This window comes from Monodelphis domestica, chromosome 3 (genome assembly GCF_027887165.1).
Source record: "Monodelphis domestica isolate mMonDom1 chromosome 3, mMonDom1.pri, whole genome shotgun sequence".
In the NCBI taxonomy this organism is placed as follows: domain Eukaryota; kingdom Metazoa; phylum Chordata; class Mammalia; order Didelphimorphia; family Didelphidae; genus Monodelphis; species Monodelphis domestica.
The window spans coordinates 61751876-62020647 of NC_077229.1; the positions used below are offsets into that span (position 1 = coordinate 61751876).

Genomic DNA, 268772 nt, shown 5'->3' on the forward strand with positions numbered 1-268772 from the left:
GGGGAGGATGCTTTCTTTGTGTGCCCCCACATAAAGGAAAGGAGTCTGTCATAGAGTGTGGCTCAAAAGGAAGCAGAATAAACATCCCTAGTCTCATCTACCCCCCCCCCACCTCTGTCCCAGGGAGACCTTCATTCCTACCCAGACCAGAAGCAGGAGATTGGGGCCAGAGGCCATTCTGTTCTCCTCAGAGGGAGGGATTGATTACCAGACTAGAATTTTTCATTTCTGTTCCCTTAAATATTTTTTGTAGGGGACATGTTGGAGTATGAGCTCACTTTTGATTGTTTTATCATTTGAGGGGGAAGGAGGACCCCAGGCTCTATAACCAAGGCTTGGTCCATTCCTCATGTAATACCAGTTTCACAATGAACACACATAGAGAATAGCAAAGAAACCCATTTATCCAAATCGTTACCAAAACAGAAATTGGAGAAATTATATATGGGATGAGTAAACCAGACAATACAAAATGGAGGAGCTCTTCTCTCCTATTGGGAGTGAGATAACAGCTCAACTAAGAGAATCTCTTTCAGGGAAACTCCCCAGTCTCTACAGTACAAGCTGGGGACAGGGAAATGATGGAGACTGTCAGCTCTTCTCATATCTTCCCAGAGTCTTTTCCTTCAGCAACCTGAAGTGGAGTTGGCTTCTTCCATTTTTCTCTCTTGAAGCTAGAAGCCCATAGTACCTAACTGATGAGTCTCCAAAGGGGGACTGGTGAAAGCTGGAGCTCTCTGTCCCTCAGCAACTCCATTTTCTTTAAGTCTCTTCAAGCATTCAGGAGCTTGTGACTTCAGTCTTGGAGAGAGTAGATAGACAAACCAATCCCACTTCCGGTTGCTCTGAGAAGACAGGAGAGGGGCGGGAAGTTTCCATCATATCCTTGGCTTCAACTTGCTGCTCTACAGACTTTGCTGACATCCCTCTTGGGGGAGATATGGCACTTGTTCTCTTGGTTGAGCTGAGTCACCCTGTTCCCAACAGGAGAACTCCTTCACTCTGTATTGTCTGGCATATATTCTCCTATGTAAACCTTCTCTGATTTCTGTTTTGCTCTCAATTTGGATAAATAGGTTTTCTTTGATAATTGCTATGGGTGTTTACTGTGGATCTGGCATTAAGTGGGAAAGGGATCAAGCCTTGCTTATAAAGCTTGGGGTCCTGCTCTCCCTAATATTGAAATAGCTTGAACCTGAGCATATCTTCTTTACTAACAATCTTTTTTTTTAAACCCTTCCCTTCCGTCTTGGAATCAATACTGTGCATTGGTTCCAAGGCATAAGAGTGGTAAGGGCTAGGCAATGGGGGTTAAGTGACTTTCCCAGGGTCACACAGCTGGGAAGTGTCTGAGGTCAGATTTGAACCTAGGACCTAGGCCTGGCTCTCAATCCACTGAGCTACCCAACTGTCCTCCCCTTTACTAACAATCTTTAAGGGAGATAGTAGACAGCCTGGTACTCCATCTCCCTGAAGACAGCAGAGGGACAAACTCTGGCCTCAACATTCTGCTTTCCCTCCTAGCTTGAGTTAAAAGTCTCTCTTGGAGAAGGGTGAAGGGAAAAGAGGTTAGAGATGTCTATTCTGCCTCCCTTCAAGTCATACATGGCAATACCTCCCTTGTTAGATGCAGGGAACAGAGCTTACAACACATGGATGTCAACATGCATGGGGTCACGCTACACATGAAATTTGTCATTCTCCCTTTCAGACCATATTCCAAGGAAGAAATTACAAAGAAGAGAAAAACTACTTTCAAAACTTCAGAATGACATAATTTGAGAGCTGGAATGGACTTCGGTGGCTATCTACTGCAACCTATACTTGAAGAAATCTCCACTATAACTAATTTGATAAGTAGCTCTCCATTCTCTGCTTTATGGAAGAAGAACCCATCATCTCTCAAAGCAGCCTATTCCCTTTTTAGGTGACTAATTTGGGGAAGTTTTTTCCAGACATCTAGTCTAAATTGGCCTCTTTGAAACTTCTACCCACTACTTCTGATCCTATCTTCTAGGGCCAAACAAATCTATTTCTTCCCCCATGTGACTGCCCTCAGAATAATAGAAGATAGTTATGCCCCTTCTGAATTTTCTCTTCTCCAGGCTAAACATTTTAATTGGTTCTCATATGGCACGAAGGGTCCTTCATCATCTTGGTTTCCCTTCTCTGGACATTCTCTAGCTTATCAACATCCTCAAACTGTGGTATTTAGAGCTGAGCACCACAGTCCAGATGAAGTCTGACAAGGGCAGAAGACTGTTGGACCATCACTTCCCTATTCCTGGAAATTTTGCCCCTCTTTATGCAGCCTAAGATAGCATTGGCTTTGTTGGGTTGCTCCATCCCTCTGAAGACTTCATATTGAGTTTGCTATCCACTTAAACTCCTAGATTATTTTTAGTACATCCACTAACCATTCATGCCTAATGCATTTGTGAAGTGGATTTTTAATATCGTGGCTTAAAACTTTATGTTGATCCCCATGGAATTTCTTCATAATAGAGATCACCCAGTGTTCTAGCCCTTTAAAGTCTGACTCTGTCATTCAGTGTGTTAGCACTTCCTCCCAGCTCAGTATAATCAGCAAATCTGATAAATGTGAAACCTATGCTTTTATCAAATCATTAATAACAATGTTAAATAACACAGGGCCAAATACAGATCCTCGTGGCACTCTGATAGAGACTTCCTATCACATTGACACTAAACTATTAAATAAAGACCCATTTGAATCCAGTAAACCAAACAGTCCTAAATCTATTTAACTGGGGTATTTTCTAATCCTGATCTCTGTTTTCTCCACTAAAATAGTACTCTACTTTCTCAATAACTTTGCTAAAAATCTGAATATTTATAACTGTATTCTTTGTATAAAAATACCAGGACTAGTGATTTTCTCATCCCAAGGGAATTCAAAGGATGGGAACTCCTTCCACTGACACATCTATGCCTTGGTAGATGAATCCTAGGGAATTCCAGTTTCCTTAGGCACATATTGTTATTTTTTTCATGGTCACAAGTCAAAAGTGGAAATTTAAACCTAGAGCTTCTTGACTCCAAATCTAGCACCCTACCCCTTGGGTCACATCACATACTATTGCCGTTATCGTTGTTCAATTGCGTCTGATTCTTTGTGACCCCCATTTTTCTTGGCAAAGATACCGGAGTGGTTTGCTATTTCCTTCTCCAGCTCATTTTACAGAGAAGGAAACCAAGGCAAAGAAGAGAGTTAAGCATCTTACTCAGGGTCACACAGCTGGCACCTGAGACTGGATTTAAACTTCAACCAGGCCTTTGCAAAATCTCTCTCCCTCTCTCTCTCTCTCTCTCTCTCTCTCTCTCTCTCTCTCTCTCTCTCTCTCTCTCTCTCTCTCTCTCTCCATATATACGTGTGTGTGTGTGCTTTATAGACTTTTTTAATTTATAAAAATTGGAAATCTAAAGGCAAACAGGATGGAAAATGATTGAATGGCATAACTATGACAGATCAATATGGCAGAATCATTTGCCATAAAGAGGGACTGAGAATGGAGACTATATAGGACCATAGAAAGCTCTGTATATGTCACTTGAACGTGATACAGTAGGAAGAGTGTTGGAATTGAATTAAGCAAGTGGGGATTCAAATCCCAGCTCTGCTTCTTATTGGCTGGGTAATCTCAGACAAGTCTTTAAATGTTATTAGGCATCAGTTCTTCAGCTTTAAAATAAAAGGTTTAAACTATTTGGCTTTTTAAGATCTCTTGGAGCAAAGACCAGATGACTGCTTGTCAGGAATATTATCTAGTGGATTAATAATAATATAGTTAGTCAAATCTGACTCCAGATCCCTCCTAGTTGTGTGACCCTGGGCAAGTCACTAAACTCAAACCACCCAACTCTTATCACTCTTCTACTTTGGAACTGATATTCAATATCATTTCTCGGGCAAAAGGTAAGGGTTTAAAGTAGTAATAATAATAATAGTAATATAGCTAGCATTTATATAGCATTTTAAATTTTTCAAAGCACTTTATAGAAATCTCATTTTACTCTCATAACCATGAGCAGTAGGTGCTATTAACCCCATTTTGCAGATGAGGAAATTGAGGCAGACACAGGTTTAAGTGACTTGCCCAGGGTCACCCAGTAAGTATCTACAGTCATCTTTGAACTGAGTTATATCCTGACTCAAATCTAAGGCTCAATCTACTTTCCCATCCAGCTCCCTCTATAATAATATCTCCTATTTGAGTTAACCAGCTCTAAAGTTAAGATCCCATTGGGGGGCAGCTGGGTAGCTCAGTGGATTGAGATGAGGCCTAGAGATGAAAGGTCATAGGTTCAAATCTGGCCTCAAACACTTCTTAGCTGGGTGACCCTGGGCAAGTCACTTAACCCCCATTAACCCTAGTCCTTACCACTCTTCTGCCTTGGAACCTATTCACAGTATTGATTCCAAGATGGAAGGTAAGGGTTTAAAAAAAAAAAGATCCCATTGGGAGTAAGGAATGGGGAGAATGCAGGGAAGTGGCATACACATTGATTACAACCATGTAAACATATATCTCTTATGTCCATAAGTATACAAACCCGCATGTCCTTTTAAAAATTCAAAGAATAAAACATTATTATACAAACTGTAAATATTAAGAACTATAAGGTGTTCTAGGCAACTAAATTGCATTGAGTAGTATATGATGGTGATGTAATATGATTGTGCTGTAAGAACTGATGAACAGGATGATTTCAGGAAGAGCTGGAAAGACCTCCATGAACTGATGCAGAGAGAATAAGCAGAACCAGGAGGTCATTATACACAGTAACTGAAACATCGTGGGAATATCAAATGTAACAGTCTTTGCTACTAACAGCAACACAATGATCTAGGACATTTTTGAGGGACTTATGGAAAAGAATGCAGTCCACTTCTAGGGAAAGAACAGTTGGAATGTAAATGCTGATGAAAACATATGATTTATCACTTGTTTGTTTGGGTACATGATTTGGGGTTTTGGTTTTATAGATTATTCTCTTACAAAAATGAATAATATGGAAATATGTTTTGCATGGTAATACATGTATAACCAAGTGGAATTGCTTGTCATCTCTGGGAGGAGTTAGGAAAGAGGGGAGGGAGACTACATGGATCAGGTAACTTTAAAAAATTTATGTGGAAATTTGTTATTGGAATAAAATAAAGATAAATTTAAAAAATAAAATAAAAATAAATTGTATCAAATCTTACATGTCTGAATATGTTAATTATAAAACTAGTTAAGTAGAAAATAAAAAATATATAATAAAAATAGGCAGTTGCAATAATATTGCTTTATTTTATTTAATAGATTATTTTTTAAAGTCGATAAAGCTGTTATCTCAGGCTAGGACAATACCTGCTTCAACTTAGGGAACTCAGCAACCATCAGGTGGCAGTAAACCAGTACTTTAGAAATATTAAACAAAAGAGAAAGGCAATGGTTTTGGATTTGGAGGGGGTTGTTTTTCCTTTTTTTTTTTGACTTCCAAACCCCAACCACTCTTACAACTGTTGATAAACGTGGGATAATCTTGACTCTCTAGTCTTTAATAAATGACAGGTCAGAATGAAGCTTTTCTTACACTGATACACTCTTTCATGAATTTTCCAGCATGAAGTTGTTTATATCTTATAAGATATTCAAAATATTCCCTATACTCATTACTTTGATAGGTTTCTACTCCAAAATTAATTCATTCATGTTAAGATATACTCTCCAGCTGCAGGCTGTATCCACGATAATAATAGCCAGCATTTATATAGCCTTTTAGGATTTGCAAATGCTTTACAAATATTTACCTTTATTTTGTCTTCACAACAGCCCTGGGAGGATAGGTGTTATTATTATCCCCATTTAACAGAAGAGAAAACTAAGACAGAGTTTAAGTGACTCGCCCAGGGTCACAAGGTGAAGAAATGTCTGAGGTTGAATTTAAACTGAGGTCTTTCTGACCACTGCACCTACATGATTTCTCTGAACATCACTTATTATCATTGTTTGTCCTTGGTTTCTGAAGAAAGCCAGTGGCATCATGGGGTAATGTCTTCACTTGAGTGAGAAATGGACTACAGTGAGGCGGAGTTGCATAAAATCATCAGCCTCACTCTCTCTTCCAAAGTCATTGAAGTCCAGGAGCAGGACAAAAGCCAGGAAGAATGGCGCTGACTCAAGAGGCAGTGGATGACTGTGGCATCTTCTATGTCTGACCAAGCTCTGAGTGTTCCATAGCATCTGTTTCTGCCAGGTTTATTGTTCTCCAGTTTGGAGAGACTTATGAGAAAGAACATTGTCCACATCCAAAGGAAGAACTGTGGGAGCAGAAATGCAGAAGAAAAACAACTGCTTGATCACATGGGTTGATGGGGATATGACTGGGGACGTAGACTCTAAATGATCATCCTAGTGCAAACATCAATAATATGGAAATAGGTCCTGATCAATGACACATGTAAAACCCAGTGGAATTGTGTGCCGGCTATGGGAGGGGAAGGAAAGAACATGAATCCTATTCTTCCTAAATAGTCTAAATTAATTAAATAAAATTTTCCCAACTAAAAAAAAAAAAGAAACAAATTGTTCTTATCTGCCTGTTCTGACAGGGGTGTCTTCACATGCATGACTTAGACATTCCCCTAAGTCATCAAGGGATTTGAGGTCCATCTGCTACCCTCAATCTGAGAGAAAATGAGGCTGAAAGTTGTCTTAACTCTTATAAGTCTTCTCTCTCATGTATGTTCTCTGATAAGGGTCATGCATGCTTTATCTCAAAATTTCTCCACATTCTCTTCATTCGCAGGGTTTGTCTCCAGGAAGAATTCTTTCATGAAGAGGGTAACATTAATTCCACCTGCAGACTGTTCCATATTCTTGTCATTTGAGGCATCTTTCCAGGATCAGCTATCTGATGTGATCAAGGATTGAAATTCAAGTGGACACTTTGCCAGATTCCTTACATTCATGAGGTTTCTCTCTAGTATGTATTATTTAATATGTTATATAAACTTCCTTGTCATGTAGGTAGTCCCACATTCATTAATTTTATAGGCTTTCTCTCCAGTATGGAGTCTTTGGCATTGAGAAAAGGATAAGCTGTGGACAGAGGTCTGGAGTCAGGAAGTCTCTTCCTGAGTTCAAATATGACCTCAGACACTTACTAGCTGTGTGACCCTGGGCAGGTCACTTAACCCTGTTTGCCTCAGTTTCCTCATCTGTAAAATGAGTTGGAGTCAGGCAAACTACTCCAGTATCTTTGCAAAAAAAAAAAAACAAACAAACAAATGGGAGGCAGCTGGGTAGCTCAGTGGATTGAGAGTCAGACCTAGAGCTGGGAAGTCCTGGGTTCAAATATGAGCTTGGGCTCATCCTAGCTGTGTGACCTTGGGCAAGTCACTTAACCCCCATTGCCTAGCTCTTACCACTCTTCTACCTTGGAACCAATACACAGTATTGACTCCAAGGAGGAAGGTAAGGGTTTAAAAAACAAAAAACAAATGGGGTTATGAAGAGTCAGACACAACAGAAAGCAACTAAACAACAATAAAGGGATAAGTTGCTACTTAAGGTTTTGTCACATTCATTACCCCAGTGGGTTTTTTTTTTCCTTCCAGAATAAATTCTCTGATGTTCAGTGAATTAGATACTCTGGCTAAAAAAATCCTTCCTATATTCATTACATTTGTAGAGTTTTCTTCAGTACAAGCTCTCCATTGTTGAATAAGTAATAAATTACTGCTAAAGGTTCTACCTCATTCACTTTATTTGCAGGGATTTTCTTCTATATGTTTGTTTTGATATCGAATGAGGTCTGAATGCTAGGGGAAGGTTTTCCCACATTCCGATTTCTTCCCTGAAGAGATTGTATTATGCTCATTTAGGTCTGATTACGGTCCAAGATTCTTTACATCTGAGTCACACTTGTGGAAATTCTTTCCTTTGTGAGACAAGGACCAAACTTAGACTGAAGCTTTGGAAAATTTTATTGTATTTGTGGATTTTCATCTTAGAAGTCTCCCTGTGTGTGCAATTGTTATGCTGCCTTTTTAACCTGACATCACATCTCCAGCCTTCCGTCAGTCAACAAGCTTTTATTAAGCATCTTCTATATGTGTCAGGAACTAGAAAGAAAAGACAGTTATTACCCTTAAGGAACTAATGTTGGAGACAACAAGCAAATCTCTATGTATCAACAAGATAGATATAAGATAGGTCAGAGGGAAGGCACTAGCATTGAGCTTCCTGTAGATCAGGGGTCCCCAAACTTTTTACACTGGGGTCCAGTTCACTGTCCCTCCAACCAGTGGAGGACTGGACTATAAAAACCTAACCCTAACCCTAACGGGGTAGCAGTATACACAGTGCACAATCCTCTCCCCCAGATCCCCACTCACCATGCTGACGTCTTCCATTGTGCAGCCACATAATCCTTTGCATGGCACCTCTTTCTAAGGTGCCACTCAAATGATTATGTCACCAGAAGTCGTACTGTACATGTGCGATGCCACACTTTGTGGCACTGCCCACACAGTGCTCCTCTCACTGACCACCAATGAAAGAGGTGCCCCTTCAGGAAGTGCAGTGGGGGCCAGATACATGGCCTTAGGGGGCTACATGTGGCTCGTGGGGCCATAGTTTGGGGACCCCTGCTGTAGATGGTGGGATTTTAGCTGAGCCTTGAAAGAAGTCTTGCCATAATCTATTTTTCTCCCCTCCCCTTACCCCACTGAAAAGGAAGAGAAAAGTAAATTTCTTGTAACAAATGTTCATATCAAGCAAAATAAATTCTCCCACTGGCTATACTTATATATGTATGTATGTATGAGTACCCATATCTATCAACCATTCCTCAATTAATGGACATTACTTTAGTTTCTCATTCTTTGCCACCACAAAGAGCTATCCATACTTTTTTGTGTGTACCTTCAGTTTGAGTTTGCTTTGCTTAGGAATAATCCCTCCCTTCATGTACCTTCCTTTTAATTTTCCCCTTCTTTCTTCCCTTTCCTTCCTGTTTCCCTATTGAGTAAAATATTTCTTTAACCATTTTGGGGGGTCGGAAGATTATATTTTTCCATCTTTTGACCAGTTCAAGAGCGTAAGTAAGATTCAAGCATCAGTTGCTCTCCCCACCCAGGCCTCCTTGTTTGTATAGATTTGTACATCCCAATTACAGGAAATAATTTTTCTTAACTTTCCTCTGCTTTCCCCCTGTCAATGTATTCCTCTTCCTTTCCTATTCTATTTTTCCAGATTATTAAGACATAACAATCATCCCTTGACCTTCAGTCCAACTAGACTCCCTCTTTGACCCTGATGATGATATGGTTCAGAGGGATCATTTGATCATGGATCATTTCCTCATATTAAAATGTACTGTAAACAATTTATCCTTGTTTAGTCCCTTAGGATTCTTCATTCATGCTTAACTTTTTGTTTTCTTTGAATCCTGTGTTTGAACTTCAAAGTTTCAGAAAAGCTCTGATGTCTCAGGAATTCTTTGAGCCCGGATTTTTATCAGGAAATCCTCTATTTCATCAAAGATTCGTGGGTTTTTTCCATTGTAGGATTATATTCAGTTTTGCTGAGTAAGTTATTCTTGTTCATAAGCTTATAACCTTTGCCTTTTGAAATATCATATTCCAAACTCTGTTCTCCCTTATAATGGTGCTGCTAAATTGCTAAAACCCAATTCATTTGGGGATTTCTCTTAGGAGGCGATCACTGGACTCTTGCTATTTCTACATTGTCTTCTGGTTCTAAGAGATAAAAACAGTTCCCTTTTATAAGCTCTTGTAAATATTATGTCTAGGATATTTTTTTTTATATTATGACTTTCCTGTAGTCCTGTGATACCTCAATCCTTTTTATCTATTTTTCAGGTCAGATGTTTTTGCTATCAGAATCCTTACATTTTTTTTCCATTTTTCTATTTTTTTTCAATTTGTTTTAATATTTCTTATCTCCTGGATTCTTATTTTCCAGGAATTTGCTAGGCAAGGTCTTATTCCTCTTGTGCCAAGCTATTATCTTCCTAAATCTTTCTCCTCAAACTGTCATTTCCTTTCTAATTTTTTCCCTCCAGTGCTCTCATTTCATCTGTAAAAATCATTTTGAATTAAAAAAAAAACAACAAACAAGACCTTTTCTTCATCTCTTCCAGGTATTCCAGTCAAATTTGTGCTCAAGCTGTTTTTCTTTGAAGCTCTCCTTGCAGATGTTTTGGAATCATTTTCTTTTTAAGTGTCTTGAGTATTCCTGTTATTATAATGACTTTTTTTGTTTGTTTGCTCATTCTTCGAATCAATTTTATAACTTTGGACTTTGTTAGGATCAAGCTCTGAACACTTCTGGAAAGAATATCTGGGCTGACTCTCCTGCTACTTTCTTGGGGGGTTTTAATTTAATGTGTTATTCCAAGATCTCTGAGACATTTGGGGCTGGGGACCTGAAAGTTTTTAGTGCTCCCAAAATTGTCTGATACAGGGCAAGGTCTGATCACTGCCTGCCTGGGCTGAGCTCTTCAAGTTCTTGGCCTGAATTTGGGTCTGAACAACATGCCTGTGGCTTTGCCCTTTGGAGTGTCAGTAGACTAATGTTGGGTAAAGCTATTAACTTCCAGCTAGAAAGTTCTGCTAGTTCTGAGTGAAACTCTTGCCTTTATTATTCCTCTGTGTACTTCAGCTTGAGAATTGAGAGGCCCCACTCTGCTCTTGGGGTCAGAACCACACAGCTGTGGCTGACTTCTGAATTTTCTTTTTTCTTGGGACACAGCCTAGACCTGGACAGTTCCTCAGCCCTAAAGCATAGGTTTCCTCCCCAAGCCATCCTGTATCTTTCACCTAGAACTGTGTAGTGAATGACGGAGTGGCTAGTTGGTACCTATAATCCTATATCTCTCACAAGTTTAGGTCCCTTTGTGTGAGTCTGGGGCCTCTTCTTCCCTTGATGTCAGTCTTTCCTTGCACTGTAGTGCTCCTCAAAATGTATTCCTGGGGGCAGCTGGGTGGTTCAGTGGATTGAGAGCCAAGTTCAGAGACAGGAGATCCTGGGTACAAATCTGACCTCAGACACTTCCCAGCTATGTGACCCTGGGCAAGTCACTTAACCCCCATTGCTTAGCCCTTACCACTCTTCTGCCTTAGAACCAATATCCAATATTGATTCTAAGATGGAAGGTAAGAGCTTAATTATTAAAAAAATAAAAATTTTAAATTTTAAATTAAAAAAAAAAGATAGTATTCCTGGCAGATCTCTCTATTCTGACCTGGTCTTGAAAAAAACATAGCAAGTGATTGTTTAGATTTCCTGATAAGGTTTCGATTTGGTGTGTGTTTTCTAGATGTTTGGAGGAGTTGTCTCATGCTTTATTACCTTAATGCTTGCAGGGAAATAGAATACTTATAAGGAAGAACAAGAAATAAGCTAAATTCTGGACACAAAATATTAAGAACTCCTTATTTTTTTCATTTTTCTTTATTGTATTTTAGTAACAAATTTATATATATTTTCCAAGGTTACCTGATTCATGTTATCTTCCTCCCCTCTTTCCTCCCTCCTCCCAGAATTGACAAGCAATTCCACTGGATTATACATGTATTATCATTCAAAATATATTTCCATACTATTGTGGCTCAAAGGAATAATAAACTGGAGGGATTCCATGTGAATTGGAACAACCTCCAGGAATTGATGCAGAGGGAAAGGAGGAAAACCAGGAGAACATTGTAGAGACTGATACACTGTGGCACAATCGAATGTAATGGACTTCTCCATTAGTAGCAATGCAGTGATCCTGAACAACTGTAGAATTTAAAAGAGTTGGAAGATATAAATTGTGATAGATATAAGAGAGAGTGAGTAAATTTGACTGCAGAAAATATGTTTCACTGCAGTGTCTTGGTTTTTAAATCAAATATAAGGTGGTCGCCAGGGAAATATTCCCAACTGGGTTTTATAGAGATTTTAATTAATAATACAAATATGGAATTAAAGAAAAGGAGAAGGAGAGGGAAAAGGAATTAATGAGAAAAAGAATAGATCGGCCCAGGGCAGGCCTGGCCAACCCAGGCCTAAGTCTTAAGAGAGAAACCAGTCAGTTATCACTCACCACAAGATTTGTCTTAAGCAAGGATGTCTGGGGAACAGAGTCTCCCCAGAGAGAGTTCCAGCCAGAGTCAGCCTCCCAAGGGACTTCTTCTCAAGAGATCTTCAAAGGGCCTCCTCCAAAAGGATCTATCTCCAAGGATCTAAGGATTCCTTTTCTTATGTAGGAGGTTTTTTCCTATGTCACCTCCCCTAAGTTCTTCCATCTACCAATCACCGTAGATGTTTTCTAAAAGAATGCCCATCTGAATTCCAGCTAAGTCGACTAATCCCCTCAGTAAGTCTGAACCAGAGAAAACACAGCTGAGTCGACTAATCCCATCAAGAGAAAACCTGCCCAACCTTTATAGGTACCTAGCATCCCATTGTATCAATTCTAAAAACAGGCATGGCTCAAAGAACTCCTTGCCTTATTGTAAGCATGGGTCCAAGTACTTTCATTGTTTAGCAAGGAGTTTTCTCCCCTAAAGCAGTCTTAAATATGGGTGGAGTAGAGGTCCTCCCATTTCTGATCCTGGCAAGTTCTCACATCAAAATGGGGAATGTTTCCAGTAGGGAATTTGTTCCAATGGAGGATTCCTCAGTGGGGAATTTTTTAACATTCACAAGTCTGAGAAAATTCAAGATTTACAATCCCCCCCTGATGATCATTGGGAGACTAGTCTCCCTATTGATCATTTAACATAATCAATTTGTAATCCTAAATGCACTTCTAACTATAGATATACACGATATTCAAATTTCTAAGAGGAATTAGAATAGTGAGGGAGGAAATAGAAAAGAAAAGAAAGCAAAACCAATGTTTTGCTAGGCACTTTGACAGAAAGCCAAATTAGGGGCAGTCCCTTTTGGCATAAATGTGTACAATTACAGTAAATGTTCAATCAAAGTTCAGTTCAATCAATCATATCCAAAGTTCATTCTTGATCTTCTTGATGAAGTGTAGGTTTTCCAGCATCTTTCTGCCGGAATGTTCATTCTCTGGATATAAAAGTTTCAAGCTTCTTTCTTAAAGATCTTTTCTCGAACAAAATCAAAATCTTGAATTTTTATAAAAGTAAAATCTTAAACAAAAAATCAAAATTCTTGGATTTTTATAAAAATGCAATCTTAAACAAAAAATTCAAGAATTCTTAGATTTTTAAATTAAAATACAATCCCCCCTGAAGTAGGTGTTAAAAAACACCAAGTTTAGCTCAAAATGCAATGTTCATTTATGGAGGTGTATGAGTCAATTATCAAAAGAAAGAAAAAATAATCAAAAACATAAGAAAAAATTCAAAATAGGTCCTTGTATAGGTCCAATTTAAAGTAATTTCTATCCCACAAGTATGTAGGACAGAATGCAGTAATATTTCACTTAGCCATTCGTAGCCAAGACTACAGGAAGTTGCCATAATATAAGAAGAGAAGAATTAGAATTCTATTATGATAGGGAAGCATCATTCCCTCATATGATTTTTTTTCATTCTCAAGGATATAGGGAGCCAGCATGATAGTCAAACTTTGTACTTGTATGAGTACTTCGTAAAGAGTGTAGATACAAGGAAGTCCTATGACTTAACGTATGTCAAGCGTCGCAACCTCGAGACTCACATTAGTATTTCATGTGTGCTCTTTTTGGCACTATTCAGGTTAAGTCTGTGCTCCTTGTTTTTATCCCATTTTCTGGAATCAGATTCAAACATTAATCAGTCCTATAGTATTTTATCAATAAATGGCAGGTTCCCATAGTTTAAAGCTTTTGCATTGACATTATAGCAAGAATATATATATTAACTTGTATTACTGCAGAAAAAAAATATTATTTATGTGTACCTTTAGTACAAGAAATGAGAAAGATCAAATATTCCAATCAAAAATAAAAAAGCAATAATAAAATAAGGAAAAAATCAGTAATTCAATGTGTTTTCAAAAAACAGCATCCATTTGTCTATGGATTATTATCTTCAATTCATGTGATAAGTTACAGTCAATCAGTCTCAGCAGAAAATGCTTTCTTCACATGTGAGTAGTGAATCCAAGAGTCCTTTTCTCCAATCTTTATAGATGTTGGAGTAGTTAACAATATTTGGAATGGTCCTTCCCATGAAGGCTGAGTTGCTCCAGTAAGCTTGAAATTCTTAATATAAACTTTGTCTCCTGGGTTCAGGTCATGAAGAGAAAAGTCTAGTGGTCCGGCTTGTACTGCAGCTCTGGATTCATGAAGTTCACATAGTTTGTGCTGTAACTCCTGTATATAGGAAGCAATAGTAGTATCTCCCCCTAATAGTGAGGTATATGCAGGGGGAAAAGGTTTAGCCCGTATAGACGGATGTCCAAAAAGCATCTCAAATGGTGAGATGTGTAGGTCTCCTCTAGGCCTGCTTCTAAGATAAAATAGGGCCAGAGGTAGGATTTCAGGCTATTTTAAATGTGTCTCAGTGCATAATTTTCCAATCATACTTTTAAGTTCTTTGTTCATCCTCTCAACTTGTCCTGAGCTCTGGGGATGATATGGAACATGGAATTTGGGAGTTATTCCCAAGCTAGTATATATCTGATTTAGAACAGAATCAGTAAAATGACTCCCCCTAGCGGAAACAATATGTGCTGGCAGGCCAAAGCGAGGAATAATTTCTTTTAAAAGCACCTTAGCAACAAAAGTTGCTGTGGCCCGGGCTGTAGGAAATGCTTCCGGCCATCTGGTTAGTTGATCTACTATGACCAGACAAAATTTATATTGTCCAGCCTTTGGCATCGTTATGAAATCTATCTGTAGATGTTCAAAAGGTGTGTAAGCCAGAGGACATCCACCAAAGGCTTTTCCACAAAATGCATGTTGGTTATATGCCTGGCAGGTAGAGCAGGTTGAGCATACTTTAGAGGCTATAGTAGTTATACCACGGGCTATCCATACTCTCTTAACAGAGTCCACGATGCCCTGGGTGCCAAAATGACCATTTTTTTAATAGATTGGCAAATTTGGTTATAGAAACTTCTAGGGAGCAAGGGTTTTCCTTTAGATGACACCCATACTCCATTAATCTGTTTTGCTTTAAATTTTTGTTTCCATTTTTCCACTTCCTTTTCATTATAGGAAAGTGGTAAATTTAAATCATTAGTGGTTGTTAATGTTAAAATTAATTCAGGCCCTTCTATGGCTGCTAGCTTTGCAGCAGCATCTGCTCAATCATTTCCTCCAGAGACAGGGTCAGTGCCACCTGTATGGGCAGAACAATGAACTACAGCTAGGGCTTCAGGAAGCTGGAGAGCAGAAAGAACTTCATTAATAATTTCTGCATTAGCTATAGATTTTCCAGCTGAGGTTAAAAATCCTCTCTGAGCCATAACATTCCGACTGAGTGACAAATGCCAAAAGCATATCTAGAATCCGTATAAATTGTTACCTTTTTATCCTTGGCAATTATACAAGCTTGCTTCAGAGATATGAGTTCTGCTCCTTGAGCGCTAATGTTAGAAGGTAGTGAAGCTGACCATTCAGTGGCAAATTCTGAGACTACGGCAGCTCCAGTGTATGCCATCCCTCATAAAAGAGGAACCATTGGTAAATAAAATCAGATCTGCATTGTCAAAGGAAGTGTCCAAGAGAATATCTCGAGGCTTTTCTGCCATGGACACTAATGTTTCACAATTGTGTAATGGTTCTCCTGAAGTTGGTAAATCTGGAAGTAAGGTGGCAGGGTTAAGAGTAGTACAATGTTTCAAAGTAATGTTTTCACTATTTAATAAGGTTATTTCATATCTTGTAATTCTCTGATCCGAGAATGCCTGTGTTCTATGTTTTATCAATAATGCTTCTACCTCATGTGGACACATGATTGTTAATGGACTTCCCAATACTAGATCAACAGCTTTTGTCACTAGTAAGGCTGTAGCAGCTACTCCTCTAAGACATGGTGGTGCTCCTGCTGCTACTGGATCTAGTTGAGCAGAATAATAAGCAATTGGGCGCTGAGAAGGTCCCAAAGTCTGAGTTAACATGCCAGAAGCTACGCCTCTTCGCTCATGCACATACAAAGTAAATGGCTTGTTGTAATCTGGGATACCTAGAGCAGGGGCAGACATGATAGCCTTTTTTAGATCTGATAGAGCTGACAAGTGTTCAGGCTCTAATTTGAGGGGTTCAGGAACCAAATCCTTTGTTAATGTTATAAGGGGTTTAGTAATTTCCCCATAGCAAGGAATCCATTGTCTGCAAAACCCTGTTGCTCCTAAAATTGCTCTCAACTGTTTCTTAGTAGTAGGAGCGCTTAAATTTTGAATATTCTCAATTCATTTTGGAGAAATATAACAAGCACCTGCAGTCAGGATGAATCCCAAATATTCTACTTTAGGGAGACACCACTGAACTTTATCCTTCGAGATTTTATGTCCTCTTTTGTACAATTCCAAAAGAAGGTACTTGCTATCTTCTTGACATGTTTTTGTGTCTGTTGAAGCCAAGAGTAGATCATCTACATATTTGATTAATTTGCTATTTTTAAATGTTATATTGTCTGTGTCTTGGCTAAAAATTTGCTCAAATAAACTCGGACTTTCCACATAACCCTGTGGCAGCCGACTCCATGAATATTGTGAGCCCTTCCAGGTGAAATCAAAAATATGCCTGGAGTTCTCATGTATAGGTATGGAAAAGAAAGCTGAACACAAGTCTACTACTGTAAAGTATGTAGCTGTGCTAGGAATAGAGGAAATAATAGTATTTATGTTAGAAACTATGGAGTATTTCTTTATAATGTAATTATTCACTGCCCTCAGATCCTGTACGAATCTTTAGAGGTGCTTGCCATCAGGCCCTCTTTTTGGTTTTTTAACTGGCAGGATGGGCATGTTGTATTCAGATTTGCAAGGGATTATTATTCTCTGTTCTATTAATGAGTTAATAACTGGTGTAATACCTCAATTGCCTCCTTTGAGAGGGGATACTGAGGGATGGAAGGAGGTGGGCTAGATTTAGTTTTTATCTGCACAGGAACAGCAGATTTAAGTAAGCCTACATTGGAAGAAGATGTGGCCCAAAGATACTCCGGTATATCCTTAGGTATTTCAAAAGTGGAAGGCTCTTTTGCCTCCTGGTTTTCCAAGAGAAGTACAGGGAGTAAATTTAAAGATTCCTCTGGTACTTCCAATGATAAAGAACCATCTGGTGAACAAGTTATTGTGGCTCTGAGTTTGCATAGAATGTCTCTCCCCAGCAAATTTAAAGGGGAGCCAGGCATCAAAAGAAAGGAATGTTGTACCTCTAGGGGTCCTACAGACACCATTCTAGGGGCAAGTTTTTCAACTCTTTGGGGTATTCCTGATACCCCCACTACACTTTGTGAATCAATGGAATAACAATTTAAATCTGGTACATTCTTCAATACAGACCTGGTAGCTCCAGTGTCTAATAGACAATCATAATAAGTGTTACCCACCTTTAAGGTAACATGGGGTTAATTAGTATGGGGAGGGCAGTGGATAGGGACAACGGGTAATAGGACATCAGGGTCCGGAAAATCAAAGGTTGTATCCTCTGATTCCTGTGCCCCAGCCCCCCCCCCCAGATGCCATCATTGTGTTTGGGATATTCCTTGGGCACCCCCCTGAAGGGCACCTTGACTATTTTTTGGATGAGCTCCATTTCTTATATTTTGTTGTTGGGTATTATCATTTTCTTCATTTGGAGCATTGTCATTATTTTCCCAATTCCTATTTCTATAATTCTGGTTTCTAAAGTTCTTATTTCTATATGCATTATAGTTATTTCCATAGTCATTATTATAATTTCTAGAATTTCTAGAATTCTGGTTTCTAAGACCATTATCATTATAGTTGTTCTGGTTTCTATGACCATTATCATCATTTCTATAGTTATTATTTCTAAAGCTATTATTAAACTGCGTATTCCTTCCAATCATCTTAAGAAAGGTTCTACATTCCATCATCTTGTGGCCCTTCTCCTCATAGAAGTGGCAAGTTACTGATTTATTTGTGAATTCCTGCAAAGGGGCTATAGTCTCTCCCTTATTTTTCAATTGTCTCCTTAACATTTCAATTTCTTTCTTTAAATCTTCCACTTATGTATCGTCTTCCTTCAGGTCTTTTTACACGACCTTTATAGGTACCTAGCATCCCATTGTATCAATTCTAAAAACAGGCATGGCTCAAAGAACTCCTTGCCTTATTGTAAGCATGGGTCCAAGCACTTTCATTGTTTAGCAAGGAGTTTTCTCTCCTAAAGCAGTCTTAAATATGGGTGAAGTAGAGGTCCTCCCATTTCTGATCCTGTCGAGTTCTCACATCAAAATGGGGAATGTTTCCAGTAGGGATTTTGTTCCAATGGAGGATTCCTCAATGTGGAATTTTTTAACATTCACAAGTCTGAGAAATTTCAAGATTTACACAACTCAGAGGGATCTATGAGAAAGAACACTATCCACATCCAGAGGAAGAACTGTGGGAGTAGAAACACGGAAGAAAAACAACTGCTTGATTGCATGGGTTGAGGGGATATGATTGGCGATGTAGACTCTAAATGAACATCCTAGTGCAAACATCAACAACATGGAAATAGGTTCTGATTAAGGACACATGTAAAATCCAGTGGAATTGTGTGTTGGCTACAGGAAGGGGGGGAGGGGAGGGAGGGAAAGAATATGATTCTTGTAACCAAGGAATAATGTTCTAAATTGACTAAATAAAATTTTCAAAATATATGTATATATTTCCATATTATTCATTTTTGCAAGAGAATAATCTTATAAAATCAAAACCCCAAATCATATACCTAAATAAACAAGTGATAAATCATTTGTTTTCTTCTGTATTTCTACTCCAACAGTTCTTTCTCTAGAGGTGAATAGCCTTCTTTTTCATAAGTCCCTCAGAATTGTCCTATATCATTGCATTGCTGCTAGTAGCAAAGTCTATCACATTGGATTTCCCCACAATGTTCCAGCTACTGTGTATAATGTTCTCCTGGTTCTGCTTATTTCACTCTGCATCAGTTCCTGTAGGTCTTTCCAGTTCTTTCTGAAATCATCTGAGAATTTCTGATTTAAAAGAAGGGGAGAGTTCACATTAAAAGGGACCCACATTAAGGACCTATTTATGTCTAAAAGGCAAAGTAAAAAATGTTCAAAGCGAATGCTGGGTCAATGAATAATTAGGACCTATGATAGGAAGAACTGGGATACAAGGAGCATGTGCCTTGTAGACTTCTGGCAAGCAATTTAACAATCTGAAATGAATATGGGAAGAGAAAAAAAGGAATATAGAAAGTGAGGAAAGCCGTCCCTGCCCCATAGAGCAGGGAAGAAGAGGCCAACAAAGCCGTGGTCTAAGCTGAGGTAATGGGGATTAGAGGAACTATCAGAGGATAAGCAGAGATTAGTGAAACAGGCTGGGATCAGAATTCTGGCCTTCATTAACTCATGCCTGGTTATTGCAAAAGGCTTTTAATTGCTTTTCCTTCCTGTAGGCCTCCTCACTACACTTTTCCCAATTCATATTGCACAAGGCTAACAGATTAATCTTCTAGGAACCACAATTTCATCAAGTCACCATTCTACTCAGAAATTTCTAATTCCCAGCTGCTGCCATGCCTATAAATTTAACACTTACACTTCATATGTCAAGGGCCTAATTTTTAATTATTTTTTAATTTTAATTATTAAATTTAATTTTTTATAATTTTAATTATTACATTATACTAAGACTCCTCCAATCCTACATAACTTATAAACCTTAGTGCCTCTCTGACGCTGCCTCTCTAAAGCCTTTCCTGATGACACCAATCCCTTAGCAGTGAAGAAATGGCAAAAGTACTCTGAAAAGATTGGTTTTCTGAGTGAGGATAGAAAGAAAAGAGCAACCAGAGATGAATGTCCTAAGGGACAAGTGAAGTGCTGACCTCAGTTGAATAGACAGGAGAGGAAAGAAGAGCCTGGGAAAGAAACAGAAGAAAGCAATAAAGGAACTAAAAAGAGGGGGTGGGGGAAGGATAGTGTGATGGGGGCACAGATTCAAGAAAGGATGGCCAATGACATCAAATAAGGCACAGGAATTAGGAATGACAAAAATGAGAAAAGTCCTTTGGATGCAGCTATAAACTATTAGGAGTGACTTTTAAGAGTAATTTTCATTAAGGTAATATGTGTAAAGGCCAGATTAGAGGAAATGAAGAGGTCTGAGCATGTTCAAAGGCAGGATAGAAGGGAGCTATGATGAGAGAGAGAGAGAGAGAGAGATGAAACATATACCTGAATGTTTATCTGAATCTTATCCTAATTTTTTAGGGATTGTTGAATTTTACGAATTGTAGGCTAGTAGCAGCATGATAAAGTGGAAAAAAAAAAGATTTGGCATTGAGGTCTGGAGTTTCAATTCCAGTTCTGCCACTGACTTCTGTGAAACCTTGGGAAGTCAACTCCTTCTCTAAGCCTTTCTGTGGTCTATGTGGTCCTTCTCATCTACAAATCTATGATCAGAGGATCCTAAAAACTTGATTCATTGACAAAATTAAAGAATGGATTATTAAGTGGTGATTTGCAAACACTTTGGAAAGGCAAATAGTAATTACTTAGAGGATCATGGGTTCATTAAAAGCAAATTATGTCAGGCTATACTCATTTCCTATTTTGACAGGGAATTTACTAGTTTAACAGGAAAATAATAGAGAAATATTATATCCATATTCTAGCAAAGTATTTAAGACAATCTCACATGTTGACCTTTTTGATGTGAACTAAATGGCAGTACAATAAGACAGGTTTACCCCTAGTTGAATGAACTGACCCAAAGATTTCATGGATAATTGTCAACCTGGAGATTGGTCTCTAATGGAATGACACAAAGTTCTGTCTTTGGCCCCATTTCATTCAACTTCCTTATCAATGAATTAGATAAAGGAAGAGATGCTGAGCTTATCAAGCATAAAGATGAAAAAAATGGGAGAGAAAGCTAATCTGTTGGATAGTAATCCAAAAATATTTCAACAGTATTCAAAAAGCCTTTTCTCTTATCCTTTTAGATAACAGGAGGATGCCAGAACCATGGTCCACATCTAATACAATGAAATTTAATATCATAAAATCCTCCATTTTGTTTAAAAGAGATATTATACAACTACCGAACTCAGGGGCTATGGCTAAAAAGTAGTTTATACAAAACCAAACTGGGTGTTTTGGTAGACTGCAAGCTCAATACATGGTAGACCTCCCCCCCCCCCAAAAAAAAAGTTTGGCCCTAGGATACATAAATGTTTAGTATCCCAAACAAAGGAGACTGTGGTTCCATTATCCTTTAACCCCTTTAGATATCTGAAGATCTATTTCTGAACACATTTTAGGAGGACAGTGACAAGGAGTAGTCTCTAATTCCCCATCCCCATTCCTTATCCACTATTTTGCTTTCTGCTGTTTCAGATACTCGAGGTCAACCTCAAATTCCAAAGGAAGAAGGAAGGCAGGAAGGGGGCTGCCACAAGATGAGGGAGGAGGTGCACCATTCAAGGACACTTGAAGGCCAGGGAGAGACCCTGATATCCAAGCAGATTTGAATGGAAGACAGACAAGCAGGTCAGCAGGGTGGTGGAGTAGAGCAAAAGTCTCCTTTCTCTGTGTCAGAGCCCAGCACCATAACTTTCCATGTAGTAGATCTGCTTTGACTTCGAGGGTTCTTTTCTGTAGGAATATTTTTTATGGGTGATTGGAAGACTAAGAAGCCCCAAGCAGAAGGGTGAGACTGGGGAAAGAAAGCATAATACTAGACATTAAAGTTATCCTAGGAGTTAAAAAGTTAAAGTCACCAATGCCATGATCTAGGACAATCCTAAAAGACTTATGACAGGGAATACTGTCCACCTCCAGAGAAAGAACTGTTGGAGTCCTCTTCCATGTCAGTGTATCTTTGGTTTTATTTTGGGGTTTGGGTTAGGTATGACTTTGCTCTTTGTATAAATGGAGGTTTTTGAACCTTTGACTTCATTCCCCAGAAGTCCTTAGTATTTCCCAAAATTCCCTATAATCTCTCCTTCATCTCCATGTTGGCAGGATCATGTTACTGGTATTTAACTGGCAGTAACTCCTCCCACGTCCTCTTTTTTGCATGATACAGGAATCAGCAGTGATGGTGGTAAGTGGGTATGGCTGAAAATGGCTAACCAGCCATGGGCATGTGGTTTTTATTTTGTATCCTCTTTATTCTTTGATTTCTAATGATCATCTAAACCTCATAAAATATAATATTTTTATTATTAGAGATTAAATTTTAAATTTTTACATCTTACAACAAAGACCAATATGGAAGTGTGTTTTGCATTACAATAAAAATGGAAAAAAAGTTAAAGTGAGAACTGTCCATATAGGATTAAGTACTATCCAAGGTTCTAGTCACAATAGGTCTTGGAACATATCCCCTGGGGTACAGGAGGGGCCCTCCTAGGAAGGGAAACAGGTTGGTGAGGGGACTCAGAAACAAGGTTAAAGAAATAGGAAGCTTAGCCAAAAGGAGATTGAGAAGAAATAGAGCCACAGACATCAAACATCTAAGTGGCTATCAAGTAGAGCAAGTAGACTTATCATGTCTGGACACAGAGGGAAGGATAAGCACCACTGGATTGAAGTAAGAGGGAAGATTCAAAATAAAGAAAATTTTTTCCTTATTTGTTGTCATGTTTCAGTCATTTCAGTTTCATCCTGTGACTCCATTTGAGATTTTCTTTGCAAAGATACTGGAATGGTTTACCATTTCTTTCTCTGGGTCATTTGATAAATGAGGAAACTGAGGCAAACATCATTAAGTGCCTTGTCCAGGGTCACACAGTTGCAAAGTATCTGAGGACAGATTTGAAGATTTGTCTTCCTGACTTCAGATACTGCACTCTATCCAGTATGCAACCTACCTGCCCTCCTTGCTTTTAGAATTGTCCAAAATGCAAAAAATGGAATGCCTATGGAGATTCTCCAACAGTGATCCAATGACCACTTCTCAGGAAAGTTGTAAAAGAGATGGATGGATCCTTCAGGTAGTGGCTGAAGTAGAAGACACCTCAAGACCCTCCTAACTCTTTTTTTTTTTAACCTTTTCTTTACTTCTTAGAATCAATACTGTGCCTTGGTTGTAAGGCAAAAGAGTGGTAAGAGCTAGACAATGGGGGTTATGGGACTTGTCTAGGATCAACCAATTAGGAAGCAGCTAAATTAGAACCCAAGACCTCCCTCCTCTGGTCACGGAGTCACCTAGCTTTTCCCTCCCTCCCAACTCTTGAGAGTCTATGATGACACACACAGAAGCAATGCCTTTGAAGTGAAAGAAAAACATGAATTCTAGAATACAGGTTTCAGGGTTAACCTTAGAAAGGAGAATAAACCCCAATTCCTCTGAGAATTATCTCACCTCAATTTCCCCAGAATCCCTTCTTTTCTCCAAAGCTTTACTTCAATGATACAAATCTTCCTCATAAAGCTTTTCTTTATCCCCTTAGTTGCTAGTGTCCTCTCCCCAAAACAATGCATTTACTAGTACATTAAGTCCAAGACTTTGGATTTAACTTGTACATATGTGTTATCTGCTTATTTTTATATGTGTTGTTTCCCCCAACAGAATGTATGCTCTATGACAGTAGGAATTGTTCCAGATTCATTTTTGGTTTTTTATTCCCAGCAATGGACACCATGCTTGACACACAGTAGGCACTTAATAAATGTTTGTGGTTTGATTGATAGTAGGTATAATAAGCTAGATATTGGAAAAATGATTAGTAAGGTGATGCTAAAGGTAAGTTAGATGTGTTATTCCAGGTGACAGATCACTTCTTTACTGAATTAGAGATTATCCTGACCAAGATTTTTTCTAATCAATCCCTCCTCTCTAAGAGCTTACATAATGACAGGTAATCAACTGGTCTTTTGTTTGCAATAATTGCTTCTTATCTACTCATCTGGATTGATCTACCTTTGGACAATCCTCTTTATGGCACTGATGGTAGTACATTCCCTTGATTCCACTGAGACAATTTTCTAAATGGGAAGTCCTCTTCGAAGAAAAAGAAATAGAAACAGGGTATTTATGAAGGACACAAAGCTATTTCAGTATGTAAATCTTGTTCCTTCTTCCTTAGAGAAAAGAGGACTTGGCAGGAAGGCCCAAAAGGTAATAAAAGGAGCCTTGAATAGTACCAGGAAAGATGGAGGAGAGAGGTCACTAGGCTGATCTAAGTTCAGAAGATAATGTCATTATTGCTTTTCCAGCCAGGAGACAGAAAAGTTTCACTTGTCTGTGATAGACTTTTTATGGACAGTTTTTGATCTGGAGAAGAACAAAATGAGAAAAATGTAGCCTTGGAAGTAGGAAGAGAAATCTACTGTTTCCCCTTAGAACAGAGAGAGAAAAAATATCCTTTCTCTTAGCCCCAAAGGTATTAGGAAGCCTTGATCCTTCCACATCTCAGTTAATCACTTCAGAAACCTTTAACAATGGAGAAAGTCAAAATGTCAGCAAAGTCCTGTGGTTCATCTGCTACATTCCAGACATATTCCTCCAACTCTAGGTAATTTTTATCCTCTGGACGTCTGAACCCACTTGCTGCTCCCCTTTCCAGTTTGTACAAGTTTGAGGCATCAGTGGCACATGGATTGTTTTAACACAGACTCTGAGAATGAATTTATAATCTGAGGATGGAAATCACAGGGCTCCTGCCACCAGTTGGCATCCAGTCCTCCAAGATCCAATTGGAATAACCTTGTTGCTGCCTGTATCTGTAGTCACTCAATACAAATTTAGAGCTAAAAAAACCTTTAAGATAAACAAAGGCGAGAAAAGTCGTTGTAAAGGAGACCACAAACTTCAAAGTTCCAAAAGGCATATATCAGTATTTCCCCAAGCCAACTGTCTCCCTCCTACTGTCTTCTGGAGGGTTTTGCTTTTTAAAACTTAAAAAAAAACTTTACTTTCCACCTTCAAATCAATATTGTGTATTAGTTCCAAGGCAGAAGAGTGGTAAAGCTAAGGCACTAGGGATTAAGTGATTGCCCAGAGTTACACAGCTAGGAAGTATCTGAGGCCAAATCTGAACCCAGGAACTCTTATCTCTAGGTGTGGCTCTCTATCCACTGAGCCATGTGGCTTCTTCCTTTCTGGAGGGTTTTAAACCTGTCTCTTTAACTTATTCCCTCCCAGGCTTCTTCCAGGGAGAGCCTAGTCCTTCTACCTGTCCCTTCTTATCCTTTACTTGATGTTTTATTTGATCAGTCAATTAATATTTATTAAGCATCTACTATATGCCAAGCACTATGCTAATTGCTGAGGACACCAAAAAAAGGCAAAAGACAATCCTTGCCCTTAAGGAACTTACAATCTAATGGGTGAGACAATAATGTAGAAACAAGCTATATAAAGGATAAATATGAAATTATTAATAAAAGGAAGGCACTTGAATTAAGAGAGGCTATGGAAGACTTCTAGTAAAAGATGGGATGATAGAACTTAAAGAAGCAAAGGAAATCAATAGTTGGAGTAGAAGGAGAATATTCTAGGTATAGGTAATCTCCCCTTTCCCTTTGGTATCATTTGAATTTTGGACAGTCATTCTATTTCCCCCATCAATTTCCATGTGTTTTTTAAAAATAAATTTTCCTGATATCTTTTATTCTTTACATTTCCAAAATTTTGTTCACTATCCTTCCTCTTAATTGCTCCCAGAGAGTCACCCCATACAACAATAACATTTTTAATGCTGCAAAGCACAGTGGATAGAGTGCTGGACCTGGAACAAGGAAGACCTAAATTCAAATCTCCCTCAGATACTTCCTAGTTGTGTGATCCTAGGCAAGTTACTTCACCTCTGTCTGCCTCAGCTTCCTCATCTATAAAATGGAGATAATAATAGCTTCCACAGAGGCAGAGCCAAGATGGCAGAGTAGCAACCCAGAAAGCTGGAGCCACGTTAAGAATCCTCTCAACCCAACCTTAAAATAGTGCCTCAGAACAAATCCTGGAATTAGAGAACCAACAAGGAGATTGAGTGAAGTAACTCTCTTGCAGAAAAGAACTTAAAAGGTAGATAGAGAGGATCTAGATGGGAATTGGAAGTAAAACTGTGCATAGAGAAGTACAAGCTATCCACCTCTCACTTACTGCACTGGGTCCTAAACCTGGGCACAAGCCAACTTTGAGACCCTGGGACCTTGCTTAAGCCAACATCAGAGCACCCCATGTCTTTGACCTAATCCTAACCCTAACCCTGGCACAAGCCTGCAGTGAGGCCCTAAATCCATGGCACTTATGAAAGGTGTGTTGCAAACTTTGAAGCACCACATAAATGTACGTTATTATTATCATTAGTAAAGGAAAAAAGTAAAAGAGAAAATATTAGCAAAACTGAATAGCACATCAAAATAATCTGAAAATCTATAGATGAATAGTATGAAAATATCTTTTTTTTTTTTTTTGGTAAGGGTTAGACAAAAGAAGTTAAGTGACTTGCCCAGGGTCACACAGTTAGGAAGTATCTGAAGCCAGATCTGAATCCAAGATAAGCCCTCCTCCTCATCTAAGCCAGCTCTTTATCCACTGAGCCACCTAGCTGCCCCTGATAATTTAATCATGGACAAGGAGTCAGAATTGATCTCTAAGCAGACTCCATATTCCTAGGCATATCCATGTTCCTCATCTAGCAAGAAGGTTTTTAGTTTCAAAACCTGGTATAATTTCCCAAAGGTCATGCTGCTCAAGCTCAATCTGTGAGGAGCTAAAGAAGAAAAATCCCATGAGATACTTGTCTGGAAGGTCAACAAGCAGAGTTTAAGGGATTATTGAAGGAACAATTCTTTGAAGCTGTTGGACAAGGAACAATATCCAATGGTCCTGGGCTCGCAGATAAAACAAGCCACTTAGTATGGCCTTTCCCAATTCCCAGCTTCCTTGACACTTCAGTTTGCCATCCTTTGGACATACCTTCCTCTGCTCTTTGAGGGAGCTCAAGCCAAGCTCACTTCATCTATCTCTCCTCTCCCCTGGATCTGGCCCTCACAATTACCTTCCTGTCACCCCACCCCCTCCCCCAGCATCCTGTCTCCTGTTCTCTTCCTAAGGCACCAATTTGACCCCAAAATTCTCGTTCTCTTACCTTAGGGGGAAAAGTATAAACTCCTAGCCTGGTACTGAAGTCCTCCCATAATCTAGCTATCTGGTGAGGGGTATTTCACATGATTTATACTCTCTCCTCTACCAGAAGGAAAGCTCCTAGAGAGTAGCAATTGCTTTGTTTTTATTGTTGTACTCCCAGAGGCAGGATCCCCTGGGTTCAAGTCCTACCTCTGACATACACTGGCTGTGTGACCCTGGATAAGTTACTGAACCTCTCACTACCTCAGATGACAGACCGCAAAGCAGTTAGAGACCTGCATTGATAGGAGAGGCTTACTTACTAGATAGCTCCTTGTACCAAGGATATCACTCATATTTGGTCTCTTTCCCCTCAAATCCTTACTGCCTAGCACAGTGCTAAAGAGGTATTTATAGTGTGTGTCATGTATGAACTCTATATTGGAGCCACACTGTACCAGCTCTTCCCCCAAATAAGCAGTCAAGCCATGCTTCTGCCTCTCCTCCACTCTGCCTCTAAGAATCAGTGTCTTCTGAGGCAGCTAAGTGGTGCATTGGAGAGAGAACCAGGCTTGGAGCCTGGAGAACCTGGGCTCAAATGTGATGACACTTCCCAGCTGTGTGCTGAGCCCTTTGCCCTTCTGTCTTAGACTTGTTACTAAAGTAGGAAGTAAGAGGGTTTTTTTTGTTTTAAATCATCTTCCTACAAGGATTAGCTCAGAAGCTACCTTCTCCATGAAGCTTTTGCTAATCTTCCACATCTGTTAGTGTTCTTTACCTCTTCAAATTACCTTGTATTAACTTGTTTGTGTTCTCAAACTTTATTCCCCTCCGTGCCCTCTGCAGTCTAGCTACACTGGCCTAAATGTTGTCCTTCCTTTGTACTGCCATTCCTGGAAAGCTCTGCTTCCTCACCTCTGACTTTGAGTCTCTGGCTTCTTTCAAGGCTCAGCTCAAAGGCAACCTTCCACAGATGGCCTTTCTCAGTTCTCCAGGCTACTAGTTCCCCTCTAAGGTTACCCTCTATCTACCTGATCTGTATGTGAAATTATTAAATAAAGTTAAATTATTTGTACGTTCTCTCCCCCATTCAAATGGGAGCTTCCCAAGGGCATGGAAATTTACATTTGTGTCCTCACAAGAAAGCACAATGTCTTGGGCATAGACAGCCCTTAAAAACTGTGTGCCATTGACTTGAAAGGAGACGGCATCCTGTCTTAGATGGACCAGAGTAGAAAAGTCACCTGAGTATAGCTCTCCAAGTTCTCTATAAAGATAGAGGTCAAGGGAAGCAAAGATCCCCCAATCTCCTAGTAATGTAACTGCCTCAAATCCTGACTCCTCCTTTGTCTTTTTTTTTTAACCCTCACCTTCTGTCTTAGAATCAATACTGTGTAAAGCAGAAGAATGGTAAGGGCTAGGCAATGAGGGTCAAGTGACTTGCCCAGGGTCACACAGCTGGGAAGTGTCTGAGGTCAGATTTGAACCCAGGTCCCCCATATCTGGGTCTGACTCTCAACCCACTGAGCTACCCAGCTGCCTCACTCCTTTGTCTTAATAGTGAGTTCCAAGGGACAGAAAACAAAATCAAATTCTCTGGTCTTGGGTCTCCTTTTCTTTAGAATCCTTCTTTCTCCTCCAGAACACCTGCCCTAATCTATTTCTTCAAATTACTATGTATCTTCTCCCATAGACAGTATCCTCCAGTACACCTATACACAATAACCTCCACTCTACATTCCTCCCCAAGATCAAAAAGCTCCTCAAGGGCAAGAACTTACTAGGTAGCAGAAACTATCCCTACTAGGCATTAGGTAGAGCACTGGAACGGAGTGTTATGAAAATAGAAAAGATAAGACTTGGCAGAAGATACAAGGGATTGAGTGTGAGTGAGGAGTTGAGGATGACCTGGACAGTGATTTTGAAAGTGAGAAGAATGGGGGTGGGGGGGAGGGAGTAGGTGAGTGGTTCAGTGGATTGAGAGTCAAGCCTAGAGATGGGAGGTCCTGGGTTCAAATATGATCTCAGATACCTCCTGGCTGTGTGACCCTGGGCAAGTCACTTAACCCAGTTGCCTAGCCTTTACCACTCTTCTGCCTTAGAACCAATACAAAGACTGATTCTAAGATGGAAGGTAAGGGTTTAAAAAAAAAAGAAAGTGAGGATTTTTTTGTGTGTGTGGAGGGGAGGGAGATAGTTTTTAATTCTGTTTGTACATATTTAGTTTCTACAGGTTATCCTGTAGATATCCATATTGAGATGTCTACAGGTTATCCAGTTCAAGATATCCAAAAAGTACTTGATTATATAAGTCTGGTACACAGGAAAGAGGTTATTATTTGATACATAAATCTGGGAATCATCTGCATAGAAATGATAATTAATGAGAGCTGATGAGATTTCTAAGTGAGATAGTACAGAGAGAAGAGAGTCCAGGACAGACTACCTAAGAGACATCCAGGGTTGGTAAGTGTGACCGGAATGAAGATCCAGTAGAAGAGTCTGAAAAGGAGCAATCAGACAGAGAAGAGAAGCAGAAGAAAGCTATGCCATGAAAACCTAGAAAGAAAAAAGTCAGGAGATGGCAGAGAGGTCAGGAAGGGTGAGGACTGAGAAAAGACCATTGCACATGGCAATTAAGAAATCATTATAGGGGCAGCTAGGTAGCATAGTGGATAGAGAACTAGGCCTAGAGACTGGTGGTCCTAGGCTCAAATCTGATCTCAGATACTTCCTAGCTGTGTGACCCCGGGCAAGTCATTTAATCTCCATTGCCTAGTCCTTACCACTATTCTGCCCTGAAACCAATACACAATATTAATTTTAAGATGGAAGAAAGAAAGAAAGAAAGAAAGAAAGAAAGAAAGAAAGAAAGAAAGAAAGAAAGAAAGAAAGAAAGAAAGAAAGAAAGAAAGAAAGAAAGAAAGAAAGAAAGAAAGAAAGAAAGAAAGAAAGAAAGAAAGAAAGAAAGAAAGAAAGAAAGAAAGAAAGAAAGAAAGAAAGAAAGAGAGAAAGAAAGAAAGAAAGAAAGAAAGAAAGAAAGAAAGAAAGAAAGAAAGAAAGAAAGAAAGAAAGAAAGAAAGAAAGAAAGGAAGGAAGGAAGGAAGGAAGGAAGGAAGGAAGGAAGGAAGGAAGAATGGAAGGAAGGAAGGAAGGAAGGAAGGAAGGAAGGAAAGAAGAAAGAAAGAAAGAAAGAAAGAAAGAAAGAAAGGAAGGAAGGAAGGAAGGAAGGAAGGAAGGAAGGAAGGAAGGAAGAATGGAAGGAAGGAAGGAAGGAAGGAAGGAAGGAAAGAAGAAAGAAAGAAAGAAAGAAAGAAAGAAAGAAAGAAAGAAAGAAAGAAAGAAAGAAAGAAAGAAAGAAAGAAAGAAAGGGAGGGAGGAAGAAAGGGAGGAAGGAAGGAATCATTTGTGATTCTGGTGAGGGTAGATTCAGTTGAATGATAAGGTGGGAAGCCAGATGAAAACCACAGGGAAGGAGTCAGCAGATAAATCGAGATTCAGGGTTAGAGAGATGATAGAAGAGGTCACTCTGGTCAGAGAGAAGAGAATATGGAACAAAACACAAGCTAAGAACCAGGGAGAGGTCCCAGTTGAGGCACTGGGATGAATGTGCTCCCACCTCCCAAAGTATTATAAGATCCCTTTCTCTCTTGTGTCCTGAGGTAAGGGGGGAGGGGGGGGGGGCTTGTTTTCAACTTCCTTTGTGTCCTCAAGCAATGAGCATGATGCTAGTTAAGCCTTTAATAAATGTGGAGAACAGGGTAAGTTTATACTCTTCAGTAAATAGTAACTACATAATGAACTTAAGACCTATCAGTTAAGTCTGGAGAACTGGATAAGTTCAGAAAAACCTAGGCTTATATGAATTGATGCAAAGTGAGCAGCCAAATCACTACTGATTAGAGAAAGGCAAATTAAAACAACTCTGATAGGACCGCACACCTACCAGATTGGCTTACATAACCAAAAAGGAAAATGATATGCGTTGAAGCCAATGTGGAACTATTGGGATGCTAATATACTGTTGGTAGAACTATGAACTGATACAATCATTCTGGAGAACGAGATGAAGCCAGGCTCAAAGAGCCCCAAACCTTTGACCGAGCAATACCACTTCTGGGTCTGTATCCAGAGACATCAGCGATAAGGGAAAAGGAGCTACCTGTCCCAAAATATTTTTAGCAGCTCTTCTTGTAGTGGCAAAAAGTTGGAAACTAAGAGTTGACCATCACTTGGGGAACCGATGAACAAGTTGTGATAGGTGGTTATTGGAATACTATTGCATTGTAAGAAATGATAAATTGAATGAGTTCAGAAAAACCTGTAAAGACTTGTATGAACCAAAGCAAAGACAAGTGAGCAGAACCAAGAGAACAATGTAGACAGTAACAGAAATAAACAATGATCAGCTGTGAAGGACTAATATATTGTCAGCAAAGCAAGTTTCCCAGCTAACCACAAGGGACTCATAATAAATGCTATCCATAGTCAAAGAAGGAACTGTTGAAGCACTAGATGCAAATTACAGCACACCAACTTTCACTTTATTTCCTTGAGTTGCTTATTGTGTAATGTCTTCTCTCACCACTTGAGCAAGATAGAAATATGTATTGCATGAACGCACTGGTATAACCTATATCAAACTATATGGGGGGATCTGAATCCTAAAAATGTGGGAACAGTTGTCAAAAATTGTTTCTACGGGTAGCTAAAAAGAAATATATTTTTTTTAATTGAAGTGAGCAGAAGCAGAACACTGTATATAGTAACAGAAATATCTTTCAATAATCAACTATGAAGGACAAAACCATTATCCACAAAACAAGGTTCCAAGACAACCCCAAGGGACTTGTGATTTTTTTTAAAAATAACCCTCACCTTCCGTCTTAGAATCAATACTGTGTATTGGCTCCAAGGCAGAAGAGTGGTAAGGGCTAGGCAATGGGGGTCAAGTGACTTGCCCAGGGTCACACAACTGGGAAGTGTCTGAGGCCAAATTTGAACCTCCTGTCTCTAGGCCTGGCTCCCAATCCACTGAGCCACCCAGCTGCCCCCAGGGAATTGTGATTTTTAAAAAATGCTCCTCCACAGTCAAAAAATGATATCAGAGCTTGATTGCAGATCAAAGCATATCATCTTTAATTTATTTCCTTCATGATTTTTTTCTGGCATGTGTGATGTGTGTCTTCTTTCACCAAACGAGGAATAGGAAAATACATGTTACATGACAGCATGGGTATACCCTATATCAGACTACTTACCATCTTAGGGAATGGGGAAAAGAGGGAGGGAGAGAGAGAATCTGGAACAAAATGTCAGATAACAATTGTTAAAAATTGTTTCCACGTGCAGTTGGAGGGGAAAAGTAAAACTGGAGGCAAAAAATAATTTGTTGACTGATCATCTTCAAAAGCCTCCAGAAGCAGCAGAGGTCGCTCACGCCACCTCCAGCCTGCCCAGCACTTTGCCCTCCATGGCTCCGCCCCTCGACTTCCTCCTCCCTTCTCCCAGCTCGCCGTGGCCCCGCCCCGGAGCCCTTGTCACTACTGGGACGGAGTGGCTTTTGTGGATTCTGAAGGTTCAAAACCTGGGTCGGCTCTTTATGGGGTCACCGAGATGAAAAGGCCATGACCACAGATACGGGGATTAGGGGGCCAGTCGTGCAAACGTTGGACTATTCTATTTCGGGGGAGTGTTTTCCAACTGAATACCGTCTCACATATACTTTAGTCGTTTTATTTTTTCCCCAGTTGTTTCTGATTCATTTGGATTTTGTTTTCTTTTTAAGCCCTTACCTTCTGTAAGCAATGGGAGTTAAGTGACCTGCCCAGGGCTCCAGAGCTAGTGTCTCCGGTCACATCTGAACTCAGGATTCTTCATTTATAGTTTTCTTAGCAGAGAGACTGGAATGGTTTGCCATGTCCTTCCCCAGCTCATTTTACTGGAAGCGGGGGGTGGGGGTGGGGTGGGGGGGGCAGTCGGGCCTGATCCGGAGAATTCAAATTTAACCCTAGATGATTACTGTGCGACCCTGGGCAAGTCATTTCACCCTGTTTTCCCCGGTCTCATCTGAAACATGAGCTGATATGAAAGACATTGCCGACCACTCCATTATCTTTGCCAACAAAACCCCAAATGGGGTTGCGGAGCGTAGGACACGCCTTTTATGCCTGAACAAAAAAGGGCCACCAATCTGGAGTGCGCTTGCGCAGGAAGGGCCCAGTGACACATTCCCGGCGTCTTCCGTGCCGTCCTGCTGAGAGAGGGGAGGGAGTGTACCCACTGTCTTCCACATCAGGGCCCAGTTTATGGGATGTGTCTCCATGGCAACCTTTCTTTATCCTGACCAGGCCTGGACCTCCAGAAAAAGACCGGGGAAACTCAAGCGTTAGATAAAATAAGGTCCCGGGGCAGAGCACCCGACCCAGGGCTCTCCCCTCTCCCTCTCCTGTTCCTTAGATTCTGGGTGTGGGGGTAAGAATAAGCAGATTCTCGGACCAACAGAACCGTTTCCGGTCATTGGGCAGCAGCGCTGGGGCCGAGGGGTTTCTGAAGAGCCATCCAGTTCATCCCCGCTTTGTTTTACAAAGCAGGAAACGAGGTCAGGAAAGCGGGGCAGCTCAGGAAAAAATTCCTCGAGTCAAGGCCTTCCCCACCTCCGTGGTGAAGCCCTGGAGCTTTTTGGGAAATGGAGTCCAGGGGCCACAAAACGCATTCTGGGAATTGTAGTTCATCCAGAAGCCTACTTTGACATTTCTGGTGAGGGCTCTAGAGCTTGGACGTGACGTTAATAGCTTTCCTAAAACCTGGCCACTAGAATTTAATGCAGAATTTAGGGTAATCTGACCTGGGCAGACTAGGTATTGCCAGGTCATCCACTCCTCCTTGGTGATAGGGCACCTTTATGATGTCTGCTGTAGAAGAGCTTCCTTAGCTATATGTCACATCCTATAAAAACCTGATTTTTAGGCCTCTAAAAACCTCTGGTGTTTTTCAGATGCATCTGATGTTCCAGATCACTATAAGTAGTGTATGCACCCTTGCTGGTATGTAATAGAAGGTGCTCAAGGCCATCAACCAGCAGGCACTGCTTGACCTCTAACCCTTATCCTATCCCACCCTCTGCTGCCCCTTCAGTGACCTTGCTCCATCCATCATCCAGGTCACTACAAAACAACAAATACTTATTAAGTATACAGAGAGCCTTGCTCTGGGGTAGCATACAAATCTAGATAAGATAGCAACTCTACTTTTATGAAGCCTTGTGCCAGATGGATGAGACAACAAGACAAATAACTCTACCCTACATTGTTACATAAGTGCACTGAAGAAAGATGGGAAGAAGGCTCATACTGAGAAGGCAACAGTGAGAGGAGGCTGCCACCTTGGGCTTTACAGGGCATACAGGGATTTAGTAAACCCTGAGAGGGAGGGAAAGCATTCCTGGCCTAGGAAATAGCCAGAGGCTGGAGAGTCTTCCAACATTTGGGCTGGATTATTGAATGAATGGAAGGGAATAATAGAAGGCTGGAAAGATGGGATGGTGTCAGTCTTATTACCAAAGCCTTTTTGCCTATCTGATTTAATGCACTCAGCACCATAGTACAGATTCTCATTACTACCCATCTGAACTATTACAATCACCTCCTAACAGGACTTCCCACCATCATTCACTGCCCCCTTGAATCCATCCTTCACATTGTTGCCAAAATAATATTTCTTATGCATAGATCTAGTTGTGCCATTCTTGCCTCCCAAGTAAAATCCAAACTCCTCTGCCTGGCATTTAAGGCATCACCAAAACAAATCCTATATGCATTCTTGTTCCCATACCGGCCTAACTTCTTTAGAAAACTTCCCCCACTATTATCCCTAATCTCTTTCTTTTATCTTCAATCTCTCCCTTTCTATTGGCTCCTTCCCTACTACTTATAAACATACCCATTATCTTCTTAAAAAACCCTAATTCAATGATGGCAAGGCTATAGCAAGGATGCCAAAGATGGTGCACAGAGCACTCTCTGCAGGCACTTGGACACCCTCCCTCTCTCCCCCACCATCCCCAGTGTTTGTTACTAGAAAGGTAGAGGGACCGCTGGGAAACTGCTCTCCTCCCCTTCTCCAACAATGCCTCATGACATTTTCATATCATCCACCCCTCTGCTTAGCAGCCTAATGGGGAGCACTTCTTCCCTCCCCTGCATGGGGTAAGGTGGGTACAGGACATACCCAGCATTGTGGGGGGAGGGGGCATAGCATGCGGTCTGGGGGTGGGGTCCAGCATTCTATCTCTAAAAGGTTTGCCATCCCTGCCCTACTTGTTCTTACCACCCTAGCCAGCTCCACAACTTTCTCTTTGTTGCTAAAGAAAGCTGTTCACAACTGGTGCTTGCACTTCCTCTCTAATCCCCAATATCCCTGCAATCTGCCTTCCACTTCATTCCATTGAAATGGTCCTCTCCAAAGTTAACAATACCAGCCCTCATTCTCCTGGACTTCTCTGAAGCATTTGGCACTGTTGATCATATTCTCCTCATTCATATTCTCTCCTCCTTTGGTTTTCATGACATTACTCTTTCGTGGTTCTTCTATCTTTCTGACTGTTCCTTCTCAGTCTCCTTTGCAGGACCTTTATCCACTAACCACAGGTATACCCCAAAAATCCATCCTAGGCCCCCTTCACTTTTCACTATACACCAGCTCACTTGGTGAACTCTTGAACTCCCAGGGGTTCTACGATCATCTCTATGTAGATGATCCCCAGATTTCTACATCTAGCCCAGTCTCTCTAATCAGATAGTCATGCATCTCCCCCTCTCTTTTAGAGAACAAGACATAATATAAGCCTTAAAAATGCAACATGTCAGAGTAGCTAAATAGAACAGTGGATAAAGGGCTAATAAGCCTGAAGTCAGTTCAAATCTGGCCTCAGAAACTTTCTGTTTGATCCTGGGCAAGTCACTTAATCCCAACTGCCTAGCCTTTGTCAACCTTCTTAAAACTGATACTAAGCCAGAAAGTAAGGGTTTTAAAAAAATGCAACACATCCAAAAGAGAACTCATTTTTATCCCCAACCTTTATCCTTCCAAAATCCTATACTATTGTTAAGGGTACAACATTCCTTCCAATCACCCAGCTGTGAAACCGTGGGGTCACCTTTATCACTCTCACCCTACACATCCAGACCTTTGCTAAATTGTCATTTCTACCTTCATGACACCTTTTATAAATATATCTTTTCTCTATCCTCATACAACCACAGGCTGAAGTCAGGGCCTCCCTCATCACCTCTCCCCAGACAACTGACAAAAATGATCTTTCTTTAAGTCGGTGTCATCCCAATCCATCTTCCACTAAATTATCAAAGTAATTTTCCTAAAATGAAGGTCAGATTACAACACCTCCCACTCCCTGAGCTCCAGTGGTTTCCCGTTTCCTCCAGGATCAAATATAACTTCCTCTGTTTGCATGTAAAGCTCTTTGTAGCTTCTTTGCCTTTCTTCTTGCCCTTTCTTCATACTATCTGTGTTCTGCTGTTTGTTGCACATTACACTCTACCTCCTGTGTCTAATATGTGCTCTGTGCATCTTATATGTACATACCTGGCTGTATATCGTCTCCCTTCCCTCTTATGACTTGGAGCTCCCTGAAGATAGGACCACACTTTTGCTTTTCTTTGTATACCTAGCTCTTAGCACAGTGCCTGGCACTTGGCAAGCTCTTAATAAACCTTATTGACTATATGCTTTTGCACTGGCTATGCCCCAGATTTGGAATGTCCTGGCTCCTTCTCCTCTTAAGTCTCCCTGGATTTCTTCAAGGCTTAGCTCAAAGACTACCTTCTCAAGGAAGCCTTTCCTGATGCTTTCCCCTCCCTAGGTGCTAGAGCCTTCCCCTTTTAGATTCCCTTCTATCTATTCTGACTGTGTTTTGTATGGACCTAGTTATATACACACAATGTCCTCCACTAGAAAGTGAGCTTTTTGTGGGCAGGAACTGTTTTCTGCCTTTCTTTGTATTTTCAGCCTAGCACACACTAGATACTTAATAAATGATAACTAAATTGAGTTGAACCATGAGACATGAAATGTAAGCATTCTTCTCTCCACATAAGCAATAAGGACTGACATTCAATGACTTACCTGAAGCCCCAAAGTTAAGAAGTGACAGAGTCTGAAGTCAGGGATCTTGTGGCCCGCAATGCTCTTCTGCCTCTTGCCTTTTTACCCATCTTTCAAGGCCTAATCCAAACATGTTGTCCTTTAGGATGCCTTCCTCGATCCTTCCAGCCAGGGAGGTTCCAACCGTCATCTGCCCTCCAATCTCCTGGTCCTCCTCTTGTACACCATGGGTTATTGTGTTTTATCTCCCCTTCAGGATTATAAATGTCTTAGGGAGTTTTTTTTTCTGTCTTACTTATCTTAGGAACCCTATTGTACCTGGAGTTACAAAGCTTTGCATATAGGAGATAATGTTTTCACTTTTGCCATGGGAGACACTTAAGAAATAATTGTTGAACTGAACCATATTAATGAATGTTTGCTGAAAGGATGGAGATCCTGTGGATGATGGGGCAGCAGCGGCTGTGTGTGTAAGCAGCAGCATGTCTGTAAAAGCCGACTACAGTTGGAGGCCACGCAAACCTTCATTTTCTACTTTCCATTTATTATTAGATACATATTAGATGATTCTTGACTGTCAGAGCAAACTTTCAATTGTTTGACATTAGCACATAATATTTTTTAAACTTCAATCTAATTCATTTGCTTTTTGACTCCAAGGATAATAATGCCTTACAGTTGTGTGGTGATTTAGATACTTCATTTGATTTTCATTATTATTTGTAGAAGGAAGGTAGAGCAAATATTATCATAGGCTTAGAAACAGACCCAAAGGCTCCACAAATTGACCAAGCCCACATGGTGGAATGAGGCCCCAAGCCCAAGGCTCCTGGTTCCCAGAGCCCAGGGTTCTTTCTGCCATATCTCACAGCTTTTCAAGTATCAGCCAAAGAAACATTTCCTGTTGTCTACCAAAAGAGCAAGAAGAAACTGAGTTTCAGTCAGCCAAGCTAAAAGAAATCCCCTTTCCTAACATGTTATTATTTAAAGGAAGACAGAAGGTAAGGCAAAAGCAGCCTATCAGATCCTAATATATGCTAGTCCCTAACAGATCTGTAGCCTATAGAATAGCTATGCCCAAAGCTAAATTAGGATTTGCCAATGTTTATCATTTAAGCTGACCTGAGGAAGATGGTACTTAGGCCCTCCCTCCAAAAAGCAAGCCCTGGATGGCTGAGGAGCCCTTGTTGTTACCCCCGAATACCAGCAACTTCATAATTCTCGACCGACAGAAAACCTGGTGTTCTGTCATTTGAAGGGAAGGGACGGACAGAGAGCTGAGGATGCCTGAGCTTGCTCAGCCAGGTTCCCAACTTTCCCAACTCTCTACAGACTATGAACAGGGAGGCTCTTTCCATAGATGGCAATGCCATCTTTGAATCCACTATGACCTGCTGGAGTTTGGCAAAACAGAAGACCAAAGGACTTGTCAATTTTGTCCTATTTAAAGAATCCCTCAAGCCCATACACCTCAATTGGTCTTATTCTTTTGAATTAAACCTAACCCTTGTTTTGTTTTGTCCAGTCTGGCAGTAGTAATTTTTGGATCTACTTCTTAATTTTCCCAGTCCTCCAATTATTTTGAACAATCAAAAGCCCAGCTTTTTTCCTAGTAACCACTGCTTTGATCAAAAGCTTTCAGTCACATTCATATGTTCCTCAAACTGCCCATTAATGTCAAGAGTCATCAGACTTTTCAGAGTGAGGCCCAGATGCTTGGTACACACTAATAAGAGAAGACACGGTACCCATCAGACCCACCAGCCATGGAGGAAACTGTCCTGCCCAGAGGAATCCTGGAGGTAACCAGTGGATGGCGTTGGCTAGATCAGCCAGATTGCTAAGAAGGGATAATATTTCTGACTTCACCTGAGTTTCAATCATCTTCTTTTCTCTTCTAAAAGATTTACTGTGGAAGACAGAAAAGGAAAAGTTATTAAATGTTCAGCTTTTACTCCAGAAAAGTCATTCTAAGATATCAAACTATGTCATCACTGACAAAGGAGACAAGGTCACAGAAACACAGAATTGCCAAGCTGGAAGGGGCCTCCTCCCAGTGCTCTAATCCAACCAAGACCCCCCAAAACCACCACCCACACAAATTACCTAGCCTTTGTTTGAAAACTTCCCACCACCTCCAACAGCTGCCTAATCTACTTCTGGATAATTCTTAACTGTCAGGAAGCTTTTCCTGACAGCCAGTCTCAATTGGTCTCTTTGTTCTTTCTTCTCCTTGTTCCAGAGATCTGTCTTCTGCATCCAATAGGAACAAGCCTCCCCAAGAGGTACCCAAAAGGTACATTACCAGTTGAGCTTATCCTTACACATCATGAACCTATAGCCATTCCTGATCCTGACTGCCCTCCTCTGCACTTTACTGCACTTTCCCTTGGTTTACTAAAATCCTTCCTAAAAATGACTCCCACAATTGTCCACATGGGGTCTGACAAAAGCAGACTACTGACTGGAGATAAGCTAATCTTCATGTAGCATCTAATTATATTAGTCTGACCTATCTCCAAGGTCCAAGGGAGCTCCACAGATCACTTGTGTTAAGGGCTAGAGAAAGATGTAAACAAGTTGGGAGCAATCAAAATAGAAATTGGATGTGAAAATGCTCATCGTGGTAAGGGATCCCATAGAGAGCAAGTGACCTCTGAGGTGGGGGGAGGAGGGGGATGAAGTCACAAGAACTATAGTAACCCAGGACCAAAGCTTATATCCCAAAAAGCAGAGCTGGGATAAAGAGGCTTTTTGCTGGCACAGCATTGTCTGGGTTCAAATCCCAAAACAGACACATACTGTATTGTCATAAACAACTCTACCTCTCAGGGCCTCGGCTTACTTCTCTACCTCATGGGTATATTGTGAAGGAAGCATTTACAAAGCTTAGGGTCCTAGAGTATGTGAGCTCTTCTTTTTTTTTCTTTTAAATCCTTACCTTCTGTCTTGGAATCAATATTCTGTATTGGTTCCAAGGTAGAAGAACAGTGGGAGTTAAGTGATTTGCCCAGGGTCACGTAGCTAGGAAGTGTCTGAGGCCTGCTTTGAGCCTAGGACCTGGCTCTGGGCCTGGCTGTCCTTTCCCAAGTTATCTCCTTCAGGTGCCATAATGCTATAGTGAAGAGGCTGTGGTAGGTATTGCTTTGTCTGTTTTACAGATAAGGAAACTAAGACTTAAACAAATGAACAGATTTCCCCAAATTCATACAGCAAGTTGCTGAAAGCCAGAATTAGAGCCTAAGTCTTTCTGGCATTCAACTCTTTCTCCTTCTAAGGTAATCCTGAACATTTTCCTAGCAAAAAAACAAAATGTTTCCAAAGGTCAGCTGGAGAGATGGCATGGTCATTGTGGAAAAAAACCCTAGCTTTGGCTTCAGGAGAACTTGTTGAGGTCGTCTGACATGCACAGTGTCAGTAACTATAAAGAGGAACAATATTGATCCCACCAAACTCACAGTTATTAGGAGATTGTTTTGTACACCCTTAAAACATCATATAGGTGCAGCTAGGTAGCACAATGGATAGAGAGCCAGGCCTGGAGTTGGGAGGTCCTCGATTCAAATCCAGCCTTGGATACTTCCTAGCTCTGTGACTCTTGGGCAAGTCACTTCCTCCTACTTGTCACTCTTCTACCTTAGAACTGAGTCAAAATGTAAGGGGCTTGAAAGAAAAACAAACAAATAAATAATGAATTTCAAATATTATTGTGGTACTTGGCATAAGTATTTGGAGTCAGGAAGACTGGGTTCAAATTCAACACCTGACACAGGCTAGCTGTGTGATGGCAATTCTTTGAAGTCAATTCAACAAGCAAGCTGATTCAGTGAACCAGCATTTATTAAGAATCTACCACATAGTAGGTATTTTTTTTAAACCCTTACCTTCCATCTTGGAGTCAACACTGTGTATTGGCTCCAAGGCAGAAGAGTGGTAAGGGCTAGGCAATGGGGGTCAAGTGACTTGCCCAGGGTCACACAGCTGGGAAGTGTCTGAGGCTAGATTTGAACCCAGGACCTCCCATCTCTAGGCCTGACTCTCAATCCACTTAGCCACTCAGCTGCCCCCCATAGTAGGTATTGATATAGCACTGATCTCAAGAAGCTTGATTTCCATTCTAGGGGGCAGGGAACAAGGAACAAGATGTCTATAGAGAAATAGATACAAAATCCTTTCCAGAGGACTCAGGTAAGGGGAAACAATCCTTGAGCTGAGTTTTATAAAAAGTGAAGCATTCTCTGGGGCAGAAGTTAAGAGGGCATGCATTCCTGGTAGAAAGAACAGCCTGGGCAAAATTTTGGAGACAGAAGATGGGAGACAGGAGGTGGAATCTCATCTGCAAAGAAGAGCAAAAAGGACAGTGTGGCCAGGACCTAAGTGTGGAAATGAGAGTACTATGCAAAACACTTGTCATAGTAGATTGAGTCAGATGATGAAGAGCCTTATAAGACTAGAGAAGGCTCCTATTTGATTTTGGAAGCCAAGGGAGCCACTGGGGCTTCCTGAACAGAGGAACGACCTGGTCAGACTTGGACATCTGTGTGGAGGAAGGATCAAAAGGCTGACAAGCTGGAGGCAGGTGATCAATTAGGAGGTTCTTGTAATAGTCCAGGTAAGAGATAATGAGGCCCTGAACCAGGGCAATGAGCACAAAGAAGGGGCTCTATCTACCAAGATTACACAAGAATTGCAATTTTCAGTCAGTTCCTACATGGATGAAATCACAGATCATTGATATATAAATGAATTATTGTTTTCATTCTAGTCATTATTTCTTCTGCTATTCAATTCAACAAATATTTATAATAGTACCATCTACAAAGCACTTTAGGGTTTACAAAGTCCTTTCCTCACAACAGCCCTACAAGAACCTCAACTCCATTTTAGAGTTGAAGAAATTAAGACATGGAGGACTCAGGTGCTCTACCCTGGGCACACAGACAATAAGTGCTAAAAAAGCCAAAGCTCCAAGTCCAGATCACATGATCCCACCTTGGGCTGCTGTGTACTAAGCCTTGCTTTGGGTATAGCAGGGATGAACAGTTTTGTCCCTATAGGCTTAAGTGCAACCAAGTAGTGTTTTCGGTTGGAGTGCTGGGATGATGATTTGGGCTTCCACAAAGCTCTCGATCAAGAGTTACTGGCTCTGTAGCTTTGGAGGGGAGGATAGGAGCAGGCTTAAGATAGATAGAGCAGCTTAGTGACCTTGAGCAAGTCCCTTTCCCCTTTTAAGCCTCCATTTCCCCCTCTTTGAGAGCCTCAACTTTCCCTTCTGCATAAGAGATTGGTTTAAATCAGGTGTTCTTAGCCTGGGATACATGAACTTTTTTTTAACCTTACTTTAACCTTAAAAAAAAAAAACCTTTACTTTAAAAATGATACTAAGTATTGGTTCCAAGGCAAAAAAGTATGAAGAGCTAGGCAACTGGGGTTAAGTAACTTGCCCAGGGTCACACAACTAGGAAGTATCAGAGTCCAGAATTAAACCCATACCTCCTATCTTCAGGCCTGTCTATCAACTGAGTCACATAACTGCCCCCATGAACTTTAAAAAAAATATTTTGTTAACCATATTTCAGCATAATTGGCTTCCTTCATAATCCTATGTATTTTATTTTGTGCATTTAAAAGCCTGATTCTGAGATGGCTTTATCAGACTGACTGCCCAGGGGCTGGGGACACACAAAATGTTAAAAGCTTCTGGCAGAGATGGTCTTTGAAACCCCTTAGAGATCAGACATTCTTTGTCCTATCATGATAACAATCTTACCTCCACTGCCCATGGTCTTAGGAATAATTCAGTCAGGGCTAGACTAGAGCCAGTTTGAACCAATTCTTCAATTGACTGCTAAATTTTCAGTGTGAGCATATCCTCTTTGGAAATGGGCAAATGCTACACATCAGGGCTTAATTTAGTCTAAACTGAAGTGATGGAAAAAAGTGTCAATACTGCAGATTAAATTTAGAAATGTCATGAGTACTCCCCTCCACTCCCAGATCTGGTTGTTTGTTAAACATTTAACAAAATATGACTGAATTTAGGAATTATTGTTCTTACTCATTATGAAGTGATGACAATAGGGAAAATTACTTTACAACTTGTCCTTCAGATATTAAGTCTAATCTGCTAATTATCCCTCTCCTCTTGTATTGCCGCCTACTTAAAATGAAAAATTAGTGGATGTGACTGAAGTTTCTCTCTTTTCCAATGAGAAAAAGAATATGAAAGAGGATGAAATCATACCTAGATTTTCCTTCAGGATTTCTTAATTTCCTTCTCAGATTCAGCATAATCTTCAGTGATCTGAAGAGAGCAGGAAAAAAATCAAGAAAAAACATTTATGGCAGTTGGCTACCATGTCTATCCCTCAAAGAAGAAAGGAAGACTGGAGGGTTTAGGGCAGAGGGCATCTAATCCACCTCTCATTTTTAAAGTGTCCAGGAAAAAAAAAAGGGACTTACATAAAGTCACATGGGTATTAAGTAGTAGAGCTGGGAGTAAAATCTAGGTCCTCTGCCTCTAAACCAAAAGATAATCTCAGAAAACTATAGGCAGAGCCTGAATCAAAAAACATGAACTTTGCACATCTTACAAGGCAGTATAATTATTATTTTTATATTTGCTTTGCTGCTGAAAACAGGAGCTTTTTGTGAGAAACTCTTCTGATCTTTAGTAGGTGATTTTGTTGATGCTATTTTATTGCAATTCAGGTTAGTCAATGAGACTATGCCCCCCAATAATTGCTTTGGTTATAAACAAGGTAACTAATTAAAAATTACTCCAAGCTTACAGAAAAGACTTTTACTTTTCAATACTTTATAATGCCTTTTCTAGATGGTTAATTATCCAAACAAGATGATCACTAGAAGTCTATAAAGGGGAAAGGTCTTTTCTCTAAATTCATTTTCTGTAGCAAGCAATTTTAAAATATATTTAAAACTTCTGCTAGCAGAAAAAGATTTACAAGGAAAATGCTACATTAAAGTCCTTTGTAGCAGTGAAGCTCTTGGGTGAATTCAATTCTTAAGTAAACACCTTTTAGTCTTATTTAGGCATTTTTGCTAAAAATATTTCAGGACACAGAGATTTTTCTGTTGGAGCTTATCTCCCTTAGAAACAGCCAGGGCAGCCAAATTCTCTGGAATTATTTCTCCTTCCTGAGGTCAGAGAGGGAAAGGTCTGATTTCGTCATGAATAGAGAAAAGAAGGCCAAGGACACACAAACTCCCTAAGGAGCAGACTGAGAAGAGAGGCTGCATCTAAAGCCCAGCTCAGATGACTGGTGCCTGGCTACGGGCACCTGGACATCCTTGACCAATAGAAAGAGGATTTCTTAATTCACATGGCTCATATGTCACCAGCAGCCTCATCCACTTCGGCTGCCAGCTCAAGTGTTTCTTTGTTTGGTGGAGCCATTAGAGAAATCTCTGAACTAAAGTCACATGTTTCCTCCTGGAGATTAACTCAAATTGGAGCAGGCAAATAATCCAATCTTTTCACTCACCGTCCAATTCCTAGGAGAAGTGAAAGGCCCCAAAGGGCTGTACTTAATATCCACCACCTGGTAGAACTGATGTGAATAATCTTAGCATCAGCAGCCCAGGCAACGTGCTCACAAGGGTAATAGAGCTGATCAGCAAGGTTACTGACGACAGACAGCCAGCGGATGATAGCATCTTCCTCCTACAGAGACGGATGAAGAGAACAGAAAGAGGGGAAGGGAAGGGAAGAGAGGATAGGAGAGGAAGAGTGAAAGAAGCAGTGTGGAGGGAAAGGTGGGGGAGGGGAGGGAAGGCTAATGGTCAAGATTGTTTTCAAGCTCCCTGACACACTCTCTAGTTGATTCAGTGACTTTACTAGGTAATACTCCTTCCCTACTAATTCTCTGGGCCTAGCCCAGACAAAAGAGCAAAAGCATCCAGTCTTTCTGACAACCAAAACAATGCATGCCATTATGAAGACAACAGCTGACTTTTGAAGCTGCAGCTACTTCTTGGTCAGGGATCATTTCTGCACAAACCCATGTTCCAGAGCAGCAGGCTGCTGAGTGGAGCCACTCAGTCTTCTTTCCTCCATGCCTCCTTGTACTGAAAAAGCCCTACTGGTCAGGCACAGCCCACAGCCTGAGGCAGAATTGATGCCCATCCAAGCTCTGCAGCCTGGTGTCCAAGGCCCCACCCTAGCTTGTAGCCTCCCTCCTTCTGACTTCCAGGGAGGCTGCTTACATTCTGTCTTAAGGGTTCATCTTAGAAGGGCCTGCATGAGGGGAACAGCCCAGGATGGCAAAGACACAAGAAACACTGTGAAAGTAAAATGGACAGCACTCAGCAACAGGTTGGACATGAGCAAGGAAAAGAAGCAATTTAATGCCCTTCTAAACAAACCCTGGGCAGATGTCAAGGCCCTCCTCAGTGCTACCTCTTCCAGAGCCATGGGCTAGGAATCTACTCTCCCTCCTCCGGAGTAGGAGGTGCTACAATGTAGGAAGCCCCAACCTTAATCCTTGTGGAATTGACTCTTTTCAGTCATGTCCCTCAGGACAGATAGATAGGAGGACTAGACAGGTTGAAGTGAGCTTCCTTCCTGCTTTCACTTGCTTTAGCCCCTTCAATAAATTTTCTTCAGAAATTTGGAAAAAACAAACAAACCACCACCTCCAGCTGTAGGGCTCACTTCCTCATCTGAACTCCTGGAGCACCTATGCTTTTTTTCCCTCTCTTTTTAGGAAGCATGCTGCCTTCTGGGATCAGAGTATGACAAATACTTCTAGATTTGGAAAGGTTGGGGAAATATCCTTTAAAAAATAAACTACCTAAAATGTAGGTAGGTGTAGGCCAGGAGAAACCACCCTTACTTCCAAACAATAAGGCTAAGGAATGATTGGGATTGAGTTGTTGATGAGACTAAGACATCAATCTAGAACAGTGTTGTCGAAGTATTGGCATGCATGCCCAGCTGGCACTTGGGGAGCTGTTCTGTTCTCTTCTCAGTGCCTGAGGACATTTTTGCATGCCCCCATCCTCTGTCCAGCCACCAAAACAAGCACTTCCTCCCTTCTCTCTCTTGGGTAATGAGTGGGGCTCACAGACAGCTTGTATTTGCCTTCTGGGCACTTGAACTGGGCGGAGAGGAATGTTTGCCAATGCTGATCTATAATGTAACTAAAGATAAACTAGGTTATGGTGGCTTTTATTGTGCTATAGTATGGAGCAATATTGTTTTGGACATTGATCTATGTAGAAGACCAGTCTCCAAAATGGTACCAGGAAGACCAGGGTGTCTGGAATATGCTTGGTGGTAAAGAAAGCTCTCTTCTATTCAACTGTGTGTTGACTTGTCTCAGGAAATGGTACCTTAGCAGGAGGAAGAGACCTGCATGGAGTCTAGAAAAGGGAGGGCAAAGAGGAAGAGGGCCTGGCACTGCATCTCTGAAACTGTCCTGGGAAGAGTACATTGAAAACATACAGGGCCTAGGATCAGTTATTTAGGGAGAAATTCTCCTCAAAGAGGAAAGAGCTCAATGAAATTGGAAACATGGAAAGTCCTTTGCTCTGGTTCCATATATATCATGAGCACCTTCTGATTTTTTGGGTTTCCACAATGGCCTTACCTACTAGTAGGAAAGGCCCTAAGCATTTAGCTGAGACTAGTTATCTGGTGAGGTGTAATTCTCTTGAATTCATTATTACTGCCTGCAGGATCACAGCCTTAGAGCTGGAAGGAAATCCTCAGGGATCATCTCTTATCTATAACAACAGAGAAATTCTTGACTTGCCTTTCTTCAAAAGGGAGAGCAGGGGATGGGTATATCTGCAGTATGGACCTGCTTCTAACCAACACTGAAGACCTGACCGGGTCACTTCTGTGCTGAAAATTCCTCTGTGACTTTCTTTCTCCCAGCTAAATTTCAAATTCCTTTGACTGTCATTCAAGGTTCTCCACAATTTGGCATCTTCCTACATTTACTGACTTCTATGGGAAGTCAAATTTTTAAATTTTAAATCGCCTAAACAAAACTGAACTATTCTCCGTCCTCTATTTGTACCCCATATATTCCTGCCTATGAATCTTTGGTTTACACTATTCTTTTTGGCTTAGAGCAAGAAGTCTTAACCTTTTTTTGTGTTATGGACTTTTCGGCAGTCCAGTGAACCCTGTGGCCTCCTTTTCAAAATAATATTTTAAATGCATTAAAAATTCATAGAACTACAAAAGAAACCAATCACTGTGAAGAAATACAGTTATCAAAATCTTTTCTTAAAAACTTGTCACTGTGAAGAAATACAGTTATCAAAATCTTTTCTTAAAAACTTGTCCTGGAAAAACTAACTCAAAAGCCATCTCCTCCCTATTCCATGAAGCTGTATCACTTTGTATTTTTCATATTATATATAGTACATATATATGTGTGTGTGTGTGTATACATACATTTATAGTATAATATTGTTTAAAATAGTTATCTATATTTGTTTCTTCATTTCTGCACTAAAATAAAATCTATGAATCTAACACAGTATCCTGTAAATAATTAGTAGATACTAAATAAATGTTGTTCAAATGAATAATTTTGATAAGTAAATGCTTAGTGATTGATCAGTCTCTCTCCAGTTTCTTCAGTGTGAATCAGTTCTCCAAAGAGAGTAATTAGATCAGATCTTCCCATCCTTTAAATAAAAACTTTTCTCTCATCTTTCTACCCCCTCCAGCTATCTTTATCGCCCTCTTCATGGCTAAATTTCTAGAAAAAAGAATTTACATTCCTTCCTCATCATTCATTCATTCATAGCTAAACCACTTCTAATCTGGCTTGACTGAAAATGCTCTCCCAAAATCACCATGATTTTCTCTTTTTTAAACCTCATTTTTGTTGATATCTTTTGTTTTTACATGACATTCATTTCCACCTCCTATCCAGTGAGCCATCCTTTGTAACAAAGCCTTTCAAGGCAAGAGAAAAGAAAACCAGTTGAGCAAAGCTGAGCCACCAGTCTTGTTGGACAAAGTAAGCAACATCCCACACCTGCAGCCCATTTTCTCAGCTCTTCTCCAGGGGCCCAAGCTCTGTCATTATAACTACAGTGCTCACTTTCTTTTTCTCTTTGGCTCTATCCCTTTAGACTACTATAATAAGTGTGCAACAGTTTCCTTGTTATCATTTTCCTCTGTGTGTCTGAAAACTTTCTTTAAATTCTCCATATTTATCATTTCTGATGGTTCAATTGTAGTCCATTACATGATAAATGTTCCACAATTTATTTAGCAATTTCCCCAGCAATAAGTATCTATTGTTTCCAGCCTTTTTTTTAATCAGACCTCTGATTTCAGTGATAGGAAGTGCTGAGGAATCCCCCTCTACCAAGGTAGATCCCTACATATCTAGGTATCTATTTTAGAGCAGAATTTCTGAATCCTATTTGTGTCTTAGCCCCCTCTAGTAGTCTGGTGAAGCCTATGGATGGACTCTTTCTCAGAACAATTTTTTAAAATGTTTTAAATAAAATACATAGGATGACAAGGGAAGCAATTCTATTGATATTTAGTTATCAAAATGTCAACAAAACAAGTTTATAGTCTCTAGGTTAAAAATTCATCTTAGAGAACTGCTTAGATGTTAGAGATGGACTGGAAACCCAGGGTTTGCTAATTTTGAGACCAGATACAGTCCATGGCCTTACATACATGCTACTCCCTTGCCTCTTAGCTTTCCATTTCTGGGGTACCTCAAAGAGTGCTATTTTCCTGAATTTTCCCATATCTTTCTGTCTTTGACTCCCTGGAGATAACTAATGTCTAGCAATGGACCTTTGGGTCAAAGGGAATAGAGATTTTAGTTACCTTTTAAGCCTAATTCTCAATGCTTTCCATATGACAGTGACCTCTCCAGTAAATCTGTCTTTTCTCAATCATCCTCTTCCCAGATTCCTGACCATTCCTGATCATCTTGGATATACTATTCTTTTTAGTAAATTCTTGGACCCTAGAGGCCATCCTGTCCATCACCTCATTTTACCTGATGAAGGAACTGGGGCCCAGAACAAGGAAGGAACTTGGATAGTAAGTGACAGGGTTGGGACTAGAGCCCAGGCTCTCTGATGTGTGAATCTTAAAACTACTCAGACTGTACTTTAGAAGATTTGATTTAGCTATTCCCTTATTGTAACAATGGAGATACTTGGTCTAACAAGATCAGGAATGTATTGGGAACTTTCAAAATTACTCCACCCGAATTAAACAGACTTTAGGGGAAGATAAAAGTTGTAAACTCCTGCTTAAACAATGAAGATACTTAACTCATACCTTATAGTGAAGCTAGAACCTTAAGCAAGGTCTATTTTTAGATCTAATACAAAACCTGAAAAGGTTAAATTAATCACAAAAAGGTCAAGTAACTCACAAAAAGCAAGCTTAACAAAGAAGTGTTAAGTACCTCAGAAGATATAATCTAACCAGAGAAGGTGAGAACTAAAGAGTGGTGAGAACTAAGAATGGGCAGGCCTGGAAAAAAGTGTCTACTGTGATTGGTAGGTATGAAAATTTAGGGGAGGTGACATAAGAGAAAATTTCTTTAAAAGGAGGGGTAAAAAAGGCAGTTTAAGTCATTTTGGTGTGGAGTCTCTGAACTCAGTTCAGGAGATTGAGTTCAGTGGAGGACTGGAACAACCCAGCTTGGAGATGGTCTTGTGGTGAGTGATAAGATTGACTCCCTTACCCTTAGGCTCAGGGAGGCCAGCCCTTTAACTACTGCCTGGCTCATCCTGAGCTAGAGCAGTTTAAATTAATTCTCTCTCTCTCTCTCTCTCTCTCTCTCTCTCTCTCTCTCTCTCTCTCTCTCTCTCTCTCTCTCTCTCCCCTCTCTTTTTCCTTAATTCCTTCTCTCTATATTAATTAAAATCACCAAAATTTCCAGACTGACTTGGGAATTTTATTTGGCGACCATTTAAATCTAGATTTCAAGTCACAACACTAAAATTATCTTTACAGATGCCAGGCCCCTTTTCCTCTGGTTATCCTTCTGCTGTCTGCCTGTTCCTTCACAGGTCATTCCCTTTCTTCTACCCCTACACTGGGTATTCTCCAGTGCTTTATCCCAGGCCCCTTTTCCTTCTTTTACTTCCCTTTACACTGGTGATCTCATTCACTCCCATAGATTCAATTATCAACCCTTAGCAAATGTTTCCCATATCTACATATATAGCCCTAATTGGGCTTCTGAATTCAACCCTGCATTTCCTTCTATACTCATAGATATCTGTGAGGGAAGGGGGCATCAATGCAGTTGCTAAGTCCTATTGATTCTGACACCAGTTTCTTGTATTTGTCAAAATCACCTGGAATTTAGTCAGCACCTATTATGTGTAGACACTGTCACCTTTTCTACATCTATACTAGACTTCCATCATCCTAGTCCAGACCCCATTTCACTTCTTGCTTGAGCTGTTTTACCAGCTTTCAACTGACTTTCCAGTCTCCAATTTATCCTTCACACAAATGTCAAAAGAATCCTTCTGGGGGCAGCTGGGTAGCTCAGTGGGAGCCAGGCCTAGAGACAGGAGGTCCTAGGTTCAAATCTGGCCTCAGACACTCCCCAGCTGTGTGACCCTGGGCAAATCACTTAACTGCCATTTCCTAGCCTTTACCACTCTTTTGCCTTGGAACAAATACACAGTATTGATTCCAAGATGGAAGGTAAGGGTTTAAATTAAAAAGAAAAGAAAAGAAAAGAAAAGAAAAGAAAAGAAAAGAAAAGAAAAGAAAAGAAAAGAAAAGAAAGAAAAGAATCCTCCTAAGGCCAAGGTCTAGCCACTTCATTCCTATGCCAGAAAATTTTTGGTGGTTCCACCCCTCCTGCCACTTCTCTTTTCACACTATAATAAACTCTCTCTCTCTCTCCAGGCTGGTCCAGACTGAGCTGCAAGTTCTTCCTGAGTCATAACCATCCCCAGGGCACTCTCTCTTTACCACTTCCTTTCTTCAAGACTTAGCTCAGTTGCCAACTTCTCAGCGAAGCCCTGTGTTAAGTTTTTTCTTTCTCCAATTTTTTCAAGAGTTCTGTACTTTGAAACTTTCCTTTGTCTTCTGCATATACTCTGTACATTCACTCATATAGAACCATGCACACAAAACACTGCCCAGTTCCTCAAAATGACACATAATTTGTGTCATTTGCTATCTTTACATTTCTCACCCCTTCCTTGCATATAGGGATAGAGATCAAAGCTGGATTTTTGATTTGGTTATAGAGAATTCCCTGATTAAAAACAAATCCCTTTACAATCTCCAGTAAGGTATCTCCAGGGCCCACTTAGGAGACTTTATTTGTCATAGCTCATTCATCCCATGATCCTTATATTTATGCATTTCCCAAAGGAACAAGCAACATTACAAGCTCTTATAAGAACTAAGAGTGTTTTTAAGGAGTCTTTTTTAATGATAAATCTTCTGATTAGGTCAAATCCAAAACATTAGGTGTTTAGAGAATAGTTCTGATGTGATTACCTTAGCACCCAAGCCATATTGCTTACTATATGCAAGCATAGCCAGGTCATCAAACAACCTCAAGATGGTCCTGCAGTGGCTGAGCTGTGAGGAAATCAACAGGAGCCTCTTCCCCACTTCAGATTTGACGGAAGACTGCTCAGCCAGGAGCCCACCAATCAGCTGACAGCCATAGCTCAAAGTCCTAATCTGTAGCAAAGTAGAGGTAGCAAGTGTGAGAAAGTGGGGCACTTATTTATTTGACTGACCTGTAGTATCTAACCAGCACATTTAGTAACTTTCAGACACATGATATATATTTCATTTCTATCTACCAGAACCGCTAGGAGAGTGCTGGGCACAGCATATTTGTTAAATAGAGAATACTTCAATATTAAAAATTCATTTTCAAATATAATTATTCATGCTATCATGTGATTAAACTCCAACTGGTATTGGCAATGAGTGACAAGACTGAACTAACTGATTTTGAGTTTAAAAGTAGAAATTCAAAAGGATGGAACTGTATTTGAGGTTAAAGTGACATAGGTGATGCTCATGTGTAACTGGAAAGTAGAAAATGTGACTCTGATGGCCTCGGAAGCATTGGAGATATGAATTTGAAACCAACCTCCAGGAGAGTTACTTCAGTGTTACTTGATAAGTGTGAACTAGTAGATACCTGTATGCTTATTAATCTGGAAGAGGTAGGATAAAAAGGTCCCTTTCCCCTGCTTCTCCTTCTACCTGTTTGCCTGTCATTGGCCATCCTCTTTCTTCTACTCCTGTCACTGATGATTGTAAAAGAGTGCTTTTTAAATTAAAAGAACTGGTAGCTTTCTCGTTAGAAGAAGGCTGACTAGGATTCATGTCTCCTGGTGCCATTTTATAACTATCAAATTCAGGACAGGTAGCATTTATGTTTTACAGAAAAAATATTTATAGTTTAAATTATGGCCTGTTTGACAGTGAATCCCATGAAATTAGGAGCCTGTCTCATTTTTAAGTCTTGCGTATCCTGGAGCACAAGCAGTGCATATGGGAGCAACAGGGACAGGAACTGGACCTATAATTTCCTAAATATAAGAAACTCCCAAATAAGGAAACTCTCTCTACTAATGCCCATTGACAAAGCCTCTAAAAGTCCTAGATTCAACTGCTACATTCCCTACTTAAATACCTTTATAAGTTTGAGGTTACTTCCTTTTCTGGGCCTCAGCCACTTCATCTAAAATGAGGTTATACCAAATAGCCTCCAAGATTCCTTTCAATTCTAGGCCTGTGATCATCAAACTTAGAATTGGAAGAAACCAGGCATTACCCAGACCTGTGGAGGCACATGTGCTAGAGGAGGCACACAGAGCTCTTTTTGTGGGCACCCATGCTGTTGTCCCAGTACAGAGTTCACCAGAGTTCGTAACTGGAAAGGCAGAGGGTTGCAGGGCCCAGCTGCTCCCCTCCCCTTCTCCCTAGGAGCCTGAGGACATTTCTCATATCACCTGCCCCTCTAAAAGGTTTGCCATGATTGACCTAAACCTTGGATTCCTATCCTTTTCTGCAATATGGATCTCTCTCTGGCGGTCTTGTCTATGGATCCCTTCCCAGAATGTTTTTAAATAAAAATTTAAAACTATACAATTACAAAAGAAATCAATTACATAAAAATAGTTAAGAGATTTCAAATAAAAACAAAGTTCATGGAGCTTGGATTAAAAATCTATTATCTAGTTCAACACTATTTTATAGGTAAGAAAAATGAGGGTCTGAGAAATGTAGTGACTTTGCTCTGCTCATGGTCACAAAGGTAGCTTGCAGCAGATTTAGGATTCAAAAGTAAGCTTCTGCAGGGCATGGATTATCTTTTGCTTTTCTTTAAAAATGAAACACTGTCCCAGCTTTTTGGACAAAAATCCACTATTTGATAAAAACAGCAGGGAAAATTGGAAGACAGTATGGGAGAGATCAGATTTGGATCAACATCTCACAGCCTACACCAAGACAAACTCAGAATGAGTGAATGACTTGAATATAAAAAAGGAAACTATAAGTAAATTAGGTGAACACAGAATAGTATACATGTCAGATCTTTGGGAAAGGAAGGATTTTAAGACCAGGCAAGACTTAGAAAAAAAATCACAAAATGTAAAATAAATTATTTTGATTACATTAAATTAAAAAGGTTTTGTACAAACAAAACCAGTGCAACCAAAATTAGAAGAGAAGCAACAAATTTGGAAAAAAATCTTCATAACCAAAACCTCTGACAAAGGTCTAATTACTCAAATTTATAAAGAGCCCAATCAATTGTACAAAAAATCAAGCCATTCTCCAATTGATAAATGGGCAAGGGACATGAATAAGCAATTTTCAGATAAATAAATCAAAACTATTAATAAGCTCATGGAAAAGTGTTCTAATCTCTTATAATCAGAGAGATGCAAATCAAAACAATTCTGAGGTATCACCTCACACCTAGCAGATTGGCTAACATGACAGCAAAGGAAAATAATGAATGCTGGAGGGGATGTGGCAAAGTTGAGACATTAATGCATTGCTGGTGGAATTGTGAATTGATTCAACCATTCTGGAGGGCAATTTGGAACTATGCCCAAAGGGCGCTAAAAGATTGTCTGCCCTTTGATCCAGCCATAGGACTGCTGGGTTTATACCCCAAAAAGATAATATGGAAAAAGACTTGTACAAGAATATTCATAGCTGCGCTCTTTGTGGTGGCCAAAAATTGGAAAATGAGGGGCTGTCCTTCAATTGGGGAATGGCTAAACAAATTTTGGTATATGTTGGTGATGGAATACTATTGTGCTCAAAGGAATAATAAACTGGAGAAATTCCATGTGAACTGGAACGACTTCCAGGAAGTGATGCAGAGTGAAAGGAGAAGAACCAGGAGAACATTGTACACAGAGACTGATACACTGTGGTACAATCGAATAAAATGGACTTCTCCATTAGTGGCAATGCAGTGATCATGAACAACTCAGAGAGAAAAGAGAAAGAACACTATCCACATTCAGAGGAAAAACTGTGGGAGTAAAAACACAGAAGAAAAACAACTGCTTGAGTACATGGGTCAATGGGGATATGACTGGGGATGTAGACTCTAAATTATCATCCTAGTGCAAACATCAATAAAATGGAAATAGGTTCTGACCAAGGACACATGTAAAACCCAGTGGAATTGCCGGTGGGCTGGGGGAAGGGTGGGGTAAGGGGAGGGAGGGAAAGAATATGATTCTTGTAACCAAGGAATAATGTTCTAAATTTAATTTACTAAATAAAATTTTCTAAAAAACAACAACAACAAACACTGTATTGATTCTAAGATGAAAAGTAAGAGTTCAAAAATAACTCTCTTTTTTTTGACCCTTACCTTCCATCTTACAATCAATTTGGTGTGTTGGTTACAAGGCAGAAGTTAGGTAAAGGAGGTAAAGGCTAAGCAATGGGGGTTGTGACTTTCCCAGGGGCACATAGCTAGAAAGTGTCTGAGGTTACATTTGAAGCTGGGACCTCCCATTTCTAGCTTAATACCTGTTTATTGATTTAAGACAGATTGGTTTACCATTGTCCCTTAGTCCCAAATCCAAGGCTTTTTCTGCTACCTAGGGGATCCCAGTCCTGGGTAGGGGTGGAGGAAGAGGGAGTGGCTCTTCACCTTTTAACTGTTAAACCATTCAATGAGGAAGTGATTTTTTTAATCAGACTAAATGATCTTATTTATAAAAAATACAGGAACAAGTTAGAACAAAGTATATGTCAAATATATGTAAAGTAATGCTGGGTTAACAAATGGGATTGGGAAAGGCCTCCTATACATGGCATCCAGGTGAACTCTGAAGGAAGTTAGGAATTCCAAGAGGCAGAAGTAAAGAGGGAGAACATTTTTGAAATGGGGGAGTAGCCTTTGTAGAGTCAAGAAGAGAGGAGACAAAACAGCAAAGTAGGAGGGTAGTAGGCCTTTTTTTTTTCTTTTTAAGTAGGCCCTTTTAACTGGAACATTTTGTGAAAGGGTATAATGTGAAATCTGGAAAGGTAGACTAAAGCTAGATTGCAGTAGACTTTAAAATATCAAACAAAAGAGTTATACTAAGGGTAAAAGGGAGCCATTAGAGCTACTATGTCCCTAATGTCTAGAGGTGTTTTAGGAAAGTCCTGTCCCAGAGCCTGAGTGGCAGGGCATTGGGGTTGTCAGAGCACAGATTGTCTCTATTCCCAGAGGTCTTAGGGAGTAGAAACACAGGAAGCCCCTATTCATTCTCCAGAGAGACTTCACTTCTAATGACTGACTTAGACTAGGCCTGCAGGGACATCCCACCCAAGAAACCTGGGGCCCACAGTCGGGTCGGGCTGACACTTGGGTACGAGGAGGAGGGCACAGCGAGAAGCTGGCGGCCCCTCCACCCTCGCCTGCCCCCGAGGTCCGGTCCTAACCCTCCCGGGGCCTCACCAAGCGGTCACGGCCTCGGTAGGACTCCAGCGCAGAAACCAGGCCGCACAGCGCCGCCATGGCAACACTTCCGGGATGGTCGGCGTTTGCGTCATCACGCCAAGCGAGGGGCGGGCAGTCGGAGAGGGAAAGCAGAGCGTGCTCGCGGGAGGGAAGAGGGGCGGAGCTTGTCGGCCATTTATAAGTCCTCTCCCCTCGTCGTTTTCCTGCTCCGCGCTAACCTGGGCCTCTCGTTGTAAACGTCTTAAAGTTTCGATTTCCATGACCGTAAATCTAGCCGCGGAATGGCTGGGGGCGGGGGAAGACAGCACTTTAGAAGTTGTCTAGGCCAGCTGCCAGCTTCCTCTTTTTACAGATGTGGAAAAAGGCCCAGAAAGTGACTTGCTCCAAGACCTCAGCTGTAAAATGAGAATAATAACACTTCCCTCCCAAGGCTTATAACAAGAGCTACATACGTCTGTTATTATCATTCCACCATGACAATGCCTCTCTTTCGGTTCAGTTGGATTCAACTCAACAAATATTCATTAAAGACCTCTCTTATGCAAGACCTGGTGTTAGACTGCCTAGGCACAAGCAATTTTTGCCTTCAAGGAGCTTCTCTGTGGGAGAATATACTTTGTATCGATGTGGTGGTGTCCTGTGTCTGGCTCTTCATAACCTCCTTATGGGATTTTTTTCTTTTTGGCAAAGAGCCTGGAGTGGTTTGCCATTTCCTTCTCCAAGTCATTTGACAGATGAGGCAACTGAAGTAAACAGGGTTAAGTGACTTGCCCAGGGTGACGCAGCTAGTTGAGTGGCTGGCACTAAATTTAAATTCAGGACTTCTAAACTACAGGCTTGATCCTCTATCTACTGTGCTATAAAATAAATACAAATTAATTTCAAGAGGGATTCAGCACCAGCAACAAAGGACATTAGGAAATACCTTGGGTGGGAGGAATCAGGATATTAATTAAGAGGCATAGAGATGAAAGGGAAAACACTAGACACGGGTCCAAATGTCAGCTTTTGCTAAAGTGCAGAGACCGGAGATGGTGCAGAGACAGGAGATGGAACAGATGGTAGCCTTGTTTGGCTGAAACTGAGATGGTAATTAGAGAAGTAACATGAAATAAGGCTAGAAACCCAGGGGAGGGGCCTGTGGCTTATTAGCAGTTGGGCCTCTTAAAGAGTTTCCTGCTGAGCTAAGGGAGAAATCTAGAGGTTTGTGGGGACAGGCAGAGGAGCATGGAGGTCGAGTTAAGAGTCAAGAGAGCTGAAAATGAGGAAGCCATTCCAAGGATATAAAGTATTTTACATACATTGTTTCACGATAGATTCACAACTCCCTTACCAATTAAGAACAAGGCATCATCAGCATTTTACAGATCAAAGAATGGGAGACTGAAAAGCTATAAGGTCCTATCTTGTCTAAATCCTTTTTATTGACAGCTGAGAAAACTGAAGCCTCCAAAAGGAAAGTAGTCTGCTCAAGGTCATTTGGGCCATAGAATTGGGGAGTGCTGAGGGTCGAAAAATGAGTCTGGAGTCAGGAAACCCTGGGTACAAATCCTGCCCCAAATACGTACTAGCTGTATCACCCTGGGCAAGTCACTTAACCATATAGTCTCAGTTTCCCTCATATGCAAAATGGGAATAATAATAGCACCTATCTCACAGGATTGTTGTGAAGATCAAGTGAACAATTGTAACTGTGCTTTGTAAAGAATCAAGTGTAAAGTGTTTTGTAAAGTGCTATATTGGTGCTAGCAATTATTATTATCTACATAAAGGAGATAATTAAATCAAGGAGAGCTAATGAGGTGACTAAGAGAGAAAACAGGAGAAAGAGAAGAGGTCTCAGAACAGAGCTCTGGGATATATACTCTGAGTTAGCCAGCATGACATGGATGACAATTCAGCAAAGATAACTGGGCAGCAATGGATAGTCCTGTAGAAAAACAGCTAGGACAAAGTTACCACAATCCAGAGGACAGGATCCAGGAAGAGAGTGAGGTCAAGCAGGATGAGAGAAGAGGTCGTCAGTTTGAGCTCCTGAGAGATCTTTGGTAACTTTGGAGAGAGCAATAGCATTTCATTGATGTTGGCAGAGAGTAAGAGCAAGGAGGTGGATGCACCGGGTATGTGATTGTTACTTCTTTTTCTTTTTTAATCCTTACTTTTTGTCTTAGAATCCATACATAGCATTGATTCCAAGGTAGAAGAGTAGTAAGGGCTAAGCAAGGGGAGTTATGTGACTTGTTCAGGGTCACACAGCTAGGAAGTGTCCGAGGTCAAATTTGAACCCAGGACCTCCCATTTTCAGATCTGGTTCTCTATCCACTGAGCTCCCTAACTGTTCCTTCTTTGTTTTCAAAAAGGACCAATGACATCATGGGGTGATGACTTGCACAGGAATTGGATGTAAGTGAGACAGAGTTGAACTGTCATCTCTCTCTTCCAGAACCATCAAAGCCCAATTTTCATCCATTTCTATTTGTCAGCACTTAATTGAGTAGCTGAGGAGGTAGGTGACTGGAGTAACCCAGAGCTAGGGTTTGGCAAGGTGTGATCTGCCAGGGAGAGATCTCAGAGATGACCCATTCAGCATTCATATAGCTTCAAGTGCTCTGGATTTTTTCCTGATGCCAATTCTAAATTTGCCTCTGTAACTTCTGTCAATTGCTTCTGTGCCCTCTGGGACCAAAAAGCACAAGTCTAATCCCCATTGCACATGACAGCCCTTCAAACATTTCAAGAGCATGATTGTGTCTCCCCTGAGTCTTTCCCTTTTCCAGGCTGAACAGCCTTAGCTCTTTCCATGGATTCTCATAAAGCCTGGGCTCAGGCAAGGCCCTTTGACATTCTCCTGTTTATCAGTACTGGAAATGTTTCCCAGAACTGAATTCAGATGAGGATTAAGCTGGACAGAATTCAGAAGGCCTATCATTCATTCAGTTAATAAACATTTATTAAGTACCTACTATGTGCTGGGGATATATTTAAAAAAAGGCAAAAGACAGTCTTTGCCCTCAAGAAGCTCAAAATCTGGAGGCAGCTGGGTGTCCCAGTGATTTGAGAGCCAGGCCTAAAGATGGGAGGTCCTGGGTTCAAATCTGATCTCAGAAACTTCCTAGCTGTGTGACCCTGGGCAAGTCACTTCTTAGAGAACTGAGCCTAGGGTCTCTCAAGCTTCAGGGTCCTCTGTCTAGGGGTGGTGTTCAGTCGAATAAGTGGTGAGAGACACTGTATGCTTAACCCTGTGTTTAGACATCACAGTGTTCTGCCATGCACAGGGTTTGGGTTTATAGGTTCAGTAAGTACATACTTTTCTGGTACACAATCATTTCTCAACATACATCTTTCCATAGAACCTAACAACAGACATGAAGCCTAAGGAGATGATCAATGAAACATTGTTGCTATAACAGAAATAGATCAATGACATAAACAGGATGTTCTGGAGGTTAGTTCCCCCTGACCTATGGGATGACCAGCTAGGAGAATCATTGTTGCTTTTGATCAGCTTTCACAATCAATCACAATTACTTAGGAGATGGGTTACAAAACATTTTGTAGCTGGGTATGGGGTTAGAGGGTAACTTAAAGCAGACCAGAATTGGAATTTTCCTCAATTTCTAAGTTGCATTTTTCTTATGTTTGATTCAAGCTCCTGGCAAAGTTGCCTGGTTATGGTAAACATAACGAACCTGCAAAGTGTGTCTATAACTTGTGTTTCAGAGGAATAATTGATGTATCTGTCATGCTTGGTCTGCAATGGGTGTGAGGCCTCTGGATGTACCTCTGCTAAGAGAAAGAAAGGAGGGTAATGGGCAGTGATCTTTGGGTTTTAATTCTGTGAATGTAATCTTTTTGGGGTACTATTCTAAGGGGGTTAAAGTGGGACATATATGTGTTAGTCCTAATAAGTATTTGCTCTTATATTATTTCTCCTGTATTGGGGAGAGAACAATAATCATAACAATTCCATTAGTAAGGGAAGTTAGAGAGAGAAGTCATATAGAGGGGGTTTCTGTGGGTGCCTTATTTTCTGGGGGCTGCTTTGCAGTCTCCATTTCCCCAGACTATGACTCTGTCAGACAGTGGGGGTAAGATGGCTCCCCACTTACATCACTTAACCCCCATTGCCTAATCCTTACTGCTCTTCTGCCTTAGAACCAATACAGAGTATTGATTTGAAGGCAGAAGGTAAGGGTTAAAAAAATAAAAAAGAAGCTCATAGTTAAATGGGGGAAACAATAAGAAAACAAATGTGTACAAATAAGATAGAGACAGATACATTAGAAATGGTTAACAGAGAGAAGGCACCAAGATTAAGAGGAATAGAGAAAGGGCATCTAGGTGACTCAGTGGATTGAGAAGTCAGCCTAGAGATGGGAGTTCCTGAGTTCAAAATGATCTCGGGTGCTTCCAACTGTGTGACTCTGGGCAAGTCACTTAACCCTCATTGCTCAGCCCATACTATTCTTCTGCCTTGCAACTAATACACAATATAGATTATAAGATGAAAGCTAAAAAATTTTTTTAAAGAAGAATAAGAAAATGCTTCCTACAGAAGGATTTTAGTTGGGAGTTAAAGGAAGCCCAGCAAGCAGAGATGAGGAATTTAGGGTATGGGGGACTGTCAAAGAAAATTACTGTAGTTGAGAGATAGAGTTATGTGAAGAACCACAAAGAAACCAATGTTACTGAATCAAAGGGTAAGTGGAAGAGGGATGAGAAGGCATGAGAATTCTGGAAAGGTGGGAGAGTAGGGTTCACACTATGAAGGGTTTATCAGGTCCTTATTTTTTTGAAACCATATTTCATTTAATGCATCCCAAGAGGGAATTCTCTTTTAACATATCACACTACCAACTCACTGAACTTGCAGTCCACTCAAAGACCCATTGTATACCCATGGATAGGCCAATCCAATATACCTAAATAAATTCACCTATTCAGTTCCCTAATAAACTACACAAAAATTATTTCATAGAACTTGAAAAAATAACAACAAAGTTCATTTAGAAGAATAAGAGGCCAAGAATATCAAGGGAAATAATGAAAAAAATATGAAGGAAGGTGGTCTGGCCATACCAGATCTCAAATTATACTCTAAAGCAGTAATCATTATAACAGTCTGGTACTGACTCAGAAATAGAGTGGTGGATCAATGGAATAGAATAGGTAATAAACACATGGGAATAAATGTCCAAAGTAATTTAGTGTTCTAATAAACCCAAAGAACCAAACTTTTTAGGAAAGAGCTCACTATTTGACTGCTGGGAAAACTAGAAAGCAATATGGAAGAGACTAGGCATGAACCAGTATCTCACACCATACCCAGGATAAAGTCATAATGGATACTTGACCTAGAAATAAAGGCTGACATCATAAACAAATTATGGGAACATGAAAAAGTTTACCTGTTGGAATTATGGATAAAGAAAGAATTTATGACCAAATGACATAGGGAACATTACAAAAGATTAAATAGGTAATTTTGGTAACATTAAACTAAAATGATTTTGTACAAACAAAACCAATGCAACCAAATTTAGAAGGGAAACAACAAATCTCTGATAAAAGCCTCATTTCTCAAATATATATAGAATCAAATCAAATTTATAAGAATACAAAGCATTTCTCAATCAAAAAATGGTCAGAGGATATGAACTGGCAGTTCTCAGAGGAAGAAATTCAAATTATCCAATCATGTGAAAAAAATGCTCCAAATCACTATTAATTAGAGTAATGCAAATTAAAACAGCTCTAAGATACCATCTCACACCTACCAGATTGGTTAATATGACCAAAAAGGAAAATGATAAATGCTGGAGGGTATGTGGGAAAATTGGAACACTAATACACTGTTGGTAGAGCTGTGAACAGATACAACCTTTCTGGAGAGCAATATGGAATCAGACTCAAAGGGTCATAAAATTATGAATACTCTTTGACCTAGCAATACCACTACTGGGCCTGTATCCTAAAGAGATCAGAGATAAAGGGAAAGGATCTACCTGTACCAAAATATTTTACCAGCTTTTTTTTTTTTTGTAGTGTCAAAGAATTAAAAACTATGGGGTTGGTTGTCCATCACTTGGGGAATGGATGAACAAATCATGGTATAAGATTGTAATGGAATACTACTTTTAATTCAAAGATATTTTATTTTCCCAAATTACATGTAATAATAATTTTTAACATACATTTTCCAAAATTATAAGATCCAAATTGTCTCCCTCCCTTCTTTCCCTCCTCTCTCATGCAAAACACACTTCCATATTGATCATTGTTATAAGAGAATACTCATATAAAACCCAAACTCCAAAATAAAACTATAAATAAACTAATGTGAAAGATAGCAAACTTTGATCTGTATATCCAATAGTTATTTCTCTGGAGGTAGATAGCATTCTTTGTCATAAGCCCTTCAGAATTGTTCCAGATCATTGTATTGCTGAGAGTAGCTAAGTCTTTCACAATTGTTCATCATGCAATATTGCTATTACTATACAGTGCTTTCCTGGTTCTGCTTATTTCACTCTGCATCAGTTCATGTTACCAGCTTTTTCATCCTGCTTATCATATCTTATAGCCCAATAGTATTCTATCACCAACATATACCACAATTTGTTCCTCCATAATGGTATACTACTGCACCATAAGGAGCAATGAACAGGATGAGTTCCGAAAAACCTGGAAAGACATATAGTGATGCAAAATGGAGTGAGTAAAACCAGGAGAATAATGTATACAATAACACAAATATAGTCTGATGATCAAATGTGAAAGACTAAACTATTAGTAACAAAGCAAGTTTCCAAGAAAACCACAAAGGACTCGTGATGAAAGTGCTATCCACAACCAAAGAAGGAACTGTTGAAGTCTGAGTGCAGATCAAAGCATGGCCTCTTCCACTATATTTCTTTCATGATATTTCTATTGTGTGTATGATATATGTCTTCTATCATAACATAAGCAATATGGAAATATGTCTTTCATGAAAATATGGGTAGAACCTATATCAGTCTATTCACTGCCTCAGGGAAATGGGGAGAGGAGAGAAAAGAGAGGAGAAAATCTGAATTTTAAAACATCAAAAGCAATTATGGGGGCAGCTGGGTAGCTCAGTGGATTGAAAACTAGGCCTAGAGACAGGAGGTCCTGGGTTCAAATCTAGCCTCAGACACTTCCCAGCTGTGTGACCCTGGGCAAGTCACTTGACCCCCATTGCCTAGCCCTTACCACTCTTCTGCCTTGGAGCCAATACACAGTTTTGACCCCAAGACGGAAGGTAAGGGTTTAAAAAAAAAGCAATTATCAAAAATTGTTTCTACATATAACTGAAAAAATTAAAAAATTGGGAAAAAATAAATACACACCACCCCCCAAAAAGAGACTATTGCCACCCCCCAAAAAGAGACTATTGTAGACAAATTGCTGTTGAATCTGAGCCTCTTCTATCCTGTGCTTGCCCCAATTTTCAAAAAGAAAAAAAAAAGATTCCAGAACAGATTATCATAGAGATAGCTAGTTTGTAAATTCTGTTCTTTTTTTTTTTAATTGGGACATTTGCTCTGCTTCAGTCTTGGATCATAAACTTACAGCTGGAAAGGATGTTAGCAAGTCTCTAGGCTGAGCTGAATATTTTGTGGATGAAAAAACCAAGACATCCCAAGAGGTTTACTGATTTTTCTAGGTAGACTGTGGCAGAGAGAGAACTAAAACCCAGGTGTTCTGACTCCTGATCTTCCAGTCCTTCTTGCCACATTGCCACGGACCCCTTTTCCATTCTCCCTCACTCCAGCATCATTTTTTGGATGCTGCTGCTCCTGCTGCCTTTGCTTCTCTAGAAAGAGAACCAGCATGGAACTCCCAGCTTCTTCCCTGCTGCCTCCCTCTGCTGCCATCTTTAGAGCCTTGTGCTTTCCCCTTTCTGGGGGCCCCAGGTTTCCCTGATGGATTCCTTCCCAGAAGGGGCTGTTGGGATTTTCTGGCTGTCTGACTATCCCAGCTGGGGTTCAATCAATCATCCTCAGAGGGGAGTTAAGGGGTCAGTGAGTGTCCAGAACAAGGTATGGTATGAGAAACCTTATAAGGAGGCTTCCATGCTAACCCTGCTCATGTATATCCTTCCTGGAGCCCCGTCTGGGCTCCTATAGACAAGGCCCATCTTTGGCTCGTTGCTCTCCACACTAGGGCAAATCTCCAAAATCAAGCTTAGGTATCCTGGTGTCTTGGTTCTCGGTTTTCACTTCAGGGGAAATCTCTAAAAGAAAGCTTAAATATAATTCCAGGTTTTCCCCAATATGGGTAACAAAATCCCCAAATCCCTTATGAACCACTCAGTAGAGAAGACGGCTATCAAGAGCTCGTGAGTTCACCCTTTTTTGTTGTTCAGTCATTTTAGTCATGTCTGACTCTTCCTGACCCCATTCCGAGTTTTCTTGGCAAAGATACGAGAGTGGTTTGCCATTTCCTTCTCCAGCTCATTTTACAGATGAGTTAGTTCACCCTACAGGAAATGAATAAGACCCCAAGGAGGCACCGGAGTCCAGGAACAAACATAGAAACTTTATAAAGCACTCAAAGAGTCCATTATGCACCGCCCCCTCCAGAGGAAAACACCCTTGGGCTGCTGTTAACAAGCACTCTCACCTTGAATCCACTTGAACTGGCTGAATAATTCATTGGGCCATAGACTTAGAGTAGTAGGAAGAGACTTTCAGGACCTGCTGGTTCAAGCCCTTTCTTTTACAAATGAGGGAAACTGAGGCCAAGATAAGTTAAGGTGACTTTCAGGACCTGCTGGTTCAAGCCCTTTCTTTTACAAATGAGGGAAACTGAGGCCAAGATAAGTTAAGGTGACTTTCAGGACCTGCTGGTTCAAGCCCTTTCTTTTACAAATGAGGGAAACTGAGGCCAAGATAAGTTAAGGTGACTTTCAGGACCTGCTGGTTCAAGCCCTTTCTTTTACAAATGAGGGAAACTGAGGCCAAGATAAGTTAAGGTGAATTGCCTAAGGTCACACAGTAGAGATGAGATTTGAATCTGGGTCATCGGATATTCTCTAAGAGATATGTGGATTATTGTCTTCTTTTTCTCCAAGGACCATGTTTACTGCATCTAGACATCCTCCTCTTTCTCTCTAAAAGAACAGTGCCTAAACATTTAAATTTGGGAAACTCTTTGACATTGAAATAGGGAACTTGACCACCCAGGAAGTAAGGGCAGCTAGGTAGCACAGCAGGTAGAGCATCAAGCCTGGAGTCAAAAGGACCTGGGTTCAAATCTAGACTCAAATATTTCCTAACTGTATGACCCTGGGCAAGTCACTCCTCGTCCTTGCCCTTCTGTCTTAGAGTTGTTACTAAGACTGAAAGTAAGGATTAAAAAAAAAGAAGAAGAAGACAGATTACCCAGCCTAGAGGAGTCCATGCTCAGGATCTCATCTCAGGTTCTGTACATGTCTGTAATTCCCACATGCTTCTGCAGGAATTCTATCAGTGTCCAAACTACCGCTAGTTCTTGGGTGAGACAAATCCATTTTGGACTTCTCCAGTCTGTTCATTATACAGAAAAGGAAACCATAGAATAGGACCAGAAAGTCAAGGTCCTTGAATTCCCTTCTCAGGTCTTCTGGGCAATCTCATCCAGCCTGCCATTTGCTTCTTCTGGGCACTGCCATTAAGGCCCTCTTACCTTGCTCCATTTAGGTTTGGAGACTCCAGAGGAGGAGAACACAAAAAAAACAGCCCCCCCCCCCCATGATCTCTCAGCTTGTTTTAATAAGCCATGTGGGAGGGATCAGCTCTTCTGAAGAGTCCATCCTGACTCCCAGTCACTGGTCATCTCAGAGGCCATCCCACTTACTGGAAAGTCTCAGGGTCCTCTCAGGAGATCATGTAGGAGGGCCTTATAATAGCTAGCCCTTTGAAGTTTGCAAAGATTTTTTAAAAAAATCTCTCATAATAAAAAAAGTGGGGTGGGGAGGACCAACTTATACAAAAATATTTACAGCAGCTCTTTCTGTGGTGGCAAAGAATTAGAAATTGAGGGGATGCCCATCAGTTGGGAAACAGCTGAACAAATTGTGGTATTGATGGTGCTGGAATACTATTGTGCTGTAAGAAATGAAAAGCAAGATGATTTCTGAAAAAGTTGGGAAGACCTACAGGAACTGATGCAGAGCAAAATAAGCAGAATTGGGAGAACAGTGTACACAATAACAGCAATACTGGACGATGATTATCTGTGAAAACTTGGCTACTCTCAACCGTATGCAATGATCTGGGACAATCCTGAAAGACATGATGGGGAATGTTGTCCACCTCCAGAGAAAGAACTGTGGGAGTTGTCTCTCACATCAGTGTATCTGGTTTTATTTGGGGGTTTTGTTATGTATGTCTTTGCTCTTACAACAATGGCCAATTGGGAAGTGTATTTTGCAAGTCAATAAAACATTTTTTAAAAAACAACCTCATTTCATTCTCACAACATCTCTGGGTTGTAGGAGTCATTATCCCTCTTTTACTGAGGAGAAAGTGAGGCAAATAGAAGTCAAATAACTTGCCCAGGGTTACATAGCAAGAAGTATCTGAGGCCAGATTTGAACCTAGGACCTCCCATCTCTAGGCCTGGCTCTCCATCCACTGAGCCACCCAGCTACCCCTCTCCTTTTCTCTAGGATCAAAACTATATTCTGGACCAACTAGCTGCCTCTCTCTCACCCCTTGCTTATTCACAAACCACAGTTTGTTCAATATTCACCTAAACAAAATCTTTGAGTTCCATCAAAACTGCACAACCGATTTGTTCCCTGAACTTGACTTTCTACCTTCTTCTGCCATGAAGTTTGGAATGCCACTTCCACCCCTCCTCAGTTCTGCTTTTTGGAATTGTTTAACTTATGGTTGTTGGGCTGAAATATTTTAATTGGTGGTTGCCAGGGAATACTTCCCTTCCATCAAGGCTCATATTCCTTGCCCCCTTTTCCGTGAAGACTGTGATGGACAACCTCTACCTCCCTTTCTTTGTTCTTTTTTCCTCTTCAGGTGACCTTGTATTATATGAATACATCAGAGATAGCTTGGCATAATGGAGAGCAAGCAGCTTTAGGGGCCCAGAAAACATGAGTTCAAAATCCTGTCTTTGACATATACTGATGCTTTGATCCTAGGTAAACCTCTTTCTTTCTTTCTTTCTTTCTTTCTTTCTTTCTTTCTTTCTTTCTTTCTTTCTTTCTTTCTTTCTTTCTTTCTTTCTTTCTTTCTTTCTTTCTTTCTTTCTTTCTTTCTTTCTTTCTTTCTTTCTTTCTTTCTTTCTTTCTTTCTTTCTTTCTCTCTTTCTTTCTTTCTCTCTTTCTCTCTTTCTCTCTTTCTTTCTTTCTCTCTTTCCCTCTTTCTCTCTCTCTTTTTTCTTTTTTCTTCCTTTCTTCCTTCCTCCCTCCCTTCCTTCCTTCCTTCCTTTCTTCCTTCCTTCCTTCCTTCCTTCCTTCCTTCCTTCCTTCCTTCCTTCCTTCCTTCCTTCCTTTCCTTCCTTCCTTTCTTTCTTTCTTTCTTTCTTTCTTTCTTTCTTTCTTTCTTTCTTTCTTTCTTTCTTTCTTTCTTTCTTTCTTTCTTTCTTTCTTTCTTTCTTTCTTTCTTTCTTTCTTTCTTTCCTTCCTTCCTTCCTTCCTTCCTTCCTTCCTTCTTTCTTTCTTCCTTTCTTCCTTCCTTCCTTCTTCTTCCTTCCTTTCTTCCTTCCTTCCTTTCTTCCTTCCTTCCTTCCTTCCTTCCTTCCTTCCTTCCTTCCTTCCTTTCTTTCTTTCTTTCTTTCTTTCTTTCTTTCTTTCTTTCTTTCTTTCTTTCTTTCTTTCTTTCTTTCTTTCTTTCTTTCTTTCTTTCTTTCTTTCTTTCTTTCTTTCTTTCTTTCTTTCTTTCTTTCTTTCTTTCTTTCTTCTTTCTTTCTTTCTTTCTTTTCTTCTCTCTTTGTCTCTGTATCTCTCTCTCTCTCTCTCTCTCTCTCTCTCTCTCTCTCTCTCTCTCTCTCTCTCTCTCTCTCTCTCTCCTTCTTTCTTCCTTCCTAAAATTTTTTATTTCCTTTTGGAGGAAATAGTGAGCCACTAAGATTTATTGAGTTAGAGGGGTGACATCATGGGCAGACCTATGGTTTGAGAAAAATCACTCTGGCAGCAAGTGGAGAGAGATGAGACCGGGAAACCATTAGAAGATTATTGTTAGAATCCATGAGAGAAATCAAAGCAGGATAGTAGCTAGATGAGCTGAGAGAATTTTATAGCCTTGCTTGAGGTAAAAAAAATTAACCAATGATGGCACTGCATTTGAAACTCGGTCTAGGGCCTCTCCATTAGAGACTGGGAACTCAGGAATAATGTTAAAAGCTTTGATTCTAAAAGTGTTTAAGTTTTACAAGGCATATTTCTGAGAAATAGGGGTTGGCAGGTGGTATTTTATTTCCCGCAGAGGAAGATGGAAACCTAGAACTGAAAAGGACATTCTGAACCAGGACGGGATGACTGGGACAGAGATTTGAGAACCTCCCTCCCAGGTTCTTTCCTGCTGCCATTAAAGGTTGCCAAGGTTACATTGTGATATGGTGGAGCTGTGTCTGGCAGGGAAAGGCTAGGGTGGAAGGTTGTGGGGCTCTTGGTTATAAATATGTTATTGGGATCCTCGAACCTCTCTTCTCCAGGCTCTGAAATTCATCGGAAGCAGAAGTGAGTGCTTGACATCTTTGGAAAGGGAAGAAGGAGGTTCCCAGGGAGGGGGCTCAGGACAGGGTCTCAGCCCAGTCTGGGCCTACAAGCCTAAACACTATACTTCTCTGGGTTTTCTTCTTTATAAAAGTGAGACTAGAGGAATCTAGGACAGGGTCAAACTTGAGACCCTTGCACTGTTACAGTGCAAAGCCTGAACCAGGTTAAATGTAATGGGGGGAGGGGCATGGGGAGCTAGCTTGGTGCTTAAAGAGCCAGGCCCAGAGTTGGGAGGTCCTGGGTTCAAATTTAAGCCTCAGACACTTCCTAGCTGTGTGACCCTGGTCAGGTCACTTAACCCCCATTATATAGCCCTTACCACTCTTCTTCCCTAGAACCAATGCATAGTATTAATTCTAAGGCAGAAGGTAATTGGGAAATGTTTAACAAAATCAATAAAAATATAATACGAAATAGATAATGTTAGTTTGTGGTTTTCTAAGTCAAGCAGGAGGCCCATAGGGATCTGTTTCTATTTGAGTTTGACACCACTAGTCTAGGAGACCAAAGTAAGGAATGCAACTCTGGCTGCCAGAAATGCTAGCCACAAAATTCCTGATCCCAGCAAGGTCACAGAATCTCAGAGCCAGAAGGCCAGCTAGTCCTCCCCACACTCACACAAAAATTTCCTCTGCCTATGCCAGATAAGAGGCTGGGCAGTCTTGAGTGAAGACCTTGGGGGAAGAGGAAGCCACAGCTTCCTACAGCAGCCCAATCCACTTTTGGATAGATAGCTCCAATTGTTAGGACTTTTTTCTTTACCTCAGGTCTAAATTCCACCTCTATCTATCCCAGTCCATCCTCTAGAGTAGAGCAGAACTAGCCAAATTTCTCTTCCTTAAAATACTTGAAGACAGCTACCATGTTATATTCTTCTTTCATCTCCTCTCCAACCTAAGCATTCCTCATTCCTTCAGTCTTGTGTGGTTCAGATAACCTGGGCCTTTGACCATTCGAGTCACAGCTGCCTCATCTCCCTGCTAATCCACTCGAGGCAGTGACTCCTGGACCTGAAAGTATCATCTTCCAATTCCTGGGTACTCTCCCTTTCTGAATTTGGCCTCAGTAAGATTGCATTTATTTATTTACTCATTCATTCTTTTATTTGTCTGTTTATTCATTCATGCATTCATTTATTTACTTATTCATCTATTTATTTATTTTCTTGCTTGCTTGTTTATTTGGAAGCCTGTACCTTCCATCTTCCGATCAATACTGTGTATTGTAAAGGAGAGGCCAGGCAATGGAGGTTAAGTAACTTGTCTGGGATCACAGGGCTAGAAAGTGTCTGAGGTCAAATTTGAACTCAGGTCTTCCCAACTCCCCTGAGCTACCTAGTTGCCCTCAGGATTGCATTTACAAGAGCCAGAGGCCACACTGGGCTAGGAAGCAGATAGCCCCTCAGTGAACTTGCCTACCCTCTGGGAGAGAGAGAGATCTTTAAAAGGCCCACTAGGTTCCTAGGGAAATAGAACAACTCTAGAGTCAAACCTTGGGGAGGACAGTGACAATACAGAATGCCTCCAAGGAAAAGGGGAACAGCAAAGCTGTAATTAGAAAATGTGGTACCCAGGATAAGTCATTTGTCCTCAAAGCGATTTTTAATTCATGATGTAAAAATATTACAGAGAGGAATTCTACCTGTGAATTCATTCCCACAAGGAACTCCCAGAGAAGGAATTTTCCTCTATTAATGCAGGTCCTCAGATACCTTCTCTGAAATTTAGTCTCAGAAGTTCAATGACTTGCCCTGGGTCACATTTAGCTAGTAGATGGGCAGAGACAAGATTTGAACTCAGGTCTGGCTCCTATATGCCATGATATCGCCAATAAAATTACACAAAATGTTTAAGACCAGTTCAGTTGATTGGGCATCTAGGTGCCAGACTTGGAAACAATAAGACTCAGTTTAAATCTGGCTTCAGATACTTCCTAGATGGACGACCCCAGGCAAGTACCTTTACCTTCTTTGCCTTGTTTTCCTCATCTGAAAAATGAGCAGGAGAAGGGAACAGCAAGCCATTCTAATATTTCTGCCAAGAAATTTCCAAATGGGATCACGAAGAGTCGAACAGGACGGGAAACGACTGAATAACAACAATTTAGTTGAGATAGTGGGAGTTACTAACTAGTGATACACAGATGATTGTTGTTAGACCCAGGACAATTTTTGGCACTCCATGTATGGACAGAATGTCCCTGCATAACTGTCCCCAAATGGAATGGGCTTACTCTGGAGGAAGTGATGTGCTCTACTACAGGAAGTCTTCAATCAATCGGCAAATATTTATTGAGGTCTATTATGTGACAAGTCCTGTGACTTGTTGAGGAGGAGGCTAGTCCCTCCCTGGGGGAGACAACAATATATACCTAAATACATATAGCATAATCCTAAAGCTAACAAATGCAAAAAGAGACAAAGAAGTTAATTGCAAAGCAGCCTGGGAAGAAGGACTTTAGCAGTTGGGGGGATAAGTTGGGAAAGACTCTGCAAAAATGAGTGTCTGAGCCTTGTCTTAAAGGAAGAGACAGAGGCCAAATGAACACTTGTCAGGCATATTATAGAGCGGATTCTAGGTCTCTTATCAAAATTATATTCCTGTGAACTTGAGGTCAGGACCATCTGGGTATGATAAATTTCACCTAGTGGGTGAGTACTGATTCCATAAGAGAAGGCAGTAGCACTGAACTTGGAGTCAGGAAGGCAGAATTCAAATCTGACCCCACATACTTGCTAGCGGTGTGACTCTGGGCAAATCACTTACCCTGTTTGCCTCAGTTTCTTCATTTGTCAAATGACCTGGAGAAAGAGGTGGCAAACCACTACAGTATTTTGGCCCAAAAAACACACCAACCCCCCCCCCAAAAAAAACTCAATTGGGGGGGGTCATGGGGAGTTTGACACAATTGAAAAAATGACAGAACAACAATAATTATTAGGAAACTTTGGGCATGACTGAAACAACATGTGGATATGACTAACAACAGTGAAAGTGGGCTTCATTTTATTTTATTTTTAAAAATTTATTTATTTTTTGAATTTGGTCAATTTCAAACATTATTCCTTGGTTACAAAAATCATATTCTATTCCTCCCTCCCCTCCTCCCACCCTTCCTGTAACCAATGCACAATTCCACTGAGTATTACGTGGGTCCTTGATGAGAACCCATTTCCATGTTGTTGATGTTTGCACTAGGATGTTGCTTTAGGGTCTACATCCCCAACCATATCCCCCTCTACCCATGTAGTCAAGCAGTTGTTTTTCTTCTGTGTTTTTACTCCCACAGTTTTTCCTCTGAATGTGGATAGTGTTCTTTCTCATAGATCCCTCGGAGCTGTTCAGTATCGCTGCATTGCCACTAATGGAGAAGTCCGTACATTCATACACTAATGGAGAAGTACCACAGTGTATCAGTCTCTGTGTACAATGTTCTCCTGGTTCTGCTCCTCTCGCTCTGCATCACTTCCTGGAGGTTGTTCCAGTCTCCATGGAACTTCTCCACTTTGTTATTCCTTTTAGCACAATAGTATTCCATCACCAACATATACCACAATTTGTTCAGCCATTCCCCAATTGAAGGGCATCCCCTCATTTTCCAGTTTTTTGCCACTACAAAGAGTGCAGCTATGAATATTCTTGTACATGTCTTTTTCCTTATTATCTCTTTGGGGTACAAACCCAGCAGTGCTATGGCTGGATCAAAGGGCAGACAGTCTTTTATCGCCCTTTGGGCATAGTTCCAAATTGCCTTCCAGAATGGTTGGATCAATTCACAACCCCACCAGCAATGCATTAATGTCCATACTTTGCCGCATCCCCTCCAGCATTCATTACTTTCCATTGCTGTCATTTTAGCCAATCTGCTAGATGTGAGGTGATATCTCATGGGCTTCATTTTAACTCAGTTCAAGTAAATTCAACAAAGTTATTCAAACAAACTCTAATCCTTTAACCTCAAATTTTGAAACTCCAAGGTAAGATTTTCCTGGGTTCCTCTAGGGTCTAGGTTGGGATACTTTAAGAATTTAGACTCCTAAAGCTCTTCAAGCTGCTCCTCCTGGCTATGGCCTTGACCATATTGGTCCTGTTTAGTAATAATACTATTTGAGTCCAAACTTTTGAAATTATATTAAATTTTTCTTCAGAAGCTAGGATAGCAAGGAAGCTGGGCTGGATTGACCTGGAGTCTGGGTCATTCCTTCTCCCTAAGCTATAACACAGGATTTTATATTTCCATAAAATATTGTTTATTATAGTGATCAGCAGTTGGTATCATTTCTTCCAATAGACTGTAAGCTCTTTGCAGGCTGGGACTAGGTCTTACCTAACTGTTAGATCTCTCCCAGAGCCCTTTGCACAATAAATCTTTAGTCAAGCAGTTAATAGACAATTATTTTGTTTTAAAAACTGGGCTAACTTACCACTCTTCTGCTCTGGAACCCATACACATTATTGATTCCAAGATGGAAGATAAGGGTTTATAAAAATTAATAATTAAAAATTAAAACTGGGGTAAGAGGGGGGTAGCTGGGTAGCTCAGTGGATTGAGAGTCAGACCTAGAGATAATGGGGTCCCAGGTTCAAATCTAGTTTCAAACACTTCCTAGCTGTGTGATCCTGGACAAGTTTTGAGAGTCGAGACTGTGGTCTCTCAATGAGGAGGGTCCTTCTGACTAGGTGGAGTGGTTAGGAAAATAATGAGATGAGAGACTACTGAATGCTCAAACCTGTGCTTAGGCATCATTCAGCTGTTCTACCATTGCACCAGGTTAATTTATTTTATAGCTTTAGTAAGTACATGGTTTTCTGGCACACAATCATTTTTCAACATACATGATCGTCTACAGATAATTGGGTATGTCACACATTAACAAATCACTTAATCAACATTCTGTGATCATTCACTGTGTTGCTACAACAGAAAGATTTGTGATGGAGATGAATGACATGGACAGGGTGATTTGGAGGTTAGTTCCTCCTGAACAGCTAGAAGAATCATTGTTGCTTTTGATCAGTTTTCACAATCAAACCCAATTACTAAGGAGATGGGCAACAAAACATTTCATAGCTAGGTATGGGGTTAGAGGGTAATTTAAGATAGACCAGAATCAGGAATTTCCTCAATTTCCAAGTTACATTTTTCTTATATTTCATTAAGGCACCTTGACAATGTTACCTGGTTATTGTAAACTTAGCAGTCCATAGAAGCATGTCAGTAACTCCTGTTTCAGAGGAGTGATTGATTGTGACTTGTGTGTTTGGCTAACAGTGGGTGTGGGGCCTCTGAGTGTACCTCTGCTAAGAGGGAAAAGGGAGGAGTAATGGGTAATGGTCTTTAGGTTTTAATTTTGTGAATGCAATCTTTTTAGGGTAATAATCTAGGGGGATTAAAGCGGTGTATATGTGTGTTAACCCTGTAAGTATGTTGCTCTCATCTATTTTTCCTGGGGCTAAGTAAAAATAATAATCATAACAATTCCAATAATAAGGGGATGTTAATAAGGAAGGTCACTTGGGGGGGGAGGGTTCAGTGGATGTTTCCATCCTTCCTGAGGGCTGCTTTGCAGTCCCCGGTTTCCATGTGTGACCATGTCAAACATCATGGTCTTTAATGGCTCCCAGCAGACAAGTCACTTAATCCCCCATTGCCTAGCCCTTACCACTCTTCTGCCTTGGAACCAATACATAGTATTGACTTTAAGGTGGAAGATAAGGGTTAAAAAAAACTGGGCTAAGAGCTGAGCCCACAAATAGAAATATAAAGAGACTGTCCCCTGAAGGAGCTTCCATTTTAAGGAGGAAAAGTAGCATCTAAAAGAAATCTGTAGTAAGAGTTATATAAATATGGTTCTTCCCTACTAAAGGAGTAACCGTACATTAAATGTCTATTAAATGAATGAGTAAGTAAAAGAATAAATGAAGTCCAACATTGCCAACCATTTGTTCTCTCCTTCCATTGGCAGGGCAGTGGTATATAGCCCCTGAAAGCTGAATCAAGCCCAGACTGCCACCTGGCTCCTTCTATGAGTCCAGGATGGCTGCCACTCCTGCAAATCTCATTCCTACTCCCCTCACTGGAACTGAGTTCCTCAAATCCTCCCACTTCAAAATTGGGTATGAGCCCCGTCTTCATGAAAAGTGTATAAAGACTTCTAACAGCTGCTTTTCTGCCCACTGGGGCCTCCATTCACCTTGCCCCTTTTGGCCAGTTCCCAGCAAGAGGCTCTTCCACCAGGACCTGGACAAGATCCGAGAAATCCAAAGCGAAATGCAAATGGCCTTTCCTGCTTATAACGTGACCAACTTTGCAACAACCAACAAATCCCAGATGCAAATAAGCAACCTGAAAATGCATGCTGATCCCCGGATCAGGGTCTTCCAGACCACTTGTCAAGAGAAGTTCACCTACCCAGGCTCTGAGCACTTCAATACTTTCACCAAGGAAAGTCTCAGGAAGTTTGAGACAGACAGTTTCCCAGAGGGAGACAGGGACAAGTTGAGGATCCCTCCAACTCAAAATCAGTATGCCTTCAGGGCCCAGCCCCAGACAGCCCCAGTCCGAGCTCCTTGTCTGCACCTGGGTGAGGGGGAACCCCCCTGGTTCAGCCCCAGTTCCCACCTTGGCCTTTTGCCTTGTCCGTGGTCCATCCTTCCTTGGGCTCTAGCCTTGCCTTTGTCGTGTGTGGACCCAGAGTCCCAGCTTCTGTCCTTTCTGTTCCATCTCCTGCCCCTCCCCATCAGGAGAGGACAATGGGTGGCCAAGCTGAAGTTCTTCCCTATTTCTTGGGATTGGACCATCCTTGACTTCCAAAAACCCTTTTCTCAGCTATCTGTCAGCAGTGGGGAAAGATCAGGCAGAAGGACATAGGGAAAAGGAGCTCAGCCTTCAGCAGAACCTAAGTTGGGGTTTCCTCCTCTTTGTTCTATCTCTACCCGCTCTGACCTCACACCCTACCTGAACCTCCTGCAATGATCTGGGAGTCAGGAGACCTGAATTTGGGGCTCAACACTGGTATTGACTTGCTCAGTGAATTTGGAAGAGTTCCTGTCCTATTCTATAAAAATGAAGTAGGTGTAGCTGGGTGTCTTGGTGGATAGAGAGTCAGGCTTGGAGATGGGAGGTCCTGGGTTCAAATCTCCCTCAGATACTCCCTAGCTGTATGTCCTGGGCAAATCACTTAACCCCCATTGCCTAACCCCTGCCCTTCTGTCTTAGAGTTGTTACTAAGACAGAAAATAAGGGTTGTCATTTGTTTAATAAATGAAGCTAATAATCCCATCCTCCTTTGCTCTTAGTTTTGCTGTGATATGGAAGAAGACAGACGTGTATGTGTCTTTCTCATTCCTGGTGCCTCCTCTTGGTCTTCCTCTTTTCTCTTGTCCTGGTATCTCTGTTTCTATTTCTGTCCCTCTGTCTTTCTTTTTCTCTCCTCCCTTCTCTGTACTCCTTTTTCTCATGTCTTGTTTTTCTCGAACTTCTCTCTGTCTTCTTCCTGTCTCTATCTCTCTATCTTTCTGGGTTTTTTCTTCCTATTGCTTCCATTCTGTGTGTCAGTCTTTATCTTCACATCTCCTCTGATTTCTGTTTCTTTTTTATTTATCTGTTTCTCTATCCCCCCCCCAATTGATTCTTGCTCTCAAGTCCCTGTTTCTCTCTCTGATTCTGCCTCTCTGTGTCTTGATCTGCCCCCTACTTTTTTTCCTGAATCTACATCCCTCGAGCCTCTGTCCCTGGACTTCTCAAAAATCTCTTCATACTCTGATGCCTATCTCTGTTCCTCCCTGTTCTCACCTTCCCTCCTTCACCTGTACTATTGCCAGGAGGACCCTCTCCCCTGAAGTGGGAAATGGAGCCTTTTCCGGTTACCACCTATCAAAACACATTCCAGGGAAAATCATCGTCCCCCAGTGATATGTATGAGAAGGTAAACCTTGGCCTCACTGAATACCATGATGATGGGTAGGCAGCAGGCCCCCTCTGTCCATCCATCTCTCCAACTGACCATCTGTCTGTCTGCAGGTGACTTCCCACATGGCATTAGGAGACCCCAGACTTGACTTAGGAAAACACTTTTCAGAGCAGAAGAATGCCTATACTCTTCTGGACTTGCCCGAGCGCAGGTATGACTAAGACCCTGTTGAGTAGAAACCCCAAATTTTGGGACAAAATCTGCTTGAGTTTTGCCAATCTAGTCTCAGGCTTCTGTTGTGACCTCGTATTACAGGGGAAGCATAGCAGGGTTATGTTTGGGAATCCCAGATTGCTCCAAATGGGGCAGGGGTCCCCCTTCACACACCCCAAATCTCTTCCTGATACTGCTACCATATCCTTTGAGTCCGTCCCTTGGGAGGCTGCTGGCTCTTTCTACCCCAAGCCAGTGCTTGAAATTCCACCATTATAAACTTACATTATCATACAGAAATGTGTATTAAATGAAAGTGTGGTACAATATATAATTTAATATCACATAAGAAATATGATATGTCAGATTATTCACTGTCTCAGGGAGAGGGGAGGGTAGAGAGGGAGAAAATCTGAATTCTAAAATGTCAAAAAACTACAGTCAATAACTGAAAAAATGGAAAAAATAAACGTATGCTGTCAGAGGCAGAAGAGATCCTAGAGCTACAGAGATATGACCCTCTCCTCAAATATACAAATATTTGGCAAGGGGTGTCAAAATCACTTTTTTTAAACCCTTGTCTTCCATTTTATAGTCAATACCATCTATTGGTTCCAAGGCAGAAGTGCTAGGCTAAGGGGAAGGAGGGTAAGTGATTTAAGTAAGGTCACACAGCTAGGAAGTGTCTGAGGCCAAATTTGAACCTAGGACCTCCCATCTCTAGACCTGACTTTCAGTCCCCTGAGCCACCTAGCTGCCTCCCCACTCCCTACTCCCTCCAAATTCACTCTTGTTTAAAAATCTTTTCTTCCTCTTCTAAGCATTCTTCTTTCTCTTAACCCTCTGTATTTTTCCTCTCCTGCTTCTTCCTCTTCTTTTCTACTTTATTGTCTCTTTCCCCTCTTTTTTCCTCTTCTCCTTTTGTTCCTCCTCTCCTTCCCTTTCCTCTCATCTCTCTCCTTCCTTTTTTCTCCCCTCTCTTGTCCTTTCTTCCCTTCTCATCTTCTCTTTCCTTCCCTCCCTTCCCTTTCAGCTTATTTGTTTTCCATCTCACTTATCTTTTTCTCTCCTTTTCTTTCCTCTTTCCATCTACCTCCTTTCTTTCTCCCCCACCCCCTTTCCTTCACTTCTCTCTTTTTCTCCTACTTATTTCCTCTTCTTGCTCTTCATCCCTCACATCACATAGAGTTATTCCCCCCAAGCTCTTGGGGAAAATGTTTATTATTCAATTAATCAACAAATGTGACCTATGTGACAGGTCTCCTATGTGACCAGCTTTGTGCTAGGAGCTAAGGTGGAAATTGAATGAATGAAATAATCCCTACTCACTAGGAGCTTACATTTTAATGGGGGAGTCAAGAAGTACACATATAAGTATATATAGAAAAAATAAAAACTACCAAGAAAACACAAGGTAGCTTGAGAGGTAAGGCACTTGCATCTCCAAGGAAGAGGGACCCTGTGAGCCAGAGGTAAGGAGGGAGTATATTCTAAGCATGAAGTAGATACCCGTAAAAGGCACAGAGAGCTTTAGTAGCTTTTAAGAGGAACAGAGAACAAAGATCCAGATCCTTGGCTGGATCCCAGATGGTGAGAGAGAGAATAATATTTAATGAGTCTGGAAAGACAGATTGGGAAGGGGTTGTAAAAGACTTTAAAAGTCAGAGAGAAGCTTATAATATGAACAGAGGATGCAATAGGAAGTCACCAGAATGAACCGAGTAGGGGAGTGATGGGATCAGCTCTCTCTTAGGGAAAATCATTTTGGCTTTAGTGTGTAGTCACTGGCAAGGTGGAAGACTTTCAGGAAGAGATCAGGAAGGAGGATGTTGCAAAAAATCGAGGTGAAAGGTGATGAGGATCTGAACTAGTGCTCAGATGAATAGAGAGAAGGGGTTGGAGAAGTGAGACGTAGGCAGGTCATGTGGGAAAAAAACAATAAAGTTTGGCAACTGCTTGAATATGGTTGAGTGAAAGAGAGGAAATAGTCCAGGATAACAACAAAATTATTAATTTGGAATTAAAAAAAGTAAAAAAGCAAAAACAAGCAGACTCTAAAAGATCACCCTAGTGCAAATAATAATATGGAAATGGGTCTTGATCAATGACACATGTTAAACCCAATGGAATTGCGTATCAGATACAGGAAGGGGGGAGGGGAAGGAAAGAACATGAGTCTTGTAACCATAGAAAAATATTCTAAATCATCTAACTAAATAAAATTAAAAAAATAAAAAATTATTAACTCGGGAGACTGGAAGGATGTTGGTACCTTCAATAGAAATAGAGAGAAGCTTGGAAAAGGCAAGTGTTTTCAGAAAAAGATAATGAATTCAGTTCTGGACATATTGAGTTTGGGATATCCAATAGGCAATTTGTGATGGAGGACTAAAACTCAGAAGAGAAACCAGGCTGAATGTATAGATCTGGGAGTTCTTTGCATAAAGATGATAATTGTACTCATGGGAGCTGGTGAGGTTACCTAAAGAAAGAGTATGGAGAAAGCAGAGAAGAGACTTTAAAGAAGAGTCCTGGGGGGATGTCCATACAGATAATGAGTCAAGAAAGGAGAATGAGAAGTCAGATGGGTAGTCGTGTCACAAAAATCAGTAGAGAAGAGGAGTCTCCAGGGAAAAGAGGTGGTCAAACAGGACCAAAGACAGTAGAAAGGTAGAGAAGCACAAGTAATGAAAAAAAAAGCCATCAGAGTTGGCAATGGAGAGGTTATTGGTAACTTTGATAAAAGCAGTTTCAGTTGGGTGATGAAGACAGAATGCCAGATAGCAAAGCAAAAGGATTGGGAATGAGCAAGATGGCACTGCTTTCTGCCATAGTGATGATTTAAAGTGAATAATGAGACATACATTTTTGAACATAGTCAATGTGTTTTGCTGGATTGTGCATATTTGTTATGGAGGTTTTCTTTTTCTTTTTATTGTTCAATTGGGGGCAAGTGAATGTGGGAGGAAGAGATAATAAATGCTTGCAAAATATCTAAATAGATTTTAAAAGAAAAAAAGGAAAAGTTATACTGATAAAAATAATTAAAATAGAATAAAAGGAGAGGAAGTAGAAGCTATGAGTGTAGACAGTTTTTCCAAGGAGTTTGACTAAGAAAAGGAAGACAAATGTAAGATAATATTATGAAGGGAAGGTAGATTCCAGGGATGATTTTTTTAAAATTGGAGAAATTTGGAAGAGAGAGAGAGAGACAGACAGAGACAGAGACAGAGAGGCAGAGAGAGAGAGAGAGAGAGAGAGAGAGAGAGAGAGAGACAGAGAGAGACAGAGAGAGACAGAGAGAGACAGAGAGAGACAGAGAGAGACAGAGACAGAGACAGAGACAGAGGCAGAGGCAGAGACAGAGACAGAGACAGAGAGACAGAGAGACAGAGAGGCAGAGAGAGACAGACAGAGAGAGAGAGACAGAGAAAGAGGCAGAGACAGAGAGACAGAGAGAGACAGAAAGGCAGAGAGAAAGAGAGAGAGACAGAGACAGAGAGACAGAGAGACAGAGAGGCAGAGAGAGACACAGAGAGACACACAGAGAGAGAGAATATTGAAGTTACAATTTGCTGGAGAAAATAGAAGGGGATGAAAGCAAGTGCAATGAAGAGAAGTTGGCCTTGCCAAGGAGAAGGAAGGGTCACTTCTTTATCAGAGATTGGTGGAAAGGAAGAGAGAGTAGGAAATAATGTAAAGGGATTTTGAGGTAAAGAGGAGAGAAGAGAGAGCTTGTGTTGAATGGCCTCATTTTTTTCCTATAAAGAGGCAAGGTCCTCAGCTCAGAGAAGGGGGAAGAGGTAATGTGGAGGGTTTGGAGAGTGAAAATAAGGTTTAGAACAGCTTCTGTGGGGAGTGAAACAGGGAATCAGTTCAGGAAGGATAAAAAGACTGCCTTGCTGCAGTGAAGGCCTAGTTGAGGTTAATGAACATGATCTGATGATATATCATCCAGTTACCATGGCTGCCTGACTTCTTCCAGCTCCATTTAATAGCACATGAATAGGGATGGAGGAAGTGATGGGGGTGGGGGTAGGGAGTGGGGAGTGATCCAAGCTAAGGCTGCAAAGAGATGAGCAGGGATAGGACAATGGAGGTGAAGGATTGGAGATAACACCTAAGATAGGATAGGTAATAAAATCATAGATTGAGAATTAGAAGGGAACTTAGAGGACAAGTCATTAGTTTACAGATAAGGACTTGCCTAGAGTCATATAGCCAGTAAATGTCTAACATGTGATTTGACCTCCAAGTCTTCCTGACTTCAGTTCTCTCTACTAACCCATAGGATGGATGGAGAGAGTTGAGGGTGTGGTTCTATCTTAGGGTCCGAATTGGTCCAATAGGTACCTGGTGGGACCTTATACTCCAGAAGAGACTCAGATACTTCTCTTGCCTGATTCAGAGAACTTTGTCCTCCTGTTATAGGAAAAACACATCAAGTTTGTAGCAGGGTGTCATCCCAAGAATGGGAGACTCAAACTCCTTTCAATCCAGAAGTAAGAAAATAATTTGAAGAAGAGGTTTAAGGTGATATAATAGCCTAATAACTGGTGGAACAGTCTAGGAGCTAATCAGGTAGCCTTAGGGCTGATGTTGATAAGCCCAGGGGCTAGTGGAGTAGCCTCTCTGGAGCTGATGATACAGCAGCTCTCCAGGTGTGGAGTAGCAGCTCTGGAGCTGATGGAGTAGCAGCTCTCTGGTTGATGGAATAGCCCAATAGATAATGGAGTAGCAGCCCCAGGTGTGAAGTCACAATACCAAGTGTAAAGCAGCAACGTTGGGTGTGGATCAGGAGATATCTAACTACCCTTCTGGAATGTAGGGAAGAGAGACAGCCCAGTATGTAAATCTCAAATAATGAAAATATTATATTTTATGAAGTTTATTAAATGATCATTAGAAATCAAGGGACAAAAAGGGTAAAAAATAAAAATAAAACCACATGCCCATGGCTAGTTAGCCATTTCAAAATCTCCACCTTACCACCATCACCTCTGATTGCTACATCATGCCAAAGAGGAGGTGAGAGGAGTTACCACCAGTTAAACACTAATAATGTGATCTTGCTAATGTGGAGATGCAGGAGAGATTATAGGGAATTTTGGGAAATACTAAGGACTTCTGGGGAATGAAGTCAAAGGTTCAAAAATCTCCATTTCTATGAGTAGACAACCACTATAGGTAATAATGTCTAACAAGAACTAAGTTAAATAAAGAACAATATGAGTAATTAATAATGTAGAGCAGACACAAAGCTGGTGCCCAGCATAGAACACTACAGATGATTGATGGTACACAATGGGTACCTGATCAATGACACAGATTCTGCAATTCATGCTTGACTAAGGCTGAAACTACAGGTTTTGCCCTTTATGTTTAACTAGTGCTAACTGGTGAGACATACAAGATTTTAGAGGATGAGGATCCTGTTTCTATTACTGCCACTCACTGCCTACTGCCCAACGCCACCTCTCCTTTCTCACTCTATCTCTCTATGGCAGGTATAATAAGAACAATGCTGCAGCCAATGTTTTCTGTGTGAACATCCGGCTTGGGGATGACCGTTTCTATGGTTGTCCCAGAGATTATAAGGATATGCCTTTCCCAGATACACCTGGTAAGTGGAGGCAGTACCAGGGGTATGAATATGGCAAGGCAAGGCCAGAGAAAGAGTCAGGAGTTGGAACAAGGATAGAGAGAGGAGTGGGATGGGGAAGTGATAGGCAGGGATGGAAAAGGATGGGGTGGGGTGGGGTGAAATATGGTTGAATATGGGAAGCCGTTGTGAAGTTCTCAGGTCAGGGTCTCATGAGTTGACTCATATATGTTTCCCCTAAACAGAATGTATCTTTAGAGGAAAAGCACGTCCAGATTCATTAATAATGCCAGGGGACACAGACCCTGGAAGAGGCACGGAGAGAAACACCTACACTACAACCCATCGCTCCTATACCCCGGTCAGTTCCTGCACCCTCACTAGCGGGTCTCATTCTCCTAACAAAGGAAACTAGTAGGGGTAACAATCTACTTTTCAAAGCAGCTCCCTAACCATCTTCTAAGTGTATATCTGGTTACATGGGGGTGGGAGGAGAAAGTGGCAGGGCAGGGATCACTTTTCCCCTTTTGTTACAGATAAGGAAACAGAGGCTGAGAGAGGGGCGACTTGTCTGAGGTCATGAAGTGGCAAAGAAGGAAGAACAACACTGGCCTCTACATTCCCAAATCAGGGCTCTGTCCATTGCACAATTAACCAGTCAATAAACATTTATTAATCATTTAATATGTGCCAAGGCACTGTGCTAAGTGCTGGGGATGCAGAAAGAGACAAAAGACAGTCCCTGCCTACAAGGAGCTTATAATCTAATGGGGGAGAGCACATGCAAGCAAACATATAGGATAAATAGGAAATGATTAATAAGGGAAGCACTAGAATTAAGAGTCATTGGGGAAGGCTTCCTATAGAAAGTGGGATTCTAATTGGGACTTAAAGGGAGCCAGGGAGGCTGGTAGTTGGAGAAGAAGAGGAAGAAGGGGTGGGGAACAGTCAGAGAAAATGTCAAAAACTGGGAGATGGAGTGTCTTCTTGTTCATGGAATAGCCAGAAGGACATTATCACTGGATCGATGAGTATGTGACAGGAAGTAAGGTATCTGAAGACTGGAAAGGTAGGAAGAGGCAAAGTTATGAAAGGCAGAGATTTTGTATTTGATCCTAGAGATAAGAAGGAATTTATTGAATAGGGGAGTGACTGATACAATCAGACTGATACAGATCAGGACATATTGAGTGTAAGATGTCCATTAGAATTTCTGTCCATGATTTCTAGACAGCAGTTGGAGATGCTAGCCTGGAGGTCCACAGAGAGTTTGAGGAAGGATAGGTAGATTTGAGAAACATCAGCTTTAGAGATTGTGATGAAATTCACGGGAGCGGACAAGATCACCAAGTTTTGTTTTGTTTTGTTTTGTTTTGAAGATGGAACCAGGTTTATTGAGGACAATCTTTATTAAAAACACTTCTCAAGGGGGCAGCTGGGTGGCTCAATGGATGGAGAGCCAGGCCTAGAGATGAGAGGTCCTGGGTTCAAATCTGACCTCAGATACTTCCCAGCTGTGTGACCTTGGGCAAGTCACTTGACCCCCATTGCCTAGCCCTTACAACTCTTCTGCCTTGGAGCCAATATACAGTATTGATTCTAAGATGGAAGGTGAGGGTTTAAAAAAAACACACTTCTCAAGTGTAAAAAATAATGGGAGACAAAAAATGAAGGTCACAAGAACTTGCTGTGGGTCTTTTGCTGCATTCACTGAAGGGTGGGGATGTTGGCTGATAATGAGTCTAAGGGTAAATGGAGTTCATGTAGTAATTCATGGAAAAAGGCAAAAGTGCAACTTGGAGGGCTCAATCAAGGACAGGGCCTTGTAGGACGCCTCCAGTTAGAGAATGTGATCTAGAAGACAATCTAGCAAAGGAGATTGAGGAGTGGTCAGGTAGGTAGGATGAGAATCAGGAGGCTCACTTTCATTCTCATCTCTCCAACCACCCTAAATGTAACTTCTGATCTTGGCATCTGGGGAAAGGTCCTGTCCAGGGCCTTGGGGAGAGAGGAAAATCCTTCCTTATCCAGTTTCTGTGTCTGAGGAAGAGTAAGAATGGGCCATCCTTAGGGACATTCAGCTGGGTTCTGATTCCCAGAGTTCTTAGTGGTAGATCACTAGGGGAATGGGAGGAGGAAGGTAACCCACAGCATCACAATTATACTTAATATTTACCAAGAGGTTTCAAGTCTATAAAGTGCTTTACAAATGTTACCTCCTTTGATCCTTGCAACAACGTTGAGAAAAGGTAGGTGCTATTATAATCCCCATTTTATAAGATGAGGACATTGAGGCAGATAGGGGTGAAGTGACTTACCCAAGGTCAAAAAGCTAGTAAGTAAATCCTTAAGCAGGATTTGAACTTGGGAGCCTCTACTTCAATGTCTCTCCTTCGATGACTGAGGCTCAGGGGAAGTTAAATTATTTTCTTGAGGTCAGCATTCTTTCTATTCTACCATATTGTTTTTAGACCTTACATAATTTTATTACTGGGCACCCTCTCAGATAACTATAATGGTTCTCTTGTGCAATTCTCATCCTTGATATTGCTATCTTTCCTTTTTTTTCTTTCTAGATTGTACCTGCTCCATTTTTAGGTATCTGGATTGATAGATACACATGGGTAGTTTTTTATTTCTGTATCTTAAAAAAAAAATGGATCCTTATTGATATCTTCCATTACTAGATTTCCCCTTATATCCCTCCCCTCTCCCTAAACAATCATCTTTTATAACAAAAGATTAAAAGATAAATAGAAGTATTAAAATTGAAAAACAAATAAATGTAAATATAATCTAGAAATATGACATTAAATAAATGTAAAAAATGAAAGAGTAACATGGGGAAAAAATTCAGCAGATCAGACAATAACTACAAAAAAATCTTCTGCAGGCAGGAAGTGACTTCTCTTCCCCCACATCTGCAAAGGAATGGGTTGGTGTGTCTTATTTCTTCATTTCCCAACAGGGTATTTTTTTTTAATTCTTTATCATGTCCATAGGCTAGGTACCTTTTCCCATCTGAACCCTCTTTTCAGCTTCCTTTTGTATGTTGTCTTCTCCCATTATAATTTAAGCTACTTGAGGGTACAGATTGTTTTTCTCTCTTTTTTTAAATTTGTTTTCCTCCCTTGACACAATTCCTGGCACATAGTAGGCTCTTTTAAAAAATCCCTACTTTCGAAGAGAGAATCATTACTAAGTACTGATTCCAAGGCAGAACAACAATAAGGGCTAAGTAATTGGAGCTAAATGACTTTCCCAAGGTCATATTGCTAGGAAGTGTCCACTTACTTGCCCCCATAATAGGTTCTTTTTTTTTTTTTTAACCCTTCCCTTCTGTCTTAGAATCAAAACTGTGTTTTGGTTCTAAGGCCGAAGAATGGAAAGGGCTGGCAATGGGGATTAAGTCACATAGCTAGGAAATGTCTAAGGTTATATTTGAACCCAGGATTCCTATCTCTGAGCCTGACTCTGTCCCAAGCAGAATTTGAACCCAACCTCTGATTCCAGAGTCAGCATTCCTTTCTTTTCTAAACCCTTACCTTCCATCTTGGAATCAATTGTATTGTGTATTGGTTCCAAGGCAGAAGAATGGTAAGAGTTAGGCAATGAGGAGTAAGTGACTTGCTCAGGGTTACACAGCTAGGAAATGTCTGAGGCCAGATTTGAACCCAGACCCTCTCATCTGAGGCCTGGCACTCTATTCACTGAGTCACCTAGCTGCTCTCCTCAAGTACCATTTCCTTAGCCAGCTATTTACTTCCTGAAATGGTTATCCTGGCATTCAAGATCTTCCTTTGACTGACTGACTTTTTTTCTTGCAGCTCCCCAAAATGTGCCGGATATTCTAGCTAGGCCAATCTCTTTGTGTTCTTCTCAACACCTCCTTTTTTTTTCCATTCTGCTCCCTCCTAGATAGAGATTGCAAAAGTCACAAAAGCCACTGCAAAGCCAAGTTGTGTGATCTTTGGGGAGGAAAAAAGGGCGCCCAGTTTTATGAACAGCGTGTACCAGAAATGTTTCAAATCCCCAAGAACACCAAGGGTGCCCAAGGTGGATTCTTGCCTCATGAAGAGTCACATCAAAATGGGTTCAGATGGTGAGGTCATAGAACCTATGGTTCCTTCTCGGGCCCCAACTCTCCCGCCAGCTGCAACAAAGGGCCCAGTAGCATGGAGGGGGCTGAATATTTGTGCCCATTCTAGAGTCTCTTTTGGATTCCTGGGAGGTTGGGTTTTTATGGACAAATCTTGTCTTGGGGCTTCGTGGAGAGGCAGGCTGACCAGCCTCTTGTGAGCCCCTTCAGACTTTGGGAGTCTTCTGCCCCTCGATCCCAGGTCAGTCCCCTGCCACCAGGCTTTCAAGCCCCCTTCTCACCCTTAGCTCTTGTCCACAGCGATGCATTTCATGACTTCCTCAATACCAAAGATGGGACCCTATTCGGTCAAGAAGCATCCAGTGTCTGAGGAGATAAAGCAGAGGGTAACAGGCTCAGGGCCTTGGGCAGAGGGAGGGAGAGGCCCGGAGGGTCACCGTCCCCATTGTCCCCAAACACTCCTGCTAGGGAAATCTCAGCAAGTTCCTCTAACCTATGACCTCATCTATTAGGTGGGCTGAGCAAGGGGCCTCAGGTAGCTCATCAGGGCCTCTTCTCCCCTTCTCCATTCCTCTTCAGCCCTGGGCAGAGTTTCACAGCGGCCCTAGCTGAGGCTGGAGACCGCCAGGGCTGCGTCTGGTCATGGGAGCAGAGGAAGAGTGAGGCAGGATGGGGAATCCTTGACCTCACTGGGGGATCTTTCTGTTTCTCCGTAGGTTAAATATTCCCACATCCTGCCTCCTGAAGCATCCCACGAATTTTCTACTGAATACAAGGATAACTACCCGTACAAATATATCGGTCCGCTGGTCCTGCCGGACGGCAACCAAGGGCAAGAGAGCCATGTGCCCATAGGTATTCACGGGAAGCGCTGGTCAGGCAAACAGGTGGTGATTCCCTGTTGAGAAGGGCCACTCCGGCCGCCGTGGGCATCCTCTTTCCAGGCCCGTCACGGAGCCTGCTTACCTTTAGCCCATCGCAGACACCTGCCCTTTCCCAGCCACAAACCCTGCCCTGCCCTGCCCAGACGCAATCTATTTCTCTGATCTTAGAGCAAAAGAACAACAAGGTTTTCTCTAACTTTAAAAGTTGTGACCTGAGTATATTGTTAGTGGCAGAGGAAAGGGCAACCTTGGGAACTCCTGCTAGCCTCAGCTCCTGGGAAGGGGGCTTGAAAGGGGACCCCCCCCCTGCACCCTCCTCCCACCCAATAACGGCTGCAATGTTGCCAGCGATTTCAGGGAGCCGGAGACCCCGTGGCCAGTGTGGGCATGGCTGTCTTTTGGGAAGGACATTGATAAACCAGAGTGAAACTGGGATGCGTTGAGAAGGCCAAGCGGGGCATGAGAATAGCCTTCAAGTCACTGCAAGGTTGGGTGGGTGGAAGGAGGATCTCCGGGGGGACGACACGACAGGGAGGCAAATTCTGACACCAAATAAGGAAGAAATGACTAAGCTGTCTAAGAAATGGCTGGGCCAGCTCCTGTCAAGGAATCTGTGGAAGACGTCATGCCTGACCTGGAAGGAGACTGAGCTGGAGGCCTCGGGCTGACAGAGGGAGGATGGGCTGTCTTGGGAGAGCCTGGGTCCTAGGCCGGCCTACAGGAGAGATGGAGAGGCCCACGGCACATCCCCGAGGAGCTCATGGCTTGCTGGGGAGACAACAGGGCAAAGTCAAGGCGGTATTTGGAGCCTTGAGTGCTGATGCTAAATTACTGTAGACCTCAACATGCTGGAGCCAGGAAGGCCCTCAGTTTCTTTTCTTTTCTTTTCTTTTTCCATTTGAATACAGGAAGGCCCTTAGAATAGAGACGGTCAGAGCTGGGAGGGCCCTTAGGACAAAGAATGTCAGAGTTGGCCCCTTCGAACCCAGAAGGTGTGCGCTGAGAGGGGCCTTAGGATGCAGCTCAGGGCTGTGAGGATGTCAGAACCAGAGGGCCCGTAGAACCCAAGGGTCGGGGTTGGGGGGTTCTTAGAACCCAGAATGGCAGGCCTGGGAGGGCTCTCAGGACACAGGACTTCAGAGCTAGAGGGCCTTCAGAACACACTTCAATAAATATGTGATCTCATTGGTGTTCCCATTTTCTCAGCCGGTGCAGCTCGCCACCCGTCTAGGCAGTCTTATCCTGTCCGTGTTCTTCTATATATCCTTCATAAAGCATCTACCCAAAATGCTGGGGACTTTCTTCTGAGTCGCAGCATTCTGCAATAACAGGGCCGTCTGTCATTTCTTCATCTCATTAACAAGGCCATCCTATTGGAGGGCAGCTGGGTGGCTCCGTGGATAGAGAGCCAAGTCTAGAGATAGGCATATCCTGGGTTCAAATCTGGCCTCAGACACTTCCCAGCTAGGCGATCCTGGGCCTGTCAGCGAACTCCCATTGCCCAGGCCTTACTGCTCTTCTGCCTCGGAACTGTCAACATGGAATCTAGAAACCCCAAACTTGGAGCAGCCTAGTAAGAGCTGATGAACCCCAAGTTTCAGGATTAGCTTGTAAATTGGAGACTCCAAAGTTTGCCCTTGTTCCCTGTTCTTGTGAGAAGCCATCCTGAAGGGAATCCCAGGCTAGCAGTTTCAGAGTGAATAATGGACCCCAAGGTAAATGACAGTCCCAGTTAGGTGGGGCCAAACAAAAGCTGGGTAACTTCTTAGTGGAGCAGGCAGCACACCAGTCTCATACATTAAAGGTCTTGAGTTCGATCCTCAAAAGGGGGATGTGGTACAATGGGAGAAGCTTCTAAGGCAAAAAGAGGCACTCAGCTTTTGCTTAGCACCCCCTAATTGGGATTGTCTTTACCTTGGGGTCCATTATTCAGTCTGAAACGGTTAACCTGGGATTCCCTTCAGGGTGGCTTCTCACAGGAACAGGGAACAAGGACAAACTTTGGGGGCTCCAACTTACAAGCTAGTCCTAAAACTTGAGGTTCATCAGCTCTTACCAGGCTATAAGTTTGGGGTTTCTAGATTACATGTTGACAGAACCAATATGGGGGCTCCAATTTACAAGCTAGTCCTAAAACTTGGGGTTCATCAGCTCTTACCAGGCTATAAGTTTGGGGTTTCTAGATTACATGTTGACAGAACCAATATGGGGGCTCCAACTTACAAGCTAGTCCTAAAACTTGGGGTTCATCAGCTCTTACCAGGCTATAAGTTTGGGGTTTCTAGATTACATGTTGACAGAACCAATATGGGGGCTCCAACTTACAAGCTAGTCCTAAAACTTGGGGTTCATCAGCTCTTACCAGGCTATAAGTTTGGGGTTTCTAGATTACATGTTGACAGAACCAATATGGGGGCTCCAATTTACAAGCTAGTCCTAAAACTTGGGGTTCATCAGCTCTTACCAGGCTATAAGTTTGGGGTTTCTAGATTACATGTTGACAGAACCAATATGGGGGCTCCAATTTACAAGCTAGTCCTAAAACTTGGGGTTCATCAGCTCTTACCAGGCTATAAGTTTGGGGTTTCTAGATTACATGTTGACAGAACCAATATGGGGGCTCCAATTTATAAGCTAGTCCTAAAACTTGGGGTTCATCAGCTCTTACCAGGCTATAAGTTTGGGGTTTCTAGATTACATGTTGACAGAACCAATACACGGTATTGATTCTAAGAATGTAAAGCTTTTTATTAAAAACAAAAACGACCATTTTTATCTCTTTGGGTTGCCTTTTACACTACCTCTCACATACTCCATCCTCTGGAGTTCAACCAGCTTACTGAGACTAATTGAGCCTGGGTCACTAGAGGCAGCATAATATAGTAGAAACATCACTGATTCTTGGGGTCAGAGGACCCGGGTTCAAATTTTGTCTTTCACATTTACTCCCTGAATGAAGTTCAGCAAGTCAGTTAATATATTGAGAGTTCATTTTCTTTCTCTGAAACAAAGGAGTTGGATTATAGTTAGAAGAACTCTGATGTTCCTTCTGGATCAATGATTCACAATTTTGATTGTTCTGAGACTGAGGCGTTCCACAGTTTGGGGCCATTTAAGATCAGGGGAAGAATATGTGTGTTAAAAAGGAAACCTTAAGTGAACAGCAGTACCCCGAAAGGAGGGTGCACTGAGTGATTTTCCCAACGTGATTTGGCCTGTGACTTTGGGCAAGTTACTTCCCATCTTTGAGCCCCACTTCCTCATCTTTAAAATGAGTGTTACAAATAAAAATAACATCCAAAAAAATCAAATAAGGTTGTTGTACACTGTGACCTCTGAAGATCCCTTCTAGCTTATTTCTCTGATCCTATTGCTCTTCTCCTTCAGTTTGGGGTCTACTTAATTGGCTATTTGTATTGTTTGCCCTGGATGGACAAAGTAGAGAAGTACTCGGTGGTCAGGATATAATCTGGGTGATGTATCTGTCCTTCGTGGATTGCTTGGCTAATCCCTGTAGAGTGGCCTTGGAATCATGGAGAAGGCCCAATGCCATTGGGGGCATGTAATCTTCATGTTGAAACAGCTCAAGAATCTCCCTCTCTCTGGAGGATCCCTCTTCCATTTGGATTTGGTGTAGGATATTCTCTATAACTGGCAAACATCCTGGATGAGTAGATGTTTCCCTATTTTGTGTCTGGTTTAATAATAGGGGCAGCTAGGAGGCAAAATGGGTAGAGTACCAGGGCTGGAGTCAGGAAGTGTGTGTAAATCCAGCCTCATACTAGCTGGGTGACCCTGGGCAAGTCCCTTCATCACTTTTGCCTCAGTTTCCTCATCTGTAAAATAGGGATAAAAATATCACCTATCTCCCAGGGTGGTTTTGAAGCTCAAATGAGGTAACATTTACAAAGCACTTAAGCACAGTGTCTGACACATAATAAGTGCTATATAAATATTACCTATTATTACACCAGGAATCAGAGGATCATGAAGCAAAGTCATCTCTATGGTTGCACCTTGGTGAAGGATAGCTTTCAGGCCCTCATTAACCTCAGCCCAGTCAGATGCTTTTCGGACTGCAACTAACAATTACAGTGGGAGCTTGTATTTTTTTTTTTACACCTGCTAATCAAGGGTTTAACTATGAAGATGTGATCGCTTGGAAAAAAACTGTCTCAAGAGCCTGCCTTTTTCCTTCCCATCTTTGTAATCAAGGAAACTGTTGATATGTGTGCAGAGCAGTCTTACAAAGATTTTAGACATGAGAAAGTGGACATATGGTTTAGCAGCTCCTGATGGATTTTTGCATTTTAATGCCATCTGGAATTTTCCTCCCATTCTTTAGGACACTCTTGGTCTTTGAGATATCTTGAAATTTGATCCCTTGAGTTCTTTTAAAATTGCCTGCAGCACAGATATTCTCTATGTATGAAAGCAAATCCAGTTAGCTTTTCTAGCAGTGTCTGGCTCCTAGTAAGAAGGCACTAATAAATACTGGTAGATTTGACTTCCTGACAGTTTTCTTATGTGCCATTTCCATTTCTTTTAAGAGAACTATAGGGAATCAGGTGCAGGCTTTTTCTTTTTTTGCTATTCTAGACATTGGCATTGATTTGGGATACCCTCAGTGCAGAAATTCCCTCCACCAGTGCAGACTGGTAACTGTTGGACAACTTGTATTCTTTTTTTAAAGTTTTATTAAAATTTTTTTAAATTTAAAAACCCTTGGGGACAGCTGGGTAGCTCAGTGGATTGGGAGCCAAGCCTAGAGATGGGAGGTCCTAGGTTCAAATCCAGCCTCAGACACTTCCCAGATGTGTGACCCTGGGCAAGTCACTTGACCCCCATTGCCTAGACCTTACCACTCTTCTACCCCCAACAACTTGTATTCTTATAGAATTGTCAAGGACCCTGAGGGGTTAAGTCAGTTAAAGGGTTAATACTTGCCCAGAGTCAATTGGCCAGTATGTGTTTGTTAGAGGCAAGATTCAATCAGATCCAGTTCTCTCAATCCATTACTCCATACTGAGTCTTAAAAAACAAACAAAAAACCCTCAACCTAACTAGAACAAAAAACAGGCCCACACAAAATTTCTCAAAATTCTGAATTTAACAAACACCAAGTAAATTATTTCCCCATACAAAGTGGAGCAGAGAAAAGGGATTGTATAGGAAATTGCAAATGTCTTTTTAAGGATAGTTTGCTTTTTAAGTATATAATAACTTCAATATGCAACTTTCAAATATGTTCTGCTTGTCCTTGTTTCATTCTGTTCTGTTCATTTTAAAAAAGGGCTTCATGCTTGTCAATTGGTTGTGCCACAAGATGTAGTATATTATTGTGATAGCATACTACTTCATTGTGAGAAATAACGAACAGGTTGATTTAAAAAAATGGAAAGACCTACATGATATTATGAAAAGAAAAAGAGAACCAAGACAACATTATCTGCAACTATAGAATTAGTCTGCAGAATAACTTATGAATGCCTACTTCCAGAGAAAGAACTGATAAATAGAAACACAAAAGGCATAATTTATATATATATATATATATATATATATATATATATATATATTATCAGATGTCTTTTCTACTATGAGGAGGGGAGGGAAGAGAGGAGACACCAGGGAATTTTAATGTAACTAACCGACAAATAAATTAATGTTTTGCTAATGAGTTTGTACTCTAATTTCCAGCCTTTTTGGCTTCCTTATTGTGGTCATTGATTTACATTGGTTAAACTATTTTTTAATTAAAAGAAATGTCCATAATTAAAAGCAAAATCTTTGATTTTACCCATTTTTCTTTTCAGTCAGCAGCTCATTTGAATAGTTCAGTTTGAAGCTGTTATGATGGAACTTTTTAAATGTTATTCTAATTTGATTTTAATTTTGATCTCTGCTCTAATGAACTATATATTTTTATCTGGAAGAGGTCTTGGAGGCCATTTAGTTCAACTCCCTCATTTTATATGTGAGAAAACTGAGGCTGGGGGGTTAAAGGACTATCCACAATCATCCTGGTAGTAATGGTCTAATGATGCACACAGATACCCAATTCTGAAACAACTATGTCATTAGCAAGGTCTTCTGTTAGGATTGCTGTGTGTGTGTGTGTGTGTGTGTGTGTGTGTGTGTGTGTGTGTGGTGTACTGGATTCTCCACATCTAGGTCCTTTCTTTCCTGAGCCTCAAGTCTGGAAGATTCATCTTCTTGAGTTCAAATCTGGCCTCAGACACTAACTGGTCCTCTAACCACTGCATCATTCACGGTGGGTCTATTGAATGGGAAGCTTACAGTGTGAGCCTGGGCAAATCACTTCATCCTTTTTGCCTCAGTTTCTTCATTTGTCCAATGACCTGAAGAAGGAAATGGCCAACCACTCCGTTATCTTTGCCAAGAAAACTCCAAATGGGGTCACGAAGAGATAGACATGACTAAACAACAAAAAGATCCTTTCTACTCATTCCTTCAGACAAGCATGTGTGAGGCTTCTGAGTAAAGTACAAGGCTTTCATTTTTCATTTCTTAGTCCCCAGCTGTATTATCCAACATATTTTGCACCGCCCTCCCCCTGAGACCACCTTCATGCTGGCTTGGTTTTGAAAGATCTTAAGTTCTCTACAAAATTCCTTTCCTCCAGCTTCTTCAACAGCTATTGGTTCACAAACTTCAGCTCTTCATTGTGGTCTTCTTGCTTTGGTTTACTCAGCATGATTTCCTTGAGGCAAGGTGATTCAGTTTCTTATAAAATGATGTTTTTTTAAAAATTATCCTCGAGTCCTATGTCACGACTGAGTTCTTCCCTCTGTTGGACTGCTAAATTTTTGGGGGGATGTTGTGATATATTTTTATTGAACTTGGAATCAGGAAGACTGGAGTACTAATCCAGCCTAAAGAGCTGCTATTCAGGGTGCCTAACAGGATGGCCTCCTGGGTTAGTGTCAGACCTGGAGGCAGAAAGACGTCTTTCCTCCCCCCTCTCCCAGTTAAATCTGGCTTCAGACCTTGGAAAACTATGGAATGGAAGGTCTAAAAGCCATGTGACTCAGTATCCCATTTTTGGTACCTTGACACAGTCACTCTGAAAGCAGAAGGGGCCTATATAGGTGTTTAGGGGTAATTTATAGTTCAGGTGTTTCATGGGTTCTCTAAAGGAGCTAGTTCCATGCTTATTTTTGCACAGTTGGAGCTTTGAGTTCTGCAGGAGGAAATGTAACTTCAGTGGACCAAGAAGGGGAAGGAAGGGGCCAAGGGGGTCTGTCCCAAGAGTGGCGCTGGAGCCATGAGCCTCTAACAATTACTCTGAGTTATTGTCTTCACACTGAATATCGTGGTGGCAAAGGTTCAGTGGAGACCGACTCATAGGATCCTTTGTCATCATCTAGCTATTCTAGAAGTAGTAACGGCTCAGAATTTGAACCCAGGTCTTCTGCCTCCCAATCTGTCAGCTGTTGGCCCTGCTGACATGCACCCTATGGATGGCATGGGTTCCTGGCACTTGGCACCAGAGCTAGGGAGTGGGGAGGACAGAATCAGGGGGCATAAGGAGTCTGGGAGGGCCACAGAGAAGGAGAAGCGGGAGGAGTAAGTTCCGCTGCCGGGGGAATTGAGGAACAAGAAGACATGATCTGTTTCCGAGGGGGCCTCTGCTGGGTCACACCGGGCTGGGGACGTTGGGAAGAAAACGGTGCCCAGCTGGGGGGGCCGGGCCCGGGGCTCCACCGGACTAGCGGACACAGTTAGACCGTGGGTCGCAGTGCGCAGCCCTCTGAGCCTGGGGCGAGGGCCTGGCACCTGCGGGAAGGAAGGACTTTCAAGGCTTATCCGGAGGAAATGTTTGGCCCAGAAACAGACCAGAGTCGGCTTGGCCGTAGCGGCGTCTGAGTGCTGAGGCCTCGGAACACGTTGGCCCTAGGCCGCTGTAGGCACTGACCGCCAGGAGGGGGGCAAGGGGGGGGGGAGGGGGCCCAGGCTCTGGGTTTCTCGGTGGTGGAGGGGGGGCGCTCCAGCGCGGTTGGGAGAGGGGGCGTCTCTCCTTTGCCCTTAGGGGAGGTCCGGGTGCCGGAGCCCCGTGGGGTGGGAGGGTGGGGGGGCGGCTCCTGGCCTCAGCGAGGTCGGCCAGGACAAAGAAGTCGAACTGCTCCAGGAAACGGCTCCTTTTCCCACATTCGCCCAAGCTGGGGAGCAGCCCCTCCCCCACAGGGGGGCCCCAGGACCGGTGGGCGGCGTCGGGAGGAGGCGGGAGACAGGGGGCTGGCGCAGGGGGTTGGGGGTTCGGGAAAGGGGCCAGGGGCCAGCAGAGGGGAGGGGAGAAACGTGGTGGGGGAGGGAGGGGGGGGTGCAGCGAGGGGGGAGGGACCGGCGCGGGGTGGGGGGGAAGCTGGCGCCGGGGCCGGCGCAGGGGGAGGGGAGGGCACGGCGCGGGGGCGGGGAGGGGACTGCGCGGGGCGGGGCAGGGGCCAGGGGCCAGCGCGGGGGGGAGGACGGAGGAGGACAGAGGAGGAGGGGCAGGGGCCGCGGGTGTCTCAGCGCCGGCGCCGCCCGCGCTGCGCTCGCTTGGACGGGCTGTCGGTCGGGGTGACCCTGCCGGAGCCGGCCCCGCCCCCAGGCCCGCGGACCGACGGACTGCCGTGCGGCACTGCCGGGCGGACTACAAGTCCCAGCAGCTCCCGCTGGGCTCGGGGCAGCGGGAGGCGCCGAGCGGCTGGCCGGGCGGGCAGGCAGGCAGGAGGCGGGCGGCCGAGGCCGGAACCCCGGGAGCGGGGCCGCGGTGAGTTTCGGTCCTAGGATGGGGGTGGTGGTGAGGGGCCAGGGAGGGCCGGGGATGGGTCCCAGGCCTCGAGCTCGCCGCTTCCTCCGCCGAAACCCGGGCGCGGACGGGCGGAGGGCGGGGGGGGGGCGGGCAGAAGGGCACCCCCCCCTCCCACCTCCCACTCCGGCTGGGGGAGAGCGAGGCCCCAAGGACGCGCCCAGTTTGGCGCCCGGATCGCCGGACCTTGAGGAGGGAAAGAAACTGAGGCCCCAGGAGAGGACGGAGGTGCCCAGAGCTGGTCCTGGCCTGGTCTCTTCTCTGCTCCGCCCTGGTTGGAGGGGGGGGGGCATCTCCGTTCCCCCCTCCACGCCTCTGGGACTTGGGTGGGGGCTGAACTCCCCCCTTCCCCTTATTCAGCCTCCCCCTCTGCCCTCCTCCCCTCCTTCCTTCCTTCCCCCTCCTTACTCCTTCCCCCTCCCCCCTGACCCCCTCATTCTTTTCTTCCCAGAGCCGAGTCCTCCAGGCGAGTGTGCAGCAGCAGCGGCGGCGGCGGGCGGCGGGCGGCGGCAGTGGTGGCAATAGCAGCCGCGGCATTAGCGGCATTAGCGGCCCGATGGAGCGAGGGGAGGTGAAGGCTCGGGGCCGAGCCCCCAGGGAGACCCTGGACAGCGACAAAGAAGACAGCTGTGTCCTCAGCCCTTATGCAGGTGAGAGGTGGGAGGAGGAGGTGACCATCTGTGTAGTTCCCTAGGGCCAGATAGAAAGGGGTGAGGGGGAGAGCCTGGCAGCTGGATCCTGAAGAAGTGACTTTAAATTCTGTTCCTTGATAGTGACCTTGGGCAAGTCCCTTACCTTTCTAGGCCCTAATTTCTCCTTTTTTAAAATGAGAGGATTGTGCTGGATCATCTCTTAAGAATTTTTCTGACTTGAATCCCAAAGATCCAGGAGTTCAGGACACTGTGGGAGGGAAATAGTCATTCCAGAATTCTAGCACCCTGGGGAAGAGGGCTTAGACCCAACCCTGAGTGAGGGATATTCTTCTGAAATTCCTATGCTCCTGATTACGGTTCTCTTTCTCCCACAGATGTGGTGGACAGTCCAGTCCCAGATAGAGCCCCCAGTCCAGAGGGCTCTCTGGACAATACTCCCAGCCCTGAAGGCCCCTTCCCTGGCCCTGATAGGACCCCCACCCCTGAGGGCCGCTTCCCTACTCCAGAGGGTGCCCCTTCCCCAGCCAGCCCCAGCACCAGCCCTGGCCCTGAAGGCCTCAAAGGCTTTACCTATTCTCCCAAAGGTGTCCCTGACCCAGATGGTGCCCCTACCTCTACCCAGTCTGGCCTCCTACCAGGCCCAGACAGCAGTTATAGCACTGGGGATCTCCTCCCTGGGCTTGAAGGCCTTGTACCTGGGCTGGAAGGTACTCCAGGTCTAGCAACCCTAGTTCCTGGGGCAGCAGTGGTCTCTGGCATCAGTGTTGGTGATGGAAGTGCCCCCCGACCACCCAGCCCACCTCGGCCCTTCCATTGCCCAGACTGTGGGCGCTCATTCCGTCGAAGCTCGGGGCTGAGTCAGCATCGTCGTACGCACAGCGGGGAGAAGCCATATCGATGCCCTGATTGTGGCAAGTCTTTCAGCCATGGAGCCACGCTGGCTCAGCACCGTGGCACACACACTGGTGCTCGTCCCTACCAATGTAGCGCCTGTGGCAAGGCTTTTGGCTGGCGCTCTACTCTGCTGAAGCACCGAAGCAGCCACAGTGGAGAAAAGCCACACTTGTGCCCAAGATGTGGGAAGGCTTTCAGCCATGGCTCATTGCTAGCCCAGCACCTACGCACCCATGGTGGTGCCCGCCCACACAAGTGTCCAGTCTGTGGCAAGGGTTTTGGGCAGGGCTCTGGCCTGCTCAAACACCTTCGTACACATACAGGTGAGAGGCCCTATTCCTGTCCCCAGTGTGGCAAGGCTTTTGGGCAGAGTTCAGCCCTCTTACAGCACCAACGCACACACACAGCTGAGCGCCCCTATCGCTGCCCACATTGCTCCAAGGCCTTTGGCCAGAGCTCCAACTTGCAGCACCACTTGCGCACGCATACTGGTGAGCGGCCTTATGCCTGCCCTCATTGCTCCAAGGCCTTTGGCCAAAGTTCTGCCCTCCTGCAGCACCTTCATGTGCACTCTGGTGAGCGTCCCTACCGCTGCCGAATCTGTGGGAAGGGCTTTGGCCAGGCCTCCAGCCTCACTAAGCATCGACGGGTGCATGAAGGGGCCCAGAGTGGCATCTATGATGGTGTCCAGGGAGGTATTTATGAGGGGATGCAGAATCATGTTTATGAGGGCAGACAGGGGGCTGTCTATGAAGGCATTCAGGAAAATGTCTTTAAGAGCATCCAGGAGGATACTCAGGGAAACATCTATGGGAGTGTCCAAAATGAAGTCTATGAGGTGGTCCATGATGATACCTATGAGGCAATGCAGGAGAGTATGCGTGAAAATGTCCAGGATAATGTCTTTCAAGGTGTTAGAGCTGATGTCTACAAGAGTAACCAGAATGATGCCTTTGATGGCATCCAGGAGGATATGAACAAAGATGCCCAGGACAATGTCTATGGGGGTGATCAAAATGAAGTTTATGAACGAGTCCAGGATATCTACAAGGGCATCCAACAGGGAAACAAAGAGGGAATCCATGAGACCTCTGAAGAGGTACCCTCCACCCTGCCTCCTACTGGTGATGAGGATAATGAAGATGACTTTGGTGGTGGCGAATATGATGACGATGGGGGTGGTGACTATGTTGACGAATTCGATGATGATGCCACCTTTGAGGGTGGTCGGGACTTTGATGATGATGCCACCTTTGAAGGTGGTGGGGACTTTGATGATGATGCTACCTTTGAAGGTGGTGCTCACTATGGCGAGGAATTTGATGATGATGCCACCTATGAAGGTGGTGACTTTGGTGAGGAATTTGATGATGATGCCACCTATACAGGTGACAACTATGTTGGTGGTGATGGTGATGACGTTGGCAATATCCACGGCGATGGTGATGGAGATGACTGAAGTTCCCTTGCCTTAGAGGCCCAGCTGGGGACACGGGGAAGAGGCAGTTGTAGGGCCTAATGGGTGAGGGGAGGATTGGGGAAGGGTGGGTGGGGGGGGTGGGACAGGGAGCCTGAGGGCTATAGTTGGGGCAAGTTGGGGTCTGGAGTGGGAGGGGTATCTGGCAATGGGGTCTAGACATGTATTGTCCAAGGCTCATGGTGTTAGTAAAATCCTCCCACTGATGTCTTGTGGGTCCTTGTGGCTGTGTCCTGATGCGCTGTCTCTGCTTTTGTCTATCTGCCTGTTTTGACCTCTATTCTCTCTGCCTTTTCTTTCCCCCTGGGTCCATCTCCATCTCTGTCTTTGTGCCCTCCTTCCCCCCTTTTATCTCTGTTCTTTTTAGTATATTGGAGTGGGAAGCCCCTTCCCATCTATGCTTCAAAATGACCCAGAGCAAGCTATTTTAGCTTTGTTCTTTTGAACTGGGTATAGCCAAGAAGAGCCCTGGTGATGCAACATTGAAGTTCCCTTTCTCCACCTTAGGAGGTTATTAGGGCTGATTGGGACCCTTGGGCCTGGTCTTGAGCATTTATGTGCACTTATGGATGGGTGTTGCTGGTAGTATCTTGGGGCCTCAACCCCAGGAAGGTCCCAGAAAAGGGACAAAGCCTCATGACACTCTTCCCTCTCCTGCCCCACTGGTCCTTCTGTTACCTCCCATCAAACTTTACTAGTTCACAGGTATCCCCCAGGGGTTTCAAGGTTGTGTTAGAGGTCAAGGGATTCTCCATTCTTTGAAGATCAGGATTCCTAAGAAGATAAGGGGAGGGATTTTGATTTGAGACTTGAGGCCCCAAATGCAGAGTCCATGCACATAATCCATTGATGTCCATTGACAAACATAAACTGTACATGCCATCTTACAAACTCAAGGTACAGGCGTGTAAATCTATTAACTTGAAAATTCGGATAGGCTATGGTCCCACCCATGCCACTTGGGGAAGCCCACTAGGAAAATGGATAGAGGCAAGTGTAGGTCAGCTTGCATGGGCGCACGAACCTGGGTGGGCCAGGGACAAGAAGTAAATGCGTTTCTCCGTACAGACACGTGGAGGGGGTTCCCCCCCCCATCGAGAGAAGTGCACGTAGGGGATGCACACGCGCACACGGGCTGAACGACCTCCATCTCGCCAGCCTGGGGACAAGGGCGCAGGGCGGGGCCGTCTTCCTAGAGGCCCTGCCTCCTTCGGTCACGCGGGGCAGGGCCGCCTACGTCACGTGTCGGCTTCTTTCCTGTGACTATTTCCGCTCTGTAGGCGGAAGGGCTAGGAGGGGTGTTTTCCGCTGTGGGGCTGGTCCTCGAGGGTTTCCGTATCACGTGCTAAGGGGCGGGGCCTGGGTCAGCTGACGCGGCGGGTTTGAAGCGGCCCCTGAGGCTGTGTCCGAGACCGGGAGTCTTCCTCTCCCCGCAGTGTGGCTCCTTGCTGTTCCGGGTTTGGCCTGGTATGGCGGACCCCGCGGGCCGGAGCGGCTCAGGTAAGGGGCGTGGGTGCCGGGGCGAGGACCGGCATCCCCGGAGCCTCGGCTTCCTCAGCCCCTGGCGCCGAGCCCCAGGCTCTACGGACTTCATGAGCTTCCTTAGCTTTATTCCGCAGGTCTGGATTATGAGTCCAGAACCGACTCAGAGGAGGTCGTAGGGTCATGGTAGAATGGAGACTGGGGGAGTCCTCACCGAATCAAGTCAGCGAGCATTTATTCAGCACCTACTGTGTGCCAGGCACACAGTAAGCACTGGGCAGATCCAGAGAGGCCGACGTCAAACTCTGCCCTCTAGGAGCTCCCAGTTTTCTGGGGGAGAAGACATGTAGACGACTATATTCCCACAGGCATAGATAGTATCATCTCAGAGGGAAGGAAGGTGGACAGAGGATTTTTGCGGAAGACGGGACTTTGGCTGAGACTTGAAGGAAGCCGGGATATTGAGATGAGGAGGGGGAGAATTCCAGGGGGCAGCCAGTGAAAATGCCCCGAGTCCAGAGTGGCTTGCTTCAGCAGTGAGGAGGTCAGTGCCCTTGTATTTAAGAGTAAGTAAAGAGTGGAAGGAGTAAGGGGTAAGAAGCCAGGAAAGATTATTTTACAGATCAGGAAAAGAAAACCCAAAGAGTTTGGCCAAGAACAAAGTTAAGTGTCAGAGGCAGATTTGAACTCGGGCTTTCCGACTCTAGAACAAATATTCTTTCCAAAGCTCCTCAGTGAAAGATGCTAGATATTAATGTTTTTTAAAGAATGTATGTAACTATCTGTTTACATGTTCTGTATCAGAGTCTAGCATAGGTTCCTTGCATGTAGTAGAAGCCTAATTAATAAAATGTTCATTTGATTTGTTTGAGACTCAATCATAATGATTACTAGCATTTATAAAGCATTTTTTTTTTTGCGGTTTGCAAAGCTGTTTTTATACTAGGTGCCCCCCAAAGTCTTAATTCTCTTTTAATCTGTTAAAGCTAATTAAGACTTGGAAACTATACCAAATCTTTTAGAACTCCCTGTAATCTTCATAAACACCCTAGGAGGTATGTACAATAAATTCTATTAGCCCTTTTTTATTTGAGAAAGTTGAAACCCAGAAAAGTTAAGACTTGGACAGAGTCACAAAGTCAGTATCCTTCAGAAGTAGAACTTGAAATCAGGTCTTTACTGTCTCAAGTCAAAGCTCTCTACCTATCACTCTCTTATGTTAACAAGTTACTGTCCCTCCTTTAAATGGGCTTACATTTTCCCTGGGGGAGAATGTCCTGACAAGAATAAAAAAAAGTATAGAGTAGAAGATCAAGAATGATGGGGTCAAAAATCTAGGAAAAGTACTGCAAGAAAATTTGAAGAGGAAGAGAACACTTCAAGTCAAATGATTTAGGAAAAGCTTTAAGGAGCAAGTAACACTTAAACTGATCCTTGAAGAAGAAAAGGATCTTGAAAAATTGAGTTGAAGATTTGACTGCCTGTCTGTGGTGGGGTAGGACCTTTGCAATTATCTGTGGGTAGGAGAAGGCTGGTATTCTGGTTAGGTTGGAATATGAAGTATGAAGGGAAGTAATATGAAATATAAGGCTTTTGTAGGTAGGTTGGTATTAGATTGTAGAGGGCCTTAAATGCTAAAGGCTTGAAGATTATTCCAGACTACAGGTTCATAATCTATTTTGTGCTGTAGGACCCTTTGGCCAGTCTGGTGAAGCCTATTTCCTAGGCAAAAGTTTTTAATCGATTGAAGGAAATACTGAATTTCAATGAGATATGAGTAAAAATAAGTTTGTAATTTCTCAGCCATCCAAGATAAAGAATTCTGCCCTAGAAGGAGCTGCCCAAGATTTTTGAGCAGAGAAATGATATGGTCTGATTTTTACCTTAGGAGTATTATTCTAGCAGCTGAGATTGATGGGTTGGAGAGAGAAGAGACTGGAAGGAGGGAGAAGAATGTAAAAAAAGATAGTCTAGATTAAATGATATGCTGAACTAAGGGGATGCCTGGGTGAATGGAGAAGAGGGGACATGTGAGGACAGTAGTGGAGGAAGAATTTATAGCATTTTGCAACTGATTCCATGTGGGAGAAGGAAAGGAAAACTTCCTTTCATTTGTGACTTCAAGGTTTTTAAATCAGCAGAACTCTAAGGACAGTGGTGTTATCCACAGAAATAGAGAAGTTGGGAAGAGGGATGTGTTAAGGGGGAAACAGAATTTCAATTTGAGATACGCTAAATTTGAGTTGCCAACGGGAAGTCTAGGTTGAGATGTTCAGCAAGCAGTTGAAAATTCTGTACTGGATCTTTAGATTTGGGAGTTATTTGTGGTGAGGTGATAATTGAATTCATGAAAATAGATGAGATCACCAAGGCAGAAAGGGAGAGGAAATATAAGCCTCCTTGGGAGACACCCATACTTACAGTGTGGGAGAAGAATGGTGATTGCTCAAACAGGGAGGAGAATGAGGAGAAAGCAGTTTTGCAAGGGAGGACAGAGGATACTGGAAGAGAGTAAAGTCAAGGCAGGTCAACAGTCATGCATTAAGGAACTATTATGAAGGGAGATTACTAACAACTGAGGAAATCAGGAAAGACTTCTTTTCAAAGATGCCAATTCTAAATCCTTAGAAGCTAAGCATTCTAAAAGGCCTAGGTGGAATTGGAGTGCATTCCAATCATAAACTGTGCAGAAAGCCCAGGGCCCATGATGGAATTCTGAGGCTGGGAACATCTAGAAGGCCAGTTTAGAATGTCATTTGAGAAGAGGAGTCATATGAAATCAATCTACAAAGTCTCTACATAGCTGTCCCAGGTCCTCTTTTCTGTCCTCTGGCCTTCAAGACTACTTCAGCACTCCCTCTTCTAGGCAGAGAGAACTTGGTTCTCCTACTCTTACTGCCTGGCTTTCCATCCTGATCTCCCTTTCTCTGATGCCTCTCTTCTGTTTTGCTTTAGACTCTGATGAAGACAGATCTTTTCCTGCTAAGGTCAAGCCTTCAAGTATTTGTTTATAGCCTTTATCCCTTCAGTCACTCCTCTGTCTCACTTCCTACTGACTTCTTTCCTGCTGTCTACAAAAATGCCTAGGCCTTCTCACCATTATAAATTCTTCACTTGACTATAGTACTTTCTCATGCTCTTGTCTTATAGCTTTTGCCTTTCACAGCCAGATTCTTAAAAAACAAGACAAACCCGTATACTTCTTGCTTCTACTTTATTCTTCCTACTTACTTCTCAACCCATTCCAATCTGCACTCTCATCTCTGATCTTCTCTTTTTTTATCTTTTTTAAAAAATTCTTATTTTCCGTCTTAGAATCAATACTGTATATTGGTTCTTAAGACAGAAGAGTGGTAGGTAATGGGGGTTAAGTGATTTGCTCAGGGTCACATAGCTAAGAAGTATTTGAGGCTAGATTTGAACCCAGAATCTCTTGTTTCTAAGCCTGGCTCTAAATCCACAGAGCCACCTAACTGCCTCCTCCCTAGGTTTTTTTGAGACACTGCTCTCTTGGTTCTCCTACTTGTTCAACTATTCCTTTTACATTAATGTCTTTTATTTCTACATCACCTTCATTCTGAATATATCTATCCCTTCTCTGAAGCATCCTTTGAAAGAAAGAAGACAAAAAATAGTATTAACAAAATAAGCACTTGCATTTTGTTTGACATTATGTGCAATATTCCATATTGATAGTCCCCCACCCCTGGAAAGAAGGGAGGAGAGTTCATTTTCACAAATCTTCTCACCCTCAGACCCAGTTGGCATCTTATGGGTGGGTGCCCTTTGAAGTTCTATCCAGGGCCTCTTTCTTGTCTATCTCAACATTTTCTCTTTTTGGCAATCTTGGGTTCATTTATTATCTCTATATAGTTGACCTCCAGATCTAGATATCTAGTTCTAATGTCACTTATGCAACTGCTATTAGACATTTCAATTGGATATCCTACATGCATCTCAAAAGTCAGCATGTCCAAAACAATTCATTAGTACTTCCCTCCCTCTCTAAGCAGTTTTCAAGCATTTTTTTTCCATTTAATTTTTTCCCCTCAATCAAGCATTTTTATCCTTTCCTCTTCCTACCATCTACCACTGTGAGGTGTAAGGGGTAAAGTTTGGGGTTATTGACTGAATATATTATACTAGTGGTCACCAGAGATTAATTCAATCCCAATAAAATACTCAAGTCAGTTTGGGATTTCTATGGTGGTTTAATTACAATAGAGGGAAGAAATTAAGAAAGAGAGAGAGAGGAATTGGACTGTTCTGGCAGGCCAGATAGGAGTTCAGAGGCCTAGGCCAAGGGGTCTTCTCAATTTAGCTTGGCTTTCAGCCAAGAGGCCTCCTCCAAGATGAGGGGCCTCCTAGGAGGATAGCATTTTAGGAGGTAAAGGAAAAAGGGAATCAGCCTAAACCACTCACCAAGCACACTAAGGATGCTGCCATAAGCTCCCGATGATGAAAGAGCCCAACATCTCCAGGAGAGAGGAGATGACACGAAATATATAGACCATTCTTTACATCACTTCTTGCGACTCACATGTACCAATGGTAGCTTAAGCTTGACTTAGGACAGCCCAGGGGGTCTGTCAGTTGTTTCTTATTTGTCACTTGCTAGCACAAGTCTGTTTTAGGCCATCCTCCTAAACACTTAATCCTTTAGTAGGGCTGTATACATTCCTGGTTGCTAAGATTTTAAAGACTAATCAGGTTGGAGAAAATCTAAAATTCACAGAGGTAAGGGGTCGGGGCAAAACAAAACAAGGCTGGAACCCTTGTAATAAATATGTTTAATGAAGCTAAACAACTTTCTATATTGGGCATGTCCAAAAATGTGTATCTCATTTGGCAATAGTTCCTCACTTCTCCATCAAAAAGTGAGGAGAATTCTTCACGGTCATCTGGAATCATAGCTTAGTCATTTCATTTATCAGAGTCCTTAAGTCAAAATTTTCAGTTACACAGTGTTTTTATAGTATACATTATTCTTCAGCTTCTGCTAACTTCATTCTGTATCAGTTCTTACAAGTTTTCCCAAGATTCTTTGAAATGGCATCTTTCATCATTTCTCACAACACAATCTATTACATTATCGCATAACTTGTTCAACTATTCCTCAGTTCTTTGCCACTACAAAAAGAGTGACTATAAATATTTTTGGATATGTGGGATGCTTTCCTCCTTTGAACTTGTTTGGGTGTGAGGGGTAGAGCATGCTTAGTAATGGTATCCCTAGGTCCAAGGGTACACCTATTTTAATAGCTTTTGGACATAGTTCTAAAAGACTTTTCTGAGCAGCTGTACCAAGTCATAGCCACACCTACAGTGTGTCACAGCCTCTTTTTCTATAACTCCTCCATTTGTTTTACTCTTTTTTAACAGATTTACCAATCTAATGGGTATGAGCTGAAACCTCAGCAAAATTATCACTCTTTGCAGATGATATGATGGTCTACTTAGAGAATCCTAGAGGATCAACAGAAAAATTAGTTGAATTAACAACTTTAGCAGAGTTGCAGGAAATAAAATAAACCCACATAAGTCATCAGCATTTTTATATGTTATAGACAAAGCCAACAGCAAGAGATTGAAAAAAAATTCCATTTAAAGAATTACCTGTTCATATCCTTTGACTACTACTACTACTAATAGGTAGCATTTATGTATTATATTTGCATATATTATCTACTGGATCTTTTCAGCAGCTCTGCAAGATAGGTGTTATTATCCCTATTTTACAGATGAGAAAACACAAATGGGTGAAGTGATTTGCCCAGTGTCACATAGCTAGGAAATGTGTGATCTAAATTTGAACTCTGAGCCTCCTGTTTCCAGGCTTTATCCACTGTGCCATCTTGCTGCTTTTTGTCTTTTGGTGAATGGCTTATACATTTGAAGTAGTTTCTTACATAATGAAACTTTGGGCAAAGACCCTTAGTGTAAAGATTTTCCCCCCTAATTATCATCTTATAGATTTTATCTTTATGAGATCTATGCTTCATCTGGCCTCTTCTCTCTCAAGGTGACTCCTAGTTCAGCCCCTCACCACCATCTGTCCAGGCCCATTGCCTTAGCCTTTTCATTGCCCTGGAGTCCAGCTGAGTAGCCTTCTTGGTGTTTCCCACACTGGAGTATGTCTCTCATCTTGATGCCTTTGCACAGTCACTGGCGTGACACAACTACCTGTTCCTCTGTTTGGCACTGAAAGCCCTCACATTTTGATTGGGACACCCTTTCCGGCTATACTGCGTGTTATGATGTAGCCAGACTAGTCTCTTACTGTTTCCTTGTTTTTTACCATCCATCTCCAGGCTCCTTGCCTTTGACCACGAGGTCCAGGTCCACTAGGTCTGGGGTGCATGCCACCCTAACCTCTCTGTCTCTTAGACACTTTAATTGTCCTCAGACCTTGGCTCAAATGTTGCCTTTTCCAGGAGGCCCTTCTGGATTCCCCCAGCTATAAACAGTCGTGAGCAAAAAGGCAGAATGGTCCCACATTATGACTAACTTTTAGTGCCCGTTGAAGGAATTTGCATTTTAGCTTGGCCATCATAGGGATCCCCTAAAGTTCTCTAGCAGGAGAATGATGAGTCCAGGCTTATGCCTTAAGAATATGATTTTGAGCAGTGTCAAGAGCATGGAGAGGAAAGAGTCTGGAAGCTGGGAGAACAGGAGAATACTCAAGTAGCTGTCTAGGGGTGGGAAGTTGGGGGGGTGGCAGTGGTGGCATGATGAGATAAAAACTGAATAAAGATCAAAGGAGTTAAGAGATGAGGAAAGATCATCAGATTTACCCAAGTGGGTAATTGGCAACTTTTGGGAGAAAAGTTTCATTTGAGTGTTAGGGTCAAAGGTCATATTTCAAGTGCTTCAGAGAGCAAGGACTGTCTTCTGCCTTTCCTTGTGTCTCCAGGCTTAGCTTAATGTCTGGCACAGAGTGGGAAATGTAAGATTAAAAATTAATATACAATAACTCCAAATATTACATTTTATGAGATTTATTAATAATCACTTGAAGTAAAGAACTAAAAAGACAAAAACTTTACCAGCTGCACACACTGGCGAAGAGAGAGAGAAAGGGCGAAGTTCACAGAAACTTATTTACAAAACGTAAGGATGCAAAGTAGGGAACATAATTCAAGGAATTCTGGGAAAAGTAAAGGAATTCTGGGGAACATAGTCCTGGGGCACAAAATTCTATTTACACAATACTTAAAAGTTTTTTGATTGTTGACTGTGTGGGTAGTGACCCTTTTTAGGAATGTATTATTGAGAAAGCCTGCTAGCTGGAAGGAAAAGATTTTATGAGGGATGTATGTTCCCAGAAATGACCCCCCCCTCACTCCCTAGGGGTTCTTGCTAGCTGATTCCTTGTCCACCTTTATAATCAGGTTTGCTCACTTATTGAACCCCAGATAGGAGAGGCAGCATGAAATGGTACATGAAACACTGGGGATATCTGGACTCCAGACCCATCCCAGATAGCTGCTATTGTGGAACTTAAAAATGAGGGTAGTTAATATTTGCATTTTCTAATGATTCTGAGGAAAAATGACTTATAAATATTAAAACTCTACGGAAATGAAAGTTGTTGGGGGAATCTAGTCAGGCCAGGCCTAAGTAGCAGATACTGTTCACATCTTTCTGGAAAACCTTGACTCCTGAGTCCTTTGCTGGCTGATTATAGGGTTAGGATTGGGAGGGACCACAGAGATCATCTAGTCTGACTTCTTAATTTTTACAGATGAAAAAACAGGCCCAAAGAGGTTAAATGAAGTGAGAGGCATTGAGAGAGACCCTGGACTTGAGAAGGTTCCTTCTTTTATGATCCCGAAAAGGATGTTGAAAGAATTAAGTTGGGCTGAACTGTCCCATATTAAAAGACTGAGCTTCTTTCCCTGTGAAACTTGACAGCAGAGAGTTGCTTGAAGGTGGATATGGACCTTGTGATGTAGAGTCATAATTTCTTTTTATTTTATTTTTAAAAAATTTTATTTCAATTAATGAAAATCCAACTTCTCCCCCTCTTCCTTCCTTCCTTCCTTTTCTCTATTAAGAAAGAAAAATTAACTGTTTACACATGTATAATGAAGCAGATTCCCCCATTGCATATGTCCAAAAATATGTATCTCAATCTTCACTGGGTCAGGAGATGGGCAGCATGTTTTATCATGAGTCCTCTGGAATTGCAGCTGATCGTTGCACTGAAGTGTTTCACGATTGTCTATCTTTATAGCAATGTCATTATTGTTTAAATTGATCTCTTGGTTCTGCTCACATTTCATCAATTCATACATGTCATCCCTTATTTTTCTGACAGGGTCCCCTTCATCATTTCTTGTAGCACAATATTATTCCATCACATTCATATATCATAACCTGTTTAGCCATTCTTCTATTTATGGACACTCTCAGTTTCTAATTCTTTTGCTAATATGAATTTTGTACACATAGCTCTTTTTCTTTGTCTAATCTTTTGGGGGTAGGGACCTGATAGTATTTTTACTGTGTTTCAGGATATTCTTATATTTAATAACTTTTGGGGTGCTATTCCAAATTGCTTTCCAGAATGATTAGACCAATTTACTGTTTCCCCACAGTTCCTCTAGCACTTGTCATTTTTCTTTTTGTTAACTTTGACAGACCAAATGAATATGAGGTGGAACCTGGAACTTGGATAAAATTTTCATTTAGCTATTTAATAAATTTTAATTTTATTTATTTTTTAATAACCCTTACCTTTCATCTTAGGCTTAATACTATGTATTGATTCCAAGGCAAAAGAACTAGTAAGAACTAGGCATTGAGGGTTAAGTGACTTGCCTAGGGTTACATAGCTAGGAAGAATGAGAGGCCAGATTTAAATCCAGGGCCTCCTGTCTCTAGGCCTGGCTCTCAGTCCACTAGAACACCTAGATGTCCCTCACATCACTACTGATAAACTTATATTTCTTCACTGAAAAAGAACCTGTTTATCTCTTTTGAACATTCATCAGTTGGGGAATGTAGAGTCCAGATTTCTAAGGGCCTTTTCTTTCCAACCCTAGAGCGAGCGCCACTGCTTAGTCCTAGCTCTGGTCCTGGCTATGGGTCCCAGGGAGAGTCCCTGCCTGTCAGTGAAGAGGAGGACCTGCGACGACGTCTCAAGTATTTCTTTATGAGCCCCTGTGACAAGTTCCGGGCCAAAGGTCGGAAGCCTTTCAAGTTGATGCTCCAGGTTGCCAAGATCCTCATCGTTACCATCCAGGTTTCCATTGTGACTCCCTAAGGGTAACTGGGGAGAAGGGGTATCACGCAAGGCATGAGGAAGAGAAAGAGGGAAGGCTACTCTTCTCATACTCTCAGGATTACTGGAGAGTTTAGTCCTAGTGAAACGCTTAGTTTTAGACCTTGGGTACCCCATCTTATAACCCTCTCCCAGGGCTCCTCACCCTCCCTAAGTGAAGAGACTTCTTTCTATTCTTCCCTTGCTCTGAGTTGTGCTTTGAGACTTGGGATTCTGAAGTTAGAGTCTCAGCATCTGGGGTGAAGAGGAATCTTTGTCTCAGTGTCATCCCTGGCCCTCTTCTTTGCCACTCTCCTTGGCAGCTCATCCTGTTTGGGCTCAGTAACCAGATTGTGGTGATGTTCCGAGAGGAGAATACAGTGGCTTTCAAACATCTCTTCCTCAAAGATTATGCAGATGGGGCCGATGATAGCTATGCTGTCTATACTCAGTCTGATCTCTACCAGTCCATTTTCTTTGCAGTGGAGCAGGTAAGAGTATATGGAGATGTTAAGGGACATAAGTCATCTGGGATTGGGGATTTTAGGGGTAGGGACAGAGCTCAGGGTAAACGAATAATGATTCCCTTTCCTCTTACCCTTGCCCCCTACCAGTACTTGCAGATCCCTGATCAGTCCCTGGGCAGATACGCCTATGTGCATGGTGGGGGTGGCCCTGAGGCAAATGGCTCAGCCCTAGCATTATGCCAACGGTATTATCGTCATGGGCACATTGACCCTGCCAATGACACCTTCAACATCGATCCAGTGGTGGTCACAGGTTAGTATGGAAGATGTTGATATGAGGGGGTAGAGGGAAGAATTGAGAGTGAATAGGGGACCTTTCAGGGATGCCCCAGAGCCTCCTACCAATGCATAGCAGCCCAGGGACATCTGGAACTGTCCTCGCCAAGATCTTGTGCTTTATTCTCCTGGATTTTCCCCTCTTTTCCTTAAGGCCTTTGACGCTATAAATATATCTACTGCTTCCCATGACAGACCAGGAGAGATGTTCCAGAGTCACATAACAGTGGCCTTTTGAGTCTCTTAATCAAAGTTTTCAACATCCTTTTCATTACAACTGTGTTCTTTTGGTCCCAGAACCAATGCTCCTGGAACCTTCAGTACATTGGGAGCCTGGATTCCTGGCTGGCCAATGCTGGGCTGAAGAGACCTAGAAGTCCAAGTCATGGAGTCTGAGGCTGCCCCTTTTCTCCTGGATGTTGTTTTCTCATGGGTTCAGAGGGCCTCACTGATTCTTAGCCTTTCTTCCCAGATTGCATCAGGGTGGACCCTGCAGAGCGATACCCTCTGCCCCCAGATGAGGAAGAGTTCCTTCTATCCCCCCCACAAGGCAATAGCTACAAGAACTTCACACTCAAGTTTCACAAGTACCTGACTCGTGGTTCCCTGTTCCTCCCTTTTCACCCTCCCCCCCAGTGGCAGTTTCGGTACCTTCTTTATGTAAATCTATGGAATGAGCCTCCTATTTGTACCTCTTTCCCCTTCCAACAATGAACTCCAAGGGAAGGGAAACAAGTGGCCCCAGCTACACATATGCTTCCTCAAAATTTGGTCAGGAAGCAACATATGGCAGAGTCAGCAGAGCTACCCTGCCTGCCCCATAACCCACTGGAGAAGCAGGGCCACTTGCGTGGGAGGGAGAAGAGTTCAGAGGCTGCCTTGGTCCCCTTTGGTCCTTCCTTGCCTCATTTCCTCCCTTCAATTCCTCAGGCTGATCAACGTCACCATCCGTTTCCAGCTCAAGACCATCAACCTGCAGACCATTATCAACAATGAAATCCCAGACTGTTATACCTTTACCATCCTGGTGAGCTCTTGAGCTGGAAGGCAGGAGGGTACCAGAGCCTTCTTTGGACAATTTCACCCTATGTTTCTGGCCCTTAAGCTGTGGAAGGGTAGGAGGCTAGAGCTACAGCTGAGATGTCCTTTGAAGCTTTGAAGGCCAAAGTGGGTAGGTTAGGGTTTTTGGAAGAGATGGGCCTTTAAGATTGGAGGATGGGTGGCCCTCAATTGGGCAGAAAATAAGGAATTACAGGTAGGGAAGACAACTGGAATCTAGTGTGTGACAGACTGAAGAGATCAGTCTGGATTAAAAATAGGGCTGGAATTTGGAGGCAGCCTAGTAGATGGTAGAAAAGACTAGCTTTTGAGGTTATAGAGGGCCTGGGTTTAAATGTAGCTTCTGCTCCTCATAGCTATATGACTGTGGGCCAATCTCTTCCTCTCTCTAGGCCTTCCTCATTGTTCTCTATTTAAAATGAGAAGGCTGGAATGAATGATCTGAGGGCCTTTCCAGGTCTGCTGTAGAATTCCGTGACTGCCCACAAGGACCTCAGATGGGAGGGAGGACAAGATCTTAGGAGACAGATTGGAGGCTGACTTTGGAAGGTCTTGGATATCAGGATGAGAAGACTAAACTTTGTCTTGTGAGAGGGAGCCCTTCTAGACCTTTGACCTGAGAGGGCCATGATCTCATCTTGAGCTTCAGGATCAGTCACGCAGGAGGCCTCTGGCAAGACATTTAACCCCTGAAAACCAATATCTCTTTAAAGTGGGGTCAGGGATGCTTTCCCTCTGTGTCCCAAGTTTGTGCTGAGAATAGCACTTTGATGAGGGCACTAGCTATTGTGCTGAGGCAGGTAGGCCCAGGAGGAAAAGCCATTGTCATCCTGCTTGTGGGACAGAGCTTCTGAGATGCCTTCTGAGCTGGACCCTGCACCCTCTCCCTTCTGCTGAGGGGAGGGGGCATTTCCTTGTCTCTTTTCTGGGGCTAGGATTGGTCAGTTTTATTGTCCTTTTTATTTCATGTCATTAGTGTGTAGGCAGCTTGGGCACCCAGCCTGAAGTCAGAAAGACCTGAGTTCAGATCCTTGATAGCTGTGTGATCCTGGTCAGGTCATTTAACTAATTTCTTTTTTTTTTTTTAAACCCTTACCTTCTGTCTTGGAGTCAATACTGTGTATTGGCTCCAAGGCAGAAGAGTGGTAAGGGCTAGGCAATGGGGGTCAAGTGACTTGCCCAGGGTCACACAACTGGGAAGTGCCTGAGGCCAGATTTGAACCTAGGACCTCCCATCTCTAGGGCTGGCTCTCAATCCACTGAGCTACCCAGCTGCCCCCCCATTTAACTAATTTCTGCTTGCTTCAGTTTCCTCAATTGTAGAATGTAAGTGCTAATGATAACACTTACCTATTAGGGTTGTTGTGAGGACCAAATAGTATACTGATTGTAAAGTGCTTTGCACAGGGCCTCACACCATAGTAAACACTATTTAAATGTTGTTCAGTTGTTTCAGTTGTGTCTGACTTTTTGTGAGCACCCCACTTGGAGTTTTCTTGGCAAAGATACACTGGAGTGGTTTACTATTTCCTTCTCCAGCTCATTTGACACATGAGGAAACTGAGGCCAGCAGGGTAAAGTGACTTGCTCAGGGTTTCCCAGGTAGGGAGTATCTGAGGTCAGATTTGAACTTAGTAAAATGAGTCTTCCTGACTCCAGGCCTGGCTTTCTTTACACTGTGCCCAGTGTGCCTACTTGCCCCTATAAATGTTGGCTATTATTATGACTGTTGTTCTAGATCTTATTTCATTTTGGATTAGTTAATTCGGGGCTTTCTATGTTTTTCAGAACTCCTCACATTTATTGTCACAATAACATTGTTTTATCTCCAGATCACATTTGACAACAAAGCCCACAGTGGGCGAGTCCCTATCAACTTGGAGACCAGTGCCCACATTCAAGAGTGTAAACACCCCAGTGTTTCTGGACATGGTAAGGCCCCGGCTTTTTTTCCTTTCATCTCTGTGCCAAGCTTCCTCCACTATTTGGACCCTTCTCCATGCTGCCTTTCTTCCTTCCTGTTCTGTGCCTTAGAGTCCTTAAACCACCATTTTTTTGATTCCTACCATCTGCCATCTCTTCTCCAGGAGACAACTGGTTTCGCCTCTTCTTTGATGTGGTAGTGATTCTGACCTGTGCCCTGTCCTTCCTGCTCTGTGCCCGTTCCTTGCTGCGTGGTTTCCTGCTGCAGACTGTGAGATTCAGGATTATACACCTTTTCTTCCATCTCCCTAATTGTGGCCATCTCAAGGTCTTGGGTCTACCCTTCTTTCATTGGAGTTCTACCACCCGGAGTGCTGGAGGGCTTCCCAAAGCAAGGATAACTGGGGAGAGGGAAGTGAATCCAGGTGTCTTGGGTGGCAGGTTGAAGGGCTTCTTCCTATTTTTCAGGAATTTGCCCATTTCCTGTATTGTCATCAGGGTCAGGCCTTGAGCCTGTGGGAGCGGCTGGAGTTTGTAAACGGCTGGTACATCCTTCTTGTGGCCAGTGACATATTCACCATCTCTGGCACTATCATGAAGATTGGCATTGAGGCCAAGGTGGGCTGGGGAATACAGCTTCCCAAGCTCAAGAGGTCAGGCAGGTCCCCTTGTTGGGAGAAGGAAGAGAAGAGGGGGGAGAAGAGCCCCTAGGGTATGGGGGGAGGTCTTCCCCCTCCCCAGGAGTCTGAGGACTAGATAGGGAGGGTGTGTGTGTGTGTGTGTGTGTGTGTGTGTGTGTGTGTGTGTGTGTGTGTGTGGTGTAAAATCTGTCCCTGCTCCACAATGTCCTCAGAGTAGACAGGCCCTGGGTTGGACCAGTAGGCACCCTTTTTCCTTCTGTGGGGCCCAGGTCTTCTCTAGAACTGTTGTACGGTAGGCCCCATGGTCTTTCTCATTTTCCTGGCCTGGGCTGGTGGCCCTAAGAAATTTTTGTCAGTTCCTATTCTGCAATGAATCATCTGCCTGTCTCTCTAGTCTGTACTTCTCTGTCCTTTCTTTCTGGGCCTGAGTCAGCAGCTCTATTAGAACTGCTCTCTCTCCCACCTGACTCTGCTCTCTGTCTTCAAGCCCACAAGTAAGTGCACACACGCATGCAACCGTTCACACAGTACAGGCCTGGGGACAGTGCGCAAGGGAACAGTGGAAGAGACGCCTGCATCAGGTAGGGGCCGTGTCCCCCCTAGAGCTGATGGAGCTCCCTGTGCCCCCAGAACTTGGCCAGCTACGACGTCTGCAGCATCCTGCTGGGCACCTCCACTCTGCTCGTCTGGGTTGGCGTGATTCGCTATCTTACCTTCTTTCAGAAATACAATGTGAGCCCAGACCCTGCTGCCCTTTGCTTCCCTCTGCAGTGGCCTTGGCTCCTGCCTGGCCTCTCTCCCTCCCTTGGTGGGGAGCCCATGTGACCAAAAGCCAGATTTATGCCGAGCATCTTCCCTATCCTGGACATAGAGGTGCCAAGGCCAGAAATAGAGTGAGCCCAGACTCTGCCCCCCACCGCAGGGCTGTGTGACCACAAGCCAGGCTCCTCATCTAGAACAGAGCTCTGAGCCCTTTCTTCTGTCTCCCCAGATCCTCATCGCCACACTTCGTGTTGCATTGCCAAGCGTCATGCGTTTCTGCTGTTGTGTGGCCGTCATCTACTTGGGCTACTGCTTCTGTGGCTGGATAGTGTTGGGGCCATACCACACGAAGGTGCAGAGGGCATGGCCAGGGCTCCCGTCAGACCTGGGGCTGTTAGAAGGAGGACTTTTTTGGTAGAGGATGGGCGGGAGAAGCAGAAGGAACGTGATAGGGGCTGGGAGAGGAGGGACTGAGGCCTAGCAAACCTCTCTGAGCCTGGGCCTTTGGAGCCTCCCACATCTCTTCACCCTGACTCCTCTCTCCTCCCCCAGTTCCGGTCTCTCTCCATGGTGTCTGAGTGCCTGTTCTCGCTCATCAACGGGGACGACATGTTTGTGACTTTTGCGGCCATGCAGTCGCACAGCGGCCTGGTCTGGCTCTTCTCGCAGCTCTACCTCTACACATTCATCAGCCTCTTCATTTATATGGTTCTCAGCCTCTTCATTGCCCTCATCACCGGCTCCTATGAGACCATCAAGGTGGGGGGCTCTTCCCTCTGGGATGGGGAGGACCCTGCCCTGCCTTTGCCTAGCAGGCACACATCCATGTACTCAGATGACCTGTTCTTGGACCTGTTCCACGTTCTCCTTGAGCCTGCATGTGTTTGTGCATGTGGCATACATGTATGGTTAACCATGTATGTACAAGAATCAGCTGCCCTTACCTGAGCACACGTGCACTGCTGCCCATGCATGTATCAGCTGCCCCAACCTGAGCACATGCACTGCTGCCCATGGTGTATCAGCTACCCCGTCTGGGCACACAAGTGCCAGCATCCCCACTCCCCCTCACAGCAGCCTTTGCCTGCCTGTTGTAGCAGCACCAGTGCGAGGGTGAGGCCCAGGGCAGCCAGTTGCAGTCCTACATCGCCCAGTGCCAGGACAGCCCCACCTCTGGCAAATTCCGGCGCGGCAGCGGCTCCGCCTGCAGCCTCCTGTGCTGCTGCTGCTCTAGGTACCCAAATCCTGGAGGGGGGTCTGGGCTGAATCCCTGGGGGTGGGGCGGGGCCCATGGGGACCTCCCCATTCCCACTTCCCATCCTTGCCTTTCTGCTTTTTCCTAGGGAACCCTTGCAGGAAAACTCCTTGCTGGTGAACTGACCGGCGGAAAAGTCTCGAGAGGTTTTTAGCCCCTCGAGGGAGTGGACTGGATGCTTCCAGCGCCTTATTTATGGTTTTTAGGGACTGCTTTTAGGAAGTGACTCCATGGAGCGGCGAGAGACCCCGCCCCCGCAGCAGGCCTTGGACTTCCGCTGCTTAGCTAAGGCCTGGCGGGGCCGGGCCGAGCTGAGCTGGGCCCGGCCCTTTTGTAGCGGGACTAGGGGCCTGGGGGGACAATAAAAAAATGTACGCCGGACGCCGGCGATGTCTGGTTTCTGAGTCTGCGTCACGGTGGGGGCGGAGATGAGCCTCAGGTGCTCCCTCTGCTGATGGTGGGGAGGGCTCCATGGCTGTTTTTAATATGGCAGTCTCCCTCCAAGCAAGATCCAGAGTATGGTGGCAATGAAGGGGCGGGGGCGGAGGCGGAGGCGTGAGGTCATCACGGTGCGCCGGGATCCGTAATTTAAAGAGGCCGTGCTGCTGCTGCTGGCACCGCCGCGATGTTGGAGGGACTGGTGGTGGCTTCGTTGTTGAGATGAGCGGGCAGCGGGCCCTGGTGAGTTCGGGCCCCAGAGGCCCATGACAACGGGAGGACTGGGGTTTCCCGCCCTCCACCAGCTCCTCATTTCCTTTGGTTCTTGAGTCAAGTGAATGCGGCCAAAGCATCCATTGGGGCGCTTCCTGCATGCCCAGGGCTAGGGATAGATGCAGAGACCACCCAGCAGAGGCAGCCGCCCTCCCTCCGGTGGGGCACAGGATCGCCCGAGGGAAGGAGCGTTTGGTCTCTGGAGGAGACCCGGCTTTGGGAAGATGGGGGTCGGGAGGGACCCCGGAAAAGGAGGTGCGTGAACTTGGCCATGGGCGCAGCGGGCTCCGAAATAAACTCGGGTAGGGAACCTCGATGCCCGTTTAGAACCCCCTGCACTGTGGGGAGAAGTCCGTCCGGGGGCGAAGACCCCCGAGTCAGCCTCCGCGGGCCCTCCAAGGGAGCCCTCGTTATTAAAGAATTTTTCCATCAAGTTTAACTTGACTCATTGCAGTCTCCACTGTGGCTTTCGGACTGACCTCTGGAACCGAGCCAAACTGGGCGATTCTCCCTTCCACAGGAACGCCCTTTCAGTGCTTGGAGGTCCTGTCTAGGCTTCTCTTCCCCAGGCTAAACGCCAACCAACAAATTTATTAGTTTCCACTATGTGTGTACAACGACAAAACCCCTCAAAGTATCTGATTTCAGGGAACTTAGTTTCTTGGAATTGTACATTATACAAGGTTTTAAAGAATAAGTGCAAGGCAGTTAAAAAAGGGTGGACACCAGCTATCGATAGAGCAGGCAATCATAAAAGTTCTCTGAGCTGCATCTTGTTGATTTTTCCAAGACTTTCCCTTCTCTCTTAGAATCAATACTGTATATTGGTTCCAAGGCAAAAGAGCAGAAGGGATGGTCAATGGGGGTCAAATGACTTACCCAGGATCACACAGCTAGGAAGTAAGATTTGAAGTCAAATTTGAACACAGGACCTCCTGTCTCCAGGCCTGGGTCTCCAGCCATTGAGTCACCTAGCTGCCCTTGAGCTGCATATCAAAGGAAATGGTGAAGTTTGTGGAAAGGAGATGATAAAAGGAGGACATTCCAGGCGGGAGGGATGTTTAATGTAAAGCATGGAGGCAGAAAGATGGAGTGCTCCTTGGAAGGAACAGAGTTTGACAAGTTTGTGGTGGTGACAGGCTTTGAAAGCCAGAGGCATTTATATTTATTCTAGGAGGCCACTGGAGTTGGGGAGTGCCATAGTCAGACCTGTTCTTGAGGAAAATTCCTTTAGTAGCTGTGCTGTTTTCGGGAGGGACTTGAATGATTCTCATACCAAGTGAACTCAGAGTCTTGATTTCTGTCCTGATCCCCCTCCTATGGAGGCTCTCCGGTTTATCAATCAAATAACTTGTCAACTTATGTTATTGATTTATTAGTCAGAAACTCGTCAGACTTATTGAAAATGGTCCTTAGAACTAAACACAATACTTGACAGTAATTTTCTTATCTAATGGGACAGATATAAAGGTACATGATTCCTTACTCTAGAATGCCTTTTAATTCAGCCAAAGATCACATTAATTTTCTTGGCTTCTGTGCCACACGGTTGATTCCTGTGGAACTCACAAGCTCACAACTGAAGCACCCAGATATTTTTCACATTAAAGTGCTGTTGGGCCATATGTCTCTCACTTTATACTTGAAAGGTTCTTTGGATTTTTAATTCTTAGACCCCAAAATAAGATTTTACATTGATCCATATAAAGTTTTGTATATTATATTTGGCCCAGATGGCTTTTTTTCTTACCTTATTAAGTTAACTCTGATTGTTATCCACTGTGTTAGCTATTCTCTTTATCTTTTATCCCTCCCAGTCTTGGGTTATTGTCAAATTTTATAAGCATGCCAACTATGCTTTTTATACAATTCAGTGAGGAAGACTTTGGCACAATGACAAAAACAGAGTCATTGATCCATTCTGCTTGAAGTCCTGCTGCCAAGATGACATCTAACCATTAATAACTACTCTTCTGTTAAGGCCTTTCACCTGAGTCCAGATCCATTTAACTGTGCTATCATTTAGCCTAGAATTTCATCAGTTTTCATGAAATGCCTGCATTAACATTTAGGTAAACTACATATATCTATAGCATTCCCCTAACCTACAAATCTAGTAATCCTGTCAAAAAAGGAAATAAAGTTCCTTTCACATGATTATTTTTGAAGAAGCCATGTTGGCTTTCTTTTCTAGATGCTCACCTTCTAATCCTTCTAATAGTATATAGCAGAGTTTTCCCAGGAATTAGTCAAGCTCATAGACTTAACATTTAGAAAACCCTAGTCTCTCTTTTTTTCTCTTAAGTTGAGACATTCACTCTGATAATTCTGTGGCATCTCATCTTTCACATAATTTTTTCCCTCCAAACTGGACCTATGATTTAATTAGCATAGGAAACTTCTGCAGAAGGAATTCTTCCAACTGATGTCAGTTGGCCTGATTTATAATTTGTAACCTCTGTAAGGGGCAGAAATGTAAGGAGTTGAACTAGATTAAGAGTATGGTTGCCAGGAATTTAATCAATTCCAAATGATTTTTTAGCAATTTATGGTAATTTATTTACAAAAGGAGAAAGAGTGAAAGTAAAATCAGAGAAAGAAGAGAGTAAGATATCTAACCTAACACACTTAAGTATTTGCTCTGGCCCCTGACTCAACTCAGGCAGGGCTAATTAGCCCTTAGCTGGAGGGGCCTCAGCTTTGAGCCGAGGACTTGGGGATGAATAAAGCAAGGGCTTCAGTCATGAAACCTCTCTCAAGAGGGGAGGCTTTTCCTGAGTTTAATCCCTTCGGAAAATCCAGGAAAGGAGTCAGCTTTTTTTACTCATCCACGTGGTAGTTCAAAGGGAGAGTTTAAGAATAGTCTCACCAAGTCCAAGGTCTCAGGTCCAGTAAGCAGATTCTTCACCAGCCTCCAATTTGAACTCAGAACTCTGAAGAATGAAGGATACCCTCACAGGAAGTTGTAACTCCTTGTAAAGATGCTTCTTTGTGTCACTTCCTATGCCTTCCTCTACTTTTTACACGGACAAATTATAGTCTATAATTTTGCTTAGGACTTCCCAAGGGGGCAGTCAGTGGTTTCTGATTTGTCACCCACTTTCACACATGTGGGTCACAAACCTCTCCCACTCAGGTGTAAATGGGGTATATATGCTTCTGGTGATTAAATCTAAAAACGGGCAGGGTGAGAGTTAATTCCATCTTCACAATCCCCACTTTGATCATTTGGGAGACTAGACTCCCCAACTGATCATTTGACATAATCTTGTACCCCTAAAATTTTTCTAACTACAGGTGCATACAATATTGTACCTTCTAAGAGGAAACTATAATAGTTAGAGATAAGAGGAAATAGAAGAGAGAGAAAGCAAAACCAGTGTCAATGCTAGACGCATTGACAAAAAGCCAATTGGGGTTAGTCCCCTTTGGTATAAGAATGTACATTCAAAATAAATGTTCAACCCCCTTCAGTTAAATCAATTGCACCCAAAAAATCATTCTGGATCTTATTGATGTAGGTTCCTGCAGGCATCTTTCTCCAAAGAGTTCATTCTCTGGATTCAAGGAGTTAGCAAGCTTCTTTCCCTGAAATTTTTCTCGAGCAAAATTTTAAATTTTGGATTTTTATGAAAATACAATACAGCCCCCCCTCCCCCCCAAGAGGGTGTTCTCCAACACCCAGATCAACTCAGGATACAAGGTTGAGTTATGGTGGTGTATGAGTCAGTTATCAAAAGAAAAACCAAAAACATAAAAAGAAAAATAAATAGAAGAAAAAATTAAACTTTGAGAGAAATAAAAAATTCAAAATCAGAATCAAAATATCAAAAGTCTTATGTATATAAAATTTCTGAATAAACAAAAATAAATTCATAACAGGCCCTTGTATCAGGGTCCAGTTGAATAAATTTCTGTCCCATAAGTCTGTAGGACAAAATGTAGTAATATTGCACTTACTCATTATAAGCCAGGATTACAGGAATTTACCATACTATAAGAGAGAAAAAAGGACTGGTTTTTGTATAAAAAAGAAGTGTCATTCCCTGGTCTGATCTTTTATCATTTCTCAGGGATAGGGGAGCCAGAATAGCCAATTGTTAAGTACTTTGATAGAAAGTATTTCACAAGGAGTGTGGTACAAGGAGTCTTGTGTCTTAACATATATCAAGTGCCGAAACCTCGAGTCTCACTCTAGTCCTTTTGTATTGGCATAGAAGTTCATCAATCCCACCTGTATTGGTTTCTTTTTTGACCTGTGTGCTCTTTTTTTGGCACTATTCAGGTTAAGTCCATGCTTCGATGGCACTGTGTAGATGAAGTCTGTCTTCCTTTTTGATCCCATTTCCTAGAATCAGACACAAACATTAATCACAGTACCATAATATTTATCAATAAATGGCAGGTTTCCATAGTCTAAAGCTTTTGAGTATGCATTTATATGTTAGGCAAATGGACATCTTAGCTTATTCTGTTGTAAAAATCAAAACAGTTAAAATTATTTTCAATACTGGTGATGTGCTTCAAATACAAAAATAAGAGAAAAAATCGAATACTATATCACCCATGCAGGAAGAAAAACAATAATGAAAAATATAAAAAAAGTATGTATTTCACAATCACAGAGGTAAAATATAGAGTCTACGTGCCAAAAAATAAGATTCATTTCCTCTTTAACTTTCCTTGATCCACAGTGTGAGTGCAAATGAGGTATAAAAGCAATAATACATTCAGGAAAATACAAAAAAAAAGTTACAAAAGACACAAAATATTACAAAAGATACATTAGTTCAATATATGTCACTGGTACAGATTTTCTTTTTTTCACGGTAATATATGTATTGTCCTACCAGGGTAATTTGTTCAAGTACAAGGATTAACCAAATAAAGTGCAACAAAATATTACAGATCAAGCAATAGGGAAGTCTTATCACAATCAATAGTCAAATACAATCAATCCAGGCAATTATTCATTATCAACAGAAGGTACAATGATGAGTTGCTATGTGACAAACACATGCTGCAAGTTGTTTTACATCTAGCAAATCTTGCAACCTTGGAGGAGATAGGTTTCAACAAATTCCAAAACACAAACCTCTGTACTGCTGATAAAAATACTCTTTTGGGTCCAAAATATCATCCAGAAGCCAGTAGACTTCATGGGAAATGCTCCCTCTTGGGAGTTATCCAGGGGTATTATGCCCCCTGGGAGACTGACACTCTATATGTCTCATCCATTACATTTCAACAAAAGTAGAGGTGAGGAATACAAATACAAAATACAAAACAGCACTTTACTTCAGTTACCAAATGGACCTTTATATCTTATTACATGCAAATCAAAATGAAGCAGTCAGAGAGAGAGTGGCTATGAAAACCCCTTAAAGTCAATGAGTATTTAAGTTATTAAAGTCTCCAAAGGGTGCGTGCAGGTTGATGGATCAGTTTGCAATGAGACAAGTAGGATGATACAAATAAAGGTAGTAAGAGGGTAGACAGGCACCGTATTCAAAACCCATTTCTTCTTCTTTGCTACTATTTGGAGGGGAGACAAAAATGAAAAGGGTCAACATACACAAAAACAATAGAGTCTAAGGGGCACCACCTTTTTCCCCACATGGAGGGGCAGTAGTATTTCGTGGACGAGCTCCACTTAGGATATATTGTTGTGGGGTCAGTTGGTTGGAGTTATCATTTCCCTGATTCATATTCCTAGAATTGTTATCAGTCCTAAAATTGCGATTCCTGAAATCACTATTCTAATTATTATTTCTATAATTGTTTTTATAATAATTTTTCCAGTGGATATTGTTTCTCATTGCCTGGAACAAGTTCCTACAGTTCATCATTATGTGGCCCTTCATCTCACTGAATTGGCAGGTAAGGGACCGATAGTTAGGTTTTTGGAGAGGTGCAAATGCCATTGGTTGAGTATCATGCCTTTTGTCCTGTTTATCAATCCTATCACTTAAAGATTTGAGTTCCTTTTGAATGGCTTCCATGAAATTATTAGCCTCTTCCTGTTTTTCTTTATGGCTTTTAGAGACATAAACAGCAGTTCTCCTCAAGTCATCAAGATCCATCTCAGGACATCTTGGGCAATGCATTTTAAAGTAATCCTGGGCCACTTTGCAAGAGTTGTTGACAAAGTGTCGGAAACTGAGGGAAACTGAGGCAAATAGGATAAAGTGACTTGCCCAGGGTCACCCAGCTAGTATGTGTTTGAGGAAAGATTTGAACCCAGGAAGATGAGTCTTCCTGACTCCAGGCCTGGTGCTCTATCCACTGTGCAACCCCACCTTATTTGCTTAATATCCCTTCAGAAAGATCAAGGTCTATGTACTGACCCCCAAGCTCAGTGAGCCTATCCATGAATTGCGAGGGTGTCTCATCATAGGATTGTTTAAGGCTTTCAAATTTGGTCCATGCATGTGGTCTTTTGGAGCATTCTCGCACTGCTGTTAGAATGGCCTTCCTACAATGATATAATTGCAAGTAGTCCTCAGGATTGTTATAATCTCATTCAGGATCTTGAGATGGTCAGTGTGCTTCATTGAGCCCTGAACTTTATTAACATGAGAAATGATCTTATTTTTCTCACGTTCTGTTAGAAAAGTCTGGAGCAAATTTTCAACATAGATGGATTATATTGAAAAAATATGTTGACCATCTTTTTCGTTACCACACATGGTAACTTCATAACTTAGGGTTACCACATTCTCATTGCAACCTATTTTGGGGACTTCCCTTAAGGGGAAAGGCATTAATAGGAATTGGGTAATGGTTGTGGTTTCTTAGAAGTTGACTGTGGGGATACTAAGGCAGCATGGGTAGAAACAGGCCTGGTAAGAGGACAAGATTTCCCTGGGGCTGGTATTGGTTGTGGGGTGGGAGAAGGGACAGGAGAGGATGGGGATCAGGAGAAAGATCAGGGGAAGTAAGGTTAGCCAGGAGTTGCACAATACAAGAGAGGAGGTTCTCCACCTGAGACATAGGAGAGGGGTCTTCCATCTGCATTTCAGAAGAAATAGGATTTTCCTCTCTTGGTAGTTTAGGAACAGGCTTGCAAAAATCAGATTTTTTTTGGATGGAATCAGCATTTGCCATTGGACCATGTAAGAATTATTTGAAATTATCCATTTGAATTTGCATGTCGGCCTGCATTTCAGCTTTAATTTTCTGTATGGTAGCATTTTTTGTCATAACATTTACAATTAGGAAAAGAAAATTTCCTAGGAACATAAGGAGAAGGAGGCATTCCAAAACCTTAAAGGTTCCCAATTGGGTGAAAGCCAGAAGGCTTTCTTGTAGAGTAGTGATCATGCTGCTCGGCATTGTAATCAGAAGGTTAAGAAAATGATTTTCAATGTATTTTTATTTTTAATTTAATTTAATTTTAACTTATTAAATTGCTTATAATTCTGTTTTTTGTCAGTAGATGGCGCTACTGGCTGGGGGTTAAGTCAGGGTGTGATCCCTTTAAAGATGTAAAAGGCATCTTGATCTAATTAATTTTTGGGTGGAAATCTTTTGCCCAGAGGCTAAGTATAGGAGGGGTAATGCCTTCCATGATACAACCCCATGCTTCCTTCTTGGGCCAGATGCCGATTTTTGAGTTGGCCTGGGGCAATAAGAGTTTTTATAATTTTTTTTTTTACTTATTTGGGTTCTAAAACTTCTTAGGGTAAAAAAGACTAGTTTTTGTTTTGTTTTGTTTTGTTTTTTACTTTAATGCTGCTCTTCCTGACTGATCTCCCCAGGTTTTACTTCTCCCTTAAGTTAATTCTAAAAGCACATGGGTTTTGGAAAAAAAGAGAAAGTAGATTTCCAGGAGCAAAAAATCCCCTCAAAACTTTGTTAATTTCAGCTTAACCATCATTCTTTCTAATAAAAAACACCTGAACTTTTTTCCAGTTTTTGGTTATGAGATAGAATTCTGTGGGAGCAGAGCAGGGATGCTTTCCCCCAAGAGGGAGTGTAAGCTTTTCTTTAGGTGTGGTCCTCAATGGGAGTTTTTTCTAAGGAACAAAGCAGCTTGATTGTTGCCGGTAAGGAAAAACAGCCAGTTTACTGCTGGCAAGGTAATTTTCAGCTGTTTTTTATTTGTTTTAAGGCGAAAGAAAGAGAGAGAAAAAATTGAACTTACCTTTTCTTGCAGCTCTGAATTGTAGACTTAAAACAAGCTATTAATAAGCCGACTTGAGGATAGTTACAAAAGTAGTCAAGAAAATTTAAGAAGATTGAGAGTATTTGTCCAATCCCTTTGTGGTCTCCACATGTAAGGGGCAGAAATATAAGGGGTTGGATTAGAGTATGGTCGCCAGGAATTTAATCAATTCCAAATGATTATTTTAGCAATTTGTGGTAATTTATTTACAAAAGGAGAAAGAATGAAAGTAAGAAAATCAGAGAGAGGATAGGGTAAGATATCTAACCTAACACACTAAGTATTTTGCTCCGGCCCCTGGCTCAACCCAGGCAGGGCTAATTAGCCCTTAGCTGGACTTGGGGATGAATAAAGCAGGAACTTCAGTCATGAAGCCTCTCTCAAGAGGGGAGGTCTCTCCTGAGTCTAGTCCCTTCAGAAAATCCAGGAAAGGAGTCAGCTTTTTTTTTTTTTTAACTCACCCACATGGTAGTTCAAAGGGAGAGATTTAAGAGCACAACAGTCTCACTAAGTCCAAGGTCTCAGGTCCAGTAAGCAGCCTCCAACTCAAACTCAGAACTCTGAAAAATGAAGAATACCCTCACAGGAAGTTGTAACTCCTTTTAAAGATACTTTTTAGTGTTACTTCCTGTGCCTTCCTCTACTTTTTATGTGGACAAATTATAGTCTACAATTTTGCTTAGGACTTCCCAGGTAGTGGTTTCTAATTCACAGAGCTCTCCCACTCAAGTGTAAATGGGGTGTGTATGCTTCTGGTGATTAAATCTAAAAATGGGCAGGGGAGAGTTAATCCCATCTTTACACCTCAGAGAATTTTGTGAGACCCTTAAGTGATGACCAGTTTGTGTCAGAGGGAGTATTCAAGCCCATCTTCTTGATACCAGGATATTTACCTGTCCCTTGGCATCTTTTTTTTTTACCCCTTTTTGTCATAGAATTGATACTATGTGCCAGTCCTAAGGCAAAAGAGCGATAAGGGCTAGGCAGTTTGGGTTAAGTCACTTGCCCAAGGTCACATAGCTTGGAAGCACCTGAGGTCACATTTAAACCCAGGATCTCCTATCTCCAGGCTTGGCTTTCTATTCACCTTATAAGCCACCCAGCGGCACCTACCTTTAGTGTCTTTTGAAGGTCTTGATGATGATCTAAAATTACTCGTGTCTTCATTCAGTGCCTATGGAGATAGAGTTCATCTGGGCCAGGTTCCTTGAAATCCCCAAGGTTAGCTAGATGTGCTTTTACTTTTCCATAGTTATCTTGGGTATCTGCTCTCTTAACAGCCATTTTTAGTTTGTTGTCTTCCCCCCACCCCCCAAAGTGAGAAGGATTTGTTGACTTCGTGAAGAGGGAAGAAGGTATGAATATAAATTTGAGAGAGGTTGTGGAAATAGACTCAAAACTTGGCAACTGATTAGAGTTTCAGATGAATCCAGTTGTGAACCCTGGTGATAAATTAAGGAAGTTGGGGAAGAGGGAGACTTTTTTGGACATGGAAAGTTAGAGATTTTCTGTAGCATTTCCACGTAGAAATGTCCAGCAGGTCATTGGTAATGTGGGGCTGGAACTCAGACAGATGATTAGGGCAACAGGCATATACATGGGATTTGTCTGGCTAGAGATGGTTGAATTGAGCCCATTGAGTGGATGAGGTCACTAATAAATTATGTAAAGAACGAAGAAATACTAGCCTGGTTCTGGGGGAGGCAATCACACTCAGGTTAGGACCAGACAGCAATGATTCAGAGAAAGAGTGGCCAGGGAGCTCATAGTGTTTTGTAGAAGAGACTTTTGTTTGAGTACAGATTGGCGTAGATGACCTCTGGTCTGACCTCTAGTTACAATTTGCTTCCCACTTTAAGATGCTGTGATTCTGTGAGGAAAACCAGGAGAAAGAAGGGTCATGGAACAAAGCAAAGGGAGGGAGGAAGTGTCCAGGTAAAGTGCCCTTGGTCCCCTCAATCTTCCTCATCCTTCTCAGTCTTCCTGGCCCTCTCATCCCTTCAGCTCTCGTATTCCTTTCTTTATAGCTTCCTGAATTCTCTTGCTTCTCAGATCATCAGTTCTCCACCCCCCCCCCCCACCCCCTCCCCAGGCTCTATAGCCCTTAGTTTCTCTGCCCCATATTCTGCTTCATCCCTTTAGCCTCTGATTCCAGCCGTCTCCTTGCCCCATAAAACCTTGACTCCCCTTGGTCTCTTAAACCTCCTCAATCCCTCCTAGCCTTTGTGGGCTCCTATGGCTTTCTCAGCCCCTTTCACAGAATCCAAGAAGAGCAAACTTGGATGTTGACCTCTCAAAGCCTTCTAGACCAACCTGGTGTCTGAGTAAGAATTCCTTCTATGAAACTCATGCCACATTGTTCCCACTCTTTCCTGAGCCACTCTGCTGGTTCATTAGTCAATAAGCATTTCTTAACTGTCTCCATGTGCCAGGCGCATTGGCACCGTGCTAAGTAAGCACTGGGGATGCAGGGAAAGGCACATGGAGCTCTTGCCCACAAAGAACTCACATACTCGGAAGACAGTATGTAAACAGCTGCTCAGACAAGATCTAGACAGGGTAAACTGGAGATAACCAAGAGAGGGAGGCTTTAAGGCTTCTTGTAGAAAGTGGCCAGGAGTTGAGACGAGGAGGAAGAGAATTGCAGGCTTCATTTTAGGCTCCAAACCTGCCTCTAATCGGCTTCTTCCCATTGTTCCCAACCCTTCCTTCCACACCAGCCCTTTAAATATTGAAGATGGCCATCCTGTCTCTTGAGATTTCTCTCTCTGGACTGAATATCCATAGTTATGTTAGCACACTCTTCAGGCTTTTCACCATCCTGGTCCCCTTTCTCTTGACTCAGTTTAGCTTATCAATATCTTTTTTTTTTTTAACCCTTACCTCTTATCTTAGAATTGATACTAAGTGTTGGTTCCAAGGCAGAAAAGCAGTAAGGGCTAGGCATTAGCGGTGGGTGAATGTGGGTGGGTGTTAAGTGACTTACCCAGGGTTATATAGCTAGGAAGTGTCTGAGGACAGATTGGAACCCAGGACCTCTGGTCTCAGGCTTGGCTCTCAATCCACTGAGCCACCCAGCTGCCCCATCAACATCCTTTCTAGGGGGCAGCTGGATGGCTTAGTGGATTGAGAGCCAGGTCTAGAGAAAAGAGGTCCTGGGTTCCAATGTGGCCTCAGCCACTTCCTAGCTGTGTGACCCTGGGCAAGTCACTTAACCCCCATTACCTAGCCCTTACCGCTCTTCTGTCTTGGAGTCAATACTGTGCACAGGGACTCCAAGACAGAAGGTAAGGGCTTAAAAAACAACAACAACAACATCCTTTCTAAAATGTGGTACCCCAAATGAGCAAAATACTCTCAGCTTATAACTAGTGCAAAGTATAACAGGATCATTGCTTTGTTTTGTTCCAGTGGGGTGCTGTCCCCCTCACTGCTGCCTGAGATTGATTAGCTTTTTGCTGCCAAATCTGTTGAAGTGCTTGGAACTTGTAGGGCAATTACATTCCCAGGCCTATCTGTTCTTCAGCCATCTCCCCCATACCTACCCTGGTGGTTTTACTTTTTCAGCTCCTAAGCTCAAGACTTTATCGCTATTAAACTCTTCTTTTCTAGATACTATTTATTGTTCTAGCCTAATGAGATCTTTTTTGGATCCTGTATCTGTAATCCAGGATATTTGCCATCTCTCTTAGCTTTATGTCATCTATAGATTTTCTAAGCGTGCCTTTTTGCTTTCATCTGAGTCACTGATAAAAATAATGAATACTGCAGACCTCGGGATATATCTATGGGATACTCTGAGATGGGGTAACTGGGTGGCATAGTGGGTAGAAATCTGGGCCTGGAATCAGAAAGACCTGATTTCAAATCTGGCCTCAGACATTTACTAGCCATGTGACCTTGGACAAGTCACTTAAGCCTATTTCCTCATCTGTAAAATAGCTGGAGAAGGAAATGACAAACAACTTCATTATCTGTGCCAAGAAAACCCCAGATGGGGACACACAGAATTAGGCACAACTGAAACAACCGAATAACAACAGCACTGTGGGAGCTCCTTCTTCTCAGTCCAAATCAACGTCAGCGAATTGATTGTTATTTTTTGGGTCTTGCCATTAAACTAGTTCCAGCACTTGTCTAACTAACTTGTCTCCCCAGTTCACATCACTCCATCTTGTCCAAAATTATATCATAATAGACTGTATTAGATGGTTTATTGATACTCAGATATTTCAACATTTCCCCTGCCCTAGCTTATTATTATATCCCAGTTTATTAACCGGGACAAAGAAGTTAAGGAGGTTAGTCTGACTTGTTCTAGGTGAAGTCATACTAACTTTTGGCGATGGTGACTTTTTTCCCCCTAAATGCTTACAAATCATTTTGAATAATATGTTCTAGAACAAGATTTGAAACCAGACACTTTGGTCTATAGTTTGTATCCACTTTCTCCTCTTTATTGAAAGTTGGGACATTTGCCTCAAATCTCTCCTCTTCACCATCTTTCAGACATTTCTGACTTGGTGAATTTGTTAAGGTTGGACGCTGACTTTTGGAACATCTTGTTAATACTCACTTTCTACTTGACCCTTTTTGGGTCAAGGCCCAAAGAGCATACTCTCACTCATCTGTAATCATCACCCTTTTTGTTGGCCTTCGTGTTCATGGGCAGTCTTAGCTTGCTCTGTACTCTAGCCTTCTTGATACTATTTCTTATTTCTTTTGCTTTTTTTTAAAACTCTCACCTTCCATCTTAGAATCAATACTGTTTATTGTTTCCAAGGCAGAGGAGTGGTAAAGGTTAGGCAATAGGGGTCAAGTGACTTGCCCAAGGTCACACAGGTGGGAAGTGTCTGAGCCAGATTTGAACCTAGGACCTCCCTTCTCTAGTCCAGGCTCTCAATCCACTGAGCTATCCAGCTGCCTCTTATTTCTTTTTTTAAATAACCCTCACTTCTGTCTTAGAATCAATACTAAGTATCAGTTCTAAGGCAGAAGAACGGTAAAGTCTAGGTAATTGGGATTAAGTAACTTGCTCAAGGTCACACTGCTAGGAAGTATCTGAGGTCAGATTTGAATCCTGGACTGCTTGTGCTTCCATCTTCTATGTCTTTAAAAACTGAAACACAAACACCAAGTGGGCCAATGGGTTCCATGTCCATTTGCCTCAATTTCCTTTAGACAGGAATCATTTGTATTTATATCTTGGAAATGTCATTCTTAGTTGTTTTCCATTCTTTTAGGCCAGCTTCCTTTGTAGCATTTTAGGCCAGGGAATCCTGTTTGTTCTCTCCAAATCTAGGCTGCGTGTTCTACTTTATCCTCTTCTCCTTTTTAGTAATAAATTGCAAGGTGGAACAGGTTGATCATTCTTCCCAATACTCCTGTCATTTCTTTAACAACTGGTTTATCCCGTTAGGTCAGGCAGGGCCCTTAAAGCACTTCCTTCTGTTGATTCCTTTACTTTTTTGAAGAATGAAATTATCATCAGGGCAAGTCAAGAATTTGTCAGCTGCTCTGCTTTAGCCAAAAAGGGCCATTGTGTGGATGGTTGAAATCGCATCTCCCCTCCTCCCCATCATTATATCATCAGGTCTCTGTGGCAAATTTGTGATATGTTTTCTGAGGTAGTTTCTGGGCAGTAGGTCCCGTGACAATATTGTTTTCTTGTCTCTCCTTTGATCCTCACCCAACCATTTTCTAACATGTTTCCCTATTCTGTTTCCTGAATTTCCTCACTTTGAGTTCATCATCTTAAAATAGACTGCTATTCCAAGAACCTCTTTTATCTGTTTTTTTCTTTTCTTTCTTTCTTTTCTTTCTTTCTTTCTTTCTTTCTTTCTTTCTTTCTTTCTTTCTTTCTTTCTTTCTTTCTTTCTTTCTTTCTTTCTTTCTTTCTTTCTTTCTTTCTTTCTTTCTTTCTTTCTTTCTTTCTTTCTTTCTTTCTTTCTTTCTTTCTTTCTTTCAAATAAGTGATCAGCCTAGTGGTACAGTAGAGAGGATATGGGTCATGGAGTCAGGAAGTCCTGAATTTGAGTTCTGCCTCAGACACTCCCTAGCTATGTGACCCTAGACAAGTGACTTGCTTCCCTTTGCCTTTGTTCCACATCTCTATAATAGGAATAATAATAATAGCACCTACTGTATAGAGTTGTGAACATCACCTAGATGGCATGTGCAAAATCCTTTGCAAATCTTAGACTGCTGCAGGAATACCAGCTATTTTGATTATTAAGTATGTCCTTCAATAACCATATTCTAGTGTCCTTTCAAAACATCCCAGTGATCCTCAACCCCAGTAATGTGCTAGTGCCTCTTTGTAATGCCCTGTTATCTGCCAGGATGCACCACTGATCTCTAGTAACTTCCTAGTGTTTGTCAGTAGTGTCTTGGTGTTTCCAGGAATATTCCAGTGTCTCCCAAGGATGCTTGGGTTGTCTTCCTGACAAGGTGGTCAGGGAGAGAAAGGGAACAAGAGTTGGGGCTTAGGGATTGGGTACAAGCTAGGGCAAAAGCCAGATTGTCCTTAACCTGAGGTAGCCTCTTCCCTGAGGAATGTGAGGGGCCTGGTTTTCTTGTGACTTTGACCAGGCATGGGGAGCTAGGAATCTATGTGGAGCTTCCAGAAGGATAGCCTTGCACTTCAGGCAGTGTAGGAAGGGCTAGAGGGGGTTCAGACACTGGTGGAATTTTCCCCCATGTTTCTGTGAAGCCCTGGGCTCTGGGGATTTTCCACTATCCTGGGGTGGGGACAGAAGGCATGTGGGGCCAGGAGGAAGTGACTTCTTACCTCAGCTCTGTAGCAGGCTCATCCTCTAGCCCTCTGTTCCTCTTAGGGCTTGAGTGAGAGCAATGGCTTTCTGGAAGACGCAGTGCTGGGAGCTGGGGTACAGAGTCCATTTCCTTCTTCCACTTTCCTTGCCTTTGTTGTCCTGTGCTCTAGGAGAGGGAAATGCCTTAGGGTGATTAGGAATCTTAGATTGGCCCTTAGCTGCCAGGGTCAGTGAAGGTGGGGGAGAAGTAGGTCTAGATGGAATGCGATGGCACTTGGATGTGGGCTGAGACAGGTGGAGGGCTTGTACTGGCACGGTGCTTTTGGTTTCCAGGGTTCAGGTCGGGCAGCTCCACCCTTCCTCTACCTGACTTGGCCTTTGTCCTCACCCTCCCCATACATGCATCCAGGGGCCACACATCTAGCTATGTGTCAAGGGTTAGGAAAGCCATGGGGAGCCAGCCCCAGCTTCTCACCTGTCCTGTCCCCTGGACTCCTAGGGCCCTGCAGGGCCATAGTCGGGCCTCAGAGTCATCCCCGGAGCCAGCCATAGACATGGGCCACTGTGAGTCTGAGCTGCCCCCGCCTCTATCCCAGGTAGGTGGCATGGTGGACTTGGGGGATTTGGAAGAGCAAGGGCCAGGTGTTTACCATTCCCATCCTGGGTATGGGGTGGCTCCTGGAGATGGGAAAATGTTCAGGCTGTTTTCTCTTGGGCCTTGTTCCTACTTTGCCCTCCAGGATGCCTCCTTGACAAACATGCTGCCCAATATGAAGATGCTGGTGGAGGACCCACTGCACACCGGTTTGGTGAGTCCAGCAGGCCCGAGGGTAAGGGGAGGGGGGTGCTGTTCTGGTGGTCCTTCCTCCCGAGATGTACTGCTTTAGCTGGCCTTAGTAGGAGCAACAACTTCCAGCAAGCCTGGACCCTGGTGCAGGGGCTTAGAATCAGATTCACAGAAAGACAGAGCTAGAAGGGCCCTTAAAGACCATCGTCCCCATTGCCTCCTTTTATAGAATGGAAGTGGAATCATTAATGTTGCTTATCAAAACTTCTGGGGGCCAACTATGCCATGGGAGTGATGGAGACCTCTGCATACCACGGCTGGTTATGCTGGTGGTGGTGGGGATCCAGAGAGAGCAGCCCTCAGTGAGTAGTTCAGAGTCTAGTGGGAGGAAGGAGCCTCATGAGAATGAGGGGAAAACCCACCAAATACCATATGAGGGAGAGAAGTGCTGAATTGTTCAATATTAAAGGTTCTTGTGGGCCAGGCTCCGAGGGGCAGCACCGAAAGGGAAGTGAGATTAGTTGAGCCTGGATGCCCAGATAAACTTTGGATAGGTCTGACAGATACAGAGAGAGAGAGAGAATTTTTTTTTTTAAACCCTTAACTTCTGTCTTGGAATCAATAATGTGTATCAGTTCCAAGGTAGAAGAGTGGTAAGGGCTAAGTAATGGGGGTTAAATGACTTGCCCAGGGTCACACAGCTGGGAAGTGTCTGAGGCCAGATTTGAACCAAGGCCTCCCATTTCTGGGCCTGATTCTCCATCCACTGAGCCCCGCAGCTGCCCCGCAGAGAGAGAATTTTCAAGGTGAAGGGACCTGTGTAGATAAACATTTGGATGTAGGAGTGATTAGGGAAGGGTTCTTTTTGGACAGAAGTCTCTAAGGGTGAACTTTTTCCTAACCCAATCCCTTCCCTGTAATCTTGTTTTGGACTGGACAGTTGGGGTTTCTGCCTTGCAGGTGCTAGGAATACTGATTGGCGTGGGGGCCGCTGTGCTGTTCCTGGCCACTGCTATCCTCGTGCTGGTCCGGAGGCTGCGTGCGAAGAATGCAGGTACCTAGCAGGGTGCTTGGGGCAGCAGGAGTTGGACCCTCTGCCATAGTCTCCAGGAGGAGGGGTCAGGTGTCTGTGTTCGGCACGGCCTGGGGATCTGCCCCGCAGGGTTCTGAGTGGGGTGGGTTGGGGCATGGACATCAGGGGCGGAGTTTGAGGGTGTTTGCGGGCCTGTGTTGTACTTCCCAGAGGTTCAGGCCCAGGAGCCTCCTAAGTATCGATTCCGCAAGAGGGACAAGGTTCTTTTCTATGGACGCAAGATCATGCGCAAGGTTTGACCCCTTCACCCTATGTTCTCTCTGCCCTTGCTGTGGTCTGTCGATCTCTTGAGGTCCACTCACTGCCCTCTTGTCTCACTCTTCCCCACTTCCTCCTTGTTTTCTGTCCCTGGCTGATGGCTTGACTTGGGGGGAGGGTCGATGAAACTTAGGGCCTGCTGACGGACCTCATCCCTGCTTCAGGTGTCCCAGTCTACCTCCTCCCTGGTGGACACCACCATCTCTAACGCTTCCCGGCCCCGAATGAAGAAGAAACTCAAGATGTTGAACATTGCCAGGAAGTAAGGATTCCCCTCCTTCCCCCCATGGGCCAGGACTCCCAGGGGCGCCGAGGAAGGGGGCTCCCTTGGCCTGTTGCCTCTCAACACACAATGCCTGTGTCCCCAGGATCCTTCGAATCCAGAAAGAGACACCCATCTTGCAGCGCAAAGAGCCTCCCCCAGCTTTGCTGGAGGCCGACCTCACCGAGTATGATGTTGCCAAGTCGCACCTGCCCTCGGAGGTGCTGTACATGCTGAAGAATGTTCGGTGCGTGGGGTGGGGGAGTGGGGCAGAGGGTCTGGGCTCGGTGGGAGTCTCTCTCTTGACAGTCCTCCCCTCACAGGGTGCTAGGGCACTTTGAGAAGCCGCTGTTTCTGGAGCTGTGCCGCCACATGGTGTTCCAGCGGCTGAACCAGGGCGACTACGTGTTCCGGCCGGGCCAACCAGATGCCAGCATCTATGTGGTCCAGGATGGGCAGCTGGAGCTCTGCCTCCCAGGCCCCGTGAGCAGGCTGGTCAGGGGGCTGGCTGGGGGCTGAGCGGGATCAGATGACCAGAGATGCGGGCAGTAACTAACAGTCATGGGACAGTGGTGGTCAGGGGTGAGAGGATCAGGGAAGTGGTCAGGTATTGGAGACTAGTGGCCGCCTTTTTCCAGGATGGGAAGGAGTGTGTGGTGAAGGAGGTCTTTCCTGGGGACAGTGTTAACAGCCTCCTCAGCATCCTCGATGTCATCACGGTGAGTTCTGGGAGCTGGCAGGGAATAGAGCCAGACAGGATGGGCCGCACGGCTCCCTGACCGTTGCCTTCCTCCCTAGGGACACCAGCGTTCATACAGGACGGTCTCTGCTCGGGCCGCCCAGGACTCCACAGTGTTACGGCTGCCTGTGGAAGCATTCTCCACTGTCTTTGAAAAATACCCCGAGAGCCTCGTGCGAGTCGTGCAGGTTGGTGCCCTGCCATCTACCAGGGCTTCTGGGGCTTCAGAGGCGCTCTCCTGACCACTCGGGCTCTGTCCCCTCCACTTCCCAAACTTCTCCACTTTTCCCCGAGGGCCCTGGGTTCAGCCTCCAGGCTCTGAGCCTGCCTCTACTTCTTACTTGCAGATCATCATGGTTCGTCTGCAGCGAGTGACCTTCCTGGCCCTTCACAACTACCTGGGCCTGACCAATGAGCTCTTTGTTCAGGTGAGCGTTGAGGGGGATGAGGGGGCAATGGGGTGGGCTGAGTTTGGGCAGGGGCCGTTTCTGAAAGGCACATTTCCTCATACCCTCACCTGCTCTGTCTAGGAGATGCAGCCTTTGCGCCTGTTCCCGAGCCCCGGCCTCCCAACCCGAACCAGCCCTGTTAGGGGTCCCAAACGTGTCAACAATGCTATGTGTACCGCGGAAGAACCACGGGATTCTCCTGAGCGGCCCCCGGCCCCTCCTGGGGCCCCCCTTCCTGGTCCCCCAGGTTCCTTTCCAAAACCCCCTAGCCTGAATTCCTGATGGGTCCTCCGTATATCTTGTGCACACCACAGCCTCCTGTCTCCACCATGACCTCCCTCATTAGCCCTGTTTCCTTCCTGCTCTTCCCCAACAATGACTGGGGGGTCGTGGCAGCCTGCATCCCGAGCTGGAAGGAATTTGTGGTGATACCCCTCACCCTGCCTAGTCCTTATAGGAGCCTTCACGTGTCCTGGCCTCTAATCCCCGATTCCCTCAGCCCTAGCTACAGATATGGTGGTACTGGAGAGGACAAGCTCTCAGGATTGACTGTGCCTCCTCCCTTCTCCAGGGGATCCTGTGAAGCCCCCCGCCTCTGTGGAGCCCCCTCTTGCCCCTCAGATGAATCGATGCATCTCCATGCCTGTGGATATCTCTGGTAAGGGTCACAGAAGAGAGGAGGACCTGGCTAGGGATGAGGGCCTGACCCTAAGTCCTCCTTTCTTCCCATGCTTCTCCAGGACTGCAGCGGGGTCCACGTTCTGACTTTGACATGGCTTATGAACGGAGCCGAATTTCTGTGTCCCTCCAGGAGGAGAGTTCCGGGAGCTTGCCCCCTAACGTGTCCCGGGTGAGGCCCTCCCCCCATCCTTGCTCCAATCCCCAGCCCCCCTGGAGGCTTCACACCCTCGGGCAGGCAGCTGGCTCCCAGGGGTGCGCTCCGGGCCTCTGAGTATGGGGGGGGGGGTTGGTGTGTGTGTCTGAGCTGGGGGCTTCCTGACTTCCTGGTTCTACCCAGTCGATGTCTCAGGAGCCTCGGGAACAGCCGGCAGGGGCCTCCGAGTACAGCTTCAGTGAGGATGAGTCATACGGATCCTACCAAGGCCGTCAGACCAGTAGCATCATCGAAGCCGCCAAGAAGGAGCTGGTGAAGCTCATGAACATTGAGGTAGGCAGGGAGGTTCCAGTTGTATAAATGGAGATTTTGAACCTTTGACTTCATTCCCCAGAAGTCCTTCGTATTTCCCCAAATTCCCTATAATCAATCCTGCCTCTCCACGTTGGTGGGATGTTATTGGTATTTAACCGGTGGTAACTCCTCCCACGTCCTCTCTTTTTGGGAAGCAATCAGCGGTGAGTGGGGATGGCTGAAATGGCTAACCAGCCATGGGCATGTGGTTTTTATTTGGTATCCTCTTTATTCCTTGATTTCTAATGATCATTTAATAAACCTCTTAAGTGATAATATTTTTATTGTTAGAGATACAATTTTAGTTTTTACACAGTGAAGGTGGTGGGGCTGGAGGCCAGCTGGGCCCCCCTGAGAATCCTCTTCTCCTTCACTGTTCCCAGGACCCCACGCTGCTAAACAGCCGAGTGCTGCTGTATCACGCCAAGGCTGGCACAGTCATCGCCCGCCAGGGTGATCAGGTAAGCCTCGGCCTGGCTTGCCTCTCCTTTCCTCCTGTCACAGGCCTGATCGTCCCGATTTCTGGAACATTCTTCTCCAGCTCCTCAAGCCCAGACACCCGCTTCCCCATTGATTTCAGGGAGACAATAGAAAAAGAGTCCCCAAGACAGCGTGTCCCCACTTCAGCCATGAGGGGGGCCCGCACCTCTCCCAGGAGCCCTGTTCTTTTTCCCTGTGGCCTGGCTCTGAGTCTGGTGAGCTACCACCAGGCAGGCTCCCTCTGGGACCCAGCCATTTGCCTTTCCTGAGTCAGCAGAACCACCCTTAGGGGCTCACCGAGAGTTACTAATTCTTACTAGGAACCCAAGGAAAAGCAAAACAAACCAACCCCCAAAACAAAGAGGGAAGAGCGATATGATTGGAGAGTCTGAGTTGTCTAAGCTCTGACTTCTTGGAGCAGGCAGAGGGAAAGATTAAATTCTTTTTGACACCTTCGAAGGCGAGGCTTGGGGGTTTGGTCAGTGTGGGTGCGCCCTCTAGTGGTGATGATGGCCCATCGTGTGTGCCCACGCTAGGGCTGCTCTTGTCGGTATTCCACCAGGGCTCCTTGGGGACCTTCATCCAGATCAGGGCTTTTTAAATCATTTCTGTGTAATGGCAGTCAGGGTAGGGAAGCTCATGAACCCCTTCTCAGAATGATAGTTCTTTTTTTGGTTTTGTTTTGTTTTCATATTTATTTATTTTAAAGTATTTTTCCAGGGTTCCATGATTCATGTTGTCTCCCTCCCCTCTTCCCTCCCCCTCCCAGAGCTCACAAGCAATTCCAACGGGCTTATCACTCAATACCTATTTCCATATTATTCATTTTTGTAATAGGGTCATCTTTTAAAACCAAAACCCCAGATCCTATACCCATATAACAAGTGATCAATCATATGTTTTTCTTCTTCGTTTCTACTTCCACAGTTTTTTCTCTAGATGTGGATACTGTTCTTTCCCATAAGCCCCTGGGGATTGTCCTGGATCATCAGAATGATGTTCTTAAAAAGAGGGGAAGGGGCAGCTAGAAGGATCAGTGGATAGAACTCTAGTCCTGGAGTCAGGAGGACTTGGGTTCAAGTTTGGACTCAGATACTTCATTGCTGTGTGACTCTAGGCAAGTCACTTAACCCCCTTTTGCCTAGCACTTCCCCTTCTGTCTTAGGGTTGTTACTAAGATAGAAAGTAAGGGTTTTTTTTTTAAAGAATAATGTTCTTAAGTATATAAAATACATAGGATTAGAAAGGAAGTGGATTATGTTGAATAGTTATCAGAATGTTTTAAAAACTTAAATTCTCTGACTCCAGGTTAGGATACTTGTATATATGTCTCTCTTTTTTCCTCTCTATCTTTTTTAATTGAATTAAAAAATTTTTTCAACTACCTGTAGAAATAAATTTCAGCAATTGTTTTCCAGCATTTTGATTTCTATTTTCTGCCCCCCTCCCCTTCCCAAGGCAGTAAATAGTCTGATGTAGGTTATATCAGTTATGCTAGATCTCTTGATTTTTCATAGACTCCAGGGAAGCAAGGGGACTTGCAGTGATCCATCTCTTAAATGGTAACCAGCCTGCCTCCTCTCCTGGCCAGACTTTTTTTTTTTATAACTTCTGCATGGTTCTTCTTTGGTAATGTTCTATACCCTATTTATGCTCAGCAAGCCTCTTGGTTCTCTTTATCCTTTGGGTGATCCACAACTTTAATTCTTCAGAGGTCAGTATTCATTTCATGGCTCACAGCTGCCTAGTGTCTTTAGAAGATTATCAGTGCTAAAAGACGGATCTTTGTTTCAGAGAGAAGCTAGAAGCCTTTCAAAACACTAAATGATTTCTCAAAGGCAGTCTAACTTGGTGTACTCCAGTTCTCTTTTGGGCTGCCTAAGATCTAGTCACTGTTGGACCTGCTCTCTGGGTTGTCCATCCATTCTATCTTCTAGTCTCAACAGTGGGCATTCTCTCTTTACCCATCTGAGTTTTCTTGGGTAGAGACTTAGGTTGAGCTCTTCCGAGTGATGACAGACCTCCAGAAAAAGACAGTTTTTCTAGGACTTCCTGCACTGGCACTATGACATCTGCAACCCAAATCTCTTAGTCCAGGCCACGGAACCCATGCAGCGGCTACATGGAAAAGTGACTGATGGGCATCAGCTGTATGGACATCTGAATAGTCCCTTTTATTTTTTTAAATTAAAAATTTATTTTTTATTTTTTATTGTTTTATTTTTTATTTTTCCATTTGAATAAGTTTATTTAGTCAATTTAGAACATTATTCCTTGGTTGCAATAATCACATTATTTCCCTCCTTCCCCTCCACCCACTCTTCCTGCAGCCAACACGCAATTTCATTGGGTATTACTTGTGTCCTTAATCAGAACCTATTTCCATGTTGTTGTTTGCACTAGGATGTTCATTTAGAGTCTACATCTCCAACAATATGCCTTCAACTCATGTATTCAAGCAGTTGTTTTTCTTTGGTGTTTTTACACCCACAGTGTTTCCTCTGGATGTGGATAGTGGTTTTTCTCGTAGGTTCCTCCGAATTGTTCATGGTCATTGCATTGCCACTAATGGAGAAGTCCATTACATTCGATTGTACCATGAATAGTCCCTTTCTCCTGAAAGCAGTAGAACTATCGGTCAATTCTTGAATTGTTTTGCTGCTTATTTCAAAGGAAGGTAGTGATGGAAGTGATTATTCTGAACTTCATCTTGACCCAGAGAGAGGGGGAAAGTTAATGAGGTGGCAGGAATTTATTAGGAAACAGTGAAAACACTCTTTTATGTTTTAAGTTTAAAAAATTTAAAACCCTCACCTTCTGTCTTAGAATCAATACTATGTATTGGTTCCAAGGCAAAAGAAAAGTAAGGGCTAGGCAGTTGAGGTTAGGTGACTTATCCAGGGTCATACATCTAGGAAGTATCTTGAGGCCAGATTTGAACTCAGGATTACCTGTCCCTAGGGCTGGCACTGTAACCACTAAGCCACTTAAATGCCCTTTTAATTTTAAAATATTTATTTTTAGTCCCTTACTTTCTGTCTTAGTAATATCTCTAAGACAGAAAGACAAGGGCAAGAGCAGGGGCTAGGCAAATGCGATTAAGTGATTTGCCCAGGGTCACACAGATAGGAAGTGTCTGAGGCTAGATTTGAACCTCATTCCTCCTGACTCCATGCCTGGTGCTCTATCCATTGTGCCACCTTGCTGCCCAAACCTCACTGTTTTAGAATTAATATTAGATTTGTGGAAGGGGTTGAGAATGTAAGCATAATCTCTTGTGTTCCCTAAAACAAGGATTTTAAAAAGGTCAGAGTAAAAATAGGTCTCATCCCATGGCCTGACGCTCTAAAATTGAAGTCTACCCTTAAGGGATAGGAGACTATCAAGAATGAAATTCTGATGACCCAGCCATGAATTATCCTGGTGAGAAAGAAAAGGGAGAAAAGAGTATTTTTAGGGAATATTGTGTTTTTTCAGAGGGCTCTCCAGGTGCATAACCAAGGATCCCATCAGTAGGGCATCATGCCAAATGAATTCAAGTTTTCAGTAAACAAAGGGTTTGTTTAGCTTTATCAAGAATAGGCAAAGAAAAGGAAGAGGGTGCAACAGTAATGAATGCAGAATGAACAGAACTCATTAGCTATTTTGTTTCCATCTAACCTATTAAGGAGAATGATCTAACTGGAAAGTACAGAAAAACATGGTGAAGGGGAGATCAAAACATGAGAGCACTACATTTTGGAGGCACAGGCTTTGTGCCCATTTGTTGATCCTTGGGAGTAGTAGCAGGAAGAACTTAAAAACTAGTCAGTCAGGGGAGCAGCTGAGTGGCTCAGTGGATTGAGAGTCAGACCTAGAGACTAGGTTCAAATCTGGCCTCAGCCACTTCCTAGCTGTGTGACCCTGGGCAAGTCACTTGACCCCCATTGCCTAGCCCTTACCACTCTTCTGCCTTGGAGCCAATACACAGAAGGTAAGGGTTTAAAACAAAAAACAAAAAACTAGTCAGTCAGGAGCAGCTAGGTGGTTCAGTGGCCAGGATTCTGAAGGACCTGGGTTCAAATTTGACCTCAGATACTTAATTGTGTGACCCTGGGGAAGTCACTCAACTCCATTTGCCTAGTCCTTGCCCTTCTGTCTGAGTTGTCACTAAGACAGAGAATAAGGGTTAAAAAAAAAAAAGGCTAGCCAATCAGACAATCTCCTGAGCTTGCTCTGAGACTAGTGGTATTTTTTATAGTTAAGAAAAAAATCTCCCTTTTTTCTCCCACTCTTCTTTCCCTCCTGGTTAAAAAGAAAAAAGAAAAGTAAGCCCTTGCAAATAATAAACACAAATTCCACATTGGCTGTGTCCAAAAATGTATGTCTTGTTCTGCACCTTGAATCCATCTACTTTGAAATGTTTCATTGTGAGTCCTCTGGAAACACAATCATTCTTTTACGCCCTTACCTTCTGTCTTAGAATCAATTCTAAGTATCCTTTCTAAGGCAGAAGAGGGGTAAGGGCTAGGCAATTAGGAGTAAATAACTTCCACAAGGTTATACAGCTAGGAAGTATATGAGGTCAGATTTGAACCCAAGTCCTTTGGACTCCAGGCCTAGTCCTCTATCTACTGGCTACCTAGCTGCCCAACACAATTGGTAATTGCATTGATCAGAGTTCAAGTCTATCAGAGTGGTTTGGCTTTACTTTGTTATTTTTATAAATTGTTCTCCTGGTTCTGCTCACTTCACTCTTCGACAGTTCATATGGGTCCTCCCAGGTTTCTCTGAAGCCATCCCCTTCATCGTTTCTTATAGCACGATAGTTTTCCATCATATTTATATACCACAACTTGTAGCCTTTTCCTTTTTCTTTTGGGATCTAGACTTGGTAGTGGTACTGCTGGGCCAAAAGGTACCTCAGACAGTTTTGTCTGCTCCATCTCAGTGGTCAAGATGAGATATGTGCTCCTAATCCTGTGCTTCACAACAAACACACATGCCCACACAGGGGATTTCTCGTTTCACGTGGTTCTGTCTGGGCTCCTGTTCTTCCATAATTTTACTCAGCCTGAGCTATGGACCGGGTTAAGATGACAAGGATTAGAGAAATCTCAGCTGTTCGGTCTGATTATTTCCCATGGGGGCAGTAGTGGGTGAGAACATTGCCACCCTTGGGCTGCCTCTGGGGGGTTATTTTCCTCCACAGAGCACTTTCACTGTCTTGGTCTCTGCATCATTGAAAGTTCATTTTGTAGATGGTGATTGCAGAATAAGTGTGGCTTTAGCCAAGTGGTCATGGATGCACTTTATCAGGATGAGTTGACTCGGGCATCTCCTTCTGTTAGGTGCACGTGTTGTGGAGGAAAAAGGGTGAGTTCCAGAAACTACTGGCCAGTGAACTTTGATCTCCAGGAAAACGCCAAGATGAGTAATTAAACTGATGGGTTGTAATATCTTAGAAAGGCAAATAATGGTCTCTGGAGAGCCACCATGGTTTCTTTTAGAGCTTGTTATACCACTTCGGCCTTATTACCCTTTCTGGGCTCCTGGTGGAGTTGGGGATCATTGGCATCATGGTGTATTTGGGTTATAACAGGAAGTTTTATGAAGTTTCTCATGACATGCTTGTGGACTAAATGGGTAGAGAATGGCTGTGAATATTGTTCAAAGGTTATGAGTCAGTGCTAGTCTGGAAGAAAATCCTTGGTGGTGACCATAGGACTCTCTCCTAGGCCTTGGAACATTATTATTGACTTAGATGGCATATTTAAGACTTTGTAAGGGATGGAAATTTGGGAGGGGCATAGGAATTGTGAATAGAATGCTAGACTTGGAGCCAGAAAGACTTGAGTTCAGATCTTGATTCTGACACTTATTCTCTGTGGCTCTGGGAGAATTACAGCCTCATCCTCAGCCCCTTTGTCTATAGAGTAAAGATAATATTACCTAGAATGCTTATATCACAAGTTGTTTTGGGCCTCATGACATAAAGACAAAGAGTGTTAAAAACTCAAGTTATACATTAATGTAAATCTTTTTATTAGATGACAGGATCAAAAGCATGACAGTTGAAATGATAGGCCATGTTATAAACCAGTCTAATAAAATGAAATTGAATAGGGATAGAAAGTCTTTCTCTTTGGTCAAAAAAGATCAATTGCTTAATTGATTGTCTGAATGCAGGATAGGAGAGATTCTTGTAAATCTTTTTATATGACAAATATTAGGACTTCTTTTTGGTTTGTTTTATTCTTTTAAAAAATCCTTACCTTTCATCTTAGGATCAGTACTATATATTGTTTCTAAGGCAGAAGGAAGTAAGGGCTGGGCATTGGGGTTAAGTGACTTGCTCAGGGTCACACAGCTTGGAAGTGTCTATGATCAGATTCAAACCCAAGACCTCCTATTTTCAGATCTGGCTTTCTATCCACTGAGCCACCTAGCTATCCCCTGCTTGTTTTATTCTTGAATTTTAGTAGACAGCAGTCAACTGTTAGATGGTGACTAAAAAGCTAATGTGATTTTAGACTGCATAAGTAGGAATCTGTTATCTAAAACAAGAGTGGTGATAATTTCACAGAATTTTGGCCTGCTCAGATCACAATTGGAATATTCTAGGAACCACATTTTAGGGGAGGTTTTGCTAGGGCAGGGAGCATGTGGGAAGGGGGGGATTAAAACCTTGGCCTAAGCACAACTAGGCAACACTGGAGATAGGAAGTCCTGGGTTCAGATCTGACCTTAGACATTTTCTAGCTGTGTGACTGTGTGCAAGTCACTGAATCCCAATTGTCTTGTCCTTATCATTCTTCTGCCTTAGAATTGGTAGCAAAGGCATAGTCCTTGCCACCCTTCCGTCTTAGAAGTGATACTAAGACAGAAGGTATGGTTTTAAAGAAAAAAAAAGCAAGCAAGCCATGATCTAGGGATGAGAAGACTTGGATTTGAAGCCTAGAATCGTCTTTTTATATCTGAAGAGTTTCTATGTAGGAGAAGAATTAAATTTTTGTCCTGCATCACTTGGGACCAATGGGTAGAATAAACAGGTTTCTGTTAAATAAATTTTTTTCAAGTGGTAGTAATAATAGTTATAGCTATTATTTTTAATAGTACCTTAAGATTTGCAAATCTCTTTCCAATATATTATTTTATTTAATCCTCACAACTCTGTGAAGTGAGAACTACAGGGAGTATTATGCCCATTTTATAGATGAATAAACAGGGTTAGAGAAGATGATTGAGTTGCCAGTGGTCACATTGTTAGTGTCAGAGGTGGGATTCAACACCAGGCCTTTTCTGACTATTCGAGTCTCCTTTTCTTTCCATTATATCATTCATTCTGCCTCTCACATGAGGATCAGTTTCTCAACAATGAGAGCCGTCCGGCAGTGGAAAGGATTCTAGCGAGTTCCATGTGTGGTTCTCTCAGCGTTCTCTCTCCTACTAGGAAGAATTGGTAGCAGGATCCAGGGCTGAAGACCACAAAGACAGTTTTGTTGGGGCTTCAGAGAGCTGACATGTATCCAGTAGAGGAAATGTTAGTGTTATAAAGTGTCTACACGTGGACTTCTTTCTTTCCCCAGGTGTGCTTTGGATTTAGTCTCTGGCAGTGTGTGCCTATCCTGCTCCCTTCTCCATCTTGACCTCCCCTTGGCCTCTCTCTTTTTGAAAAAAAACTCTTTGTTCTGCCTTTGCGACCAATTCTAAGGCAGAAGGTTGATAAGGACTAGGCAATTGGGATTAGGTGATTTGCCCAGGACACATAGCTAGGAAGTGTCTGAGGTCAGACTTGAATCTAGATCTTCCTGACTCCAGGCCTGGCTCTCTATCCACCGAGCCACATTAGGTGCCCCTTCCCCCTTAGCCTCTTGTCTGCCCACCTTGGCTCTAGTGTTGCTCATAGACAACTCCAGTTAATCCTTCTGTCTGGCCCTTAGCAAGAAGGCCCAGGCTGTTTCGTCCCCAGGTTTTCCTACTGATTTCAGTCCTGTTCACTAGGCCTCTGTCTTCACCTTAGGATCATTAGATTTAAAACTCAAGAAGGACTTAGAGGTTCTCTAGTTCATCTCTTTCATTTTACAGATGTTGAAACTGAAAGAATTCACTTATGGTCACACAGGCAATAAGTGGTCTAGCAGGATTTGATCCCAGGCCCTTTAGCTTCAGATATAATACCATTTCCACTCCTCCTTTGAGGGAGAATGGCACCTTCCTCCTTGGAGCCTAGTGTTCTCTAGCCCTATTGGCTTTAGGCTGCCTTCATTGACTTGGAAGGGGGACTCAGTCTTTACTCACTGGACTTTCTCAGGCAGCTAGGTGACACAGACGATAGAATACTGACCTTGGAGTCAGGAAAACCTGAATTTGAATACTGTCTAAAACACTTACTAATTGTGTGACCCTGGGCAAGTCATCTAACTCCTTAGCCTCAGTTTCCTCATCTGTAAAAGGGGCATAATAATACCTACTTTACAATGTTGTGAGGTTTACCCATGAAAAGTGTTTTTGTAAACCTAAGTGTTAGCTATTATTATTATTTGATAGTATTATTATCCCCAACCTCAGCAAAATCTATGCTGTACACTACCTGTTTTTTTTTTCTGATCCAAGCACAGGCCCTCTATATTTTTTTCTTTGTCCTGGTTCTTTTCTCTAAGCCTTTAAAGTTATTCATGCTCATTTTTCTAGTTCTTAGGACTACTTCCCTTCATTCTCCTCACTTCTTGCTCTGTCAGAAGGAAGCTGATCTAGACCCAACTCCAAGTAGCCCGACCCAATGGGCTGCCATCTTCTTGTCTCTCTCCCTGAGATCTGGTTTACCTCTAGCTTTTCACCTGGTCTTGTCCCCACTCCAAAAAGATAAGCTCTTCTTTGTGTCCTAGACTTGATATCTTCCTCATTCCCACCTTTTCTTCTTAGCTGATGTTTTGCTCTGAGGGAGATTTGATGGCTTCTACCAGTTTCTAAGAGCAAACATTTAGAATTGGAAGGCACTTAAGAGACCTTCTCATTTTACAAATGAAGAAACTGAAGCCCACAAAGGTGAAGAAATTTGTTCTAGTGGGATGGAGTTGGGACCTAGGCCCCCTGACCTCAAATCCATACCCTCAGCCTTGACTGTGGTCATGGCTACACGCATTCCTAGTGTTTGTCAGTGGCCACACAGGTGGTCATTCCCAGTTGTTGAAGTTGGTGGCCACTCAGGGCCTCTCGGAATCGTGTTGAAGTTGCTCCTCCTCAGGAGGGCATCTCTCCGACCTTGCATTTGCCTTCTCCCTTTCCCCCTGTCTTGCCCCTAGGATGTGAGCCTGCATTTTGTGCTCTGGGGCTGCTTGCACGTGTACCAGCGCATGATTGACAAGGAGGAGGAAGTGTGTCTGTTTGTAGTCCAGCCTGGAGAGCTGGTGGGTCAGCTGGCCGTGTTGACAGGGGAGCCACTCATCTTCACGCTGAGGGCCCAGAGGGACTGCATGTTACTGTGTATCTCCAAGTCAGCCTTCTATGAGTGCGTATGGGCCCCCAGGCCAGCCGAGCAGGGCTGGCAGGGTTTCCAGGGGGAGGTAAGGATGGATGAGCAAGTCCCCCATGCCACCCTGTTTCTTCCTTCCTTCTCAGGATCATGCGGGAGCAGCCAAATGTGGTCCTGAGTGCCGCCCACACAGTGGTCACCCGCATGTCTCCATTTGTACGCCAGATGGATTTTGCAATTGACTGGACATCTGTGGAGGCTGGACGCGCCCTCTATAGGTAACGACACCCAAACCCTGGAACCTTACACCTAGACGCCCTCCCAGCCTGTGACCCACTTCCCCATCCACATTCCTTCTAATTAGAGCCCCAAACCTTGGAACCCTTCAGCTCGGATCTCCTTTCCCATTTTCCAGATCCAGGCTGTCAGCCCAAGTTTTCTCAAAGGTCCCTGTGATTGATGGTTCTTTGTATGTCTCTCTTCCCACCTCCCTGAATCCCTGGGCCCCACCCTGGTCACATTATTGAGGTTCTTTGGGGAAGAACCAGCTGCCTTCTAATCTTCCCCATCCCCTGTCCCTATCCTCCAGACAGGGTGACCGCTCAGACTCTACCTACATTGTACTCAATGGGCGCCTGCGCTCTGTCATCCAGAGGGTCAATGGCAAGAAGGAATTGGTCGGGGAATATGGCCGTGGGGATCTTATCGGGGTGGTGAGCTACTCATTCAGGACTGGCCTTGCTGAACCCTGGCTCTGGTTATGACCCTGTTTCACACCCTGACTCCCATCCTGTCCCTGGGCTTCCTCCAGCTCTAACTTCTCAGCTTAGCTCTCCACTTCTGTGCCCTGCCCCCCTTGCCAATGCTTGGGCCCTGCCTGGATCGATCTCCCTGTGGGCCCTCCATCCTTGTGTCCATTGGGGAGCAGGCTGCTTACTCCCCTGTCCTGGTTGGACTTAGGTAGAGGCACTGACCCAGCAGCCCCGGGCCACAACAGTACATGCGGTGCGAGACACGGAACTTGCCAAGTTGCCAGAAGGCACGCTAAGTCACATTAAGAGGAGGTACCCACAGGTATGGGGGCTCTGGGGAGGCAGGGTGGGGAGAATGGGGATCCCAGGGATTCCTTAGGGTGGAGAATAGGGTCTCTGGGGTCTTAGTTATGAGGTGGAGAATTGGAATTCCAGATATTTTCAGATGTCCTGGGCTCCAGGCTCCTCCTAGATATCTGGCATCCTCAAGGGAGATGCTCAGGGTCAGAGTAGATGTGGGCTTGGGGGATTCTTTTGCCTGCTGTGACCTCTGACCCCAACACTCACAGGTTGTAACTCGACTCATCCACCTGCTGAGCCAGAAGATTCTTGGGAATCTCCAGCAGCTTCAGGCACCCTTTCCATGTAAGTGGTGAAGCTGGGGCAGGCCAGGAGGAGTGGGACTGTTCTCTAGTAGTATAGCATGTGTGAGTCCCAGGGACCCTTCTTGACCTCTACCTGGCCCCTCTTTCCTGCCTCTTCTCTCTCTCATTTCTTGTAGTCAAGACCCAGCTCCTAGCTCTCCACCTCTTGCCTCCCTTGGTTCCAGGCCTGACCTGCTTGCTTCCCTTTCCTCTGTTGCTGCCCTTTGCTCTGGAGTTGTTGTCTCTCTTCTCCTCCCTCTTAGCTCTCTTCTTCCTTCCTTCCTGGAGCAGACACTGATTGCGGAGTTGTTTGGGATGGGATAAGGGCAAGAGGGGCCAGAGAAAAATGAAAAGTTACAGTGACATGAAATTCCTTACAAGAGACCACTCTGATTACTTGGAATTGTTGAGGATCCCAATCCTAGCAGCATCCTCTCCGTGGCCATGTCTCTTGCCTTCCTCTCTCTAAAAGACTCTCTCTTCCTTTTTGTCCTTCCTTTTGCCCCTAGCCTCCCAGGAATATTGAGGATCTCCTCAGGTCCTGTCAATGGCCTTTGGGGGCTCAAAGATCTAAAAATCACAGAATTGCAGAACCTTAAATGCTGGCCAGGCAAGCTTATCCCTCACCACAAACTTCTCCTCCAACATTGGCTTAAAAATGATCATTTTCTTTTGCCTTGAAGACTCCAGGGAAGAGTAAACTCCTGTCCCAAAGGCAATCTTGTAGAGTTGTGGATGATTCTGATTATTAGGAAAGCCCAGGCTCAAGTTTGGGGGAAAAGATTCCTGCTTTATAACATTCTCCTTACTTGTCTGAAAGTCTGGGCAGAATGTCTTTAACAGCTAGGTGGTATAATGGGTTGAGCCCCAGACTTATAGGCAAGAAAAGCTAATTCTGAATATGGCTTCAGACCCTTTCTTACTATGTGACTCTAGGCAAGTCATCTCTATTTTCTTGGCCTTGGTTGTCTCTTTAAAATGAAGAGAACTAGACTCAAGGATTCCCTAAATCTACAATTCTATAGAGTTTGCCATATTGAGGACCACCTCTTTCCTTCTCTTCCTTTCTGCTTCTCTCCCTGCTAAAATCCGAGCTGGCCAAGGTATTTAAGCCAGAATAGGGCTTAAATTCACAATTTCTACAGGTAGGAGTGTCTGGTGTTCTGGATCTAAACACTCCCAGCATCTGTTCTTCCTAGGCCATCAGTCCTTAACTTGGAGAAGCTGCAGGGCATCCCAGGCCCAGGATGACCTGAGTGGCCTTTGGAGGAGATATCTTCGAAGGTCCTCAGGATACAGTTTCCTGATTCACTGAATCTTGAGTGGGCCAAACAGCCACAGGCACTCAGACCTAGTTATTATATCCTTGTTATTCTTAGGCCATGTTGGACAGGAGGAAAAGCACTGCCTCTGAAGCCAGAAGATCTAGATTCAAATCCAGAATCTCTTGCTTTCTTGCTGGGTGCCCCAGGGCAAATCAGTTAGCCTCCTTGAGCCTCAGTTTCCTCATCTGTAAGATGGGGGAGATGGTTTGGACTCAGTTGCTTCTGAGGTCTCTTATATACTATCCAGGCCTTGGATCTTATGATCCTATGAAGGATAAGACCAAAGTGCTGGAGTGAATGTGAACCTGTAGTGTGACGAGGATGCATAGAGTCCTGTGCCTGCCACTGTAAGGCACTAGGCTCAAGAGGCCTGGGTTTGAGTTCTGTTTCTGCCTGCCCCTATGTGACCGTGAGTAAGTCCTTTCTCCTCTCTGGAACTCAATTTCCCCCTTTCTGAAATGGGAGTCCCTGCCCAGGTGGGCTGTGAGGTCCTTCAAACTCTCTTGACCTTTGGACTTTTTGTCTTTGGGATTGTCCCTTTTGGATTGGTGTCAGTTCAGAGGAAACATTGTTTCTCCTTCCCACTTGTGGCCCTACCATATCTTCTTCTCTTGGTCTCCCAGACTTTCTCTCAGGAGCCTTAGTAACCCTGCCCAGCCTGAGCTCTGACTCTTATTTGCAATCAAATAGAGTAGTTCATTTCCTGCCTTGAATGGCTTCTCCACTAATGGAGTGATGTGGGAGCACGCCTGAGCCCCAGAGGAAGTGTGTGATTTCAGGCCTCACTTCTGAACAGACAAAAGTTTTAATTTGCATTTCTCTTATTATTAATGATATGGAGTAATCTTCCAAAAGGTAGTTACTAGTTGGTAGTTTTCCTTTAAGAACTTTTTGTTCATTCCGTTAATCGCTTACCTATTAAGGAAGGTCTCTTGGCTTCTCATTCTTTCTTCTACCTGGGGAAACTGGGACTCCCTGAATCTCTCTCATAGGGAGCCAATTTTCCTCTGAAATACATTTAAAATGAGGCTAAAAGAAACAGGCCAGTCATTATTTCACCACTTTCCTGTGTACTTACAATGTGCAGGGCTGTGCGGTAGGTGTTATGAAGAATAAAGATAAGATGTAGACCTTCCCTTCAAAGGACTAATAATAGCTTCTTAGCCTTTTGGCTAAGATCAAGTGTTGTATCATAGCACTAATATTCTAGTAAAGAAGATAAGACATGTGCACAAGTAATAAAATTACTGGTGGAATGTGGTCAGTGCTGTATGATTTTTTTAAAGTAGCATAAGTGAGATGGCTAGGTATCCCAGTGGATAGTGACCAAGCCTAGTGACCGGAGGTCCTGGGTTCAGATTTGGCCTCAGATACTTCTAGCTGTGTGACCCTGAGCAAGTCACTTAAACCCCATTGCCTAGTGCTTACTGTTCTTCTGCCTTAGAATCAAGACAGAAGGTAAGGATTTAAGAACTAGAAAAATAGAAGTTCTGAGGATAGACTGGGGTGAGCATTTTGTTAAAGAACTTGAATGAAGGATGGCATTTCAGTGAGTGGAGAAATGGAAGAATGCAAAAGGGGAGGCAGTAGCACTGAATAGCAGGAATGTTAACCTTGGTAAGAACATCCTGGAAGAACCAGAGAGGATAAACATGGTGGATAACATCAGGCTGGCACTCCATGGAAGTAGAGCTGACTGTTGTCATTGGCATGTGGACTATCGAATAGCTGAGAAGAAAGAGGAAATAGATGAAGATCTTTGGGCACATCACAGACCTGGCCCAGGCACACATGGGGTAGGGCACCCCAGCAGTCATGGGGCAACTTCAAACATTTTAGACCCCCTGTATAGAGGGTGTCCCATTGCTGTTTAATTTTTGTTTTGGGTCTGTTGTCTCTACCAAAGAGAATGACCTTTGTACTGGAAATTGCAGAAGCAGTGGGAGTGGATGCCCAAGATAAGGAAGGAGGTAGTTAGAGAGCACTTGGCTGCCCTTGATAAGTTCAAGTCAACACAACTCAAATGAACCATGTCCTCCAGGCCTTAAAGATTTAGCAGATATGATGAAATTTGGAAAACTTACAGGAAATTGGAGAGTTAACATAGGATTGAAGAAGGGCAAATGTTAGCCTCATTTTCCAAAAAGGGAAAGGAACAGTTTATAAACTAGGGGCCAGTAAATTTGACTTTGATTCCTGGGAAAATTCTGGAATGGATTGTTAAAGAGACAATCAGCAGACATCTAGCAAAGGAAGTAGTGATTAGGAATGTTAGCATAGCTTCTCTGAGACCAGGCCAGACTATCCTTGTTTCCTTTTTCAAAGGTTGCCAAACTGGTGGATTAGGCGTATGCTATCATTTTTATTAGATGGTATTTTTATGGAAAAGATGGAGAGACATGGACCAAATGATAATAGAATTAAATGGATTTGGAACTAATTTAGTGGCTGTGCTCAGAGTGGTTTGGTGTCATAATTTAGCAGGAGGTCTCCAGTGGAGTGCCCCAGGGATCTGAACTATTTAATATTTGTGTCCATATCCCTGAGGCACAGATGTCACATTCAACACATTTGCATATATTCCAAAGGCAAGAGGGTCTTATAATTGGGTTCAAACAATCCACTTTCGGATGGGAAAAGCATCATTATAGGTTTGGGGATTCTGGAAGATAGCAGGCTCTGTATGAATCAGAAGTATGATGGAGACTTGGGTGGCCTGAAGAGAGTCAGAGCTTCTGAGAATGAGGAGATTGTGGTCTCTCTTCTGAACTCTGCCCTGGGAAGCAGATCACACTGGAATGTCATGTTCTGGTCCGGGAGCCACACCACACTACACTTAACCTAAAGAGTGTCCAGAGTTGGGCAGCCAGAATGAAGAGCTTTGGGCCATGTTCTCTAAGGATTTGGGACTGAGGATGCTACAGCTTGGACAGGCCTAAGGGGGTAAGAGGAGGCTGGTTAAGTGGTGGACGTAGAATTTTTAGCAAGTCTTTGAAGGGTTGTTGTGAAGTAGACGGATTAGGAGATTTGTTCTGTTTTGTTCAAGAGGGCAGAACCAAGAACATTGGGTGGAAGTCTCAAAGAGGAACATTTAGTTCTTGAGTCTTTCATTTTTCTCTTTCTGGTGGTTTACCCACATATTCTTCTCACTTCATCCCACATCAGTTCATACAATTAAATGACCACAACTTTAAATGGCAATAAGACTTAGATCTAAAGCATTGGACAGCAATGGCACTGTTTGGGAAGCTTCCACCATGTTTTTAATAAATGGAAGAACTACCAAAGTGGGAGGTTGCAGGCACAGTCAATTGAGTAAGATGATTTTACTTAATCAATTTGGTGACTCATTCCTTTGGGAATTTGTTGGAGGTTTGCAAGATGTATTGGAACAATATAAAAATCTTGTAGAAAAAAAATATGGTGGAGGGATATGATAGCTGTGTTCAAGAATCTGAAGAGCCATCATGTGCAAGGAGGACTAGATTCATCATTCTGTTTAGCTCCATCCTTCAGAACCAGGAACAATTGATTTCGAAGTTGCAAATTTAGGCCTGAGGTCAGGGAAAATCTTTTAATGTTCAGGAGCTGTAGAAAAGTAGAATGGGTTTCTCTGGAGGGAGTGGGCTTCCTTCCTCAGAGAACTTTATGTAGAGGCTAGATGATTATTTTTCCAACTATTTTTTCCCACCATCTTTGCCTATACCCACTTTTGCACAGAAGTCACTTGCTGTTAATTTAATTAATTGAAAGGGCCACGTAGCAGGTTGCTTAGCAAATAGAGTACCAGGTCTGGAATCAGGAAGATTCATTTCCTGAGTTCAAATGTGGCCTCATTCACTTACTAATTTTGTGACCCTGGGCATGGCACTTAACCTTATTTCTCTGTTTCCTCATTTGTAAAATGATCTGGAGAAAGAAATGACACTAATATCTCTGCCAAGAAAAACCCAAATGGGGTCACAGAGTCACACACAACTAAAATGACTGAACAGCAACAACATTACTTGCTATTAATATGTATGTTGTTGAGGGACAGCTAGGACTAGCTATGTGATCCTGGGCAAGTCACTTAGTCTAGTCCTATTTACCTAGTCTTTGCCCTTTTGTCCTAGAGTTGTTACCAAAAGTAAGGCTTTAACTATGCATATATTTATATATTTAAAATCTGCATATATGTTGCTGGGCCTTAGTTTGCTCATCTGAAAAATGAGGGAACAGATGGCCAGTGAGATCTCTTTCTGCTCTAAACTTAAGCTTCTAATGTTGATTTAATTTAGAGGACTTCTCCCCAATGAAAAAAAATGGACAGTATTGGGAATTTTTTTTTTTACATTAAAATTATTTCCTTATGTACTCTGTCTTCTCTCCTGAGCCTTCCCTTGTGACAAACAATTGAGCAACAGTTAAACAGTTAAGTTTGCTAACCAAACAACCATATCTTACAGCAGATTTCAACCCCAGAGTCTCTTCCTTCCTTCTCCTATGCTCGCCCCAAGAGGCCAGAAAGGTGTTTCATCAGTGTAGAAGGCCTCCCTGAATCGGGGCTCCTCTGCCTCAGATGTTGCTGTACACACTGCTCTTGCCTTCTCCATGGACTTTTTGGCTGGACCCATCCCAAGCATTGCAAAGGGAGATGATAGCATGTCCCTTTCAATGATATTTTTTTTCTTGTTCCTTTTGGACATGTAACGGAAACAACTTCAACAACTTCTAGAACTAGTGAACCCTCCTTTTGTCAAATCGCACCTTCCCCCCTCTTCTGGTTCCATTTATGCCATAAAGTCAATATTGACACCATTTAGTTCCTCTAGTAGCATGTTGACTCACTGGGCAAACATCTTAAGTTTCAGGAAAAACAATTACATTAATGCTGATTGATGGTCTAAAAACTGGTTTTGTTACCATCACTATAGAATGTAGGGGACAGCCCAGCCCCTAGGACTATTTGGTAGTTTTCTTTGTTTTTTTCAGGTTGCCTGGGCTAAAGAAGTCATTGTCTGTTGGACAGCTCCCTGGTGCTGAGCATTTCCATGCTTAGCCTTCAGAGAGTAGGCACAATCTGATGCCAGGACCCTATCTGAAGCCTTTATAGCATGCTACATTCTAAATTTGTTTTCATCTCCATTTTACAGAAAGATTCCTTCTTTCTCCTTGGTCTCTCCTGATAATGTCATTCCCGTAGGGCCCTATGGATGAGTCAAGGGCAGCTTTCATCTCCAGTCAGCACAGTTGTGACTTTCTTTTCTTTATCTCATGCCTTGTTTAGCTGATTCAGATGGGAAGTACTTTGTTAACTTTAAAATTGCTTTATATAAATCATCTCTGTGGATCCTTCTCATTACCTGAAGGATGCATATTCTGTAGATGATAAAACTGAGGCTAGGAAAGATCAGCTCACCTTTGTGGAATCAAAGGATCATAGATTCAGAACAAAAAGGGACATCAGAATTCCAAATTATTTTATCCCTTATTTTACAAATGGAGGCCTGGGGGGGGGGGGGCGGGTGTTACTGGCTTGTCCATATTGTTGCTGTTGTTCAGTTTGTTCACTTGTTTCCGTTGTGTTTGACTCTCCAAGACCCCACTTGGGGTTTTCTTTTTTTTTTTTTAATATATTTTAAAATTATTTATTTATTTAGAATGCTTTTCTATAGTTACATGGTTCATGTTCTTTCCCTCCCTTCTTTCCTACCCCCCTCCCAGAGCTGACAAGCAGTTCCACTAGGTTATACATGTATCATTGTTCAAAACCCATTTCCATAATTATTGATATTTGCACCCGAGTGATTGTTTAGAGTCTACATTCCCGATCATATCCCCATTTAACCACATGGTCAATCATATGTTTTCTTCTGTGTTTCCACTCCCACAGTTCTTTCTCTGGATGTGGATAGTGTTCTTTCTCGTAAGTCCCTCAGAATTGTCCTGGATCATTGAATTGCTGCTAGTAGAGAAATCCATTATATTCAATTGTACCACAGTGTATCGGTTTCTGTGTACAGTGGTCTTTGTGTACAGTGTTCTCTTGGTTCTGCTCCTTTCACTCTGCATCAGTTCCTGGAGGTGGTTCCAGTTTACATGGAATTCTTCCAGTTCATTATTCCTTTGAGCACAATAGTATTCCATCACCCTCAGATACAGACAATTTGTTCAGCCATTCCCCAATTGAAGGGCATCCCCTCATTTTCCAGTTTTTTGCCACCACAAGGAGCGCAGCTATGAATATTCTTGTACAAGTCTTTTTCCTTATCTCTTTGGGGTACAAACCTAGCAGTGCTATGGCTGGATCAAAGGGCAGACAGTCTTTTAGCACCCTTTGGGCATAGTTCCAAATTGCCCTCCAGAATGGTTGGATTAATTCACAACTCCAACAGCAATGCATTAGTGTCCCACTTGAGATTTTTCTTGACAAAGTTACTGCAGTGATTTGCCATAACTGTCTCCAGCTCATTTTATAGATGAGGTCAACAGGATTAAGTGACTTGCCCAGTGTCACCCAGCTAGTAAGTATTTGAGGCCAGATTTAAACTCAGGAAGAGGAGTCTTCCTGACTTCTAGGTTTATTACTCTATCCACTGTGGCACCCAGCACCTCCTTGGCTTGTCCATAGTCAAAGGATTATAGATTTTGATTTAGAATGGACCTCAAAAGTTCTAATCACATCCCTTTGGTTTTACAAATGAGGTTAAATTATTTAACCAAGGTCACATAACCAGTAAGTGGCAGGGCTAGGATTTGAATCCAGGTCCTCTAACTATAATCTGGTGCTTTTTTCCTCTCTTCAGAAAGGAAGTGAGTGTCCTTCACACATCGTCTTTGGCAGGATTTGAACCCAGGTCTCTCTGGCTCAGAGTTTAACACTCAAAACTATTACACCACATTTCCTTCAGTTGAGTCTGGAAGGCCCTTCCCAGGTCTTGACAAAAGCAGCCTGCCCACCTTTCCATGCTCTAGTCCAAGGGTTCAGCAACAAAGGAGGAAGCAGCATTCTTTCCATATGCTCCTAACAAAGCTTCTACTCATAAGACTTACTTAGTTTGTTAGTTCTAGCATTCATCCAAGACCACACCAAGCTATTGTCTTGATTTCCTGTTTTGGGAGAGCCTCTTAATTCCCATGAACATGAGTCTTACAGATTTTTTAGCTCATGCATTCCAGCAGCTTCTGCTAGTGAATTCCCATGTTCCCTTTCTGCTGTCCTTGACAACCTTGGCATGAAGAGGGGTGGTCATTGGATCAGAGGATGAGAAGACACCTTAGTGATGACTTAGTCCAGCCCCCTTATTTTACAAATGAGGAGAACACACCAGCTTAGAGAAGGGAAGGAAAGAAAAGAAAGGGTTATCACTCTTCCCTGATCTCTCCAATAGTCCCCAGGCCTTTGACTTTGCTCTGTCCTCTCTGCCTTTATATAGGGCTTGGCACATTTGTGATGTTCCTGGTTTAAGAGTTCTTATCTCCCCCTCCCTTTATTCTTTTTTAAAATAACATTTTAATTTACCCTAATTACATATTAAAACCTTTTTTTATTATCCTTTTTTTTTAAGAGTTCTTATCTTGAATGAGTGTGGGCGTGGAGAACACTGCAGCTTCTATCCTTCTTCTTTAGGACTCCCCAGGTCCTCAGCCAGTGCATCCTCAATGTTCTCTGTTTCTTCCCTCCACCTTGGGTTTGGGCCTCTCTAGGGACCCCTATTGGTGCTGCTTTGGCAAATTTCCTGCATTCCAGGGCAGCAGGATGAGCAAGGTTCTAGACCACAAGTTTCTACTTCCAAGGAGAAGAGGTTGCAGATAGGGATCTCCTTTCCCCAACATATTGCTGGATAAATATATTAGAGAAAAAAACTCTTGATCTGGAGTTAGGGGACAAGGATTCCAGACTCAGCTGTGCTCCTGTGTGATCTTGGGCAAGGCACCTTCCCAGGCCTTTTTCTTCAATCCTCCTAACCTAAAATCTGTGATCCTTCTCTAACCTTTTGTTTCCTCCTTGGGGCTTCTTCCTGGGACTCTGGGGCTGCCTTGGCCCCCCACTGTGGTCTTCTTTTTCTGTCAGGGTGATGGGGAAAGGACCCATTTTTTTCTTCTTTAAACCATCTGCTCTGCTGTGGGTTCTGCATTCCCATCTGGAGCCCTTTGCTATCTCTTCTGTCTTCTAGGCTACCTTGTACATTTTCAGCTTAAATGTTTTTGGTCTTCACTCCCTTGGCTTTGAGGTGTTTTCAAGCCTGCTGGGAACCCAGAGGCACCTGTCGTGCCTTTAAGGCCCTGAGACCCATCCATTGTGTAACCAGTAGCATGAACTTGGGCCTTTGCATGCTTCTCCCATCTTCAAGTCCACTTGGTCCGCCGGGGCTTTTTCTCTTCATGTCAGCAATCAGATACCACAGCGGCATGGGGTCTCACTATTATGTACCAAGTTCTCTGACAGGATGAGCCACTGAGAGACTATGAGACTATTGGGTGCTGATCATGGTCTTCTTTTGTCCTCTTTCTTTGCTCTTGGACCTTAGGAGTCAGCCTATTTGTTTCCTACTTTGCATCTACCACCTCTTCTGGGTTAGGGGAGAGTCCAGAGGGATGGGAAGTATCTAGGGTCAAGCAGAGGGTTGTAGGGTAGAGAGATGAGTCTGAGAGATGAAGGGATGAGGAGGACACCAGAGGACAAGCAGACCAGGGGAGACATCCAAGCAGACACTTAAGGAGAAAGGACCTCAATGACAGAGGGTTGAGGGAACTTTGGGCACAGTGCTGAGGGTTGAAGGGATGGGAAGGACACTGGGGACAAGCAGAGGGATATAGGGTTGGGGGAACTCTAGGGCAAGGCTGAGAGTTGGAGGGATTGGATGGTAGAGGGTATGGATGGGTCAGGGTGTATCCTGGTCTCTCCCTAGGTCCAGGGCTTGGTGTGCCACCTCCTTCAGAACTTACCAACCCAGCCAATAATCTGGCCACGGTGGCCGTCCTACCCGTCTGTGCAGAGGTGCCCATGGTAGCCTTCACCCTGGAACTACAACATGCTCTGAGAGCCATTGGTCAGTATGGAAGAAGGAAAGCCTTAGGGAGGGGTCTCTAGGTCTGACGACCCAGAGGAGGGGAATTATATCCTCCCTTGTTTCCTCCAGGCCCAACTCTGCTCCTCAACAGCGACATCATCCGGGAACGGCTTGGGGCTTTAGCCCTGGACAGGTGAGGGGATTGTGAGGCAGAGGGGGCTGGGAGGGGGCCAGGGCCCAGAGTCCTTTGCTGGGTCTGGCACTCATTCCTTCAAACCCCTTGCAGCATCCAGGAGTTCCGGCTGTCTGGCTGGCTGGCCCAGCAAGAAGACACACATCGCATCGTGCTCTACCAAACAGACAGCACTCTCACCCCCTGGACTGTACGCTGCCTGCGTCAGGCCGACTGCATTCTCATCGTGGGCCTGGGGGACCAGGAGCCCACCCTCGGCCAGGTCCCGCCCCACCCCCTCTGGTCCAGACGTTCCTGACTGTAGCCCTTTGTGCCTCCCTGACGGCCCCGTTCTGATCTGGCTCTCCCTCTTCTTTGTGTGCAGCTGGAGCAGAGGCTGGAGAGCACAGCCGTGCGGGCGCTGAAGCAGCTGGTCCTGCTGCACCGGGAGGAAAGCCCAGGGCCCACCCGCACAGTCGAGTGGCTCAACATGCGGAGCTGGTGCTCGGGCCACTTGCACCTGCGCTGCCCACGCCGGCTCTTCTCTCGCCGCAGCCCTGCCAAACTGGTACCGTGGGGGCCGGGGTGAAGGGGGGAGGGCAAGGGGGCAAACCCAGGTGACAGGTGGTGGTGCTGCCCTGACGTGCACCAAGTGCACGGCTTTGCTTTGCCCCTCCAGGAAGAGCTGTACGAGAAGGTCTTCTCTCGAGATGCTGACCGCCACAGTGACTTCTCCCGCCTGGCACGGGTGCTGACGGGGAACACCATTGCCCTTGTCCTGGGAGGGGGTGGGGCCAGGTAAGTGATGGGCCACACAGGCAGGGGAGGGGCTGGAGAAGGGCCAGCTCCGAAGGGGGCTGATCATTGACCCTTGGCCCCAGGGGCTGTTCCCATATCGGGGTACTGAAGGCTCTAGAGGAGGCTGGTGTGCCTGTGGACATGGTGGGTGGCACATCCATCGGCTCCTTCATTGGGGCCCTGTACGCAGAAGAGCGCAGCGCAAGTCGCACTAAGCAACGTGCCCGAGAATGGGCCAAGGTACTCCCAGAACCCTGTCCTCCCCGCTGCCCCACTGCATCCTGAGATCCTTCTTCAAACCCCTCAGCCTGTTACACACCTCAGTGGCCCCCTGGGAACCCTTTAGACGCCCTTGGAATGCCTCAGGTTCCCTTGGTATCCCCCCCATAAACTTCAGTGACCCGCTATGACCCTTTCAGACCCGTGGTGCCCCCCCAAACCTCAGTGTCCCCCTGTGAGTCCCTCAGGCCTCCTTGGGGTCCTCCTGTGAATCTTAGCAGCTCCCATGCTCACCAGCACCCAGCATCAAGCTCCCTGGCTTTCTCTCTTTGTCTTCTACAGAAGATGACATCAGTGTTTGAGCCGATGCTGGACCTCACGTACCCCATTACCTCCATGTTCTCAGGCTCTGCCTTCAACCGAAGTATCTACCGTGTTTTCCAGGACAGGCAAATTGAGGTGCTGCCCTTCCCTTTATAGGACCCCCTCCCCCTCCTGACCCTCAGACATTTTCCCCCTATTATCTCTCCCCTCCCATGCCCTGTTCTGTCCCTTACCATCTTCCTTCAGTCAGACCTTCAGGATTTGGCTTTGTATTCGGACTCCAGGCACTGGTCTATACACCTTTCCCATTTAACTGCTTCCACAAGGGCCTTCCAGGGGGTACACTTCCTGTTTTTCCATTTCCCTGTCTTGGACAGAGGGTTTGGCAAATGGCCCTTCTCCTTTCCTGTCCCCAGCAGGCCACAAGAGATCAGGAGTCTGGATAAGAGGTGCCAGGCTTCTAGCTCCAAGTGCTTGGGATTGGGGCTGATGGGTAGAGAGTCTCTTCCTTTGTGGGCTGGCTTGGCTCTCCTCCTCATCCTCCCTTCCTGCTCTTGTTCTGTCTGGCTTGGCATTCATGAGCCCACTGCTCTTCTGACCTTGTAGATTATGGCCAATCTTAACTTCTTATCGGGATGGATCAATATAGCCTTGCCTGAACTTCATGCCCTTGGGCTTTGGCCAGGAGCTTAAGGTTATGTCAGAATTAGCCTGCAATTGCTGCTCAGATTCCCAGAGAAGCAGACACATCCCCTATAGATAGGGCTGGGTTACTTGGAGGGGAGTGAGGACATGAGCCTTCATGAGAATGCAAAACATTTTCTCACTGGGGGCTCCAAAGATTAGTCCTCTTGCCTCAGACCCTCCTACCTCAGCCCTGTCATTGCTTCCCCTGCCTCTCCTTGAGAATATTCTTGAATTCTTGGCCTATTATTTACACTTTCCTTTCTCTCGAGACTAGGTATGGGCCCTAGTCTCTCCTTAGTCCATCTTCATCTTTACATTCTGACTTGATAATCTTCACACCTTTATTTTGCTCATGGCAGGAGCTTTCACCTGATTTTCCCTCATAAATGCCATATGGCTGCTCCTGCCTGTCAGATCAAGCCAGTTCTTATGATGCAGCTGCCATTTTAGCTCTTTGCCCTGCCCCATGGTTCCTCTTGAACATTTCCATTAGTGCTTTCTCCTTTCCAGAAGAGAATTAGGCATCTTTTCTGTTCTGATATTGGAGGGCTCCTTCCCTTTCCTCCTTTCTCCCAAATTCCTTTTTAGTATCTGTGATTTCTTGCTTTGAAGGCTCTCAGGTCTCCTACGCATAACCTATTCACTGTCTAACACCTCCCAAGATTCGGAGGTGACAGTCTCTATCCCCTGGTCACACCATTCAGCTTAGACCAGGGATTCTTCTTTTCTCATATAGTTTTATTTATTTTATTAAATATTTCTCACTTACATGTAAAAGTTTTTAACATTCACTTAAAAAAATTCCGAGTCTCCAATTAACTCATTCCTCCTCCTTATCCCCATTGAGAAGGCAAGCAATATGATATCAATTGTACATGTGAAATCATGTAAAACATTTCTATATTAATCATGTTGTAAAAGGAGACACACATATATACAAAACAAGAAAAATAAGATTTAAAAAAGATTTTATGCTTCAATCTGCTCTCAGTTCATCAGTTCTCTCTTTGGAGATGTGTAACAGTTAAATTAGTTTCTCTACTAAAAGTATTATATTTTTAGAGGTTTATTAAGATTATTAGAAATCAAGGATACAAAATAATAAACCACGTGCCCATGGCTGAAAGCCAAATTCAGAACCCCTGCACTTAGTCTACTCACTACATCCTTGCAATCTCTGAGTACAGGAAAAGAGCGGAGTAGGCGTTACAGTCAGTTTAAATACCCATTTTGTTCTCGGCCCAGGTAGGGATCTCAGGTGAGATTATAGGTCATTCTGGGAAGTGCCATGGACTTCTGGGGATTGAAGTCTGGGGTTCAAATCTCCATTTTTACAGGTGGAGAGCATTTTTCATCCTTTGGAATTGTCTCGGATCATTGTCTTGTCCAGAGTAGCTAAGTCATTCACAGCTGATTGTCAAAGAATATTGCTGTTACCGTGTATGATGTTCTCCTGGTTCTGCTCACTTAACTTTGCATCAGTTCATATAAGTCTTCCCAGGTTTTTCTGAACCATCCAGCTTGTCATTTCTTATAGCACAATCACATACCACAGTTTGTTCAGCTGTACTCCGGTTGATGAGCAGTCCCTTGATTTCCAATTCTTGACACCACAAAAAGAGCTGCTATAAATATTTTTACATGAATAGGTGCTTTTCCTTCATCCATCCATCTATCCATCAATCTACAGGCATTTATTAAGCACCTGCTATGAGCCAAAGCAATCCCTCCCTACAGGGAGCTGATGTTCTAGGAGTGGAGGACGACAAACATACGACGATATTCATTCACATGTTTTTATGTGAGCATAAATGTACTTCCCGAGGTATGAGCCAGGGATCCGGAGAGTACAGTAAGGGAGAGGAAGAGGCATCTTCTAAAGATCATGGCTGTTACGAACACGAAATATGAGATAACATCTGGAAAGTGTTTGTATACCTTTAGAGTGCTGTAGTTAGCTATTATGATTATTATGCTTCTTCACCTCTACCAAGAGAAAAGCGACGTCTTAGCAACATTCTCATCAGTGTTTCCTTACCCCTGTCTTCCCATTGCCATTCTTGTGCCCTGGTCTCTGTCTGCTAATCTCCATCTGTCTTCCCCAGGATCTGTGGCTGCCTTACTTCAACGTGACCACAGATATCACAGCCTCAGCCATGCGTGTGCACAAGGACGGTAGGCCCTCCCGGACCCTCTCTCCTAGGGGTTGACACTTTCACTCCCCTTCAAGGGACCTGGCCCCCAAGGGAATGGGGAGTGGGGAGGGTGTCAGGGCCCAGTCCTGCTCAGATGGAACACTCACTTACTAACCCTTTGATGGTAACCTTAGCACTGTCCCTACACAAGTCCTCTTGCCCCTCCGTTGGGGCCCCTTGAGGACTCTTGTGTAGGAGGCCTGGACTGTGCTTCCTTTGGGGTGGTCTGGTTTTCTCTTCTGGGAGGGGATTAGGATGAGTGTTGGGGGTGTGGTGATTTTCAGCTTTAAAGGATCATGGTTGCTGGGGCCTTGGTGCAGAGGAAGCTGGGGCTGAGCATCTGGGACATTGTTAATAACTGAGCTGCCTGTCGGCCTTGGGGTGCTGGCCAGGGCTCTCCAGCCCAATTGATCTCTAACCTCTAACCTGCTAACCCACCAGGGACCCTCTGGACTGTTTGGACTCACAGGCCCTGAGCAGATATGGGGGCCCCACCAAAGGTGTTCCCCTAGAATGGAGCCTTTCCTTGCATGCCCTGTACTCCTTCCTCTCACTTTCCCCAGCCCCCTGTGCTAGAGCTCTCTTCTTGGCATCCTCTCGCCTTCTTTGCTCTTGTCCTGTGTCCATCAGGTTCCCGGGCCCTTCTTCCCCTCATCTTTTCCATCTGGCTGATGGTGTGGTGCCCTTTCCCCACTCCCTACCTGTTCCCCCGGTGGCTGGTCATTCCACTCGCTCATGCTCCCGTTCCTCTCTGTCCTCTTGAAAGGAGCGTGTGGGCACACGTGGTGCCGTGCTTCCTGCAGCCCGCATCTGTCCGCTTTCTGTTCCTTGCTCCGGCCCTCGTGGTCTGTCCCTCTTCTGAAGGCGGCATGTGGCTAGGTCCGGAGCCTTCTGTGTCTGTCCAGCCTCTGTCCCTTTCCTGAGCTTCCTTTCTCCCTTGTGCCCTGTCCAGCTCTGTCGCTTCCCTGTGCTCCCTGTCCTCTCACGTTCCCCTCCTGCTCTGTCCCCCGCAGGCAGCGTGTGGCGGTATATCCGGGCCAGCTCTTCCTACAGCCCGTACTTGCCACCCATGTGTGACCCCTCGGATGGGCACCTCCTGGTGGATGGGTGCTTTGTTAACAATGTCCCAGGTCAGCACCAGAGGGCCCTGCTCTTGACCCCCCTCAGGTGAGGGGGGACCCTTGGGTGGGGGCCCTGACATGGTTTCCCCCTCCCCTGGGCAGGGTCTCTGTGGCGGTACGTCCGGGCGAGCATGACGCTCTCGGGCTACCTGCCCCCTCTGTGTGACCCGAAGGATGGCCACCTGCTCATGGATGGCGGCTACATCAACAACCTGCCAGGCAAGTGGCTGGGCTGGGGGCGGGTGTAGGGCGATGCACGCAGGCACAAATGAGCATGGTCGCACCTGTATGTGGGCGCATGGGAGCCCTCGAGCCTGCAGACACAGACTATCCAGACAGGCTCCCACCAGCTTCAGTCTTCCAGCTCCAGCACTTCCGGACCAGACCCAGGGATCTTCGGGTTCCCTCCTGGGCCTCTGGGGGTGAGCCTGTCGCTGAACCCGTCTCCTCCCCTGCCCTGTCCCTGCTGTGAGTCGGCCTCATGCCCTCCCCTGTTCTCCCTCACGCACAGGTGCATCAGCTTGCCACCTGCAAGTTCTGAGGACCTCGGGCACATGTGGGGCACACGTGAGGCACACGGGCTCATGCGCCACGCGGGCTCACCCAATGCAAAGGAAGGGCGAGTGTCCCGGGGAACTGACCAGCATGGCTGGCATGATGCCGCCCACTCCGATTCCTTTCCACCCCTGCCTCTCTCCCCCTTTTAGCCCTTTCTGGCCAGGGCTAGTCGGGGGGATGGAGGCGCTCCTGTCCTGCCTGGCCTTGGGGCCTCGGCAGCCCCTCCTGGAGACAGTGGGGGACTAGAGGCCAGGAGAGGACACGCATGGAGCCGGAGCCTGGGAAGGGTCAGAAGCAGTCAGAGGGACCTCCCCTCCTGGGCTACAGGCCGAGTGATCGCATGCCAGGGCCCACACGTTCAGCCCCAAGGGCTCCTTCATCCTCTCGACCCTTCACCGACTCGCTAACGCCACCATCTTTGCCTACAGCTGATATTGCCCGCAACATGGGGGCTAAGACCGTGATAGCCATCGACGTAGGCAGCCAGGACGAGACTGACCTGAGCAACTATGGGGACAGTCTGTCGGGCTGGTGGCTCCTCTGGAAGCGTCTCAACCCCTGGGCAGAGAAGGTCAAGGTGAGTGAGGCCTCGGAGCCCGAGCCGGCCCCGAGGATCCAGACCGGCCGGCTAAGGGAGGCCCTGTTCCCCCAAAGGTGCCAGACATGGCCGAGATCCAGTCCCGCCTGGCCTACGTGTCTTGTGTGAGGCAGCTCCAGGTCGTGAAATCAAGTTCGTACTGTGAGTATCTGCGGCCACCCATCGACTGCTTCAAGACGATGGACTTTGGCAAGTTTGACCAGATCTATGTGAGTGGGGAAGGGCAGGGGGGCAGGGAGAGAGGGACGATCTCGAGTGGAGCCCCAGCCCGAGCCTTTCCTCGGCCCTGCAGGATGTGGGCTATCAGCATGGGAAGGTGGTGTTTGCGGGCTGGAGCTGCGGGAACATCATCGAGAAAATGCTGAGGGACGCGCGCTCTACTGACCTTAATGAGAGTCGGCGCAACCCTGAAGTAAGTTACTGACCACTCCCGGGGGAGAGAGGGCTGATCCAACTGACGCCCATCGGCCACAGTGGACCCCCCAACTCTAATCCACACCGACCCCCATGGTGGACCCCCAACTCTAATCCACACCGACCCCCATGGTGGACCCCCCAACTGTAATTCACCCCCATCCCCATGGTGGACCAACTCTAATCCACACCGACACCCATGGTGGACCCCCCAACTCTAATCCACCCCCACCCCCATGGTGGACCCCCCAACTGTAATCCACACCGACCCCCATGGTGGACCCCCCAACTCTAATCCACACCGACCCCCATGGTGGACCCCCCAACTCTAATCCACACCGACCCCCATGGTGGACCCCCCAACTCTAATCCACCCCCACCCCCATGGTGGACCCCCCAACTCTAATCCATGTCGATCCCCATGAGAACCCCCAACCTCCCCATCCACACTGACCCCCATGGTGGACCCCTCAGACGACCCGTCCCAGTGCTGGCTTTACCGACCTAGCCGAGATCATCTCCAGGATCGAGCCGTCCAAAAGCTATGTGTCTGACAGCTACGCGGATGGTGAGGGAGGGGATCTGTTGGCGGGGTCAGGGGAGCCGGGGAGGCCCAGCTGGCCGTGACCGTCTCCCCTTGACTCCTTAGGAGAGGAGTCGGACTACATGACGGAGTATGAAGAGGATGGCGGGATCTTTGGCAACCGAGATGAAGGCAGCACCCCTGGAGGAGAGACCCCCAACAATGCCATTGAGACTGTGAGTAGAAATAGCCAGTGTTTCCTCTGCCCCATCCCAGCCATTGCCCGAGCTGGCCCTAACTCACATGAGGCTATTGCTCTTCTAGGATGAGGAGAAGAGCCTGAGGCACCGGAAAAGCTACCCCACGGACTTTGCGGGTTCCACTGCAGAGGCCTGAGCCCTGGCAGGGTGACCTAGAGTGGGGCTGGGGGCCCCCAAGCACCGGCTGTGCCTCAGCACCGACACTGGACCGAGCGCTGGACTGAGCTGCCTGGGGGGGGGAGGGCTGCACTGAACTGATCCCTATCCTCCCTGCCCCCCAATAAATGCTCATAGCTTCCTCTGTGCCTGCTTGCTGCCTCCCAGAGCCAACTGGGCCCTCAGGCAAGGGCTGTTCTTCACCCCGCCGGCCACAAGGGGGCTACGCTTCTCCATCGTTGAGCTGGAGCCCGCCTTCGTGGAGAGTCCTGCCAGGAGGGCCCAGGAGCATGGCTGTGGAGGGCAAGAAGCCTGCAGGCCTGCTTTCTTACCCTTGATGCCATATAAGCCAGATCACACTTATTATGGGTTTACTTGTGAGGGTAAGTAGACAACCAACTCTACAGACTCAGTGATGGGCCTCAGGGAGAAAGGGGGCTCCGGTCGCCCAGGGAAGGGTCCCTACAGGCCCAGGGCTCAGGCCTGGAGACAGAGAAGGGGAGACAGACAGACAGAGACAGACAGAGGAGGGCCATACCAGGAGGCACAGCAGGTGGGGGCAAGCCGGGCTTGTTTAGGAAAGAATGAGGAGGCCATCCAGGGATTGCAGTGATGGCACTTCAGGGAGTAGAAGCACGTGAGCTCAGGGTGGAAAGGTAGGAGTGGCAGGCTAAGGAGTGAGAGTTTTGTCCAAGGAAGGAGGAACCCTTACAGGTTCTATTCTTAATCAGGGAGAGTTGAGAAGGGCCCAGCACTAGGCCTTGGGCCTTACTGACCCACACACCAACTTCCTGGGGATTCTAGCTCCTTTCCTGAACTTTACCAGGGCCCCTTTTCCTCTGGCCCCAGGCTTTCTCCTTTCATTGCTTCAGAAATACTCTCCTATCAGGAAGCCTCTCACCTGAGGTTGTGAACCTTTCTCCTGACCTTCCTGGTCCCAATCGGGCTCTGTTTCCTGGGCTCGGGGATCTCCACCCCTTCTCTCTCTTTAGCCTTTCCTTTTCCCCTGCTGCTGCCCCTAGAACTGGCTGCCCTGGGCCAGCCTCCCCTCCTTTTCTCTTATTACCTCCTCCTATCTCCACAGGCTGTACACCTGGTGGGGTTTTTAAAAAAGATTTATTCACAAGGGAACCGTGAGAACGCACAAATTCAGAAATAATACTCTGGGTAAGGTGCCTAGGAACATACATAAAGGAAAATGACCCAGTTCCAGCTTGGGTGGTGCCGAAACTTTCCTATCTATTCTATCTCTATCTCTAGTTCCCCGATTCTGGTTTGGCCTGTGATGCTCTGTAGGCCTGAATTCTCTTGTAGCCTTCCAGAGGCTGTTTTCTGTCCACAAATCCTCTACACTACAGTTGGGAATTCCCCCACCAAAGGATTCTGCAGCATCCTTTGTATAACCCTGGACCACACTTAGCCAGTCAGGAAATAACCTGATAGAAGCAACTGCTTTAGGGCTTTGCTGCCCACATTCATCTCCAGACTGTTCACTCTCTCCCTCATTTGCCCTGAGCAAGAGAGTTGAGGAGAGTCAACAGTCAATAAGACTTTCCATCACTTAAAAAATCAAAATAGTGGAACCCAGTACCGAGGGTGGGAGGAAGTGTGGCCCAGTGGATAGAGAGCCAGTGTCCTAGGCAGCTGTCCTAGACTTGAGTCCTAGACCAGGTACTGCCTTTCCAAAAGACCCTCCTTGTTCATTCTTTGTAATTACGCGTCTAGTACTTGGCACAACACCTGGCTCATAGTAGGTGGGTTTTTTGTTTTGTTTTGAATTTAAAATATCAGTTCCAAGATAGAAGAGCAGCAAGGGCTAGACAGTTGGGATATAGTCATTTACCCAGGGCCCCACAGCTAAGAAGTGTCTGTGACCAGATTTGAACCCTTCGACTCCTTGCTCGGAGGATGGGAGTTAGCACTCTGCTCCCTAGCTGCTAGCTGCCTCGATGGTAGCTGTTTAAAACGCTCTGGTAGAGGCAGTTCCTCACCACCCAGATACACCCAGATCATCTGCAAGGCCCCCAAATGACAGTCTTGTTCAAGAGGCTGAACCTGATCATCAGCGACCTGGGTTTGATTCCTGGGGCTGACCCTTAATAAGAGGGTGACCCTAAGCATATCACCTGAGCTCTTTGTGCTTCTGTTTCCTCACATATTAAATGAGAGGAAAAAATGATTCATTATCAACCTCCCAGAGTTATTGTGGCGAAAGCCCTTTAGGTAAGCCATAAAGCGCCACAGAAATGTGAGCTCTTACTGTTATTACAAGTGGGACATGATTAGGCCTGTGCATTATTAGGAAGATTACTCTGGCATCGGTGTGAAGGATGGGTCTGAGCAGGGAGAGACTGGAGTCAGGGAGACCGGTTAAGAGTCTATTGTAATAGTCCAGGCGAGAGGTAAGGAGGGCCTGAATTAGGGTGGGGGCCGTGGGAACGGAGGAGAAGGATGAAAAAGATACTGCAGAGATAGAATCAGTGGCACTTGGCAAATGCTGGCCTGTGGGAGGTGAGAGAGGAGGGGTCAGACTGAAGTTTCAGGCCTGGGTAGCTAAAAGGTACAGTAGACAGAAATGGGCAAGAAAGCTACCATGTTTATCAGAGAAGATCAATTTGGTTTTGAAGCTATGGAATTTGGTCGTAGGGGACGTCTAGTGCCCATTAGTCAGAACTCGGGAGGTAGAGCTGGCCCTGTAGATGTGGCTGACATCTGGGTAAAGGTAGTAATTGAAGCCATGGGGTGGATGAAACCACCAAGGGAGAAAGGGCTACCAGAGGGAAACAAAGAATCCTGAGGGCAGGACCCAAGCACATGCTTATGTTGGGAACCGAGATGATGAGAAATGGGGAAGGTCTAGTGAGACAAAGAGGGAAAGGCTGCAGAAAATCCAGTTAGGGGAAGAGTGGAATAATCTAGCAACCCCAGGGTTTAACTGGCTCTGGACTCTGGTTCTGTTTGAACCTTGGAATCCTACCTCCTGGGCTCTCCAACCCTTATCCTTCAGAGCCAAGGGCCCCAGTTCCCACCCAGAATCACAGCAGATCAGAGTGGGAAGGAGCCATAAAGACCAAGTCATTCCTAGACCCACAAATGGTTATCATTCTTTGAAGTCCTCTGAAGAACAGTCCATTACCCCCCGCCCCCTTTTTTAAACCCTCACCTTCTATCTTGGAGTCAATACTGGTATTGGCTCCAAGGCAGAAGAGCGGTAAGGGCTAGGCAATGGGGGTCAGGTGACTTGTCCAGGGTCACACCGCTGGGAAGTGTCTGAGGGCAGATTTGAACCTAAGACCTCCTGTCTCTAGGCCTGGCTCTCAATCCACTGAGATACCCAGCTGCCCCTCTGTTACCTCTTGAAGTAGCCTTAGGGAGCATTCCCTTCCCCCAAACTGCTTCTACCTGTTGCTCCTAGTCCTGTCCTCTAGGGCCAAGAACCACCCTTTCTCATAATGGCCCTTCCCAAATACCTCATAACAACCTTTTTCCCTGAGTCTCCTCTGGGCCAAACCCCCCTAGTGCTTCCCCTTCAGAAGACTCTTATTGCTTTCTCTGGAATGTATCTTTAAAGACTTTGAAGTCCCAGGAGGCAAGAAATCAAAGGATTTTGAGGAACATGGGTAGAATTTCTCCTTTACCAGTTGAAGCCCAGGACTTTAGAAGGAAAAGAAAGATATAAGACGTGAAAAGTTGGAGATATCTATCTATATATTATCTCTATATGGCAGCAAATGATATGTGTTTATGTGCATGTATGTGTATGTATGGTGGCCAATGAGTTTAGTTTTTCTGGACCATGGACCAGAACAATAGGCTCTTCTTGACCAAGAATGTATTTCAATGGAGACTTGCCAATACTCGGGTCAAAATGTAAACTCATTTCCTGTGAAGAATACCAGGTAGGACACAGGAAGAAAAGTGGAGATGGTCAAGATGCCTCCAGAAGAAATAACTCAAGAAATTTGAGAACAAGGCCTCAGATGTCTGTAAATGTACCCTAATGACCCGATCATGAAGTTTCCAAATATCAAAAGATTAATGATTTGATCAGAGTTGATTTGTTTTGTTTTTTTTTAAGTTGTTTTATGAAACTCCCAAATTTACCTTTGTCCCATGGGAACTTGCCTTCAGGAAGCTCCCAACCTGACCCTTTTTGGTTTCCTGGTTTCTCTTATTCTCCCAGATACCCTAGCCTCAGGCTACAGCTTCTTTCCCAAGCCTTGATGCCACTGGTCAGTTCCTTTCCTATATTCCCTAAAGTGTATATAAGACCCCAAGTTCTTTAGTTCAGTGGAAATTCCCATGAGGAAAATTCCTATGATGGACATTCCCATTCATGGTGCATTTTCTCTGGAGACTTTGTTCCCAGAGTCTCAGAGCCTAGCTGGGTGTGGTATTGGTATAGGTACATGACTGTGTGGCAGCCATAAGAACTCTGTCTCCCTTGTCCTGATTAAAGACTTGTTCTTTTTAACTACTCTAGTGGTTCCGTGTTTTTCCAAGTTGACAATGTGGACACTATGCTGTCACCAACCTCTCACACCCACCACACCTTGGGAAACCACTTGATGGGTTGCATTGGTGAAAAGAGGCTCCTTCCTTCCTTTCTTTCCTCCCTCCCTCAATCCTTCCTCCTATATTCTTTTTTCTTTCCTCTTCTCTCCTTCCTTCCTTCCTTCCTTCCTTCCTTCCTTCCTTCCTTCCTTCCTTCCTTCCTTCCTTCCTTCCTTCCTTCCTTCCTTCCTTCCTTCCTTCCTTCCTTCCTTCCTTCCTTCCTTCCTTCCTTCCTTCCTTCCTTCCTTCCTTCCTTCCTTCCTTCCTTCCTTCCTTCCTTCCTTCCTTCCTTCCTTCCTTCCTTCCTTCCTTCCCATATCTCTAGATATTTAGACATATTATTTATATAGTATATATATGTAAATGTGTATATGCATATGTTATATGTGTGTATGTTTATAGAGTGGCTAATTTAGTCAGACTAAATTAGGTAGTAGACTGCTCCTTATCCATATCAGACAAAGAACTGGACTTGAGACATTTTTTAAAAGAATATCTTTATTTTACTTTATTTTTTTTAAACCCTTGCTTTCTGTCATAGTAACAACTCTAAGACAGAAGGGCAAGGACTAGGCAAACAGCGCTAAGTGACTTGCCCAGGGTCACATAGCTAGGCAGTATCTGAGGTTAGATTTGAACTGACCCCAGGCCTGGCTTTCTATCCACTGGGCCACCTAGCTGCCTGAGTTTTGAAATTTTTTCTTAATTACATGTAGAAACATTTTTAACATTCATTTTTAATAATTTTTGAGTTCCAAATTCTCTCCCTCTCTCCCCTCTCCCCTTTTATATTTATATATAAAATAAATGTGCAGTCATAGAAAAGATTTTCCTATTAGCCATATTGCAAAACAACCCAGACCAAAAAAAGGAAAGATTAAAGCAAGAAAAAAAGTCTGTGTTGATCTTCATTCAGACTATCAGTTCTTTCTCTAGAGGTAGATACAGAAGTCCTTTGGAATTGCCTTGCTCATTGAATTGATGAGAATAGCTAAGACTTGAGACCTTTTTGTCCTAGTAGGACCTATTAAAGCTTGTGGTCCATGACCACAGCCTTCAGGAATTGGCATCTCCACTCTTGACCAGGCACTCAAAGGAGGACATTAATGCAAAAACTTTAAGAAAAGGCTGTACGTCTGATCTCATCGGTGTCACCATGTCTTGGTGGGGTGGACTCCTGAGTCTCGAGCGCAGTGGCAGAGGGAGAATTCCTTCTTCAGAAGAAACCTCTAACTGAGGACACCTTGGAGTCACATTGTGAATCAGGATTGACACCCAGATGGAAATCTATAAACCCAAGAGGAGAAATGCAGTGGAGAGAAAATGCAGGTGAACTTCAAGAAGACAGGTGATGCCACTTTTGGAGTCTTCACAGAAGAGGAGGGATGGGATATTCTCTAAGAATGAAATTCTTTCATCATAGAATTGTGTCAACAGTTGTCTGTGATGTCTATGAAGAAGAAAAGAGAACGATCTAAAGACAGCAGTGGTCTGCTCGAAGAATACTCATTAGCTTTTTTTTTTTTTAAACCCTCACCTTCCATCTTGGAGTCAATACTGTGTATATAGGTTCCAAGGCAGAAGAGTGGTAAGGGCTAGGCAATGGGGGTCAAGTGACTTGCCCAGGGTCACACAGCTGGGAAGTGTCTGAGGCCAGATTTGAACCTAGGACCTCCAGTCTCTAGGCCTGGCTCTCCATCCACTGAGCCACCCAGCTGCCCCACTCATTAACTTTTTTTTTTTAAGTGTGTAGAAGGGATAGAAGTGAGCATAGGTAACTGAGGAATACCAGAGTGTGGAGTAGTTCTGTATCAATATCTTCATGATGGCTAAAGCTCATCAGGAGGAGAAGCTTGTTCCTGAGCCCAACATGAATTGTGATGGGAGCAATCAGGAGACAGTGAATGGTATAATGTTAACAGGTGACAGAAGACAATTATTCAGCTCAATCCAATCAAATACTACATTGGAAGGAAGTAGCTCTGACTTCAGGAAGAGGAACTTCCTCCACTCATCAATGGATGAAGGAAGGAAATAAATACTTATTAAACACTATGTACCAGACAATGTGCTAAATGATTTACAAATATTCTCACATTTGAGCCTCACACTGTCTCTGAAGTTAGGGGCTGTCGTCATCCCCATTTTACAGCGGAGAAAACTGAGGCGAACATTTAAATGACTTGCCCAGGGTGACACTGAGTCAGTTTCTGAGGTCACATTTGAACTCGGGACTTTCCTGATTCTAGGCATATGACGTTCTACCTCATTGTGCCAACAATGTGTGTTACTAACTGTGTGACTGGGAAAACCACTTCTGTGCCTCAGTTATAAAAATGAAGGGGTTGGGTTTAGCCAGTCTCTAAAGCCCCTTCCAGCTCTGAATCTTATGATGCTATGATACAAAGACATAATGAAAAACAATCCCTACCCTCAAGGAACTTCCATTCTCTTGGGGTTTGCAACCTGTAAGTAGATAAGTAAATAGGGTAATTTGGGGAAGGAGCAAGCACTAATGACCAGAAGCAGAGAAGGCTTGGTGGAGGAGGTGGCATCTGAGCTAAGCCTGGAAGGAAGGTAAGGCTCTATTTTGCTTCTATCGGACTAGGAAGAAGGATAAGAAACACAGTTAACAAAGAATTACAGCCCAAGCTAAGGGAGATGATTGTAAGAGAGTTCCTAGCTGCTTTGAACCCAAGAATTTTTTTTTAAATAAACCCTTACCTTCCGTCTTGGAGTCAATACTGTGTATTGGCTCCAAGGCAGAAGAGTGGTAAGAGCTAGGCAATGGGGGTCAAGTGACTTGTCCAGGGTCACACAGCTGGGAAGTGTCTGAGGGCAGACTTGAACCCAGGACCTCCCATCTCTAGGCTTGGCTCTCAATCCACTGAGCCACCCAGCTGCCCCCTGAACCCAAGAATTTGCTGCTGTGTTGCTGAGCTGCTGCCAGGGAAATTGGAATTGTGAGTGAGAGAAGTACCAGAAGATCAGACGGGTCTCTATTTCATGCCTTCATGTTTAAGAGGAAAGAAGATGAGTTCTGTAAATTGTAGGCACCACCACTGAATTCTAGAACAGGTGCCCATTGGGGAGGCAAGTGGTGATCACTAGGAACCAGCACAGATTCATTGGGACTTCGGGGTGCAACTGACCTCTTTTCCTTTATTGATAGATATTTGATTGGTAGAGCAGGAGAATGTTTCATAGTATCTTTGAGGGTAAATAGAAAGGATGGCAGGTTAGATAACGCCAAATTAGAGTACTAAGGGGTTGAACTGGCCCTACGGAGTATGGATTAGTGGATTAGTGTTAACATTCCTAGAAGGAAGGCTCTGATAGTATATTAGGGCGCTTGCTCCCCGTGGCCCTGTCTTGTTCAATATTGCACTGTAGATTAACTGACTTATCCACCCCTTTCACTTTATAGGTGAGGAAAAGGAGGCCCTGAGATCTTAGCTATCGAGATTTAATCCAGGTCCTCTGACTTCAAATCCAACACTCTTTCCACCATAACAGTATGGGTATGCTAAGGACAGTCAGATGGTCTGTCTCAGAGGTAGCTTCTCTGGTAATTCAGTGTTCAGGATTTCTTGCTTTCTCTGGACAGGCCGAGAACTCCTTTTCTAGCAACTGTCAAAGCAGGTGGACTCTCTCCACAGACATCCCCTCCAAGCCAGGGTCAGGATCAGTGGAGTAGGGAAAGGCAGCCAGACAGAAGAAAGTGGTACCTGTGCCAGCTGCTCTTGGCCCACGGTCCTGAACCCGAAAGGGAGAACGATGTGCTTTGCAAGGTTATCTGGCTCTGAGAAAGAGTCAGGGGGGCAGTTAGGTAGCACAGTGGATTGAGAGCAAGGCCTGGAGATGGGAGGTCCTGGGTTCAAATGTGGCCATAGACACCTCCTAGCTGTGTGACCCTGATCAAATTATCTAACCCCCATTGCCTAGTCCTTACTGATCTTCTGTCTTAGAACTGATACTAAAACAGAAGCTAAGAGTTTTTTTTGTTGGTTTGTTTTTTAAGGAATGAGGGGGGAAGGGGGGCAGCTAGGTAGCATGGTAGATAGATTACTAGGTTTGGAGTTCAGAGAACCTGGGTTCAAATCTGGCCTCAGATAACTTCCTATCTGTGTGACCCTGGGCAAGTCACTTAAATCCGCTAGCTCTTATCACTCTTGTCATAGAACGGATACCAAAACAGAAGATAAGAGTTGAAAAAAAAAGTCAAATAGAAATGAACAAAATTGAATATCCTTAGACACTGCCTTCAGGTGCTGGGAGATTTATCCCACTTTAAGCATTCTGACAGCCTGAGGCTCCCTATGGATCAGGATCCAGGTTTAGAGATGAGAAGGAAAAGGTACGGGCTGGGGGAGGTAGTTGGCATTTCAATCAATGACTGTGTGAAGGTGTAGATGGTCCCTCATATCATATGATCATAGATTTGGAGTTGCAAAATATCTTAAAGGCCACCTGATCCAGTTCCTTCATTTTATCAATGAATACCTGAAGTCTGGAAAAGTTGTGACTTGCCCAAGATCACACAGTCTGCAGTAGGAAAGGTCTTGAGTAGCCAGAACTTGAATTCAAGACTTGTGGCTCTGAATTCAGTGCTCTTTCTAGCTCCTTTTCAGATGACACAAAGCTCTGATATCTGTGATAAAATATATTATTTTAGATATCGGACTCAAGATCCCGAGATCTCTCACGATCCCCAAGCCCTAATCTCTCATCTTTAGAAGGGGGATTCTAAGGCTGAGAGACAGCCCTGGTCCTGCCACCCTGCTACTCTGGAGAAGTCGGGGAACTTAAGGAAGGTCCCTGGCACATTGGCAGATGCCAGGATGTGATCAGAGGGAGAAGAAGGGTTTCACTCCACATTGCAGAGATCACAGAGCCTTGAGGAAAGCCCTTTGCAGACTGTAAAAGGCTTGATGTATGTTTGTTGTTATTATTGAAAGGCTGGGATGATGAGCCAACTAATGGGATGAGATGATACACATTGGGAGGGGGGAGAGGAGACACAGATGGAAAATGGTTCCTGTCAAAAGGACACGAGTGCAAGCTCAATAAAAGCTGATGACAACCTCCAGAAAAGCAAATTCACTTTAGGCTGTTGAGTCCCAAACAGGTGGCATTGGTTTCCTATGTGCCTGTGAGACAAAGGAAGGAGTCTTGTTTTTGTCATTTAAGGAGTGAGGTGACAAGTTGGAAAGAGACCAAGAAGAGAGAAAATAGGAGATTCAAAACTGTTTTCTGTGACGACCCCTTAAAAATGGGTGGCTGAGGCCGAAGGGTGCCTCGGTGCATTGAGAGCCAGGCCTTGAAATGGGAGGTCCTGGGTTCAAATCTGGCCTCAGAACCCTCCTAGCTGTGTGACCCTGGGCAAGTCATTTAACCCCCATGGCCTAGCCCTTACAACTCTTCTGCCTTCCATAGTATTGATTCTAAGATGGAAGGTGAGGGTTAAAAAATAATAGTAATTGACAGATGAAATTGCCTGCCAGCACTGGGAGGGAGAAGGGAAGGGAAGGGAGGGAGGGAGGAGGTAGATGAATTCAATCTTATAACTGAGGAAAACTTGTGTGGAAATGTGTTATAACCTGAATACGTAAAGATGGGTGAGGCAGAAAAGACTCGGTGGTGTGAGCCTAGTGCCGGTGTGGCCAGTGGCTTCAAATACTCCAAGGTCTGGGATTCGGTTTGTGGGTCCAGGTCTAATGGACACAAGTTCCATAGGAGGCAGACACCAGTATAAAGCTGCCTGCCAGTGGAATGGGCCATCCTCCCAGGCACTGAGCTCGCCTTTAACTGCATGTGTTCAAACCCCGGATCACAGGAAATGCTGACCTCCAAGGAGGATTCCAGGACCGGAGCAGTGGCCACTGGGGAAAGGGCCACCTCTGAGAGAGAAAAGGAGAACCAGGGCATTTAGTGGCTCCAAAAGCCACAAGCGGGAGGCGAGAGGAGGCCAGAGAGAAGCCTTGCCGTTGGGACGAGAAGCCCCATTTCTGAGGGTTTCCCAGGCCCGTACGTCTGTGTTTTCCAACAACTCAAGCCAACGTGGCAGGGATTAAATGAGAACTATGTGCCAAGAACAGGGGGTACAAAGCCCCAGAGAATGGGCCTGCCCTCGAGGAGATGGCATTCTGCATGGGAACGCAGGAGCACACACTTGATCATGGCAAGGGAGTTGGAGAGACCATGAACGGCATCCAGCATAGCCTGAGCTGCCAAAAGCAGAGATGGGGGGAAGGTTTTTTACAGCTCTGGGGAGACTAGCCGGGAGAATGGGAGACTACAGATGCCGGAGCAAAAGGGCCTTGAGGATGCTGGAGAATTTTGGACCACAGCGGGGAGGCCAGGAGTCAGTCCTGACCAGAAGAAGGGAAGATCTTTTTCCTTTGGGCCAAGGAGGAAGGAGGAAGGGATGGTGAAAACTGGAAAGACTCCCGTGTGTGAGAAAGGGGACTCAGGGCAGACGAGCTGGACCCTCTTTGTCCTGGAGGGGGTTCCGTTTCCCATTGGGGCAAAGACAGAGGGGTTGGAGATCTGAGGAAAGAGGCGAAGGTTTGAAATAACCACTACGGAGAGCACCTTCTGGAGGTTATTAGTTGAGTAAAAAAACCTGCTGAGCGGCTGGCCAGCCCTCCTCCTTCCTTCTCCTGGGCCATGGCGGCCCCCTGCCTATCCCGTGGCTGCAAGAGAGTCTTTTTTGGATGGGTTGGGGGAGGAATGGAACCCATCGGGAGCCAGGGGAATTCTGGGAGCACGGTTCGGAGCAATAATTTCTAAGGCCAGACTGGAATCCTAAGGACACACTAATCCGCTTAACTGGGCTATGTTCCAGAATGTTGGGAATGGCTTTGCAGGAAGGTGAGGGCCCCCTCCAAATCCCCCTCGGGAGTGATGTTGGGAGGGGGAGATGAAGGCCCTCTGCTCCAAATCCCCTTGGAAAATGGAGTGGGGGGGGGAGGCAGAGGCTCCCCCTCTTGGAAATGGTGCTGGTGGAACCTCCTTTAAAGCTCTCCCTTGGAAATGGTATTGAAGGATAGAATTCACCCTTCCCCCATTGTCTGAGAGTCTATTGATAAGAACAGGTCTAATGCTTCATTATTACACAGCATTTTCACAGACATTACTTCATTGGATCCTGACAACATTCCTCTGGGGTAGGCAGTGTGAGTGTTTCATTGTCCCCATTTCACAGATGAAAAAACTGAGGCCCAGAGCGGACTTGCCAAATATTTGAGTGGGTGGTTGATGGCAGAAGTAGAACTCAAGCTCAGATCTGCCCCTTGGGCCAGTGATCTTCCTACTTTTCCCACAATTCCAGAGGGATTCAGATACTTCTGCTCCTGTGGGACCCCAGGGTCCCTCCCAGATGCTGGCAGCTGGCTCTGTCTTTAATGACTGGAGCTAGTTCACCAACACCCATTTAATTAGGCCTGGAGACTCTCCATTGTCAGCCCCAGGGTCTTACTCAGGAGAGGGTGAGGTACCAGAAGGGTAAGGGGTCCCAGGCGCTCGGTGAGGGAAATCCGTTTGGGGAGACTGAAGATTTGGGGATCTGGGGCTCGGGCTTAGAGGTCTGGGTCCCCCCTCCCCACGCCCCACAGGAGCTGGGGGAGCCAGACTGTCTCAGGGAGCTGCCCAGGCCTGTGGGGCCTGCCAGGTCCCAGGGAACAAGCCCCCAGGGGAGGGCTGGGGCTTCAATTAGCTGGGCATCGTGGGTGGAACCCCAGCAGGAGGCACCCAGCTGCCCTGCCATGCAGCTCGCTCTGGGCTGGGTGTACCAGTCAGGTTAGTGTGGGGGTTGGAGGACTCGGGAAGGGAGCAGTTCCAGGGATGGGGGGAAGCACTTGGGTCCTTTCCTGTCCCTCAACTGCTAACCTGTGACCCGGGAGGTCAGCGGCTGCAAAGGGAGGCTGGGAGGGGGGCAGACACAGCCCCCAGGCCTCACCCTGGGGAGAAGAGGCCAGCTCCCTTTCTTCTTGTCCATAGCAGCCTGGCTCCAGAGTTGAAAAGGGCCTGGAGGCGGCTAGACTTTATTTTCTAAATGAGGAACTGGGGGCGGGGCATTGGGCCACTTGTCCACCGTCACAAAATGAACACGTGAGCCGAATCTGGAATCAGATCTGGGCTCCAAGTCCAGCATTATCCCTACATGGGGCCGCCTCTAGGGATTTGAACCCAGAACCCCTGCCTTTAGAGAGCACCCAGTGTGTAGGTCCTGGGGCCCGGACTCTGGGGTTTCTCAGCAGAGCTTCCTGCGGCTGGGAGCCGGGTCTCCGGACTCCCCCCTCCCTAAGGCAAGGTCTTTTACTTGATCCCCGGGGCCGGGGCTGTCCCCTTTGGTGACGTGGTACTGGGCAGCCCGGAGCCTCCCTGCAGGGGACGCAGAGTCTACCCGTGTGTCAGGGAAGGTATTCACACGTGAGTCCGCACAGGCGTGCGGCTGGGCCAGAGACTGTTCATACACGCTCTGGTGCCTACACCCGGGCTTGTCGTTTGGCGCCGAAAAGGTCATGGGACTCCCTTTTTGGTCATCACGTGAAGAAGGAGCCCTGTGGTTCCTGAGCAGCCACATGCCCGCCGCCCCAGGACACGGCAACCTGGCTCTGCCCCTAGAACCGGGACCCAGGAGCCCGAGCTCCTTCCTTCCCTGGGGAAGAATCTTCGGCCCGGGCAAGGGCCAGTGGACTTGTCCAAGGTCATTCGGCAAGTTAGAATCAGCCCCGGACTAGACGCCTGGCCTCTGGACTTCCGTCCCAGCTGGCCTTGGATCGCCGGGTCCATCTTCTCCCCGGCACGCGGAGATAGCGCACAGGTCCCCTCCCTCCCCTCCACAAAGACACACCCTCCCACGCACGCACACGCGGCTCCCTCCCCACTAGACACGGAGCCAGGCAGGCATCCACCCTTCTCATACACACACATATACAAACCCACGCCCGGGTCTCTTCTGTGTCCACACCCGCCTCCCCGCACAGACACATCCACATCCACACGCTGGAACAACGCAAGCCCCAACACACCCAAATGCCCATCCCCACCTGCCTGCCTGCCTGCCTGCCTGCCTGTCGTGGACCCACCCACGAACAGCCGGCCGGGCGCAGACCCAGCGGCCAGACAGGCCTCCTTTGTGTACGGAGTTCAGGTGCGCCCAGGAGCCGCACAATAGAGGCCTGTCTGTCAGTCCGTCTAGGGCTCGGCTGCGGGGGGAGACGTGGAGGCGGGGTCTCCCGGAGTGGGGGGGGGCAGGAACCAGAGAGCGCCGCCCCAGCTCCGCACCCCCGCTCCGTTGCACCCCAAGCAGAGGGGAGACACGGAGGACTTCCCCCTCAGACACGCCCCCCGCCACACGCCCACAGGGACACCAAGCCCAGAGCCGGGTGCCCGGATCCCGGCGGCTCGGGAGGGAGAGACGGGGCTCGGCCACCAGGGTCCGGGAGAGGGCGCGGGCGGGGGGCGTGGCATACCTGAGGCCCGGCCCCCGGGGCGGAGCGGCCGAGGCCGCGGCGGGGTGGAGAGGGGGAGGAGGGTTGTGGGGGGGGGGGAACGTTGCTGCTGCTGCTGCTGCTGCTGCACCTGGAGCCCGGAGCCCGGAGTCCGGCAGCTGCGGCGGCGGCGGCGGCGCTCGGCGGCACTCGGCGGCTCGGCCGGGTGCTAGCTCAGTGGAGGGGAGCCGAGGCCTGCCCGGCTCGGCCCGGCTCGGCCTGGCCAGAGCAGGCAGCGCATCCCCGGCGCCGTCATGGTGGAGGCGGCGCCCGCCGGCCCCGGGCCGCTGCGGAAAACCTTCCTGGTGCCGGAGATCAAGCCCCTGGATCAGTACGACTTCCCGCGGGCCAAGACGGCCGCCAGCCTGGCCTGGGTGCTGCGGGCCGCCTTCGGGGGCGCAGGTAGCGCGGGCCACCGGGGCCGGGGCGCGGCAGGTGCGGGGGGCGGGGCTCGGGCTCAGGACCCCGCGGGGAGACGCCGGGGGCCCCCGGGGAACAATGGCCGGCCTGGGCAGGGGGATGAGGGGCCGCCGCCGCCGCCCGCTTTGTGCGCTCTGGCCGCCGCCTCTGTTCGGGGGGGAGGGGCAGGGGACTCCTGGGTTCCCGGGGGTTCGGGGCCTCCTCGTCGTCCTCCTCCCCCTTCCCTCCCTGTCCCCGACTGCGTCCCCTCCCCCTGCTCCCGCTCTATCTGCTTGGACTTTGCCTCCCCCGCCTGCGGCTGGAGCTGGGGCCAGGGAGGGGTTGGGGTGGAAGGGACCGGCTGGCTGGCCGGGCCGCCCTCCTTGCGTGGATCCAGGTGTTCGATCCTCAGCCTCCTTACCCAGGGGGCTTAGAATCTGGGCCACCCTACTCAGCGTCTAGGTGCTCGAGCACCCCTTCCCATGCCACCCACCACACCCCACCCTTCCCTTGCCATCCTCCCCAGGCCCCAGCCTTGGCAGAGGGAGGCCAAGGTTCTTGGCTTCTTGCCTCCTCTGGATTGCTCCGTCTTAGCCCCCTTTTATTTAAATGTGATGTGGGGCTCCCTGGCCCGTACACGGGGCATGCCTCCAACCAGGTTGTCTGGCAAAGGCTGGACCTGGTACCCTGTGGGCTCCCCTCACTAGCCAGGGGCCTAACCTTCTATCTCCACCCTGACCCACATGGGACCTAGACCCCTACTCATTCCCAGCCTCTCCGAAGGCAGGCCTGATTGCCTTAGCTGAAGCTTGACTCCTCCCCAGCCTCAGCTGCCCCTGGGAATACCCACCTCTGTGAGGGTGGAGCTGGGAGCCCAATATCCTCACCTCCTCATGGCTGCCTACCAGGGGAGGTGACCAGGGTTAATTAAATGTAGGCCTTTAAGAGCTCCACGGAGGAGGGAGAGGCAGTGATCAGGGCAGGCATCATTCTTCCCATCAAAGCCAGGGATGACCCCCCCCCTCAGGAGATGCCCTAGCCCAGACCAACCTGTTCTGTGGGTGTTCGGGAGAGGATGGCATGGAATCCCAGCCCTTGCTTGGGTCCTCTCTAGTCTTTCTTCCTCCACAGCTTCTGTTTACCCATAAATCCCTTTGCCCCTTCCCGGCTCGGCTCTTCTCCAAGGAAGAAGCACTTCACAGGGACCCAGGATTGTTGGGCTCTTTCCTGGTTATCTGACCTCTAGCCAGACTCCCTCAGCTCAGTGAGGAGAACCCGATAATCTGATGAGACAGCCCTGAAATGGGAATCAGAGGGCCTGGGATCAGGTCCTGCCTGTGTCACTAGTTTGCCATGTGACCTTGGACTAGTCCCCAGCGTTCTCCATGCCTCAGTCTTCCTGTCTGTGAAATGAGGGGTTTGGACACCAAGAACTCTGAGGGTCCTTCCCTCTGACAGTTTATGGTCCTGAGACACCATAGCCACTGAGGGGAAACTCTGGTTGTGAAGTAGCTACAGTGGGATGTAGAGAGCCACAAAGTGGGAGTCAGGAGCCCTGGATTCCAGTTCTCATTGTTCTCAGAATCAAATGAAAGAAAGGACATGCTACAGTATGAGTTTGTACTATCTGTAGGGACAGTGTGGGCAGGGGCTAGTGATCCCAGTAAGGAAACCTGGGGTTCTGATGGGAGCAGAGACAGCAAAGGCTAGAGTCCATACTGGCTGAGCCCTGAGGGGCTACTGAACCAGGAGAAACTTGAACTTTAGTCCTGCTTCTGACAGTGTGACCACAGGCAAGTCATTTCTCCTCTATGAACCTCAGTTTCCTCATCTGTAAAAGGGAGGTGAAGATTGAATGCGATAATACCTGGAAAGGACTTTCCAAACCTTTAAAGTGCTACTTGCTGTCCTGCTAGTTCAGTTAGATGTACCCTTCCTTGCTACCACCCCCCATTAATCTGGATTTCCAGAGCCTTCTCTATGGTCTCTTTCCTCTCCCTTTGACATATAAGCACACCCATCCAATTGTCCTGGGCCTTCTGCTTGGCCCTTCGGCTTGGCTTCATTGACCGCTTCCCTGCAGGTGATAACTGAATCTCCCCTCCAGCTATCCTGGCCCCTCTCTTCCCAGCTCCCAACGCTGATCTCCAGTTGCTTCCAGACCATTCCTACTGGCTCACCCAAGGGATTGTGGAGCGATCTCAATCTCAACATGGCCGAGAGTGAGCTACTATCTGTTATCTTAAACCTGCTTGTCCTCCTGATTTTACTATTTCTGGCGGTGGCAACAACATCTCAGCAGTCACCCAGGTTCCAAACCTTGGGATTCTTTTTTTTTTTTTTACTTTTTGCCCCACCCCTCCAGTTAGTTACTAAAACATGACTCTTGGATGGGTCCCCTTCCTACTAATAATGACAGGTGGGATATTGTCAAAGTTTGATTGCTCTTTTTGCCTCATCTCTTCCCTCTGGTATCTTTGCTCCACACAACTGTCAAAGCAATCTTCCTAAAAACACAGCTCTTATCATGCCACTCCTGCTCTAAAACTCTTAGTGGCTCCCTATTGCCTTTGGAATAAACTATGTGTTCCCTTGCCTGGTACTGAAGGCTCTCCACAATCTGACTCTCATCCCCTTTTCTTTCTATGTTTCATACTTCATGACCTCTGAGTCTCTGCCAAATTGGATTGCTGCTAGCAGTTCCTTAATCTCATCTCCTCCTCTCATATTTGTGCATGCCTGGAATATACTCTATCTTTATCTCTACTTCTTGAAGTCCTATAAAACCCAGCTTATGTTCCACCCCTTCCAGCCAAAAAGATTCTCTCCATCCTCTAATTTTCCTAGAGCATTCTCTCTGAGTCTCCCTGCCTTGTCACCATGATTGCTGTTATTATTTAGCTGTTTCAGTCATGTCTGACTCTTTAGGACCCCATTTGGGGTTTTCTTGGCAAAGGCGTTAGAGTGGTTTACCATTTCCTTCTCCACTTCATTTGACAGATGAGGAAACTGAGGTACACAAAGTGAAGTGACTTGCTCAGGGTCACACAGCTAGGATGTGTCTGAGGCTAGATTTGAACTCTGGAAATGAGTCTTCCTGACTCCAGATCCAGCACTTCATCTGCTTCACTACTCCTTAGTGTAATAGGCATACGTAAAGGTTTCCAAAACTCCTTACTCATGTTCACATTTTGTGCCTCAAAAAACCCTGGGGAGCAGGAGCAGCAGGCGTTTTCTTCCCCGTGCTCTATGTGAGGAGCCCCGGACTCCAAGCAGGGATGAAAGGCAGGTGATCTTTAAGGGCCCCTGCTGTTTCCAGGGGAATCCTCTCCTTCAGCAGTAGAAAGTAGACTCTTTGACACGTGGGACCATAACCCAGACCTTTGCGTCTCTGGCACCAAGACAGGGTCTGGCCCAGAGTAGGTACTTTAAAAAAAGGTTAGTTGAGTTTGGGTAGCTCTTTGGCAGACGTGAAAATGCTCTGTAAACCTAACAAATGCTTAGAGGAGATTATGTAACCTGGAGTTGGAAGGACTTGGGTTCAAATCTGGCCTCAGACACTTCCTAGCTATGTGACCCTGATCAAGTCACTTGATCCCCATTGCCTAGTCCTTGCAGCTCTTCTGTCTTAGAATTGATACTCAGAAATGAGGTAAAGGCTTTTAAAAAATTGACAAAACAGAGAAACAAAAAAACCCCAATGCTTGTTGAGCACCTACTATGTCCCCAGCATAGAGCTAGACACTGAAAACATATCAATGAAATCTTATTCCTGCTCACACAGTTTAAATCTAACCTTAAACCCTTGGTCACTATGTGAACCTGGACAAATCATTTAACTGCTGCCTGCCTCAGTTTCCTCATCTGAAAAATGGCAATAATAATAACACCTCCCGGGTGGTTGTTGAGAATCAAATGAGATAATATTTTGGAAACTTTAAAGTTTCATATAAAAGCTAGCCATGGGTCTCAGTGGATGGAGAGCTGGACCTAGAGATGGGAGGTCCTGGGTTCCAATCTGACCTCAGACACTTCCCAGCTGTGTGATCCTGGGCAAGTCACTTGACCCCCATTGCCTAGCCCTTATAGCTCTTCTGCCTTGGAACCAATATAGTATTGATTCTAAGGCGGAAGATAAGGGTTAAAAAAAAAAAAGCTAGCCATCGTTACAGTTTAGCAAGGCTAAGAGATGCATGAAATGTCTAATTCATGGCCAGCTACAGTCAGTCCAATAAATCAAGGCAACAAGCACTTTTTAAAGTATCTACTGTGGATACAAAGAAAAAAGCTCACACCCTAATGGGAGAGACAACATGTAGATAATTCTATACAGACAGGATATCAAGAGAGGATATTGGGGGGGCATCGAACAGAGAGCTGGGGCTGGAAACAGCAGGTCCTGAGTTCCAATCTGGATTCAGACACTTCCAAGCTGTGTGACCCTGGGCAAGTCACTTGACCCCCATTGCCTAGCCCTGACAATTCTTCTGCCTTGGGACTGATACACAGTAGTGATTCTAAGATGGAAGATGAGGGTGTAAAAAAAGACAAACCAAGAGTAGATTGAAAGTATCTCAGAGGGGAAGGCACTAGAGGGTCAGGGGGCTCTGGAGGATGAGGAAAGGTGGGATTGGCCATGTCTTGAGGGAGGCCAGAGAGGCTGGGAGTCAGAGGTGGTGAAGGGGACAGAGTTGGGAGACGGGACAGTGAGGAGGTCAGACTTGCTGGATAGTAAAGTCCATGGATGATGATGAAAGATAGGAAGGGGCTGGGTTGTGCAGGCCAGGTGTCAGACTGTTTTACACTTGGACCCAGAGGTAATAGGGAGCCGCTGGGCTTTATGGGTGTGTGCGGAGCGGTGACATCATATCCTGCTTTCGGAGACTAGTCAGGCTGCTGAGTAGAAGATGGACCAACGGGAGACCGTTGAATCGAGGAGACCACCCCACAGGCCCCTGCAGTCGCCTGGGCTTAAGGGGATCAGGGCCAGTCCCGGAGCGGTGAGAGTGTCAGGAGTGCACATGGAGCCACTGTGAAGGTGAAGCGGACAGTTGGCTTTTGGGGTGAGAGAGGAAGGGCTCAAGGATGATGCCAAGGTTAGGAGCCTGGGAGGATGCTGGGGGGAAGATGATGGGTTCAGTTCGAGACAGCAAGAATGTTGAACGTGTCTGCGTGTGCTCTTTCCCCTTGGACAGGGCATAAGCTCCTTGAGGGCAGGGCCTCTGTTCTCAGCTATCTTCCTGTCCCGGTGCCCGGAGTGGATAATCAGTGCTTTCTGAATGCAGTTGAGGTCAGAGGAGGGAGGCCTCTTGACTTGGGGAAAATCTGGGATAGCTGCATGACGGAAAAAGCCTCTGCTGTTTTGGTTCTATGAGGACGGAACGTGTTTGGGGTCAGGGTCAACCAGTCCGGTCTATCTGGAGTCTAGAGCACATTCCCGATAGCTGACATTTATTAAGCGCCTGCTGTTTGCAGGGCATTGTGCTAGAGACAGTGCCTTGTGCTCACATTGCAAAAGGGGTGCCAGCATGCCAATAGCCACGTACAAACAAGCTACAGAGAAGAGACAGGCTCAACGGGAAGGCACGAGCAGCAAGGGGGCGGAATTGGGAAAGACGGGCTTTTGACCAGGACTTGAAGGAAGCCAGGGAAGTCAGGAGGCAGAGGCGAAGGGGGGAGCGAATCCAGAGCATGGAGGACAGCCAGAGGAAACGGGCAGATTGGGAAATGGAGGGCCTTGTAAGAAGGGAAGAACAGAAATCAGTGGTACCATTGACCAAAGAGTATGTGGCAAGGGGTGGAGGGAGGTGTGTAGACAAACCCTGGAAAGGTAGGAACAGGTCAGGTTATTAAAGGCTTAAAAAGACAGTCAAGAGTGGGCCAGCTGGGTGGCTCAGTGGATGGAGAGCCAGGCCCAGAGATGGGAGGTCCTGGAGTCAAATACAACCTCAGACACTTCCTAGCTGTGTGACCCTGGGTAAGTCATTCGACCCCCTTGCCTAGCCCTTTCCACTCTTCTGCCTTAGAACCAGTATTGATTCTAAGATGGAAGGTGAGGGTTTAAATTTTTTAAAAAGCCAATCAGAGGATTTTCTGTTTGGTCCTGAAGGCCATTTAGGGGGGCCGTTGGAGTTTAGGGTATGTGGGGATGGCAGGGTTGAACTGGGTGTTTGGTAGATATCTTCAATTCAACACGTCCAAAACTAAACTCTTGATGGTCTCCCCAAATCTTGCCCACCCCCTCCTAAACCTACTCCCCTGTTACTGTCAAAGAGCACCACCATTGTTGTCGGTCCCCTGGGCTCAGAAGCTTGGCGCCACACTCTAGCCTGACCCCATGTCCATCCTCCCTCCATCGCCTCTCTCACATATCCATCTAGCCCCGCTCCTCTCCTCTGACATTGCCACCACTCTGGGTCGAGCCCCATCACTTGTGTCCTCTGGCGGGTCTCCCTGCCTCAATGCTCTCCTCATTCCAGTTCTCCCAGATGCATGAGGACTGGAACCATTTCTTCTGTCAGCTCTGAGAGACTTTGCGCCCTGCACACGGGCAGTGTTTGTTGTCTGAATAATAACCGGCGTGTTTTCAGGGCTTCCCAAGACTTCCAAAGCATTTCCTTCACAACAGTCTTTGGAGGCATGAGTCACATTTCTCTCATGTTATGGATGAGGAAACTGAGGAAGGTGGAGGTTCAGTGAGGGCAAGTGGACTTGCTGGAGTTCATACAAGCCAGCATATGTATAATCTCCAGCATTTGTAGAGCTTAATTTTATCTCTCCCCCCACTTAAAACCTTGGAATCGGTATTAAGCATCAGGTCCAAGGCAGAAGCATAAGTGGTTTAGTGACTTGACCAGGGTCACACAGCTAAGATGTGTCTGAGTCCACATTTGAACCCAGGACCTCCTGTCTCCAGGCTTGGAACTCTATCCACCGAGCCACCTCACTGCCCCTAGTCTAACTTTATAAGCAAGTTATTACCATCCCTGCTGTATGGAAGAGGAAACAACCAGGGTTAATATAACTAATAAGTGTCAGAGTCTGGATTTGAACCTAGGACTTGCCAATTCCAAATCCAGCACTCTACCTGCTATCCCTGTTGTATGAACGAGGAAATATCAGAACTGGGATTCCTTTCCACAGTGACACATTGCATGAATGCTAGATGATAAGATGATGCCAGGCTGTATATATAAGGCTTTGTATGGCAGACTGAAGAGTTTGGGTTTTACCTTTGCCAGGAATAATAATAACAATGTTAGTATCAACTGTGGGCATTAAAAACGTTTTTTAAAACTTTTACTGGGTATCAGTTCTAAGACAGAAGAGCAATAAGGGCTGGGCAATGGTAGTTAAGTGATTGCCCAGGGTCACATAGCTAGGAAGTGTCCGAGGCCAGATTTGAACCCAGGACCTGCTGTCTTCAGGCCTGGCTCCATCCACTGATCCATCCAGCATTAAGATATGCACATTTGATCTTCCCAACAACCCTGGGAGATAGATCCTGTTATTAGTCCCATTTTATAGTTGAGGAAACTGAGGAAGACAGAGGCTCAGTGATCTGTCCAAGAGTTGGCCAGCAACTAGATTCAAACCCAGCTTCACCTAACTCCACATCCAGGACTCTCCGAATGGGGATCAGGAATCGGGAAGACTTGTATTCAAATCTTGACTGATGCTTACTAGGTAAGGAGCCACAGGCAGTAGGGGCTGTGACCTCACCAGCAGGGAAGCAGAAACTAAAGAGGGCAAGTGGTTTCCCTCAGGCTCTAGAAGAGCGCCAGAGCAGGAGTTCTCAGTTCAAGGCTTTCTCTACCCCCACAGCATCCTCTTGACTTTGGACCTCTGCCCTTCTGCCAGGATTGCTGTTGCAACAGCTCCACAACCAAACCCCCTCCCTTTAATTGTTCCTGGATCTTTCTGCGGCCCCTGCGGGGCCACAGCCTACTTTCCCCTCTTCCTCTAGAGTTCTTCCAGTGACCTGGCTTGGGGTTGGCCCAGATACCAAAGCAGTGAGACCTCAGAGGCTGGGGAAACCTGTCCTTGCTCCCTGCCCCATCTTCTACCACACCTAGGCTCAACTCACAACACTCAGCTTCCCCCTGTCCCTCCAGTCCTCTACTTGGGAGTTCTCACCTTCGGACTCTTCCTTCAGGAAGTCCTCCGAGACTCCCCAGTACTGCGGCACATGCCTCTAAGGGGCCCCTCATGCATGGGACAGGAGAGGAGGCTCTGGGTCAAGGCTGTGGTCACCGACGGTGTCTCTTCCTGCAGAGCACGTGCCTTCGGAGCTGTGGGAGCCTTTCTACACCGACCAGTACGCCCAGGAGCACGTGAAGCCGCCAGTGACACGGCTGCTCCTCTCGGCTGAGCTGTACTGCCGGGCCTGGCGGCTTGCGCTGCCCCAGCTCGAGGCCCCGCCTGGCCCTGCTGCCCTCTTAACGCTATTGGCCCGGCGGGGCCTGACCCCAATGTTTCCCGATCGGCCTGTGCGGGAGGCTGACCTGAGGCACCAACCCATCCTCATGGTGAGCTCCCTTGTCATTCACTGGCTTTGCCCTCGACGTCTTCCAAGAGCTCCTGGGAGGTGGGCAATGACTGTGTCTTCCTGACTCCCCACTGGTGTCTTTTGTCTGCAGGGTGCCCACTTGGCTGTGATCGATGCCCTCATGACAGCCTTCGCCACCGAGTGGACACAATCCCTGCCAGTCCCCTCGGCCCCAGGCAGCTGGGAACACAAACTCCTTCTTTGGGTGGATTCGGTAGGCAGAGGAATCTGTGGGGACGGGGGCAGGGGGATTACTGGGAGGATTGGAGAACCTGTTGGGGTGACCCTGGCCAGAACTGAGTTCTGAGAGTCCCTCCCAGGCTCCTTAAATGATTCTCCAAGGCCAGAGACCCTCTCACTGAGCTTTCTTGCCCCTCCCAGACCATGAGGCGACTACAGGAGATGACCGAGCGAGAGGCAGCTCAGAGAACCCCCGTGCCCCCGGCAGACAGTGCTGCCCAGCCCTCGGTGAGACCTGGCAGGAGCGGGGGGAGGGAATAGGTGGGTGGGGCCTGGGGACCTGCCCCCCAACCTCCTGGGGCCAGCCTGTCCCTCTGCCTCCTCTCTGGGGCTAGGGCTGGGGTGTGACTTCTCTGTATCTCTCTGTCTCTGCCCCTGCACTGCCGCATTCTTCTTCTCCTCTCTGCCCTTCTCTGCGCCTCAGTGTCCCACCCGCTGGTACTGGAAGCTCGTTCCCGTAAGTGGGTGCGCCTGGTCCCCAGCTCCATTCTGCCCTCGCGCCCTGACTCGTGAACAGAGGATCTGCGGCCCTGGGGAAGGGGGAAGCAGGGAGTCCTTGGGGAGTGTCCAGGGAGGGAGAGCTGGGATCTCACCCCCTGGGGAAGAAGTCGGGGTGTCTCGGATCCTCTGCTCACATTGGCCTCTTGCAGCCCTGAGGGCCCCCTGGGGGGGTGTCCTGCTGCATGCTAGTGCTGCCCTGCCTGCTTCTCCTGGGCTCCCTCCATCTCTACCCCAAGGTGCCAGAGTTGGGGGGGGGTGGTCAGCAGGTCTCCCTGAGGCTGACCAGAAGACAGGCAGGCCTCTCACTTGTGTCTTGGGTCAGAGCTGGGGGCTGAGGGAACCCCAGAGAAGCTGGGGAGAGGCCAGAAACCCCAAAGCCAGATTAAGGAATAGGGCTTCCTTCCTTGGCAAAGTAAGGGAATGACCACGCTGATCTCAGATGGAGCCCTTGCGGACGTCCCAGGGAGTGGGGCTGGTTCGGGGGTGGGGGAGCCCCCGGCAGACAGGATGAGGTCAGGGCCCCCCTGGCCTGGAGCCTGTGTCCCGCTGTGGCCCCCGCGCTGACGCCCCCTCCTCTCCGCCCCCTCAGCACGCCGTTGCCTTCTGTTTGAAGGAGTCAGGGAGCAAACCCCCTGTGGTAACGTATCTCCAACCTCTGTCCTCCCTGCTTTTTGCTCCCCGTGCCACTGCTCTTGTTCCCTACCAGGCCAGGCTGGGCCGGCTGCCACCAGCTGTCCAGAGCTTGAGGGCCCCTCCTGCCGTGTGCTCGCTCCTTCTTGCTCTGGGGGCCTGTCCGGCCCCCTTTCTGCTGCATGCTGCTCCCTCGGCCCTGTAGCCTCAAGGACTCACGCACCTGGCCTCCCTGCACTGGCTGCATGCTCTCCGGCTCCAGGGGACCCACAACCGCCGACCTCTGACCGCTCCCTTTTGCCCTCCAGATCCGATACCGAAAGGACCGGGCCGTGGCCCGCAGGGCCCCCTGTTTCCCTGTAGTGGCGGGACTCCAGGACCTGGCCAGCGGAGCCGCCCTCGCAGCCATCATCCATTGCTACTGCCCCCAGCTGCTGAGGCTCGAGGGTAAGTGGGCAGAGCTCCATGCAGGCAGCACCCCTCAAAGTGGGCATCCCAACCTCCCAGCCAGCCTCGACCTAGCAAGGATTTGTGTAGCACTAATGCCCGAGATCTGAGGCAAAGAGGAAATAGTCCCTGCCCTCCCGGACCTTACATTCCACTGGGGAGACACATGTACCTGCAGAAATAGATATTAAATATATATGTATAGACACACACTTATACATATACACATGTATTTAATTATATATATTTCATTTTATGTATATATTAACACTTACCTTCTGTCTTAACATTAATACTAATTATTTGTTCCAAGGCAGAAAAGTGGTAAGGGCTAAGAAACTGGGGTGAAGTGACTCGCCCAGGGTCACTCAGGAAGTGTCTGAGGTCAGATTTGAACCCGGGACCTCCCATCTCTAGGCCTGGCTCCATATGCATTGATAGCTGCTTATCTATATGTTTACCAGATACAAGATCAACAGAAGGTGCTTTGGCAGGAGCTGGGGGAGGGAGGGCAAACATCCGTGTTCTCCATCCGGGCCCCAGGTGTCCGTGTCCTCCAGCCAAGACTTGGCAATGAGGCGTTCCTGTCTTTCTCTAGACGTATGCCTGAAGGATACCATGTCTGTGGCAGACAGTCTGTACAACCTGCAGCTGGTCCAGGACTTCTGTGCTGCCCGCTTGCCTGGGGGCTGCCCCCTGGCCCTGGAGGACTTGCTCTATGTGCCCCCCCTCCTCAAGGTGACTCTGGGATCCAAGATCTCGACCGGAGCTCTGAAGGCTGAGCTGGGGCTGGAGGGAAGAGGGATGAGGATTCTGGGGGTTCCTCAGGGCTCCCCTAGCCCCGTGCCCTCCCCAAGCAATGGCCATCTTTTCCTGCTGAACCCCAGTCATCTCAAGAACACCCAGAGGAAGGCAGCGAGGATGGAGAGGGCTTGGGGATCCTGTCCTATGAGGACTGGTGGATGGAGCTGATGATACCCAGCCTGGAGAAGAGATGACGGAGGGTTGGGGCGGCTGGGACGTCAGAACTATCTTTAGTATTGAAAGGAGTATCACCTGAAAAAGGACTTGACCTCAGTGTGCCTGGCCTCACAAGGAGAACAAGGAGGAACGGGAGGAAACTGTAGAGGGACACATGGAAGATCAGAAGGAAAAACTTTACGAGAATGAGGGCCATCCTAAAGTGGAATGGGTTTTTTTGGGAGGTAGTGAGCTCCCCGTCCCAGTCACAGGAGTTTCCCACATCAAGGCTGAATGCTGGTTTGCTGGGGAGATTGTGGAGGGGATTTGTGGGGCAAGTCTGGACTGGACCCTTCCATTCTTTGACTTCTGTGTCTCCTGGTCTCCAGACTAACGTGGCTGTGCTGCTGGCTGAGCTGTTTCTTTGCTTTGAAGTGTTGAAACCAGACTTTGTGAGACCCAAGGAGCTGCCGGATGGGCGAGGTGAGGCTGGACCTGGGGCCTGGGCAGAGGGCAGTGCCCCTGGAGTGGCTGTGGTGTCGCTGGGTGGTTCAGCAGATTCGACATTGAACCTGGAGTCAGGAAGATCCAGGTTCAAATTCTGTCCCAGATACCTCCTAGGCCATTGCCTCGTTTTCTCCATATGTAAATGGGGATAGTCATAGTAACTGCTTCTCAGGATTGTTAGGAGGATAAAATGAAGCACTTTGTAAACCTTGAAGTGCTACATAAGTGGCAACTATTGTTACTGTTATTATTACTGTTATTATTGGGTGAGGTGAGGCCGGGGAACTATTGTTACTGTTATTATTGCTGTTATTATCAGGTGAGGTGAGGCCGGGGAACTAAAACGCTACATAAACAGTAACTATTATTGCTGTTATTATGGGGTAAGGTGAGGCCGGGGAACTATTGTTACTGTTATTATTGCTGTTATTATCGGGTGAGGTGAGGCCGGGGAACTAAGGCAGCTGGTTAAGGACAGTGGACAGAGCAGGAGAGTTACCTAGCTATGTGACCCTGGGCAAATTATGTAATCTCTTTGCCTCAGTTTCCCCACCTGTAAAATGGGGATAATAATAGTAACTGCTTCTCAGGATTACTGGGAGGATAAAATGAAGCACTTTGTAAACCTTTAAGCACTACATAAACAGTAACTATTGTTACTGTTGTTATTGCTGTTATTATCAGGTGAGGTGAGGCCGGGGAACTAAAACGCTACATAAACAGTAACTATTATTGCTGTTATTATGGGGTAAGGTGAGGCCGGGGAACTATTGTTACTGTTATTATTGCTGTTATTATCGGGTGAGGTGAGGCCGGGGAACTAAGGCAGCTGGTTAAGGACAGTGGACAGAGCAGGAGAGTTACCTAGCTATGTGACCCTGGGCAAATTATGTAATCTCTTTGCCTCAGTTTCCCCACCTGTAAAATGGGGATAATAATAGTAACTGCTTCTCAGGATTACTGGGAGGATAAAATGAAGCACTTTGTAAACCTTTAAGCACTACATAAACAGTAACTATTGTTACTGTTGTTATTGCTGTTATTATCCGGTAAGGTGAGACCAGGGAACAAGGGTGGCTGCGTGAGGAGGGTGGACAGAGCAGGGGAGCCGCCTAGAGTGAAGCTGGGGTTTAGGCTGGGGCCTCTATTCTCTTCCCCTCTGCCTCAGGTTCCTCTCCTGGGGTCAGTGAAGCCTCCACCCCACCAAGCGGCAACGGAGCCAGGTAGGGTCTTCTTCCCACCCTGGAGCCCTCCTCCACTCTTCAGGTCCATTTCCTCCCTCCGACATGTCCTGCCCCCCATTCCCCCATTCTGTCAGGGAGGCTCAGGACCACGGCCATAGGTTCTGTGGCTCTAGCTTTTGGGGTGCCTTTTAGGGGCAGAGCTGCAGCTCATGGGCTGATTCTTTTCCTCCCTCCCGACAGCTCCCCTGTTTTCAATTTCCGGCACCCACTTCTGTCTCCAGGGGGGCCACAGTCCCCCCTCCGGAGCTCATCAGGTGAGAAGGAGCTCGTTGAGGGGTGGGAGGAGAGGCTCCACCTGCCTCTGGGTCTGAGAGAGGCCGCTGGAACTGACCTTGGACTCCCCACAGGTTCCTTACAGTCGTCCCCCTCCATGACCCACATAGAAGCTTTCGGGAAGGCGTGGAACCGGCAGCTCAGGTGAGGAGCCACAGCCCAGCAGCCCGGGGCGGAGGTGGGCTTGGGGAGAACAGCTGGAGGAACAGATGTCAGGCGCCTCATCCTTTAGCCCCTTTTCTCTCCGAGACCCCCGCTTTCCCCCATCTATTGCTGGTCAATGAATGGGGCCACGGCTCCCCCCAGGCCCATCAGGTCCCTCCATAATGACTAGTTTTCCAGCACTCTGTCCACTGACCAGTGCGTGATGATAGCCACCTGGTCAGACTTCCTTGGGTCCACCCTGATCTGCCACCTCCACTTGGGTTCCTGATGAATAATGGGCCTTTTGTGAAGTTCTCTGGGAGGAGCAGGGCCTCCTTTCTTCCCATGATTGTGGGCTCTTGAGCTGCCCCTGCCCTGTGGCTGTGCCCACTTTCCCGAGGGTCAGATGGCCCTGAGCGCCCGTCCCAGCTTCATCTGGCAGCTCTGCCCCAGGAGGCAAAGGGAAGGTGCCCAGGCCTGGGGATCTCCAAGAGCAGGGTTGGCGGAGAGGTCCTCTGGCCAGGGCCAGAGCCACACATTGGAGAGGGAGTGACTGGGGGGCTATGGGGTGGGCCAGGGGTTTAAGACTGGAGTCTTAGTCCCCGTCTGGCCCCCCAGCCGCCCCCTGTCCCAGGCTGTATCCTTCAGCACTCCCTTTGGCCTGGACAGCGACGTGGACGTGGTCATGGGTGACCCAGTGCTGTTACGCTCTGCCAGTTCCGATAGCCTGGGTCCCCCAAGGGTCTCAGCGTCGCAGCCTCCTCCAGAGCCAGCCCCGGAGCCTGGGGACCTCCCCACCATAGAAGAAGCCCTGCAGATCATCCATAGCGCTGAACCCCGCCTGCTCCCGGATGGGGCCGCTGATGGCGGCTTCTATCTCCATTCCCCCGAGGGACCCTCGAAACCTACCCTGTCTTCCTCCTACCCATCTGAGACCTCAAAACCTCCCGCTTACTACCCCCATCCAGAGGGGGGCTGCAAAGCCTCAAAGCCACTCTTGGCTTCATCCTACCCACCTGGAGAGGCCTCTAAGCCAGTCCTGCCTGAGGGGCCCCCAGCAACACCTACCCAGTCTGAAGTGCGCATGACGAGCTTTGCAGAAAGGAAGAAGCAGCTGGTGAAGCCAGAAGGTCGGGTTGGGGAGGAGGCTGGGACAGGAGGCCCTGCCGAGGCCCCTTCAGAGGCCCTGAGCTCGGAGATGAGTGAGCTGGGAGCGAGGCTGGAGGAAAAACGCCGAGCCATCGAGGCTCAGAAACGACGCATCGAGGCCATCTTTGCCAAGCACCGGCAGCGCCTGGGCAAGAGTGCCTTCCTGCAGGTGCAGAAGCGAGAGGCCGGCGGGGAGAGCGACGGGGATGGCGTTGACGGGGACGATGGCTCCGGGGTACAAGCGGCCGAAGGGGCCCAAGGCCCGGGGCCTGGGGAGAGGCCGGCTGGTGAGGGCCGAGGAGAGCCTTCCGAAAGGCCCAAGATGGTGACCTTTTCCCCAGAGGTGGGGGCCGGCCGGCCTTCGGATGAGGGCCTGGGTGACTATAACCGTGCGGTCAGTAAGCTGAGCGCGGCCTTGAGCTCTCTGCAGCGGGATATGCAGCGGCTCACGGACCAGCAGCAGCGGCTCCTGCGGGAGCCGGAGCACCCCGGGCCGGGCCCACCTGCCGCCGCCTGGATCATTCCTGGTCCTGCTGGGCCCCGGGCGCCCTCCCCGGCCCCTGCTCGCCGTGCCCCGCCCCCCCGGTCGCCCCAGCCGCCCCCACGCCGAGCCTCAGTCCCCACTTCGACCCCAGCTCCTCGAAGCCCCAAACATGCCCGGCCTGCAGAGCTGCGGCTGGCACCCTTGACTCGGGTGCTGACTCCACCACACGATGTGGACACTCTTCCCCACCTGCGCAAGTTTTCGCCATCCCAGGTCCCCGTTCAGACCCGCTCGTCTATCCTCTTCGATGAGGATCAGCCCGGCCCTGGCCCAGGTTCTGGCCCTTCAAAGCCAGAGCCTGAGCCTGGCCCCAAGCCAGGAGAGGTGCCTGCTGAGCCCCTGGGAGGGGCTGCCACCCCGTCTGGCCGGCCAGGGCTTATCGAGATCCCCCTGGGGAGCCTGGACAGTGACGGGGATGGGAGCCCCCCTGAAGGGGAAGACTCTCTGGAGGAGGCTGTGAATGGAGAGCCACGAACCGGCCTGGGTTTCTTTTATAAGGTGAGAAGGAGGGGATCCCAGGGGGTGGCCTCTGGCCTGGGGGAAGGAGCAGTTGGGCAGATGGATGGATGGATGTTTTCTGAAGGATCAAGAGAAGCCAGAAGATGAAATGGCACAGAAACGGGCCAGCCTGTTGGAGAGGCAACAGCGGCGGGCAGACGAGGCACGGAGGCGGAAACAATGGCAAGAAGTGGAGAAAGAGCAGAAAAAGGAAGAAGCCGCCCGGTGAGTCTTGACCCAGTCTTGCTCTAGAAAGCAGCCTGCCCTGAGGGCCCCTTTCTGAGGATTTCTAGCAGGGCTTTCCTCTTTTTCTCAATTCCTGATTCCTAAGTCCCCATGGGGGACTCATTTTGCCTCCTGGGGCCCTCTCTGAGCTTGACCGGGTCCCTGGGCTCAGACATCTGCTGCCTCCAGTCTCTCATCCCTCCTCTCCTTTTCTGCCCTTTACCATATCCCCTGGCTTATTTCTGGAATCTGGCTTCCCAGCCACTGGACAGGCCCCATGAATCCATTTTCCAGGGCTTATTTAAAAGACAAAAAACTTCAGCCTACAGTTTCACAAATAATATGCCCAGGAGAAGGGGCTGTTCTCAGGGAAGGTGATCTGAAACATTCTAAGCTGTTCTAGGTAGCTAGGTTGTCATAATTCTCCCTTGCCTGGTTCATCTGGCTCCCTCAAGGGCAGGGGAGCCAAGTGGGAGCCCTCCTCTCTCTCAATGAGTCATTGAGGTAAGAGCTCTGGATTTGGAGTCTGAATTCAACTCCTGACTCATGGTTTAATTGACTATGGATCAGGGATGAATCACAAGGATAGGACTCAGTTTCCCCATAAGTAAAAAGGCTAAGTTAAATTAGGAGAGGGGAAGGATTTCCTAACAAGTAGTGCTATCCAAAAGCAGACTGGATGCCTCGTTGGGAGTCTCCAACCAGAGTCAAGATGACCCTTTTCTGGGTATGTTGTAGAGGTAACTTTACTCTGGGGGACAGCTAACTAAGGGACTCAGTGCTGGTCCCAGAGCCAGAAAGACCTGAGTTCAAAACTGGCCTCAGACACTCACTTGTGGCAAGTCATTTAACCTGTGTCTGCCTCAGTTTCCTCACTTTTAAAATGGGGATGATCATAGTACCTTATTCCCAGGGCTGGGAGGATCAAATGAGATAATAGTTGTAAAGGGATTAGCACAGAGCTTGGCACATAGTAAGCGCTCTAGTTATTATTGGTACAATTAGCTATTATTACAAGCTAGATGAATGGGCCCCAAGGTCCTTTCCTGCTATATGACCTTTAAGGATCCTCTAAGCTTTTATGTTATGGTCCTTTAATCATTTCCAAACCTGGTCCAACCAGTTAGGGATTTGGCCTTAATGGGGCGTACTAGATGAAGCTCATTGGTCCATTTCACAATTCTTAGCTCCCTTTTAGCCAATCTGAAGCCTCTTCATGGTCTGGTGGGCTTAGGGGTGTCTTGCCCACAATCCCACTTAATTTCAGACCCCACCACCACCCCTAAAGGGGACATAGATGGTACAAATTACCTCGGTCACCCTCCCCAAATTGGAATCATTTAGTCTGACGTAAAAAGTGGTCACCTCCAAAACTCACCAAAGTCGGGCTCCTTCTTCATACTCACCTCTTATTTCCTGCTCTGGGCCTCTCTGTGTTTTTCCTCAGGTTGGCCCAAGAGGAGAGGGCCCGAGTTGGGACTGGGGCCAGCCTGGAAGAGGAGGGTCCAGCCCGGAGAGGAGACTTTACACGACAAGAATATGAGAGGCGGGCACAGCTCAAGTTGATGGATGACCTGGACAAAGTACTACGGCCTCGGGGGACGGGGGGAGGGCCTGGAAGAGGGGGTGCCCGTCGGCCCCCTCGACCCCGATCTGGCTGCTGTGATGACTCGGCCTTAGGCCGCAGTCCCCGAGGTCTCTTGGGTAAGGAGAGTGGGGTAGAGCTGTGGGAGGGAGGGGGAATGCCAAGGGAAGAAAATAAGACTGAGAATCTGACTTCCTATTTCTCCCTACCAGGGTCCCGACTTAGCAAAGTTTACTCCCAGTCCACCCTGTCCCTTTCCACTGTGGCCAACGATTCTTCCAACAACCTTGGGGTCAAAAGACCCACGTCCAGGTAAATCAATACCACTCCCTCCACCCTGCCCAATCTGGGTCTGGGTGTTGATGTATCTCATTGAGTAGGTGGTCCCTGCTCACTGGCTGGGTTAGGTCAGAGCTTCCTCAAGGATAGTATCCTTATGGACAAAAGAGCTCAATCTTGGGCACACTCAATTCATACACGGCTTTTACCAGTCATTCTCTGAATCAGTCCTGTGCACCAGTATAATTGGGGCAAACTTGCAGTTCTAGAATGGGTTATTTAAAGGGATGGTTTATGAGCATTTAGAAACAGAAGCACTGATCACCAAGGTTCAGCATGGCCTCATCATGAACAAGTCATTGCCCCTTTTTTTTTTCCTATGACCAGATGGATAGATCAGGAAAATGTGATCGCGATATTGTACTTAGATTTCAGCAAAATATTTGACAAAATATTTCCTACCATTCTTGAGGACAAAATGGAAACACTGGGCTGGCTAACAGTACAGTTAAAATGGAAACACTGGGCTGGCTAACGGTACAGTTAAGACTATCCATGGGGTAGCTGGGTGGTCCAGTGGATAGAGACCATGGCCTGGAGATAGGAGGTTCTGGGTTCAAATATGGCTTCAAACTCTTCCTAGCTGTGTGACCCTAGACAAGTCACTTCCCCCAATTGCCTAGCCCTTACACTCCTCTGCCTTGGAACAGATATTTGGTATTGATTCCAAGACAGAAGAAGTGTTTAAAAAAAAAAAGGACTATTCATAATGGTTGAATTTCCAGGTGCAAAGGATAGTGATTAATGGGTTGATGCCCACTTGGAGGGCATACAAGAAGTGGGGAGATGTGCATATATTCTTGGCATTCCTGTTGCCTGGCACGAAGTAGGCAATTAATGAATATTTGCTCAGTTGAATTGGCACCCATACTGTTTCAAGGATCACTTGAAGGAGTTAGGGGTATTTAGAGAAAAACACTTAGTGGGGAAAGGATTATGGTCCTCACTATTTGTACAGGACCCTTTGGCACCAGAGGAGGGCAGGACTTTCGACAAAGGGTGGAAATGGCCAAGAGGCGCTTTTTCCAAAGGACTTCCATTACTAGAGGTCTTTGGGCAGAGGCTGAACGAACACTTGCTGGGAATGTGATAGAAGAGGTTTACCTATCAAGTGAGCAGCTGGACCAGATGACCCCTCAGGTTCCTTCTAACTCTGAGAGGCTGTGAAGAAAGGGACCATGTGCCAAGCTCCCCAGGAGTAAGAGGCATCTGGAAGCTTTCCTTCTCCACTGACAGTGGCATCCACTTCTCTTCAGGGCCCCTTCTCCGTCGGGCCTGATGTCCCCCAGTCGCCTGTTGGGCAACCGAGATCGAGATCGGGACTGGGAAAATGGAAGTACTGCCTCGTCACCAGCCTCTGTCCCAGAATACACAGGTGAGACTTTGCCTGGGCACTGGTTAGAATAGGCATGAATGGAGAGGATAGTGGCAAGGCTGGGGGGGTCAAGGGGCCCTTGGCTAGACTAGGAGCCTCTGGCTCTTCACTTAGCACAGGGTGTAGTGGGAAGAACCTCTGGACCCCCAGAACCAGGAGTCCTGGGTTTGAATCCCGATTCGGTTACTTCTCTGACCTCAGTTTTTTTTAGAATGAGGATAAGGATACTGTTGGGTGGTTAATGCTACTTACCTCAAAGAGCTGTTTTGCTGGCCTCTCAAGGATTTTTCAAAAGTGAGCTTGAGCAGCTCGTGCTCTTTTTCCAGTTATAACTTCCTTCTCCCTCCCCACTGCCCTGTCCCACACCCCAGGCCCCAAGCTGTACAAGGAGCCGAGTGCCAAGTCCAACAAGTACATCATCCACAATGCATTGGCCCACTGCTGCCTGGCTGGCAAGGTCAACGAATCTCACAAGAACCGCATCTTGGAGGTGAGGCCAGGGCTGAGCCCGCGCTAGCCTTGTACAAGTCCCTGTCCTTTCTGCCCCAGGAGCTCCCTGCCTCCCGTCTCTATTGGGCTCCAAGAGCCCTGATTTTCCATCCTTCTCTCCCCGCCCCCACCATCAGCTGTGCCCTAACCACTTATCCTGATCCTAGGAAATTGAGAAGAGCAAAGCCAACCACTTCCTGATCCTCTTCCGGGACTCGAGCTGCCAGTTCCGGGCACTGTACACATTCTCTGGGGAGACGGAAGAGATGTCACGCTTAGCTGGCTATGGCCCCCGAACCATCACCAAGTCCATGGTGGAGGGGATCTACAAGTACAACTCAGACCGGAAACGCTTCACACAGATTCCTGCCAAGACCATGTCCATGAGTGTGGACGCCATCACCATCCAAGGCCACTTCTGGCAGACCAAGAAGCCCAGTACCCCAAAGAAGCCCAGCACCCCTAAATAGCCCAGACATTCCCTGCCTAGCACTCTGTGGCCTGGACTCTGCCCCAGAGCCTGCCAGGGATTTTCTGTTCCCAAGGGCGGCTCCCTAGAGGGATGGTGGAGGTCCTCTGCTGGGGTGAGAGGTGGGGCTTTGTACCACCCTACTCCAGCCTGGGCTCTTCTCCCCTCCCCAATCAGGAGACTGAAGGCAGGAAGGGGATCTCAACTCTTGCCCCGGCCCCCTCCTCAGTCTCCTCCCCATCTGCATGTTTCTTCTACCCCAGTTCAGGCAATGTCTCTTTGTTCCCTGCTCCCCCCGGTACCCCTGAGCCACCTCTTGCCTGGACAGATTTTGGTCCCCAATATTGGGGGCTCCCAATCTCAAGCCTTTGGAAAGTCAATTTGTATATTCCGGCCTGAGCCAGGGTTGGATTCCAATGGGGCCTGGACCTTTATTCTACTTTTTTTTGGGGAGAGGTCTGTTGGTTTCCTTCCTCCCCATCCCTTCCAGATCTCTTCTTCCTTGGAAGATTGGAGGGCGTCCCTTCATCTCTGTGTCGTGTCCTGCTGTGGGGAGGGTGAAGCTGGGAGCTTCAGAGACTCAGGGCTCAGCTCAACAACCTCCTGCCCCTGTCTGTCCTCCCCACCTTGAATAAAATAATTTAAAGAGATGTTTCTGACCTCTCCTTGAGGAGAGGGTGATTGGAGTCTGAGAGGGAGAGGGAGGAAGGGAAGGCTCAGGGATCCTAAGCTCAGAGAGCATCCAGCTTAACCAGTCCCCAAACAAGAACCCCTCCCCAAATCCAGCCTCTACACGAAGACTTCTAGTTATGAGGAACCTCCCCTATTTCCATGGCAGCTTATTTCTCTTTAGAACTATTAAATCAAATGTCAAGTCAGAATTTGCCTCCCTCATTTCCCCTCCTTGTTCCTCCCAGCTCTTCTTTTTGAGGCTAAACCAAATCTCATTGAGTGATAACCCTTCTAATTCTTGAAGAGGGCTGTTGCGGCCCCTTCCTAAGTGCCCTCTCCACGATAAAGGTCCCCAGTTCTTCCAATGGTTTTTCATACAGCATGGCAGCTAGGCCCCTGCCACTATTCATTTCTGAAACTTTTTCAGCCTTCTGGTGTCCATCCTACAACATGGTACTTGGGGCCGATGAGGACAGTGGTACAATCATCCTGCTGGTTCTGGAGAACACCCTCTCTTTGAACAGCCTCTCCATTCACTCTTTGTCTTGGGTCCAACTCATATTGACCCTGCTGTCCCCTAAAACTCCCATCCTGTTTTTGCCATTGATTTTTTGAACCAGAGAACTTTTGTCCTTGCTCCATTTTGTCTAATTAGATCCAGTCCATTACTCTAGCCTGTTAAGTTCTTAGGTCCTGTTGGCCAATGGGTTTATGACTCTTGGTCCTGTAGTTAGTCTGAGATGGGATGCTTCCTGCCCATTTTCCCTCTAGCTGAATGTTTGCATAGTAAGACGGTGATTAGCCATTGATAAGTGATAGAGTGAAGAGATCAGCAGTGCTGAGGACCTCTAAGGAGAAGGGTTTGATTCTTCAAGAAATGCTTTCTGGAGACTATCACAGAGTAGAAAAATCAAGGGAATAAATTAAAATTAGCATGGGGAGATGAGGACAGAGAAAGTGACTGCAGGTAGCTACAGTCCAAAGAGCCTAGAATGCCAGTCTAGGTTAGGATCCAATCTTGTGGGCCATGGAAGATCCTAGGAGGTGACCAGATCTTGGAATGACTAGGCAAGTCTGGGGACTAGTTAAGAGACTTATAGGCCACATGAGAGGATGACACGTGGCCTGGAGAGGAGGTGTCAGAGAGGCAGGGTTGACACAACTGACTGATATGGTAGAGAGCAGTGGTGCCAGACGTGTTTAGAAGCTCAGGCTGACCCCTGGGGCAGCAGAAGTGGTCAGTTCTGGGCAGGTGGGCTTTTGGCCTAGCCTCCAAAGGACGCCCCATTTTCTTGAGGGGCAGATGGTCCAGGTTTGCCCTGCACAGAGGGCTTGAGTACACAGTGTGCTCAGGGGAGGAGTGGGGGGTTGGGGGGACTGGTCTGCTTCCTGCTCCCCAGTGCTTCAGGCCAGGAACCGGCTCTACAAGGTGGGGGGTTGGGCTGAGTACTTTGGCCACTGTTCTGCTACCTAGGCCTATCCCAGCTGGGAGGAGGTGGGCCTGGGCCCCGGGCCAGCGGGCACTGCTACACGGGTGGTGACTCCCAACATGCACCAGCTGGGCAGGTGTCTGCGTCACGAGGACCCCTCCCCAGAAAGCAAGAACTGGGTGTGTGCATGTTTACATGGAACAGGGCAGCTGACAGGAGTACAAACATAAAGAATTTATTGTGGGTGATTGGGATCAGTCTTCTTTCAGGCTCCCAAAGACGGTGGCTGGCACACTCTGCTGCTCCAGCGGCACCTCTGGGGACAGGAAGGAGGAAGGTGAGAATTGATCATCCCACAGTGGCCGGGCCCTGTCATGGCCGACTCCCCTCCACCACTCACCATTGGGTTGCAGCTCTTCCTCCTCTTCCTCCTCCTCCCCTATCTCGATCTCCTCAGGGTTGGCCTGCTGGGCCAGTTCAGCCAGCTCCGTGCGGGAGGCGTCACTCCTGTGGGAATGGGAACCTGGGCTTCAGTTCCTCACCCCACCCGAAGGCTGACATTCCTGAGGGCCATAAAACTGTCCTTGGGTTAGGCCCAGCCTCCCCTCCCCATCCCGGGGTCACCGGCTCTCACCTGACAAAGAGGATCTTGCCCTGTGAGCGCGAGGGCTGGTCCCGCTCTGCCTCTGCTGCCAACTGTTCCGCCCGATGCTCCAGCAACTTCATGTCGTCCATCCCACTCTGTCCAGGGGCGAGGTCGGACACTAGGGTCAGGGAGAAAGGGGAAGGTCAGGCTCTTGGGAAGGGCCCCGCATGGACCAATGAGGGCAGTCAGCAGCCATCGAGTCTGTGGGCTGAGCTTGGGCTCACCAGTGCCCGTGGCATTGCTGTACACCTTCAGCATCTGGGAGGCCATGAAGTTGACTTGGGTATTGTACGTGGCTTGAACGCTTCGCCGGATCCGAAGCATCTCACGGATGGTGTCTTCATTCCCGTGTCGGATCTCAAAGTCCTTCCACGTCTGCCAGAACGTTCCTGTTGTCTTATTAGCAAAGGGGAGAGGGTTAGGGAGGTCTCTTTACACCCCCAGTTGCTTGTCCGATCCCCATGCTCAGGTGAGCTTTGTCCCCCATACCCGAGGATCGCAGATCTGGGAGCAGAAGCTATAGATAGCCCGGGCCCGGTCAATTTCTCCCAGTTTACATTCCATATCAGCAAAACGAAGACACATTTCTCGTGCGTGCTCGTCCGACAGCACCTGAAGTCCAGAGAAGAGAGGGAAGTCTGAAGGGGCTACTGAGATACTTTGCTCCAACCCAATCCTGTGCCCCAAAGCAAAGTAGATAACCCAAAGCACTGCAATTTCTTGGTCATGACTCCCCGCAATGAGCTCCCCCGGGGCCTCTGACCTCCCTCAACAATGTTCTATGATGAAATGGTTGACAGAAAAGCCATGCTCCTTCCTGCCAAGGATGCCAACTCCCACCCGGGGCTGGGCAGAGAACAGCTTAGACAAAGCCCGGTTAGCACGCGTGGTTTCTAGCTCTGGGTTCTATGGCGTTTGATAACTTCATCACGCCATCTTCACCTCTTGGAGGTGTGCATGTCCCCTAAAACTTGTGGCTAGACTGGGTCGGGCCTGAGAAATAGAAATCAGGTCAATGCTTGGGGGACTCTGAGGGCTAGGGGTTGCTGTGCTTGCTGGCAGGACTGGTCAATCTGCAGCATGAGATATAGGAAAAAGCAGGATCAAAGAATTATAGGATTTGAACATGGACCGGAGCCCGGAGAGGATGTAGTTCAAGCCTATCATTCTGTAGGTGTGGAAACTGAGAAAGCAGGAGGATGGGACTTGTTGGAGGGACCCCAGGGAAGGAAACCACAGATAGCAGGCCAGGCAAGGCCTACGTTTTCGCTACCCTCCCTGACTTTGCTTTCTCTTGTATCCTGGCCTTTCTGATAGCCGCATCCCATCCCAACTACCCCTGACCCATATCTCCATCCTGGCACCTCAATGGCTTTCTGGTAGATGCTGCGGGTATGAGTGACACCATAGATCTCGGCAGCACGTTTGATGTAGATGTTGAACATTTCATGTTGCTGGGAGGGCTCAACGGCACGGGTGGCACGCTCATACACAGCCATGGCATGGCGGGCCAGCCCCCACTCTTCCTCCAGCCGGGCGTAGAGCAGGTACAGAGCTGGGGGTGGGAGAGGAGGTTGTCAGAGCCCCAAGCTGCTCAGGAAACATTGACACTGACCTCATGCCCAAATCCCTCTCTTCTCACAAACATACACCTCCCCCACCATCTCCATCCTGGACTCCTCTCACATATAGCCCCTCCCCAAGTGCCGAAGGCCTCCCTCACTTTTGGCATATTTCGGGGGGCAGCCATCCAGTGCCTGCTCAAACAGGTCCCGGGCCCGCTCCAGCTTGCGGCCTCCATAACGAGCGATAAACTTGGTCAGGTATGTGCTCCAAATGTCTGAAACGTTGGGCCACTTAAACAGTGAGATACCCCTCTCGTAGGCCTAGAAGGGAAGGGGAGACATGAAACCTGCCCCCAGAACATGCTGGCATAGATGTGATGGAAGCCTTCGGACCGAGGGTATGGGGCAAGAGCCCTTCCCAGGTCTCAATGGCTCCAACCACCTGTTCTTTGCTTGCCCACCCTGCCAGGCACTGAAGAAACTGAATCAGTAAGAAGAATCTTGTTCAGCAATCAGGGTCAATTAGGGCCTGCATTCAAATGCAGGTTCTTTTGACACCAAATTCTATGCTCACTATGCCTCAGCTGCCTCTGTTTTCTCATCTGTAAAACAGGCAACATAATCTTTCCACTGTCTCCATATAATCCAAGAATCCCTATAGTTAATCCAGAGTCCATACAGGCTAATCTTCACTGAACAAGGATGCCCCCTATGATATACCTGACAAAAGGTTACCCTGCCTTTTTCTGAAGACTACTGGGGAGGAAGCCCTTTGAGGCCGTTTTGCACAGATCTACTTATTAAGAAATCTGTCCTTGTCAGGCCTAAATTTGCCTCTCTGTACCTTCTCCTCATTGCTCCCTGTTTTGCCTCTGGGCCCAAAGAGAACACACCTAATCTGTTTTCTACATGACAGCCCTCACATGCAGATCACTATCGCACCCCCTGAGGGATTCTCCAGGCTGAAGACACATTCCAAATTCCTCCAATCCGCCTCCTGCCATCCGTGTGTCTGGAGCCCAGTGCTGCCCCCAGTCCATCAGAGGCACTGAACAAGGCTTCCTGAAGTAATCACAACATGCCTAGGAGCCCCCGCCCCAGTGTCTTTCCTGTGAGGAAAGCTTGGCCTAGTCATCCCTATGTACTTTCCGAGGGGCCCGGGCCCACCTTGAAGCTCTCCTCAAAGTAGCTGTGCTCCTCCAGGAACATGGCGTAATTGATGACAATCTGGGGGGTGGCGATGCGCAGGTCCAGGATCCGCTCGTACACGGCCTTGGTGGACTGGGGACATGACCAGGTGTCACTGAGGGGACTCAGACCTAAGCTGCCGTCTGGTCTGCTGTTCCTGTTTGGGGGCCCAGTGCTCTGGGTGTGCCTCACCCCTCCTGGACTGTTTACTCCCCAAGGGCACAGCACACAGTTTGGGCTTCATCAATGATCTAACAGCCAGTAAGAGCCCCCTGGGGGACAGTCTTGTGCTTGCACTGGGAAAGCCCATCCTGGGAAGGGCAGGGGTGGGCGCCAAGGTGCTAACAGAGAGGCCCAGAACACAGAACTACATAGTTTCCAAGGCCGATGTCTCTTGTCCCACCTCTCATCCCATGACACCCTCATCCCTGATAGGCACTCTTCACCAGTGAAGAGGAATTGCTCCCAAGGCCACTGTCTGCTTTGGGATGGCTGTTCTTACCCGCCCCCCAAACCCGTAACTCTGTGCCTTACACATTGTTCCTAGATCTGCCCCTGAAGGGTGGAAACAAAGGGCTGTGGAGATCTGAAAGTTACCATCCGGGGCTTAGGAAAGGCTTTGGGAACCAGGACTGGGTGGAGGCTCCCACAGCATAGACAAAGGCCCTCCTCCCCCAGCTCACATTGCTCAGCTGCCCGCTGGCAGTCCAGGGACAGTGACTTATGTGCTAAACCTAAGTCAATTGGAATGATGCAGTGAATTGGAAGCCTGTGTCAGGATTATTCTGAGGCTCCTGGGACCTGGCTGAAGCAGTCCAGAGGGCAGGGAAACACTCACCTGGAAGGTGCCCAGACTCTCCTCAAGGTCAGCCAGCATAGACCACACCTTCAAGGACTTGTAGACCCGATTCTGCACAGGCTCTGAACCATCGAAGTACTCAGCCCGGCGGGCAGGCAGGGCAGTTGCCTTCTGCAGGGAACAAGGGGATACATTTGTCATCATCTGCTCCAGGCACCCCTCTGGCCTTCCCTGCCCCAGGGACCTCCACGTATTCACCCACACACCCGCAGCAGTCGCAGGGCCTGGTCATAGTTGTCGTGTCTCAGCTCCATCTCACCGTACTCACACCAAACACTGGCCAAATCCTCCACCTGTTTGAAGTTCACTTTGGTGGCCTTCTCCAGGATGGTGCGGGCCTAGGCAGGCAAGAAGAGTCACCCAGAGGCTTCGCCTGGACCCAGGCCTCCCCAGGCTCCCCCCCATCCCCATTTCTGGCCTTAGCTCACATCATCCAGCTGCCCATTATCCTCGTAGAACTTGGCAAAGGCGACCCATAGTGTGTGGGGTTTGCCCGTGGCCTTGAAGGGATCCACAGTCTGCACGGCCTCTGTGTATGTATTGATGACCTGGAGGAGGCAGAAGGGAGGGCTTGGCTACATGCCTGGGGAGGCAGGCCTGTGCGATACTGGGAGGTTGGGGGGGGGGTCTGGGAGGGGCAGGCAGGGGGAGGAGAGGAGGGAGAGGCTCTAGGTGTGGAAGGACACCTCAGAGGGCCATGGGTGCGTCTGACTAAACAGGTCAAGATGGGGAATAGAGGAAGGGGGAGACACTCCGGGTTTGGAAAGTTTGTGGGTAGGGTGTGTGGGGGAACTCTTTTCTCCTCACCTCTCTGGGTCGGCCCTGATGCAGGGCCACTCGCTTGTGCCACTCATGCACATGGTGTGGGTTCTGGCGCAGCAGGACGCTGTTGAGGAGGAGGGGCCGGCGGCTGATGAGCTGCTCAAAGCGGGCCAGGCGTAGCTCCAGGTCTATGTCATCTGAGGCAAAAGCAATGGAACAGCAGGAAAATGAAAAGCCTCTCCAAGGTAACCCCCATCCCCAGACTGCATAGCTTGGTCCCTCTGGTTCCCTTCCTGCCACCCCACACCCTGCACCGTACCTTCTTCCTCCCGCCCCAGCTCTGAAGTTGTTTCCATCTTGGCTGCGATCATGCTTTCCTCAAACTGGGCATAGCTGTCAAACACCTGGGTGAAGTCCCGTACGGTCATCACTGTCTGGATCGCCTCCTCATATACATCTCGGGCCTGAGATGCAGAAAGACATCAGAAACACAGCCTCCAGAACTGGCCCCTCCCTGGACATAGGACACGCCCATCTTGGGTCATGCCCAGGGTGAGGGGCTAGGGAGAGGCCAGTAAAGAGCCCCGGTTCTGTGACTGACATATTTTGTGATCTTGAGGAAGTCACTTTCCACAACTCAATAATAGGGAGGATACTTGCCCTACATATCCCCTAAGCCTTTTGTGAAGGAAACACTGTAGTGTTTATTTAACTTGAAAGTTAAATAAATGTCTGTCAATTGAAAAAGAAAAAACTTTGAAATGCTGTTCAATCTAATTGGCATTTATTAAATGCCTACTATATACAAGGCATAAAAGATTCAAAGGCCAAGTAGAAACCAGTTTTTGCACTCAAAGAGCCTGCATTTTACCAGAGGAGAGATAAAACATAGAAACAGACAAGAACTATGTGGCCAATGGAGGAGTAGGAGGGAGAGAACACCCGCCACAGTGGCCAGGAAAGCCTTCCCCTGAAAGGTGGTTCATAAGTCCTCCTGAGGAGGAGAAGGGAAGGTGGGATACCCCAGGTGTGGGGCACAGAGAGCTCTGGGGGAGGCAGGAAATGGGGAATGGAACATTAAGGGGGAGTGACAATACATGGGCCAGTTTGGCCGAACAAAGAAGGAAGGCTAGGGAGTAGCATGAATCAAGTCTGGAAAAGGTAGGCTTTAAGTGCCAAGCTAAAGCTTTCGTTTTATTTTGGAGACAATAGGGAGTCAAAGTGCTGGAGGTGCACTCCACATAGTGCAGGCCTGGAGTCAGGAAAACCTGATTTCAAATCCAGCCTCAGATACTTCCCACCTGTGTGACCCTGGTCAAATCACTTAACCCTTCTGTCTCAGTTTTATCATCTATAAAAAGGAAATAATAATAGCACCTGCTTCTCAGGGTTAATATGAGGGTCAAATGAACATTAAGTGCTTAGTACAGGGCTGGCACACAGTGTGCTTACCCAATGTGAGCTATTACTACTTAAGGTTCTGGAGTGGAAGAGGGACTGAGTCAGACTCATGCTGCAGGGAGATGGCCCTGGCAGGCCAAGTGCTTCAATCTAAAAGGGCCCCATACATGTCCCTGGGGGTCCCACCCCAGACCTGGTCTTGGTACCTTCTCAAAATGTCCACTTCGGATGTAGTAGTCCGCCAAGGAGCACCAGAGTTTGCCGAGCTGGTCTGTGAAGCGGGTGAGCCCCCCCCGGATGATGGCCCCCACATTCAAGGACTGCACTTTGTCTGGGTTTTGGGAGATCAGGTCACACAGTTCATGCCAGAGCTGAAGAAGAGAGGGGAGAGTGAAGGGCTCAGCCCCAGGCTCTTGCAGCTCCCTTGGCCTTTGCTTGGAGGTGTGGGGGCATGTGTGTGTCAGTGACGGAGAGGGTGATCACAAGGTCACACCAGTTAGGGGAGGCAGCAGATATGATGAAGAGACCCCCAGATCTGGAGTCGAAGGACCTGGCCCTGCTGCTTATTACCTAGGTGATCGCAGATGGCCTCTTCTCTTCTCTGGACCTCAGTTTCCTCATCTGTAAAGTGAGGAGTTGAACCAGATGATCTGCCAGGTCCTTCTCGACTCCATATCTGGGCAATCTCATGCTCATTATGTGACTGTGTGGCTGTGGAAGCGTTTGTGTGGGGAGGGCAAGGCCCTGGGAGCTCTGAAGGGGGCTGAAGGCAGGGGGATGGCTGGAGTCTGACCTGATAATTGGATTTTCCTTCCTTGGAGACAAATCTTTCATCATTGACCACAGTTGCCAGGCGCTGGGCTGCCTCATCCAGCCGGTCAATGGAGCGCAGGTATTCAATATATTCCTCTGCACTCTCAGGACTCAGCTGGGCAATTGCAAAAGAAGACATCAGTCAGTGATTCCCCATGCTCCTCTCACCCCTTGACCACTCCAATGGGGATTTCAGCCCACACAGTGGGCAATTTAACAGCAGCACTACCTAGCCCCTAGCTCACCTTGAGGAAGCGGCGGTACACTCGCACTGCAGTCTCAGGCAGAGGGTGAGAGCGCACAAAGCGTAGGTAGAGGGGCCAGATCCGCGAGTGCTGAGTGATGGGCAGAGCCCTCAGCGCACGGTCAAAGGTGCGCCGGGTCCGAGTAATACGGCCTTGCTCCATCAAGAACTGGCAGTAGTCCAACCATAGGCGCGGCATCTGGACCAGAGAGAAAGCAGCTTTCCTCTGGGGCTCCCATCACCTCAGCCCTGGCCACCTCTGATTCCACCTGACCACCCCAGGCTTCAGCCCTCAGGGGCTTACCTTGTGCATGAAAACCAAGGCCCGCTCATGGCAGTTGTTGACATCCTCATAGGCAGGGTCAGTCACACAGCGACGCTTCACCTGGGCTCGGCGGGCTTTTAGGTAATGGTACCATAGCTTGTAACTGGAGGACAGGAGATGAAACATGCTTGTAAACACCATCATCACCTTTCCCCTTTTATCTGCTCAAGCTCCCTTCTCATCCTGAAGTGTTCTGTGGGGAAGCAGAGGCAGGGAGGTAGGGGAAGAGAGAGGGGGGGAAAAAAGGAGGGAAGGTCCTCACCTCCCTGGTAGCTCCTTGAGGGCTCGCTCATAAAGCAGGTTGAGTACAGCCTGAGATGCACTTTGCTTGAACTCAATATAGCGAAACCAACACTTGACAGAGAAAGGGTTGCGAAGGATTTCTTCTTCATACTGCAAATCCTCCTCTTCCTAGGGAGAGACAAGGGGGTCAGAGCTGCTCAACCAAACTGCCTTTTCCTTCCCAGGTCTGTCACCCTGAATTCTAACTCCCCACCCCAGGCTGGTCTCCCTCTCACTGTGCCCCAGTAGTGGGAATGAGACAGGCTTGCATTTGTAGTCAGGACACATGGCTTAAAATCCCACCTTCTACACTTACTGTATGGTCTTAAGAAGTCACTTCATTTTTCAGGCTTCAGGTTCATTTCTGAATTAAGAGGATTAGACCTGTGCCTTCCTATTTCAAAGCCCCACTCCAAACTCCCTGTTGCTCTACTCACTAAATTCCTGTTTCCTCTTTGCGCAAGCACCCAGCTTGCAGGTTACTGGCCACGCTGGCCTATTTAGGTCTGATGTCAGGAAAATTGTCCTAATCGCTGGAGAAGTAGGAGGAGCTATCTTTGCAGGGAGTGGGTTCCCCTTCTCTTGAAGCCTTCATGCAATGGCTAGGTGATCATCTATAAGCTTGGGGTAGACAGAATTATACTCAATTGGTTGGGTTAGAAAATCACTGAGGTCCCGTCCAACCCTGAGACTGTCTCTTTGTGACTGTGATATTCTGTAGGGTTCTTCCTTGTTTCTAGGTTCTATATGATAGTCATCTTCCAACTCAAAATCCTGAAATACCCCATTTCCTTATGTTACCCAGCCTCTGCTTCTGGCCCAGTAGTCCTTAGAAACACTTGCAGCATCCTCTCTTTTCTCTCCATTCCTACTCATCAGAGCAACAGCTTCCTCCTGGGCTCTCATCTTTCCATCTCCCTCTATTCCACTAGACTATCAGAAGGTTGCATCTCAGAGCCAGCTCTGCTGCAATTCAATTCACTCCCATTTTTATTAAATGCCACCCACAGCAGAGCGCTTTGTAGGACACTTATACAACATGTAGTAAGCACAGAATCTTAAGAGCTGAAAGGACTTCAAAGGGCATACAGTTGTTGTAGTGGGGCAACTAAATGGCTCATGGATAGAGTGCTGGGTCTAGAATCAGGAGGACCCAAATTCAAATCTGATTTTACTCACTAGCTGTGTGATCCTGGGCAAGTCACTTAACTTAACTTCTGTCTGCCTTAATCCCCTAGAGAAGGAAATGGCAAACCACTATAGTACCTTTGTCAAGAAAACCGCAAATGGGAGCATGAAAAGAACAGAGCATCCAGTCCCTGCACTTAAAATAGGAGCTAATATTTATATAGTGTTATTATATTCCAGCTACTGTGCTAAGAACTACAATAATAACAACAATAATAGCTAACATTCACAAAGCACTTACTATGGACCAGGCATTGTGCTAAGTTCTAGAAAAGTAATCACAATAGAGGAAGTGCTAGGTGGCTCAGTGGATTAAGAGCCAGGCCAAGAGATGGGAGGTATCTTGGGCTCAAATCTGGCCTCAAGACATTTCCTAGCTGTGTGACCCTGGACAAGCTACTTAACCCCAATTGCCTAGCCCTCACTCCTTTTCTGCCTTAGAACTAATAAACAGTATTGATTCTAAGATAGAAGGTAAGAGGTTTTTAAAAAGTAATGATTATAATAATAGCTAACTCACTAGCTTAACTTACTATGTTAACTATTACTATTTTAAAAAGTAATGATTATAATAATAGCTAACTCACTAGCTATAATGCTTACTATGGGCCAGACACTATATTAAGCACTTTACAAATGTCTCATTTGATCCTCACAACAGTTAGGAAGTAGATGCTACCCATTTTACAGATGAAGAAACTGAGGCAGAGTATGTGATCTGCCCAGGATCACATAGGTAGGAAGTATCTGAGGTTAGATTTGAATTTCGATCTTCCTGACTCTAGCCCCAGAGCTCTACCCCAAAAGTGATCATGCTCCCTTAGTATGAAGATGTCCAGTGATGGAGAACTTAAAACTTCTTGGGACAGCTCTAACTGTAAGTTTGTTTTTCCTCACATCAACCTGGATTTGCTTTTTAATTTCTATTGATTGCTCCTAGCTCTGCCTCCTGAGAACAAGCAGGAAAAAAGACAACAGAATCCCTCCTTCTTTACAAGTTTTTCACATACTCGAAGAGTATTACCATGACGTGACTTTGTCCCGGCCCTTGTGTTGCTTACAGTTTGACAGAAAGATAAAGCCTCAAACCAGACAACTACAATAGATAAAATGACAGAATAAGTGTTGCAGCAAAGGGTCGTGTGATGATATCAGGCTGAGGGAGAGAAGATCCAAGAAAGCTTCCTTGAGGAGAGGATGTATGGGTTGGGCTTTAAAGGGAAGCTAGAATCCAATAGGTGAAGAAAAGCAGATAGAGCATCCCAGGTGCAGGATGAGCAACAACATGCAGGCAAGAACACAGGCCATACAAAGCAGAGGCTGATCAGTTTGAAAGCCCCATATTTCAAGAAGGGAGTAAATAATGCTGGATTGTGGCAAGCCTGGAATGTTAAGCAAAGGGATCTAAGCTTTACTGGGGAGACCATGGACTGAAGATTTTTAAAAATGTTTTTAAAAAAATCCTTGTCTTCTGTCCTGTGTACTGGTTCCAAGGCAAAGAGCTGTAAAGAAGAGCTAAGCAAGGGAAGTGTGGGGTTGTGACTTGCCCAGGTCACATAGCTAGGAAGTGTCTGTGGTCAAATTTGAACCCAGGATCTCCTGTCTCTAAGCCTGGCTCTCAATCCACTGAGCCTCCTAGCTGCCCCTAGCTGGGCTGAGGATTTTTGAGCAGATTCTCAGTATCTGTAACAAGTAAGAGTATCCTGTAAGTGGGGGATTCTATGAAGTTCTGATCCTATTCTTTGCTCTGCTCAAGAAGCTGCAATGGTTCACTAGGACTCTGAACCATTCCCTCTGCTCCCCCACCTAGCTAGTCCCACACGAAGAGAACCAAGAGGATCACCAAGCTGATCGTGGGGAGCGCAGCTCTTTTTAGGAGCGCTTGCGCACTATCCCAAGCTGCCGGAGTCGCGCCTGCGCATTCCTCGCCTCCTTCGGACTGGATTCTTCCCCTGCCCAGGTTTCAGAGCTCGCCCACTTCCCCGCGTAGCTCACTGCTCCTTTGCGCTCCTCCCGCTCGTACTTACGAAAAAGAGATCGGGCCTCTCAGACCGAGTCTTCAGCTTTGCCTCGGTTGAGGCGGCATCACCAATCTCAGGCATCCTCCCCAGCGCCTTCGCGGGCAGCCGTCACCAGAGTGGGCACAGAGGTCCCGCCTCCATCCCGTCCTGGAGCCACTCCTCATTGGTTGGCGTAGCCCACTTCCGTGCCCTGCCTCAGCATAACTTCCGTCTGCTCAGAACTCGGAGAAGAGGAGGGATACCTACCTTCTTTGCACGCTTCCGTTTGGGTCTCCTCAACCAATAGAGTTCAGCCTCTGGTTTGGACGCTGGGCAATGGTCACACGTTTTGCTGCGAGGTCTAGGTTTGGGCGGATTTGGCTTCAAAGACTGGCGGAAGCAGTCGTCGAGCTGCCAGGATGGGGGTGAAGTTGGAGGTTTTTCGGGTCAGTGCCGGGGGCTAGGGGCGCGTGGGACACTAATTCCTAGGGTCTGTGTCTGGGGCAGGCAGGGGCCTCTGGCGATGGAATTTAGAGACTGAACAGAAATCCCCTCCACAGCCGACCGGTAGACCTCCACTCACGGGGAGCCCAATGAGATCCTCCCCTACCCCCGCTCCTGACTTCCCCCTCCAATCCCCATCTCGTGCTTAGACTGCTTTGCCTGTTGGGGAGCCCAAGTATGCTTTTGGAATCCGGCCGAGGCTCTTTATAACGCCTCAAAGATCGCTCTTGTGATGGCCCGTTAGCAGAACTCCCCTCTCACTAGTCTACCCAGTCTCTTAGGGCTTTCTCTTCTGGCTAAACACTACACTGTGCTTTCAACCAGCCCTCAAGTGATAGGAACTCCATTCCTCGATGTCATTGTGACTTTAAACTGTGGTGCCTATAAGCATTGTCATAGTGCTTTAAAGTTTTGACCTATAATTATAGACTGGCCTAGAGCATGGACAAATTAAGTGACTTGCCCAAGGTCACTCAGCTCGCATGTATTAAAGACTAGTCTTGAATCAGTTCTTCCCAGCTCTAAAACTAGCTTTCTGCCCATGGCTCCATGTTGTCTTTCATATTTTTTTTCTTTAATGTCTTTACTATCTTACCAGGATTGTATTATTTTTTTTTTATGGCTACACCTCACTACTTATACTGAGTTCTATAAAAGTTTTCATTTTTTTTAAACCCTTACCCTCAGCTTTAGAATCAATACTATGTATTCCAAGGCAGAAGATTGGTAAGAGCTAGGCAATGGGGATTAAGTGGCTTGCCCAGGGTCACACAGCTAGGAAGTATCTGAGGGCAGATTTGGACCCAGGACCTGCCATCTGGAGCCTAGTTCTCAATCCACTGAGCTACCCAGCTGCCTTGTAATTTTTTCAGACAAACTTCCAGTGATCCATGACACCTTCATCCTGTACTTGTAAAGTTGATTTTTTTCCTAAGACTTGACCTTTGTCTATATTGAATTTCATCTTTTTAGGCTTAGCTCAGTATTCTTGCATGTCAAGATCTTTTGGATCCTGACTTTGCCATATGATACATGTAAACAAGGAATTTTCTAAGAACAAGGGAGACCTGCAGAGGTCGAAGAAAATGCATCAGGAAGGGCAATGGAACTTCAGGGAAAAGAGTTTCACTTGTATGTTCATGAAGCTCAGGGCATAGCTTCAAGGGTATTAGCATAATATTTTGGGTTAAATTTAAGACCTGTAGCATTCTACAGTAGGATCCTCGAGGAGAAAGCACAGGGAATGGTACATTGCTTGAGGAGCATTGTTGCAACTGCCCTCAAGGTAAAGAAAGCAAATGACATTGTACTGGGATGCAAGCTGAATGTATATTATTATATTAACTTCTTAGCTAGCTCCCAGTTCTGTGCCATCCACAAATTTGATGATCATACTATCTATTCCTTTGTCCCAAGACTTTGGTAAAAATTCTAAACAGCTCAGAGTGCCACAAAGACCCCCTGGGTTACTCAGGCCACTTCACTGGAGACCTATTTATTGACATTGAATCCCTGATATAAGTAAGGATAAACGAGAATAATGTAAAATATTATAACAGAAAAATCTGAAAAGTGAGTTTGGAGCCATATTGGAGAGGGCTTGAAATGCCAAACAGAAGAGTTTGTATTTTATCCCCAAGGGGATAGGAAACCACCAATGCTTCTTTGAATCTGGCCTTTCAAGTTATAAATCCATCTAATTGTATTATAGTCTAGTCCATGTCTTCCTATGTTTTCCATAACAGAAATAAGATGGAGGCAGCTAAGTGGCTCAGCTGATTGAGAGCCAGGTCTAGAGTCAGGAGGCTCTGGATTTGAATCTAGCCTCAGACAGACACTTCCTAGTTTTGTGACCCTGGGCAAGCCACTTTACCCCCATTGCCTACCCCTTACAGCTCTTTTGCCTTGGAACCAGTACATAGTATTGATTCTAAGATGAAAGGTAAAGGTTTTTTTAAAAAAATCAAATACTTTGTTAAAGTCCGAGTAAACCATATCCACAGTTTAAGCTGTGGATAACCCTTTCAGAAAAGGGAATAAAGTTAGTCTGGCTTGAAGCTAAACTGACTCTTTGTAGTCACTGTTTCCTTTTCTGGATGTTTCTTAACCATCACTTTGCTGTTGCAGTTTAGTATTTGCCCAGGAAGTCAAAGTTTCTAGTGTAGAGTTTGCAGATTTTATTATCTTTTTTTGAAAAGTGTTTGTTTTTTTTTTACTTGTTGGGGAATGTTTTAGATGGGATTCCTATTAAGATATGAACTAGATAAGATTTTTTCCAACTTTTTTCTTGCCAACTCCAATATTCTTGATTTTGAATAGTCCAGTTTTTCTGGAAGGGATAAAATAGGGTGAGTGACCCAAGATTGGAGTAAAATAGTTTGGACTTTACTTAGTAGCCCATAAGGAGTTACTAAAGGTCCTTGAGTCAAATCTGTGCATGAGAGATTATTTTGAAAGTCTTGGGAAGGATAGCTTTAAGGTAGGGAAAGAATGGAATCTAATTCAGTTCTACGAACATTTCTTGGATTCCTACTATGTGCATGCCAGGTACTGAACTAGGTGCTGGGAATACAAAGACAAAAACTATCTAGCCCCTGCCTTCAAGAATCTTACAGTCTGCTGTGGGGTGAAGTGAATTAGAACTACAAGATACATACAGAGTTATAGTGGGCAGCATTAACAGCTGGAGGAAATAGGAAAATTCTGGAGGTGGTGCTTGAGCCAGGCACCAAAGGAAACATGAGAAACCCCAGTGCAGAGGTGATGAGGGAGAGTGTGCCTGGCATAGGAGACATGGAAGAAGGAGAGGGAAGGAGAGAATTTCATTTTGGGGAAATATCTAGTATGGCTTGAGTGTAAAATGGGTAAGGGGGAATTGTGTTAAATATTACAATAGGAAATATTACAAAAGGAAAATTTGAAGAGATTGGAGAGGGCTTGAAATGCCAAATAGAAGAGCTTGCATTTTATCCAAAAAAAAGGATGGGGAACTACCAATGCTTCTTTGGTAGTAAAAGCTTCCCTGGCTCCCTGAAATAATGTGGATGAGGGCCGGACTCAGAGGTAGGCTAACCTGAATTCAAATCCAGACTCAGGCATTTACTGACTCAGACCATGGGCATTTTAAATCACTTACCCTCTCTTGGCCAGTGCTTTGGGAATATGAATCTGGTAACCATGTGGAAGATGAATTGTAGTGAAGGAGATTGGGGGCAAGGAGACCAGTTAGGACATTATTGCAGTAGTCCACTCAGAAGGTGTTGAGGTTCTTACTAGGAGCAGAGAGAAGGGGACGGATATAGCAGATAATGATAATGCCAATAGCTAACACCTGTCTAGATCCTACTATGTGCCAAGCACTATGCTAAGGGCTTTTTGATGATTATTTCATTGTATCCCCACAACAATTTGGGGAGGCAGGTGCTATTATTAATCTCATTTTGCAATTGAGGAAACTGCAAGAGGTAAAGTGACTTCCCCAGAGTCATACAGGAAGTATCTAAGGCAAGATTTGAACTCGGGTTCCCCTGAGTCTAGGCCTGGTGTTCACATCTATAGCATCAGCTAGCTGCCTCATGTTGCAATCAACAGGATCTGGTAACTCTATGTGAAAGGTAAGAGAATGAATAATTAAATGTAACCCTAAAGAATTTTTTTTTAGATTAAGTGTACTTTGTATCTACCTGTGTCATATATATATATATATATCTTTATACACATTTTCTTATATTACATTAGCTGTAAATTTCCTAAGGGGCTATTTTCAATTTTATATTCCCAGTAGTTAGCACAGTGCTGGCACACAGTAGATGCTTAATAAAGTACACTGAACTCACAATTTAAAAACCTGAGTTCAGATTCTAGCTCTCCCTTTCCATGTCTCTGACCCTGGGCAATAAAGTGCTGTTGGGGCAGCCGCCCTGGGCGTAGATGGGATGATTATTATTGGGCCTCTTTTACAAAGAGGAAATAGAGGTGCTGACAGGATTATTGACTTGCCTATGATGATAGCTGGTAGAAAGTCACATAAGTGTAGTTTCCTCCTGTAAAAATCAATTGATTGGACCACCTACCTCACAGGGTTGTCATGAACAAGGGCTTGGTAGACTTAAAAACATTGTATAAATATGAGCTCTTGTCATTATTAAGATGATTCTGGGAGTGGTAGAAAGATCTATCTTGGGAGAATGAGAGTGATAAGAGCAGTTTGATTGCTGCAGTAGACCAAGTGGACCTGGGCTGAGGTGCTATCGGTGAGATAGAAAAAGGAGAAGAAAGACCTAAGTATGATATGGCTGAGGAGGAATCAACAGGACTTGGGGTCTGATTATATAAAGAGGTAAGTAAAAGCACAAGTCAGAGAGGCCCTCAAGTTACGGACTTGGGAAATTCCATGAACAGTGAATAATGCCCCCAGAGAAATAGTGTAATCCAAAGGAAGTGTAGGGTTGGGGGAAAGATAGCAAGCTAAATTTTGGACATGTTGAATTTGGGTGCCAGCCTGACTTCCAGGTACAAATGCCCTTAAGGCAGCTGCAGCACTGCAGGGCTGGGACTCTGAAAGAAGGTCAGAACTAGAGGTACAGATTTCAGGTGCATCTTCATCAGAGGGGTAGTCAAAGTTTTGGAGGTAAATATTGCCAACGGGGAAAAGAAGAAAGCCCAGGGCAGATCCTTGAGAGTAGCCACATTAAGTAATTATGAAAAAAATGAAAAACCAGTGAAGAGAGAGAAAAAAGTTGTAAAAGAAACAGGATAACCTAGAAAGTGTAGAGTTGCCCCAGCCACACAGGTTCACAGTTTCCCCATGTATAAAATAAAGGAGATTGGACCAGATGGTCTCTGATGCCTTCGAGCTCTAGAGCTGGGACTCTGTGATTTCTGGAGTAGATCAGGTTCCTTAACTTGGCATCCTGGATAGATTTCAGGGGGTTGGTGAATTCAGGTGTGAAAAAAGACAACATCATTTTTGTTTTAATTAACCTCTAATTGAAATTTAGCATTTTCTTTGGTGATTTTAATACAGTATTCTGAGGAGGGTTCCCTGGTCTTCACCAGATTGTCAAAAGGGATTGTGATACCAAATGGTTAGGAATTTTTGGTGTATCAGGCAGCTAGGTGGCTTAAGTGGATTCAGAGCCAGCCATAGAAATGGGAATTCTTTGGTTCAAATGTGGCCTCAGACACTTCCTAGCTGTGTGACCCTGGGGAAGTCACTTAACTTCTATTGTCTATCCTTAGGCCAATATTTAGTATTGATTCCAAGGAAGGTGAGGATTTAAAAAAAAAAAGAATTCTTGGTGAATAGTGGCAAAAACACCATATAGAAAAAACACAGAAGAGAGGAACCCAGAAAAGTCTCTTGGATTTGGCAGATCAGAAATTAATTGGTGACTGTGGTCAGGACAAATTCAAGTGTTTGGTGGTGTAAATTTTAGATTGACTTCACCCTGCTTAGTCTTTGGAATTTTAGCAACCAGGAATGTATACACCCCCACTCAAGGATTAAGTATTGGGGAGGAAGGCCTATGACCAGCATGTGCTAGCAAGAGACAAATCAGAAGCAACTGACTGACCCACTGGGCTGTCCTAAGCCAAACTTAAGCCACCATTGGTACATGTGAGATACAGGAAGTAATGTAAAGAACTGCCTATATATTTTGTATCACTTCCTGTGATTGCTATCTCCTGGTGTTGGGAGCTCTGGGCGCCGTTTTGGCGTGCTTGTGGCATTTGGCTCTATGGCGTGGTTTAGGTGAGGCATCTTCCCTGAGTGGCCTTGGTGAGTGGTAAGGCTGATTCCTCCTTTCCTTGACCTACTGAAAAGCACTATCCTCCTAGGAGGCCCCTCATCTCGGGGGAGGCCTCGTGGCTAGAAGCCCAGCTAGATTTAATCTTCTGAGAAGGTTCCTTGGCTGAGGCCTCTGAACTCCCCTTGGCTTAGGCTAGGCCGGAGAAATCTTATACCCTTTCCTCTCTCTCTTCGTCTTAATTTCTTCCTACTATTGCAATTAAACCACCATAAAAAAAAACCCAAACTGACTTGAGTATTGTATTGGGATTGAATTTAAATCCCTGGTGACCACTAATATAATATATTCAGTCAACAACTCTAATTTTACCCTTAATAGTCGAGGATTCACTTCACCAAATATGAGGTGCCTGTTGTGTGCTAAGCTCTGATTGAGGCACTGAGGACACAAAGACAAAAACAGAATATCCTTGCTTGCCTCCGAGACACTTTCTGTTTTACAGGTATATGAAAGCTAAGATCCCTGGCAGATTCAGGAAAGACTGCAGGGAGAGATAGTAAGGACTTAGAAGAATTCAGCATAGAGGTGTTTCAAAGTAGGCTTTTTATTTCTCAAAATAAATTTGTGACTGTAGATATGTTTTTAAAAATCCGTAAGAATAAGAAATTTCACAAGCAATCAAGGCTTTAAAAGGCTAAAGATAAATTTGAATTCTATGTGGAAAATAATGTAGCAAAAGAATTTCTAAAATAAAAAAACCCCCAGTAACTCAAAAATTTACTTTCTCAAATAGGAGAATCTTTGTTTAAATCTGAAATTCTACAAAATGAGAATAGTTTTATATATAGTTGTTCATTAGTCTTGACAAATGATATTGAAGCTAGCTATGTGCCTCCTAGTTGGTGTTCCATGGAAGCAAGTCCAAGGGGTTCTCCATATTCCCTATATGGGTGATTCGTTTTTGTTTTAAATTTCATTCTTGTTAGAGAGTGTATCACATGGACTTCTGGAGGTGAATGTTTTTGAGAAGTTTGACCTTGAAGCAGTAGGAAGACATGCCCTCTGTTCTAATGTTCTCTCATCTGTGCTTTTATAGATGACACTGTATCTCACCTTCCCGGTGGCCATGTTCTGGATCTCCAACCAAGCTGAATATTTTGAGGAATATGTCATCCGGCGCAAGGTATCCTAGGCTTGGTATAGAGGGGCCAATGAATAGGGAATGTATTCTGGTCCCTATATCCTGTGGCCTTAGAAGCCAGACTTACAGTGCCTCCCTAGATGATGGTTGTATCTAGTGAGGCATTGAAATGCCCTTGGACTGGGAGTCTGGAGACTTAGATTCTTTTGCTAGTTTTGCTGTCGATCTATGCTGTGGCCATTTTAAACAATAAGTGGGCTGGATGCCATGGGCTCTGAGACCCCTTCTTGCTCTGATATTTAGTGCCAATCACACCTTCAACCATGTTCATCCAAACAGAATAAATATTGGAGGAAAGATGTCTTGCTTGATATAGAACTCTCTCTATGAGTGGTCAAGTGTCCTAAGAGGACTCTCTTGCCTAGAAAGGGACACTATTTTCCTTTCTCTTCTGACCCTACTGGGGGTGGTGGTAGTGGGGGGGAATGCTATGCCTGTCCCTGGTCTTCTCTCTGACCTCCAGCAACTTCTTCTCTTTCTGCAGCGGGAGATCTTCCCTCCGGAGCGAGAAGACCAGGTGAATCTTTGAGTTTCCCCATCATATGCAAGGGGAGGAATTGTTGGGTTGGGATGGCAGTGGCTGTAGGTCTGTCTCAGCCCTCACTCAGTAATGTGAAAGCCTAATTTTAGGTAAGAACTACTGAGCTCAAACTCCTGCTGTGGATTCAGGAAAAGCTGGGGTATCCTCAGGAGGGGAATGGGTAAGAGTTAGGTTCAAGTACCATCAGTCTATAGCCTAGGAAGGGGCACCTAGCCCATGGGATCCTAGGGAAGTAAAGCTGAATGGAGCCTGAATGGAGGTTGGAGAGGATTACCTGGGGATTCTAGTCTTCTCTCACATATACCCCAACATACTCCCCACTGGTGTTGGGCTGGGTTCTAGGGAGGGTGGGCCAGGGCCTGGTCCAAGGCTGTAACTCTGCATTCTCCTCTGACATGCTCCTCCAACCCACATTAGCGTCGGGAGCTAGAAGAATTCAAGGAGCGGATGCGGAAGCAACGTGAAGAAAGGCTACTCCGAACTGCCCAGCAGTGATGTGGAAGTTATTTGGAAATCTAGTGCCCTGTCCCTCTACCCAAAGCCTAGCTGTTGCCCAGCAGAGGTGAAGGGTTAGGAGGTAGGACTCCTAGACTCCAGACCCAGCTCTAGCAAGGGAACTCTTTCCTTCTCTGCCTTCTGATGAGTAATTCTAGAGGCCACATATCCCCTGCTTAGTCCCCTGCTCCCCATGTACCTTGAGATCTCTATGGCCTAGAATTCTCTTTTGCCCTAGACTGACTTGTCAGATGCATCACCAATCACATATGATTAACCCCTTGCCTTTCCCCCACTTTGGTCTTTTCCTTTCAGGAATAGCTAGGAGCCATTCAGGGTCCAGAATCTGAGTCCAAAGGGAGATGAGGCAAAATCCTATATTCTTCCACTCCAGTTCTTTAATCCATTGACAATAACAACTCAGTCTGACCCTTCATTTGGTGTTTGTAAAAGCCTTTTATTTGGTGGTGTGGGATTGGTAGGCGAGTGTGGAAGCCCAGTCAGGCCTTAGCCTTCAGGGGCCAGTGGTTTGGGGATGGGGGCTGCTGTTCCTTCGGAAGGTGAGAGCAGAGGGGTCTTGAGGAACCAGTAGGGGGTGGTGGCTGCGATTCCCAGTTCCTTGCTGAACACCATCCTGTGGGGACAAAGGGAGGACCAGCTTTAGAGGTGCTCTTTTGGGGAACAGAGGCATGTCTGGGCTGGCAGAGACCACTGAAAGAGAAGTTGTCCCCTCATTTTATATATTAGGAAATTGAGGCCCAAAGAAAGATGAGGACTTGCCCATGGTTACATATTCAGTGACAGAGCTGGGTCTGGAAAGGAGATTCCCAGAGTCCTTTGTGCTACATTATCCTCTCCTTCCCAGGCTTACTTCCCTCTTGGTCTGGCCTCAGTAATGGCAGACACAAGCCTTCCCCAGAAAGGAAACTAAACAGTACTCTCCGAGTCTGTCTGCATTATTGATAAAGGCAGTGGGTTCTTCCTTACTCCCCCTGGGTCTTCTGAACCTAAGAGGAGCCCCCAGAACAGCCACCAAAGTTATCTTAGAGTGAGGGGAATCGACTTATGGCTTCATGGCAAGGAGGAAAAAGGAGTGTGGGGACTGAAGTAGAAGCTGGGGGAAAGTCTTGATTCTTGGAGTCTCGGGGATATGGGGTCCAGGATGTCAGGTTTCTCTTTTCAGAGTGTCACCTCCCCTTTTGTGGGACTAGGATGCCCAGAGTTAAGAGCAGGGAGACCAGAGATTGACAAGGGGTGGCAGAGAGGAAGTAGAGCAAACCCTTCCACCTTCTCCTTTCCTCATTCCCTGCCCCCACAAAAACCTTTCCCAGGGTCAGCTAGGTGGCGTAGTGGAAAGAGCCAAACCTGGAAATTACTTAACCTCCACTGCCCAGCCTTTACAGCTCTTTTGACCAGGAACCAATGCCTGGTGTGTGTGTGTGCACACACGTACACATTCACACATACACACATGGTCTCCTCTCTCTCCCTTTCCCTCCCTCTCCCCCCACCTCTCTTTCTCTCTCCCTCCCATTCATTCTTCCCAGAGTTCAGAATCTGAATGTGTTGTCTATAATCCAGGCACTCTGCTTCCCAGCTTTCCCCCTGCTGATTCAAGAACCTGTTTTTCTCTCCCAGGCTCAACCCATGACCCTGTACCTTGGGGGCCCCAGACTGGAAGCCAGGGAGGTAGTTGATGGTGACACGTTGGTCATCCATACGGCGTCTCTGGGTGTGGGCCACCATGTCCATCAGGTTGTCCATCTCTGGAGGGGCAACGGGGTTGGGGCTAGGGCTGCGGCTTCGACTGCGACTGCTCTCTAAAAGAAGATGATGAAAGGGGGCAGAATAGAGACTAGTTTTACTCCTGAACACTGCAGCATTTTTTGACCAACTGCAATAGCTTCATCTACTGAGAGAGTCTGGAAAGGTGGATGCCTGGGAGTTAGGGGAAGGAGCCCCGAAGCCTCATGAAGTGCCTGGGGTACTGCAGTCCTACAGAAAACAATCCTGGAGCCTTGTTATAATTCTAGGAGGGTTACCTGGGCACATTGTTACACAAAATGCACACTCATTCCAGTTCACTCACTGTTGGGTGGCCCCTGGCCTGGTCCAGTCTGCAGGGGGCAGCGCTGCTCCTCCATCCGACCACCCTGGACGTGGGTTAGCAGGTTGAAGAATCCATCCTCCTCTGGAGTCCCTGCCTGAGGGATTAGGGACTGGGGTTAGCCCTGGCACTATCCTCTTCCAATCCTGAGAGCCTCCTCTCTTCTAGGGGTCATAGATTCAGTGATCTAAAGCATCTTGGAGGCTGAATTCAACCCCACCTCTCCCCTCGTTTTTCAGACAATGATGATGACAAGACAGGCCTAGAGAGGTTAAATGGCCTCCAAAGTCACCAGCAGTAGCATCTCACTCAGGATTTGACTAGCTCTTCCTAACGTCAAGGAGGTAGCGCTGGGCTGGGTTCATCCTGGCTGCTTTTATTGCACTCCCCTGCCAAACCTCTTGACTTTTGACATTACCTGGGATCAAATGGGGAGAGGAAGCTGAGAGCTTTTATGCTCCAGCCCATGAGGACAGGGGAGTCCGGTGCTTTTCCTTCCCCACCTTTGCTTACTCCCTTACCACTCCATCTCCCTCCAGCACACCCACTGTGCTCCCCAGTCTTGCCCCCTCCTGCCCCCCCCCCCTTCTTGTGGCCCAGGTTCTTGGTACTCCATCCTTTCCCCAGTCTAGGTTTCCGATTCTTCCAGGTCTGTGAGGGAGGGCAGGAACACCTTTTTGCCCCCATCTTCATAAAGAAGTAAAGAAAATTCTTTTCTCTTGCCCTAATGATGGTGGTAGGTGACCCTGTGCTGCCCTGCCCATCTTACCATGATCTGAAGCTGCACTGCCTGCTCTCTGGCACAAGACTCCAGTGTGAGTGATATAAATGGCTTGCCTCCCTTCACTGTCTCCACTCCCACCCGTGCCCCCAGAGACCCCCAAATCAGGCTAGTTCTGGCTACAGCCATGCAGCTTCAGCTGGCTCTGGGGAGAAACATCTGTTGGTGCCAGTTTCAATGGCCTAGATCACAGTCTGAAGGAGGTGTTTGGGAACAAGTTACTCCGTTGGGAGAATCAAACCCTCCCCCCTCCTCTAGATTCTGGATTGCCTCTGCCCCCCCCCATTACTTTGTAGCCCCTTCACCTTAACTAGGGCCTTGTCCCTAGGTATCCCTTTTCATCCTCCTCCGTCCTCAAACTGAAAACTGGGTCAGTGGCCTCCTTTTTGGCTTTAAGCCTTAGGAGACACTGGCCTAGCTAATGAGATACCTGCTAATTAAGAGTCGTGTTGGTACAATCAAGAGATCTGAGACCTGGCAGGACTTGGAGATCACAAGGGAACAACCAGGTAGGGTGGGAAAATGGGGAGCTGCTCTGGTACTAATACCCGGACCTTCCTGACCTGAATGGGGTCCCCTGTTTACCTCATTGGGAGGACTTGAATCTGCTTCTTTCTCCTCCTTTCCCTCCAGCTCAGCCATCAGACTGGATTCCCCAGGTGATTCCTTACCGTGTTCCCGCTTTTGCTGAGCTCTTCTGCCCCCAGACCCACTGCAGGTGCCTGACTCCAGCTCCCACTGTTGGTCTTGGCATCTGGAGTAGGACTTTTAAAGGGTGGGGGAACACCCACGATCCTCCACCAAGCTCCAAATCCTAGACTCCATCTGGGAGTCCCCCCCTCTCCATCTGCTCCCACCCAGACTAAGCCCCATAAAGATCATCCAGATAATTGTTTTCGTGGAACTATGCTGGGTGCTGGGTGGGGGTGGGGTGCCCAGGCCTCCTCTCTCTCCCCCAAAAGTCCTGGCCCTCCTTCCCCTAACATATGCTTTCCATATCCTGAATCTGTGACCCTCCTCCCAAACTCACTGGTGCCACACGCATCCCTGAATCATAGAATCCATACTCTTCATCCTGCCCCAACAAGCTCTCACCTGGGCCAGCAGGGTCTGGGAGCAGGCATTGCCAAGGTTCAAGGTTGGGTCTCCCAGACAGCTGGGGGGCACAGCTCCATAGGGGGATGCCAATCGGGAGAGAGCACGGAGAAGGTGGAGCCCATGGAGGCCACGGCCTCTTCTCTGCAAGGGAGAGGGTTTAGAGTCTGTTTTCCTCACTTCACCAGAGACTTCTCCAGCTCCAGTCCTCCTAACTGGCACCTGGGAAGGCATCCTTTCTGGACAGTAAGGCCTTTCCCACAAAGAGCCTTTTTTTGTTGTGTGATGACCTTTGGGAATCAGGACAACCTCCCTTGCTTTATGGCCTCCCCTCCACTCAGTACCCAAACAATGTCTCCTTTCCTGTCCACCTGTCCAAAGATGCAGGTGGACCTGTCTGGTCAGACTGGTATTGGTTGGCTTAGTTAGTCTCCTTGGTTATGCTTCCTGGGGGAATGAGGCTCTTCCTTTCCCTGGGGGGGTCCTTACCTCCTTATATACCCACAAGGGCCTTATTACCAGCTTTGCATAGCCTTCTGGTCCAGCCTTTGGGGTGGTTACTACAGTAACACTCTCCATCAGGGGCCAGACCTGGCTAGGGGAGGAGCAGGACCTGGAGGTCCTATTCTCCTTAAGATCCCTACCCCTCCACTCTCCAAACTCTGCCAATCTCTCAAGCCTTTCTAGTCCCTGAATTCTCTTATTCAGAACTGGAGCTGAGGTGGGGAAGGAGGTCTTTTCTCTCCATCGCAGAAGTAGGTCATGAGTGTGTTTGAATGTATTAGAGGTGATGTTAGGGGAAAGTAGTATATCATGACCCCTTTCTTGCCTCCCCCATTTTTGATGGTTCCCCGGGATGGAGAAACATGATATATAATCATAGGAACCCAACTTTCCCCCCAATACACACACTCCTCCCAAGTGACAAATCCCTCTTCCCATTCTGGTGATGCCATGGGAGGTGCCTGACCTACTGATTCCGACCCCACTCAAGATAGAGGAGGTCCTGGAGGCCCCATGTGTGACTTTTACATGACTGTGTGTCATACGCTAGGGAGGGTCAAAGATGGGGGAAACTGAGCTCCCCTTATTTTACAGAGGGAGAAACTGAGCCCCAGAGAGTAGCAAAGGCCTTATTTATGCATATGAAAATGAAACATCCTAGTGTCCTTTGTGTGCCTGTACACTAGTAAATGTAGAACTGTGCCTCTGTGTCTGTCCTTGAGTCAGTCTGGGCTCCAGAGGCCGTGTAATCTGTAAAACATGCTACCTACTTTCTAGCAGAGACGATTGACTCGGGGACCAGATATCTTTTTCAGAAATGGCAAAAATAGACATTTGTTTTGCTTGACTGTATTCATTACAGGGTTTGGCTTATTTGTTTTCTATTGGAAAGGGATGGTATTGAAGGGATAGGAAACAAAAAAAAATTTTTTTTAAGGAGGCAATGTGGTGTGATGGGTATAGCATCAGAGATGGAGTCAGGAAGGCCTATTTGCCTTCCACTTTTGAACACACACCAGCTGTATGATCCTGGACAAGCCGTGTAATGTATTTAAACTAATAGGAGTTGGAGGTATTGGAGTACTGGCAACATGGTGTATGTGTTGGGGGAGGGCACGGTAATTGTACTGGCAGAGTGGAAGAGATGGTAGCAGTCAGAAAGGTACTGATTCAGGTCTTTCCTAAGCCACATACCGTAGGGCAAATTACTTACTCTCCTTTCCCCAGACAATTCTCTGACTATAGTAGCAAACTTTTAAGTTGCACTTGTAAGGTTTGTAAGTGTCAAATCTCCCTACACCAATGAAATCATAGATAAGGAAAGAAGGAAAGGAGAAAGGAAGGAAGGAAAGGAGGAAGGAAAGAGGAAAGGAGAAATGAAGGAAGGAAAGGAGGAAGGAAGGAAAGGAGAAAGGAAGGAAAGAAAGGAAGGAAAGGAGGAAGGAAGGAAAGAGGGAAGGACAGAAATATTTAACGAGGTTGATACTGTGTAGCGTGGCACGCCGGTAAGTCTCTGATGGTTTCTGAGCCAGTAGTGATATTTGTTGCAAACTTTCACGCCTTTATAAGTCATTATCAGGTGAATCTGTGACTTCCTGTATTGGTGTGTGCCGCTGCGTACCCGAGTGTCTTTATGTATAAGTAATAATACTAATAATAGTAATTGCTAATACATATAAGACTATTTACGGTTTGCAAAGCGCTTCACAATTGTCTCCCAAGGTGCCATTATTATCCCCATACTTCCGATGGGAAAACTATTATGAGGAGTGTTAGCTCTAACGGGCACGAATGCTGCGGCCGCCACGGAGACTTTCCGCATTTCGTTCCCACCTTCCTAAAACGGGATCCAGGAGCAGAAATTGACTCCCTTTGGGGAGCTGGAGAGCAGAGCTAGGTGCTTGGGGCGTGGCCAGGTGAGGGGGTGGGGCTGGGCCAGGTGGAGAGGGGGCGTGGCCCCATGCGATGACACGACCGGAGCCCCGCCCCTCTTGGGCCAAACCCGGAAGCAGTGGCCCCAGGGGGAAGATGGCGCCCTCAGGGCTGAAGGCGGTGGTAGGGGAGAGTGAGTACTGACCTTAATCCTTGGGGAGAGTGGGACTGGGAACCTGGACACTTGGGTCCTTGGGGAGGAGAAGGGTGGCTAGGAGCCTGGACACCTGCATCCCTGGAAGATCGTGAATGGAGGTGTGTGGGCACTTTTCCCCCCAGAGCCCCCGGGAGGAAGGGAGCTAGGAGTTTGGATGCCTGGGTCCCTGGGGGCCTGGGCTGGGAGTCTGAGCTCTTGGGTCCTTACAGAAAGGGGCCTCAAAAAAGACATATAGGTTCCTGTGAGAGAGGGACTGGGTGGGTGCCTGGGTCCCTAGAAGAGGGAGTCTTGTACATAATAGGCATTTAATAAGTGCTTATTGATCGAATGAGGGAACTGAGAGACAGATGCACCCAGGGTCCCTGAGGAGGGTACCGAGGGGAGTCACATCACATGCCTCCATCTTTGGGGTAGGGTGAGGAATCTGGACCCTTGGGTGGGTGTTAGGGACACTTGGTCACTGAAGTCTGGGCTTCTGGGTCCCTTGGAGGGAAGACTCAGAGAGTTAGAAATCTGGACAATTGGATCCTGGGAGCCCAGTACTGGAGACCTAGATAGATACCTTGGTATCCCCTTGCACTACCCTACTCTTCTCTTAACTCAACAGTTATTTATAGTTATAAGTTTGTTATGAGTGCTTTGGGATCTTCCCCGGAGGTATTGGTATCTGGAAGCAGAAGCTGGGCCCCACCCCTGGTCAGCCGGAGAAGGGGCAGTTTTGTCCCTCGTTTCCCCACCCTTAGCTGGGCTGTTTTGGTCTCAGCTGTTTCCTTTAGTGGTGATAAGGTGGTGGCGATAAGGGGCCAGGCCTCCTTCTTAGAGGCCTCTCTCACCCTGGCCTAGAGCTTGCTGAGGACAAGCTCTCCTACGCAGGCCTTAGAGGGAAGTGATCATCTCTTGGTGGCATTTTGTTGTTATTCAGTCTTGAAGGACTCTCTGTGACCCCATTCAGAATTTTCTTAGCAAAGACACTGGAGAGATTTGCCATTTCCTTCTCCAGCTCATTTTATAGATGAGGAAACTGAGGCAAACAGGGTTTAGTAACTTGCCCAAGTTCATACAGCTAGTATGTGATCGAACTGGATTTGAACTCTGGGCTTCCTGACTACCCACTGTGCCACCTAGCTACTCCCGATTAGTGGGATTTACAGATCATCCCATCCCGTCCTTGATTTTTTTGCACAGATAGGGAACTGAGACCAAGGGAGGAACAGGGCCATACTCAAAGTCACACTTTGAATTTGGGGATGCAGCTAAAATCAAAATCTCGGTCTTCTGACTCCCAGCCCCAGGACTTTTTCTAAATGGGTCGGGACCTGGTGTGGGAGATCGTAGTGTCAGAGGAACCCTGACTTCAGTCCTACTGGTTGTTCAGCCCTGAGTGGACCCTGGCTTCTGGCCTTCTAGCCACTTAGCCTGAGGCAAGGTACAGGAAAAGAAAGACAGGATGGCAGAGACACTGGCATCAGAATATTTGCCTTGTCCAGGTCTTTTGGAAGGAGAGCAGTTCCCTCCTAAGCCAGTTTTCCTTATCCTTCCCTCCCTTTTCAGAGATCCTGAGTGGAGTCATTCGGAGTGTCAAGAAAGATGGAGAATGGAAGGTAGGATTCTGGGAGCCAGGATGTCTGGATTCCCTGGAGGCCCTTGAAGGTCCCACAGCTCCTACTCTAGGTCACCTAGGTGTGGTCAGGACCTTTGGAGTGGGCTACAGGGAGCCCAGGGGAGAATGAAGTGAGCTTTGTGCTTCTCAGAGTTGGGAGAGCAGATGGCCTAAGGGGTAGAAGGGGTTAGGCTGTGAGAAGTCAATGGTTCCTGGTTGCTTCAGCAGTCATAATTGGGAATCTTGATATTTTGGACAAATTCCACTGAGGATTGGCTCTCAGAGAAACAGTTTTGTTATGGTACACCTGGGAAAAGGGGTGACCTGTCCCCTGCTTCCCTAACTTTTGCAGACCCTTCACCTTGCCATCTTCCCTTGTCCTGGATTCACCTTTCCCCTGTTAACCTTCTGGGGGGTTTCAGAGGGCCCTCAGGCATAGGAGTGGCAGTCACTGTGGGGTTGTGTGTCCTTCCAAGGGCACTATTCTAGTTACTGCTCCATGCTTTAGGTTCTCGTCATGGACCGCCCAAGCATGCGGATCCTGTCTTCCTGCTGTAAGATGTCAGACATTCTAGCAGAGGGCATCACCAGTGAGTATCAGGTCTCCAGCTTCCTGGGAAGTCCAGGGTTGGCTCACAAATAATTGTGGAGATGTTCCCTTCTCTCTTCTGCCAGGTCATCAGGGAATGACCCCACTCTAGTGCACCAGTAGACTGGGGCCTTGGCACTTACCTCCTCTCTCGTTTCTGCTCCGGGGATCAAGGGAGGCAGAGGGGAGTTGGCCTCCTGTTCCCGGTATGACCATCCATGTTGTGTTGTTCCATCTCCTGCTCTGTTGTTTGGTGTGGTGCTGTGGATGGATATCCAGTTGTGGAGGACATTAACAAGCGCAGGGAACCCATCCCCAGCTTGGAAGCCATTTACCTGTTGAGCCCATGTGAGAAGGTAAAGACCGCTGGGCTAGTAGGCAGAGTGCTTTCTTTCCGGATTGGGATTGGGGCCAGAGGGAGTGACTCTCCCATTTCGCCCAGTCTGTCCAGGCTCTGATCAATGACTTCCGAGGAACCCCAACCTTTACCTACAAAGCTGCCCACATCTTCTTCACAGACAGTGAGTGACAGGGATAGGGGCTGAGGGGTAGGCTTTGTGGGGAGGGGCGAGAGGAATGGGGCTGGGCCAGGATCTCTATTCTGACTCTCCTTGTCTTATTTCTTCCTCCTCACTCAGCTTGTCCTGACCCCCTTTTCCTTGAACTGGGCCGCTCGAGGCTGGCCAAAGCTGTGAAGACGCTGAAGGAGATTCACTTGGCTTTCCTTCCTTATGAGTCCCAGGTGGGGCTCAACCCTGGGAAGAAGGACAGGGCCAGACCTGGACAGTAAAGAGAGAGATGGGAAGGGGTGGTGGGAAGGATGTGAACTGGGAATGAAGGTCAGGCCCAGGGTGCCTGACTTAGCAGTGTGGGGTGTCCTCCAGGCTCTGCCCCCTTACCCTTTGCTCTCCTAGGTGTTTTCTCTGGATGCAGCCCACAGTACTTACAACTTGTACTGCCCCTTCCGGGCTAATGCAAGGGTTCGGCAGTTGGAGATCTTGGCCCAGCAGATTGCTACTCTCTGCGCTACCTTGCATGAGTACCCTGCTATTCGCTTCCGAAGGTGTGGCTTCTTATCCTTCTTCTCTTTCATGATCCCAAACCCTGCTATCCCTGTGGTATAAGGCCCCTCCCATCCCTCTTGTCTTCTAGGCACCGCCCCCACCCCAATTCCCCAGGCCTCTTCTTACCCATCTTGTTCTGTAAATGCCCCCCAGTCTTTTCCTTCATCTTTCTTATTTCCAAGATCTTTTCCTAAATTTACTGCCCCCGCCCCCCCTTGACATCATCTTTGTCTCATATTGTTTTGCCATACTGGAATCCTTCTGCCACCAATCCCTGGTCCTGGCTCTGATACCTTGCCTTCATCTTCCTGGATCAGATCAAATTTATTTTGTGGAGCAAACCACAAGCCCTCTCCTTCCTTGGCCCAGCTTCATAGTGGTAAAACAGTTTTGGGGCAGCGAGGAGGCACAGTTGATAGAAGCTGGATTCAGGAGGTCCTGGGTTCATATATGGCCTCAGATACTAGCTGTGTGACTCTGTGCAAGTCACTTAACCCTGTTTACTAGCCCTTGCCCTTTTGTTTTAGAGTTGTTACTAAGATCGAAAGTAATATTTAAAAAAAATTACCATTTATCAGGGACAGCTAGATGGCTTAGTGAATTGAAAGCTAGACCTAAAGATGGAAGGTCTTGGGTTCAAATGTGGCCTTGGATACTTCATAGCTGTGTGACCCTGGGCAAGTCACTTGACCCCCATGGCCTAGCCTTTACCACTTTTCTGCCTTGGAACCAACACACAGTATTGATTCTAAGATGTAATGTAAGGGTTAAAAAAACAAACCAGTTCTGGGGTCCCTAATCTCTCATTCTAGATCCCTTTTTCCTTTCCTCCATCTCTCCTCTCTTTGTGTCTTCTACGTTTTCTTTTTATAAAAAAATTGATTTCTACAAGCATTTATCTTCTACCCTAATTGAAAAATTAGATAAAGAAAACCCTTATAATAAGCATGCATGGTGTCCCCAAAATGATTTCCCACATTGGCTGCATCCAAAAATGTGTCTTGTTCTGCCAGCATGTTTTCTCTTTAGTCAAGGAGAGTCATTGCATGGACCACAGTTCTTGAGCCTTTGAAAATTGTATTTCCCTAATGTTGCTGCCATTGTAGAAATTGTTCTCTCAGTTCTGCACCTTTCACTTTGTATCAGTTGAGAGAGGTCTTCCCGATTTCCTCAGAAACCGTGCATGTGATCATTTCTTATGGCACAATACCATTCCCTTCTCCTTGACTTTTCCATAGGGGATCTGAGGATTCAGCCCAGCTGGCCCATGCTGTCCTCAGCAAGCTCAATGCCTTCAAAGCAGATAATCCGAGCCTGGGGGAGGTGAGAACCAAGCCAAGCTGAGGGGACTGGGGTGGGGGATGTGGGTGGAGTTTAATTCTTGAGTTCATCCCTTTTCCCCACCATCTCTGTCCCAGGGTCCCGAGAAGATGCGGTCTCAGCTGCTAATTGTGGACCGGGCCTCAGACCCTGTGTCCCCTTTGCTGCATGAGCTCACTTTCCAGGCCATGGCCTATGACCTTCTGGACATCCAGCAGGACACCTACAGGTGTGTATGCATGGGAGGAGTGGCGGTAGCTTCTCGGGGAGGGAGAATGAGGCCTGTCCGCCAGGGTATTCCATGTCCAGGAGGATCATGTCCTGCCCTTGCAGGTATGAGACCACAGGTCTGAGTGAGACCCGGGAGAAGTCAGTGCTGCTGGATGAAGATGATGAGCTGTGGGTGGAATTGAGGCACATGCACATTGCAGATGTGTCCAGGTAGGTCCCCTTAGGGTATGAGAGGACCTGGGGTCAAATGCAGACGCATGTGCCTTCTTAGAAGGGAGCATGATAAGAGTGTAAAGACCACCGGCTCTGCAGGCTTTCACACTTGGGACCTTGGGCAGACTCTCCAGGCCTTACTTCCTCCTTTGGCAAAATGAGGGAATTGGACTCGATGACTTTTAAGGTCCCTTCCAGCTCGAAACCTATGAACCTGTTACCCTTCTGCCCACCTCTTGAAATCCCCTTCAGCCCAGCCCCCGTCATGCCATTCCTATGTCATTTCCTCACTGTCCTCCCTGATGCCTTCAGGAAGGTCACAGATCTGCTGAAGACCTTTTGTGAGAGCAAGAGACTGACCACAGATAAGGTGAGTGTGAGGATGGTGTGGGGAGGTGGAAAAGGAAAGGGGAGAGCAGACAGGGGCAAGGATGTGAGTTAATCCCTTGGGTATCAGGAGCAGTGTTAAGGAGGGATCAGACTTGATGAGGGCCATCGCCAAGATATAGAAGGGACTTTGAATGATGGTGGTTGAGGGGAGTTCAAGTGTGCTAGGCCTTGAGGGCCTCTGGGTTTGGGGGTTTAAGACTGGATAGAGGGAGAATAGACTTAGGAGAGGCTCTGAGAATTGGAGATGGGACCAGTTTGGGTGGGCTGTTCCTTAGAAGTCAGGGTGCTTTGGGATGGGGCTGAATTGGGGGACCAGGCCTAGGGGCAGGTTGGAGGGCCTGAGCCCTACTGTCTTCTCCCTCCTTCCTCCCAAGGCCAATATCAAAGACTTGTCCCACATCCTGAAGAAGATGCCCCAGTACCAGAAGGAACTGAACAAGGTGAGAGGAGCCCGGGGCCCACTGGGCAGGTGGACTTTGGGGACTCCACCAAGCTGGTAGAAGCCTTGATTTAATAAAGGGTCCAGATCCTCTGGCTTCTTCCCAGCTTATATCCTGTGGCTGGAGTCAGGCTCCTCCTGGGTCCTTTCTTGCCTTCTCATCAGTCAACAAACATTTATTAAGCTCTTAGGGTGCTAAATGCTAGGGGGTACAAAGAGAGTCAGATCCCAGGCCTTATCCTCAGGGAGCTCCCAGGCTGTTAGGGCAGATACTTGCAGGCAAGATACACACAGAGGAGAAGGAAGGGCCTCTGGTAGTAACTGGGGGATCTCAGGTCAGCCTCCTCCCAAAGGCAGGATTTGAACTGCATCTTGAAGGAGGCCAGGAGGGAAGCAAATAGGCAGAGGTGAGGAGGGAGAGCATTTCAGGCATGGGGGACAGCCTGTGCAAAGGCAGGGCATTGGAAAATGGAGATGGAGTGATTCATGGGAGGAACGTAACCCTGTGGACCAGTAGAGCTAATTCATGGGGTTTGTGGAGGGGAAGAAGCCTAGCAAGGGAAGAAGGGGCCAGGTTAGGCTGCGGACCTTTAAATGTACACCCACTAGAGGACCTGATCTTTGGTTCCTAGTATTCGACGCACCTGAACTTAGCAGATGACTGCATGAAACACTTCAAAGGCAACGTGGAGAAACTCTGCAGCATAGAACAGGTGAGGGCCTTCGACTCTCGGGACTCGAGCTTAGCTTAGAATGCAGGGGCTCAGGGCTCTGGGGGTGCTGGGCTCAGCACTAGAGAAGGGACTCGGGGGATACCCAGGGGGCTATATTCATCTGTGATGGCTTAACTTATACCCTTGCCCCTGGCTCCCTAGGATCTGGCTTTGGGCACAGATGCAGATGGGGAGAAGATTAAGGATGCCATGAAGCTGATTGTTCCTGTACTGCTGGACACTGGGGTACCCTCATATGACAAGATTCGTATCCTCTTACTCTACATCCTGCTTCGAAACGGTACGAGCATGGATGGGTGGTGGGACCTCAGTCATTCCCTACTGACCCCTCACCCCTGAACCCGTCTTCTTGGGGCACCTGGGGACATATCGTGTGTCTAAACATGGACCCACATGCATGTGGAGGAGGGGCTGTGCCCTCACCCCATGTTTTCTGTCCATTCCCAGGAGTGACTGAGGAGAATCTGGCCAAGCTCATCCAACATGCCAATGTGCAGGCACATAGCAGTCTTATTCGAAACCTGGAGCAGCTCGGGGCCACAGTTACCATTGCCACGGTATGGGCCAGGATGATAGCAGTCGTTGTTGGCCCCTCATTTGGAACCTGTCCATAGTGTGTTTTGGGGATCAGCAGCTTTCACCCTGGAAGTCAGCCTGGGAGCAGGAGTGGTAAAGATAGACACGGCAGTGAGGATCTTCACTCTATCCCCAGGGAGGAAGGCAACCTCTTGTCTGGGTCCCATCTTGAAGCTCCAGCTTCTTCCCTTTCTCCCCTTCTCCTCTGTTCTGTCTCTGGCCTCAGCCTGGGTCTATCTCTGTCTCTCTTCTGTCTTATTCTTCCTTCTAGCCTGGCCTGCTTTGATGCCTGGGGAGGTGCTTCCCCCGCCTCCTCCTCTGGCCCTGACCATGCCCCCTCCTGCCCCCAGGGCTCTGGGGTCCCTAACCGAGGGGACCGGAAGGAGCGATTGGAGTCCACCTACCAGCTTTCCCGCTGGACACCCATCATCAAGGACGTGATGGAGGTAAGAGGGAGGGTGCTAAGCCTATCTCAGCCTCCCTTAGCCCTAGCCTCCCACTTCTCTATCTCCCTGCCTTGACCTTTCCTAGCTCCCCACATTTCAGCTTTCTAGCCTTACCCACTCCCGCCCCTCTCCCCCATTCACCTCCCTTGGCCTCCTAAGCCACAGCTCGGCTTAATGGCAAATCCCTTATTATGGGCATTATCCTAGCATTTGATCCATGATCCCTGAGAGGGGGGAACAAGAGGAGCCTCCCTGGAGGAGGTGGGGTGACAAAGGACACTCTGAGGCTGTGTATGTTCCCTCCCCAGGATGCTGTGGAGGACAAGCTGGACAGGAAACTGTGGCCCTTTGTAGCTGACCCAGCTCCAGCCTCCAGCTCCCAGACTGCTGTTAGGTGAGGTCAGGGGTGGGGGTAGGGTCAGGGCTGGAAACTGTCTTCTAGGGGAGGGACAGAAAGACATGGTCTTTATGAACCATCTGAGGTGGAGGAGGGAGAAGGCTCGATCCTTCCCAGATTCAGTCCCTTCCTGTCCTCCTCAGCGCCCGCTTTGGTCACTGGCACAAGAATAAAAGTTCAGCGGAATCTTCCCGGTCTGGACCCCGGCTCCTGGTTTACATACTGGGTGGCGTGACTATGTCTGAGATGCGGGCAGCCTACGAGGTGACCCGGGCCACCGAGGGAAAGTGGGAGGTCCTCATTGGTGAGTTGGGACTAGCTCGGATGCCTGGGACCTTGGTAGAGTTAGGGATGGGGGCAGGCTTCTTAAAGCCTTGCAGTGCAATCTGTGGGGACTAGGATCTGGATCCCTGAGGGAGGTGGGCTGGGATGTCTGTTGCCTGAGTCCAGGGATCATAGGATGCTCTACTTAATCTTTCTGTACCCCCCAGGCTCCTCCCACATCCTTACTCCCACTCAATTCCTGGATGACCTTAAGAAGCTGGACCAGAAGCTAGAGGACATCCCCATGCCTTGAGTGTGGAACAGCTTGATGCATTTCCTAACCCTGTGCCCAGCAGGAAATAAAATCCCATCGCCCCCCAACCTCATCTCACCCCCTCTCTGGGTCACCTTCTTCCTGCGTCCAGATCCTCATAGCAGGCCCTGATCTCAGGGAGCCTTTACTGTTGGAGCAGAGGAGGGAGGGGATCAGACCTGTGCATCCCTTAATGGCTCTGTGACCTCACTGACATGGGTACTTCTTGCCTCCAAGATGGTACTCTAGGCGGATGGTGATGAGTTCTTGGATGAACAGTGTGGTTGGCTCCTGGTGTTCCTCTTTGGAGCATACATGGGCTCATTATCAAGAAATTCAGGGACTTTCCCCTAGATTAGAGGTTCTTATCTTGGGGTCTGTGGATAGATTTTTCAGGGGCTCTGTGAACTTGAATGGGAAAAAATTACATCTTTATTTCAATATAACTGGTTTTCTTTGTAATCCTGTTATTGACTTTATGCATTTGAAAATGTGGTTTTAAAAAGGATGGGTCCATAAACTTCAGCGGACTGACTACCAAAGGGTTCTGGGACACCAAAAAGGTTAAGAAGTCTTATCCTAGTTTAGCACCAAACAACTCCCAGGTGCTCCTGAGCTTTCCCTTCCTCTCTTCCCTAAGTTTATGACAACATCCAGCCCCTATCTTTCAGTTAGGGGGCAGGGACAAGGAACACTCAGATAAATAAAACTTAGGCAATGGGCAGATCACTACCTCCCAAATATTTAGAAGCTTAGTCCTTGTTAATGTGTCTAACAGATCTAACGGAGATCAAAATTGAGATGGTCCCTTCCCTCAAGTGACCTAGGCCAATTTCCTTCCCTTTTTGGGGTGAGGTTTCCTCATCTGTAAAATGAAGAGCATGGCCCCCAGCTCTAGATTGATGATACTATGGGGGCATGTCCTAAGGCATCTTCCTAAGTATTGGGAAGCTTACTTTAACTCCTAGTGCCTGGAGAAGGGCAAAGCTAGAGACAGGAAGACCTAGACAGATGAAAGAAAGGTGATGGGGAGGGCCATGAGAGTGGGTCTGAGAAAGGGGGACAAGTTGGAATTCTGTGAGGGTGGAATGGATGTGAGGACTATGGGGGAGGAACAAGCCAAAAGGCTTTTTGAGCCTGGACAACATGGAAGATGGCATCATTGAAGGCAGAAGGGAAGTCACGAGGATAAACAGATCAGTGCTTCTTTATGTAGGGGGAAAGATCTGAGCACCATTTTGGATATGTTAAGTTTGAGATACTTGTGGGACATGGGACTGGAGAAGAAGGATGTAGAAAGGAGGCCAGGAAAAGACCCCTTAGGGAACCACCCGAGTTAAAGGGCAAGGAAGAAAGTGAGGACCTAGTGTGGTGGACCTCAGAGCACTAGCTTTGTGGTCAGAAGACTACGGTTCAACTGACCTAATTCTGACTTTTGACCCTGATCAAGTCACTTCACCCCTGGCCCCCAATTTCCTCATTTGTAACAGGATAAGGTTGGTCTGGATGATCTTCAAGGTAGTTCTTTTCCAGTGGAAATCTGTGATTATTTCAGTGAAGTAGAAAGAAGAACCTCAAAGAGGTTGGTGGAAAGCCAAGTAAGAAGTCCAAGAACTTGAAAGTGTCTAAGAGGAAGGAGATGTCATCAGTGTCCAAAACTGCTGAAGGGTTTAGGGAGGATGAAGCCTGAGAAAAAGCCATTGGATTTGACAATGAGGAGGCCAATTTTGACTCTGAGGAAGGGGTCGGGGTGGAAGCCAGTTTGTAGGAATGAGGAGAAGTGATGAAGGTGGGGATAGAGAAACAAGAAGATTTAGAGCAGAGGAGAGAGGTTGTGGTGTAGAAGGTGGAGCTATAACTGAGGCAGTTTACCCCAGAATGCCAATACGTGGAAGGCACTGACTGAACTTGTACTCCAGCTGCAAACAAGTGAGTTTAGTCACTAATGTGTACATTTTATTAGTTAAAATTGGAAGTTAACCAGATGGCGCACACTTCCTCTTTCCAGCTATCGTACCCTGCGTGACCACCTCCCTTCCCCTTTGAACTAGAGTGGCTTCACTGTGTCCTTTCCCTAGTTGACTTTGTCTTAAAAAATTGATTTGAGGGTGTTATTTAAGGGTTGCTGCCATGTTTTATAAAGCTTGCCCCAGACTTAAGAAAATGATAGTTGGGGCCTATCAAGAAGGAAGTAGAAGAGACCCATGAGAAAAAGTCAGCGGTGAAGGAAGTCATAGTCGTGGGGCAATGGTAGGAGAGGTCAACAGCAAGATAATTGTGAGTCAGTGCTGGGATAGGTGGGTGAGTAGTTCCAGGGCAGTTAGAGTGGATATTTGGGCTCTAAGGCCCCACTAATCACCTTGATTTTGTCCTTCTGGGCTCAGGGATGCTTCCCTTAGAAAGAGAAGCTCATACAACAGTGGGAATAGAGCTCTTTCTCAAATTACCCCAAGTCTAAAACATTTAAAAATCTGACGACATTTGTTCAATCCCCAATATATCCCTCCTTCTGGCCCTACCCAGTGAACTATCACTTGCAATACTATTATAATAATATTGTAAGAAGTTACTTATATAGTGCTTTAAGGTTTGCAAAGGGCTTTACAATTATCTCATTTAATCTTCACAACCCTGGAGATTCAGGAAGGTGAGGCAGATAGATTAAGTGACTTGTCCAGGGTCATACAGCCGGCCAGTATCTTGTGTCTGAATTTGAACACAGGTCTTCCTGATGCCAGGCCCAGAGCTCTAGTCACTATGCCACATAGCTAGCTGCTAACTAAGAATAAAAGAGAAAGAAGAAAAAACTTACTTTAGCAAAACTGTCAATATATCAACCAAGTCAAACAATTTGTGGAGTATTTGACATCCACAGTCTCTTGCTCCATTTTTTTCCCCAAGCCTTTTTCAGTTCCTAACCCTACACACCAGGGGAGTGACCTGACTATAATTGTACGCCTAATGAAAGTTGCTTTGGCATCTGTGGGAAGGATCATTTGCAATGGAGGAGAGTGGCAGCAGAGGAACCCTTAAGAGGCAAATACAATCGCCCAGGGGAGAGTGGAAGAGGGCCTGAACTAAGGCTGCGGCTTTGCAGGGAAGAGATGGGGAGCCAAAGTAAATTTTTTTGAACCTGGGGATTGGAAGCAAGATGGCGCCCTCTAAAGAAATTGATTAGTTGAGAAGAGGGGCCAATTTAAGGGGGGTAGAAGATGACGCCAATTTTGCCCATACTGAGTTTGAGAACACCCATAGCTGTGGGGGCATCCAGTAGGCATTCAAGAATGTTGAACTGCTCAAGGTAGATTTTAGAGCTGATTAGGTCATTTTAGGGATGGAACAAAATGAGAAATATCCAAGTGGAATTGTCATCCTTGTGCTCCCTCAACCCTCTCTATCCAGCCTGTTGTCAAGACTCGTCAATTGAATCCCCTCAACATCTTGTGGACCTTTTTTTTTTTTCCTACACTCACCAAGTCCTCATCACTTTTCTCCTGGATTATTTCAGCCTCTTAACTGGCCTCCTTGCCTCAAATTTCTTTTTCCCAATTTTACATTTTCCTTCTCCAATCCATCCTATACACAGTTGCCTTGGTGATATCCTTTTTATTTATTTTTTAAACCACTACCATCAATCTCAGTATCAGTTCAAAGGCAGAAGATCAACAAGGCCTAAGCAATGTGTTAAGTGACTTGTCCAGGGTCACACAGCTACGAAATATCTGAGACCACATTTAAATCCAGGACCTTCTGACTACAGGCCTGGCTCTTTCCACTGAACCACCTAGCTGCCCCTAAAGTGATATTCTTTTTTTTTCTGTTTGTTTTTTATTTTGGAAAACATTTTTAAAATGAGAATCATGAGCAAATGAGAAATAGAAGATAGAAATTCATACCTCAGTAATGAACATGTCAATATAGTATAATTTGAAATCCTTAGAATTCAGCCTGTCTGGGGGATTGTTAGTTCAACTGAATACAACTCTGCCAGTAACTTCTTTCTTCCTTTCTATATTTCTACCTTCCTTTCCTTCTTTTATTAAATTGCTAGTCTTAAAGCAGAGGTCTGAGCATGTTCAGGAGCTTCCGTACTGCCCCACCACGTTCAGAAAGCACACACTCTTCTGATATTTAAAGCTCTCTGTAACCTGACTCTCGCCTCTTTCCAGGAGGGTTACACATTACCCTGCCTTGTTCACCCTGTGCTCCCGCCAAACCCTCCGCTGTCGCCATTCATAGCATTCCCTCCCCGGCTCATCTCTTTGCTCAAGCAATGTCCCCTGCCTGCAATATTCCCTCTCCTTGTCTCCAAATCTTGGAACTCCCTAGCACCCTCCAAGGCTCAGCTTATTTATCATCTTCTTTTTTTTTAATTAAAAAATTTTAATTTAAAAACCCTCACCTTCCACCTTATAACGGGGGTCAATGGGGGCCAAGTGACTTGCCCAGGGTCACACAGCTAGTAAGAGGGCAAATTTGAACCCAGGACCTCCCATCCCTGGGCCTCTCAATCCACTGAGCCACCCAGCTGCCCCTGCGCTTCAGTCTTATAACACTCTTTATGACTGGGAACCATAGCATACCAATGCTGTACATGGAGGTTTTCTTAGCAATGATACTGGAATGGCTTGCCATTTCCTTCTCCAGAGTACTATTTTTTATTTTATTAATTAATTAAATGATTTGTCCAGGGTCACACAGCTAGTAAGTGCCTAAGGCTGGATTTGAACTCAGGTCTTCCTGATTCTAGGTCCAGAGCTCTGTGCACCATGGTGCCTCTAGAGGATTGACTGGCTGGAGTAAAATGGTGTGTAGAGGGCAGAAAGGCTGTGAATGGAAATCTACCCCAGCACAGGGGGGCTGTGAGTGGGTGGGCTGGCATGTCAGAAGTATTGAAGAGGCTGGAGTCATACTTCCCTTCTTCAGGTCCTCAGGGCCCCGGTACCCTTCCCCTGGCCTCAGATTTCTCCCAAACTTCTCCACCTCTTCAGAGCCTCCTAGCCTCCCATCCCTCCTTTTCTCAGCCTCCAATCCCTGGGCAGGTTGCTTTCGACCAGGCCTAGCAGAGACTGCCCATATTGACTGAAGGGAAGAACATTTGATGGATCCTCAGCCCTCCCACAAGAGGAAGGAAGGGGTGGCTTACTTGTCCAGAGGGCTCCTCACAGGCAGTGCCATTTGGGAGAGAGGTCTTAGGACAAGGGGTGACTCCGGGGTCCCACAAGCCCTCCCTGCCCTGGAGAGAGCCTCTTTTCTAGTCTCCTCTAGTCTAGCCCTCCCCCCGGCCTTGGGGTCTGTGGTATTTGGAAACTAAAGTCCTACAAGCAGAATTGGGAGCCTCACTTGCCCAAGACCGGAAACCACTGTCAGCACTTCTTCTTCTGGGAGGTGGAGGAGGAGGGGAGGGAAGAGAAGAGGCCTTGGAGGGGCCATCATCCCAGATCCGACAGCCTGCTGGCAACACCTTCTCAACTCTGCTCCAAGGTGAGATGCTCCCCACCCTCTGCCCCAAAGCATCTCTGGAAGCCCTGATGCCATCCTGCAGAGAAAGCCAGCTCTTGGCTGCACCCAAAGAGGGCTTTGCTCAGTGGCCGAGTCTCCTTGTTTTCATTGGGATGGCTGATCTCGACTTTCCCTTCTCTTCCAGGAGCCGGTAGGATGAAGAGTGCCGCCATCTGCTTCTTGCTCACCATTCTTGGGCTCCTGGTCCCAGGGCAGGCTCAGTGCCCCCTGGACGAGCTTCTAAACAAGAAGATTGAGGAGCAGGCTGGCTCCTATGGTACCTACCGGAGCCCCTGAGCATGGAGAGACTCCAACCCTGGCCCTTATCCCGAACCCAGACCTGAGTCACCGATTGACCCAATCCTGGTCCCTTAGCCCAAATCCAATCCCAAACTACCCTGAACTAGACTCTAGTGCTCTTCCTGATGCATCCAGGTCCTCCTGACTACTGATTCCAGAGCTCATTGGAGTTGGTTTGGGAACAGGAGGGGACCCAGCAACAGGAATATGGGAAAGTCTGGGAGCCTGCTGGCTGGCCGGCCCCAAAGAAGAGGGGGGAAAAGACCAGACAGGAATCTTATAGCTTTTCTCTTCTTTATAATGGTTCAGTTCTGACTGCGCTTGAGAAGCTTCAACTAGCCTGCTCCAGCGTTACCTCTCGGGGTGCTCTAGCCACCTGCCCCTCAGGTAAGTTTGGACCCCCATGTTCTACCCCAGTGTCCCCTCCTCCAGGGCTCTTGTGTCAAGGCCCCAATTTCCCTGTTCACCTACGACTCCAGTGTCCAAGCATCAGGTTCCCTTTCCCTTCCTTCTCTCCCTAGAACCACAGTATCCAAACTTGCCTCCCTTTCCCTTCCCTCCACATCCAGTGTCCAAGCCCCAGACTCTTTTCCCCTTCCTTCACCATCCAGGACCCTAGAGTCCAAACCCTAAACCGCTCTTCTCCTTAGGGTTCACCGTCTCAAGCTGTTCCTGCGGCTCAGCATGCGGCTCCTGGGATGTTCGTGAGGCCACCACTTGTCACTGCCAATGTGCTGGAATGGACTGGACTAGTGCCCGCTGCTGCAAGTTGGGGAGCAAGGGCTGAGCTAAGACAGAGACTTCCCTTGCCCATTCCCCACCAAAATCTTCTTGAGTCTGGCCTGGCCCCTTGAGACAAAGCTCTCTAGCTCTAAAGATACATAAACAAACAAACAAACAAATAAATAAACGTGGCATGTGGCCATAGTGTCCTGGGTGATTTTTGCCAGGGTAGGATGGGGCTTGAGCCCCTAGGTAGAGCCTGAACCTGGATACCTGGGTCTTTGGGGAAGGACCTTGGCAGCGTTTCAGGAATCCTCATATTCTGCCCCTCTGCCAATTCCACAGACAGGAGTTTCTAGTTAAGGTGATGGATCCCAAGGGGGGTGGGAGTGGGGAATTGTCTACATACTCACAAGGAGGAAATATGTGGGACGGTTCAGGATTATCTGGAAGATCTCTACTTTCCTTGGTCCCCACCAGGTAAGAGATGTCTTCCCTTTACTTACTGTCCTGATGGGAAGTTCATATGTAAGTTGGCCAACTTTTTGGTGCCAGGCTGGGGGATGGATTCCTGGATTCTGTGCAGAGGGATGGACATCCAGATCCTGTGTGAGAGAACAGGCTAGAACCCTAGGTAGAAGTCTGTGCCTTGGGAAAAGTCTGTGCTGTGGCCTGGGTAAAGTTCTATGCCCTGGGTGCACCTTCCCTGCCTCTAGGTGATAGTCAGTCTCCCTACTGTCACCCCAAGGGGCAAAGAGATAAGATAGAGCACAGTCATAGACATACACTATGTTGCCAATACAACAAATATATTGGTGCATGAGTCTCTCTCTCTATGTATATATACATAGTTACCTACACAGATACCAGGAACTTGCTTACACATGCTTCACAATGCTACACTCTTTCCCAGACTCCTCTCTCCATCCTAGGCTGTCCCTGGTGCTGAAGTCAAGGGGGAAAGAGGATGGTTGGGCACTTGGAGTTGGGTGCAGTCTCTTACCCCTGTAGGTTTGTCTTTGCCCTGTTGTATGGCTTCTCCTTTTGTGACCATCAAAGTCAATAAAGCCCCAGGAGTCAACTCCTCAAGCCTCCTCCACTCATTTCCCTAACCTAAATTGTTGAACATCCCAATTTGGCGGGGTAGAGATTATATATTCATGAGATAGAGAAGAGAGGAAACAAGGACAGAACAGCTGGTGGAGGTGAGGTGTATAAGGGTAGAATCCTAGAATAATGAGGGCAGAGGGACCTAGGTCACTGGGACCCAAGTAGGAGTGGGATCAGTGGGAATCAGAAGTGCAAAGTCCCAGGAGACAGAAGGGTTAAGTCTATTGAGACCAGGAACAAAAGGATCCAAGACTTAGGCTTAAGGACAGAATAGAGAGGGGGAAGCAAAAGGACAAGTTCTTTGAAGATAGAATAAAAGAGAAAAGCAACATGATTCTGTGGAGTCAGAGGCCAGGGTCAAATATCAATTCTTCCACATACTAACTGTATAGTAGTAGTAGTCTCTCGGTAACCGAGGATGACGATTGTCTTTGTGCGTTTTTGTGCACAAAGACACTTGTGCATGAAGATTTAAGTGGAAAAGTTGATGCACAGAGACAGTCCCACTCTCTCAGCATTGTAAGCCTGGGTCCAGTGGCATGAAAAATCGTTACACCTGGAGACTTCCTCAGCTGCATTGGATGGCCGTATTGTCCTTTGTGCTCCAACACGCCCTGAGCACTCCACAGTGCTTTGCTGCGTCGCCATCTCAGCCGTTGAACCTTCTTGTTGGTTTCTTCCGCCTGTTCCGCTGAAATAGTCTTTACATGCTGGGTGAGCAAAGCCCTGGTTCACCAGGGCTCAACGACGACCCGATGGCTACCCTCACAAGGTTTAGCCAGCCTGTCAAAGCCGTTGCCCGGGGTGTGGCCGCTGACGCATGCTAGCAGCTACTGGGAGCCACAAGTGAGAGCTGGGTGTCAGGTGAGGGTCAGAGGCTGGAGAGCTGCCCTAGAAGGGCACAACAAGTCCTCCATACCAAAGATACTACCCCTCCCTGAGGACCCATACACCCCACTAACTGTATGACCTTTGGCAAAAGCCCTTCCATAGCTTTGCCCTCAAATTCTTTCCTAAAATTAGGAGGTTGTATTCCAAATTGCTTGTTTTCTCAAAGATGGGGAGGGAGGAAGGGGGAAGGAGAGAGAGAATTTGAAACTCAAAATTAGAAAATAATGTTAAATATTTCTTCCTCCCTTCCTCCTTTCCTCCCTCCTTTCACTTCCCTCCCTCCCTCCCTCCCCTCTTCTTTCTTTTCTTTCTTTGTTTCTTCATTCCTTTCTTTCTTTCATTTTGCACAACTTCATATGTTTAATGAATACTGTATTTCTTGCCTTTTCAATGGGAGAGAATTTGGAACTGAACACCATACCACCACCACCACCACCACCATATTTAGTAGTTCTATTGACTAGATATTTTGTCTTCTGGCAATTTAGGACAGGAATTAGGCTCATCTTGTCAGTGGTCATATTCTCCTCTGGAAAGTGCTGTAGGAACTTCAGGGAGCACCTACTTAGTTCAGCAAGGACTGACTAAGAGACTCAGGATCTCATCAAGTTATCTCTTCTTAGAACCAGAGGGCAAAGTAGAAATGGAAAGAATCCATTGGTTACTTTTTTTTTTAACCCTTAGCTTCTGTCTTAGAATCAATACTGGGTATTGGTTCCAAGGCAGAAGAGTGGTAAGGGGTAGGCAATGGGCGTTAAGTGACTTGCCCAGGGTCACACAGCTGGGAAGTGGCTGAGGCCAGATTTGAATCTAGGACCTCTTGTCTCTAGGCCTGGCTCTCAATCCACTGAGCTATCCAGCTGCCCCCAAGCAGAAATATTTAATGTACTTTTGGGGTAGCATAATGCTTCTCTTCCCCTCCTGGCACCTGTCATGGTTGTTTAAATCATAGCAACTAGATATGCTCTCCTAGTGACTCTGTAGCAATCTCAAAGCCACTTCTGCTTTGTGTTCCTTTCCCTGTTCATGAGTAACCAAACACTGATTCTGAGTTGGTTGTTTCCCACCTAAAAAATAACTTCATGGAATGTTGAGTTTCTGTCAGTCCTTGCTGAACTGATGTAGCTACTCCCTAAAGTTCCTACAGTACTTCCCAGAGGAGAATATGATCACTGACAGGATGAGCCTAAATCCTATCCTAAGCTGCCAGAAGACAAAATACCCATTCAACCAGAACCATGTAAAGGGGGAAAGTGGTTAATTTTTAAAGGGTTGGATGTGATTATTTAAGAGTTTGGGAACCAAGAATTTAATTAATTCCAAAGAAATTTTATTTACAATTTATTTACAAAATGTAGAAAGAGTGAAGCAAGAAACCAGAGAGAGGATAAAGTAAGATATCTAGCCTGAGCACTATGTAATTTACTCCCAGCCCTTCTGGGCAAGGAGAATTAGTTTCAACCAGCCTCCACAAAGCCGAGGACCTGGGAAGTCTCTTCAGAAAATCCATCAGTTATAGTCAGCTTTTCACTCACCAAGTATCTGTCCAGTCAGCACATTCTTCTGTCCCTCTTCACCAGCCTCAACTGGAAAGCATGAAGAATTTAACTCCAGCAGAAGTGGAAGTCCAAGATGAACTCCACTCCAAGAAATTCCCCCAACTCTGTGTAGCACTCTCTCTTTTAAAGACATTTTCTCTTGCATCACTTCCTGTGCCTCCCCTAATTTTACATCTACCAATCACAGTTGATGCTCTGCTCTAGGACTGCCCAGAAGGCAGTCAGTCATTCTGACTCATTATCCATTATTGCACATAAGGGTCACAGACTTCCCACTTCATGATTAAGTGGGATATTTGCACTTTTGGTGATTATATCTAAATGGGCAGATCTTCATACTTAACTTTTAAGAACCATGTTTGCACTTATGGGGATTAAAATCTAAAAACAGACGTGAGTTACAATTTAAATTTTCACAATCAGGGAAAAGCTAAGTACCTTCATTGTTACAATCAGGGGAGAACCAAATCCAATCATCACAATCACTAAAAGTCTCATGGGCTTTAAGAAAAATATTTTCCATTCCAAATTCTCTCTCTCTTCCTCTGAGAAGGCAAGAAATGCAGAACTCATACATATGAAGTCATGCAAAACAGAGTTCCATATTAGCCATGTTGCAAAAAAAAGCAAGAAAAATTAAGAGGAAAAAATATGCTTCTATCTGCACTTTGAGTCCCATCAGATCTCTGTCTGAAGGTGGATAGTATCTTCCATCATGAGTCCTTTAGAATTGTCAGAAATCATTGTACTGATCAGAGTTCCTAAGACTTTCATGTTTGATTTTCATGAAAATATTGCTGCTACTGTATAAATTGTTTTTCTGGCTCTGTTCTTCATTTTCATCAGATCATATAAGACTTCCCAGGTTTTTCTGAAGCTATTCCCCTCATCATTTCTTATAGTAAAATAGTATTCTATTACAATGATATACCATAACTTGTTCAGCTATTCCTCATTTGATGGGCATTCCCTCAGTTTCTACTTCTTTGATATCACCAAAAGAACTTCTGTAAATATTTTTGAATATATAAGTTCTTATTCTTTTTAAGAATAATCTCTTTGGGGTAGGTCTCTATTAGTAGTATTGCAGTCTCAAAGGGTGTGTGCAGTTTTATAGCCTGTTGGGCATAGTTCCAAATCAATTTCCACAATGGCTGGATTAGTTCACCACTCTACCACTAGTGTATTAATGTACCTATTTTTCCATATCCCCTCCAGCAATTGTCATTTTCCTTTTCTGTCAGCATATCTAGAAATGTTGATGATTTATGTGGGTTTCTTTTATATCCTGCAACTGTTAAATTTGTTAATTGTTTCATTTAGTTTTTTAGTTGACTCCCCAGGGTTCTCTAAGCATACCATGATATCATCTCTGAAAAATGACAGTTTCGTTTCCTTGTTGTCTAATCTTATTCTTCAATTTTTTATTTTTGATATCATTATAGCTAGAATTTCTAGCATAATATCAACCATAATGCAATAAAACTACAATTATAAAAAGCTTTTGAAGTATAAAATAAAAATTAATCAGAAATTAAATAATCTAATACTAAAGGATAAGTGACTCAAAGAACAAATTACAGAAACAATGAATAAATTTCATTAAAAAGAATGGCAACAATGAGACAATATGCTAAAATTTATGGGATGCAGTCAAGGCAGTCCTCTAACCACATCAGTAAAAGAGAGAAAAAGCAGATCAACAATTTGGACATGCAACTAAAAAACCAAGCCACTTTTGGCGGACCATGTATGTTTTGGTTCAGCACTAAAGGACTTGAGGCTTTGGGATAGTGAAGCAACTCCTTTATGGACCATGGAGCCAGGAAGAGCTGCAACTCAGTAGATGTAAAAGGGACAGATAGACTCTTGCTCTTTCCTTTCTCTCTCCTGAAAGCAGGACTTGGAAATCTTTATCTCTAGATTATGCATGAGGAAGAGTGGTGGGGCATCATGAATAACTCTGTTACAATTCTCTTGGTTCATATGCCACTTGTCTCTTATTTTTCTTCTCAACATAGGTCCAAAGAATTTACTAACTCCAAATATAATATATATAAAAAATCTCATCTTCTATCTTAGAATAAAAATTATATATTGATTCCAAAGCTTAATAATAATAAAGGCTAGGCAATGGGGGTTAAATGACTTGTCCAGGGTCATATAGCTAGGAAGTATCTGAGGTCAGATTTGAACCCAGGACTTCCCATCTCTAGGCCTGGCTCTTGATTCAGTGAGCCATCTGGTTGCCCCTATTAATGCCCTTCTTAAAATATGGTTCCCAGAATTAAACCCAATTCCCCAGATGATGTCTGAGTATAGCAGAGGACAGCAGGACATCATTTAATTTAAATTTTTTAACCCTTACCTTCTATTTTAGAGTTAATACTGTGTACTGGTTCCAAGGCAGAAGAATGGTAAATACTAGGCAACAGGGGCAAAGTGACTTGCCCAGGGTCATACAGCTAGGAAGTGTCTGAGGTCAGATTTGAACCCAGGATCTTCTCTCTCTAGACCTGGCTCTTAGCTGCCCCCCAATATGATTTAAATGAACTTTATTGTTCTTCAATTTTTTTTTATCATCAATAGAACTGAAAGGGATAGTTAAGTATAGAGGAGGGGAACTCAGGTACTTAGCAGAACCCTCACTGACCCTGATCCTTTTCCCACTTCTTTCTGGGTAGCTCACAAAATATCTCTATTCTGGGCTTTCTTTGGTTTAGAAATTGCTTTCTTAGTTTACAATGATCATCTTTAGTTGGCTAAGGAATATTATCCCAGGGCAAACCCACTGGATTTGTGAGTTAATCCCCCTGATATAGACATTTGTACTCTGCCACTCTCTGCTTTCTTCCTCATGCCAGGTGCTGGATGTGTCCTCCCCATTTTTTCCTCCACACTCTTCCTCCCACGCATTGGCCATTACAACAAACAAAATTGACCTTACAATAGGGATTAGATGCTAATTTCTTTATATAACAGTGGGAATAAATAGCATGAAGGTAAAGAACAGAGGAACATTGGGTTAGGGAATAGTCTGTGGGCATTCTGGGCAGTGAAGAAGAGCAGGAATTTCTTTTTCTATCCAAAGTCCCAATGAAAACTCACTGTTTCCAATTAACCCAGCATGAACTTAATTTCTTTTAAAACCTTTACCTTCTGTCTTGGAAATGATATTGATTCCAAGGCAGAAGATCTGCAAGGGCTACACAATGGGGGTGAAGTGACTTGCTCAGGGTCACACAGCTAGGAAGCATCTGAGGTCAGATTTGAACTAGGGACCTCCTGTCTCCAGGTCTGGCTTTCCATCCACTGAACCACATAGTTGCACTTATGAACGTCATTGTTAATGGTGGCAGCAGTAGCAGCAGCCACACCACTTTTCAGGCTGTGAGAAATCTCAGGGAAACTGTGAACCTTAAAAATTCCCAGACCCTACTTCATAAGATTGGATTAAGACCATTCCCCATTTGGGCAGTGAACTCTACTTAGATCAGAAATGTGAGAACTCTACTTCACCTACTTAAGTCTGCCCTAGGGGAATTCTGATAAAGTTGTAAACTCTTTTCTGAACAATGAAAAGTACTTAAACCCATACTTATAATAAGGCAAAAAGTTCTTAAGATAAGTACCTATAAAGGTCAGGCAACTTGTGAATTTACAAGGAACAAAGAGCTGAGAAACTTACTCAGAGCTTTCCTGGTGTGAATTACTCAAAAATTTACACCTTCTTAGGTGTGGACTAAGAATGGTCTGTCCTTTGAAAAATGTCTACTGTGATCGGTAGATGGAAGAACTTAGGGGAGGTGACATAGGAGAAAATTCCCTATATAAGGAGATGAGAAATCTGAGAAAGAAAAACAGTCTCTAAGGAGGCTGTTGGGAGAGTGCTCTGGAAACAGACTCTTGGGACAGTCTCTGGCTGGAACTCCCTTTGAGGAAGACTCTGGCTGGAACTCCCTCTGAGGAGACCGTCTCTCTCAGGTCTCCCTCGGGACAGTCAGCTGGGAAAGGCTGCCTTGAAGGGTCTCTCTTGGGACTCTCTCGGGGACATTCAGATTCACATTCAGATTCAGATTCAGGATTGAGCTGGTGGAGGCAGCTGAGATGATGCTGGCCTGGTGTCTCTGAATCCCTGCTTGGACAGATCTTGTGGTGAGTGATTAAGGACTGACTGATCTTTTCTCTTAGGGCTTAGGCCTGGGTTGGCCAGGACTGGCCAGAGCCGGCTTATCCCTTTCTCACTATTTCCCTTTTCTCTCTTTCTCTCCTTCTTTAATTCCTCATTGTATTAATTAATTAAAATCTCTATAAAACCCAGTTGACTTGGGTATATTTCATAATTGGGAATATTTTCCTGGTGACCACTTTATTTTTAATATAAAAAACATATTTCTGCAGTCACAATTTACTCAACCACCTTATATCTACTACAATTTATATCTTCCACTATTTTAATCACTACAATTTATATCTACCAACCATTTTAACTCTACAGTTTAAGACAACCAACCATTTTAATTATAACAAAACCCAGATCCGGGTCAGCTAAGTGCTCCACCTGGGAAAAGTACTGAGATGAAAGACAGACCCTGTTTCTTCTCCTTTCTTTCAGGATCTTCTGTGAACAGTTTTAGATGATCCATTCCTAGAAGGTCAGGAGCTGGTGGACTTTGGGCAAGCATCTCTATCTCTGTGACAATTCTGATGTAGCTTTATATCACTATACTATCACCCAATTAGAATGGAAGCTCCTTGAGGGCAGGAATTGTGTTTTGGCCTTCCTTCTTATCCCTGGCACTTAGTACAGTGCCTGGCACATAGGAAGCACTTAATAAATGTTTGTTGTGTGATTGAAATGCATGTCTCATTGCCTATCACATCTCTGACAAGAGGTAGGCACCATATTTCACCATCGGTCTTCTGGAATCATGACTGGCCATAGCATTGACTAGAGTTCTTAAGTTTTCACCCTTGTTTTCCTTTATGTACAATAATTATAGACATTGTATAAATTATTCTGTTGGTTTGATAAGCCAATAAATAGTTATTAAGCACCTACTATGTACTAGGAACCTCAATAAAAGTCAGGGGATGCAAAGAAAAGTAAAAAACCAAACCCCACCCCCAACTCAAACCAAAAAAACAGCCCCTGCTCTCCAGGAGCCCACAGTATAATGAGGGGAAACAATTTGTAGGCAACAATGTACAAATAAGATATAACCAGGTAAACTGGAGATAATGGAATAGAAGGAGGGCATTAAGTACAAAAGGAGATTGTAGAAGATTTTAGCTAGATCTTGAAAGAATCCAGGGAAGCCTGGAGGCAAAAATGAAGAGGGAGAGCATTCCAGGCATGCAGGGGACTAGGGCAGTGGGAAGGGCAGTCAGTGCAATTGCCTGCAACTGGGAGATGGAAACCAGGATCTCTGGATCATAGAGTAAGAGAAGGGGTGAAGGCACTAGAAGATGCTAGAAATGTAGGAAGAGTTCAGTTTATAAAGGCTTCAAAAGCCACAAGACTTTTATATTTGCTCTGGAGGTGATAGGGAAACCATGGAGTTAAAGCAGATCAACTTGGTCAGGCCTGTGCAGTAGAAAGATCTCTTTGCTGCTGAATAGAGGACGGATTGAAGTTGAGAGGAACTTGAGGCAGGGAGACCAACCAGCAGGCTACTGTAATAATTCTGGTATTAGGTGATGAGAATATAAGGGTGTTGATAATGTCAAAGGAGAGAAGGGGGGATTTGGGGAAATGTTAGGAAGATAAAATCATCAGGTCTTGGCAACAGATCTGGGAGAAGGAGTAAGTATGAAGAGTCAAAGATGATTCCTGGTTTGCAATCCAAGATACCTGGGAGCTAGTGGTATCCATCACAGTAGTAGGGAAGTGAGGAATGGGAGAAAGTTTGGGGCAAAAGATATTGTTAGGTTGTAAAGGTGAAAATTAATGGTGGGATAATAATTTTATGAAATTATGTGGTTGCCAATATTTATTATATCTTGAGTCATAAATTTATTTACAAAATAGAGAGGAAACAATGAAATAGAGAAATGTGAAGGGGATAGAAAAGTTATCTATCCTATCTTAATCCAGGCAGAGATTAATTAGCTCTCAAGCCGGAAGGCCAGTAGTGAGTAAGCATGAGACCTCCTCCAAGTTGGAAGCTAGTCTCTCCAGAAACTAGGAAAGGAGTTAGCCTTTCACTTACCCCATGAAGTAGTCCAGGAGTCAGAGTCCAAGTTGAAGCCAAGCTCCAAGCCCACAATCCAAGCCACAGTCTCCAGCTAAGCTCCCTCAAAGACTCTCTCTAGGCAGGAGACTATCTCCATAAGACTGACCCAAGCTGCAGGATTCATGGCTTTTTATGATGATTTCTTGTCCCTGTCCCTCTTCACGTGGGCCAATCACAGTTTCCAAATTGTCTAGCACTGCCCAGGGAGCAGTATTTGTGAGAACCAGTTATTACCTTCTAGAGGGGTGAATACTCATCAAAAGGGTTTATAGATTCCTGTCTGATTGAGTTTCTGAGGGTGTAAACTCTGATCATAGGATTCACAAGTTTGGGACTGAGTTAAAAGGATGGAGCTCTCTAAGTAACTGACTTGTGAGTTCTCTAAGAACCTTGCTAGCTTTTCACCTAAGTACTAAGAACACCTAGTACTAAGTAGGTTGTTCAGTCTTTTGTTGATTCAGTTCAAAAGTAGGCAAAGGAGAGTTAATCCTTTCTTCACAATCTAAGTAGGGGTACTTAAGTTAGTGTTAACTCAAAATAGACAAAGGGAATAAAGGATTCCCTTTCACAAGTGTAAACTCAAAGAGAACAAAGAATTCCCTTTTACAAGGTTTAGGATATTGTTAAGTTTAAGATATCTATAGTTCTAGATGTTCTAGAATGTCAAAGATGGCAGTATGAAGGTCATCAGGGCTGGAAAAGTAGAGATGAGAATCATCAGCATATTCAATGATAATTGAATCCATGGGAACTGATGAAATCACCAACAGTATGGAGGGGGGGAGATAGTTCAGGATAAAGCCCTGTGGGATACTCACTATTAATGCGTGTGACTTGGAGGAAGATCCAGTAAAGGAGACTGAGAAGGAGTGATTGGATAGGTAGGAGGAGAACCAGGAAAGACTAGTGTCACAAAGACCTAGAAAGATAGAAGTATCAAGCAGAAAAAGATTATTAACAATGTCAAAGGCTGCAGAGAGGTCAAGAAGGATGAGGATTGAGAAAGGTCATTCGATCTGACCATTAAGAGATAATTAGTAACTTGAGAGAGAGAGAGAGAGAGAGTAGACTAATAAGATCAGAAGCAGACTGTAGAGAATTTAGAAGAGAGTGAGTGGAAACATTTATTATAGACAGCCTTTTCCTGAGCTTTAGCAACAAAGGGGAGGACATATGGGATGATAGTTAGAGGATGGAGCAAGGAAAGGTTTTTTGAGTCAGGAGGACATGGGCATGCATTTGTAGACAGTAGAGAAGCAGCCGGTAGAGAGGGAGAGATGGAAGGTAAATGAAAGAGTGGGGATGATGGAGGAGGCAATTAGTTGGAGAAGATGGGATGGAATGAGATTACCTGTGGATGTAGAGGCGTTGGCCTTGCAAAATAGAAGGTCCACTGAATTATGTGAGACAAGGGTAAAGGAAGAGATGGTAGCCAAAGGCATCTGGGTGATATGAAATGAAGAGGAGGGGAGAAAGAGGAAGCTCTTAGCAAATGACCTCAATTTTTCCAGTGAAATGTGAGGATAGGTTCTCAGCTGAGAGAGCTGGAAGAAGGAGAGCCATTGGAGATTTAAGTTATGATGAAAACACTTGTAAGATCTATTGCAGTGAGTGGGAGAGTGAATCGATTATTTAGAGAAGTGTAAAAGAATTGCTGCATTGAGGGTCCAGCTGAGATTATGCCAACTGAGATTATGTAATATACATTTGTGAGGCAGCTAGGTGGTATAGTGGATAAAGTGTTGGATCTTGATTTAGGAAGACTCATCTTCTAGAGTTCAAATCTGGCCTCAGATATTTATTAGCTTTGTGACCCTGGGCAAGTCACTTTACCCTGTTTGCTTCAGTTTCCTCTTCTGCCAAATGAGCCAGAGAAGGCAATGGCAAACCACTCCAGAATCTTTGCCAAGAAAATTCCAAATGGGGTCAAGGAGAGGATCTTCCTTCCTTCCTTCCTTCCTTCCTTCCTTCCTTCCTTCCTTCCTTCCTTCCTTCCTTCCTTCCTTCCTTCCTTCCTTCCTTCCTTCCTTCCTTCCTTCCTTCCTTCCTTCCTTCCTTCCTCCCTTCCTTCCTTCATTCCTCCCTTCCTTCCTTCCTTCCTTCCTTCCTTCCTCCCTTCCTTCCTTCATTCCTCCCTCCCTCCCTTCCTTCCTTCCTTCCTTCCTTCCTTCCTTCCTTCCTTCCTTCCTTCCTTCCTTCCTTCCTTCCTTCCTTCCTTCCTTCCTTCCTTCCTTCCTTCCTTCCTTCCTTCCTTCCTTCCTTCCTTCCTTCCTTCCTCTCTCCCTCCCCCCTCCCTCCCTCCTTCCCTCTCTCTCTCTTTCTCTCTCTCTCCCTCCCTCCCTCCCTCCTCCTTCCCTCCCTTCCTTCCTTTCTTTCTTTCCAGACCTAGTGACAATTCTAAGACAGAAGGGCAAGGGCTAGGCAAATGGGGTTGTGACTTGCCTGGCATCACACAGCTGGGAGTATCTGAGGTCAGATTTGAATCTAGATCCTCTCAACTCTAGGCCCTCTATCCACTGAGCCACTTAGCTGCCGCTAATCACTGACTTTCAGTGGTTGGCAGGATCACTAACTTAGTTCTTGCCTGCCCACCAGTGGCATCCATAGAGTTGGGTCCCAAAGGTTTCTCAAAACTCAAAAGATTAGCAGGTTAGGTCAAATCTAAGAAGATTAATGCTGATAGAAGGAAGGATATAGTCCTGCACTGGGGTTCAAAAAATAAATCGTACAAATAGAAGATGGGGGAAGCATGGCTAGACAGCATTTCTGTGGTGAAAAAAAAATGGTTTGAATGGCCTAGAAACACGGTAAGAATTGAAATCATGACAGCAAGTTTGATCTTAGCCTGAGTTATTGTATGAGGGATACAGTATGAAGAATGAAGAAAGTGAAGGTCCCACTGTACCTTCTTCTTCTGGAGTGAGCACATCTGGGTCTCCAGACTCTGGGCATCCTTGCCTGGAACCCTCTCCTTCCTCATCTCTGGCTCCTGGATTCCCTAGCTGCCTCCAAGCCCTAGCTCAAATCTTTCTTTCTAAAAAGAATCTTTGGGGGCAGCTGGGTGGCTCAGTGGATTGAGAGCCAGGTCTATAGACAGGAGGTCCTAGGTTCAAATCTGGCCTCAGACACTTCCCAGCTGTATGACCCTGGGCAAGTCACTTGACCCCCATTGCCTAGCCCTTACTACTCTTCTGCCTTAGAACCAATACCCAGTATTGATTCTAAGACAGGTGAGGATTAAAAAAAAAACAAATAAAGAGACCCTTTCTTGATCCTCCCTAATTCTAGTCCCTTCTCTCTGAGTTATCTCCTATTTATCCTCCATATAGCTTGATTTGTTTTGTTTTGTTTGCTTATTGTCCCCCTTTTATATTGTCAGCTTCTCCAGGGCAGGGATTGCCTTTTACTCTTCTTCATATCTTAGGTGCTCAGCAGAATGCCTGGCACTTAGTAGGTGCTTAATAAACATTTATTGACTGACTGACTGACTATGCTCAGTTTTGAGAGCCACATTTTTGGGAGGGCCATGACACAATAGAGAATGTTGGGAGAAGGTGACTAGAATGGTGATGGGCCTGGAGGATGAAGGAACTATAGATGTACAGCCAGGAGAAGAAAAGCCTCAGGGGGATCTGACGGTTTGTGTTTGTAGGGCCTTGAACTGGCTTCTTTCCTCTGCGGGCCTCAGTTTCCTTATCTGTGAAATGAGAGGGCTGGACTCGAAGTTTCTAAGGAACTGTCTATCTCTCCATGATATCAGGCCTTGGGTCTACAGAACTTATTCTGCTTGGGCCCAGAGGGTAGAACTAGGAACAAGAGGGGGACATTGTAGAGAGGCAGATTTTATTTGAATGAAAGAAGTAACTTTCTAGTTATTGAAGCTGTCCGAAAGTAGAACATTTGCTCCGAACAGTAGTGAGCTCCCCATCATTGGAGTCTGCAGGTTCTCTTGTTAGGGATGTTGTGGAAGGCAGAGAAGCCCTCTGAGGCTTGCTGGGAGTCTCTGTTCCTCCTCTTCTTTCTTTGACTCCTCCCCAGCAGACATCCTGAATGATTGCTCCATCATTCCTCTGACACCATCTCCTGTGAGGGTGTGGGTGGGGAGAGGTGGAGAGTGAGTTGGACAGACAGGCATCAGCTGATGCTGGGACCATGGAGGGGACAGAGGATATTTATGTAAATCAAGATCTGCCTTCCAAGCCAAGAGCTAAGAAGAAGGAGGCCAGAACAGGTAGCACCCATGGGTGAAAAGAGGGGTGGCAGGGTGGTGGTGATGGGAGGACTGGAGGAAGATTCCTTGGAAAAAAATAACTCTGAAAGGAGAGGGAAAGGGGAAACTGAGGCACAGAAGGCTTGTGGGTGCTTGAGGGTGAATATCTCTGTCTCTTCCTTTTCCATATACTCCCATTGGTTACATGCTGGTACCCAGAGATCTTCCCCCTTAGTCCTTTCTAATCTAAATGTCTGGTTCGTTTCTTCTGGGAATCTGGGAGTAAGGACGCAGTGATGGGAAGTATTGTCCTGGACTTTGTCTTGACCCACAGAAGGAGGGTTGGTGGGATGAACCTGACTCCACTGTTTTATTTTTTAATTTTAACTTTTCAGTTAGTTAATTATGTATGTTTAAGCCCTTACTTTCTCTCTTAGTAACAACTTTAAGACAGAAGGGCAAAGGGTTAAGTGACTTGCCCAGGGTTATGTGACTGGGAAGTGCCTGAAACCAGATTTGAATCTAGTTCCTCTTGATTTGATTGAATCTAGCAGATCTTGATTTACATAAATATCCTCTGTCCCCTCCATGGAGGGCCTGGGCATCTGAGGTCCCTAACATGCCATTTTCAGAGCTGTCCCACTTTGGCCTTCCTTTTGTTCTCTTCTCTGCATTTAAAAAAATACCTCAATGACTCACTTTTTCTTCTTGATGACTCTGTTGCGAGTCCCCCTTCTCCTCCAATTCCCTATCTCCACTTAAAAAAAAAAAAGGAAATTCAAGTCTTTGTTACAAATATATATAACTGAACAAGCCAAATTCATGTGTTGGTCATGTATGGAATATAGATGTTTTTCTGTGTCCTGAGTCCATCACATGCGTGAGTTGGCAGGCTTCATCAACAGCGCTTCAGATCTTGGGAAGATGCCCAGCTTCTTCAAGGGGATGACAAGTGGGGCCTGGAGCACTGTACGAGGAGCTGTCGCTAGTCGTCCTGACTTTGTGTCTTGCCACTGGACTTGGATGATTCTGGAGGAGAGAGTGAGGCTGATGACTTGGTGCAACTCTGCTTCACTTAAATCCAATTTATGTTGGAGTCAAAAGGGATCATCCAGCGATGTCATGTTGGTCTTCTTCAAGTAGGAAGGACAACATACATGGAGCTGAGACACAGGATGCCTTGATTCTTGGAACCTCTAAGGCCCTTGTCTGGTTCCTCCAGGTGCCCAGAGATTTACAGATGAGGATTACCCCGACTATGAGAACATCTCAATACCCTCAAGGAGCAAGGATGGTGCTCTGGAGAGTCAATCAGTGCCCATCCAGTGTGGTAAGGACTCTTCCTCACCCTTTATCTTACTTACCCCACTCAGGGGAGGGAGGAAGCACTCCCATTGGGCGGCTGGGCAGAGGGGTGGGTGAAGTGAAAAAATGCCATCAGGCATGGTGGAAAGAGGGAGGGGAACAGCTCCTCCTGAGTCCCTCTGCCTTTCTAGTAATAGAGTAGGGGTGGGGGGAGGGAGGTCCTGTGCCTACAGAGAGGACTCTGTGTGCCATCTTTGGCACCTGTACCATAGGTTTGCCACCACTGCTCTATGCTATCTAGTTACTCTGACTGGCTCTTACATAAGGAGAGAAAGTAGTTGTGATACAGGGGAAAGTTCCATTCAGACCTGAAGTCAGGAGAGACCTGGGTTTGAATACAACTTCTAACACAAACTGTGTGACCTTGGGTCATTCACTTAACCTCTCTGTGACTCAGTCTTTTTTCAGTTAAGTAGGGAAAGTAGCACCTGAACTACTTTCTTTATAGGATCTAGGAAAAGAAAGTACTTTAAACATTAAAGTATAATAGAAACATAAATTGCAAATTGCAGAGGATTGGAATCTTAGAGCCTCAGAGTGGGAAGGGACCTTCTAGTCCAATTTATAGCTGAAAATGAAATCCTTAACAATGTTTCAGGCAAGAGATCATTGAACCTTGGCTTCAAAACCTCAAGGGAAGGCTCCTCCTGTCTCCTCACTTTCTATTACTTTCCATCCAGTCTAGCACTTAACATTAGGGGGTTTTCTTGATTCCAAGCTTGAACTCACCTTCAGCAACTTTAACCCTTTGTTCCTAGCTTTTCCTTCTGAGGCAAAGCAGAACACATCTATCTTATCCTTTGTGAGATAGCCCATCAAACCCTTGTATGTAGCTACCATGGCCTCCAAAGTCCTCTCTTCTCCTAGGCTAGACAGGCTCTTTTTCTTGAAATGATGGAGAGGTCTGGGGAAAGAGCTGTGGGGAAACTGAGGAGGGAGGGATCCCTTTCCACTGGGGTCAGGAGAATCAAGGGGAGGCTTCCAGGAGGAGATGACTCCTGAGATGAGGATGTACAGCAAGAATTCAATAGATAAGAGGGAGAGGAAGGTCATTCTGGGGCAGAGACTAATGGGGCAAAGGCAAGCAGATAGTATGGATGATGGTCTGGTCATGAGATGGTGAGTAAACCAGTTTGTTGGAGTATAGAGTCCATGGACAGAACCATTGTGCAAGTCATTTATTCATTCAATGAATGCTTATTAAGCATGCAGAAGGAAGGAAGAAAGGAAGAGAGGGAGTGAGAAAGAGGGAGAGGGAGGGATGGAGGGAGGGAGGGAGGAAGGAGGCAAGGAAGAAGGGAGGGAGGAAGAAAGGGTGAAGAGGAAAGAAGGAAGAAGGGAAAGGTGGGAGGGAAGGAGGGAGAGATGGAGAGAAGAAGAAAGGGAAAGAAAAGAGAGAGGAACAGAAGGAGGGAAGGAAGGAACAAAAGAAGCAAGGAGAGGCAGAGGGAAAGGGAGGAAGAAAAGTAGGAAAGAAGGAAAGGAAGGAAGAAAGGAAGGAAGGAAATTCAGTAGGTAAGTGAGGGAGAACATACCAGTTGCTGTCATTGCGGCCACTGGTTTTAGAAACAACTCTGTTGCAAGTGAGTGTCAAAAGCTCCTAGAAGCTGGAAAGGAAGTCGGAGGTCATCGTGGGACCTGAGGTTCAGAGAAGTGGTTTGCCCAAGATCACCCATAAGTCAGCTGTCTCCAAAGGCCGCCCTCTGGCTGCCATCGGGAGGTTAGTCACAGTGTTACTGGCAAAGGTGGGGGGCCCAGGAATCACACCCCTGGGTCTCTCTCATCCTCAGCCCCGAGCAAACGCCCAGGACCCTCCTCCACGCAGAAATTGATCCTGTGTCTTTACCTCCTCCTGGGCCTGAGCTTCCTGCTGGGCATTATTCTCTTGTCCCTGGTCCTGGTGAAAAGTGAGTGTGAGGTGGGGGTGGGGTGGGGGGGTGAAAGGGGAGGCAGAGAGGGGAGGAGGGGCGCGAGCCCGTTCCCCATCCCGCACCTGCCTGGGCACCTGAGCTGGAACCCTCTGGTTCCATTGTTTCCCACCAGCCAACTGGAACCCATCCCACCCTTATGTGATCCCATCTCCCACCTTCTCCAAGCCGGGCTGAGCCTCTGCCCATCCACTCTCCCCCTCTCTGATTCTTCTCGTGCCTTTTCTTTCTTTCTCTTTCTCTAGCCTGCTCACTCTATTCCTTTTTCTCTCTCCTGCTCCGGGCTTTGACGTTTCTTTGCCCATCTGTCTCATATAGTTTATTCCCCTCCCCTTAGTCCTTCATCTCTTCCTCAGGGCAGCTCTGGACCCAGTCCCAGGCTTACCTCTCCTCCCTTTTGTCCCCAGGCTCTGAGTTTTCCCAGAAGCTCAACATTTTGAAGTGGGAGCTGTGGAATGGTGAGATGGGGTATTGGGGGTGGGGCTGTTGTAAGGCTAGGAGTGGGACAGGGAAATTGTGGGGGGAAAGTCGGCCTTGAGTAGGTGAGACTAACATCCCGGAAACTGGGAAAGACTGGGGAGGGATGGGTGCAACACCTCCCCCTTTCCCTCTTAGCATTTCTTTTTCTAAAATAATTCCCCCCCCCTGCCCTCTCTCTCTCTCTCTCTCTCTCTCTCTCTCTCTCTCTCTCTCTCTCTCTCTCTCTCTCTCTCTCTCTCTCTCTCTCTCTCTCTCCTTCCCTCCCTCTCCCTCTTCTCTTTCTCTCCCCTCCTTTCTCTCTCCCCCCGTCCTCCTTTCCTCCTCCTCTCTTCTCTGTCTTCTTCTCTCTCTCCTTTCTCTCCCTCCATCTCTCTTTTTCCCCTCTCTTCTCTCTTCTCTCTTGGTCTCTCTCCCTCCCTCTTTTCCTCCTCCTCTCTTCTCTTTCTGTCTTCTGTCTTCTCTCCCTCTCTCTCTTTCTCTCTCTCTCTCCCTCTCTCTCTCCTTCTCCTCTCTCTTTTGTCTTTCTTCCTCCCTCCCTCCCTTCCTCCCTCCCTCCCTTCCTCCCTTCCTCCCTCCCTCCCTCCTTCCCTCTCTCCCTGCCTCCTTCCCTCCCTCCCTCCTTCCTTCCTTCTCTATCTCTCTTTTTCCTTATCTGTCTTGGTGTCTATCCCTCTCCCTCTCTCTCTCCCTCTCTCTATCTTTCTGTCTGTCTCTCCTCCTCCTTCTCTCCTTCCCTCCTTCTTCCCCTTTTTCTTCCCTCTTTCTATTTTTTCCTCTCACTGTTTCATTTTCTTATTTTCCGTAACAACGCATAGCTAACCACTAGCTTAGCAGCAAGTTGGCACATAGAACAGAGTGCCAGTCCTGGAGTCAGGAAGACTCATATTCCGGAGTTCAAATCTGACCTCAGACACACTAGCTATTTGAGTCCGGGGAAATCACTTCACCCTGTTGGCCTCAGTTTCCTCATCTATCAAGTGATCTGAAAAAGGAAATGGTAAAACATTGCAATATCTTTGCCAAGAAAATTCCAAATGGGATCATGAAGACTTGGACAAGACTGAACAACAGCATTTATAGAGAACATTATGGTTTGCGAAATATTTTACGAAGTTTTTCATTTGATCCCTATGTATTTCACATTTCCTTGCTTTTGTATATGTTACTTTCCATCAGCTAGAATTTCCATTTTCATGTCCATCATTTCCATCAGCTAGTAAGCCCCTTGTGGGAAGGGATTTTGGTCTTTTCTCTCCTCTTTGGCTAGCACCATGCCCATCACTAGTGGAATCAATGAATAAATGACCAAATGTCTTCTGGATCTCTCAGTTTCTAGCACCCTCCACAAGGAGCATGAGAACATAAAGAAATTGGAGACTGAGATTGCTGCAATAAATAAAAAAACTAATTCCTATGAAAAGATGGCAAGCCAGCTTAGATCAGGTACTTCTTATCCCTCAGCACCGAGTGGTGGGTTAGGGTAGGGTGGGGCTCCCCAGTTCTGATGAAGGGGGAAATAAAGGGCTCCAGGATTTAGGGGGAAATAAAGGTCTTGACTAAAGTAAGGAGTCTGTGGAGAAGACACCTCTCTGAGAGGTAGGTAGGTCTATCTCTGGAATTGGTGGTAAGTCTGGGAGAGATATCTCTGAGTTCTCTATATCTGACTAGAGGGTCTTCTCCCCTCCTTCATCTCTTCCTCTTCTGCAGACCTGACCAAAAATACTAATACCTTGGATCGTTTGAAGAATCAAGTGGAAAATTTGAATAAGGCTCCACAACCAGGTTAAGTGCATATAATCCTTTATGGGGTGGGTAGGTGTAGGAGGTGACTGTCAAGGGTGTAAAATGGAGAGCCTGTCTGAGTTTGTGTCTCCCTCCCTCCTAGGACCAAATCCCAGTGCTAATTCAACCTGATAATGAAGGAGACAAGGCTTCCATCTGGGAAACGGGGCTTGTCCTAGAAGTTGGTGAGGTTGGATCCCTCTGGCCTCAGTTTCCCTCTTGTGATATGGGTGTGTTTGTGTACTTGTGATCAGTATGTAATGTGCTTTAAGGTACTCAAAGGAAAAGAAAAATTAAACTTTGGACATCATTCTCCAGATCATGTCTAGTGCACAGTTTTATTGGGTGTGTCCATGGGTGGCTTTCTGTTTGAAGATTTACCAGAAGGGATGAGCGAGTGTAGAAGAACAGAATAGAGGCCACCTTCAGGTGTAAGATGGTGTGGGCTAGTCCCAGAATTTTCTTGGTATACTAATGCACTTGCCAATGTAAAAGATAATTTTAGCATTGTGACTTAACAATCTAAATTTAATTTGGTCACCAGGGAAAATCCCAAATACTAAAATACCCAAGTCAGCTGGAAAATTTATGGCAATTTAGTTGATATAGTGGAGGAGATTAACAAGGAAGAAGGAAGGGGCTAGTACTGGGTGGGAAGATTAGGAAATCTAGAAAGTAAGGTTTTGAGTGTGAAGGAGGAAGGAATCAGCCTGACCTCCAAAGGGGCTCAGCTAAGATGCCTGACCCTGAATCAGCTCAAGGGCAAAACTCACCCCCAAACCCAGACAAATAACTGCCACCACTCCAAGATGTTGGAATGCCTAGCATGCTGCCAGCCAGAGTTATCTCTCCAGGGAAAGAGGAAGATAGAGGAAGTGACGTGCCTTACATAGACAATTTTACGTCACTTTCCTGCGTCTCATCTGTACCAATGATAGCTTAACTCGACTTAGGACAGCCCAGGGGTCTGCCTGCTTTTTCTGCACATGTCTGTTGAAGGCCATTTCCTCAGATAATTAAATCTTGAGTTTGGTGCAGACCTTCCTAATCTTGTTAGACTAAGGAGGGTGGAAAAATGTATAGTTCCCAAGACTTGATTCTGTTAAACCAAGTATCTCTATTGCTATTGATCAGGAAATAGCTAAATCAGATCTTCTAAGGTATGGTCTGATTGGGGTGGAATAGTTTTGAAATTCACACCTATTATCTGGGCACTGGAGGAAGAAAAAATAGTTGAGAGAATGAATACCAATGCTTAGGGCCCTCTGGAGGAGCTCCCTGGGGACCCTGCATCCTAGTGGCTCATCTCATGTTCTTTTATCTTCTTTAAATTTTCTTTCTTTTGTGTTTAGATCGTCTTCACTTCCCAATAATGTCCCCCCAGTGCCCAAGTTTGGCTTAGATGTCTAAGTCGTCTTCAGTGACATTTGCAAATGTCAAATTCTCACACAATACCTTTGATTTCATTGGCAGAGGGAATGCGTTGGAGAAGACATTTCTTCTGTAGTGAAAATGCCTAACACACACATTATAGATTATAGGCTATTCACCAAATGAATGGATAATGTAGAGGGCAATGGAGAGGCACATAGTAGGTGTGAACAGCCTGTGATGTGTAACCAGTGAGGAACTCCGAAGGTTTTCATTCATTTATACTCATGAAGGTTTAAATGAAATCACTGAGAAGAGAAGATGGGTTGATCCTATGACGAGGGTAGGGTAGGACAGATTGACAGTCACAGAGTTCACCAGAGAGGTCATGAGGAAGTCAAGGAAGGCCTCCAGAATATCAGGTGAACCTATGGAAGGGGGAGAAGGGAACAAGCATTTATTAGACACCTACTATGTTCCAGGCATGGGCTAGATGCTTTACTCTGTGAGGCAGGTGCTGTTGTGATTTTCATTTTATAGTTGGCGAAACTGAGGCAGACAGAAGATTAAGAGAATTGCCCACAGACACACAGCTACTAAGATCAGTGGTTAGATTTAAACTCAGGTCTTGATTCCACATGCTCGTCACTTCACCAACTAACTAGCTTCCTTATCCAAGCCATTAGTCAAACTGTTACCTAAACTCTGAGTCGATTACGACTGTGGAATTTTGTCTGTTACCTGAGAAATGCATCAGGTGACAATGCATGGATAGAACATGAGTTCAAATCCTACCTCATACGTTTATTAGCTTAGAGAGAGGTCTAAAAGTGGGCTGAATTTCCTAATGGCTTTGGAAATTTCAAATAAACCATTTTGTAGTTACAACTGAGATTATTAATAACAATAGCTAGCATTTATTTATTTGGAAAAAACCCTTACCTTCCATCTTAGAATCTGTACTGTGTTTTGGTTCCAAGGCAGAAGAGTGGTAAGAGCTAGGCAATGGGGGGTTAAGTGACTTGCCCAGGGTCACACAGCTAGGAAGTGACTGAGGTCAGATTTGAACCCAGGACCTGCCATATCTAGGCCTGGCTCTCCATCCACTGAGTCACCCAGCTGCCCCCAATAGCTACCATTTATATTGTGCTTTAAGGTTTGCAGAGCACTTTACATATGTTATTGCAACTGATTCTCACAATAGCCATGGGAACTAGGTGCTATTATTATTCTCATTTTATAGGAGGCAGACTCAATAGAATGGTTAAGGCACTTTCTTAGGCTCACCTAGCAAATAAGGGTCTATGTTCTAGGCTACCCTATGCTATTCCCAGGAATAGACAAAATTCCACAGTCAAGAGTTTAGGTAATAGTTTAGTTTATCCAACAGAACACTACTCAGTGTTGGAGGCAGGGTCCCAGTGGATAGAGTGCTAGGCCTGGAGTCAGGAGGACATGAGTTCAAATCCAGTCTCAAGACATCAAGACATTTACTAGTTGTGTGTCTCTGAACAATTACTTAATCTTTGCCTCAGTTTCCTCACTTCTAAAATGGAGATAATAAAAGTACCTAACTCACAGGTTGTGATAATAATATGAGATAATAGTTGTATTCCTATAATATGATATAGATATAAATAATATAAGGTAATATAATAATGATGAGATTATATTTGTAAGGGGTTTAGCATAGTGCCTGGCATATAGTGGGTACTAAATAAATTATTCCCTTCCCACATTTGACACATTCTTGGAGAATCATTTTCCTAAAACCATTTAATCAAAAACCTTCCAATCCAAACTATTTCCTAAACCCATTCAATCGAAAGAATAATAATACTAATAAAAAAATTCAAACTTGACCACTCCCTGGGAATATTCAAAGGTGAAATTAAGGGGACAGTGAGGTGGCTCCATGGATTGAGATGCAAACTCAGAAATTGGAGGTCCTGGGTTCAAATGTGAACTTAGATACTTCTTGGTTGTGTGATCCTGGGAAAGTCACTTAACCTCAATTACCTAACCCTTACTGCTCTTTTGTCTTTGACTCTATACTCAGAATTGATTCTAAAATAGGTGAGAGTTTTATGGGGTGATAAAAATGGTAAACTAGAGATACTCCTATTAATTGAAATGATCAAAGAAGTCTTCCTTCTCTTAGTCACATCTTTATTCTAATCTGGTCAAGGGATGGGGAAAGAGGCATTTAAGAGGGTTAATTAAAGGTTCCTTGCTTAATTCTACCAAGAGGGAGGCTCTCTCAACTTTTTACAGGATTTCCTCAAAGACAATGTGGTTAGGCCTTTGGTAAGAGGGGAAAAGGTCAGCTAGATGGCACAAGGAACAGAGCACCAGGCTAGGGTTAGGAGGACTCATCTTCCTGAGTTTAAATATGGCCTCAGACACATACTAGCTGTATGACCCTGGGCAAGTTGCTTAACCCTGTTTGCCTCAGTTTCCTCATCTTTCAAGTGATCTGGAGAAGGAAATGGTGAACTACTCCAGTATTTTTGCCAAGAAAACCCTAAGTGGAAAGAATGCTATCCACATCAAGGGAAAGAACTGTGGGAGTAGAAACACAGAAGAAAAACATATGACTTATCACTTGTTTATTTGGATATATGATTTGGGGTTTGGGGTTTAAAAGATTACTCTATCATAAAAATGAATATGGAAATAGATATCAAGTGATAACACGTGTATAACCCAGTGGAATTGCTTGTGAGCTCTGAGAGGCAGGAATGAAGAGGGGAGGGAAAGAAAATGAATCATGTAAACATGGAAAAATACTTAAAAAGAAAGAAGGAAGGG

The 268772-nt window shown here is 45.6% G+C and overlaps 12 protein-coding genes across 36 annotated transcripts; 9 read left to right on the forward strand and 3 right to left on the reverse strand.

Annotated features, from left to right (window-relative positions):
- Window positions 1-37857: 37857 nt before the first annotated feature.
- On the reverse strand, window positions 37858-56393 carry PEX11G (peroxisomal biogenesis factor 11 gamma). Of its 2 annotated transcripts, XM_007489563.3 has the most exons (6): window positions 56276-56393; window positions 51832-52020; window positions 44840-45018; window positions 43579-43638; window positions 39096-39243; window positions 37858-38242 (listed from the first exon to the last, which is right to left on the reverse strand). In XM_007489563.3, the coding sequence occupies exons 1-6, from the start codon at window positions 56333-56335 to the stop codon at window positions 38210-38212; spliced, it is 669 nt and encodes a 222-aa protein (XP_007489625.2). In that variant the 5' UTR covers window positions 56336-56393; the 3' UTR covers window positions 37858-38209. The 2 variants fall into 2 exon arrangements, with proteins under 2 accessions (XP_007489625.2, XP_003340805.3); XM_003340757.4 differs by having other exon boundaries at window positions 37858-39243.
- An 81-nt stretch (window positions 56394-56474) lies between these two features.
- Window positions 56475-88918, forward strand: SAXO5 (stabilizer of axonemal microtubules 5). Of its 3 annotated transcripts, none has more exons than XM_007489565.3 (9): window positions 56475-58398; window positions 74989-75606; window positions 76847-76950; window positions 77046-77146; window positions 82656-82771; window positions 82996-83111; window positions 86669-86852; window positions 87150-87235; window positions 87566-88918. In XM_007489565.3, exons 2-9 carry the CDS (start codon window positions 75060-75062, stop codon window positions 87752-87754), a joined length of 1443 nt encoding a protein of 480 aa, XP_007489627.2. In that variant the 5' UTR covers window positions 56475-58398; window positions 74989-75059; the 3' UTR covers window positions 87755-88918. The 3 variants fall into 3 exon arrangements, with proteins under 3 accessions (XP_007489627.2, XP_007489626.2, XP_056677980.1); XM_007489564.3 differs by lacking the exon at window positions 56475-58398 and adding an exon at window positions 68823-68984; XM_056822002.1 differs by lacking the exons at window positions 56475-58398; window positions 74989-75606 and adding an exon at window positions 76330-76351.
- Window positions 88919-96239: 7321 nt separating this feature from the next.
- ZNF358 (zinc finger protein 358) lies at window positions 96240-99809 on the forward strand. Of its 2 annotated transcripts, none has more exons than XM_056822008.1 (3): window positions 96240-96509; window positions 97000-97198; window positions 97576-99809. In XM_056822008.1, the coding sequence occupies exons 2-3, from the start codon at window positions 97105-97107 to the stop codon at window positions 99552-99554; spliced, it is 2073 nt and encodes a 690-aa protein (XP_056677986.1). In that variant the 5' UTR covers window positions 96240-96509; window positions 97000-97104; the 3' UTR covers window positions 99555-99809. The 2 variants fall into 2 exon arrangements, with proteins under 2 accessions (XP_056677986.1, XP_056677985.1); XM_056822007.1 differs by lacking the exon at window positions 96240-96509 and adding an exon at window positions 96549-96776.
- A 133-nt stretch (window positions 99810-99942) lies between these two features.
- On the forward strand, window positions 99943-117143 carry MCOLN1 (mucolipin TRP cation channel 1). Of its 9 annotated transcripts, XM_007489559.3 has the most exons (14): window positions 99943-101072; window positions 110102-110301; window positions 110643-110810; window positions 110934-111099; window positions 111595-111709; window positions 112053-112149; window positions 114014-114113; window positions 114269-114375; window positions 114573-114722; window positions 115376-115477; window positions 115737-115859; window positions 116060-116266; window positions 116605-116741; window positions 116851-117143. In XM_007489559.3, the coding sequence occupies exons 1-14, from the start codon at window positions 101042-101044 to the stop codon at window positions 116885-116887; spliced, it is 1740 nt and encodes a 579-aa protein (XP_007489621.1). In that variant the 5' UTR covers window positions 99943-101041; the 3' UTR covers window positions 116888-117143. The 9 variants fall into 9 exon arrangements, with proteins under 9 accessions (XP_007489621.1, XP_056677987.1, XP_007489622.1 ...); XM_056822009.1 differs by having other exon boundaries at window positions 116605-117143; XM_007489560.3 differs by lacking the exon at window positions 115376-115477.
- A 148-nt stretch (window positions 117144-117291) lies between these two features.
- On the forward strand, window positions 117292-167008 carry PNPLA6 (patatin like phospholipase domain containing 6). Of its 9 annotated transcripts, none has more exons than XM_007489556.2 (38): window positions 117383-117443; window positions 123276-123353; window positions 127500-127575; window positions 132913-133009; window positions 133154-133222; window positions 134161-134254; window positions 134444-134526; window positions 134716-134813; window positions 134920-135060; window positions 135137-135296; window positions 135452-135532; window positions 135612-135740; window positions 135900-135980; window positions 136083-136248; window positions 136573-136659; window positions 136742-136851; window positions 137020-137169; window positions 137574-137651; window positions 146955-147160; window positions 147271-147402; window positions 147714-147837; window positions 148085-148198; window positions 148446-148521; window positions 158740-158880; window positions 158971-159034; window positions 159128-159296; window positions 159399-159581; window positions 159693-159811; window positions 159895-160051; window positions 160373-160489; window positions 163147-163216; window positions 164250-164366; window positions 165344-165492; window positions 165570-165722; window positions 165806-165925; window positions 166402-166495; window positions 166577-166686; window positions 166775-167008. In XM_007489556.2, exons 3-38 carry the CDS (start codon window positions 127541-127543, stop codon window positions 166844-166846), a joined length of 4146 nt encoding a protein of 1381 aa, XP_007489618.1. In that variant the 5' UTR covers window positions 117383-117443; window positions 123276-123353; window positions 127500-127540; the 3' UTR covers window positions 166847-167008. The 9 variants fall into 9 exon arrangements, 8 of the variants coding, with proteins under 8 accessions (XP_056677983.1, XP_016287791.1, XP_056677984.1 ...); XM_016432301.2 differs by lacking the exon at window positions 164250-164366 and adding an exon at window positions 164460-164576 and having other exon boundaries at window positions 137032-137169; XM_056822003.1 differs by lacking the exon at window positions 164250-164366 and adding an exon at window positions 164460-164576 and having other exon boundaries at window positions 117390-117443.
- A 13950-nt stretch (window positions 167009-180958) lies between these two features.
- Window positions 180959-202133, forward strand: CAMSAP3 (calmodulin regulated spectrin associated protein family member 3). Of its 4 annotated transcripts, XM_056822015.1 has the most exons (19): window positions 180974-181319; window positions 189591-189844; window positions 189956-190078; window positions 190246-190332; window positions 190529-190561; window positions 191195-191242; window positions 191544-191682; window positions 192281-192420; window positions 193032-193125; window positions 194318-194372; window positions 194574-194647; window positions 194741-194810; window positions 195429-197001; window positions 197087-197226; window positions 198674-198930; window positions 199024-199123; window positions 200407-200525; window positions 200897-201015; window positions 201182-202133. In XM_056822015.1, exons 1-19 carry the CDS (start codon window positions 181172-181174, stop codon window positions 201482-201484), a joined length of 3876 nt encoding a protein of 1291 aa, XP_056677993.1. In that variant the 5' UTR covers window positions 180974-181171; the 3' UTR covers window positions 201485-202133. The 4 variants fall into 4 exon arrangements, with proteins under 4 accessions (XP_056677995.1, XP_056677993.1, XP_056677994.1 ...); XM_056822017.1 differs by lacking the exon at window positions 191195-191242 and having other exon boundaries at window positions 180959-181319; XM_056822016.1 differs by lacking the exon at window positions 190529-190561.
- Window positions 202134-203804: 1671 nt separating this feature from the next.
- XAB2 (XPA binding protein 2) lies at window positions 203805-215020 on the reverse strand. Its single transcript, XM_001377375.4, has 19 exons — window positions 214886-215020; window positions 211651-211799; window positions 211368-211491; window positions 211065-211262; window positions 210800-210934; window positions 210213-210377; window positions 208925-209069; window positions 208651-208802; window positions 208272-208391; window positions 208050-208181; window positions 207823-207954; window positions 206964-207077; window positions 205955-206117; window positions 205596-205786; window positions 204721-204843; window positions 204456-204627; window positions 204220-204349; window positions 203986-204092; window positions 203805-203901 (listed from the first exon to the last, which is right to left on the reverse strand). The coding sequence occupies exons 1-19, from the start codon at window positions 214958-214960 to the stop codon at window positions 203840-203842; spliced, it is 2589 nt and encodes an 862-aa protein (XP_001377412.1). The 5' UTR covers window positions 214961-215020; the 3' UTR covers window positions 203805-203839.
- Window positions 215021-215164: 144 nt separating this feature from the next.
- On the forward strand, window positions 215165-223788 carry LOC100026950 (protein PET100 homolog, mitochondrial). Its single transcript, XM_001377361.4, has 4 exons — window positions 215165-215304; window positions 222212-222298; window positions 222801-222833; window positions 223275-223788. The coding sequence occupies exons 1-4, from the start codon at window positions 215278-215280 to the stop codon at window positions 223350-223352; spliced, it is 225 nt and encodes a 74-aa protein (XP_001377398.1). The 5' UTR covers window positions 215165-215277; the 3' UTR covers window positions 223353-223788.
- On the reverse strand, window positions 223789-226419 carry PCP2 (Purkinje cell protein 2). 2 transcript variants are annotated; one of them, XM_007489547.3, is made up of 4 exons: window positions 226229-226419; window positions 225442-225556; window positions 225012-225172; window positions 223789-223986 (listed from the first exon to the last, which is right to left on the reverse strand). In XM_007489547.3, the coding sequence occupies exons 1-4, from the start codon at window positions 226367-226369 to the stop codon at window positions 223867-223869; spliced, it is 537 nt and encodes a 178-aa protein (XP_007489609.2). In that variant the 5' UTR covers window positions 226370-226419; the 3' UTR covers window positions 223789-223866. The 2 variants fall into 2 exon arrangements, with proteins under 2 accessions (XP_007489609.2, XP_056677997.1); XM_056822019.1 differs by lacking the exon at window positions 226229-226419 and adding an exon at window positions 226133-226205.
- A 3375-nt stretch (window positions 226420-229794) lies between these two features.
- On the forward strand, window positions 229795-238950 carry STXBP2 (syntaxin binding protein 2). The gene is made up of 19 exons (XM_001366281.4): window positions 229795-229904; window positions 231480-231529; window positions 232037-232118; window positions 232397-232473; window positions 232560-232638; window positions 232756-232859; window positions 233032-233180; window positions 234420-234504; window positions 234600-234730; window positions 234835-234942; window positions 235258-235315; window positions 235710-235775; window positions 236407-236487; window positions 236650-236788; window positions 236956-237065; window positions 237435-237530; window positions 237839-237924; window positions 238071-238231; window positions 238419-238950. The coding sequence occupies exons 1-19, from the start codon at window positions 229805-229807 to the stop codon at window positions 238502-238504; spliced, it is 1848 nt and encodes a 615-aa protein (XP_001366318.4). The 5' UTR covers window positions 229795-229804; the 3' UTR covers window positions 238505-238950.
- Window positions 238951-243197: 4247 nt separating this feature from the next.
- Window positions 243198-245227, forward strand: RETN (resistin). Its single transcript, XM_007489545.3, has 4 exons — window positions 243198-243988; window positions 244152-244283; window positions 244616-244693; window positions 244957-245227. Exons 2-4 carry the CDS (start codon window positions 244163-244165, stop codon window positions 245091-245093), a joined length of 336 nt encoding a protein of 111 aa, XP_007489607.1. The 5' UTR covers window positions 243198-243988; window positions 244152-244162; the 3' UTR covers window positions 245094-245227.
- Window positions 245228-258920: 13693 nt separating this feature from the next.
- On the forward strand, window positions 258921-264907 carry LOC103106583 (uncharacterized). The gene is made up of 7 exons (XM_056820838.1): window positions 258921-259056; window positions 260258-260365; window positions 262191-262307; window positions 262736-262786; window positions 264138-264251; window positions 264516-264590; window positions 264694-264907. The coding sequence occupies exons 1-7, from the start codon at window positions 258978-258980 to the stop codon at window positions 264720-264722; spliced, it is 573 nt and encodes a 190-aa protein (XP_056676816.1). The 5' UTR covers window positions 258921-258977; the 3' UTR covers window positions 264723-264907.
- The last annotated feature ends 3865 nt before the right edge of the window (window positions 264908-268772 follow it).

Bases quoted from the DNA above. Each gene is read 5' to 3' on its own strand.
- PEX11G (XM_003340757.4), bottom strand. From the start codon at position 56,335: ATGGCGGCGCTGTGCGGCCTGGTTTCTGCGCTGGAGTCCTACCGAGGC. The intron at 52,021-56,275 runs GTGAGGCCCCGG...ACTTTGCTACAG, and splicing joins ACCGAGGCCGTGACCGCTTG to ATTAGGACTTTGAGCTATGG. The intron at 43,639-44,839 runs GTGAGTGAAAAG...TGCTCTCTTCAG, and splicing joins CTTCTCCTAGGAATTGGACG to ATCACTGAAGATTATGCTGA.
- SAXO5 (XM_007489565.3), top strand. From the start codon at position 75,060: ATGGCTGCCACTCCTGCAAATCTCATTCCTACTCCCCTCACTGGAACT. The intron at 75,607-76,846 runs GTGAGGGGGAAC...TACTATTGCCAG, and splicing joins AGCTCCTTGTCTGCACCTGG to GAGGACCCTCTCCCCTGAAG. The intron at 83,112-86,668 runs GTCAGTTCCTGC...GCTCCCTCCTAG, and splicing joins CCCATCGCTCCTATACCCCG to ATAGAGATTGCAAAAGTCAC.
- ZNF358 (XM_056822007.1), top strand. From the start codon at position 96,564: ATGGGTCCCAGGCCTCGAGCTCGCCGCTTCCTCCGCCGAAACCCGGGC. The intron at 96,777-96,999 runs GTGCCCAGAGCT...TTTTCTTCCCAG, and splicing joins GGCCCCAGGAGAGGACGGAG to AGCCGAGTCCTCCAGGCGAG. The intron at 97,199-97,575 runs GTGAGAGGTGGG...TTTCTCCCACAG, and splicing joins TGTCCTCAGCCCTTATGCAG to ATGTGGTGGACAGTCCAGTC.
- MCOLN1 (XM_056822009.1), top strand. From the start codon at position 101,042: ATGGCGGACCCCGCGGGCCGGAGCGGCTCAG. The intron at 110,302-110,642 runs GTTTCCATTGTG...TCTCCTTGGCAG, and splicing joins TCCTCATCGTTACCATCCAG to CTCATCCTGTTTGGGCTCAG. The intron at 114,114-114,268 runs GTAAGGCCCCGG...TCTCTTCTCCAG, and splicing joins CCCCAGTGTTTCTGGACATG to GAGACAACTGGTTTCGCCTC.
- PNPLA6 (XM_007489556.2), top strand. From the start codon at position 127,541: ATGGAACAAAGCAAAGGGAGGGAGGAAGTGTCCAG. The intron at 133,223-134,160 runs GTGAGTCCAGCA...TCTGCCTTGCAG, and splicing joins ACCCACTGCACACCGGTTTG to GTGCTAGGAATACTGATTGG. The intron at 159,297-159,398 runs GTCCCGCCCCAC...CTTTGTGTGCAG, and splicing joins AGGAGCCCACCCTCGGCCAG to CTGGAGCAGAGGCTGGAGAG.
- CAMSAP3 (XM_056822015.1), top strand. From the start codon at position 181,172: ATGGTGGAGGCGGCGCCCGCCGGCCCCGGGCCGCTGCGGAAAACCTTC. The intron at 198,931-199,023 runs GTAAGGAGAGTG...TCTCCCTACCAG, and splicing joins CAGTCCCCGAGGTCTCTTGG to GGTCCCGACTTAGCAAAGTT. The intron at 200,526-200,896 runs GTGAGACTTTGC...CCCACACCCCAG, and splicing joins CTCTGTCCCAGAATACACAG to GCCCCAAGCTGTACAAGGAG.
- XAB2 (XM_001377375.4), bottom strand. From the start codon at position 214,960: ATGCCTGAGATTGGTGATGCCGCCTCAACCGAGGCAAAGCTGAAGACT. The intron at 204,844-205,595 runs GTGCCAGGATGG...TCTGGACTTCAG, and splicing joins TCTACCAGAAAGCCATTGAG to GTGCTGTCGGACGAGCACGC. The intron at 204,628-204,720 runs GTATGGGGGACA...TTTGCTAATAAG, and splicing joins CCCAGATCTGCGATCCTCGG to ACAACAGGAACGTTCTGGCA.
- LOC100026950 (XM_001377361.4), top strand. From the start codon at position 215,278: ATGGGGGTGAAGTTGGAGGTTTTTCGG. The intron at 215,305-222,211 runs GTCAGTGCCGGG...GTGCTTTTATAG, and splicing joins TGAAGTTGGAGGTTTTTCGG to ATGACACTGTATCTCACCTT. The intron at 222,834-223,274 runs GTGAATCTTTGA...AACCCACATTAG, and splicing joins CTCCGGAGCGAGAAGACCAG to CGTCGGGAGCTAGAAGAATT.
- PCP2 (XM_007489547.3), bottom strand. From the start codon at position 226,369: ATGGCTGTAGCCAGAACTAGCCTGATTTGGGGGTCTCTGGGGGCACGG. The intron at 225,557-226,228 runs GTAAGATGGGCA...CTAATCCCTCAG, and splicing joins CAGTGCAGCTTCAGATCATG to GCAGGGACTCCAGAGGAGGA. The intron at 225,173-225,441 runs GTGAGTGAACTG...ATCTTCTTTTAG, and splicing joins AGGCCAGGGGCCACCCAACA to AGAGCAGTCGCAGTCGAAGC.
- STXBP2 (XM_001366281.4), top strand. From the start codon at position 229,805: ATGACACGACCGGAGCCCCGCCCCTCTTGGGCCAAACCCGGAAGCAGT. The intron at 229,905-231,479 runs GTGAGTACTGAC...CTCCCTTTTCAG, and splicing joins GAAGGCGGTGGTAGGGGAGA to AGATCCTGAGTGGAGTCATT. The intron at 232,119-232,396 runs GTGAGTATCAGG...ATGGATATCCAG, and splicing joins TCTAGCAGAGGGCATCACCA to TTGTGGAGGACATTAACAAG.
- RETN (XM_007489545.3), top strand. From the start codon at position 244,163: ATGAAGAGTGCCGCCATCTGCTTCTTGCTCACCATTCTTGGGCTCCTG. The intron at 244,284-244,615 runs GTACCTACCGGA...ATAATGGTTCAG, and splicing joins GGAGCAGGCTGGCTCCTATG to TTCTGACTGCGCTTGAGAAG. The intron at 244,694-244,956 runs GTAAGTTTGGAC...TCTTCTCCTTAG, and splicing joins TCTAGCCACCTGCCCCTCAG to GGTTCACCGTCTCAAGCTGT.
- LOC103106583 (XM_056820838.1), top strand. From the start codon at position 258,978: ATGGAGGGGACAGAGGATATTTATGTAAATCAAGATCTGCCTTCCAAG. The intron at 259,057-260,257 runs GTAGCACCCATG...TGGTTCCTCCAG, and splicing joins GAAGAAGGAGGCCAGAACAG to GTGCCCAGAGATTTACAGAT. The intron at 262,308-262,735 runs GTGAGTGTGAGG...TTTTGTCCCCAG, and splicing joins GTCCCTGGTCCTGGTGAAAA to GCTCTGAGTTTTCCCAGAAG.